The following is a 288,358-nucleotide window of genomic DNA, read 5'->3' as shown; positions in this document are numbered from 1 at the left end:
GTTGTCCATGGGTAAGATAGATGCTCAGCTGAGGTTATATGTAAATGTAAACATCTGAAACCATAATGTTACGCACAAACTGCATCAAATCACGGAGCCTATGCATGCAGTTAGTGATGAATATAATACGTTACCTCACTGGGTTTGTACTCTTTTTGGGACTAACCTTGTGTATGACTTCATTTTTGCCAGCTAAGACAAAGACTTTTTAAACTGCACAACTTGTGTCCGGTCGTGTTTCCAAGTTGATTGGTACCATAATGAGCGGTACAAATTAGAAGCTAAAGCTGCTAGCTAGCTTTGTAGCAAGTTACCAGTTATGCGTGCAGATAGAAGACAGGTAGCTGTCAAGGCCTGTGCCAACTGCAAGGACAGTATTGTATTGCCAATTCCTGACAAAACCACTGCCCTTTTTTAATTTCAAATTCATTTTACACCTTCCTATTTTACCTATAGCTGATTCCTGCACAACAATGATTAATATGAAAGGCAGCTTTTATGATGGTAAAGGTAAGCTTACGTCTGAAACTCATGTGATTGAAGGAACCTGTCCCCCTTTAGAGCTGCTGACTGTGTTAAGTTTTGACAAAGAGTTTATTTAAGTTTATTTGCCGAAGTTGACGTCTGTCCTCATGTGTCCTTGATGTTTTTGGTTGTTTTGTATGTGCTCAGACGTGACAGACAACAGCTAAGTGCACTCGCTCTTCATTCAAAGCTCTTCCGAGCCGTGTAAGCGCTCCACCTGACAGTCAGCTCACATTTAAAATGCATTTTGAAATACAGTTTAGGTTTTTAAAATATTTACTGTCACCAAACGTATCATTTTCCAGTAACAAACCGGAGAGCATTACTTATATCTCAATACGTTTCAAACCACTTCAGCTGAGACAAATGGCTCCAGTTCCCCCCTCCTGTGCCAGCTGATGAATAATGCAGCTTTTCAATGTGAATTTAACTGAAAGATGCATTTGCAGAATCTCTAATATTAGCGTTGTGTTCCGGAAGAGGGCTGATATAATTAGAAAATCTGATTGTTCTCCGTCTCCACCATCATCTCTGACGCGTTGTTTACGAAATACAAATCAAAGGCATAATAGACCAGCATCCACCAGCTCGCTCACCTGCATATAAATGGGAATATTTAGCGGAGACAAAGCTGCATCTCAAAGGACCTGTTAGAGCGAGGGACAGCAGAGGGGTCTTTTTCTCCTTACCCTGCTCATATTTCCATCTCTACAACCCATCTCGTTATAACCGAATCGTAGGAAGTTACGTTTTAACAATACTGAGCTAAGGTTAGATTTAAAACTGTTTGACCAATATCCCATCTTGATGGTTGCACTGTACTGCTTGAGTGATATTCTCTAACGCTGACACCTAAAATGGAAGAGAAACCATCTGTGTTGGGTTGGCGATGCTGTAAATACAGTAAATTAGTGCTGATTGTGTCTGATGCTTTTTGTTTTTGAAGCACTAATTACACAGGATGTAAGCCGCTCACTGACAGCAATTGCTATAGCAGCAAGATCACAGACAAACAAGTAGAGCAGCCTTTGTTACTACAGGAAGATAACATGACAGGTAATTACCAAACGTCCAGATAAAGTAAAAAGGAAAAAACATTATTATTATTTGCGTGCAATCTGTTTTTCCAAACAATTCGATTTCTTTTTACAAATCTCTCGTAATGATTTGCTCTCTGTTTTGTGGTGATACAAAGGAAACATCTGGAAGTGAAACATGTCTCAGCTGCTATAAAAGAGGAACCAATTAGTCCTCCGTTCTGTAGCCAAGAGTTAGGGAGCCGTGAAAGTAAACAATTCTTCTGCTTTATTAACGTTTGTCGTGCCAAGAGGCGACATGGAACAAAAACTCAGGGTGACGACATGTTAGTAGATCGGGTATTTAGTTTCAACTACTTGGAAGTTAATTTTCTATCCCAAGTTAGAGTTAAAGTTTAGAAACATTTGTAGTTAATAGTGCAAAAATGGCAAGTATGCGTGTACATATTCTCCATATTTGTTAAACAAGGCAAACATGCCGGGGGACATGCATGACAGTGAGGCGGCAAAGGCAGATGAAAGTGGTTAGCCCGGAAGGTAAAGCTGTTTTTAAAACATATATACACAGTCATTACAGTCAACTTAGTCACGTGTGACCTGGGATGACATGGGCTGTATGTATGTAAGTTTAACGTGACAGTAAACTTAAAGAACTGTAGTTACTTCAACTGTAGTGTTTTGGTGGTTAGCACTGATGACTATTACCAGCATAGAACGAGGACACCCAACCCACTGAGAATGGCCTGCGGCTTCCTGAGATGCTGTAAAGGACAGCTGCCAAACAATCACATTTTTCAAGCCTCCTTTCCGGGCGGGGCGGGCGGTATAATAATTAAACTCATGCATTGTGGTACGGTGACCGACAAGGGCAATCGCGCTGCAACGGCCAAACAATTACTATTAGAAGAAAGGGGCTGCAAATACAAAAATTATGCCAAGTCAAAAACACATGCAATGATGGAAACGCGCTGCAAATTAAAAAAAAGAAAACATGCTGTAAAAAGCCAAAACAAATGCACCAACAAACGAAGCTGCAGAAAATACAGAAACGATGCAAAGTCGCCGTGTCTTCCCCTGTGGGCCGGATAACACCAACACTTTACTGTGCTCGGAGCTCGACACCGGGCAGAGTCATCTAGAAGTACCACAACCTGCACGGCTGACAGAGATCTGTAGCTAACAGAAGCTACACTCAGCAGTTGTTACTTTAGGAAAGCTATCTATCGATCTGGAGCCGTTTCTAAAGAAAAGCTGTGTGATCTATTTGCTCATGTTTTTGCACAGCAGTCAGTGGTATATGGATACCAGAGACACTACTCCGCAGCGTCTAACATTACAAAGGGTTTGTGTGTTTTTGCATCTTTTCTATATTTACAGCTCGTTTGATGTTAATGCATTTGTTTTGGCTTTTTGCACCATGCTTTTTCATTTGCAGCTTGTTTCTGTCTTTACATTTGTTTTGGACTTTTGCATGTGTTTTTAAATTTGCAGCCTGTTTCTTCTAATGGAAACTGTGGAATGTCCAAAGCTCAAATCAAATTACTCCACCACCAGCAAAACCATTTGCCAAAACCAATTGAAAGCACTCACCATTGAGCAATAAAAGTACTAAGGAGCTGACTGCCACTGTGAAGCGGGTGTGTCAGCCGCAACAATTGGAAACACTGGCCCAACAGCTTTCTATTCTGAGTTAAGAGTACAGCGATGAGTGTCTTTTTGAAGCTATAAACATGTAGCTCCAATACTCAACCTTTATCTGCAGACAACATGCCAGAAGACGCAAAGGGACATCTTTACTGATGATGTGGTCTTATTTATGTACGCCCTAAGTCATCCCAGGTCACATGTGACTCTGTTGATACAAGAAACTCAACCTGTGCATGCACGAGACAGATCATATGCTGCCTCTGGCAGTCAACAATAGGATAGAACTGATAACACAGTGTGTTTTCCCAGAAACTTTAGAGACAAATTTGCCTGCAGGCGACGAGAAGCAATGTCTCATCTCCTGGACCGTGCTAGTGCCCGCACTATCCTGGAGTGATTTTTGAAGGCGCTGCAGACTTGCCAGGCCAACAGGCAGCTGTCCACCTGCTTTCTGTGAAGACTGGGAGATCACTCCCTGTGGTGTGGTACACAACCCGGTTCTGTCTAATCCACGTTACTGATGAAATGAAGGTGTGTTAGGAGCCAGTCCATGCAACACCAAAATGTCCGAGCACTCGTGACTTGTACACACATGCAGCCTAAAAGGAGCCCTTCCAAGCCTCAGCAGAGAGACGGAGACTCTGTAGGTCAAAGGTCACTGTACTTTCTTGAAAAATGTATACTTGGTAATTCCTCATGTGTACCACCCAAACAACTGTAACAAAGTGGCAGCAGATAAAAAATAAAAAGGGGTAGGAATGAGACTGTAACTGGAAGAAAAGGCAAAAACAGCAGAGTTCATGTAAAAGGAGAAAATAAGTTGACCAGAACTTGTAATATTTATGGTGACAGTTTTTCTTTCCAATCCAATCCAATCCATTTTATTTATAAAGCACAATTTTAAATACACGCAAAGGTTTCCAAAGTGCTGTACAGTAAAATAAATACAATAAAACATCATGAAAAGTCAGAATACTAAAAATAAAAGAACATAAAAACATAATAAATTACTAGACTCACCTCAGATAAAATATCTGTGCACATAAAATCAACAACCTATGTGGTGTTAAAGGCCAGAGAAAAGAGGTGCGTTTTAAGAAGAGTTTTAAAATTAGACAGTGAGGAGGCCTGTCTAATGTGCAGCGGCAATTCATTCCATAATTTTTGAGCTGCAACCGAAAACGCTCGGTCCCCTCTGAGCTTCAGCCTAGTTTTGGGAACCCTCAGGAGCAGCTGGTCAGCTGACCTGAGAGATCGGCTGGGTGTGTAGGGGTGGAGAAGCTCAGAGAGGTACAATGGGGCAAGACCATTTAGACATCTAAAAGCAAATAAAAGAATTTTAAAATGAATTCTAAAATGGACGGGTAGCCAGTGGAGTGAAGCTAAAATCTGTGAAATGTGCTCAAACTTCCTTGTGCCAGTTAAAAGACGTGCAGCTGCGTTCTGTACCAGTTGAAGACGTCGTGTCTTCACTTAACTCTTCATATTACAGGAAATTCATCACATTTTCTGAACAAATTGCCGTACTCTAAAGAAATATCTCATCCTCCATAATCCTCCTCACTTCCCTGAAGGGAAAAAATTAGCTGTGCAGGATCAAGTTTGTAATATGAGGGATACATAGTGACAATATGACCCATGTAACTGTAACTGGAGTTTGTTTCTCTGTGAACCCTGAGATGTTTCAATGACGACAACTGCAAGAGGCCTGAGCACAAAGGTTTAGAGAGGCACTGAGGGTCAGTCCTTCAGTGGTCACAGTATATAAGGCCATGGTGCCGCAGAGCGGGCAGCCACTGAAAGGTCTTCTTCTGTGCTCTCTTTGTGTGGGTGCCTAAACATAACCACAAAAAATGTTATCTTGTAAGTGCACGTGGATGTTTGACCTTTACTGTGCCTGAGTTATTTATGTAGAGTTTGTCCCTCGACATTGTTTTGCCATTCATCTGCGGAAGGTGAAAGTTTCTCTATACTCACCTTACGTCTCAGTCTGACATGTACGATCACAATGTCGACGACATCACAGGTAGTTTGGGGTCATGTATACAGCTTAAACAAGTGTGAAGTGGAAACTTGAAGCTGATGACGCACACACACGGTGAATGGACTTCTCACTGAAGTAGAACACACGCCTTGTGTGCGTTAATGTCTTCAATGACAGGAAGTGTACGTCTTATTTGAACTAGTTAACTGGACTGTTAGAGGGGAACAACATGAAACAGGAATTTATAATTAAAATGAGAATTTAAAATTATAATTTCTATTATATATAAATTGAGTAAGCAAACTATTCATTCAAATTATTCCTCTGAGGTTGAGGTCATGCATGTAACTATACTGAATTCTTTACTGGAGGGCCCAGGGTTATCAGACAGTTTGGACGTGCTCCACCAACACCTTGCACCTTCATTTCCCAGTGTTACATAAACATATGAGTCTCTTTCGCACACTCTCTCATCAGACCACAGAAAAAAAACCCAGCCGTGGCATGACCCCGCTTTTGAAGAGGCAGCCATCACTTGACATTTGACATTCCCCTGGCACAGCTTCACAGGTCCACTTCTCCACATATCAGCCAGCGCAAATAGTACAATGTGACTAGACCAAAATAGTCCATTACATTGATTGTGTTGCCCTGCGCTACCACCAATTACACAACCCCCTCTTTGATCCAAAATTACGCTTGAATGCATCCGAGATACGGAGAACTACCTTTAATCAAATGTACAGACAAATCCTGCAGACTCTTCTTACACAGGTGCAGTTGGAGCGTGTTCACAAAAGCTTCTGAGACGTATCATTAATCACAGTCACTGATGTCCTGAAAAGTACAGATGCAACTTTATTTGTCCGATCTCCTCAAAGACTCTGCATAGTTGGGTAGATTTTAACACATTTTAGGAAAACGCAACTCATGATTGGCCACAAAAAAGACAGAGTGTCTTTTCTGTTTTTTTTTTTTACAACCTATCATCTCATAAATTTTTTTTGCAGATTAAGTGGTCTAATCTTTGGAAGTCTGTTAAAGCATATGATGTATGTAAAGGTGGGAATGGATGAAGTCCCTACTGTCAGTGTATGTTGGACACAAAAGTGAAAATAAGGTTGATTGTGATTGGATTTACACCGATCACTCATAACATGATGACCACTGACAGTGATTAACATCTGTTAGGCAGCAAGTGAATAATTTGTCCTTAAAGTTGATGTGTTTGTAACGACTGGGTCAGAGCATCTCCTAAACTGCAGCTCTTGTGGGGTGTTCCCGGTCTGCAGAGGTCAGGACCAGCAGAGTGGTCCAAGGAAGGGGAACCAGTGAACTGGCGACAGGGTCATGGTTCCACAAGGCTCATTGATGTGCATGGTCAGTGAAAGCTGGCCCATGTGGTCTGATCCAACAGAAGAGCTACTGTAGCTCACACTGCTGAAAAAGCGAATAGAAAGGTGTCAGAACATACAGAGCATCACAGTTTGTTGCACATGTGGCTGTGTAGCTTCAGGGGTGCCCATGCTGACACCTGCACACCGCTGAAAGCGCGTACAATGGGCACATGAGCATCAGAACTGGACCAGGGAGCAATGGTAGAAGGCGGCCTGGTCTGATGATCATGTTTTCTTTTGCATCATGTGGATGACCGGGTGCGTCACTTACCTGGGGAAGACACCAGGATGCACCATGAGGAAGAAGGCAAGCCGGTGGAGGCAGTGTGATGCTTTGGACAATGTTCTGCTGGGGAACCTTGGGTCCTGACATTCATGTGGATGTTACTTTGACACGTACCACCTACCTAAGCATTGTTGCAGACCAAGTACACCCCTTCGTGGAAACAGTATTCCCTAATGGCAGTGGCCTCTTTCAGTAGAATGATGCGCCCTGTCACGCTGCAAACATGGTTCAGGAATGGTTTGAGGAACATGACATCTGTGGGATGTGCTGGACAAACAAGTCCGATCCATGTAGGCCCCACCTCGTAACTTACAGGACTGTCTTGTCTTGGTGCCAGATACCTCAGCACACCTTCAGAGGTCTAGAGGAGTCCATGCCAGTCGGGTCAGGGCTCTTTTGGTGGCAAAAGGGGACCTACACAATATTAGGCAGGCCATAATGTTATGGCTGAGTGGTGTATATTGCTATAGTAAGGACTATTAATTATCCTCTTATCTACATGTGTAGATAAATGTTCTAAGCTTTGGCAGATCATATGTTGAAGAGCATTTGTGTCTAAAAGAGGGCCGGTTTCTCTCCCCGCTCCTTCTCTATCATGTTGTATTATGTAAAGTTGTTTTTTAGGTTCCTTTAGTCATTCTTATTTTTTGTAATGTTACATTACCACATGTAATAACACATGCATAGTTTCCTTATGCATGTTTTGTAGCAGGATTAAAAACCTTTTTTTTTTTAAGAGTATTTTCAACGTGTGAAATTGTCTTGTCAAAATCTGTTTTGTAAGTCATCACATGGAGGCACAAACTGGCTACAAAGTGGGCATCCTGTTGATCCAAAGTGTTTCATCTGTGTGTGTTTGCAACTGTGGGACAATCCGTTGCCAGGGATTAGATTACCCTGAGAGGTAACATCAGCTCTGCAGGAGGCGTCGACTGAAAAATCATGAAGTGAAGCTTCCTATTGTAGATCTGGCACTACATCCATGCTGTCTTTGTGTCTCTGTAATCCTTTCATTATCATGCCTGCACGTGTAAAAAGGATGCCATGTTGCTATGGTAAGGTTGCAATGTATAATTTTGCACATAGCAGGGCAGATTAGCTCGTTCTGTCTCTGATTTCTCTGGCTTCGCTTCCCGCTGAAAAAGGCTCCAGGCAGAATGCCAGGATCCCCGAGGAGAGTCAAGACATTTGCCCCGTGCCATTATAAGGACACCAGAACAGGAAGAAACACATTAATTACAGAAAAAATAAAAAGATTCAAGAAGAATTAAAGTGACACTTCATGTAGAGCTTGGCCCGATGCCGAACGCTTGAAGATAACAGCCGGGCTAAAGGTTGAGGAGTTCAAAGCTGATCCGGAGTCACTGTTCCGGGCAGTCGCTGAAAATACCACCTAAAGGGAACTGACCAGTGACTCATTCAGCTTATTTGTACTGTTTAATGTTAAATGTGTGGACTTTATTCACAAACACAGACACCAGTCACTGACCCCATGAGACCGTCTGATAAAGTCGTCACACAGAAACAACATGTGCATGAGCCAGCTTCTTTTTATACAACAATGCCACCCACAGAATGAGGCAGAAAGGGCCGAAGCTCCGTCCCACACACTGTGAGCTCTTTGAAATGGAAAACTATCGTCGCTCTAGAAAAAGAAGACGTTCAGAGTTCAATAAGATGTCCCTGTGTGATTCACAGAGGCAAATTATGTGCATTTTAATACCACCAGTCTTTGCCAAACCAACAATGACTAATCCAAGTGTTAAAATAAAGTACAGTTCGGGAAGTCATTCAAATAATTCCTTCCTGCAACCATCTGTTTTTTATACTGCTTATCCTGTACAGGATCGTGGGTTCGGGGGCGAGAGGTGGGCTACACCCTGGACTGACCAGTTAATCACAGGGCTGACACACAGAGACAGACAACCTTTCAAGCACACACTCACACCTACGGACAACTAAAACCCCTTTCCCACCGAAATTTGTGTTGACGCGTGTTTTTCAGACCCGGGAAGACCCGATAGATGCCGCGTGTCTCTTTTCTCATTGCCAGTGGAGTATACTCCTGTCTGTCTCTTTTCTGCTGCGTCACCACCTGACGTCACAAACACGCCGGAGACAGGGTTAGTAAACAGTGAAGATGTTATGGTGGTTAGGTCTTTATTGTATCTATTACTCATTCAGTCTATTTATCAAACTCAGCGCCGACAAATTTGGAACAATGTTCGAGCGCTGCTCGGACGGAGACGGGCGGAATTTGTAGCTGAGATGACGAGAAGTCGGAGACATTACCAACGGAGCATAGTATCGCACCGGAGAGGGAGCGGGGATTAGCGTGTCGACACAGGTTTTGTGTTCCCATCATGTCAGATGGAGCCGAGGCGATAATTACCCGGGTCTACTGCAGAGTCATTTGACCCGGGTATGAATGCCGATCGTAACCTTTCCCACTCAGCAAAAAAGCCGGCTGTTAGAGAGGGTTTTTGGACCAGTGGGAAAGGGGCTTTAGATTCACCAAAGAACCCAACGAGCATGTCTTTGGTCTGTAGGAGGAAGACGGAGTACCCAGAGGGAACCCCACGCATGCATGCAGAGAACATACAAACTCCACACAGAAAGGCCCGCTATGTCTGGACCGGGATTCAAAACCAGGAACCTTCTTGCTGTGAGGTGACAGAGCTAACCAGTGCACCCCCTTCCCGCAGCATGAATTCCTCAGAGATATAAAACTCTTTGCCTCCAGCCCTTGCCTTTAATTCAAAGATAATAATTGTGAGTTATAGTATTATATAAGATATCAATCATGGGATAATAAATACCTCTCCCTTATGTCTTTACAGCAAAGCTGTCAGTGAGCACATCCTCATAGCAATCTCTTTCTTCTGCAGCACAATAGGGAAATCAATGCCCTAAACATCGTATGGTGTTACTTTATTCTTCAATGGATCGTTCCCGTCCTCCTCTCTTCCCTGTTGAGAAAATGATCGCTTTGCTCAGAGAATCCGGGCACAAGAAAAGCATATAAATACTCTTTGTCACACACAAAAGGCCTCTTTGTAGAGCCAAACTACCAGGCCTTTTGATAGACACTTTGATTATTGATATTTTTCTAGCTTGATCCAAATTCTTTCTTGCAATATTTTAGTCTGTCACGAGTTTTTGTTGGTGGCAAAACTTAAATAAAGTGACTTTTCTCAAGTGTTTGAATAGAAACTCTGTAGGCAGGCTGGGAAAAGGTGATATAATGCCTGAGAAAATCCCTCCACCTACCCTTTCGCTCCGGCAGGCCACCCCTCACTGACCCCGTTCTTCTGAGGGAGGACGATAAACAGAGAGGAACCAGCCTTTATTTTCCTGAGCGCAGACGATAGAGAGACTGTGGCACGATGGTTTCATTAATTACTCTTCGTCTGCACAAAAGTCTCGCATCAGAACTTTCTGAACTCTGTGAACTCATTTTGCTTCGGTATTTGTTCCCCTCTGCTTGAAGCCCATCAAAGATGATTGGATATAAAGTTGAGTTACTGATTATAATGTGAAGAGTAGGCATTTTGATAATGAAGCAAACTCATTTATAATCAACAGTCTTTCAAGAAGAGGTTCATCTCAGCATTTTATCAGTGAGGTCAAACACACAGTGCATATATTCTTTACAAGGTTGTTGAATGTAGCCACTTCTCCAATCTCTCACACAAAGGACCAAGCGGCGGCGCTATTATTTAAAGTGACATGTGGTAATTGAGTTTTAACCCTTTTAGCTTGATTGCAGCAGGTTGTTTACTTGTTCATGTAGTAGATATATGATAGAGATTAAGGGGAAGAAGTTTCTTTGAACACAAACAATAATCATGGTAGTATGAATCCGTCTTTGGTGACTTTACCTCTAGTGCCACCATCCATCCATTATCTATACTGCTTATGCTGTTTAGGGTCGCGGGAGGCTGAAGCCTAACCCGGCTGTCTTTGGACGAGAGGCGACGTACACCATGGACTGATCGCCTGTCAGTCACAGGGCCACAGAGAGACAGAGGCCCAATCCCCATCTCCACCCTAAAGCCTAAGGACAGATCCCTCGCGGACTTTAATGGCGTGAGGCGTGCAGTGCGTTAGTCGGTGAAGGTTTGAGAACTGCTTATAAATGAGGAACGGTACACACTATCATGGCATCACAAGTTGCCTGGACAAAAGGTGCGAATAAGAAAAAAAGCCGACCTCCAGCATGTAATTGTGTGTCTTACCGTGTTTACACAAACTATCAAAAGTCAGAAACGTATTGTTGTCACTTCAAACATACAACGGTTACAACGGTTCTGTCACCATCCATGCTCGCATTGTTTACATTTTTTTTGTTCAAACTTTACTGAATATTACTTCAGTGTACCAACATTTGTTTACATTTAGTGGGGGGCTGGGCAATCACGTTTATGTATATCATGAAGTTCGCGATGAACTCTGGTTAAGTCCCACAGCAAAGTCTGCAGATATGCGGACTCACAGAAAGTCCATAATTTGGCGTTGAAAAGTCTGCATCAGAGCGCTCACACACTCTCAAAGTCCATAGGTCCGTCGGTTTGGAGACTGGGATCGGGCCAGACAACCATTCACACTCCCACACACTCCCACCATTAAACCTAACGAGCATGTCTTTGTAAGTCAGAGTGCCCGGAGAGAAACCACACATACACGGGGAGAACATGCAAACTCCACACAAAAAAGGCCCTCTACGTCCGAACCGGGATTTGAACCAGGAACCATCTAGCTGTGAGGAGAGAGCACTAACCACTTGTGCATCCCTCTAGCGTCAACATTTCCCAACTGTCCAAACTCTTCAAAGCCCAATAAACTGATGCCAAATTTTGTCTTTAGCACTAATTAGCTAATGTTAGCATGAAGGCTCGTTAAACCAAGTTGGCAAAAATGGCAAACATTACACCTGCAAAACAAAAGCATGCTCACATGTCCTTTGTGGGCATGTTAGCATAAAGGCATTCTCTGTCATTGGCTTTAAACAAGGGAGTAGCTTAAAGATACGATCTCAAGGATTTTAATGTTAGAGCTCTGAAGCGCCCCCCACTGGCAAGTATCAGTTAGAACAAGAGCACCCTTATTTAAGTTCGAAATTGTTACTTTAAACACTGATCTAATTCAGTTAGGTTGATGATGGTGGTCTCAGTCACCAGTTTGGAGAGCTGCACAGCAAAAAGCCACAGATTCATTCATTGGAAAATTACTAATTGTTGGTTCAAGTAAAATAGCTGTTAAAGATTTGTTCCTTCATGCTCCTTTTTTTAGCATCCTGACATACCCATAAAAGCACTGTTGTATCTTAAGTAAGTTTCTCACAGCCATTTAAGATAAGATAAAACTAAGATAGATAAGATAAGCAGGAATAATAATGGAAAATTCTCAAGATGTCCCTTTCAAGTCGTCAAATAAGAATTAAAATCACAATAACAATGGGCAGCTATGAGACAGACTTGGATGAGGACATGCTGTGCCTGTGCTATAGTATGATCACACAGTGAAGAGGAACATTGGACACACTGCGTTTACATTGTTAGAGTCCTTTTATGTGGGATCAGAAAGAACTGTAGAAGTGTGAAGAAATAGTGCCATACAGTTTAAAGGGTTTGGTTATAAGATTGTGGCACAGTCCTCACTACTCCTCTGGCTGTTTCACGGCTGGAAATTCCTCACTTGACGGTTTGACTTCATTGTTATTAACACAATAAATCAGGTCATGTATTAATGACTTGTTCTTGCAAAGAGGAATACTAAAAGCCGGAACTACAGTACAATATGTGACATACCAAGTCATGAATCTGTCCATCTGTATAGAAATTCAGCCTCCCTTTCTTTTCCCACAAATCTTTGCAGAGATTCCAAAGAGAATTTGCATAAACACAGACACGTATACACCAACCAAGCTTCAAGGGAAGCCTGCCAAAACAAATCAAATGCCACGGAGGTCCATGTGTGCACTGAAAAACAAATCTGTTGTTGCTCGCAATCACAAAGGGCTCCCTCAATAAGATGGGGGAAGCTGTGGATCAGAACGCAGAATCCACCTCTTTATATGACTTGACCTTTCTCTACCTTCATCCACTCCTTTCCTAATCTCTCCTTCCCTGTCTACCACACACACATTACATCATCACTGTCCCCTCTTTTTTCTCTTTGTTTCTCTACTTTCCATGCCTCACACAGATGAGATCATCGCACTGATTTCAGTCCAGCTGTTACGGTTTGGGGGCATCTGGGAAACATTCCAGGGCAGATCCACGGATCACAAGCCCGCGCAGAGCCTCCTGCCCAGCCGTATAATGCTCAACAGCTGCAGAACTTCCAGTTATGACACTTTAGCAAGAACACCAGACGTACTCAATTATGTCTAAATCTGCTCTAAGCTAATGTACACATGTGTCACAGCATGTGTGAGGTAATGATAATGCTTGGATTGTGGAGACTGTATCTCTGAACGAACCAAATGAGGTATGTCTGAACTTTTACTTTAATTGGTCAAAAGTCTGACACACAGACTCCTGTGACCTTCTGGGGACATCTAGTGGTCAGACGCACACATTACTCAAAGTATAGTTTTTATGTTTACCAACTTCAACCCTGACTATAATCCTTTAATCATTGATGACATGTGCTGCTGTGTGTCTATAAAGTTATTGCTATATATGATAATTAATAAGCCTTATACCGCAAATATGTACAGAAGTGTTCATGTGACAGAGGACTTCTGAACATGTTATCATGTGTATAAATAATTATAATAAAATGAGGAGGGGTTTGAGCTAAAAAAACAACAGGCCCAAGAGTCCAAAGAATATGTGGGCTGCATAATAAACATACGCTCTTTTGGGTTTATGTATATTAGTCTGCACAGATTACAAATCACTGTCAGCCAGCTGCTGGAAATTTGTTCTCCCGAAGTGTTTACACAAGTGACAGTGTACATCAAGTGTTCAATTCAGACAAGTACACCACTGTGCGTCTCACATATGTGTTCATTCGTACCCTCAATGGCACACAGCTGGCTTCATACACAACAACATTCAGATGTTCCTCTGCAGGATGGTATCATTTTACTGAAGAATATAATCTCCCCAGAAGCCAGTAAAAATTCCAATGATTAAGCACGTTATTGATGTGTCAACCCGTATGAAGAGTTGTGTCTATATGAGACACAAAACACATGCATGTACACCTTGTAACAAAAGGGCAACAGGAGACAAATGAAAGCAATAATGGTGCCAGTGTTGTGTTTAAAGTCAGACCTGTAAACCACAAACGGCACAGGTCATGAAACTCAGACAAAAGGTTTCGATGAGGTCACTTCATGTTTTTGACTCTGCCTGACATAACATTCTCCAAAATATACTGTAGGTCATAAATGATCAGTGTGCATGTAAACCTCTTTGTTCTGAATGTTATGATTGTGTGTACATTGTTGGAAGGCCAAATAAATGTTGAGTGTAAATGAATAAATATCACACAGGAAAGAAATACTGTGTCCATGTGATCTTCTAGACGTCACAACTTGATTTAAGAAAGTGGGTACAAACTGTGACAAGAGATACCTGGGTAACTTTTGGGGTAATGAAGTTTAGTATTATTCTTACTTGTTGTAGAACAGTCTAGCCTGAGAGTCAAGGAAGGTGGTAGGTAGGCGAACACAGAGGACTACAAGGTTTCCAAGAGGTGAGTATTTATTTACAGGGTCGCGCCATCTCAGGTGAAATTAAACAACAACTACACAGAACACAACTGCCCTTCTCTGTCCTGTGAGAGTAATCTCCTGCAGGTTTCATAGGCAGTTCAATTAACCTAATTGTACCATTGCCCAAGAAGGGTGACTATTAACACAAACCTGAAGACAAGGAAATCCAAACACGTCCTGCTTTGAACCTTAGCTAATTTACTTAACTTAATGGACATTTTACAGGTAATTTAAATCACATTACTATAGCATGCTTTTAATGATCAAAAAAAGAATCACTCTTCAGAAAATATACCCCTACAGTTGGTAAGACCCTGTGATGTTAGAGATGACATCACCAACACCATAAAAGACAGGAAGTGCAGGGCCGGCGCTTTCTTAGCAGCATGGTGGGTCTGAACAAAGGAACAAAAAAGGTAAGAATGAACAATTATAATGTGTAAACCTGCAACTAAATAAAAGAGACTGAAACAAACTTTGACTGTGTGTTTGCTTTAACTTACGTGCGTGTATAAAATCTGTACTTTTGGCCAAACAGTGTAAAGAAACAGGCCTTGAAATGCCACCACTTGAGGCCAGTCCCATCTCCTGACCTGCTCATGTTTCTTATTCAAGTCTTAGTCTAGTCAGCACTTTTACTTTCCATCTTATTTTGATTCTGAAATCTCACGACCAGCTAGGTGTGACTATCTGCTTTGACCTGGCCTACATATTTTATTGTTTTCCTTTTTTGCTTTCACTTTGAGGTTGTTGTTCTCAGTGAAGGTTTAGGATAGTAATAGGGTATTGGCAAACCAGTTTTAAAGATCACCCTTAGCAAATGGCATGCAGATTAACATATTTTTGTGACATCATTGTGATCCACTAAAAGGATAAATAACATGCAATGGTGTCATAGGACTACTACATAGAATTACTCAAACATTACTATTATCTAACCCTAGATTTCTGTCTGTTAGAGAATCAAATAGAAATTGGAAATCAGACGAGGAGGAACAGCTTTAGCTGATCAACTCTTTATCTTACAAAACAAATGGGGGATGTTGCTGTTGTAATTCACACAAAGTCCCTGATGCCTCCCAAAATGGGAAAACAGAATATAATCAAACTATTAGTGTTGATGTCCATTCTTGTCATGTTTGTTATTGGATAAAAGCACTAGGCAAAAAATGCCTGACAGACCATCATGAATATTTTAATACTCTCTGTGTTGTACCTAAATTTATCATATTTCTTTAAATGGCTCTGAATATATTTATTTTTTGTAATATACCCACCAAATTATGAAGTACTATGCAGCAATACAATACTGTAGTGGCTTAACTTTGTATCAGGTCAGGTTTTGATATTTGTTTAATTAAAGAGGAACAAAGTCTCAGAATGTCAATAGCCTATGACCCCCATACAAGCTTTCATATTAAGCAAACGTCTAAGTGTATAGTGTTGTAAAACACAAAAGGTGCTGTTTTGTGACCTTTTTTCCCAGTTACATTAGAGGGCAGTAGCCTATACTTTTATTCTGAAGCATTTGGACCGGAAGTCTAATTTTTCCTGCAGTTGGTGTCAAGGCAGAGCAATTAGGTTTAGCATCCAACCCAGGTAACAATAAACAAGTTGGAAGAAAGGTACAGTTTTGCATGAAAATACGATAGTATCTCGATTTTTCTCTGACTATATAATTTACCTCCAACTGTACTCTATTTTCTATCACTTATTTATCGTAACATTTTCCGTATTATTGTTTTGTTGACGAGGTGATGTAGGTCACGTTATGTTAGAATACGTGCTATTTTAAGTGGGCTACTTTTGCTATGCTACTTTGAATGTTTTCCTTAGAGAGGCTAAATGGTAGAATTTGAAATAATGAAAATCGCGACTTAGACTAAAAACAATGTCGGCTAATGGGGACAGTTCAAAGTGGCTCTGAGAACTTGTCATGCAGCCTGTGGTCGTAACGTCGCCTATGTTACGTGTGAACCTGCTCTTAGATACCATCGTGTAAAAAAAGACAGGTGCTCACTAAAATGAAAATGAAATAAGGAAACGTGCCAACCTCTAGGTGCTGCACATTACAGCCTAGCAAGCAAACAACTTAAGTGGGAATACATATCCAAGAATGCTCCTAAAAAATGATAGTTTGCAGAGTTATAAGCGTAACAAAAAAGGACTGGAGCAGTATGGGACGTGCTTTACGTTGGAGAACGTAACACATCCCTGATCATGTCGCCTTCAAGGCGCTCTGGAAACCGAACTTCCTCTGGACTTTTTCTATTTGAGGCGACGTGGGGGAAATGAAATTTCACTGTCACTCTTACTATAAAAGTCACTCATAATCAGAAGAATCGCCATTTATTCTGGAAACCTATGCCAAGGTAAGATGTCTTTTGACTAATCTGCTAAATAGATGCTGCTTGTTAACAGGGAAAAGTTGGTATGAATCCACTGTAATATAAGGGTACAATGTTTTAGCTGCAGGCTTAAAATAGGATACATTTTATAATGTAAAAACTGTTTAAGCATTAGTTAATGCTATAAATATAAAGTAGCAGATTCTATGATGAATTTTTGTTTCATTTAATTTCATAATTATTTTTATGAAATAAGTTTTCTGATAAATATTAGTTTGTTTTAAGTTTGCATGGATGAAATCATAGCTAGTATGTGTATCTTTTGTGTGGGGCAGTGACTTAAAAATGTTTCTTTATATTAATACAAATTAATGTGTGTGGGTTTTTTTATGTTAAGCATGATTATTGTATAATAGGTGGTTTTAGACTGGTTTTTGGAATTTGTATTAACCTGCTTTTTAATGTGTATGTTGCCTAATTACAACAGTATCTAAGTCTTTTTGTCTTATTAGAAATTAGTATATTATTTTCCTCGTGCAATTTTTTCAATAAAGTTTTCTTTATTTGCCTTCACCGCCTCACCTCTCTGTCCTATTCAGATGAAGTTACTCGTTTTCAGCGTTGTCTGTGCATCTCTCCAAATCAGTCGCCAGAATCCGTTAAGCCTGTGGACTATGCTGCCCAACAGTATGTATAATCTCAGTAAAGGCAGGCTACTCAGTCATAGCACAAATAATTCTTTTTTTGACCCTCTCTCTGTTTGTGTCCTCTGTTAGCTTTAGTTGTGGAGGTGGATGGCTCTGAGAGCTACCTGCCCCTGAGCTGCCTGCAGCCAGAGGAGCTTGCGAGGAGAGGCAAGGAGAGCCTGGATATTTTTTGGATGAAGAACGGTGTGAAAGATTCACAGAGGGGAAATGTATATCAAGTGCGGCTGCTGGAAAGCATAGGAGGGGGCAATTACACCTGCCACAGCAGGGAAGGATCACTCCTCAATCACACTGAGGTCCTGATCCAAGAGGACGAAACTATGAGGAGGAAGAATCTTGTGAAAACCGACCACGGTACAGTCTCATTTAAAACTTTTTACAGATAATAAATTGCCTCTTTTTCATTCTTTGTGGTCTATCTCTACATATTTATGTGTTTTTTTTTCCTCCTTTGAAGATTATTTAAAGTGTTCTGCTCAAAATTACAACGGAGAGTTCCACTGCTCCTGGACCTGGCACAGCAGTCGGTTTGGCAAAGTAGCGTTTATCAAGGCTCGACGGTAAGCTCACAAACTGCTGAAATCTTTCTGTTCACTCTCCAATAAAAACACACTGCTCAGAGTTATGTCAGAGCCGAGACTACTAAGTTACCCAAAAATACCTTCATCTGAGAGGAAATATAACAACATAATTCTTTTTTAGCAATTAAGGGATGAAGGTCGTGTCTTGGGATCAGATATTTATATGAGAAGAATAACAATGCTTTTAAATTATACTTGTTTTGCTTCTGCAATTCTTTAATCTCCTCTCTGTCCATGAGAAGTTGCTCCAGCTTGTTGGCATGAAAGTCAAAGCCAAAATGACTAAATCAGTCTCATCTGAGTAAAAAAAAACCCAATTTTTTGCTATTCACCGCAGTGCCTCTGACGCTGATAACACCCAGTGTTCTGTGGACACCAGCGGTCTGCATTGGAGATGCTCCTCGGCTCAGAGTAACTTCAGCTGTTCAGTCAACAGCAACGGAAACAGCATCACATGCCAGGACGAGCGGCACTGCCCCTACGCCGAGGAGACCCAGCAGATCCTCATCACAGTCTACTTGAAGTTCATCGTGGTGGAGAACTACTCCAAACACTTTTACCTGTCGGAGATCGGTGAGACACAACGCTGAGACACTTTTATTTACCTGCGCTTTGTTTTGAGCTCTTTGTTTTTATCTCACTCTATCTTTCGCTTTCACCCTCCACAGTGAAACCCGACAAGGTGCAGATCAGAAAAGTCAACACGACCATGATAGAGTGGAGTTACCCGAGCTCGTGGAGCAGTCCCTTCTCCTACTTCCCCCTCACATTCCAGATCACACAGTTCAAGAGGGACTGCAAGAGGTGTGTTAACCCATGCACTGACGCCAAAGCCAAAAAGGTAAGATTCATTTTTTATACAACTAAATTGAAGTGAAAATTATTAAGAAATGTCACAAAAATCCCACAAAAAAAAAGAACTGCACTCAAAACCTCACAAGAAAGAGCAAATGATACACAACCCGAGTAATGTGTTTTTCTTTTTCTTAGACCCGGACAGTCCACTCTCCAGACATCTGTCAGTTTAAAGTCAAGCACAAGGCAAAGACGGTCTGTGTCCGAGCGAAGGATGCGCTCTGTAACTCACAGTGGAGCGAGTGGAGCCACTTAAGGTGGGTGCCTCCCAGTGGTGGAAAGAGGGAGATTCAGATTTGAGCCCCGCTCTAATGCTTACCAAGGGCGGCTGTGGCTCAGCGGTAGAGTCGGTCGTCTCTCAATCAGAGTGTTGGGGGTTCGGTCCCTGACTGCTGCAGTCACATGTCGAAATTTCCTCAAGCCCCAAATGGCTCCCGGTGGCATAGCCATCAGGCATGAATACATAGATCCTCATTGGAAATTGGCAATAGGACTTTGCCATCAGTGTGTGAATGGGTGAATGGGACATGTAGACATGAAAAGCGCTATGTCAGTACAGTCCATTTACCACTCATCCTCAGTGCTTCCCTGCTTCCTCCTTCAAGCAAACAGGATAGTGTAGACCTTCTCAGTAGCTTTTATTCTCTGCCAGATTGTCTGTTGTGCTTCACAGCCCGTTTGCCTGCCTGTCTTTTTTGCTTCCTTCAGAAAATTACATTTCACTGCTCACTGCTTTTTCTTTTGAGGGTCGAAGATTTAAGACTTAAAGTCTGCTTGAGGGATAATTTGTACACAGATTTTTTCACAGATTTGATGCTTTATATCCACACGAAGTTGATGTGAGTTTTGCTGCGATAAAGAAAATATGCTGACTGCTTTACTTATATAATAACTGATTGTGCTCAGATTAAGAGGATGCTTTCCATAGCAACCATCTTGACAGCATCAAGCTAGATCACGGGAAATGACATAATGGGTCCTAATGTAGACGAGGATGTTCCTTCCATTTTGAATAATAATTTCCTTGTTTTTTTATATCGTTACAGATTGAGGAAAATCAACATGGACGATAACAACTATCAGTGAAAGTAAAAACGAGCGCAACAGGACGGCGCATCTATAAACTAGACCTTAAAAGCTTTCATGTTTATTGAATTACTTTTATACTTATCTTGGATAATGCTGTTTGTATTATGCAACTGTTCTTGATGAAAAGTGAAGAAATAAAATGATTAACAAAATATTTCTTGTGTCAAGACATCATTACCGTGCTCCTCCTTTTGATGAATGTTGAATTCCCATTTGTTTCACCGTTACAATCCTCGTTTTTTTTATGGAAACTTTGTGCAAACTTTCTTTCTTTGATTCTTTTAAGGTTGCTACCTTTCAACCTTGTACATTTTTAATAGAGAACAGAAACCTCAATATACTGGTTTTTATTTGACCAACAAACGACAGGTTTAAATGTCATAAGCTTCTCTGGCTTTTCCCATAACCAGTCAGGTGAGAGCGTGGCTTTTAGTGGAAACTCTCGACCTCACACAAACAACCAACAGAATCATTATTTAACTTGTACCTGTTTGTTCTCTAGAAGAAGATGCGGGATGTTTGGTCTTTCCTCTCACATGCCAAGAGAAGCATGTAGTTTTTGGTTTGCCTTCCCGTCTCTCTCTGGCTCTTCATATCCTACTCCTGTTTGAAATATTGATTTGAAACGTTCACCATCAAATCAAAATGTTGGTATTTTCCTGCATCCCCTTTACATTATAAGAAATATACGCGGTAAACACCTAAAATGTAACACTGAAAATGGTGACAAACTGAAACGATCAAATTTTCTGTCAAATTACGGCCCAAGCACAGAAGTAAAAGAGTTTTAATATCTACTATTCAGGATCCATGAACTTTGTACAGCAGTCTGAAAACTGAGCTCTCAGACAGTTCCTCAATATGCTTTGTTTCAAACATCTCTTTTAGGGAAATACATTGTATTGATAGACCTCTGCAAAAGGTCTGGAGTGTTTGCTGTGAGCAGCACCAGTCACTGCTGGGATCTGCAGTAACTTCTCCTCCTGACAGCAGAGGAAGTGTCTGTTACCCAGCTTTACAATGACAGTGATTCAACTGTAATTCCCTAACAGTGTGATGGTAAATTAGTCCAACCTTTGTGTTAGTCTAACCTTTTTAGCTTGTGACCCCTCATCACAGCCCTGGCTTAAAGAGTATGAGCAGTTTTAGAGCGCTGGTGTAGCTCAGTGGTTAAAGAGCGCAGCCCGTGTTCAGAGGCAAAGCCCTGGACACCACAGCCCTGGGTTCGACTCAGACCCTCGGCCTTTTGCTGCCTGTCACCCCCCCACTCTCTTTCCCCATATTTCTGATCCTATCCGCTGTCCTATCAATATAGCCAAAGGCCAAAAAATATCTTTAAAGTATGAGCAGTTCAATGAAAACATGATTTCACATTCCTTCATTGATTCCACTTAAAGCATGTTGTTATTTATGCCCCCAAAAATGATACATTTGACTACATCTGGGGCTTATATATTGTTTTTTATTATTACTGTCATCATCCATCAGCTTGTGGCCCTTCACCTACTTCAATATTATAGGAAAGTGAAAGAATATGGAGGAAAGTATTTGAGTAGAATGACTATTTACTCAAACACATTTTATTTAATTATTTTTTGTGTTAAAGTAATATAAAAAATAGATAATTAGACCTACAGACTGCATAAGTAGCTGAAATGAGCCAACCTTGACAGCATTGTTAATGTGTACTGTGCACTGTTAGTGAAACTAATAATAAATGGGTCCTATTATTTAATCAATATCACACTCGAGGTCGTGTTGTTATACTGAATATCATCACGGCTGTGATTTGGCTGTGATCTTATTAACTACAACATCACAACCTCGAGTGTGATATTGCTTTTATACAACGGCGGCAATAGTAGCTCAGTAATAATCAACAACAGATTATTTCTTGCGTCACTAACTCAACTAGTATTTCAACTTAACTGAAACTGAACTTTTGTTGCCAAGCAACCGAAACATTCTCCTGCACTGTGTCTACAGGTGACCACAGATCAGCTGTTTCTATCATGAACATTTATCTGTATGTTTTAATGTATCACTACCCAGTGAAATAAGAGTCTGCTGTGTGATTCAGAGGTACCAGCTTGATCAGTGTAGACATACACGCTCTGCTGTAATGTTAATTAACAGTATTCAGACCACCTGGCTGAGGCGGAGTGATACACGGTGTTAAAAGTCCCAGTTATGTCATGGAATGTCTTGGAACTAACTGTTGTATAATGTAATTTAATGTAATTTTTTGATTTGATTAGGATTTATCCTTTTACATACCAGAATACGAACAACAATAATGACTGGTCTGCAAGGTGAAAAGAGGTGTTACCAGTCCGTGCTTTAACATTTGGATGATTGGCCTGTAACACTTAAAAGACAGAAGACCACGGCAGGTTTGAACTTTGAAAAACTACATGTGTCTTTAATAATACAAATCAGTAAATAAAGTAAATGTACCAGGCACAAGTAAGGTGACAAATGTTTCTGTTTTGGGGGCAAATTTGCCGTGTTTTGTGAAGGATCTTAGATCATCTTATTGATGGGGAAAAAAACGTGGCTCTCATCACTACTAATCCGCGAAAGCAAAACAAGCGCATTATAGTATTACATCATGGGACTCATTGCCAGGTCAGATCCAAACCATCTGAAAATTCCAGCTCAGTTATTACTGAAGCGGATATGCAGATTAATTTATCGGCAAAATTCCAGCTCACATTGAAGAAAAACCCCAAAACACACCTACATCAGTGAGCCGCCCTGCCCAGTATTGGTCCACAGATTGTCTGGTCAGGAGGTTGTGGTGAATCTTCTCTTCACTTCCCCGTCACAAAAGCAGAAGAGGTGAGTTTATGTAATACTTTCAAGGCACACTTACCACTTATACCAAACCAGACCTATATATATTTTGGGGGGGGTGCTTTATGGGGGAATTTGTCAGATTTTTGGTCAATGTTTCTTCTTTTGTCCAACTATTTCCTCTTATTCAAGAAGTCAATGGGATGAACAATGAGATGTACCGTCACTATTGTAATGAGTGCTGTGGGGAAACTGAAAGTGAAGTTGGAACATGAAATGTATAAGTACATCTGTATGAGAATGTATTTATAACTTCTTGGTTACTGTAATTACAACGGGGAAAAAAACTAAAATCTGTACCCTGATACAGTAAAACCAGTGAGTGTTTGACTAAGGTTGAAATAAAACGGAAACTAAAATACAGTACAAATACAATATCTGCTGATACAGAGAACATCATCACTGGGACTTTTAACACCGTGTATCACTCCGCCTCAGCCAGGTGTTCTGAATACTGTTAACTAACATTACAGCAGAGCGTGTGTGTCTACATTGATCAAGCTGGTACCTCTGAATCACACAGCAGAATCAAGACATACAGATACATGAACATTATAAAAAAATGTACAACACCACTCCCTCTCATGTGATGTTGCTTAATCGAAAAGAACAACCCAGTTTAATCTCAGTTTAAAAGATACTTTTATTAGGTTTTTCAAGTAATCCATATTTCTCTATAGACGTGAGCACGTCAGGCGAATATAAGTGGTAGTAAACGGGTGAAACTGATACAATGAAGAGGATAATGAACGGTACATTTGGATTCACCTGTGACCCTGGTTTCTGTCTCGATAGAAAGATGTATTGCGTTTAGAGTATGTCTCATGATTTCAGGGAAACTAACAGCTGCATGTCTGAGTAGCAAAGATCAAAGGTCACAAATAAAGTCAAAGTGTGTGATTCACGCAGCCATCTGGCATGCTGACCTTTCCAGTCCGGATGAGGACCCTTTGATACACTGAACTCTTCTTTTAGAATATCTGAAAACAGTATGAAGGATTTTAGCATCCCAACCACTAAGTAACAGTCACCAGGATCTCAGTGCACTTCATAGGAAAAAATACGGTCTATATTTAGAAAGAATAGCATCAAACATCCATGTATTTACAAAAGGCCCTGGTGATGTCAGGGAAACAAACTACTTCTACACAAAACTATGTTTGTTTTTCCAGACTTTCCTCTAATCCCAGTTTTTATTACTTGCTTGTTTACTGGATAAATTTAGGGTCTGTCAGGCCTCCCAGAAATTATTTAATACAACGAAAAAAATGTGTCTTTGGCTGAACGGGTCACAACTCGCAGACAAACAGAGAGGAGGAGCGGTAATAACAGACTGCTTTTTGAATGGGTCACAAGCGGGTTGAGAAGCACTTTGAGTAAAAGTCCCAGTCAGTTTAAATATTAGTGTTTGAAATTGTATTATTCTTCGTTAGCAACTTAAGCACATTTTGTACAGAGACAGAAGTGTTTGTCTTTTTAAAATGAAAACAATACCTGAGGCATCTTTCTGTTCAATAATCAAATAGAGAAGTTGCTTTTTGCCTTCAATGGGTATGACATAACTTCCCCTGCAAAACCGACGCTCATGCTCATCATTAACTAAACTCTAAGTCAGCACTTATTCATTACAGGAACAACTAAATCAAAAAAATGAACATCTCTCAAATGTAAACCCCCCCTATAAGACGGGAAGACATTAAAACTGTAATCACATTATTTATTCCAACAGTTCTCATGTTGCAGCTGCACCATCTATTACATTCACTACTTGTTCTCATGAATCCACACACTCATTGACCTTGTCCACATTTGTTGACCATGTTAATTAACGGGCGCAGAGAAACAGCTATTTGGACAGATGGCATTTAAATGCACTCTGTTTACTATGCAAGTGATACATTGGATAATACAAGTGGCTTATAGTGCAGGCCAAATGTTGCAACGTTAGTGGTGCAGTGTCCTTTTAACGCCGCTAGATGGCAACATTGCACCAAATAGAGTGAAAAGGGTTTTAGGTTGACGGATCTGCGAGTCACCTGGAGTGAAGTGAGAGGTCATCATTAGGAGGTAACGCAGAGATGATGCACAGAAGTGAAAAAGAAAATAATTTATTACATGTTTTTGTTTATTAGTAGAAACGTTAACGCTTCGTTTTCTTTTTTTTTCTTTGTTTAATTTTTTTCTTTCAGTTTAGCAGCGGTTAAATATTTCCTTACATGTTCCGGAAGCCATTTAACCCCCGTGATAAGATTACCTTTAGCACATTTATCAATCACATAACATTCTGCTGCTATCTTGTCTCCATATTAGACGTTTAACACCCGTATTTGTATCCTTTTATGTCTACTAGAGAGCATATTGCCAGACATAAGGCCCATTCTCATAAGCATATGTCTGATTTTTACAACTAGTCATTTTTTATGAGTCCTCGATTCAATCAGGCCATTATTATCATCAGCCCAACCTTTTGATTTACGCGAACATCTGCTGGTTGTTCCGGAAGCGCACGGCAGCGCGTACTGCTCCTTTCTGATCACTTACTTCAAAATGTCTAATAGAGTTATAACACGGGGTTTTAATAGCCCTCCCATATGTGGACACTTGAATAGAAGTCGCATAGACACACACACACTCGCACACACACACACACACACCTTTGCATCGTTTAAATGGCGCGCACATTCCCGCCCGTGCGTAATGGCCGGAGATATTGTGCAAACCTTCCTGTCTGGGTGCCATGGAGTTAGTAAATCACAGCATTAACATGGCTGGATCATCGGGCCCCAACTGACATCTGTGATTTTGGATACTGAGACGGTGATATTTGGGCTAAGAGTGTGTGTTGGGGCTCGGGGATATAAATATATGCCACCCCAAGGGGCCAGGAGGGTCCGCGCGGGCCCGCATGCCGACCAAGGCAGACAGATCATGGCGCGAGAGTCGGCCACAATCAAACAAATGTGCTGAAGGATCGCTCTGACCGTGTGTGTGTGTGTGTGTGTAAAAGTGAGGCAGTGTGAGAGACATTTTATCTCACGTTGCTTTTATTTATCACTATTTATTGTATGGTGTACTCACGTGGTGGAGGGCTCACATTTCTCCTCCCCCAGCAGGAGACATAAATAAACAGCTATAGACAATGATGAGGTGATGAGGGGTGTGGTGTGTAAGCTTGACCGTTTATGGCATTTATCAGAGAGTTTAGACTTCTGGCTGCACAGTAGATGCGGAAGTGCTGCTTAAACATGTCTTATAAATCCTAGAATAAAAGTAAAACTCGTTTAAGATGAGAGAATTACAAAATAAAAGCCTTTTATTTTAATGAGGGTGCATTTTGTTGTGGTTTTATATTTTTCTGGGGCTCTTAATTGTGCTGTTTTCCCAAACGCTTCCCAACAACATCAACGTGTCAGACTGATTCATTTCAACAATTCTTGATAAAATCTTAATTTTCAAACTCGCTCCTCTGATAAAGAAAAAGCTCCTCTCTCATTCCTCCCATTTCATTAGAAGAAACCAAACAGTAGTTATCGAACACATGGCCCCCTGACAATTCAATTTACCAATTTAACATGAGTCCGTAATGATGAAGGGGGAAGCAGGACTGATGAGGAGACCTCTTACGTCCTCGCTTTCTGCAAGCTGCTCTTTGCTGTGCAGTTTTCATGCATGTGAGCCCACTGTCACGAGCCCACCTTCACGGCTCTGTGAGCAGCCATGCAAATATTTATTTCACACATTTTTTTTTTCTTTTTCGAAATTATTGTTTTAGAGCAGTTATTTTAGACTGATTGCATTTTTTTTTGGACAGCGGGCCAGAGCAGAGTTTAGCTGTAATCCTCATATTTATGTTGGATTCAGCTCTGAGTCCCGCAAGATTTCTGTAATGCATCTAATCAAAGCTCATTTCTAAGCATCGGGCTGTAGCAGAAAAAATGTGCGCAGCGGCTGCCAGGCTTTTTGGTGAGCTGAAACTTTCTTAAGCTCATAATCTGGCTGAGTTGATACACTGAATGAGCTCTTAGACTGTTGTTCCCCTTCTTGTTAGAAAACAGAGCATTTAAATATCATCTCAGGTGTTCAAATCAAGTCATTCTGTAGAAACACTCGTGCACAACGTAAAGTAATAAAAAAAAATATGGGTGTTGATTTAATTGTTGCGCATAATCCTTAAAGTAAGCAAATCTGCACAAAAGTGATGCAACTGCTCTGCAGATTTTGTTCTCTTACTGTCCTCTTGTCACATATTGTCAGACCAAAAGTGTTTCAGCTGCTGCTTCTGGAAAAAATGTGATCGCGTTGTGTTTGGTCTTGTTTTGCAGACATGATGCGGCCACATTTTCATAGCTGCAGCTCGAGTGACACGGCAGCAAACAGACGATGGATGTTACAAGCTTTCACTCTGCCCTTTAGTCTCAGCGGGCAAACTGCGTGGATTAAACTAATGTCCTCCCCTGAGCTGAGGTTTGATAGTCGTGAATACATTAATTGTCAACTCTAAACACATGCACATAAAGACTCACACACACACACGCGCACGCACACACCGTGCACAGCTTCTGGCTAAGTGGCCGGGGCGGGACGCTGCGTGGGACGAGGCGGGGACAGCAGGCAGGCGGGCGGGCAGCGTGCTGGTCGGGTTGGTGGACAGCTGATTGTCCGTGTTATTAACTGTGTTTGGGGGCGTGTCTGCTCGCCTTGTAGACCACGCCTCCCTCACCTACTAGTTCTCCCTCCTGTTTGGCATCCCAGAGATGGTCCAAAGTGATTCCTCAGGGAAGAATCGAGCGCAAATCACCCGAGCAGGAGCTGACGAGGAGCGGAGACGCCGTAGCCCGGGACTGCCTCTTAATTGCGCGTAATCTTCCGTTTCATCCATCTGAGCAGAGAAGACTTTGTAAAGAAAGACGCGGAGCGAAGGAGGTGTTTCATCTCCTTGGTTTTTCTTTCTCACTGTGGACTGTTTGTTGCAAAAAGTGACATTTTGCTTGTGTTTTTGTCAGCTGCACCTTGATCCGGGGGACTGTCGCCAACTCAGCGCAGCCTCTCATCCTGCGCTTCCCCTTTCATCGCTCTCACGTTGTTCATCTTCACAGCTGCAGCTTCCCCCTCTTTTTTTCTTCTGGAGTCGCTGACATGAGGTGCATCTAACCCTGGATGCTGACAGCTCCCCTTTTTCCTTCCACATGTCGCATCTTTTGTTTACTTTGAGAAAACACACGCGCAACTAAACGCCAAGTGAAATAGACCACGCCACTTTGCTCCTCTGACAGCGCGATCAAACAGACGCAAGAGGAGGGGAGGCAGGGAGAAAAAAAGGAGGGAGCCAAGGAGAGGAGGATAGAGAGAGAGAGGAGAGAGAGTGAGCGAGAGATAGCGACAGTGTGAAGGTGCGTTTTGATGTTTGGCATCCACGAGAGCATCCAGAGGAGTGGGAGTAGTATGAAAGAAGAGCCCATGGTGGCCGGGATGAACGCGGTTCGGACATGGATGCAGGGCGCCGGAGTGCTGGACGCCAACACAGCCGCCCAGAGGTGAGCCTGAGGCGGCCTTGGCGCTGCGCTGACACCGGGGCGTGGAGACCTGTGTGGGGGGGAGCACGCGTAAAGATCTGCGGTGTTAAAGACGGAGCGGCTGTATCACTTGGGGCAGCGCACGCTCCCAGAGGACGCAGTTGTTGGATAACCACTGTTCCTGCTGGCTTTAGAAGTTTTTTTAGCTTGAAGTCCAACATGATTAAATAATGTGGCTCAAAGTGGTTTCACATACTCCTGGGCGGAGAGCACAGTTAGCTCCAAGCACTTTTAGGCTCGCCGGGTTTAAATGAAGGCTCAGATTAACTTTGGTGCTCTGAGAGTTTGAGTTGCAGATTTTATGCTCACTTCGAAGCAGTTTCTCTTTGTGGTTGTGTTAAAACAGTTACTTTTCAAACACTGCAAGCATACATTTATATTTTTCCGGCTTGTTAAAGTATCTTTGTCTTACACAGTAAAATACAATTCTTTAAATTGAGTGTTAATTAAGTTTATAATTAGAATATCTCTCTTTTATTGACAGTAGCCCTGCCAGCACGAGAGCAGCTGATCTGTCTAAATTATGCTTGTAATATAAACAAGTATGTTTAACCCTTTTGGGCCTAAAGCTTAATATTTACATTAATTTGTTCCATTATCGCTGATTAATCTGTGAGGGGCGTTTGTGCGCAGTTTGAGAGATGTTTTAATTAAATTATCTGTCGTAAGAAATATTTTAAAAAGACAGTAACTGAGAGTTTAAAAGCAGGCCTGTCTTGTGTTTCATATTTACTGAGTGAATTTATTCTAATCGCCGTCGTTGTGGCTGGGGCCGGTTTGTGCTTGTGTCCGCAGCGGAGTGGGGCTTGCTCGGGCACACTTCGAGAAGCAGCCGCCCTCCAACCTCCGCAAGTCCAACTTCTTCCACTTCGTGTTGGCGTTATACGACAGGCAGGGGCAGCCGGTGGAAATAGAGAGAACCACCTTCGTGGACTTTGTGGAGAAGGAAAAGGTGAGTTTGCACATTAAAAATATATCCCCCCCTCTGTAGAGTTGATAATAAAATAAGCTTATAATGCATACATTTAGTTGTAGACACAGTACACTGGCCTGTTAATAGAGTGATAAATTACCAGACGTGCGTTAACAAAGTCACCAGACGCACGCAGCAGGGATCATGCGTCCTGAGGACTTCATGGTGTGATTTTATGATGTGGTTTCCTGAAAGATTTACACACTTCTGATTATTTTAGCTTTTTCTTTATTATTACAAAACCTTCGGCGTAAATTTCACACCAATATACCTGAAGGTGCAAACCCTGCGCATGATCACTTTTACACCCAGTTGCCTCTAATAATATTGAATTTATGACACTTGAGCACAGCGGGCTGTCTCTCCCTGCAGGAGTAGTTACAGATATTACATTTTTTAAACAAACATCAATATTAGTGTAATATTGATCTGTGTTCAAGTTTCCTTAAAAGAGAGTGTTTTGCTTTAAATATTTGTTTTATTTATACGCATTTTTTACCAGCTTGTTTATTATTAACTGGATCTATTTTTCCTTCCGCTCTTTCTCACTGCTAATTACACATTTCAATTTTCACTAAATAATAAATACGTCTCATTATAATTTTAAAATTGTAAACAGGTTTACAGCAGCATTTTAAACAATTTCCATGTCCAGATTATGTTAATAAAGTTGTAAACAGGCCTAATTGTAAATAAAGTTTCTTTTTCAAAACATCAGGGACATTAACAATTTCGGTTTACAAAAGAAAAAATCGTTCAAAAGAAAAGTTGTTCAAATTACAAACTGAATCATTTTCCTTTCTTTTGGCAGCTTGATAAAATAAATGCATTAAAATCAGACGTGACGTGTTCATCGTGTAGAAATGTGAAGTGTTGGACGCGCAGTAAAAGTCCCAGGAGGAGAATCTTTGCCTGCTCTGACTCGGGTCTGTTTGGTTTAATTTTCATAGGAAACGACGGGGGAAAAGACCAACAATGGGATCCATTATAGACTCCAGCTCCTCTACAGTAACGGTGAGTTTGGCTTCCATCATTTTTATGTAGCAAAAACAAAAGCAGTCAGTGAATGATCCGCCAAACGAAGAGAGGAAACTAATGTTTCAGGAGCTCACATCGCTGATTATTTAGTTTATTTTCGTTAACAGTGAAAGAGCAGTGCTTTATTTGTTTACTTGAATGCTCTTATTCTTGTTATTTACACATTTTAATTATGAATCGTTTTTATTATTACATTATTATTATTGCTGTTTTTATTATTATGCTGTGCTTTCTGCCTCCCACAGTAAATATAATTTCTCTGGTCAGCCTACTTCTGCAGCAGTAAACAACCCAAGGCACCAAAATAAAACGTTCCCCTCCTCCTTTTCAGATCATTTCTTTTTTTAATCTTACTTCTATTTAGTAAATAAATTATACTGACATTAATTCAGAAAAACACTCCTGCTGTGACCTGTTTTCACAATTAAGTGCTACGTAAATGTTTGCAGAGATTGAAATCAAAAGCCTTAAAAACAGTAAATGAAGATTTTAACTTCCTGAATTCAACAAAGACTGAAAATCATCAGTAACAGTTTGGACTCATTCAGTTACCACGAAGAGCCTCGCAGGGAGAGTCAGAGTGAATACATGTTGTGATGAGGAATATACCCCAAAGTGGGGAAAGCTGAGCCTCAGATGTGATGTGAAACCTACTGGTTACATTTTCTGTGTGTGTGTGTGTGTGTGTGTGTGTGTGTGTGCAGGAATCAGAACAGAGCAGGACCTGTATGTTCGACTCATCGACTCGATGACTAAACAGGTAAGAGGTTTGCATTAAACTTTGGGTTTAAAGATTTTAAGTGTTCGGATGTTGGCCTGAATGTTGCCCCCACCTCCTCCTCTCCCTCCTCCTCCTCCTCCCCCCTCGCCCTGCTGCATGCCTGTGTCTGAGACCCTCAACTTCAGCACAGCACAGCCGGCGTGATAAACGACCTGTCTTACCTGTGGAATACATTTACAGAGGCCCAGAAAAGTAGAGGACATGTGTCCTCATACTCTACCTCTGCACAGCAGCCTGTAAGAGGGGAAAGTGTGTTTTTTTTTTACAAGCCTCAGGTAGTAAATGTGTGTGTGTGTGTGTGTGTGTGTGTGTGTGTGCATGTAAGGCTGTGCAATCATGCACATACAGCACTGTGTGAATATGTGGTAGAGTTGCAGAAGCTGTTGTGTGTTAGTGTTTGGGGGAGACAGTGATGCATGCCAGCTCACTCTTTGAGGACCTTGACCCTCATTTCCTCAATGTGAAACAGAACAAACTATCCCTGAGTGTGTTATGGCCAATTCAATCACACAAAGAAATACAGAGCAGCACATGTGGGCCGACACACACTGAGGGAATTCGTCTTTGGATGAATTAGACAACGAAAAAAATCCGCTGTTTTGATATCAGGTCTTTTGTTTTGCCAATTCTGCCTCTAGTGCCATTAGGCATGAAGAGAGTTTGCCTTAGAATGAAAGGAGTAGGAGGGGATGTTGTTTGTGCGAATGCGTGCAAGTGTGTGCGTGTTTGCATGTTTATCGGTGAGTGTGTGTGTGCGTGCAGGGTGATCACAGCCCTGGAGAGCATGTTGAGTGGGGTTGGAGGGGTAACCAGACTAGATTTTTGGACGCGGTGCTGTATGGACCAGATGGTGCACTATACTCCAGTCTGGCAGTCCAACTGCTCACTGTACACAGCATATAAACATACGTGCACGCACAAACACATATGCACACTCAGGATGACACACACACACTCACACACACACATGCTTTCTCTCTGACTGTCTCTGTCAGAACAGAGCGTTCTGCTCAGGAGGACTTGATTCCCACGATACACACATTTGCCAGATAGGCAACACTACTCCCAGATGAAACACACACACTTTTCTGTTTTTTATTTGCCACTGCAACGTGGTTCACTATTTTTTCTTTGAGCATTCCACATAAAAAAAATGAACCAGTTGTCTGAATTTTCTTCTGTTTTTCTCTTTTCTTTTAGGCGATCATCTACGAGGGCCAGGATAAAAACCCAGAGATGTGTCGAGTCCTTTTGACCCACGAGATCATGTGCAGGTACGACCGAACACGCTCGCCTGCAGCTGTGATTTGTTGCTCCAGGAGTGTGTTTCACAGTCTGGATGGAGATAAGTGCAGTTCTCATGTTTGAGGTGTCTCTGCTGGTGCAAAGAGGGGGCACAGACACGAGCAGCGCTGCTAAATTACAATAGAAATCTTATCATTTTCCTCAAAGTGGGTTGGGGAGCTGGGCCCTGGCCTATTTCTGTTGATAGGGATGTGTGTGCATGTGTCTGTGTATATATATGTGTGTGTGTGTGTGTGTGTGCATCCCTCTCATGTTCAGCTAATTAGGACAAGGAAAAGCTCATTACTCAAACCCATCCTCCTTAGTCTGTGTAATACACGCAGTTTGCTGTGTCCTGACAGTGAGCTATGTGCAGAGGGGGACGGACTCGAATTACACATAATACACACACACACACACAGACAGATATACTAAAGTAAGCATAGATCTCACAGGCTGTCATTTACAATCAATAAAAACATCACGCAGCATGTGACAAACCAGATATTTGGATATTAACGCAGAGGTGCATGTGGAGGAGAAGTGCAGCCACTTCCTGGTTATCACACGAGGAGATTTGGACCACTTGTTTTCATACGCTGCAGGAAACGGTCGAGATCAGAAATCCGATCTGGCTCTCCAAGCCTCCTGTCCTGAGGGACCCAAGAAAGTAGGGGGGAGGGTCAATCTCTCTCCCCTCTTTCTCTCCCTCTCTTTTGTGTCTTTCTTTACAGTAGACGCACACATGCAGTGAGACACAGGTACACACACACACACCAGCAGACAGAGAATAAAAAGGTAGATGTGATGATACTTTTTTGTTGGGGGGAACGAGGGAGGGGTTTGACGGCACAAACACACTGTTACATTGTGCTGCAGTCAAATGATTCAGAAAGGACTCGTCACATCAGTATGCAACCCCCTTCTACCCAGCATGCACTACTCCCCAGGTCCAGTGGGACCACTCTGTGACCCACTTCTGAGAGAGAGAACGAGCGAGCGGGAGAGAGAGTGAGGCGGGATAGAGGGAGGGGACGAGCACTGAGGAAAAATAGAGAACATAAGATGTCTGGTTGTGTGATGTCTGACAGAAATGGAGCTAACCTGAGCCCTGGAGGCTAATTCAACTTTCTATCCAGCCCCGTTCAAGCTCGCTGCTTTAGCTCCTCTCCCTCCAAACTTTTCCTAAAAAATCAGTCCCGCTGATCTCACCAAATGTAGCGTTAGAGCCCCGGGTCTTACCTCCAGAAGCCCGACAAAAATCCAGCTCACACCGATTCTTACACTCGGCAAAAGTCTCACGCCCTTTTACACCTCTCTCTCTTTCCTGTATCCCTCCTCTGACTTCCTCTCCCTCTCTCTGCTCTGTGTTATCTTGCTCTCTCTGTTGTTCCCATGCCTGTGACTAACTCCCCCCTTTGTCTCCCCCCCTCACCCTCCTCTTCTCTCACCTCCCCGCAGTCGATGCTGTGATAAGAAGAGTTGTGGCAACAGGAACGAGACCCCATCAGACCCTGTCATCATCGACAGGTAAGCAAACTTTGACCTTTAACCTCGGCTGACGTGATGCTGCGCTGTCACCGCAAACGCAAACACGGCTCGTATGAAGGTGCAGGGGTGCGAACAAGAACAGCGTGCAGCAAAAATCATGACAAACTTTAGTTTAAATTTCCACTGTAGGAAGCAGATGTGACCGTTTTTGACAAGCGATTTGTCTGAATCCTCCAGGCCTAATAAAAGAGACCACAGGTTGTTTAAATCCCAGCAGCCATAATGGACTGTGTAAGCAAAATGTGTGAAACAGCAGTAAATAATATTCCAGCGGTGTGTGTGAAGAGGAGGAGCGATCACAGAGCGGTCGAGCTCGGCTTCAAGTGTGGTCAAACAGTGTTTGTGTGGTTTGGCTGATGACTTAGCTGATGAGCAGTTAGGGTTACAGCTACATCCTGACGTGTGTGCGTGTGTGTGTGTGTTTCTGTGTATAAATCTCAGCCTGGGCTCAAACGCGTCTGTGGCTTTTGAGGCACGAAGCACACACTTTTCTTTGAGTGCACACCTTTCTCCTGCCGTCATAAACTGCCTCTGACCGATGCGGCAGCTTGCATGATTTACTGTCAGCGGGAAGAAAGAAAGGCCCGGTAGATTTACAGTCCAGTCTGAGCCGCGTGCGTGCGTGTGGTGCACGTGTGGACGTACACAGAGAGGGAAATCACTTGTTTATACTCGAGCAATTGTTGGAGCGAGCAGTTTCAAAGCTGCTCTCTTCAGGGAGAACGAGAGTACAAACTTGCAAGCATCACCCTTTTCTGCCTCTACTTTGTGATCTTTAACCTGTCAAAGAAGTCAGGTAAAGAAGAAGTGCATCATGGGTTATTTAGGTTTCCTGTCTGATTTGAATGTGTCACATTTGTGTGTGTTAATGAGGCAGTGACCTGTGCTATCTGATGAGCACAGCTGTCCTGTTCTCTGCTGCCGCTCTGTCAAAAGCCACTCTTTACCTGTGTATGTATGTTTGTGTTTTTGTGTGTGTGTGCGTGTGTGTGCGCCACCCTCGTTCCGCTCCGGTGAAGCGGAAGGCCTCACCTCAGCGCTCCCTGAGACAGCTGCACCCCACCACGTGGCCTCAGACAACACGCCTGCCCATCACTCTGTGCCACATTTCTGATTTCTGTTTTTCACGTGTTCGACTTGTTGAGTCTCCCACCTCCGCACTCCGTCGCTCCGTGTTCACGGGGTTCATTTTTTCTTGGCTTTGCTTAAACTTTCCCGTCAGTTTGCTGCAGTTCGAGCCACCGTGGTGAAACAGGCTGCTGCAAACAGCTTTCCCACACTGAGCATGTGTTGTGGTCGCTCGCTGGCGGTATTCCCCCGACGCCCGATGGCTCAGGTGTGAGGGCAGCATTAACGAACAACAAATTAGAACAGGGGGAGGGAAAACAACAGCAATATCTCCCTTTTCCTCTCCAGCGAGCACTCTTTCTGGACAGGAAAATAGGTCAGGTGAGAGGAGCGCGATCGGGGGGGTGGCTTGGTTTAGAGGGGGGACTGAAGGGGGTAATAAGGAGAGGAGGGTTTTTACGTTTGCTCATTTAGTACCAATATATTCTTGGCAGTTGTAATAATCAGGGATTCATAAACAAACAAACAACTGTGAGGGTGAAACTGACTCAATTACCATGAGCTCCCCTCCTTCAAATTCATAAAGAAATACCATCAGCAGCCCCTCTCCACCCTTGAAGTTATTTAGTTCGTTAAATAAGGGCTCGTTAGCCCTCTGCTGTTTCGCAGAGATGATTAGATTTTACAGCCCTAATTAGCTGGGCTAGCTCTAACTCTTCTGGAAGAGTAATGGGTCTGATTGCCTAATTAGCTCTCTCTCGTTAAGACGGGGAGAAACAGGCCACTGCAGCAAAACCGCAGGAATGAGGAAAAATAAAGTCAGCTAATGAGAAACTTATTTGATTGTTAGGAGAACAAATCTGGTACAGTGTGGATCGGCAGCGCTCTGGGTACTGTACTCGCTCACCGGGAGATTCTCTCTCGCCCCGCTCTTTATCTCGCGCTCCTGTGGAAAAGAGAATTTGTTTGCGCTTTAAAGCGTCTACAAGGAGCAGTATGATGCACACTTTAATTATGAATCATGTTTGTTTAGGCTGTAAAAAAAACACACTTTCTTACATTTGTCACTGACGTTGAATGAAACAAAATCAGTTCTGTTTTCATGCTGTTCTGGTTGCAGCTTCTTTCAGTTTTACATGTAGCTGTCATCTCTGGCTGACTCAGATCGGTTTCAGAGCCCATCTGATTTGAATCAGTCGGCGCTGAAGATGACGACAACACCCATATTTTATGTTTTTAACCTCTGAGGTGGTGGGTTCGGAAACTCGGAGCGGCCCTGGCATGTCATGTTGTGTCTGTTCTTGACACTGGGCAGGGGAAGCAGCTGAAAGGTGAGAAGCTCCTGTGTGCCTCTCAATGTCTTCCCCAGGGAAACATGTGTGGTCCACTTTAGCCTCTTACAGAGGCAGGATAATATGAGGGGAGCCCTTAACCCCCCCACCTCCACTTCCACCTCTCTCCATCACTCCTGTTAGCGTGAGGTTAATCATATGCAGCCACTGCTAGTCAGTCTATCATGTGCCTGATTGGGCCTCAAATCACAAACACATTTCCCTCTCACCTATGTGCACCTTTGCTCTTACTCTGCATTGCTTTTCTTAAACTCATCTCCTAAAACAACTTAATTTTCCTGCTGCGTCCGTGTAATTGTAGACTAATCTCTCTTACTCTACCCTCTTTGAGGGTATGACTGTCCCTCCGGCCCCATGTGTCCTCTCCTGCCTCCTACCACCTGTGTCCCCTGGTCCTTTCCTGCCCGTCCAGCTCCCCCAGGCCTGCCGCAGGGCGTCCCCTAGGCAGGGAGAGCCTCTCCTGAGGGGGGGAGAGAAACTCTCTGTGACCAGAGATAAGGATCCGCTGGATAGCCCTGCGTATCCCATGATTCCACTCTCCAGTCACGGCGCGGGGAGGGGTTGGGGGTGTCGAGTTTACATGCACACACGATGTTATTCCAGGTTTATAGCTGTTTTGAAATGTGTTTGCGTTTGCACACACTCCTGCAGCCCGCCGTTGATGTGGCCCATTTCCTCGCATGCGCGTCTGTGCTTGTGTATCCGAGTCGGTGTTGGTTATTTCCCCAGGAGTGTGTGTGTGTGTTGATAGAGGCCATTTCCTGCCGAGTGTGTGTGTGTCTTGAGTGAAGAATGTCGGACAGGAAGTGCTCCTCCCGGGGAAGATGATGTCATGGCCGACAGTTTCCTGTTCTGTGAGCCAGTGTGCCGGCTGGTTCTCAGCTTCACGGTGGGTAGTTAGCGCTTGTGGACCAGGCTTTGGTTCACCTCCTGCCTGTTTAAGCTCCACACCTGGTTTGGTTTGACACCGGATCACCTGACGCGTCTGGATAAAACAAATAAACTTTGTGTCAAGCAATATTTTTAGTATTACATTTTCCAAGCTAATGCATCTCCCCGCATAGCTTGTTTGTCACTCTCCCCCTCTTTGTCTCCTCTGAAGTGGGGAACCCCCTCATTGTTTTGGTTGTTATGTTTGGATGCACTTCCTGGGGTGAGAGGTCATGTGTTGCCTTGGCTGGGCTAACGTGCGCTAGTGAATAATGTATGTCATTGACTTTATGTCAGCCCTGCCAGCCCCCCAAGCCGAGCCCACCCATGTTTAATTCATCCATCTCATTTGTGTGTTTGTGTGTGTGTGTGCGCCTGCGAATTCGTGTATGTGTGCGCGTGTGTCATTTAGAGGCCCAGTCTGCACCTGTCCAGCCATTAGCCTCGTTCTCATTTGCATTTGATGCTAATGCGGTTTACTGGCAGCGCCTTCCGTCCCCTCAGCTTAGTTTCACTTTCATATCCAGGACTGTTAGTGAGACGGTAGAAACACTCCTACAGCTGAACATGCTTCTGACTGTATCAGCGCACGTTGAGGTCTTCATTTGATTTTTGATTTTCTGTCAGTTTTATTTTATTCACGATACTCTCTTCCCTTCTTTCCTCCTGTTTTTGCTTTCCTGTTGTGTCTCTGACCACCTCTCACTCGCTTTACATTTCCCCTCAAGACAAAGAGAAGCTACATGACACCCTGAGGCCGACAGTCTTGCACTTTTTGTTGTTCCTCTTCGGGGGGAGGAGGGGTCTTTTCTGATTGTGCCTTGATATTTTTGCACGGCCCTTTTCTCCTCAGAAGATTTGAGTTTTTCCCTCATTGATCTGCTGTTTCTTTACGGGGGGGGGGGGACAGCTGCATTAGATGTAACGGGCGCCTTTGAAAAGGACTGGCCCTGAGCTGGCTCTGGTGTTTGTGCAGGGCTCAGGGGCAAAGAGGCAGAGTTGCTGGCTCATCGATATGCAGGCAGAACTCCCCTCCCTCAGGTGCTGGCTGCCTCGCAAATCTGCCTCACACACATCACAACACACACACACACATCAACACAGATGCAGCTCCCTCACCTTCAGATAAACTCATAAACACTCAGGCACAAACACGCATGCAAGACGCACGCATGCGCAGGTTTATGAATCCACAGGCGTGCAGAAATATAACGCACACACACACACACACACACACATTGACCTGCAGCTCTCTGCATCTGTTTGGTTGTGTTCTTTTTTTCCCTGCGGTGGTTTCCCCCCCAGGGTTGGAGGAAAGCGCGGCCCCAGGGGACGGACGGCTGCGCTGATTGACAGCAGGGAGTTTGGAGGTCGAGGAGCCTTTAAAGCAGCGCTGCTTCTTTCTCTCTCATCCAGACCTTCAGCACTCGCAACCCCAACAACTGGCTCGCTTTCATTTGCCAACACCCCACAAAAAATTAACACATCATCCTCAGAGTAAACACGGGTTTGTTTCCACGATATGAAATATTAAATTAAGACAAGATGTTTTTGTTTTGTTTTGAGGAAACAATGAGGAACACACTGGAAATAAGTAACTAAAGTTCGTGTGTGTGTTGCATTGTTGTGTTTTAATTCTTTCCCCAATAAACTCCACAGAGCTGCCATCACACTTTATAGGTAGTTAAGCTAATGCTCCCCAGATGAATACAGGTAACAAACAGTTTATTAGGGCATATAAAGTGTAATTTACAAATGTCACAAGAGTGAAAAGTTCTGGGTATTTTTGGCAGGAGCTTCTGTAAATAGCTGCAGGAGCTCTATTTTCTCTGCAAACTGCTTTGTCATTACTGCTCGACATTCCCTGCCTGACCTGGCCGCTCTCCTTGGCCGTTCCCTCCGCCTTTGTGTCAGTGTTTGTTCTGTCCCGGAATGAAGGGGTTCGGCCGGCCAGAGCTGACCCAAATGAGTAGCGTCCTACTTCTCCGCGAGCTATTTCAGACGTTTTTGGTGTTGGAAATTGCAGGACAGCGAGATAGAGATAGTAAGGGATTTAAATAGAATGAAGATATATTTACCGTATGAAAAGGTCTTGTGTATGACCGTGTGTGGTGCTGCGAGTGAGGAAGGAGTAACGTTTTCCAGGATTTAGTCCGTGACTCGCCCTAGAAGATGCGCTCAATTTGCTTTTCAAATGAGGCGTGAAGAGCGCGAGCGCGCGCCTCCCGGTGTGATGCTATACATTTGGACGTGCGTGCTTGTGTGTGTGCGGCAGGAGGAATGCTTTGTTTTCTCAGTGCTCTGATGTGTGTGGACAGTCTAAGTGCTCTCTCACAGCCAATGTGTTACATGGCTGCCTGTGTTGCTGCTCCTAATTGAATAGACACACCAGCTCCTCTAAGAGAGGAGACTCGGGCCTCCTCTCCCAGCAGGCCGAAGGCAGCGAGTCGCCCTGATATCAGCCCTCTCGGATGATTCATTGTTTACTGATTATTTCTGCTAAGTGAGAACACAGACTGCGCGCTTCATGCCAGCTACATATACCCCCCAACCCGGCGTCTCGCTTCCTATCGGGCCAGTTTCCGTCCCGGCCCCTCTTCTGGCACTTTACATCAGCGCTGTAGCCCAGGATGTACGTCCAGGTGTCCAGGATGAGTGCCGGTGACCCGCTGGGCCCGAGCAAGATGTATAGTCTGTTGATTGTTTTCCATCAATCTGTCCAGGAAGAATGGATCGCTGGCCAGGCGCTGTGAGCGGCGCTCTCGGTTTCACACGCCACAATGGAAGGAAAACCTGCGCGGCATGGGGGAGACAGGGAGGGAGAGATACGCAGTGTGATAGTGGCGGCGGACCCTGCAACAGAGGAATTACCCTTTAAAATACTCACTTTATGTGTAATTTTCCTGCTTGAGTTTGGATTTTGCTTTAGCTGGCTATTTAGTAACCACATCATCAAGTTCAAGCTTTTCTTTGCTGCACTTCTCGATGAGTTTTGTGACACTGAGTTTGACTAATTTGAGCTGCACTCTTAAAAGACGAAAGGAAACCTTCAAGGAAGTGTCTCTGCCGTAATTAAACGTAAAGCAGCAACGTCAACATGCAGACAATTACGGTCAACAGCAACGTTGGATCAAAGGGATGATACATTCTCACACTCCTAATGTATTCTTTATCTTTGCATTAATCATCAACAAATGAGGCCCAAGCACATGTCACTGTTCCAGATCAAAACGCGCAGCTGAATTTAAAGGCCTTTGTTTGTGTTTATGTAACTGATGAGGGGAGACAAAGTAAGGCGTAGGCAATCGACTGAGACACTTTGTTGTTTTACACCGCCTCGCCCCCTTTGTGTGCGCGCTGCTCACGTTGTTTGTTTGTTTACCGAGCGGCTTGACCTCGCTGGGAGGAATGTTTGCTCGTTTCCTTTTTCTTCTGTGTTTGTCTCTCAGGTTTTTTTTTCCTCCATCCATGTGTGTCTCTCTCCTTCATCTCTCTCTCTGCCCCTCTGTCTATGTGTCTTTTTCTTTGGTCCTCCCACTCAAAACTCCAGATTTAACTCTGAAGGTTTTTTGGTTAATCACACTTGGAATCTCCCCCCCCCCCCCCCCCCGCCCCTTGCGTTTGAACACTCTTCCTCGGCGGCGCGTTCTTCCTCGATCTCGGCGTGCGGCGCGGGGAGAGAGAGCCACGCTAATTATCCCGGTTATTGGCTTCTCCAGCGCAGAGGCTGTGATTTACATGAGGTGACATTCAGTTCAAACATCCAGACCTTCGCAACCTTTTTCTGGAAAACAATTAACAGCGTCGCTTTCTCCTCTGCCTCCCTGTTGTACTCTCTTTTTCTCTCGCTACACCACTCCCTCTCTCTCTTCCTCTGGCTATTGTCTTCACACAAACAGGGAAGATTTACTGCCAAACGAGTGAGGGGTGTGCAAGGAGGTGAGATTGTTGGAGTATTTTCTGTAGCAAGTGATTTCTAGCTTGTTAATTGACAGTTATTTGCTGTGGTAGATATTCAGAGGGAAGTTCAGAGCGGAGAAGGCGTTTACTTTGCATTTGGAGGATTGTAGCGACTCGCAGTCCTTAAATTGTGTCACATTTGTACAATCAGCTCTCAGAACTCCTCCGCTGACCCCGGAAAATTCAAGAAAAACACTACCACACACTTGTATGGATAGACATATAGCCCGCGCACGCACGTTCAAACACAAAGACAAACGTACAAGCGCCGCCGTTAATGAAGCGCGTCTCTCTTCTGTCATGACGGCCGTGTTAGCATGACAAGATGTTTACACACACAATCACGGCCGCGCCTCTGATGTGGGCCGGGATGAAAGAGAGATGAGAGGAGAGGAGGGAAGAGGAGGCAGAGACGTGACGGCGAGCGCCGCGCGTGGACTTGCTTTTCTCTGTTTGACAGGAGGACAGTTGTAACAGAACCCCACTGAGAGGAGAGAGAGAGGAGAGATAGACAGGCAGCGGAGCGGGAGGAAGATGTACCTGCAGGAAAATGTTCTGTAAAGGTTTTTTCTCTCTCTCTCTCTGAACTCAAACACATTCTCCAATCCGCAGGAAAACAATTAGATCCACCCGCTTCCCCTTGTCCCGCAGTGTAGATTACAAATGAGCAAACCTGGCATTTATCACATCACTACAAACATTTATTAAAGCCGGTTCCCCTCTAAAGCTGCAGAGATAACAGTGGGTAATTGCAGAGACTGGCTCTATTAGTTAAGTATGCCTAATGTCACTGCCTCAGAGCATTAATGGACGCCGTAGTATTATGTTCCTGCGCTCATTACCACCCCACTCCCCCTTCAAACAGATACACACACACACACATATTCACACACAGCCTCTCCCCCTTCATTGACCCTGCAGCAGGAGTCTGTGCCACTCTAATGAGAAATGGAAAACACTACTCGGCAAGCTCCAAGACACACACACACACGGACACACACACACGCTCGGCGGGAGCCATTACAAGGGGACAGAGGGGGTACAACAGTATAATCACACACGCCCAGGGAAACAATTGTGCCGTTATCAGAGTGATCACATTATAAAAGTTTAATAAACACCAAACGGCCTAATGGTGAATTAGCCCGCATCTGCCCTGTGTTGTGCCAGCCTATAATTAGTGATTTAACGGAGACAAACAAATGTTTTCAGCCAGAGCTTTTCACAGTCAACAGATTTGCAGTTGGACATAAATTACGCGGCGAGTCCAGAATTAAAAGAAAATGTGCGTTTTGGGGCGGGGGTGGGTTGGGTGGGTGGGGGAGGGGGGCTGATTTATGTGGCTTTTAATTCTGTGATCTTGACTTCAAGACGCCAACACCAAAAAAAAAAAAAGAAAGTCACACGCAGACAGTCGCCACACAAACACACAACCACAGAGAGCAGAGTTTGGCTCGAGCCCCAGTCTGGTTTTCTAAGTGGCACTTGAGATGTGTATGGAGAGAGGCGGATGGGTGCTTGAGATTGTTGAGGAGGAGGAGGAGGAGGAGAGAGTGAAGGAGGGAAGGTGGGGAGGGGGGGGAGAAGAAAAGAAACAGGAAGAGACGGCGATGAATGACGTGGAGTAAGTTAGTCAAGAGGAGGAGGGAGAGAAAGGCTCTCCTGCTTCTCTCCTGGGCCAAATGAGCTGTTGTGTGTCTATTTTGATACGTGTATGTGCGCGTGTGTGTGTGTGTGTGCGGGCATTGACGTTAAATCGATGACAATTTATAATTTACCATCACAAGGACCTATCACTTTTTATAGGGCCTCCATCTTCGCTCATCAATATTACATCAGGACCCAGACTCTCTGAGTGTGAGGGAGCAGGAGGGTGAGAAAACGGCTGAGGAGAGTGAATATGGCTTTGGTCCAGTGTGTGTGTGTGTGTGTGTGTGTGTGTGGGCGGAGGGGGAGGAAGAGGAGGGCATCTGCTGAGGTTGTAGAAAACATCGCTTCCAGCATACACAAATGTGCAAACGCATACCCTGCCTCGCATGTGTGTGCGTGCGCGCGTCTGCATCTGTCCGTTTGTGTGCACGTGTGTGTGTGTGTGTGTGTGTGTGCGTTTGCCAGCTGAGTGACAGTTGGGTATTGATCTGTGGGAGGCCCCGGTGTCATTAGACCCAGTATGGACCAGCAGGCACACGTGGAGGTCAGGGCACGGAGTTTGCGCGTGTGTGTGTGTGTGTGATTGAGTGTGTGTGTGTGTGTGTGAGGAGGAGTGGGGGACCAAGTGTTCAGTAGTGACAGGCTCAAGCCTCTGAAAGAAAATCAATCGTGTCATAAGAGGAAGGTTTCCTCCAGCTTCTCCCCCCTCTCTCTCTCTCTCTCTCTCCCTCCTCCACCTCCTCCTCCTCTTTTCTTTCCTTTCCTTTTCTCCTTTTCTCTTCTCACTCTTCTCATCTACAGATCCTCAATTTATACGTTTGCTAATCCCTTCTTCTCCACCTTCTTTCCTGCCACACACACACATTGGTGCAGAAGCCGGCTCTCCTGGGTCAGGACGGGGGTTGCATGTGTGATGTGAGGATCAATCCGCGGGGTTATCCTGGCAAAAAAGAGCCATTAGTGACAGAACTGATCCTGGATCAGCCCTCATTAACTAAAAGGGCAGAGGGGCTGTTTGTCCAGATAAAAGAAACGACCCCAAACCAGGGGCAATTAACTCAGAGGGCAGGGAGTGGCGGCGTCGACGGCGCTCGTCTTTTTGTTTAATAAAAGTTTGATTAGAAAAGATTGGACTTTGTTTTTCTGTGAATTTAAGCTGTCCCTCTGTTATTTATTATTAAGGATGAGCACACACACACATACACACACACACACACGCAGGGCAAGCCTCCACCTGTTCTCCTCTCTCCTCTCTCGCCTGAGGGGACGAGTATGGTAGATAACAGTTTGAGTGGGCCTGCTGCAAAACACTAATCAGACCTAACACTGCCTAATTAGCACAGAGTCCGCTGATTGGCTTACAGCAATAATTAACACAGGTGAGAATAATTAGCTCCCCATAGACCTGTTTGTGCCTGCATGTGTGTGTGTGTGTGTGTGTGTGTGTGTGTGTGTGTGGAGGATGTTATTATGCAGTCTTAGTCCCCAGCGAGACAGGGGAGGCAGAGGGAAGAATCAAACTCATTACTGAAACCAGGCCAACCTGTGTTAGGTGCTCTGCTTTCCCACACCCAGAGAATTAGCCACAGAGAGATCCACCTCCCATCTCTCCCTCTTTCTTCCTCTCTTCATGTGTGTGTGTGTGTGTGTGTTTCTCTCCGTCCCTTTCCCTTCAGCCCCCCCTTTGCCAACGACTGAAGGTGCGTTTGAGGAATCTCACCGCTAGGTGAACCTGCTAAGATGAGATGAAACACAGACACGGGGCATCTTTCGATCATATTCTGTCTCTCTGGTGGTCTGCTTCTTGCTTTTATCCCCCGCCCAGCCCTCCTCCGATCTCTCTTCACTGTAACAAGAACAAAATGGTTTGAAAAAATGTTGGCTATGCTGCCTCCCTCTCCTTATAAAAAAGCTTCAGCATATAGCCTCCCCCCTCTCCATAAAATTGTATACCGTCCACTTCATGAACTACCACTTATTGCTGGCTGTATGCAGGAGATATTGAATCATGCTCAGCCAACGCCTCATGTAGCCTCTCCAAGAGGAGAGAGAGAGAAAGATGGAGATAATGAGAGAGACTGAGAAGGACAGACAAAGAAAAGGAAAAGGGGGACTGGCCGTCGTTCATCAGTCTGTAAGCAGCATGGTGTCCTCCATCTCACTCCTCCTGGTTATTTTTGCCAAAGTGCCGCTTCTTTGATCAAGCCAACATCACAGAGAAGGAGACGGGCACGCAGACATTGAGAGGGGGTTAATATTGGAACACAATTGACGGCTTGTCACTTTTAGCTCCTAGGCACCAACATCGCAGAGTAGTTAGTTAGGTGCCGGAGAGGGAGAAAGAGGGGGGGGTAACACACACGTAACACACACACAACACACACACACACATACCTCCGAGAGCTTTTTGAGTGCTAAATAAATCACCAGCGACGATGTAAATTGGTGTTTTCCTGGTGTGTGTGGCTGCTTCTGGGATGTATTTTTCATGTCAAGACATTTTAGAGTGGTTAAGGAGTGCAGGATGTACGGGTAATGAATTTAACCTTCCAAACTGAACACAAACACACAGCTCTGCTCGCATACACACGCACGTGTGAAAAGGAGGCAAACATTCACCTGACCACAGGTGCACGGCAGCATTAAAGCGGAGCACATTCAGGCTGACTCCCGCCCTCCCCTGTTTTTCTTCTCTGCACTATTGTTCTGCACTCAGCTGGGCCCGGGGAGGTGCCAGGGGGGACACCAGCCTATAACCGTACACTGGTAGAGACACAGTGGGAGAGGGAAGCTCATTGTTGGCTGACTGATCTTCAGTCTTGCGCTGACAAGCCTCCCATGTTCGCTAGATTTGTGGTTTTTTTTTGTTGTGTTCGCGCCTGGCAAACACTTGCCTCTCAAAAACAGGCGGCTTCTACCTCTGTCACGGCGAGGTTGTCAACACGACGCTCGCCCCGCACTTCACTCCACATCACACCGAGCCGCACAGAAACACACGTAGGGATGTATGTGCGAGCTAAATGGATGTACTCAAAGGCAGCTTAAATGCATATAAGAGCTGTAAAAGCGCTGTTTACGGGAGGCATTTGCATAGTGTTCATAGCACTTTCTGCCTCCTGTCTCCTTCCGACACACACACACTCATAAGCTGCACTTTCCCCCCCTCGATACTCTACAGGCCTTCCTGACTAAAGAAACAAAATGAAAGAAGGTTGATTGAGGCAAAACAAGGAAGGTTGTTTTTTTCATATTTCCTGTTTCAATAATTAATATGCATGAGTTTTATGGCCGCTTAAGATGCGATCAATTATTCATTAACAGCATGTTAATTGCATCCACAGTCGTGAATATTTAACCAAACACTAAATCAATGGGGTCGAATGAGCAGCAATATGGACATTTTATAAGCTTTGCCAAAATCGGGTTCGGCTCTAATGAAAGCACCAGAGAACAGACTGAAGAAGGGACGGATGTGGAGAAAACTTCCCTCTAAAGGAAGACAGTATGAATAAATGCAGAATGTTGACTCGTGGCGGTTTAGTCGGTGACTTCTCGCCTTTTCTTCTGCTTTGTCTCTTTATCCTCATCTCCTCCTTTTTTAAATGGAGAGGATGTAATCTCCTCATCTCTGCCCACTGTAGCCAGCCTTTTTCCCTCTCAAAGACTCCAGACTCCTTTGTCCTGGATCTTTGTGTACTTGTGTGTCCGTGTGTGTGTGTGTCTGTGCAGCTCTTGTTTGTGTGTGTGTGTCACAGCGGTGTCTGGACGTTGACATTTCTCTGCTTGGATAACCATCGCGCCCTCTGTCCCTCTGTCCCTCCAGCCATGACGCAGGGTAATGTCACCTGTCAGTCTCAAACTCCTACTTACAACCGCTGTCTCCCCCCTTTAAATCCCCCACCCACATGGAAGAACGCCACCACCAGACGGCCACCCTCTCACCCCGACCCTAACTGGACCTTACCTGCATGCGAGACAAAACCCTCAATCTCCCCCTTTTCTCTCTGCTTTTGTCTTCCTCTGCAGTACCTCATATGACTCCATCTCCCTCTGCTCTTTCTCTGCCTTATATCCAAATGTTAACCCCCCCCTCCCTCCCCTTACATCCGCCCCCAGGACTCCAGAATATAAACTGGGAAGACAGCGCTCGGAGTGAATGGGAAAGTCCGGGGTGGGAAGTTGACTTTTTGTCTGGACCCGAGTGCGCCTGTTTTCAATTACTCTCCCGGCCCAGGCGGGTTGGAGGTTTATGCGTTATATGGGAATGTAATTGACTATAACTGCCCTCTTAACATTAACCAGGTGTACTAGCTGAGTGTGTGAGATTAGGCCCCGGGTCTTGGCCATTATGGTGAGTGTGGACTCTCTGTATAGTGTGTGTGTTGTTGTTGATGTATTTATACCCTGCTCCTGTGAGGTGCTGCCCATTAGCACCGCGTTTAAATCTGACATTTTTTCCTGTGTGCACATGTGTGTTCGTGCGCGTGCAGACTCCGACTGCTTGTCCTTTTGTGTAAGTTTCATCACGCATCTGCCTCTGTGTGCACATGAGAAAGGGAAAGTTTAAAAAAAAAAAGAGGCAGGATACAGATCCAGGCCGCTTCAAGGGGGGGCTGACTTTACAAGGACAAAGTCAAAATGGGCCCATTCACAAGGCTGACACTGTGATTTGTATGTATAGTGCTGTGCAGCCTGCGGGGCACTAGCCCAGGGGCTATCACTGACACCCAGGCCAGTGCACGAGCAGGGGGGGAGGGAGGTGGTGGAGGCGAATCAGGAGTGTGTGTGTGTGTCTGCTTGTGTGTGTGTGTGGAAAGAGAAGCATCAACAGGCTGTCAATCAAGCCGCGGCCGCGGCCTGTCACTCCGCGATACAGCTCGTCCGGGGGAGAATGGGAGTCCCTGGGACCCTGAGAGGAGAAAGGGAGGAGGAGGTGCAGGGAGGAGACGACTGTCTGTCTGTCTCAGCGACTCGGGCTTGATTTGATATTTGATACCGAGCATGTGGCATTTGAATGCAAATCTATTTTGATTGTCCCGCCGTCTGATAGGGTTAAGAGGAACCTATGGGGGATATGCATGTATGCATGTGTATCAGAGGGACACACACATTCATACAAAGTGATACAGAGAATTATTCAGATGGATTATATTACGCACCAATTCACTTGCATTAGTCTGTTTTTCTCTAAAAGCAATATAAAGATATTTAATCAGAATATATATATATAATATATAATATATATTTATATAAGGTAATGGATCAGAAGCTTAAAGAATGACTTGACTCTCCTTGTGCTTTAAGTAGTTCTATTTATGTGGGAAACTTGGCAGTCTATATGTAAACACTCTTTACATTTCTGTTTGAAATTGTGAGCAGGATAATTATTTTCCCTGCGTGCATGTAGAGGATTGTGTTTAAAAGCAAGCATGCCAAGTGGGCAGACAGACAGACAGTCAGATAGACGGGCGGATAAAGGCGGTATTACTGCAGTATGGAAATGCGAGGCTCAGTTCCCTCCCAATTAGAGCAGTGACTTCTGAAATGCCATAATACCCATTAATTAGCAGGCTGCTATTTTCTCAGTGATATGGCTAATTAGTCTGCGAGGCTCTACACTATCTGGACCATTATTATTGGGTTGATGCCATGCAAACACACTCATTTGGGCTACACACACTCGTGTTGGAATTGACGCGCAAACACCAGCGTGCTCACGTGCGTTTGCGTGGAGTACAGGGGGATAGATGCACATGCATCGCAACAATTTCCCACAGCTGAGTGACCCTCGTTTAAGTGACACCATTATACGCTTCAGTGGCAGCAAAGCAGCACGAGCAGAGTTAATGGTGAAGACGGGGATGAACGGTTAAACACTGGACGCCCTCTTTTTCAAATATGCTCCTGTAACGTGTTATTATGAGCTGATAGGCTGAAGCAGCAGCACCGCCCGCCCCCTCGGTGAGCAACAACAGGGAGACTTCTCAGCCCCCTGTAATGACTCGGCATGTGTGTGTGTGTGTGTGTGCGCGGTGCTCTCCCAGCCTCGACAGTCCATCAGTGTCTCCCACCGGACAGACAGGCCACTGACACAGCACCACCAGGCCGGGGAACCTTTTCAATCACTCCCTCACTTTTCCCTCTCTGTCAGGTGGCAGAAAGGCGTGATTGATCTGTTGTTCCTCGGCGGCGGTGAAGGAGTGGAAAGAAGTTGTGTTGGGTGAAAATAAAAAAAGAGGTCTGGCATGTGTGACAACCACTTTCATAAGTTTATTAATCATCTTCATCAATAATGCAGCCCCTGGTCCTGCTGTTGGTTGTCATGCAGCTTGTGTGTGTTTGCGTGCATGTGTGTGTTCACACTCCTCGCAGCCCGATGAACTTCATAAGTGTCCCATCACCACTTTAATCAAATTACTTATGAACCAAAATTGACAGTTTTCATTAATTATAAAGGATTATTCTAATTGCGATTCAAATTTATTCATTTAGAACAGACGGCATTCAGTAATGTTTCAGGAAATTTGCATATTAAATGGAGAGGGTAGGCCATTAGCTATGCTAATGTATGCATGATTCCTTATTTTGTGATTGGTGGGCCATATGTAGCAGGCTGGGGGTGTGCAGGTGAGGAATCTAGAAGGAGCTGTAATATGTTTGATAAACACAGAGGGATGCAAGGCCAAAACACACATGTCCACACACACACACACACACTCTGTAGGAAGCCATACGTCTCTGCTCAGTATCAATCTTCCTCTTTTCCCCTCCGTCACACACACGCTCTCTCTCTCTCCGGCTCACATTTTCTCGCTCTCTCCCACTCCCTGCTTCCATATTCCTCCCTCAAGACCCATTGGTGGGAACAACTTTTCACCCGAGAACAAACACGGCACACTAATTAAGTTTCTGATTTCTGATCCTGCTGCATTTAGAAACATAACCTTGAGCCTGTGTACACTCACAGTCATCGTTATGATTTAATACGCTGCTTAAATGGAACAAAAAGAAAGAACTTTTGCAAGCGGCACATTCATCCCCACAATGTATGGGGCCGGTCCCGGGCTGACACAATGCTCTTTATCAAGCTATATATAGTGGATGCATTATGCATTAAGTTTAACATGTGCTTAAATCAACACTATTCAATATGAATACATCAGTCCTCAACTAACGCAGAGGGGAGAACAGTTAGGGTAAATGACTGCGCGGGGAGGCATAAGCACGCGGTCACACACATACAGGCGCGGTCACACACACCCTTCGGCTGTGCGGCAGCGTCTACCCCGGCTGATGACAGGCCCATTATTCACTGGTCAGTCCCACGAGGGCAGGGTTTGGGCTGGACAGGGTAGCAGAGCGTCCCAGCATGGCAGGACAGCGCTGAGGTGAGAGGGACCAGGACCCTTCATTACTCCTGTGGTCCGGGGGCCTGGAGCCTTTCTCTCTCTCTCTGCCTGTCTCTCTCTCGCTCTCTTTGTCTCTGTCTCCATCAGATTAATGGGCCAGGCCCCGACAGAGGAAGTGTTTCAATCAGCACCGCCTGCCAAGCTTGTCCATCATCCAGACAGCCTGTTATTCATCATGGCTTTGATACACACACATGCACACACACATGCACAGATGTTTATTTGGTTGCATTCTCCCCCCGGTGCTCTGGTGTAAATCCAGGCCACAGGTAGCGATGTTATCAGGCTACAAGTTGTTGAACCCGGCACTTCTTTCTCCCGTCTGCGCTGTTCCCACGCAGCAGAGATCTCATTGCCTGTCTTTCAACGCTCCCGGCACCGTTCCTCAGTTGAATTTTGAATGATCCTTTTCGGATGAAATGGATGAAACACAATCGGTTAAGTGTCTCTGGGACTTCTGTCCCCAAGCTGGGACTGGAGCTCCGGCTCAGGGAGAAGCGAGGAGCGATCTCCCCCAAGTGGGGCTTCTCCCTGAGCGTCGAAGGCGCAGCGAGGATCCTCCCTGACCCGACGTCCCCCCCTCCTCCAGGGTCCATTTGTTCTGAGAAATATTTAACAACGGGGCAAATTCAGCTGACACGACATGCGCACACATGGAGCAGATACGGATGAGGAGGAGGATGGGACGATGCACGGAGCGAGCTGGAAATGAATTTTTCAGCGCAGTGAGATGTTCTATTTGAATAAATCATGACACTTAAGATAGACATGGGGGCAATATAGAGGTGCTCGCTGCTACTTTGAAGAGTAGCACTCCAAAGGAATGAAGCGCAGGATGTGTGTTTGTGTGTGTCTGTTTGTCTGTCTGCCCTCATGTTTCTGTGTGTTTCTTTAATGTCTTCTCTTTTTTATCAGATGTATATTTCTGATATCAGTACGTCATGTTGTACTGGATGTTTCCCGGTAAACTGGGCCACTGCAGTCTGTTACAGCCTGGTGTCCGAGTCCCAGGGCCAGGCCCAGAGACAGACCTGGTTCTGGATTATTAATGTCCCCCCCTGTGGAGCCAGGCCCCCTCCCCCACCCAGTGCCCCCCTACACCCCTGGGGTCAGCCTGCATGGCTCCTGGTGCAAGGCCCCCCTCATAAATCTCCCTAAATTAGTGTGTGTGTGTGTGTGTGTGCTTCCACGCTTAAACATATACTGCAGCCTGGGAGACAGGTCACCAAGAAAACAAGCCAGTCAGGCTCTTGGTTGAAGTGTCAGTGATGCATGGCGGAAAGAGCGAAAGAAAGAGTTGCAGAGGAAAGAAAGACGACGAGGAACGAAACACAAGGGGAGGAAAAGAAAATACACAAAGCAGGGGCTGAGGAAGATATTTACTACTCTGAGAGCGCCAGGCTTCACTTTTACTTTCATCGCCTATTTATCACTCCTTCTTTGTCCCTGTAACGTTATATTTGCTAACAAATATTTACACTTAATTCAAACTTGCCTCGGACTTCATTAGGATCGATTTCCTGCACAAATCTTAATGTTTAATTGCTCAAGAGCCGGATGCTCCATTCCTCTACCTGCCTAGATTAGTTCAACATGTCCCACGGTGGTAACAGGCGAGGGGAAGTGCTGTTGTGTCACTTAGTTAACCCCCGAGACAAATGGCTCCCCTCCGGAGCACAGTGAATTACACACCTCATGAAGCATATTAGGAGCCAGACACACTGCTTTTCTTCTGGAGATGATCTGTACGGCACAAATGGATGGAGGGAGACAGAGAGGAGAGGGCTGAGTTATGGCATCACCCACAGCCATTTTTACTGCGCATCAGAACAAAAACAGAGAGCAGGAGAGGAGGGGCGAGGAATAAAGAAGAGAGGCACGAAGATGTACGGCACGATGAGACACAAAAGGCTGGAAAGATGAATAAACTAGAACCACTGAGGAAGATAAAACAACCCTGCTCTAAAGTTCTCCCTGTTAAATTTGACAAGGAAAACAACTCTTTGCCTCATTTGTTGCTAATGTAGGAAAATTATTAGAAAATACAACAGAATTGTCCCTCGGAGGCTTCCGTGCTGTTAGCTAATCTCGTAGACAATCTTTATCACCGCAGTAATAATATTTAGATGCTACAGGGATTACTTAAAAGTTGTGTTATAATTGCTTTCCTTGTTTTGTTTTTTATGGGCAGAGGGTGATTTTGTGTTTAATTGCTCCAAAGTGACAAATAATGGCCGTTATGATATGATGAAAGTGTGAGATCATTAAATTACTACGGCGACCGGCTGCATGTGTTTATTCGTTCATTTTCGCTGTTGCAAATTTACGCCACGAGGCTTCGAGAGGCCAAGCAGTTATTTACACAAATTCACTTCCACAGCCATTCCTGGATTTGGGGGTAATTACGTGAGAGCAAAATGGTTTTATTTCATTTAATCCGGGCCGGAGCGGCAATTTGCACGGGTAATATTTGTAGCTGTGGAGTGTGCGCGCAAAACGGCAACAGTCTCAAATACAAACAAGGTAGAGAGGGCCGTATTCAACACGAGGATTAATGCAGGAGAAAATGTTTCCCAGAGACCAGCAGAATATTGATGTTGGAGGTGAGATACAGTAAAATGAAAACAGTGTGCAGGGCCGGAGCTAGGGTATGAAGATATTAGGGGCCTAAGTGTCCCCCATTAAAAGTTGTCATCTTTTGAATATTTTTTTCACATTTTATTTTCTCCTTTAAGTTATCTCGCTGTAGATCATGACGGTAGGTGTTGCTGAAAGGTTATTTAAAGGAGCAGTTCGCCCCTGGAAAAAGCCTCTGTCAGTCAAAGCTGGTGCTCTCTGTAATCGATAGACGCAATTATATTTAAAATTGGCGCCATAGCTGTGGAGAAAGTTGTGCAAACAGCTCGTGGTTTCACCCATTCTACATTCCTACGACACCCAGCATGCATTGCGCCCCTCCCTCTGAAAGGAACGGTCCAGCAAGAGACGCTGGAGTGAAATACGACTGTTTTCGCTGCAGGCAATGGCTCAGAGTGGAGCAGAATCTGAAATACGACGAGAATATACCGGTGGACTACATTTCAAACCTGACGATTTTGAACAAGACAAGACATCGGAGGCGGGCTTCCTAGATTGAGGAAATGTAGTTTAGCGAGCTCCCTGGCCTCCGCCAGATGACGCGTTTACGTAGTCTGGTGGAGGCTTCAGGGCCCATTGGAGAAGCTGATAACGTCCTCCAAAGACACAGAGCCAAATAGCATTGTTTCTACCATAATGGCATGATGGGACTGAGGTTGAAAATCAGCGAACTGGCCCTTTAACTCAAGTTTTATCTCACTACATGATGAACTAAATGCTCTACGTCTTGATGGTCAGAGATGATGAAAGGTCATCAGATATGGATGTGGGGGTGCGCCTTACAAAAACCAATTATGAAGCAATAAATGATCATTTTCATGGATTAAAAAGTGAGGACAACATAATAATAGAAATCTGAAGAAAGCAAATACGAGAATAATCACTATCATCATCTATCTGTCCATATTTACTGGTCAGCTGTCAATCAGATTATCCATAAATCCTTATGCTAATCTCTTTGCTATTGCATATCATCACGCACTGCTCTCTATCCACCCCCCTTCCCTCCCTCCTCCTCCACCACCACACACCGACTCTCTGTTGATCCATGTAAATGTGTGCAGCGGTGATTCCAGTCCCCCGGCTCCTGGGGAGATGAGAAAGAGCAGCGAGGAATCAACATGCTACAGTTTTGTAATGCTTCCGTGCGGCTGACTCCAGACACCTTAAGTCGTGTAAATAATGAATCAGATGATCCACGCGTGCAGGAGACGGAGGGGACACGCTGACATACGGCAAAGTGAATAAGGCACGCTGACTTTCTGACTTACTGTCTTTATCTCTGGATAGCTCAGCACAGTCCTAGCTCCCCCTCCTTCGACTCTAATATTTAACCTCCTCATTTGGCCACCTCTGACTCCGCTGACCCTCACTCTCCTGTATCCACTTATCCATCATCTGTCCATCATGAATACCTCAGAGGAGCAGGAGAAGGACACATTGGGGAGCGAGCGGAGTCGATGAATTAAACAGGAGGGCCAGCGAGGAAGGTGGAGTATGTTGGACAAGTGGATGTAGTCCACAGCTGTCTGCGAGGCTGCTCTCTGACCTCCAGGAGATAAGAAAGTTGGGAGACCCTCAGCCTTTGGGGTCCAACCGCCACTGTGAAAAAAAAAACCCTCCATCTCTGTGCTTCATGAATTATTGAGATATTGGCCTACAGCTTCTAAAATATACAGGAGGGTGGTCTGTCTCTCCTTTCGGATTTCACGTACGCTCCACCTCGTCCTTCTGTCTATCTTTCTATCACTTTCTCCTCTCGCTTCCCCCCCAGACTCTCTCTCTCTTCCCCCCCCCCGTCACATTTGGATTTAGCTTCTTGCGCCAGAGAGATCGTAAATCAGAACACAAACAAAGCAGAAGAAGGAGGGAAAAAAAAGAAAGCGGCAGAGAGACAGTTTGTTATTCACATCATAAGAGGCTTTTTCTCTTCTTCGTCTACCACTAACCAGCTGTCATGCATTTAAAAGTTGTCAGGGATAAATTCACCACTTCTTGTGTTACATCAGATGCTTGTAATGCGCGCAGCAGTGGGCCGGCCCTTGAAATGAGACACAACTCTGATCCGTCCATTTATCTTCTTTGCTCTCTTGTTTCTGTTTTTTTTTTTTTTCTAGATGAAGCAATTGTCCGAGGCACGCTGCTGCTTACTGTGTTTCTCCTGACATGTCTCTCTCTCTCTCTCTCTCTCTGTGTGTGTGCGTGATGCGTCTGCTCGTGCGTGGTCGCATCTAAGGCAGTTGGCTCCAAACGCGCTGCCCAGTGCAGAATCCTAGCCATAACAAATGAACAGTGGGTAGAAAATAAGACATATGAAAGAAAAGCTGAGCAAAGGAGTGATTCTCTCTCTGGCTGCTGGAGATCTGTATTGTAAGCACTTTCAGCTGTCAGCACTTCTTTGAGCTTCCTCAAAGGGAGGAGGAGGGAGGGAGGGGGGGGGCGGGAAATGTTGTAGTTTTATTTTCCCCCTTTTGAGGGGTTCCTGTTTATTTGTACACAGCGCTGTTTATTTTTGTGGTTCATTTGATATCGTTTTTGCGTCTTCAGAGGGAGACAGACAATACAGACGGGAGAGCAGAGGGATGTAATCTACTACAGTCAAAGAAGAAGAAGTTATCAGGCTTTGAGCTACGGGGCGGGGCCAGGGAATAAATTGTCAGACGTCCCCTTGCTGCTTTTCAGGCCTCCGGTGCCCCCCCCACACACATACACTCCCCCCTTTACTCCTCCGACAACCCCTCCACCCCTCCCTCCCTCATTAAGTATTGATGTGGGTAGCCATACTTGCCATCTCAGCCTATTAATAATGCATGGCAGGTGCTGTTGATGTGGTCTCACACACTGAGATTGAGAGAGGCAGGAATGGCAACACTGTGCTGCATAGTAGCTACAGCACAACCTCCGTCACTCGCCTCTGCAGCTGGGGGGGCGAGGAGGGGAGGCGAGGGGGGGGGCCCACGTCTGCCCCGGTGAGTTTATGGCAAGCTGTGACAGCAGCTCGGAGATGGATATACAAGGTAGCATCTTACTCAATAACCCCGAGCTGTTTTTACATAGAAAACTGCCTTTGTCATAAACAACTGATGGATGAGGGAGGGAGAGCGTACGAGCCGTGTCTGCCACTGAGGCTTTATTTGTTTTATTTGTGTTTTGTGGTTTGTTGAAGTAGCTCATACTTTCACTAACTCATTTCTCTCCGTGTGCCTCCGTGTGTGTTTGCAGGTTCTTCCTCAAGTTCTTCCTGAAGTGTAACCAGAACTGCCTGAAGAACGCGGGGAACCCTCGAGACATGAGGCGTTTTCAGGTGAGATGCGCTCGCGTATATCGTGGACTTCCTACATTCCTGATTTGTTTTTGCAAAGCAGCACATATGGTCACAAAATAACGGCTTTGAGAGAGACAAAACATTTACAGGGTCTCTCTCACGTAGATGTTTTCCCAGGGTTAAATCCGGAGATAAAAGAGATTACAGTACGCACTACTTAGAAATTAAATTCGACATAAACAGAGAAATAAACAATCTTTTGTCCTTAAAACAAAAAATAATCATGCATAAAGCTTCATACCTGCAACTACAGACAAACAAAGCATTCATAAGCTTCTCTGCGATAAATGCTTTACGAGCGTCTTCAACAACATGAATAAAATGCTCCATACTCGTCAGCACGGGCTCAACAATTCTCTCTATTAGCATCTGAAGCTAAACATAAAACTGACAATAGCATGCCTCTGCAAACTGCTTTTATAAAAAGCAGACATGCGTGACAATAAACTACACTTTAACTCCAAAATGTTCTGCATAATCACATTACCTGTAGCTGAAGCTTGGAAGATGGGTCATGTGATACCTGAACGTGTAGAGCAACAGAGAATCATCACCTGAGTCTGTGTTCACCTCAAGGCTGCAAAGCATTCAGCATGTTTTGGCTCAATGTTTACTCAACTTTACTTTTAGGTTCAGTCTCACAGCTTGCATAGCCGTTTAGATCTGAAGAAAGCAGCTGTTTTTAGTGATAAAGCCCTAAAAAGCAGACTTAACATTACCTACCCAGCACCAAACAGCGGACATTCAAAGTTAGCAAATAGCTGGCAAACATAGAGCAGCATTTAGCAGCTAAATAGCCAAATGTTTCATTAGCCCTTTTATACACTGCGGTTCCGCCTCAGCACCGTAATGAAGCTCTGTCCTCATGCTGCCATTTTACGTTGGACCACGCAACGCCAGCGTAAAGCCGCCCCAGTGTGTGTTTTAACATAAAGTTCCAGCGTTGCGGAAGCAAAACGCGCACAAGCAGTAAACAAATGCGCGTGCGTCAAATACACACACACGCGGCGCTGTTCCACTCTGCAGGCTCTGCAGTTTACACAGACGCCGTTTTGCCTTTGTTACTACCTCTGATGCCGGCTCAGAGGCGGAACGATTTCGCCCCACCATTTCTTCTCTGTGTCTTTTACCTAGAAGACGGAACATAACATCGTTACGTAGGCGTAATAATCCTTCCTTGAACTGGCAGTGTAGAAGGAGCTATTAAGGAGTCGGTGGAGACCATAACAAACTAAATATTGGACATCACCAGTCTATAGGCTAAAATCATGGCTCAAAATTCATGCCAGTTTTTCTCTTTGTGTTGTGAATGTGTAAATGGGCAACTTTTTGCTTCACCATATTATCATAAAAATATAAGTAAATAAGGCTTTTTTACAGCTTGTTTCCACGCACCAAATTAGCCTAAATTCTATGATTGCATGTTCAGAATCTCAACATCACATACGTACAGAGTAAAACCACAGAGAGTAGACAGAGTTACTTCTTCCAGGGAAAAGTCAAAAAGGACAAAAAGGTCAAAAAGGAAAGAAAATTAAACCCAGGTTTTTTTTACGTTATGTCTGTAAAGTTAAACATCCTTCAAAATAAAAGTCCCAACCTCATAAGATGTCATAAAATGCTCTGTTTGGAATTTAGTTCACCTGCACACACGCAGCTACATATGTCTGTATCAGATTGAGGCTTATTCTGGTTCCATGGTTTCCATCTGTCCTTCCCTGTCTCAGGTGGTCGTGTCGACTACGGTGAGCGTGGAGGGTCATGTCCTGGCCGTCTCCGACAACATGTTTGTGCACAACAACTCCAAACACGGGCGCAGAGCTCGAAGGCTGGACCCGTCGGAAGGAACACCATCCTACCTGGAACACGGTACTAAAAGCAGGAACAAAACACCCGAGCTCTCTTTGTCTTCCTCACTTTCTTTCGTCTGTTCAACTCTCCTCTTCCTCCCTCACCCCACCCCTCCCCACCCCCTCCTGTCTGGCTCGGCACTCAACCCCTCCTCTGTCTCCACTCTATCCCTCTCAAACCTGCTCCCTTGCTTTCTTTCTTATCTCTCTCCTGCTTCCTCCCAGATTCTCACTTTCCCTCTCTTGTAGGGTTTCTAACTCGCGCTAAGAGAGGAGCGAGTGGTAGCTAGAGCGAGTCTCTTGTCTCTCCCTTGTGGCTTGCTCCCCTCAGGTCTCTGCCTCTGGGCCTTCTACTCTGCCTCGCATAAGCACTATGTGTCTTATGAGGTCTGTTCTGCTTAAAGCCAACACTGGCTTTATTTCCTCGGAGACCTGCTTTTATCCTCCAGCCCTCCATCACTCCCCATCCCTCAGGTTCTCAAACACACCCATACGCACACAGAAAAGCCCATGCGCACACATACACACCCCCGCACGCACAGTCAGACCCAAACCTTTAATACTTCATAATGACATGTGCACATGATTTAGGAGCCCGCACTGATTCCCAACTCCCTAATCCAGTTATTTTCTCATTTCGATTTCCCAGACATTGAATAAGAGAAACATATTTTTTTTACTTTGAGGAACCTCAGGGATGATAATGACAAAATACTAAGAAGGGATTTACATGACGGCCTACAGTAGATTGCATTAAGATTGAATGTTGTGGTTAAGTCTATCTAATGACAATCCTCCAGAGGAAAGGTGGACCGCATGTCCCTGCGACTGGTCTCACAGGCGATTGGAAAAGTTCACAAAGACAAGACACATTGGAGAGGCTGGGATCTCACACGGAAAGAGGAACATGCGGACAGATGTTGCCTGTTTCAGAGAGATTTGTTTGGGTATTTCCTCCTCTCTGGTTCTCTTAAAACAGGCGTTAAAAATGAAGACAGAGAGGGAGGATGGAGAGATGTAGGCGTGATGAGAGGAAGAGGCAAAAGGATAAGATTGCATAAAAAGAAAGATTCTTTTTGTTTCTAGTCTGTGTGCAGGATACACAACTTTTGGGGCCCATTTCAGGCGGTAATAGATGAGCAGCGCATAGAGTTGAACAGATGGCACAGAGGAACACCCCAAAGTATAATCCTATCACATGGATTCACGTTCCACCATCTGGTTAATCCACACACACACAAACACACACACATGCGCATGGAGCGCACATAATATCAGCGGCTGTGAAAAGGAGGCATCTTAGGCCATGATTACGGCCACAGATTGCTGCTTGGTGAACGTTGATCTCTGCAGGCGTATCGGGGGGCTAAATATCAGTCCAGCTTGTTGGGGAGGATCAGCAGAACAGGGAGTGAGGCAAAGAGCAAAGGCTAGGCTTCAGGGAAAAAAAAGTCAGCCTAGTCTAAAGTGGATTATGCCGCTTTACAGAATTACAGCATGTCTGACAAGCTGCATATCTGTTAAGGAGAGGAGATTTAGCTTGTATAAACATGTATTTTCCCAATGCTGTTCTTTTCTTCAATCACATCCATTAATCTCCTAGTCGGTAATGCCAGCAGATAAGGTCAGAAAGCACATTGAATACCCGTTATTGAAAATGCGGTTTATGTTGTTATTCCATGTGCTTTGTTGTAGAAAAAATATGCTTTTATAGAAAACATTGAAAGCTTACACAACGCATTACAAACATCCACGCAGGAGCTGGAATGACCCGCCGGCCGGCCGCTGAGATAGCAGCACGGCTCTGTGAAGCAGCCAGCTGAGCAAGAGCAAAGTGTTCGGTTAATGAAGGCGGCGTATTCAGAGGGCAGAGCTACTGTTGGCTCTGCTCTGCTCCCCGGTCGCGTGGCCTTTGATCAGACACTCAGCACACCTGACATTTACACGCCTGCACGCTTTGCCACGTGTCATAAAACAAGCGCACCGCCGCTGCCCTCACACACAGGGCAGGGGTGATGTTTAATAACGGGGTGCGTATAATCACTCTGATTAGTATTCCTCGCTCGCCCCCGACCCCTGGGAGGGAGGAGAGAGGTGATGTGTGTGTGAGAGTGAGAGAGTGAGTGAAGACTGTACATGCAGCCCATAGCAGAGACCTTTATGGGCTGTCATTAGGTTAGTTAGCATCTAATCTATTTTGTCTGTTAATTCTGCAGCGACCCCCAGCATCAAAGCCATCAGCCCCAGCGAAGGCTGGACCACAGGGGGCGCTACCGTCATCATCATCGGGGACAACTTCTTTGACGGCCTGCAGGTCATCTTTGGAACCATGCTGGTCTGGAGCGAGGTTAGTCAGCATCTCAAAGAACACGTTTATGTGTGCCTACCTACTATAAAGCAATTTCTACCTTCTTTTTTGGCTTTGGGCCCATCAATCATACATCCATCATCTACACCGCTTATCAGTTCGTGGGGGGGCTGGAGCCTATCCCAGCTGTCTTGGGCGAGAGGCGGGGTACACCCTGGACTGATTGCCAGTCAATCACAGGGCCGACACATACAGACAGACAACCTTTCACACTCACACTCACACCTACAGGTAATTTTAGAGCCACCAATGAAGCATGAGCATGTCTTTGGACTGTGGGAGGAAGCCAGAGTACCATGAGGGAACCCACGCATGTACAGGGAGAACATGCAAACTCCACACGGAAAGGCCCACTACATCCAAACCAGGGTTCGAACTGGGAACCCTCTAGCTGTGAGGCAACAGCGCTAACCACTGCACCAAATAGTGCCAAATCAAAGCAACAGTGTTGTGACCAAGTCATCTTTGCTCAAGTCCCAAGTCAAGTCTCAAAACAGTGACTCGATTTGAATCCAAGTCACCAAGACTCGCATATATAGACTTTACTCAATTGGCAATATTATATACAGAGACCAAACTTGATCCCTTAAGAGCGAGTACTTTGGAACAGCAGCCAAAGGCAAAAAGTTAACTTGAACATGTTGAATTTTAAGGAGCTTAAAAAATCGTGCTTTTTCCTTCTCAAAATGTTTCATTTGAAGGCTTTTTAGAGGTCTAAAGAAGTAAAAGTACGCAACATTCAATGTGGAGTCAGAAGACGTATAAATCGTTTGTGGAAGAGAGATGTGTTTTTCACTTTAATCACCTTGTGACCCAATAAAAGTTACAGTGTCTTTGGATCCCTCGGGGGGGCTTTGATCCTCAAGTTGGAAACTTTTAGTGCTCTTATTCAATTTATCGAGTCTTTTTTTTTTATCCATTTATTATTTTTTCAAGTCATTTCAAGTAAAGTTCCAAACATGAGCTGATTTCAGCTTCTTAAACTTAAAGATTTCCATCAAATCTGTGTTTGACATCAATTTTAATAGGCTCCATTTCAGTTTCTTTACAATCTAAACGTGTCCCAACGGTGTCTGGATATATAAGTGTTTTTTATTATTTTATAGGGAGAGAAAAACAGGTAACTGAAAAAATAATGAGTCGATTAATTAATGATGAAAATGGTTAATTGCAGCCTTACTGCAAAGCCTTATTGCAGCCTGTTTTCTCCTTCCTCTGCAGCAGTTCTTATTCCTCTCTTCTCAGCTCGCTCCTGTCTTTTATTATTGTACTATCTGCCTTCTTTGAATATGTGCACACCGTACAGTATAAATCTCTTTGTAGGGAGCATCTGCCACATGACTAAAATGTAAATGTAGTGTATGTGTGAAATTGAAGGTCAGTGAGCGTCGCAGCTAAACAGCTTTCTCTTTAGTAAAGGAATAATTCTATAAAAAGCTCTTATATTATCTCGCCGAGAGGTGAGTGGGGGCAGACAATGGTAGAATAAAAGCATAGCTAAGTGAGCAATGAAAGGGACAGTTAGAAGAACACACACAGATGCACACACACACATACACACAAGGTGCTGGCAGCAGCATTGATAGCTTTTGAGCGCTGCTAGCTTTGAGTGCTAGTTCACTATAGCGTGTGGAAAACGAGCACTCGCTGAGGTCTCATCTGTGTTTTGTCTTGTTACCGTATTCCTTCAAAGACCCTTCAGCACACACACAGACACAGACATACATGGCGAGTGGGCTCATCAGCCACACTAAGTGAGCCTGTTTAAGACACAGTGCCGCTTTAATGTGGCTAACGGCAGCTCGACATCCTCAGTTGACAGACACAGAGACAGGGGCAGCCGAGCCGGGCAGATTATACGTTTATTATGTGTAATAGACGTATGCAGAGGAAGGTGTGTTTTATTCATAAACAGATAACTGCTTTTGAACCGCTCGTACAGAGCCGTGTCAGCACTGATAACCATCCTAAGCCTCACAGTGACATTGCCTCGGGCTACGCGGCCACCTGAGGGCTTTAGCGCTAACACATCATTTTCAGGCTGATTATACAAAGAAAGAAAGTCAAAAGCTGCAAAGGAAAGGTCCGAAGGCGAGCCCAGAATAGTCCCCTGAGCACGTGTTTGGATGTGAAGTTTCATTGCATTAATCTTTCTGTCCTCTCTGGCTTTCCGTAGCTGATCACCCCCCACGCCATTCGTGTGCAAACTCCGCCCAGACACATCCCCGGGGTGGTGGAGGTCACGCTGTCCTACAAATCCAAACAGTTCTGCAAAGGCACACCTGGACGCTTCATCTACACAGGTACCAGCTACGCACTAACACTTACTAATGACACTCATTAACAGTGTAATCTAAAGGGATAATGTAGCCTCAACCTATCTGCTCGCTTCTCATTAAATCTCTCCACAAATTTTCTGTAAAAAGCTCTTTCAAAGTAACGTGAGAGGCTTTAATCATATAAGTGACTTTACGTTTTATTAGGATTCTATATAATAAATATCTGCTGAAAGAAACCTGGTACAGTTTTTCTTCTCTAAACTGTTCCCAGAGAAAAATGTGCACGCTAAACAACTTAGAATTCAATATCATGACTCAATAATTCAGTGAAAAAGCCTGCTGATGAGAGGAAGAAAAGTGTTTGCCCTCTTTTATGAAGCAGGTGAAGGTCAGGGGGAGGTTTAACCTTTTGATTAGTGGGATTATTGAGTTTTAACCCCGTCGAAGGCGCGATTCGCAAAGGAAGAGGTCCATGAGGAGAGTGTGATTTTCGCCGCTGAGTGCAGGGGCATGAATAGCTGGAGCGTTACATCAGAGCGTATCAGTGCAGAGTTATAGCCGTGCGGTGAAAAGAGCGGTGGAGAGAGTGAATGTGAAGCGGTGATTAACCAATGCGAGGCCGCAGGTCCCCGGGGAGATTGTGAATCACATAAATCTGTCTGTAATCTCAACCACTGATAGACTTAGGCTGTAAGCCCCGGCTGGAATTGCCAACATTTGACAAAATCACAATTGAGAGCGAGCGTGTGCGTCACATCACCGCCATGCTTTTTTTTTTTTTTTTTTTTGTACATCTTGTGTGTGTCCTAATTACTGTGCATGGACAGAATCCATGTCCATGGGTCGTAATTATGACTCTGTGTTTGTGTACTTCTGGGAAAGGCTGCGATAGGCTGCCTGTGTTTGTTTGTACGTAAGTGTGAATGTACTCCAAACACGCACACGCAAGCTGACAAGTAACTGCATTACTAAGACAGAGGGCAGATGGGTGGGCAGCCTTTACCATGCCAGAGCTGTCCAACAGCCCGCACTCTGCCAAACCCATAGAGCTGTGTGTGTATAAGTGTATCTATGTGTGTGTGTGTGCAGCCTTTTAATGTGCCAGACATGTGGGAACCGTATGCATAAACGCCCTATCTCTTCCCAGCCCTCCACTCTTTCCCCTTGTCACATTCACTTATTCCAAACTTGCTTCGTTTGGATGAATTCCTCCTCTCTCTCTCTCTGCCTTTGGCTTCTACGGAGGCACAAAGAAGAATCTCAACAGGTGAGAGGTAGCAAGAGGTCATCCACTGGGAGCTGAACACACACACTGTGATGCTGCTTGCCAAGCGCCGGCACCTTCACAGTGACACAGTCAACCGTGTCGAGGCATAGATCCCAGTTCTACTCTTCACACACTTCACTTCAGCCTCTGCTCTGTACCCTCAGCGGGTATTTGTTCCTCTCCCATGGCTCCGTTTTCTTCCCTTTCTTATCACTTTGTGTTCGCCTAGCAAACCCTCCTCGAACCTTTCACACGGCTTGAACGAGAAGGAGGAATAACAAAAGGACGAGCAGGATATTCTGAGCAAAAGTGAAATAGATGAGAGCGGCGGATGAAGAAGAGGGTGGGAGAGAGGGATGCAGGATTACCATGGGCCATGTTGCCCTCCTGGGTCTGTTTGGCACCAGTTTGAGCCCAGTTGCCAGTGGGTACTAATCATGGAGGATTGGCAGCACTGCGTGGCAGCTGGCAGCTGGCAGCTAGCGCGTACACACACACATCCACACAGCCCCGCGCTCGCAGACATGCATATACTCGTATATTACTTGTGCACGCACACATGCGCACACTGAATTACATTGGGGACAGCTGGCATTGCTAATCAACTTCAGCTGAGGAGAGGAAAGCGAGCAGCTCACAGACCTAATTAAGTCACCACATACCCAATATTGCTGCTACCGCTACTTTGCAAACATGCCCAACACACACACACACAAACACATCTATAGGTTTACTCCCCACCCCCCGCCCGCCCTCCTCTGCGTGATCATTGATACTCCACAACCGCCCGTCGCTGCATGGAAACATTTCAGGCGCAGTTCAGGACGGAGGAGACGAGCAGGGGACTTTTGGTGCAGAGGAGATTCGGAGAGAAGCTATTACAGTAATGTGTCCTCTGCCGTCTCTGAGGACTCCTCTGCCATTAGACTTCAGAAAGCTCCAATTAGACTCATCAAAGGCAATTAAGCTCTCCACTGATAAGAATAAAAGAATGTTTTTTTTTCCGTTCTCTGCTCTTCCTCTGTCTTTTTATCCCCTTATCCCCCTTCTGTTCCTCTCTCTGCCCTCTGCCTTACCCACCTCTGGGGCTGAGAGCTCCCCCTAATCTCTCTCTCTCCTCTCTCTCTCTCTTTCTCTCTCATTATCAGGTCATTGCCCGCCCCCCTCCGTCCTCCCCCCTGTACAAATGCATCTCCATGTTTGGTTGTGTATCACCTTTTACTGGATTGCTGTCTTTGTAACATTCATCAGAGCTGCTCCCCCTTTTCTTTTCTCCATGCAATATAGAGTGATAATACTCTCTGCCACTAGGGCCCCTGTGTGTGCGTGTGTGTGTGTTTGTGTGTGACACAGGGATACTGGCCATAGATTGGGGGAGTTGATGAATCACCCTTGTCGTTCAAAAGGCAATCCCTCCCCTCCTCAGTATGCAGCCTTGTCTGCTTAGTGCTTCCGCTACAGCTTCTGCTGATATTAAAAGGCTCTGCTGGCTCACATTAAGGCCGGCACCATGCGCGGCGACACGCATCCCCACACACGCACGCACAAACATTAGGGGTAGTTTTTCAGTGCTGAGTGCAGATTAGGTGTGTGGGAAACATCACTCAGTCGCCCTGAACAGCGAGGGGAAAAGACAAAAGTCAAGAACAGAATTTAAACCAGGCGGGATGCTGCTGACATTTCTCTCCGTCTCGCTCTGCTCTGCCTCTGAGCTCCAAATTAGTTTTAGGAGAGGAGGAGGGACTGTCAGTTGTCTGTCATTCTATGCACTGCAGACGCTGGAGTGCAGCACAGATGATGCACAGTAAGTTGTAAGCATGAGCTTTGTAAAGATTTTAGCCCTCATTAAGCTGCTCCACATCCACGTTCAGATGGTTCTTGAGTACATCAAATAAGCAAAATGTCTGATTCTGATATAATTTTGGTGCAATTTGTTTGAGAATTACAGAGAAAACACACAGGGAACATAGAGCTACAGATATATTCTACATTCATATTCACGTTATACTCACGCATGATCACACACTCGCACACATGCAGCACGCAGTCATCTGGCAATAAAAGTGGGGTGCAACCACGAGCCGGTCAATTACTCGTCTTGCTCCTATTTGTGAATGCTTCTTTTATTGAGCTTGGGCGGAGGCCTGCTGTTGATTAAAACGGCCGGTCTCCAGCTGGAGACGGGGGGCCAGCTGAGATAGCTGCACACATCCACATTTACAGCACACAGTCTTAACGGTGAGGAAACTCGCACCTCGATTTGAGATTGAGATTAATTTTCTGCACCATGTGGCTTGTCTTCCCTCTTTAGCGGGCTCCCGTCTTATTACGGCAGCATCTGGTCCATGATGATGATGTAAATGAATTTGGAACGTAGATGATTTTATACCCCGCTGAAATGAGCGGCATTCACCGGGGGGATGATTTCTTATGTTCTTATATCTTAATTCAAGCGCACACTTTTCCTCCAGATTCCCAGGATTTGCATTCTCCCGGTGAGGATCCGTGCTGTCAGGTATTGTTAACTGTCGACATGCACTTTTTGCAGCAGATAATTAGAGCTTACGTTGTAGTAGCATCCACACCTCCATTGATTTGTAGAATCTCTTAGCGTCCCCCCTCCTCCTCCTCCTCCTCCTCCTCCTCCTCCTCCGTCTCCTTCTCTCTCAGCCTCTCCCTTCCTTTAGGAGCAAAAGGCTCCACTCATCTGTTTTCTGTGTATGAATTTCCAGCCATGCATTAGTCTCCCTGACATGTTCAAGCGATGCTTTATTTAGCTTGTCGGATTCTGCAAATAAACGCAATCTCTGGGTTTATGGAAAAATGGATAAAAATTAGATTGTAAGGTATTGATCTGGATTGTGAGTAGTCAGTGGGGGTGTTGTGTATATGTGTGTGTGTGTGGGGTGGTGAGGAAGGGGGGGGCAGCTCTCATCTGTGTGAAGGGGGGAGAAATGAAGCCGTAATTCAGGGCTATTGAACCCCCTGCCACTGGCGGCATCGATCGCAAGGCAGCGCTTATGAGATCACACCTGAGCACTGGAGACTGCAGAGGGGAGGGAAAGACGGAGGGGAGGAAGGGAGGGAGAGCGGGGAGTGGAGAGGGAGAGAAACAGAGGGTTGTGATATGATCAGCTCCTTACCCACTGTCTGAGGGCCTGTTAAGGTGTTAACATCAAGCCTCAGAGCCAATTACCTAACCCTGCAAGTACACCGCGCTCGACACTGGAGGAGAAGGGAGACAGGGCTGCTGGACACTTACTGTAGTTTCCCCTCCTCCTCCTCCTCCTCCTGCTCTCCTCCTCCTCTCTTGTGTTTCCACGACGACTCCACCGTGCTGACCTCTCAATTATCCCTCACCCCCCCCTCCTTCCACCACCTCCTCTTTGCGCCCCCAAACATCCACTCCCCCTTTTATTCCACCCCTAAAGCTCATACCTCCAGCACCCTCTCCTTCTTCTCCCCCCCCCCCTCACCCCTTCATACACACTCCCCCTGCGGCTCTGTGGGTTATTATAGTGAAATATGAAGCGGTGTGGATTCTAGGCTTCATGAAATTTCCATGAGCATTGATCTGATCTGATGTGGGTGATTGCTAGGTGAATCCCTCCAGTCCAGGGCTGTTGCTCATCTATTCATTTATTTATGGCAGTTATGTTTTACTGGCTTTGATTTGCTCTTCTGGAGAGCGACAGCTAAGGATTATAAATATACCTGTATGGGAGAGTGTGCTTTGAATCCTAGAGTGTATACCGGCACACCACTCCTCTTTCCAGGCAGGAGTTTTTCTTTTTCTTCCAGCGCTAATTTCTGTTGTGAAACGTGAGATATTGAACGTCGGTGTAAGAGCATAAAACACGGAGATAATCCCCACAGAGGCACAAGCAGGTAGTTAGCGGTGCCATTGTCCCCCACGTACTCCCCCTCTGCTTTATGGTCCTTGAAAACGAGCAGAGACAATATCACTTCCTCTCTCAATTACCAAAATTGTCTCTTTATTTGTAATAGAGGGTATCTGTGTACGTCTTGGGGTTTTTATGCTATTGTTCACTCGAGGCTCATTTGGCGCATTGTGGAGAACTGATAAAAAATTCATCATAAAAACAAAAGCCTTTGAGACGAAAGAGAGGGGATGTTGTCAGAACAATCCCCTCCTCAGACTGCGGGCCTAATCCAGGGCAAATCCTCCTTAAGGCTTTAGAGAGATCAGAGAATGCGGAAGTAATGTCAAATATTTGTCCTCAGAAATAATTCATACTTTATTTGTTGCTTGTGATCATCTCATTGTTTGGCTTATTTTATCAGTGGACCAGCTGGCCTGTAATAATGTGTGTCATTCTTCTGAAGTTGAGCCCGCCTCTGGCATCTCTACTCCCACTTTTTTCTCTCTCTCTCACTCTGCTCTGTCTTTGCTTCCAGCTTTTCACCTTTCCTTTCTTTCACTCTTATGGATTACTGGAACGCTCCGCTGGGAGAGCTGTCCAAATACGTTTGTGTTGCCAAAACAGAGCATCACCGACTCTCGCTCTCTTGCTCCCTTGCTCTCTTGCTCTCCTTTGGTGTGTGTGTGTGTTTGAGCGGGCGGCTCAGGAGGCGCCATGGTGAAGTCACTAGAGGTCCAGCAGGACAGCTTGTACTCATAGCCTCTAGGGGCCTTTTTTCTGGGGGCCGCCTAGTCAGCCTGGCTGCTCAGATGTGAGGCGAGCAGGGCATCAGCCCTCAGGAAACGTCCAAGCTGCGACCCACGGGGGAAACAGACGGACGGCACAGACACATACAGGCAATCCTCACGCGTTACAGCTCCTTCTTTTTTTACACACATACACAAAGTCTGCACAGAAGCAGCGTCATACAGGCTGTGGAAAAGTAGTCAAGACTGTTATCCATGCCTGTGCGTTGCCTCCCCAGGCGGCCCACAAAGAGACACAGAGGGGAGGAGGGTAAAAGACAGAGAGAGGGAGAGTACATTAGGAATGAATTATGTGGAGAGAGCACTTATCCAACAATCCTCCTCTGAAGTGTTTGTACTATAAGCCTCAGATCTTCATTGTATTTATTCTAATGTTTAAATATTCATGCTAAATCTTCTCATATTCAATTACCGTAGCACGACCACAGCATGCCGAGAGAGTGCTTTCTCCCCGCTGCTGGATGATCTGACTCTGCGTGCGTGTTTGTGTGTGTGCGTGCGAGTGTATGCGACCATCTCCTACGTGTGTGTGTGTGTGTTTAGCTAGTTCCCCGGAGCGATCAAGCCTTTGTTATATTGGAACCAGGCTCTGTAATTGCTTATATTAGTCGCTGATCAACGCAAGACCACAGGACCCACACACACACGTATGCGAGCACACAAACGCACACACACACACTCCGCCTGATTCCTGACAGTCTTTTTATTAAGCACCAAAGCAGGCGACAGAGAGAGATTCATTACATCACAGGCAAACAAAGACACACAGCAGACTTAATAGAGAACACCCACATTTTCAGCGTGTTTGGTTTAATGTTGAAATATTCATGTAAAACCGTGCTTAATTCAGTCGTTTCTACCGTAGCAGAGAATCACTCGTTCCTGCCGCTCTGTCTCTCTTGAACAGTAGGTGTTTTCATTATTAAGAATCAAGCGTTTAATGTTTCTGCGTGTCTCTCTTTCTGCTTGTGTTCAGCGCTGAACGAGCCAACCATAGACTACGGCTTCCAGAGGTTACAGAAGGTCATCCCCAGACACCCCGGAGACCAGGAGAGATTACCCAAGGTACATTGCTTCCACTCCTCTCGTGCGTGTGTTTTCCACGTGCAATTATTTTCTAAAGATCTGTCTTGGTAACACTGCTACAAGGAGGTATTGACGACTTCTAGAGTTTCATAGCATATATGGATATACATGGCACAAGGGCAGCATGACCTCACATACAGAGGAATGACTGTGTGCTGTAGACAGTAGGCTATACATGACACATTTTATCATATGTTCATGCTCATTTTCTGCCTAAACAAACACTTTATTTGCAAAGTGTAACGCACAAGCAGCTCATTCATCCTTCCACTGGCTATAAGGTCATTTAGACTGGCAAAGTGGGAAAGGAAAGGGAGCGATGGAGAGAGGAAAAGAGGGAGAGAGAGAGGAAGAGAGAGGCAGAAGCAGGTTAGGTGATCCATCATAGCTGTCCAGTCTTACCTCCTGCTGGGTCAGTGGATCGAAGTCAACCCCGGGTGGACTTTATTACTTCCAGCACACACACACACACACACACACACACACACACAAACATCCACACATACACACAGGTAGAAATGCACCTTCTGCGTGCGCACACACACACACACACAGCAGAGGGAAGTCACCATGAGGCAGAGATGGAGAGCGCAGGTAGACGTAGCCTGAAGATAGAGAAATCACTTGTCCTCGCTGCGTGTCATGTCTGCTGGATACAAGACTCGTCCTGGTGAGTTCTGGTCTTTAGCCTATCAACCCCCCCTGGTATCTCTCTAAATATCTCTGTATCCATCCATCTCTTTTTCCTCTCCTCCTCTTCCTCCCTCGCTACGTGGTGTCTCTTTCTCTTCTAAATGAACAGCGGTAGCTGGCAGGCCCGGTTGTTCATTTCAGCTCTATTGATTTGTGCCTTTATTGAGGTAATAACAGTTTGTTGACCACACTTCTCTCAACTGTTGGCCTCAATCATGAGGGAGAGGGGGCAGAAGAGGGGCAAGCACTGGCAACTTCTGGTGCTACAAATGTCCAGTCATGGCCGCCATGCTAACACCGATTTGTGGCTTTTCTTCTTTCAATCTTTAGTCAAGATTAAATTGATTGGGAATATTGTGGATTGCATTCTAGTTGCAACTTTTTTAGGGGCCTCTTTCAGGGAAAGGTCAGACTTTATATGGTGTATTACCTATTGTAGATGGCAGTCATTAAGGGCCCTGTTTGGATAGAGCAGCTGGAGAAGCAAATCTATGTGACACAGTGGACGGGCTTTACTTAATGGAGCAATTTGCCACTGTCAGTCAAAGCTGGTGCTCTCTGTAATCGGTGGAAGCAATAATATTTGAAATTGGCGCCATAGCTGTGGAGAAAGTTGCACAAACAGCTCGTGGTTTCGCCCATTCTACATTCCTACAACGCCCAGCATGCATTGCGCCCCTCCCTCTGAAAGGAATGGCTCAGCAAGAGTGAAATACTACCATTTTCGCTGCAGGCAATAGCCATAGCTTTTAATACTGCATGTTGATACTGCGGAAGGCATGTTCAGGGCTAACCAGCATCTACTGTAGATAACATACAAAAAACTCTGAACTATGCCTTTAATGAACACAACCTCTGAGCTGGGACAAGAAGGATATCTACCAAACCCTCTCTATCTCTATATGTTGCGGTAATGATCCAGTGTCCAGCTAAAAACAGCCCCCATACTGTGCTGCTACTAATATTCAGTCAGTCAGAGTGAGGATGGAGGCACAGCCAGGCTGCAGGGTGTTTAGCTGTGGTGTAGCTGGGGGTCTGGGGTTGGCTAATGAGTGACCGCCCTGCCAGACGGGGCCAGGCTCTGCTCTGGATCAGGTTCCCCTTCCTGTTGACGTCTCTGTGGGCCTGACTTTACGGGAAGAGACCCTGCGCCCAGGAAATGGTCTCCCCTTACAGCGGCAGAGCTCGGGAGGCAGCACGGCGCTAACCACATTTATCTGTTTATCAGAATGACTCTGGAGCGCTGCCTAATCGCGTTTAGCTACTGGACAGATCCCTCTGCTAACGAGAGACTGATAGGTACAGACAGGGAGCAGAACCAGAGAGGGTGATTAATCGAGAGGATGGGAGAGAGGAGGAGGAAGAAGAAGAGGAGAGAGAGACAGGAGACAGTAGTTGGAGACGCAGGTGAAGGAGAGAGGAGGTGGAGATTAGAGATGGAGACAGACAGACAGAAGTAAAGAGCTGAGAGGCTGTCAGACTCCAAGCTGGTGCAGAGAGAGGCGAAAAATGTTTAAGATGAAGTGACTTAGGTTTCATATATCCTTCCTGAACACCGCTACACTCCAGCTGCGCATCTGTTTGTGTCCTAATGCCTTACTCTTCCCTCATTTCCCCTCCTCCTCCCCCTCCTCCCCCCTCCCTCCCATCATCCATCCATCTACCTATCTAGCAATCCCTGGGAGGCATGTGGAGTCGAGGAAAAGCAGAGAGAAGGAAGCGAGGAGCGGTGCATACATACTAAAGAACCACTTACCTTCCCAGGGCCTCTACATCTCTCAATCACCTCGAGCAGGCCTCCTCTCTGGTCTCCCCCTCTTTGCCTCCCTCCCCCTGCCTCCCTCTCTGCCTCCCCCAGATAGTGCTAGTAATGGGAGGTTAACACAGAGGCAGCGCTCCCATTATTGAGTGAATTTAGCACCTCGGACAGCGCTCTACAATCTTTATTGCTTTGCTGACCCTCTCGTCATGTCCTGGGCGTGCTCGACAGCCTCCACATGTGCGTGGCGGCTGCGTGTGTGCGCCAGTGTGTGTGTGTGTGTGTGTGTGTGTGTGTGTGTGATATGAGTCTGATTGAAAGGCGGTGTGTCACGGAACAGAGAGCACACATGCTCCAGGGCTTGTTCACAGCGAGGGATACACTCAGGAGGGTATAGCGCACAGCGTGTGTGTGCGCAAGGAGAAGGGAAGGAGGGAGAGAGAGGGGAACGAGGGGAAGGTTGGAGGGGAGGGGGCTGCAATTTTCTGGTTGTCGCGCCTCCAGCATATATCCTGGCCCCGGCACATTAACTTTTAAAAAGGGTTTCGTAGGGCTGTAGGTGTCTACATCACACACACACGTATAACGACTGCCTGGAGTCACACACTCATACACTCAGGGAGGGAAGAGAATGGAGACGGAGCGAGGAGAGAAAGCAGGGTAAGCGGTAGAAAATGAGCGCGGAGAAAGTGGCAACACTACGCGAGGATAAATGTTTGATGTGGGAAATTCCACTCGGCGGTTTTCACCTGAGCGATGATGTTCTACATTTATCACACAAAGTGGATGCAGGGCTATTCACTTGGATCATTACCAGGGTTAATACGGGGCAGGAGACGGGTGTGTCCCGGAGTTGTATAGCCGTCAAACAGATGATATGTTGTGTTAAATGAGATTGATGTGTGGTCATGTACGCTAGATTCATGATCCGGCGCTGACAGCCGGGAGAAGATGTAGAAGATGGTTGACTGATAAAGAGATATAGGCTCATGTTTTATTCACAGATAACAGTATCTTACCTCTGCTCTCCCCAAACTGCCCGGCGAGTAACAAAGTGCCGGGACAGGCCCATTTCTCTTCCTCTGCCTGCCTCTGTCGGCCTCCTTCTTCTTCTGCACTCTCTGTTCTGCATTCACAGCATAATGCAAGACGTGAAATGTAATAAAAGTGACTGAACTCTTTGAGCCGTCACACTCGTGATCAATCCCCTTCTTCTTTCTGCGCTTGATTGTAGGAGGTGATCCTAAAGAGAGCAGCAGACCTGGTGGAAGCTTTGTACGGGATGCCTCACAATAACCAGGTAAGCACTCGAAAACACACACATGTGCGCGAACATGAAAATCTTTGAGGGGAAATTAGCGGTGTCTCTGCTGTCCCTGCAGCACAAGATCTGGGCCCAATAAACACACAAAGAAAGAGCTTTTCTCGCTCATATTCTGTGGAGGAAAGGAAAACTATGAAAGGAGAGAAGGGAGAGTAGAGAAGCAGATAAGGAGGAGAGGGAGGAGGAAACATGAAGAAGAGAGGAAGCGGCAGGCCAAAGATTTGATGAGTCTGTTAATGAGGCTTTCCTCCATTTACTGGAACCAATCCCACCACTCCCAGTGACCACTGATAAAAACCACTCAGCCTCCTAGGTTTACATGCGCAATATCTGGAGTGGAGATCTAGCATTCTTGTGAGACCATAAAGCCTGCATCAAGGGCACATTTTTCCTTCTTCTCCTCTCTCTTCTGCCTCTGTTGCTGACCACAGCTCTTTTTTCTTCTTCTTTGTCAGGAGATGATTCTGAAACGAGCGGCGGACATCGCAGAGGCCCTCTACACGACAGTGCCACGAGGGCACAACCAGCTAGCCAGTCTTGGCAGCGGCTCCGTGCATGCTGGCATGATGGCCGTGAACTCCTTCACCGGGTCAGAGGTGGCGCAAACAGGCAACCAGGGTGAGCGAACTCAGCAGGAAACAATTAGAGGCTGTTATCATGGGAAATGTGGCCGCCATTTATTCTTTTTTTGGAAAGAGGGATGTGAAGGAAAGATGAGTAGCGCGATAGGGACATTTTATTTTTCATGTGGGAAATTCAGAGAGGGTGATTTAAGAGCAAATAAGGAAGAGTCTGAAAAAGGAGGGCAGGAGGAGGAGGAGGAGGAGGAGGAGGAGGGGAGAAGAGGGAAAACTTGAGACGAGGATAGAAAGAAGGTGAGAGAGTGAAGAATGGAGAAAAAGGGAGCCACGGATGGAGAAATATGAGTGGGTCCTAGGGGTGTGTATATTAGACTGGGGTCGGCCCCCGTCTGACAGAGAGAGATGTGGGTGCAGTCAGTGGTGATTCATCACATGTATCAGGGGAAGCAGGGGAGAGTGGATGGACCAGCCTCTGGATGTGTCTCAATACTTCCAATGAGCTTCCCTCGCCTCTTCCTCTGTCCTTCATCTTCATCTGGAAACATGTTCAGATGTGAAGAAAACAACAGATATCAGCCGCGCGACATCTGGCTTAGAGTTTGCAGCTCGTAACAGATGAGGACGGGGAATTGGTGATACCTTATTATCAAAAAAAGGAGGCTCAAACAGCAGAGAGGTGCAGCCTTTGTTGCACTGGAGAGCAGAAATTCCTGATGTTCATCTCCAGCTGTGTCTTTTCTCCAGTGTCAGCACGTTGGACCTGAGATGTATATTTATAGTCTGCTTTCCATCTTGTCCTCTTTCTGTTCGCTGGCCCTGTAAAGCATAAAGGAGGAAAGGGCCCTGTCAGAAATACTGGCTTCATTCTTTATAAATTACAGGAGAGCTGCGGAGGCCTTTTAGTGTTAATTGCCTTATCAATATATCTAATTTTGGAGAGGAGCCAGTGAGGTTAAAGGCCTCTTGTTCCAGCGGTTGGATTGCAGATAGTTCCCTCTTGTATCATTCTTCCCTTCGCTCTGGTCATCGCTTTCCCGCTCTGCCATATGCTTAAGATTTTCCTGTTGGCTTTTACCGCTGTTTCCTGTAGCTGTGTAAGGAAAAGCATATTTGGTACTGCATGAGGGCTTTCTTGTTGTGTTATGTCCGCCGTCTTCTACACACCTAATACGTTCTCTCTCCTTCTCCCTCTCTTTCCCTGTCCATAGGTTTCAGTAGGAGTACAAGCAGTGTGTCCCCTCATGGTTATGTTCCCAGCTCCACCCCCCAGCAGAGTAGCTACAGCTCTGTCTCCACTAGCATGAATGGCTACGCTAACTCTGGCATGGCAACCTTAGGCACCTCGCCCAACTTCCTAAATGGATCCGCAGGCAACTCGCCCTATGCTAGTGAGTACACACACCACATCCTAGATCTGCTACAGGGAGGGGAGGGCAAAATCAAGGCATGAAAACGCAGAGAGATTGAATGCGAGCCTTTACAACATAAAAGAAGAAGTATTTCACAGGAAGTGAGAACAGGAGGTGCAAATAAGAAGTGACACTCAAGGAGAAAGTGCTGCAGTTCCGCTTGCTCATCTGTTTCTTTAAGAACAGAGTCAAACGCAAATCCCCACTTTATTGGCCAGGGGAGCAGATCACCTAGCACCCCCCCATCACACACACCCCGCCACCATTGCTCACGCACACACATTCACCCTCTACATTAAAGACCCTTGATTAAATCAATAAACTAATTGCTAGAGAAGCAATTCCATTTCAGCGCTTTGATTCCTGGGTGTTAACAAGTATTTTAACAGGCTCATCGGCCCCACACAGACACTTTCAATCAATGGCCCCTCGGCCTGCCTTTGTAGGTCCAATTTTCATTAATTGATTAGTTAGGCCCCTTCATAAATGGATTATGACTTTATTGCGAGGATTTGTCAGGAAGAGCCATAAAAGCTAAGTGTTGGATAATAACAACAATAAAGGCAGAAGCAGATATCAGAGGGCAGGTGAAATACGACTCGCTTGATTGTAAAATCACTGAGGGGGAAAATGCTCTTAGTGTATTAGCAGACAAAAGACAAACCCAGTAGAAGAGGATGGATGGGCTGATGTCAGAGGGAGACAGGATTTTGGTTGTAAAGATAACCTTCCGGTCATTTTTGTCTGTGGCCTCTCACAGCTGTAACTCATAGCAGGCAGCAGCTTGTAATCACAACGAATCCGGCTTAAAAGCTGTCTTGTGTAACGCTGAAAATTAAAAAGTATTTCACCAAATATCAGTTTGAAGCTTTTTGCTAAATAATGTAGTGCTGTTTTAATCCACAGTGATGTGGACCAAAGGCTGAGACCTTCACATGTTTAAGGCTTTAAGCCTGGTCAGGCCGTCATTTAAAAGACAACACTTTGCTTATTAATAAATCTATTCCAGTGGACATGTGAATATTTAACTTTCATGATCTTTGATCAGTGATTTTATGCCATTAACCAAAAACAAACCTGTCTCAACAATGCTGACCTTTACAAAATGGAGTAAGCTAACATATAGGCCTAGCTTATAAGCTAAGAGTCACCATAAAGTTTTATTCTCTGCGACAAATAAAATATAAAAAACTGAGCAGAGTAGCTTTTTAACTAGTTTTAGTGTAACTCTTCATTCAACAAACTTAAAAAGCTCTCTATAAGGAAAACAAGCTCAAGCGATTGTGACCAACTAGAGCTAGCACGTTCTTGCTGGCTAGCGTTTATGGGAGCTAGCTATCTACAATCGCAGGCTAGCTACAGTAGTAGTACATTTGTAAATAACTCTTATGTATATAACTTTTTTGCATCGTAACTCTTATTTTGTATTTAACTCTCTATGCTTTCTCTGTGTCAGAGCACAGCAACTATAACGCCCAAATTAATAAAGTACGTCTTAAAGCTTCTCCAACCACAAAATTGACTCATTAGCCCCTTTTACGCTTCCAGTTCAAGGCGGGATTATTACACCTCTATTACGTTCCATTTCCTATGTTAAACGCACAGAGGCTGAATGGTGGGGCATAGTCATTCCGCCTCTGAGCCGGCATTGGAGGTAGTAACAGAGGCGTAACAGAGGTGAAACGGCATCAGTGTAAACACCGGAGCCCGCAGGGCGGAACAGCCTATTGTGTGTGTATGTGAAACACGCGCTGTTTTTTTACATCTCGCACACTATGTAAAAACACACACTGGGGCGGCTTTACGCCGGCGTTGCTTAGTCCAACGTAAAATGGCAAAGGCTGCATGACGGCGGAGCTTCGTTACGGCACTGAGTTGGAACCGCAGTGTAAAAAGGGCTATTGTGAGGCTTTTTGGTGTGACACAGCCTTTAGGCTTTAAGTAAGGAAAATCATTTTACGGTTGAAGACATCACCAACAATTTATGACATGGTTAAGGATGTTGAAATAACACAAACAATAAGGAATTATTGTCAAGCTGATGTTTTAGATTTAATGAAATCATTTTCTCTGGCTGTACACTGAAATATCTTCTTATCTAAATATTTGTTAAAAAGGTGATCCAGGAGAGCGTTGTTTGTAAGAAACCCCAAAGAGCAAATTACGAGTACAGCACCCAGAGTTAGCGAGGAGTTGTTTATCAAGGCGTAGCGCCCCTTGAGCAACAGGATGAGTCATCAAAACAGACTGATAGGAGAAAAAAGTACTTTGGGCTGTTTTCTGTGCAAGTTTCCAACTCAACACATTTTTGTCTTAGCTATGGAAAATCTAATAGCCAGGTGATTGCTAACAAAAAAAGGTTGCCAATAAAAGTCTGAGCCATATGATCTGAGTCCAAAACATTATCCCTCCTGCCATCATCCATTGATCAGTCCCTTTCTGTTCGTCCCGTCTGCCCGTCCTCTGCCCTCGGCCCTCTCTCTAACCTCACCTCTCCCCTTTCCGTCTTCATCTTTCCTCCCTGTCATTCTTCCCTGACGTGCTCCCGATGACCCCCTTAACCCCCCCTTTCCTACCCGTCTCTCTTCTCTCAGTCGTCCCGTCAAGCCCCACCATGGCCTCGTCGACCAGCCTGCCGTCCAACTGCAGCAGCTCCTCCGGCATCTTCTCCTTCTCTCCAGCCAACATGGTGTCCGCCGCCGTCAAGCAGAAGAGCGCCTTTGCCCCTGTCGTGCGACCCCAGAACTCCCCTCCGCCCACGTGCACCAGCGCTAATGCTAACAGCCTGCAAGGTTAGTGTTAGCCACGTGGCATTTATATACATTGCATCAAATGATTTTTATGCATCTTTATGTTTAAAAAGTTAACTCCAAAGTCTATACCTTCATCAAGCTTATATCCTGCTCTTCTTCCCTCCTTATAATAACAATTGCTCACTTTTAATCCCACTTCCTCCTCTTATTTCCCTTTTCTTTCCCTCTTTTTTCCTTTCTTTCCCCTCCTCAAACCCCTCCGCTCTCCCTCCTCACAGTAGATCAGTCTTTTGTGGACTCTAGCAAGTACTCATCAACCAACTCTCTGCAGGGCCTGGCCTTCTCCTGAAGTATGTTACCTCTCTGTTGCATTTTCTCTGTCTGTGTTTCTTTCTACGCCACACACTCATTTGCACCAGCGGCTCATCCCTCCCTGCCCTTCCTTCTCGTTTCTGTTTTTATTTGTCACTCTTGACTTGTCAGAGAGACACCATGCCACGCCATATGTGTTCCATTTCCTGTTTTCACTTCCTGCTTCCTGCTCGTGCTCCAGTGGGTGTCTTTGTAAGTGGCGTTGAAGGGGGGGGTGGTTGTTATGCTACCATGGGTCATTCTGTTCTCCCATTTCCATCGAATGCAGCGCGGGGTCTGTTGGTCTAGGCAGGATGTTGTATGGTGTTGAGATCCTGCGAGAGAGAAATGATGGATGGGAATCTTTATCAGAGCCCCAAGCTAAGCACTTCCTCACTTCCTCTGTCGGCGTTGATGAGCGCTGACCACGGTGACCCAAAGGCCATTGGCCACTGCGCACTGATCACACTGACACACACACGTGCACGCATTCACACTCGCGCACACACAGCCGGAGACACTTAGGAAATAACCAGGGAATTAGTGGATTGAAGAGAGAGGGGAATCAATAGGGAGCCAATATGTTATATGAAAAATTCCTGCCTGTGATGGCTTCTGTGTTAAAATGGGGGGAGGGGAAAGAGGGGGGGAGGAGGAGGGAGGTGAAGATGTTGAGCTAGAGCGGGATAGAAGAAGCCCCCCCAGAAAAGACTCATGGGTTCCATTTCCTTGTTAAAGTGTTGAGCGTGATTTCACCACCTCATGTCACCGCGTCTCTCTCATGTTTGAATTATGCTCCATGATGCACAATGGCCTTACACAATGTAGCTGCTAACAATTAACAGTGGCAGCTCTTGCATGAAGCTATTCAGACAGCCTGCAAAAAGTTGAATGATGCTGTCGGTGCGCGCCAAGTTAGCGGAGCAGCGGAGAAAAATGTTTTGATTTTGGGGCCTCGGAATGAAGAGATAATGAGGGAGAGTCGTCTTTGTTCGCCAGATGCTGGAGCACATTTCTGTTATGGGACTGTTGTGATGACAGATGAAACCCAGCAATCACATGACTGACCTCTCTCTCTCTCTCTCTCTCTCTCTTTTTCCTCCTTTCTTTACCCCCCCTTTACCATTTTCCTCCCCCTCTTTTCCCACAAAGCAGCGATTCCCGGGATGATCGTTCCACCCATGTAGAGGATCTGGGATAGCTGGAGATTTGGGAATGTGGAGAGGAAAAAGACACAGAAGCAGAGTCTGGAGAGGCTCTGTTATGCTTCGGAGCTGAACTGAAGGAAGTGAAGATAAGACGCAGGACTCTGTAAAACTCAGGCCTTTCCATTGGGATTCATCTGAAGGGATAGGGGAGGAGTGAGACGGGACAATACGAACCTTTGTGATGTTATTTCCCTCTTGGTTGAATTAGCGTAGCTTCTCTGACACCGCGTTGGATGGAGTGTATAGAGACTGATAGTTTACCCACAGTGTGACACTGACCTCATGAAAGGAGCATTTATTTATCTTTATGTTTATGCCTGTAAGGTTTGGGTTTGATTACTGGAGGCCCCCACGCCGTCTCGCAATCCGTACAACTCGCACAAACAACAGTGAAGTGTTGGTTTGGCCATGAAGTTTTCGTAACCTCTGTCACAATAGAAGAAGCTTTCCTTAGCTCGGCCCGCTCGCTGAAACCACAGAACGACACGCTGGCCAAATGGAGCTAAGGTCAACGAAACAAAAAAAAACAAAGAAGTACACAAAAGAACAAAATCAACCCTCAATTTTGCTGCTAATTATCCCATAAATCTAAAAGTCGTGTAACAAAATCTCCCTCTGCTAACATCTGAAAACATGCCTTTCTTTTTCTTTGTGTTCGGTTTGTTTGTTTGACTTTTAATAAAACTGTGAGGATTGAGCTGTTTGCAATATGCTTTTCTGCTTGTCATGTGAAGAAGACGGTGAAGATTTAGCCAAAATTTTTTGTCTGAGATTTTAGAGAAGACTTGAAAAGCCAGAGGATGTGTGCGTCCAGCCAGCACTGTACTGAAGGAGTCTAGCGAATATCAAATTAGAATCAAAGCGTGATATATGTGATATATTTTTGTATATAAAAAAAAATTGACTTTTTTCATTTGACTTTTCTTTTTGCGATAGCTCTAGTTTGAAATGTAAACATTAAATGTCTTAAGGCAGCTTCTCAGTACAGAAGATAGATTTACTGTGTGTGTCGATATCTCATCTGCTAAACATGAGAAACATGGATTTGGATACAAAAAGGGGATTCCTGTAAAATATCCTATAAATAATGTATTTATCCCTTGTATTTGTACATTGCCTCTCACCCTCGTTTAGTTGTGTTGTGTAAGTTTAATACAGTAAGTGAACATATTTCACTGTGTTTTCTTTCATTATTTACTGTTGTCTCTCACTATTTAAATGTGACTTTTTTATCTACTTTTCCTTTTGTATGTTGATTGTTTTGCATCGGTATACCATGCTTTCATTTGTTGACTCAAAAACATGCCATTGTCTATTTTTGTATTATTTGTAAGTTAATAAAAATATTCATTTGTTTTCCTTATGAAAATGTTTATTGTATGGCAAAAAAGTAGCATCTTATTCAGAGTATTTGGTTGAAGTAGATTTTTTAAGAATATATACACACATTAATATATACTGTAAATCTATATCTTTTTGTTTGAGGCTTTCAGATTGAAGCTGTTCTTGAACTGATAATATGCATGGGTTCTTCTCTTGAGTGACACTTTCTTTTTTTGTGTGTGCAAACCAAGAGATCTAAGAAAATGCTCTGTGTTTTTCTTTCTTTCAGTTCCTCTTTTTTCCCCCGTTCTTTCTTTTCCTACGTTATTTATGCCTGCTTACAGACTGTATCTATATACTCTTTCTTTTTTTCTGTCACTGTAATCTTTACCAGCAGTCTAGATGCCTTAACAATGCAAACCCATTCTTCATTCAATCACGTGTACAGTTTTCTACCCTCACCACAATTGTCTATTGCCACAGAGGAATTCATGGGAACTTGGGGACAAAGCACAAACCCACTCTGTTTGGTGGTGAAGCCAGACTAGAATACAAAGAGCCATAATTCAACAATCACACACACCCCGATGTACTATAATACTACAGCAATGGCACGCTTTGAAGGACGCCGACAGGCCTGTCTCGGCTGTGCTCATTGCACTTTTGTCTTTTTTGTAGCGATTATGTAGCTTTTTTTTGATTAATGAAATAATTTCAACCGCATGTTGGTAATATTTCTCATTAACCACAGGATCACAGCAGTGTGACAACACAGCGCTGAGTTAATTGTAGTACAAAGGGGCGCACAGTGGAGACGAGCACCGTCACAGCACAATTTTAATCTCACATGAAGTCGTAGGTCGGACTCCAGAATCCGACAGTCCTTCTCTCCCTGTATCAGCCTCTCGGACAAAACAGCTTCATTACAAGCTAAACAGAACAAGAACAAGCGAGGGAGCCTGAAAGGGAGCTCCTCGGCCCCTCAGCCACTTCTGTAGTCTTTTCTTTGTGTCTGCCGTGTGTCTTCAAGCTGTTGCTGGACAGAGAATAGGGCTTTTCTCTTTGCTTTTCTTTTCTAGAGCCTGGTTTTGTTAAGTGGGCAGAAAGGAGCGTTTTAACAGAGGCGCCTGCTGACAGACGAGTGTTTTTCAGGCACTTGTGTGCCCGCGCTGGTCGGGCCGGGGCAGGAGGGGCCGCAACATATCTGTTTCAAATGAACTACAGAGGTCTGTTGTCATACAATGGCTTCTTTGTAAGCAAAGTTCCATCCTGATTATGAATATTGGTAATGGGTGACAAAGTTTTGTATTTAGGTAACAAACAACAAAAAAAAAAGATGCAAACCAAATAGCTGGTGTCTATTTTTTCCTCTGTTTTGTCTTTGACTGCAAATACACTGAACAGCTCTATGATATAAGGGAAGGAAAAAAATTCTACTGTATAGATTGTTATTGTTTTTGATGAAAATTGAGCTGTAAGATAACTTTTGGACTCTCACAATGTTGAATTAAAGTTACCTCTTGTCTGTGACTTTGTCAGTCGTCATTTTGTGACTTTGATATGTGCTGCATAATGATGACAGGATCGCCACACACACATCTCGAAACACTTAACTAATGAAATATTGAGACAGTTTGTAGTGCCTTCTGTCTTCTGACTGAAACATCTTCAAACAGCTGACATGCAGTCGACTAATAACCGAGGAGACCTGGCTAAGACTAATTCCACAGGTCAGAAACAGGCCTCCGCCCCTCCCCCCCTCGCTGGGCTCCTCTCTCTAATGAATCTAATTCATTAATGCATTACTGATGGCATGGTGAACATGGTTAGCCTGACAAGTTTCCTCCTAAACATATTAGTTAATGATGATTCCAAGGTTATTAATTGCGAACGCACCAGCCCACCATAATTGAGTCATCATTTGCATACCCGGTCATCAGCAGAAAATTAATTTCTTTTTTATTTTTTGCATATCTAATTTAGGACGTTGCGATTGGATTAGCTTGTGAAAATAGCGGATCCCAGGATTCTGCTGACCTCAGAGTGTTCCAGGGTCTCCACGGTAACTGGAGGCTTCCGTACCGCCGACGGGGGGGGCGACCTGGAAGTTCTGATGGAATAAGGACTCGTAAACACTGTGTGTGCTCGTGTGTGTGTGTGTGTTTGCCTCCTTAATTGCCCATAGGTTCATAACTGCTCAGGGCTGTTTCTCCCATACATCTAATAAGAGAGTTGATAGTTTGCTGACAAACAGTAAAGTGGGTTGTACAGCGAGCACGATTGAGCAGTAAGAGGTGGGATATTGAATTATGGAGGTTACACACTCAGTGCCGGGGAAAATGAGTCCTGCAGCCTAATGTTTTTGATTAGCCAGCCGAGCACCACAACGCGCGGCTCCAGGGATTCTGCTTCCCCCCCAAATGCGGCTTGCATTGCAACACACACACACACACACTCATAAATCATAAATTCACACAGACAAAAGGTGAACCCATTTTGCTCTTTATTTCCAGCAGCTTTTCAGGCCTGGATAGACTGGTCAGTGTGGGAGGAGGACAATAGGAGTGGGAGGCCGAGGGCAGCGCGGAGCCGGCAGACCTCAGGCCTCGGGAGACGTAACATTAAAGACGCTATTCCTGGAGAACTCCTCTCCTCTGGATTCAGACGGCACAGGCTCCGCACATCAAGAGGGGTGCTGTTCTGTGCTACTAGTCGCCTAATGAAATATATTAATGCACATATTCCTCAACATCGCTCGCTCTCCTCCTCCTCCTCCTTCTTTTTACTCATTCTCCTCCCTGCGTGGACACATGAAGGGAGGAAGAGCGGAGAGAGAGAGAGAGGCATATTTGAAAGAAAAGCAGGAGTCCCCATGGGGATCCCGGATAAAGAAAGGAGAGGAAAGAAATGGAAAGGAGAGAGGATGGGATGGGAGTGCGAGGGGGGGCGGGGTTGGGGGGGGTATTCAGAAAGGAGGCAGACCTAGACAAGGAGAGGAGGGATGAATATTAATAATGTTGGAAAATAGTAACAATGGACATGATAGAGAGAAGAAGAGGAAGTTGCACCCAGGCCTTACTTACTGTAACATGTGTGTGTGTGTGTGTTTACAGGTGCATGCAGGCCGCCTCTCTGCACGCATCTCTGCCAGTAAGACACATCTGAGTGCAGGCAAACCCAGAACGAGTGTGCACTCACATTCAGGTTTGCGTTCTCCCTTACGAGGGTGTGTGGTCGTTTCCCACAGTAATTATCCCCACTGACTGTGGGTGTCTGTCTATGATCTGTGTGCTACCTGTCAGAGGGAGCCCGGCAGAGCCTATGCTTTATATTCCCTGTAATTGCTGCTGCTAATTTACTGTGCGTTGGCCTAATGAGTAGGGAGGTGAGGGGCTGGGGTATGTAATGGATGTTAGAGAGATAGCGATAGAGAGATGGATTTCACCACTGCCGGCAGAGAGAGAGGGAGAAGGGGAGGAGGCCGGCGAACTGTGTGTGTTAAGCAAGCATGTAGAACACTTATCTTTATTGTTCTACTGAAATGAGAAAAAAAACAAAAGATAAGCTATTTGCCCCCCCTCCTACTCTCCCTCCTCTCCCTCCTCCTCCTCCCCTCAGCCTGACAGTACAGTGGCGACTGCAGCGAGCACATTAGACAAGCTTTTTGTTATGTTGATTAATGATAAAAGCAAATCCATAAATAATATAGATTATTTATTCCATTTATTCACATGCTAATTAGAGCTGGAAGCAGATACCTCAGAGAGACGGCCCTTTTTCTCCCCCCCCCCCTCATCTGTTCCAGTGCAGCCGGATGCACCGACCGACACTCAGACAGACAGTCACATATTAATGTCATTCACACTTTGAAGCACCAATGGCGTCTTGTGATGGGGACACGTCCACCCTTCATTTCTCCCTAATGAGGTCATGATAGAGGCCAGTGGTTTCGGCGCACACACACACCCTCTGTTTTTGCTCTCCGCGCGCTCTTGACGAGCGCTGGATTGACAGGGTCGCCTTTGATTGATGCACCGCGGTTCCTCCACATGTTCTACAGCTCAGTCATTTAATTATGTTTCCTAAGCATCATTAAGTACCATTATATTCGATCATATTCTAATGAGAGAGGTGGCCGGTCGCAGGACAAGCTAATTGGTGATTAATGTTGTGTATCAGTGAGGGAACAATGCAAGATTGGCCGTTTAATGACACAACACTGTATTTAAGTGCTGAATATGTAAAAACAGAGAGAGAGAGAGGGGCTGTGAGTGAAATCAAAACAGGTCTAATCTCACACGCTAACCTCTTGGCCTCACACAAACACACTTCCTGCTTTATTCTGAATTGTTCACCTCTTAGCCGCATTACACACACTTACCCACGTAATGCTGGAGAGCGTCTCCACACGCGTAACTCACCTGCTCCTCCAGATTAACCACTAACTCAGTATTGATGCACTGATTCTCAGGTACGCCGGCACACACGCGCACACACACGGACACAAACATCCTCATCTGGTATTGACATGCCGCGCGGCTGTAGGTGTTTCCATTTAAGGTCAGTCGATTGCCTTAAGTATGTAATGTTAGGAGGGGGGTCCGTAAACATGTCAAATTAGCAGTAATGAATGACCAGGCACCGGCAGGGGGAACTGTCAGGGTGCACGCCCAGGACAATACATTACCCTGAGTTATCCTAGACTGCCCTCCTTGTAACACACACACACTCACAAAGTAGCGGGACCCATTCAGTGGTCACACACTCGGCTTTAATGGCCCGTGTGGCTGATTTGGTGTCCGGGAGATGACAAAAAAAACACTTAAAAGTTGAAGGAGACACATACAGAGTCAGGAAAGTTCAGGGGGAGAGACTAAGTTTGAATATTGACAGACAGACAGAGGAGAGAACGAGTATGAAAATAGATAGAGAGATAGATAGAGGGCGAAGCTAGAGGGAGAGAAAACAAACTGTGGTATTTATTTTTTCTCCTCGGTGTTGAAACAGGAAAAGGACCTCTGGTTTAATAAACCATGAATCCTTTCACAGAGGGTTTGTATGTTATTCTTCGGAGAAACAGATACGAGGGGAGAGAAGGGGGGAGACAGAGAGAAAGAAAAGCATGGAGCAGCGAGGGGGGGGGATGCTGTAAAGCCATATGAATTTTACTTCTCCATACACACACACACACATACACACACCCCTCAGCCCACTTCCAGGCTGTATGTTAGTTTTGGGTTGGAAGTGTGGGATGAAGAGGAGGAGGAGGAGGGTACACCTCCTCCTCAGAGCCAGAGAGCGAACAAGCATAAATGAGTAGTAAAGATATACTTCCCATCTGTAAATGATTAAATCCCTCTCCTCTTCCTCTCTGCATTTGACAGTTTGTGAAAATAACCCTCTAACGTATTCGCAGCACTCTGAAAGTCCTCGGCTCACCACAACAATGCTCGAACATCAGAATGCGGCGAATACACAAGCAGAACCAAACTGTCCACTTCAATTCTTGTGTTCAGCGTGTACACACCGCGGACACGGTGATACATAAACATGTACACAAACATGAACCTACTGTCTCTGTACGTTGTCTCCTCTCCTCCCACCCTCCTCCCTCCTCCTCCCCCCTCTCCTTCCTGTAACAAAGGTTACATTGATCATGTTTCTAAAAGAGAGCCTGTATTTCCACATGGCCTCTGCCTCTGATATGTTTTTCTTGGCCGACCGGACTTCTACTTTTGTCATTCACTCAGCATATTTTAACAAATTAGAAACATTAGAAACCAGGATCGCAGCGATGTTTTGGTTTGCTTTCGAAACTCTTACAGTCCCCACAATTATATTTCAAAACACGGGCGAATTGTTTGACAGGCGAGCGGAATAAAACCCTAAAACAACTCTTTCATTAGAAACACATGCTGTCGCAATTAGAACCTGGCATTATGTTAATGTGTGTATGCACTGGTTCATTTGTTGTCGTGTGAACGGTGACGCCGTGTGAGCGTGCGTGTGCCCTTATACGCGTGAGGGTGTGCGGTTGCCTCTGTGTGTACGTCTGTGACTGTGTGTGTAAGGGACAAAGGGACACAGTGCTCCACATAACAGCATTACAGATGGCTGTTGTGAGTGGTTGTGACAGTGAAAGCGAGTGAGTTCCCACTCCATACAGATGTACTCTGAGTGACCTTACAAACACAGTGGAACTAAAACAGGCCCCCTACCTCTCGCTCTCACTCTGGCACACACTGTCAATTCTCACTCAGCCCTTGCGGGGCACTAAAAGTTGTTTCCTGAGCCAGGAATACATCAAGGGCCAAGAATATATAAGCAGGGAGCAGGAGAGATGCATAGCGAGGGTCCAGGAAAGCATAAGTAAATATTGGACCGAAGGATTAGTAGCTTTTGCCACCTATAAAAGCAAGACAGGTATGCCAGCCCGACTTAACGACCACACGGTCTGACTTTACCCGGGATTGTTTTACCAAGGAGCAGCGGCGGACAAAGAGGACATTTCAACAAGTTCACTTTATGGAGGAAAGGAGGGAAAAACTAGAAATGACTTTAAGGAGCTGAACAATCGACTCCTTCCTTTCACTGACTTAGGGGCCGTGTAAAAGTTAATGGAGAGAAGAAACGGGGAGGGGAGGGTCAGTTTCTTCTGGACCCCTTCATGTTATTAAACCAAAAATAGCTAAATAATTTCCTCATCTCCATTTAATATTGCAGTGCCTAATTGGTTTTATTGATGACTAAACCAATTGTGAAGCCAAATGTAAACTCTTAGGAGCTTTACACCAAAGGCCCAAAAGTTGTATGAAGCAGTTTGTGGTTACAGAAGGAGCTGATACGCTGCCTTAAGTGATGTCACATTAGTTGGACTGAAGACAGGTATGGAAATGAAAACAATCTGGGAGGTATGAAGTTGGAAAAGAGTAAGTTGACTTGACCTCTGTATCCATTCACTCCTCATCTCTGCTTTAGACGACCAGTTCGAGGCTACATTACGCGCTGCTAGCTACTTTTCCATCTTTGGACTTCTATATAGATGTCTATATTGTTAGCAAAATGGTTAAACATGCTTGGACACTACTCATTTTCTCTGTGCTGCTAGCTACATCATTGCTGTTCTTTTTCCTTTCAATACAATACATGATGGTATATTGTGCTGGGTTAAAGACTGTTGGTTGGACACTACCTTCACAATGCATTGTGGGAAACTTTGAGTCAACTTAATAATTCTGACTCAACATTTGGACAGTAGGCTACTACAAAACGGCAGAGTCACTGTACGGTGTATAAACTGAGAAGTGAGAGTTTTTCAAACACAGTCCAAATTGTGGTCAATGGACAACAGTCAAATTGCATTGTGGGTAATGAAGACATTTGTCAAAAAGATGAATCCATTCATTATGACATTTCTTGTAACTGTAACATTGACAGGAGTGCAATGCAAAAAAAGGTTGAGTTGAGGTTTACTCAAACTATAATTTTTCACTACAATTCAATTCAATTCAATTGTGAAGGATTGTTGTCATCTGCATATATCCAAACACGCCTTTATAAACTTGTGTACAAACAAAATCCTTTTTTTCTAACTTGCACTATTTTTTAGCCTTGAAGCCAGATCCCCCCCACCCGCGCGCAGACGTGTCTGGTCCCTCCCCCCAGTGCGGAAAGATTTCCATCTGACCTGAGTCAGGTCAGGCCAATTAAAACGCTGACACATTTTTGAAACAACCAAGATGGCTGCCATTGTGGAACATTGTGAATGTCTTACGTCAGTGTTGTGAACACATTGTTGGCTACTACATCATGCCAGCAGCAATAGCAATATAAATACAGTGTTGTGACTAGCTACCTAGCCTAGCTGCCTACCACTACATCAGGTATTAAGTTGCTCTGATTGGTTGTGGCCCTCAATAACCCTTAGAAATTAAAAAAGAACTGAGAGGTTACAGACTGATTTGCAAATTCAAATTGAGTTCTGGTAATGACGAGCTATTCCCATTTTCTATTTTCTCACAGTGGAAATGAAATAGAATATAAATCTGAATAAAAAGGCTAACCCCCCCCCCCCCACACACACACACACACACACACACACACAACTCTTGCAAACAGTTATGACTACCATCCCTTCAGCAATAAAAAAAAACTATTTAACTTAATAACCATCCACATTTCTGACACCCCTAATAATTTTTCCACGGTCCCTTATTGTGCCTCTCTCTTTTAAGTAGGCCTACAAATATCTCTTAAAAGGATCTGTCTCGAAGCATTCCTCTGCTCTCTGTGATGTTGAAGCTGATTTTGATTTTTGTCTTTGCTTGCTCATTCTTTTATTCCTCCTCTGAGCCAGCTCTTTTCTGGTGGTGGATTGTGAAACAACAAGAATGTTTTTTATTCTCGTGCGGTCTCACCCACAACATTTGTTTCCCATTTGACAGATTTTGGAACAGAAATTCTTGGGAGAGAAAATGATGGCTGCATGATGGCTCAGAAAATAAGCTCTTTACGAAAATCCTCGACCTATCTCTCAAATCTCTCTTCTCCTTCACTTCCTTCACATCCTCTACACTTCTTCATCTGTTGGTCTGAGTCCAAACAAAGTCACCTCATCGTGTGTTGTGGGAGGGATTGTTAAGTTTTCATTGAGCCCATGTGGAAGTGATTTAGCTGTAATCTCCAGTAATTGTGACTGTAACGCAGAAACAGGCTGGAACAGATTGGCCTCATATTTTTCTTCAGGGTCACTACGGGCTTATCTCAATATTTAGCGTCTTGCCTGATTGACTTATCATATCACATTTGCTGTTAAGAGCTGAGTGATGTCAACAAGTGTAACCAGAGAGCATAAAATGTTGCTTTAAATCACAAAGAGGAAGGTTCCTGTTGAGGAAAGCGCACACATCAATGTCAGCGCGACCCGCCGAGACTTGACTTTTTAAAACGCGTGACATTTAAGAGCGCTGTAGAGATGTGAAACAAAAACTCCACCATTACGGCGTGACCTCTCCCAGATCTGAACCCAGTCTCCTCGACCCGTGTCACACACACTTTCTCTCTCACGCACACGCAGAAGTCAAGAGCTCCCTTGCTCGCTTGCTGCTGAGGTGCAAATGGTTTGTCTCTACGCATCACTGACCCAACACTGCTCCTTCACCTCCTCTCTCCTCTGTCTGCTCCTCCTTGACTCTGTCCATCAATGCTCGGCCTCACTCACCCCTCTCTGCTCTGCACCCTCGTCCTCCTTCCCATAATTCATCTCTCTGTCCTCTGTTCATCTTACTTTTGACTCACGATTTAAGCCCCGCAGCCCTCACTCACACCTCCTGATGAATGAGTAATCCTGTGGAATTGTACTCAGCCATCCTTGTCCATGTTCGATAATGGCTCATTTGATTCTTTCCTACTAGTGTTCGGAGGCTGGCAGACGCTGAGGGCTGGAAGCCATGCAGTTATCATAAAGAGCGTGTCAACTGCGAAGCCACAAAGCCTACAAGTGATTAAAACCCTTCAACTCAGGGTTACTCCATCACAATCATTAGTCTTTCTTGTCCTACCTTCTGGCTGTAAAACCCACAGAGTCTAACCCTCCCCGTCCGTTAATAATATTCACTCTGCCTCTGATACATTAGCCAGTGAATGATAGGGCAAAGCCCTGGCCTAATTGCTTTCTTCTTGTAAAGTCTCAATTCATTTTTGCTGAGGAGACACAGAGACGTGTGCCTATAGAGCGCACATACATGAGCCGACACACACACACACACACACAACCTGACGAACACACTTTCACACACTCGCACTTACACTTACGAACAACCCCACCTTCCCTTTGCCGTTTTATGATGGATGGGGCTGAGGATGCATGGGGGAGGCGGGGGGAGAGACTGTAAGACTGCGCGTATGTGTGTGTGTGCACGAGCGAGTGTGTGCGTTGGTTGGAAAAAGAAAGAAAAAGGAGGAGAGAGAAGGAGCTGAGCTGAGAAGCTCTGATTAACGACACGGAGAAGAGGTCCCAGAGGAGCTGGGGGAAGAGCAGAACTATCTAGGGCCAGCTGAGAGAGAGAGGGAGTGTGTGTTAGAGAGAGAGAGGGGGCACAAAAAACAGAGGTAGAAAATGGGGGTGGAAGGGGAAGCTGTTTTCCTCTCGTACGTTCATTAAAAAAGACTCACAAATACATCATCATCATCTGCATACAGGAGTATTTGCTGTTACCCCTGTTAGCCTTGCTGCTACACACTGTGCTCCCTCTCTTCTGCCGACCTGATACGACACACACCCTTCAGATTAAATCTCCTTGTCTTACGATCCCGGACCCGGCTGCCTCGGGCTTCTGTCCGCAGTGCTGTCAGAAGGGGAAACAGGGTGTGTGTTGCCAGAGCGCAGGCCATCACCTCTCCCTGATTGCACATGAGAGTAGAGGTAATGGGAGTGTAATAGCACCTTAAGTACCCTGCTCCTGCTGACACTGGCTGTATAACATTACCCCTTGGTCAGACTGTGTGGTAAAGTGTGTGGATACGAGAACGAGGGGGTGTACGCATCGGCATATGCGCAAAGTTTTTGTGTTCCTACGTGTCAATCTATTTGTCTGCTGTGGATAAGTGTGTGAGCTGCAAAGAGGTCTGGCCGAGGTTTGAGCGTGTTGTCTTTTCCCTGAGGGTCGTCTGAGCCACAGCGATCAAAGAGAGAGATGGAGGTTAACTGACCAGACCTGAGAACCTCCACAGAAGGACCTGAGGGACTCCTCTCTGTTAGCCCAGGTACCAATCATCTGACACACACACACAAACACACACAATCAGTGGAGCGGTGAGTGTACAAGGGGGCAGTTTGAGTGATCCAGGGGGATTTAAAGATCTGTAAGGCCCAAACTAACTTTGTCACTTCACTCACGCAGCCATAGCCTTTCACACAGTATCCATTACCTCAGATACGATTGCAACAAAACATCAAATAGCTTTATCCCGACTGCTGCTTGTGCTTTCACAGAGAGATGCCTTCCACTGATATGGAAGTCCTGTAAAGTGAGTATAAGTTATATAGCGGGGGTCCCAGGAGAGACACTCAATGACTAGTCTTGTACTAGAAAGTTAGACTGTATTCCCGAGTAGCTCAAAGTAACGACTCCCGCTGAAGGACTGAGAGTGGCGCACTTCTGCTGGAAGTTAAGCTGGAAGTTGTGTTGTCACAAAGACAGAGGGGGGAAAAAGAACAAGCGTGTCGGAGTGTGTGAACGTTCGCAAGTGTGCATATGTAGAGTGTGTGAGCTGCAGGAGTGGGTGTGCAAATGTGCGTGGGTCTGAGCATGTGTGTGTTTGAAAATGAATGAGAGATAACCATCAGAGGCAGCTGCCGTGGTGAGGAGAGACGACCAGCACCAGCTCGATGCTGCAGGGGAGTTTTTTTTTTTTTTTTGAAAACAACTTTGAATACTTGTTGATTCCACGGGTGCTTGCTTCTATTACACATCACTGCAGACATCAAAACATGTGTGAGAGCTTTAATTCCAAACAGCCTGTCATATAGAAATTCACATCACAATGCGCTGATGGAAGATGTGCTTTACTAAGTAAAAGTAGCAACATAACAAAGTGCAAATACTCAATCACAAGTAAAAGTTGTGCATCATAAAGCACAGACATACTTGTAGCTAAATGTCTATTATTATGTAAATCATTATGCAGCCCATTTCAGAGTATCATGTTATTAACCTTAATAATACAACACTTTTATAAGTGGTATTCCTCTGTGCTATAGAGCTCCGATGTTGTCAAAAAACGATTAAAAAAACAAATCAATGGGATCATTTTTGTTGCAGTTGGAAACATGTTCCTGCATTTAGTTGTAATTGGGTAATGTGTTTCATTTGAGGTAATCAATATACTCAATACAGCGACTGTATGTATTAAATCCCCTGAAAATAGCCCCCAACCAATGTGCTTTTTACTCCCCTTATAGCATTTACTGCAGGGCCCAGCTGTAGCAGGAAAACATCTTGGCCTGTTAAAGACAATAACTTTGTGAGCAGTTTCTTTTTAGGATGTCTAAAAAATATAATAATTACTTTTTTTTTTAAAGTCCATTCTTACTGTTTACTTTTTTGACTTTGCTGCTTCAAAACACACACCTATGTCACTTCCCTTAAAAGAGAACTGCACTGTTGCTTTAGTCCAACTATAATTGTGGGATTGTAGCTTCAGGACCTGAATTTCCCCTCTGATTACTTTTATCTTATCTTAATGCTGTAGCTTGAGGATAATGTATGCTTTTAAAAAAACGTATTGTAAGACATGTAATCCATCCGTGGTTAAAGGTAAATGTATTTTAACACAGCTTGCCACGCTTGAAGCCAGCGTGAAAAGCCTTCCATTATAGCCTTGTCCATGTTGGATCACACTGTCTCCTCAGTAACCAAAAAGGAAAGCGACCGCCAGCGAGGAAAATCAAGCGTTACAACCCGGAGCCAACCGCTGACGTCACACGTGCAACACTGTCTGGATATCTGGGAAGTGTGTACCGTTTATGGCCATAGGTGCCGCCAAAGATAACGGAGCTGAGATCTTCGAGATTAGCACTTTAAATCGGCCTTTACCCACAGCACACAGTTGGCCAATCTGTGTTGAAAGTGTTGAAGATGTTTCAGACAATGTTGGACCATCCAGCAAGCAACTGGTTTTAAGAAGACTGTCCTTTAATGCTGGTTAGTTTGGGCTCATTTTAACTTTGTACTGTTGAGTTGTTTAAGCTATTATAACTAACAGTAGCTTAGATCTTAATCTGGAAAGTAACTGGGTAGTAAATGTATACACATTCTATACTCAAGTAGAAGTACAGATCAGAGTACTCTAGTAAAAGTACAATTTAACTTCTTAACTAAAGTAAATGTAAAAAAGTGATCTCATGACTATTAAACTTAAATAATTTGAACCTCAAATAAAAAAACAAATTATAGTGAAAATATTGAACTTTAAATCTGCTCCAAATGTTAATCAGTTAGATTGGCAATGTCTTGCTGCTCTGAATCTGCTTTGACATTGTTGGCAATGTTGACTTTCATCCATGTCACTCTAAGTTCTCCCTGTTGGTCACAGACATTACATTAACTAGATGCCTCTATGCCCGGGCCGAGTTTTTCTTTCTGGTCTTCATTTCTGCTCTGATGAACATGCCATGGAGAAATCTTTTTAGTTTTATTGTCCCTTACAAACCTTGAATGAAAGCTAGGAAACACGGGGGCTTTGAAAGGATCAGAGATGTCTAGGTTGAAATGTAGGGGCCCACCTCTGGCTGTCAAATACATAGTGGGGTTAAAGTACAGTTTTCCCTTTAAACTGTAGTGGAGAACGCATAAACTGAACATCTACTCAAGAGGAGGTTTTGAGTGAGCATACTTGGGTACTTCCATCACTGCTGCAGTGCAGTGTGATCATGCTTGCTGCATTTCCTGTATGTGAGGAATGGTCAACTGTCCTTTCTGAGGTATAAACAAAGTATATCCTCTTCTCTCAAGTTAAATATGACCCCAACGATGACATTGAGAGCCAGACTGTTTGTGTAAGGCGACGGTGTGTGTTCCTGTATGTGTGTGTGTGTGTGTGTGTGTATGAGGAGGGGGTGGGGCACCGGTTCCTGCTGCTGGGTAACATCTCTGTCAGGACGGCTTCGCTCCATCAGCACCCAGCCTCCACGCGCACACACACGCACACACTCCATCAGCACCCGCTCAGGGCCCATCAGTCGCAGCGGAGCACATGTGGCCAGAGTATTCAAAACAAAGCTTTATAAAGAGCTCAACTTAGACGGCTCGATGTGACAGTCGGAGCACTAATGACGCCTGGAGACCACTAAATACGCCACTGACAGACCTACGGCCTGCATGCCATACACACACACACACATAACACACAAGTTTGCATTTTGGCATGCACCGACAAACTCTTGCAATCACTGTGGCAGGGCGGAACACATGCTCGCAGTGGCAAACACACAGAAACACACACACCTTGTGCCCAAGGGCATCTGTCCGCAGCCTAAGAGCTCCCAACTGTTGAGGAAAAACAGCTCAATTAGCTCAGTGGAGGAGCTAACGAAATACATCTATACGTCCACACACACACCACCCACACACACACTCAGAATCGCATTGATCCTCTCCCAGTCTGGGGCTCTAATTGGTGTGTTGATGATACGGTGAGAGTGTGGGATCCTTCAGGCAACCATCGAATAACTTCCACCTCTTTATTTCTCATTTAAAGTTGAAATACACCCACAAACCTTCCCCGTCGCGCGCTGCTAACTATATTCTACCTGATATTCCTTTTGAGAATCTTCTCTCATGTCTGGGTTTAATCTAAATTTTTCGACTGTGTTGTAATGCCATACCTGAGATCACAAAAAGCACACGCTGCAGCCTTAAAATCAGAGCGCTCCTGTGCCATAAATATCTAATAGCTTGATGATTTTGTTGCTCCCAGTAGATTGAACAGTTGTAAAAACCATCTATCCATTATGTGCATGTCCATTAAAACTGCGCACGCAAATGCTCAATGAGCAATTGAAATATACACAAACCCCCGCACACACACACACACACACAGAAAAATGTTGGAGCAAGTTATTGAGAGCAAATGGGGTAGAGTTATTTCCATAAAGGGTCTCAGTGGGTCTCAAGGATCTCTACCCGCGCCGACTGGGAGCGATTTAGCGAAGCACACGCTGGTATATTAGTAACTGAAGACGTCTGGGGACAAAGCTGCTCTCTCTAAAACCCTATCCCTCCACTGTGACCTCCAGAGCATTCTCAACTGGGACCGGGAGCCCCTCTCCATCTTTCGCCGTCTCTCTTTTGCTGACTGTCTCAGTTTGTTCTCCTTTTCTCTTTGACTTTTGCTTCTCTCTTTCATTTTTTAACTATCTTCTCTCTTTCTTCAGGGGAGGGTTATCCTTTTTAATCGCTAAATATATCAGATTTTTCCCTTCTCTTTTTCCAATCCGTCCATATTCTACCCTATTTTTCCACATTTCTCTCACTCTCCCTTACATCCATCCTCTGTCTCTCTCTCTCTCTCTCTCTCTCTTTCTCTCCATCCCCCCCCTCCCTCCCTCCATCCTTGGCCCCAGGGACGGACTGCTGATAGACTGTGTACACCAGCTGCCCAGGGGCTATTTTTAAGGAGCATTTGTCCTTCTCCTTCCCTCTGGAGACTGACTCAACCCAACAACATCTCGCCGGTGCACACTCACATGTGCGCACAAACACACACAGGCATTAACACATGCACTCATTAGCCCATGAGCATGCATGCCCCACACTTTCTCTCTCGCACACATCCTCCGTCCAAGGGCATTCTGTAAATGTAGGGGCAGCTTGTAGCGCCGGAGCCCGCTGCTTAACTGCACAGGAGCCCAGCCAGCCTCAGAGGGCTCATAAAGCTCCCCTCCTCCCAGGGCCTGGCTAATACTCTGCCTTGTTCTAACCCTGCCTTACAATAGTTTGTAAAACAATACTGTAAAACGCTGTTGCCGAGTATTGCGTCAGGCTGCTTTCATCACTAAACCCACAGCAGCCAATAGGGGCCCTTGAATAATGCATACAGGAAGTCGGAGGAGTTCGGCGGCAACCTGTGAACAGCATCCTCACACCTCTGGAGTCTGATTTGACCCTGCTTTCCGATCATGTTGTGCATAATAAAATGAACAGAAATAGACTTAAAGCCTAAAAATACTGCAAAAAGAGACGTTTAATTTGCAGGAGCAGAAAAGGAAAATGTTATAAATAATAAAATAAGTCTGCTCCCTGCTAACACAACCCTAAAAATTATTTCAATTTTCATTTGTAACCTTGGTAATAATTGTAAAGGAATTTGTTAACAAGCTACTAAATTATGTTCAAAGCGAAAAAATCTAGGCTGTGAACCATACTTTTGTTTTGTGTTCAACCGCCGCTGCTCAAAGCAAATGTAAAATATAAAATGAATCCTCAAACAACTGCTCCAGCAACCTCGTTAAGACATTATTTACTTTCATCGTTAGCCAAGGAAGAGGACACTAAAAATCTGTCAGCAGCCTGAAACGCCTGCTCTGAGTGTCTGAGCACTGTTTAATTGTGCCATTTATCAGCCAAAAAAAGCCTACACACTCATAAATAAACACAATGCCCGTGCAAAGGAATTATAAAAATGTCACGGCGAACCCACAAGTGAGGCCAGCGCTGATGCATATTAAGCGATTTAGTCGGTGAAGGAGTGGAGCAAAAATATGATGGTTAATTTAAGAGTCATTAAAATTGTATGAATGTGCTTTGCGCTTGCTTAGAGTGGGATTTTCTCTGATCGGTAACGAAGAGGGAGAAAGAGCAATACAAGCTGCCACACATTGTGGTCTATAAACTCCTTGATTGATCATGTTCGAGGCAGGCAAACCTGAGAGGGAGGCCCAATCAATGTTTCTGAGACTGGGGAGACTGTGTGTGTGTGTGGGTGCAAGTATGTGTGCAGTACTTACATGCAAGTGTGCACTATTTTGTCTGTGTATGTTTACAACCTTGTGAGTTCCATGCATATTGAAGTGCAAGCTCGTGTGTGTGTGTGTTTTTGGATATGTGTGTGTCTGTGTGTGTGATTGTGCGCTTCCCTCATTTGAGGAAAGACAATGTTCTACATTCCACAGGGGAACGGAGTCATTACCGAAGCAGGAACTCAAGCCTGGAGGCCACAGCTCTGCATGTAGTGTGAATAGATCGAGCTAGTTTCTCGCCGAGACGTGCTGTAGAACACACACTCCGCCATTACCGGTGCCCTGCAGTTCAAACCTCACTCCCACCTTGTTTCAGCTGGGAAAAACAGGTAGAGTTGACAAAAAACAAACAAGTATCTCGCTGTGTGGCAGCTCCGAGGTGAAGCAGTCACTGATTTAAACGCTGAAGGCCCTTAATTATTGCAAATGAAACATAAAGTGAGTGGACTTTAAGGGGTGACATGTAGATCAACGCTCTGAATTTGAGGCTGTGAGGCTGACCCACCTCTGAGGGATCAGCTCTGAAGCCCTCTGCTGCCCTCTGTTGGCCGCTGACACTCACCCACACGGTTCCCACGCATGCACTGCAGGTACGCTGGGACATATGGCAGCTGTCTATCACTGCATAACAGGTGTGTGAGTGATTCCCTCCAACTCCCACTCTGCTCCTCTCCTTTTGTCAGCTCCCCTCCTGGAATTAAAATAAAGCAGACAAAGTGCGGCTTGGGTTAATTTCCCCTGCTGCTGACAAACACAGGTCGTTAGTGAAGCCCACAGGAAACTATTGTTCCGTCATAATAGATGGCAATCAGAGGTGAGGTCTGATGACACCTGCTGTCACCTGATGCTCCCTCTGTTTGTCTGTCACTCTCTTTCTCTAAGACTCCCTTTCTTTCCCTGTATGTTGCAGCACGAGTGCAGTTGCTCTGTGATGTACTCATACTTGCAGAAATATTGTACATTTCACAGTAATTTGTAGTTTTTTCTCCCCTTTTTCTCTTGTAGTCTTAGCCACTAAATTAAGCATGACATATCTGGGTTGCGATAGCCCTATAACACAATAGTTAATGTCTCTATACGGCACTACATCTCTTTTGAAAACACAAAAGCACACACACACATGCACACACAGAGCTACTTCTTTTAATAACCTCCTTCTGCTCCTCTTTTTTAAAGAATATTCTTTCCTTCTGCATCCATGAACTTACTTCATATACATTTGAGACCTTTTTTTCTGGGTCCAGGTTTCTTTCTGGCATCCTTCTAGTACAATGGGTTTCCAGGACCTGCAGTCACAAACATTGTTATAGACTTCCTGTATGGCACAATAGTGTTGATTTTGATTGACACCACTGGTGATGTGTAAGAAAAATATGAATATTTACAGTATTAGTATTAGTCATGGTAAAAATTCCAGTCACATCACATACGTACGCTTAAACCACCCTTGATCTATAAACAGACTGAGAATGAAGCGCCTTGATTGGCTGAGAGAATGATTGACAGCTGAACGAGTGGAACCTTTGAATGTGAAACTCAAAGGAAAGATGGGAAGCGTGTTTGTGCAGGTCCCAAGGGGGGAAAAGCCTGGGTTTCACACACGCACGTACACACACACGCACGCACACACACACACACACACACACACACACACACACATTGTGATCTTGCTCTACTTTGGGCTGTGCTCCACATGAAAGCGCTGATGCTTCCTGCTGTTTGAGACGAGCTGTGTGTTGTGCTGCAATAGAACATACAGGTCTGTATATACATGTAGACGGACAGGTCTGTGTGGTGAGATTGTATCCATCGACAGTACCTTGGCCTTTGTGGAACATCTCTCTCTCTCTCTCTCGCTCTCTCTCTCCCACTCATTTCCTCTTTCTCTCTTTCTCTTTATATTTTCTGTCTCATTTCTTTTTTCTTTTTTCTTTTCTTCTTCTTCTTCTATTCTCCTTCTTCTCTTTTTCCGTCTTCTTCCTGTCCCCAGAGAGGAAAATGAATGAGTTTCATTCACATCTTCAGATAACAAAAACAGCTAAAATAACATTTTCCATTCAGTTTCTAGCTTGTGTTTTCTTAATTTCTATCTTTATCAGTCAAACATGAAGAAAAACAAGTTTCCTGTTTTCTCTACAGATTAAAATTACATCCAAAAGCATAATTACAACCATGTTTCTTTCTGTCAGACTGCTACTGACTCATCACTCCCTCAGAATAATATTTAGTATAGAAAGTGAGCGTATCACCGTGTTCTACAAATGGCGCTCCGCAAATGTGCAAGCACTGTGCCCTTGACTATCCCCCTGCTGAAAGTAAGTCTTAGCCAATTAACAACGCCTTCCACTCGGTCCACATGCGCACACGCAAACACACGTGTGCGTGCACTAACACACGCCCAAAACCTCGCAGCTCATGGGACTAAACCTCATTAACTGCTCTGAGACAGACACTCTCTCTTTAATCAATCCTTTTCTAAGACTGCTGCGCACATGGAGGGACGGTGACAATACAACACAAGCACACACACACACGTATAGGGAGAGAGAGAGTGAGAGAGGTTTAGGTACATTCACACACAGATCTCCCAGAGAGAAAAACATGGTCATTTGCCAGGGTGATTCAACTCTAAAACACCCTAATTACATCGACAAAGCCACTTTGTTTTGGTGCTGGATAAAATGTGAATGATTTAGCATATTATTATTATGCCTCTGAAATATTAACCAACCCCGAGGGACTTTATCTGCTCTTTTAAATATATGCAAATTATTTTATTTTGGTTTGGTTTGTTTCCAGTGACTTTTGTGAATAGTGTTTGGATAATTAAATGAGTGCGTGCAGATGTAGAATCGCAGGCAGTGCCTACACGGTATGATGATGTGCAAGATTAGCATACAAAGTAGGAATGTTGCACCTCGACTGCTAATCGACTAACTTTTGTTTTCGCTTCAACCTTGACCTATTTGAAAACCCGCCCAGTGTCTGGCCTTGGAGTGGGAATGTAAACACTGTTTCCTGACTTTTAATTGATAAGACTCATTTGATATTGTCCTTCATTCTGAGGCTCTTCTCATTTTGTGTGTGTCAGGCTCTTTCAATTACGACTGCCCTCCTATCTCACTATGTGCTTTCCCATACAGCTCCACTGCATTGATGTTGCACTGCAGATCTGCTACACTGACTTAGCACTCTTAGCATTGCCGGATTAGCGGGTGAAATAACTCCTGTGTGAACCAGGTATAATTATCTCCCGTCCAAGGTTGAGGAGTTCTTCTGAATGACGTCGCGGTCCTGGAACAGTTGACGTGCAGAGCGCCAACATTTCAGCTCTGTCTTACTTCACTGATTGCCTTGTGAATCCCTGATGGGTTCCGCTTCGTACATAATCATTTCCCTAACATGGGATAATTTGATTCTATTACTCTAACAACAGCGCAAACAAATTGCCTACGTAATTTATTGTGCCAATAATAGCAAAAACAGATGTGGTAATGGTGCTGCAGCTTTCCAACCTCACTTTTATATGGACTTAAACCAAACTGGATTTAATCGTTAAAATACATTTATGAACACTCAGCCTCGGGTTTACTCGGAGCACTTTCTGTGTCCAAACATGTGTGATTATGGTTTGGCAAAGTGGTGATCTTAAGCCTCTGTTTCTTAATTCTTGCACCCACACAGCTCCAGCTCTCTTTTCACAACTTCCCCTCAGCTTTTCCACAGATTCCTCTCTGCTTATCGGGTCTGTTTCCTGCAAGGAGGTTCAAGACACGAACAGCATCCGAGTTTCTGCTCTCTGCATTTCACTCCCCCTCCAGTATCTCACTGTCCCTCTTCTCTAACTCTCTACCTCTCCATTCACTGGTGTTCCATACGCCCTCTAAAGCCCTCTGCTCTGTCCCATTTCTCCCATTGCCTCGGGTCCTTTTTGACACCCCTGGCATGTTAATGGGCCAATCAGAGACACTGTCCTTGAGAATCTCACTTTGGCTCATTTTCATACCCCCCCCCCCCTCCATCTCTCAGATTTATAACCTCTGCTGCTTACAGCTCCAGATGTTTTGTTCTGCTTTTTACTCTCTGTAATTGCTAATTCAATCTGGTTGTAAAGGAGCAGATGCTCTCAGGACTTGAGCATACCTGTGTGGGTTTCTCTGCGCGTACGGGGATGAACAAAGCAACAGGATTTACTGTAACATCCTGACTCATAAACATAAGCCCTCAAAATTACACCAAGCTCATTTCCTCGTGTAGGGGAATAAGACAACAACGGTTTGAACATGCAGAGAATTGCACACTGGCATCAACTTCCATTATACACCGAATTACTGTCACCCTTAAATCAGAGCCGAGGAGGCTTGCTGGTTTAACAGTACTGACAGTTGGCTTCAGAGGTCTAAACTGTGGTGGGAGCCTCTATCATCAGTCTTCTAGTACTTTTTCTATCTTCTTCCATCCTTTTTCTCACCAGGGAAAGTGGCAATCCGGTCCAGTTTGGAGAGAAAAATAAACAGACTGGTTATCCACAAGAATGTGAATGCTACTCCGGTCCCATTAGGAACATCTGTGTGTGCGGTTTGAGATCACAGCGGGTTGTCTGTGCGACTTTGAACATGTGACAAGTGGCCTCATTGTTTTAGCATATTCAATACTTGCATACTGTGCCAGATATCCTCTGTGCACTTGAACACATATCTATGCTGCATTTACATGAGAGCACACACATAAATGCACACACTCCCACATCAGTCCTTTGCTCACATGCCCACACACACGCACCACACTGGACCTGTCATATGTCATGGAGACAGGGGTCAGATACTGTGTGATGTGTGTGGGGGTTATATCGCTTGGGAAAAGGACTAAAGATCTTACCGAGGCTGCGAGAGGGCCAACAATAACAGCCTGAAATATAACAGCAGTGAAAGAACCGGCGCTCTGACAGGAGGAAAGCTGGGCCCCTGCGAGTGACTCCGCACACATCAGAACCTCTTCTGCGGGCAAAAAGATGGGCGGGACGGTTAATTCATAGCTAATGTGCAAAACAAAGAACATTGTTTTGTAATGACACCGTAAAACTGCAAAGAAAAAAAGCACTGAGTGTTTGAAGAGATTGGAAGCACATGTTTGCAGAGAAAGAATAATAGCCGAGTTGTAGAAGCGTCGTCTTTCCTTTTTTTTTTTGTGCACATTCCCAAGTCGAGATGATGTTTTGACCACATTTGTCATGGGAACTTCAGCCATGTAAACACACAGCCTCGACCCCCAGTGGTCCCCCTGACTGACACACACACACACACACACTGACATGTGAAAAGACATTGAACACACTCACCCCTGTGCAACGCTCAGCAGTCTCAAGTAGCAGAGAAGTCAGAGTGCCCCCTAGTGCTGCTTGTGCAACAATTACAGCATATTTATGCGGCTTACTTTTTCATCACTTTCAACTCAAAAGTTGCAAGTGACAACTTGGTCTCAGTAGACCAAATTGATGATCAACCGGAGAGCAAGATGATGAATGGAACTGGGTTATAAAATATGAAATATCAAGGAACGGCTGCGTTTTTTTTCCATATCCAAAGACAGAATGTGGGTCTAGTTTCTTACAGAGAATGTTTCTGCGTCTCTGTTTGAAAATTAAAAAAAGGCTCGCTTTGACAGCATGATTTAACTGCACAAGTATCGTTTGAAATCATATTTCTACAATTAAGTCTTCTGCCAGCTCAGTTTTCCCAGACTGCAGCGCACAAGACTGTATTTAAAACAAAGCCTCACCCCTACACACACAAACACACACACAGGCACACATGCATCCTATACATCAGGGTACAGAATTCTGATCTTTAAGGACACAAGGGTTTTCAATCAAAGCTGTGATTGAATACTTTGCCATCCTCAGCACTCACACACTCACAAAAACACACACACATTGTTGACAGAGAGTGTCTCGAGCAACATCATTTACCACTTAGGCCCCTCCCCGAGGACCGTGCCATTCTTAATGCGTGGCAGATAGGTTGATAGCTCTGGTTTCTGTCGAGAAGTGCATGTCAATCAACAGCTCGCGTCAACGTCACTGAGGCAAAGTGTTTCTGAAAGATCTTTTTACTGAGTGCCTTTCTTTCCGTCCTCCTGCAACCCACACACTCACACATGCACAAACACACACGCAGCCATTTCCATCTCAGCAATCACTTCTCCTAGAGTTCTCCTCTTCGGACGTGTAACCGTAATTGAGGTTGCTCCCTTGGGTGCAGTGCATTCTGGGCCGTTAAGTGCTGTTTCTTGTTGTTTTTTTCTCAAATGGCTTGTATTTTGGCTATTGTGTTGTTTCTTCCTGCTCTTCTAGAAGTGTAAGCCGTGGGCCGTATTTACACGTATCATTAGAGAATAGAGGCCCGGTCTGATGTGGGGCATCTTAGGGCTTACCTTGCCCACTGGAGTATCAATCAATACGACAAAGAGTCTTAATACTTCTTTTAAACGCCCAGTCACAGGAGAATCAGGAAGATATTTCAGGGTGGTAAAAAAGACCACCAGCTAATTAATTCTTCTTTAACAACAATAGACTACCTTTTTTTTTTATCTCTCAAAAGCCGGTTGTGTCTATTTATGATGATCCTCAGTCAGTCAAGGGTGTGCACTTGCTCCGCTGACCTCCCTGCTCTCTACATCAGGCCTGGCTTGAGTACACCCCGTGACCTTTCTGTGCGTTGATGACGTTGTCCGTCCAGAAGAGGGAGTGATTGATCTGGATTGACACAAACAGCCAGTGCCCTGCCTGGCCTGTCACACAGCATCACTGGGTCATTGTAGCATGCCTGAATGCCAGATGAGGAGGGATGGAGAACACACAGGGCGGTGACCTGCTGATGATGAGTTCTGGGGAAACTGGAACACATTAAGACAAAAAGGAAAGGATTTACTGTACAATACAGCACAATAGGAAGTGTAAAGGAAAGCCAAAGAATGCCATTTCACAATGGAAATAAATAGAGAATAAAACAATGGAAAATGTTGTCCTTTGCACAATATAAAGCAACAGATAGTCAATTTCACGGGTAGCTTATATAGATATCAATATTCTAATTTTGAAACTACCTCAAACCTAAACCTGGCATTTCTGTGGTGCAATTTTTGTCCCTTTTTGATTTCATTTACACCTATTTAAATAGGCTATATCTGCAATAATACAATCCTGAATATTACAATACAAGTCATACTCAGGCCTACTGGATAAATGGTCACTTTATTAACCACCAAATGCTTTGTCTGCTCAAGATCTATGCAAAACAGCATTTTTGCTGGCCTGCATTTACTGGCTGTTTGCCTCAAGATAAGTGATAAAACTTGTATATACCAACCTGATTCATAACAATATTTATCTCTGCACCTTTGCACTGTTAATGGCACTATTGTCTATTGTCTCCTGGCTATAAGTGTTGTTGTGTTTTAAATAATATATATATATATTATATATTATATTTTTATATTAATTATATATACATTTTATATATATATATTAATTTAAGTGTCTGTACATTGAGAGCTAAGAGTCAAGTCCCTTGTATATGCCTAGATCCAAGGCCAATAAAACTAATTCTGACTCTAAATGCTAGCTGTTGGACTACTTTTCATATCCAGATCCTACTAAACAGATTTTATTAAAGGATATGTTGTACTGGACTCCTATGATCTTAAGCTGATTTAATCATTAAAAATGACATTGTGTCTAATCTGGATGAACCCCAGGGGGCCCTTGATATCATTATAGGGGGTTTTAAGTAATTACAAACTCTTTAATATCACTGTTCCTCAGGCAGCTGGTTCTCTCTATTGTTTTAATCTGCTCGAAATAAGTTATGATGGTTAACCATGTTGACAGCTGTCTTTTAAACAATCTAAAAAGGCTAATGTGTTACAGTATCAATGGAGGTGTCTGAACACCATTTGTAAACTACAACTCCAATGCTGCTTTCCGCTCTTTGATGACGTTACAGCAGCATTTCCCGTAGTAACCTTTCCTGTCTGCCTGCTGGTGCGTTTGCGCCTCCTGTCTTGAAATAGAGGTGAAGAAGAGTTTACTTTCCAGAGTTCAAGGTTTGGTTTCGCTGTTTGCCTGGAGTAAAGGGTTTGCCGTGGCAGAAAGCCCCTCTTCACGGAGCCAAGATGCTGAACATGTGGAAGGTTAGGGAGCTGGTCGACAAAGCGTAAGTATCCGACAGCTATAGTGCCGTTGTCCCGTGTTATTTGTGCCTGTAGTTTACCTGTTTGAAAGAGACACGTACCCAAAACTTTGACGTCACGCCACTCTAACAAGTTAGCTAGCCTGTATGCTACTAGCAAGTTAGTTAGCTTACTTTGACAAATACTATTTGTCTTTAGTATGAGTGCCCCTTCTTTCTCACTGTTGTCTTGCCTGATCTTTCGGTTAACGTGAGACAACAATGCTCTGTTTTGATGTCATAAGGCGTGGTGTTTATACGTTTTCTGCGGCAATCCAAGCTAACTCACTTAGCTAACACAAGCTAGCTAATTATGTATCGGACTGGCTAGGGAGCTAGCTGTGTAGGCTAGCTGGCTAAGCTAGTTTGACAGCTCTTGGGCTGACTTATCAACGGCTGTACGTTCTAAACGTTAACGCTTATAACGTCCGACTGTTGTTCTGTTACCCCTGTCCATGTAGGGAGAAAGGCTTAACTCACCTGTGTGATTGTTTTGACACTTGTAGCTGAGTGTATCTGTAGTTTAGTTATGCGCTACATTACTGTAAATAACGTCAGTGTTTCAAATTCCAAATTACACCACATACCTGGATTACTTCACTGTCAAATTACTACGTTTGTCTTACTCTTTAAATTGTTTTCAAGTTGAACTAGTCAGACAGCATTAAGTACCTCAGGAGCAGAAAGATAAACGACAGCTACAGCAGTTATAGAAACGTTAATCCAATCTACAGTGTAGCAAGCAGTGTTATCCAACAAGTACGTTAAACACTATAAAAAGTACTAATGGGATGTTTAATCATGATATATAATACCAAAGAACAACGAGATAACAGTGCCAGAACAGGGCAATTATTAGTCAATGACTAGTGATCCTGTGTTTTTGTTGGGGGATTTCCACCTGTCAACTTAACTGCAAGAATTTTGATAATTTAAACCAAATTTTTAATTTAATCTTAGATTAGTTCTAATCAGAGTTTAGCAAAACTAGGTTTAAAATGAGTTAATCCAGATTTATAATTAAGCAGGGCTCCGTTTAGTGAATCCAAGTTTGTTGACATAAATTAACCTAAATTAAACGAGTTTAATCAATATGGAGATGTTTGCATACCCAAATTAAAATTAGTAGATAAATAAATAAAAAAGCCATGTTTGACAGCCGGTCCAATATTTCGGTTCAGCTTGATAAGTTTCCTTTGTGAACCGGATCTTAATTGAAATTCAGCAGCAACGTAAAACTCAATTGGGTTGAGGCTGTCCCTCAATTTCCTTTCGAGGAACTTCCCTAACCCTAACCCTTTCCTCAATCCATCTCAAAAAAGCTGCCATTTTAAAAGTTAAACCTCCTCAAGTGTAAGTTTAAAGTTGATACTGGATCACATTTTAAATTGGAGTTTAAAGGTTTGGTTCAACATAATTAAATTTAATCTAGGTTTAGTGTAAATACTGAGGTTTAAAGACGGGTTTAAATGTAATCTCTCTTAGTTTTAAGCTATTTTTAAAGTTTGGTGCAACATAATTTAAAGTTAAACCATGATTTAATCAGGTTTAAAAATGAATCCTTGTTGGTGCAACCCAGCCTTACTGTTTACCTGTCCACAAGGTTTTTTTGCTTAAATTGGAGATAGTCAGATCATTGTCAGGCAAAGACAGTGACAAGAAGCATGCAGTGTGTTCACTGTGCTGACCCAATGATTATTTGCATAGTATGAAGGCATTGTCAGAACCTGAAATCATCTACCAGTCATGCTGAACTTTGACAACACCTTGGGGACTGTAGTCTCTTGTTCTGCTTTGCACTCTACTGACTAAACATGAGCATGCTTTCTTGTATAGTAGGGCTATAGTAGGTTATTGCGCAATTGTCCTGATTTCAAAGGTTCATTGGCTAATTTTTTAGACCGAGACAAAAGCCTGTTTTTAAGTCCATCCAAGAAAACATTCCTGCTGAATGCACTTGAGTGTGACCTCCTGGATCATGGACTACTTTCATGAGAGAGAGACAGAGAGGATGTGGCTAGACCAAGACGAGAGCGTAAGACCGGAAGATTAGTGTTTCAAAGAGAAGGGAAGGTTTTCATGTTTATTTTCCTCATGATTTGTCTAAAATCAAGGATAATGAAAGATTTGGTGTTTTTGTGACACCGGGAAATGGTCGCTTTTTATATGAACACAAATGAGTTATTTCAGTACTGTGCCACCAAGCTGTGAGTCATTGGATTAACTGGCGTAACGCAACACTTCCTGTTTTATGATTACAACATGCAAGGAAATGTTTATCATGTTTGTAGTAAGTCTTCCAATGAGGAAACCGTCAAATATTAAATGAAGAGTAAAATACAACTGACTTAATAAGTAACTGCAAAGTTTTTTGACAGACACAGCCCTACAGCATTAAAACGGAAATCTGCGTGATGGTGTGTCACTGTGTGAATATCACAACTTCCGTTTTATCTGGCTGATATCTAGAACAGGAGCTTCCACTGAAGAGATAAGATGTTGCATTACTACATCACATCCTCTTGCGTTTTGTCTGCCATTCATGCAAATATGAAGACTTTTGCAGTACCAATAACATGGGTAGATATACTCTGGATGCATGCATTTAGTAACATGCACGAAGTACAGAAAAACGTCTTAAAACTATATGCAACCTTAACAAAAACACAAAAGCTACTTCTTTATAAACACTGATAATGTTTTATACGAGGAGCATTAACTTTTAGTTTTATTCAAAACTAGGTTTCATGTCTGTCTCTGTGCTCCCAGCACATAAAGTTACTGTAACCCACAGTCCAACTTAGAGGTTGATTTTAACCGGCTGTGAAATGTGCCTGGCATGGGCATTTTCAAATAATTTTGTTGGCATAGAAGACATTTTACAAGAGAGTATGTTGTCAGTATGGTAACCCTACCCTTCAGCCTGCTGTAGTAAAACAGCCCTTCTCCAGAACCACAGAGAGGGTGTATCTACACCATTAAATCAATGCTGCTCTTTCAGGCCCTGTGCATTTTATTGCTGATGTGGCAGTAGTGATAGAGGCATGAGGAGGTGCAGGCTTCAAATGTTTTGGCTCAATCTGTGACAGGCTTCACTGAATTTTCTGGAGAATACCTGTTTGGTTATGGATTATACTTGTGTTGTCCTACACATACCTTCAGGTCAATTGAAAGCTGATACACAGCTCCACATACAGGAAGCATTTCCGGAGTTGGGAAGATAACCAGTTTATCCAGTTATTGCAGAATAATAGTTGCAGAAATAGCAAATTCTCTTAATCAGTTAAGCCAAACAAAATAAAATATTTGACCATAATACACTAGAGATAGTCACACATGCTTTATGATTGAGTTTATTCTCTGCTTGGAAAATCCAATGTGTTTCTTCTTAATTTATGACATACCTCCTGTAGAGACTTGACATTTGTTATCACTTATCTACAATAAGTGCTGGTTTTGACAGTGCATATGAGGACATATTATAGAACTACTAACAAAAGCCGCACTAACTCTGTTATCTTTTTGAATAGATACAGGCCCATGCTTGGTTTGTCTTAGTTTGTTGTGTAATCATTGCTTATTCTACTGGTGTATTTGTAAACCTTTTAGTGAGTTATCAAGGCCCAATGATTTTGAAAACAAGCTCTCTATTTACCTGAGGTTATTACAGAGACTGTTTGACTTCCCTTTTGGTTTTCTACTTAGTTTCTTACAGTGTCAACAAGCTAGAGTTGACCCAGTGATCACAGCCTTGTTTGCCTCAGTGCTGTTTTAGGTCTCATGTATATGTATATATTGTCCCAGATTTGCATTTGCATGTGCAGTTCCTTGTTTTTGCTTTTCACTGATGGTTAGATTCAAAGCACACGTACAAACACTCCCTATTGTTGTTTATGATCCTTTTAGCCTCTGGGTAGACAAGGGTTTAGGTGTGGCTGTAATGAGACAACCTTTCATCTATTTTTATGCATGTTGTTTGTCTCAGAGCCACATATTTGCAACTAAAATGCAATGTAGAATACTGCATATTAAAATGATAAATGTAATTATGTTTTTTTTATTTAATGTACAGAACCAACGTGGTGATGAACTACTCAGAGGTGGAGTCTAAAGTCAGAGAGGCCACCAATGACGACCCCTGGGGACCATCAGGGCAGCAAATGACTGAAATCTCGAGGTATGAACAGCACACTGTTGTACAACATATTCTGCTCAAGGCTCCCAAGTTATTTGTAAATAATAACAAACCATAAAAAGATTACACTAAAGCATTTTCAGCTGCAGTTTCAGAGCTCAGTGCTTCTGAAACTCTTCTCCATTTTGACCACAAGATGCTATTTTTAAGTTTGGGAGTTTTTTGCCCTTTCCTCAAAAGCCCCCTGTTTCCAAGGTAGTATTTATCTGCCAGGCAGAAACTACTTTACTGTGGGCAGTACACAGGCCTCAGAATTGCTACAGCATAAGAACAGCATTCAATCAAACTGCTGCAATCACTGTTTATAGTGTCAGTATAAGGGCAGAGACGGGAGTTTTACATTGTGGTGTTGTTGACATTTAAAGGTTTGTAATGATTGCTAAAGACTAAAGTGACTGAGTGAAAGAAAGTAATCTGAGACTGAAACTTTACTTTGTATTTGTGTCATTGTGGTTATGTACTGATTCAGAAAAGTACCAGATAACTAGAAGATCCGTTCTACTTTGGAAATAGTCCTGCCTTTTTTCAGTTTTCTTGATTTCTTGATCTCGATTAGAAGAAATCTGCATTGTTTGATAACCGTCTTCAATATTGCGATGACAATAGGACTTGCGATTAATACACAAATACTAAATTTATAGTCATGTTTACTGTAAAAATACATCTTATTAATCTAAATAATTCCAAACAAAGACGAATGAAACAAACACGCCAATTGTTTAAAAAGGTGTCACACCCACATTTGTTTGCGAAACACTGATGAAAGCCTTGCGCTCAAACACGTTCATTTAATTCAGCTGCTGTTTATTATTTTTTCATTAATAGTTATATACTTTATTGCGAGTGCTGACGTTTTTTGTGCTTACAGTATTACCTTCGAGTCGGCACACATGACCTTTGTAGAGTTTTTGAGTTGAGCCAGCTTTTTTCTTTGTTTGTACATACAGTTAAATGCATGGTGTGTCTGTGTGTGTGTACATAAGGAGTTTTTCTCACTCATTGCATTTTAGCCTGTCTTTTGTGATGTGTTTATTGTGCACGCTCATATTGTGATGGCAATGAAAATCAGCACTACTCACTACTAAAATTCAGACATTGGAGTTGCACTGAAGTAAATTACTAAGACAGCTGAGCCTCACCTTAATTTATTATCTAGTTGTCTTGTTGCGTGCAAGGTGATATGTTAATGGTTACCTTTACATGTTTTATGAATCTAATTTGCAGTATATACACGAAAAATGTACTGAAGGAACCTGTAGTTCCTGAAATCATTCCTGAATGTATTTCTCGAGGCTCCTTTGTACAAGTAGATTTTTATTAAACGGCTGTAAAAGGACTAAACATCCAACTGTTGCTTGTCACACATTACCAAAAAAACAAACATTATCTCCCTCTTTCTTTTTTTTCTCTGAATTTTTCTTTAATCAGAGCCACATTCATGTACGAGCAGTTCCCAGAGGTGATGAACATGCTGTGGGCCCGCATGCTGAGAGATAACAAGAAGAACTGGAGGAGAGTCTACAAGGTCTGTTGCCTGTTGCAACATCCCACAAGCACACGGGCTTAATCATGAGACAAGGACTCATTCAACACGAGGCTAATAACCTCAAATTACAGTTTTGATTTAACATGATATTTTGGACAAAACTAAAACCAACGTGGCTTCTTTTCTGTTTTAAGCCCATTCAAGCTGGAACCTTTTTAAAATGAGCCATCTGTTAACTTCAGCCATTCTGCTTATGGCTCACAGGCAGGAATCAGCTATCAACAACATATGTTGATTAAAAAAAAAGACCATTAGATGAAGAGATGTTTTTTTAGAGATTACATTTTTATAATGCGTGAAAAAACAAAAACATTTGGCCTTGAATAGAAAAATGTAAATGCCTCACATTGTTAACATGAAGTTCTGATAAATGAAGTCATACCCACAACTGATCAAATTGAAGGCTATTGGAGAGTAAAACAGGACAGAGTGATTAAAACAAGATTGAATAATCAAACAGAAGCCCTTTTTTTCCTCACACTGCTGTTGTGTGTCTGTTTCTCAGTCCCTGCTGCTGCTTTCCCATCTGATCAAGAACGGATCAGAGAGGGTTGTTACCAGTGCCAGAGAACATCTGTATGACCTGAGATCGTTAGAGAGCTACCACTTTGTAGGTAAGGTATCACTCTGGTGTTCTCCCTTTTTTTTTTTTTACCATCCGTTTGTTATTGAATGTTGGAGGAGTAGTGCCTACGCCTCAGCCTTGTAGCATTTAGTGTTTATTAACAATAGCTTCAGTGTGAGCTGTGATGAATGGGTGAAGGCCTAAGTACTGCTAAGTCCACAAACCTTTAAACCACAAACACACGCAAAACACACACACACTGCCCAAAGCTGCTTTCATTTTTCTCAACCATTTGTTTATTTAAGGAGCAGTTTACTAACGAGAACATTCAACGTCCGTGTACCGTTTATTTTTGATTGCCTGTTTGCGTGTGTTGTTTCAACACGTTGTGAGTTTAAAACCTAAAGGTGCTAGTTCATTGATTTGTGTTTATGTGTGTGTTTTTGTGCTATTCCACATTTCTGTGTCTAGATGAGAACGGGAAGGATCAAGGTGTGAATGTGCGTCAAAAGGTTAAGGAGCTGGTGGACTTTGTCCAGGATGATGAGAGGCTGAGGGAAGAAAGGAAAAAGGCAAAGAAGAACAAAGACAAATACGTCGGGGTATCCTCCGACAGTATGGGATACCGCAGTTACTGTAAGTCCTCAGTTAGGCTGGTAATATAAGCTGATAATTAACAAAAAGATTTGGTTTTAATTTATTCATATCCTCTCTGTATCTACTGTTCCACCCTCTCTAATTCCTTCCCTCCAGCGGGGGACAGGTACGACTCCTCCAGCGACACCCGGCGGGAAAAGTGGGACGACGACTGGGAGAAGAATAAAGGGCAATTTCCCTTCAGTGAGAAGTTGGGCGAGATCAGTGACAAAATCGGCAGCACCATTGATGATACCATAAGCAGGTTTAGGAAGAAGGAAAGAGACGACTCACCCGATCGATTCAGGTAGGAGACTGACATGTAATCTTAGTTTATTAAACTAAACCTAAAGGCACAAACTATGTTTTAAATATGTATAAAAAGGAAAACAGCTCCACCACCTGAAGTCAAAATAACAAAATGAAACCTGGTATAACTGGTATTTTTCTTTTTTAATAGAGCACAAAACAACTAGAGCGTCGTTAGTAGTGCTGTCAAAATGGGCCAGAAATGATGTTCGATTATTCCCTCTAAAACGTTTGAACTTTTCGAATATCTATTTTTGCACAAAATGTCCACAAGAGGACATGTCAATACAACGAGAGACAAACGTACGTGCGAGGATGTTTATTTAAATATATGTGCTCTAAGTGAGCTATGCTGTGACAGGTATATTTATTTAAAAAATAAACATGTCTTTTACGTATTCCTGTCTGTGATGCTGAGAGTGAGAATCTCCCGCTAACCAACCGGGCTGGGATTTGAATTCTCCGCCATCATTACCACACGCCACACGGTTGTTGTATTTGTTCGTTGTAACTAGAGTAGAGTTAATTATTAACGAATACAGTGACGTGGTGATGAATTCACAGACGCTCCGTAACCAAGAGCATGCGTGCGAGGACACACGAGAACACGCGAGAGCTCGTCAGACAGCTGCGGTAGTGCTGATTTTTTTCACATCGAATATCAATTTTAATAATCAGATATGTTTTTTACTACAATTCAGTTATATATTCGAATTTTGAATATTCGTTGACGTTAGGTGTCATGATGCTGTTAAAGCTTTAGTACTTTGGCGCTGCTTGTAAAAATGGCAAGATTGGTCCTATATTTTCAATAACTTTTAATTATATAATTATATTTCAATAGACCTGATCATCAGCTGGTCCAAAATGGGCCATAAAAAGAGGGGGCAGGAAGTACGTATTTTCTTGGGTGCATAAAGGAAATAGCAACAAGGCTTTATCCAGAACTTTTTGTTCCCAGATAAAATAGTTAATAGAATAGAAAATCCTCTGCGGGTCCTTACATAACTGGTTTTCTTATATAAACTTTGTCTCCACAGTGACAACGAGGAGGACCGGGGTCGCTCGTCTCACAATGGCCAGTCAGCAAAAGACTTTAAAGATGAAGAGGAGACTGTAACCACCAAGAGTGTACACATAGTCCAAGCAACAGAGACCACAGCGACACGGAAGAGAGGAGGGGTCCCATCCAAAAAAGTAGACTTGGGGGCAGCGGCCAACTACACAGGAGACAAGAGCCCAAACTCCACCACCAAACAGGTAGAGCATTGCAGAGAGCACACGGGTGCATACAACATACCACGTTTTGGTTATGTGTTAAATGATCTTTATGTAAATGTTTTTGTTTTAGCCCCAGGCAGCAGCCCCTCAGCCTACCAGTACAGGCCTGGCTGACCTACTAATGGTGGACACAACACCGAGCAAGCCCGCTGCCTCAGGTACCATATCACTAACCTCAAGTAATACAATGACCGTTTGTGCAATACATGTAATACCTTTTGTGAATAGCTAATATTAACTGTCTTACGAGGAGTTGGCTGAAGAGATACGTTTGGTATTAGTTAGTGTGGCTTCAGTATAGCAATGAGTCAAAGATGTTAAGCATTGTTTAGAGAATAAACTTGTCTCTTCCCAAAAGGAAAACTATGCCTTCAACATTGCCCCAACATTGACATACATGTTGTTTATTCTTAGTAAACAAGCTGCACATACTTTTTGCTAAGCTTTTTGTTCAGTGTCACAACATGGCATAAATCAGGAAACTCCACAGTGACTGCAGGACTCGACTCTGCAGTGTCGAAGCCCAGCTGCTAAAGCTAGCTTCAGATTTTTGGGGACAGCAGGGGGAGGGAGTTGATGTATAGGAACTAAGTGCACCAGATGTTTTTGGAGCAGTCCCTGGTGAGTGGAGAGGGCGGGAGAGCTGAACAGATGTTTGGTCTTCTCCACATATCCTCTGCCACCACCCCTCCCCTCCCTCCTACACTTCTGACACTGAAGGAATGCTAACTATGGAGGAATGACACCTGGAGCTCACTTGTTTAAAATTGATGTGTTAATGTGTCTTTCTCAATGCAGACCTGATCGGTGGGTTTGCTGACTTCTCCTCGCCTGCTGCCTCCGTCGGCCTCTCCTCAGGAACTGGTTGGTTTCAAGCCTTTTTTTTTTTTTGTTAGTGTGTGCATGTTTGTGCTCTGCTGTTGCAGCCATACTGCTAGAATATTCAGAGGAAGCCCTGGCCATATGGAGCCTGCTACCTGCTCTGCATAACAAGAACAGACACACATCAACTCCTGTTATAGATGACAAGGAGACAGGGACAGAGGGAGAAGTTGGTGGGGGCGGAGGAAGCTGGGAGAGATTGAGAGGAGGGAAAGAGACGACAAGCAGAGCCAGTTCAATAAAAATTTAAAATGTGGCACCAGTGGTCACTGAGAATGCCCTGGATAGAGCTAGACCGGCCTCACTCAACACTCGCATGTTTATTTCTAATTGTTTTTGACTGCTTTAAAATTTCTGGCACCACTTTTGTTTGCAACATCTTGCAGTTATTTACACAGCTCGCAATACAAACATCACAGTTTGAATGGAAAAATAAACATTCATATATATTTCCTATGTTCTGTTTCATGCAGCAGCACCAGCCGCGAGCAGCAATGGAGACTTTGGAGAGTGGAACGCCTTCCCCGGAGGTCAGATGCCAGCAACTGCTCAGACTGTTGACAACAACGTACCCGACCTTTTTGGAGGCATGACAACAGGTCCCGCCTCGACCCCTGCTCCCGCCCCAGCCTCGGCTCCAGGCTCCGGTCCTGCCTCGGCAGACCTGTTTGACTTGATGGGGCAGACTCAGACCATTACCTCCTCCCAGAGCCTCAACTTTAGCATGAGCAGCGCACAGAGCATGAGCTCCACAGTCCTGCCCCAGTCTATGTCACAGGTATGCATGATTACACTCAAGCAACACACATGCATCCTTTTTAATAAATAATTGATTTATATACATATCATTACAAGTCGCATGCAGGGGGGGTTAAATGTTACAGGTGGAAGAAAAAGAACCCCAGGGAAATAATGGTACGCTTTCTGATTTCAGAGTTAAAGAAAATAGTTTTTTTGCTTTGACCAGATGTAGATGGCGTTTGAACAATGCAGCAAATACTTTTAATTTAAAAACAATTCATGAGATAAAGAAATACCCCCTTAGTTTTCCAGCTGCTAAGAAACTGCACTTACATAAATGGATATTGAAGCTGAACTGCGTCACTTGGGTCCCACAAGGTGTTAAGTTCACAGCAAAGACGTTTGAGATGTTTTTGTGAAGCCTGCTATTAATTTAAAGCAACCGCAGCACATTTGGAAAAAGACACACTGCCAGGCTTATCCTTTGTTTCAGAGTTTGGGGAAAAATGTGTTCGAACTCTCTGCTTTCAAGGCACGAGCTTTGTTTCAAATCTGTTTTGTGTTTTTCATTTTTAACCAGGAAATAATGACTCAGTCACTCGTTAGCAGGATAGGAAGACTCCAACACTGTAAACTACCAGAATGGATTAGTTATTGAATAGAAAAGCATCATGGTTACAGGCTTTAAATGCATACATGTATAAACTGCACCTTGCTTTGATTATATTAACATCAGTTTTGGACCAGGAAATACAAATGACTCCATCAACACTGTCAGATATTACCAACGCTAACTCTACAACTAGCACGGTTTAAGATTAAAGGGCCAGGTCGCCGATTTTTAACCTCAGTCCTGTCATGTTATTATGGGGAGCTAATGCCATTAGAAAAAGAAATGCAATTTCGCTCTGTGCCTTTGGGGACGCTAACCGCTTCTCAAATGGGCCAGATGACGCATTTTACGTAGTCTGGCGGAGGCCAGGGAGCTCGCTAAACTGCACTTCCTCAATCTAGGACGCCAGCCTCCGATGTCATGTCTCGTTCAAAATCGTCAGGTTTGAAATGTAGACTGCAGACATGAAGATTTTTTGACGATCCACCGGTATATTCTCGTCATATTTCGGATTCTGTACCGCTCTGCGCCATCGCCTGCACCGATCAATGTCCTTGACTGGAAAACGGCAGTAGTTCACTCCAGTGTCTCTCGCTGGGCCGTTCCTTTCAGAGGGAGGGCGGCAGTGCACGCTGGGTGTTGTAGGAATGTAGAATGGGCGAAACCACGAGCTGTTTGTACAACTTTCTCCACAGCTATGGCACCAATTTCAAATATTATTGCTTCTATCGATTACAGAGAACACCAGCTTTGACTGACAGCGGCTTTTTTCAGGGGCGATTTGCTCCTTTAAGTCAGTTGTTAAGTGCTTGATATATTTTGGCCTGTATATCTAAGCACAAAGAACCTTTCAACCATTTGATGCCTGAGTATGAAGCAGGAATTAAAGACAAATAATGAAAGAAATGGAGTAAAATAGTTTTCAAGTATAAAATAATTTTAAAAAAAAAGCCACTTCTTGTTGACCACGTCAGTCAGTACGCCTCTGTGATAAAGACATACCTCTTGTGATTGAAAGATGGAGGACAAGCACGGTGGTGCAGGGTTAACATGCAGCCTCAACAGATGCTCGTCTCCCCCAGAGACCGCCCACTAACCACCCACTCCTGCTGTTACTGACACACAGAATGAGAAGAACCAGTTCTGAGTTACAAAAACATAAAAAAGCACAGAAAAGCCGGTGGATGTCGACTGTATTTCTGTGTTGAAAGGTTGCTGACCTACTTAAATAAAACTCGGTCTTTGTTTTGCTGAGAAGACACCCACCACTCCCTTTTACTTGACTTACTTCACATGGTATGTTTGAGTTCAGAGAGAGACAGTAGACGACTCCTCTGACTCTATCAAGGTTAAGTGGGTCAGGCTAAAGGTTTAATGACTTCAGTAATGAGCAGAAACTGTATCTTTTCATCATGTATTTCAGAGCTGGAGCTTTTATGTATCTTTTCACTGTTTAATTCTGTGACTTTTTCTTGGATCAGCTCGTGTTCAAACATTGTGTCTGTATTTCCAGTCCCTTCAAACCATGGGGGGTCCTCTACAACCGCAGTCTGTCATGCCCCTCCAGCCGGGAATTGCCTCTCAAGGTGCCGGAGCCAAAGCGTCCCTCCCCTCCACCTGGTCAGACCCCTCAGTCAACATAAGCCTGGACTTCCTGGGCCCAGGCATGCAGCCTCCCAAGGCGAACCAGCCTACCCTCAACACCCTCCAACAAGGTGAGAGGAATGAGAGATCTGGCATGAGGGGTAACACTGCAGCCAGGCTCTCCTTCAAAGCGACCCGCTGATCAAATGTGATTTAAAATTTGGCATTTTTATTAAATGAGATTCTTCTGTCATTTCCAGGCAACCAGGCACCTGCCAGCATGCTCTCCCAGGGATTTTCCAGTATGAACCTTGGACCTACACCAGTCAGACCGCCTGTGAATCCTATGATGCACTCCGGTGCTGGCATGGGAATGGGAATGGGCATGGGCATGGGGATGGCCCCCAACCAGGCTATGATGGGGATGGGCATGAACATGGGGATGCCACAGGGAGGTATGAACATGGGGATGCCACAGGGAGGTATGACCATGGGGATGCCTGCTGGTATGGGAATGGGAATGGGGATGAACCCTGCGATGGTCCAACAGCCCAAACACGATGCCTTTGCTGACTTCGCCAACTTTGGAAAGTGATGGAGCTGGAGAGCGAAGATAATCCGGAGGAGCGGTGTCGACCTCTCTCTCCCCGTCCACGGTGAAGGATTGTTATGAGCTGCAAACAAAGAGTACTTGAATAATATCAACTATCACATACCAACACCCTGCAATCTCCTTAATTCTTAAAAAATAATGATGTGTAATGAATGTGTGTTTGTGTTGTGTTTGAACCAATGATCTGTCTGCTCTGGGCTTACGGTCAGACACACACTGGTGACTTTGTGCCTCGTCGGAGTCGGTGAGAGGAGGGAAGAGTGAATGTCAGGCGGATTTGCTTTATAACCTCAATCAAGTCAAATCACCAGAATAGCAAAAAATATATCAGTAGCTGCGGAATTATTTCTGAGATGTATTCTCAGTAACTTACCTGAATGATGACTTTGAATAACGTGATCAGCCATTTTAACTTTCTAATGTACGTTTAAGAATGTCAAGTTACCTCTTTTTTTTGTCCTCGTTCTTCCTTTGACCTGTAAATAGAAATCTGAAGCCCTACGGATAAGTTATGAAGTTCCTGTGTGAGAGGAAATGACAGTGAGAGGAGTTGCATCATTCAGGCCAAATCTGATATGAATTAAGACCTTTAACAGAGCACAGTGACACCTTCTCTTTGTACATACGTGTCCACACACTCCAGATGTGGCCTGTCAGAGCTGCAGTTCATGAATGAGTGTCTGGAGTGAAGGCTATCGATTCATATGAGGAGTTTCTCCTTTAACCGACCATCATTTGTGGCCTTTCTTATTGCTATATATATTATATATTTTACTTATGAAGATTATAATCAGTTTGCATCCAAATGAGATAATCAGTAGGTAGAGAAGGCCTCATACGGGGGGTGTGGGTTCTTTATAACAGTGCCTGAAAGACCTTTTTTTTTTCTCTTCAGTTAACCTCTTTGAAGGAGACAATGTGACTGTGCAGTGTTGAGGACGGAGCTTCTGTACGTCGTACAAACACGTTTGTACCTCTGCCTCAAGCCAAGCGTACTCTGTTCAGATAACAAATGCAATTGTTTAATTATTTCACTCGCTCAGTTTTTTTTCTCACATTTTTATTGTTTCTACTAAATTCAGGTGAGAGAAGATGAAAATATATTAAGCTCAACTTTATTCAACACCTCCAGTGTTGATGCAGACTGTTATAAGATTGCATCCTGTCTGTGAAATGTTCACCAGTGTGTCTTGGTAAATGCTGCCTTCTCACCTCCATCTTTATTAACAATACACATTAAAAACAGCAGTTTGTGAATCAGTGTTTCTGTCAGAACCATCCTCATCATTTCTCATCAGCCTGTGTGTTCTGCAGCTCATCATAATGATGGTGTGAGAGGAAGCAATGTTACCAGTTAGAGGCAGTCTGTACACACCCAGTATGTTATAATGGTTGGATGAGGATGTGTCGTGGTGCAGCGCGTAATGAACAATCCCATTCAGCTGCACGCCAGCTACCTGACCTGTTAGACGTACAAAGCATTGCTCTTCAGTGGTTCAAGTGCCTGCCGTTGGTTGCCTCCTGACCCTTGTAATGAGTGATTGATAAGTGACTCTTGGCTGCCTGACATTTTGAGTTTGTCAACGATCAGATAAATAATTCACTGACCAGAGGAGAGGGCAGTGGATTGTGCAGCGCCAAGAGGGTTGAAGTTGTGCTTTCCTGCTCTCCCAAGGGCTCGAGAGGCTGAGCACACTAACACATAGTAGCCTTGTGTCTCAGTCCGAAGCATTAAAATGACCAAAATCTGTTTGCTGTTTTTCTAAAATATATCAGTAGAGGTTGTTTTATGCATTTTTTTCTACTTCAAATTGTTTTGATTTACTCTTAAATGGGATTGTTACTGAAACACTAGCATATGCAAATGTAAAAAAAAAAAAAGAAAATCTTTTGAGAATTTAATTTTGCATTATTCCCATTTTGATTTGATTTACACATCGAGATTCTTTATCTACAACATTAAACAGTTGATTGAAATTTGTTAATGGTGTGTGTTATTTGGTGTGCTGTGTCATTAGCCTCATTCAAAAGAGCTTCAAGCAGCAGAAGTGAAGCCGCTGCGCTCGACTTTGAAATTACAGAGTTGATGCGAGTTTGTTAACTTCATTATGAGGTGATGAAGGAAAGGCCGTCACTAAGTACGCACATTTACAAAGGCAGACATGTAGGGAACTTTAACTCTTAATAGATGTAAATGAGCTGATAGTATGAACACTACAATCATTTGTTGCTACTGCACCTTGCGCAGAAACTAGACCACATTAAGATATTGAAGGAAGATAAAGGAGCTACAGGAAGCAGTTCAACTGAAACAACTAGATGAAGGCCGTATCTGATTCAGTATTAAAATAACTGCTCTCTTTGTCCTTCCTGCTTCAGTCAAATGATGAAATTTAAATGTTTTCCCAGTGAGAGTGAGCGAGTGTCCTACATGGCCTGATTACTGCAGATTGTGTCGTCTAATTGTGGCCCTTCTTTTCACCATTAGTGCTTTGCCCTTCTCATATCGTATCAAGGTTTGTTTGAACACACTGGTGTGACAAACACGACTGAGACACAGCTTGCATTAAACAATTGACCCCATTTTAGCTCTCTGGAGAGAGATACTGTTAAATGGGCTATACTAATAATATTCTGATACATTATATGAAACGGTATATGGATGAACAACAGCTCTGCTACTGCTAGAATTTGTCCTATTTACGGCACTAAAAGATATAGAAAGAGGGTCAATTAATCTCTGTTCAATTAAGAAAACTAAAATGAGATATAACTCTGAGACACAGAAACATTACAGCGACATACAATCATTGTGCGCCGCTCATCATCCAAAAGTAACCTCTGCCATTTAAAAAAAAGAAAAAAAAGCAACATCTTTACAACTTCCATGAGATGCAGTAAATTGTGCTTTTATGGGTAATGTGCCCATTAAAGAGTAAAAGCAATCTGAGACGTCAAGACAAATGACAGCTTTTGAGTGCCATCTGCAATCTCGAGCTTCACAAACTCAATTATTCATAATGCATTTATGAAGTCCGCTGAGACTGCGCTGTCATTCCTGTTCAAACTAACGGGGAAAAGCAACATAAAGGGACAAGCTCTTTGAGATGACAATGGCCCCACAGATGGCACTAATGTGTTTCTGCTGCCACCTGCTGGCTGAAAACCACAACACAGACGCAGCTGTTAACTGTGTCACAGCAAAGAAAAGACAAATAAGACAAGAGAGTGCTATAATTAGAACTGAGACGCTTTTATTCTTCAAAAACAAGATCACTTCTCTGTCGGGCAGAGAAAAACCTCCATATCAATATGATATAACAACAGTCTGTTTGATTCTTCTGAATCTGATTAAATCATAACTCTGTCGGTTCATCTACAGCATTTCACACCTAAATAATGACTTAATTTAACCTAAAGAAGCACAGAAATCAGAGTGGCTGTGGGTTAACCAGGAGGATGTTCTCGCCCCTGATGAAGAGCTGGTTGACGTGTCGTGTGTGGACCTTGCCGTACTTCTTAGACTCTTTCTTCTTGCTCTCCTCTGGACCCGCGGCCTTCAGCGAGACTTTGTGTTTTTCATGTGTGGTTCTATCGGTGTCTGGAAGCTTGGACTCGGTCCCGCTCTCCCCTCGCCTGCTAGCATGCTGAGCAGACGGGTTCTTTGGGTTTTCAGGCTGTTTCTTGTCGGACGTTTCCGGAGCTTCGTGCTTCTTTGCGGCCTCCTCGCCTCCTGAGCTCTCCTGGAGCTTCAGCTTCTCAAAGAGCTGGACAGAGAATTCAGTCACTTTATTATTTGGATGCAACTACATTTGTTTTTTTTAATCAATGCCCATTTTAATAGTTTTTTAAAAAGATTATTTATATGGCTTTTTGCATTTATTTATAGGACAGCTGAAGAGAGACAGGAAATGTGGGGGACGACATGCACTAAACAACCAGCAGACCGGGAGTCGAACCTGCGATCAGTGCGTTGAGGACTGGAGACTCTGTATATGGGGCGCCTGCTCTACCAACTGAGCCAAACCAGCGCCCCTTTAATAGTATTTATGGTTGGCATTACTTAGCAATAGCCATTCAAAAAATGTGCTTTCTGTAATAACCTCTCTGTATAGTAATTATTGTTGCTGGCGGGTCTGCCAACCCTGTGCAGGATCCAAATTACCCACTTACACAGGAGGGAATCACAGAAACAATGCATACAATCTAGCATTACTGTTTTTACTTTTATATCATTGATAGAAGTGTCTCCTTGGTGCTTTATTAGAGCTGTATTGAGTTACTGATAACACATCATTTCCTACTGCTACTAGTTCATATCAAAAGTGTTTTAAGGGCACAACTCATATTGTGAAGCAGTCACAGGACACGCAATGCATTTGTAAGCTTAGTGTTGACAGCCATACTCATCAAAAATGCATCTACTAAAGAAAAAAAAAGACAGACAGACATAATTATCGTGTTTTTTGGGGCAGTTTTTTTGCCAGCACAAGCTCGGTTTAGTATTATTAAACTGATGTGCTGCGATATTAAATTAATTTATTTTACACTTTTACACTCCAGCATGTGGATCTGCAGGGACAGGCTGCAGTTACAATTAGTGTTGATTTCTTATCAAACAATGTGGATATGTTTGGCTGTGTGGTTATCCTAAATCAACCAGGACTAAAATCTGACGGTTCGTACCTGTAAATATTACTGATAGACAATTAAAAATAGTTCCTACCCGTGAAATAGTGAGGGCTTTCTCATGGTAGAGAGCTTCTCCAAGCAGAGGCTCTCTGTACGTCTCATCCACATCTACCATGGCCTGGTAAAGAGAAATAAAACAAATAGTAAGAGGTTAATAAAAAGAGAGTGAATTCATAGTAACAAGTATGATGTAAATTAATTTCAGTCAGCAACTGTAAACAGCTGAAATCAATGGCGAATCTTAAGTACGAGCGCTCACCATGTTCCAGAACTTGTCGAAGGCCACCACAAAGCCAGAGCACACTCCCCTCAGCCCCTTGAAGGTCCTGATGTGAACTTTGACCCTTATCCTCTCCTCAACGCATCGGTACAGCTCTCCCAGTGGGCTGCCTTTACATACTGAAGACACGTGACAAAAACATTACACAACTGTCTCAACAGCGAACAAATTACAGAGGCAATTCATGTGAAGCACAAAAAGTCGTCTGCCATAAAAAAAAGGCTAAACATGCAAAATTCAACAGTAGATCTGAAATGGAAAAAGTCCCTAAGACAGCTTTTCGATTTGATGATGTCACGCAGATGACAAATCAAAGTGCATGGCAAACAAAAGAAATGCATGGTGGGAATGCCATGCAAGTCACTTCTATTTTAATCACATTTCTCACTAGTATTTGCTCCTGTGTCTTGCTTAATGGGGCCACTGGGGGTCTCAAATTAATATTTAACTGTTACATTTTTGTCTCATTTGTTGGTTTTACTTTAGTTTAGTCTTGTTTATTTAGGTAGATCATCAAACATTCCCTGTTTCCACAAAAATACAAAGAGTAACATCTTTTCTCAGTTCCATAACAGTGTAAATTAAAGCAATTCAGAGACATTACTTTGTGCTATGGGAAACAGTAACAGGGATTTAACATTATTTGATCATATTTCTAAACATTTACATTAGAAAATGTATTGACTAATGTTAAAAATAACAGAAAACATGAATTGTAAATACTCATATTATGACCATACTGTACTGTCATCTCGTCACTTACTCCTACTGGTATAACAGCTGTATACACCTTGTATTTTATTTATTTTATCTCTTCTTATTTTTATACAGTATTTACTTACTTTCTATTTTGTTTTTGTGCTGCTGTTACACCTGAATCCCCCTCTACTGGGGAAGGGGAGGTGTCAGACGAAGCAATTAACTGCACACTAACTTTGTTTACATTTTCCAGGGCAAAAAATTAAAGTGAGTGATATATATGTCTGACTATCACCCTAAAGCAAGAGTGTGAAAATAAAATATTATGAAGGTATTATAAGTTAAAGGGGTTTTAAGGGGTCTTGTGCAACTTCTGTTGCAATGGTTTGCATAAGTATTCAGCCCCCTTGGACACATAACAGTTTTACAGCCTGAAATTCAAATAGACTTTTTTGGGGCTTTTAAACGTTTGATTAACAAGAGCAGTGCAAAAAGATAACATTTCTCCCAGCTAAGCAGTAAGAGCTTTCTATATTTTGTTTGTGCATAATCGTGAATTGCCTGTAATATCCCCCGCCTACTTCAACCCCTAAACTGTAGTTGAAAAGTGTATAGTGTAACATATGGAGAGGTCCAAGGGGTTACATTCTTATACAAGGCACTGAATGTGAAGTAGAAAGTTACAAGTGTCACCATAACTGACACTAAAAGGCCCCTAGAGTAATAAACTCCCAACAAAAATAAGTTCCTGTTTTAAAGCTAGGTAGTTGTTGTAGTAGTGGTGTTGGTTATTAGACCTACAGGGCATCCTGGTGAGGACATTCTTCTGGGGTTTCTGCCCCCTCCTCCTCCTCTGCGGGGCAGCGCTGCTCTCCCCCTCCTCTGACTCTTTCACCGGGTTGTTCACCATCAGCTTCTTCAGCCGGGCGATACGCTCTGGGTCCACCACCCCTCTCATCGCCTTCTGCCGCTTTTTCTCCACATTCTCCGGCTTGGCCCTCCCCCGGCCCCCCTTCAGAAAGCTCTCGTAGGCTGACACGTTGTTAAAACATTTGACATTAGGAAACGGAAGGGGTACAGAAGGCGAGTACAAGGCCAGGAGAGGGTCAAACTTGTCCGAGCAGACATCTATTTTATCTGCGTCATCGTCCCCCTCGTTCCTATCTGCCTCATGGTGACGCTCCGGTACTGATGAGGGAGTCGAACAGGTTGCAGTTGCCTTTTCTTTACTGTCTGGTTGTTCCTTTTTTCTTTCCCTCTCCTCCATGTTTGAAACGGCCGCAGATTAGCAAACGTCACGATGAAGCAAGGAATCCTGGGAAATATCTTGTTCTCGGTGGGTGTTGAGCTTTCACTCTGCACCTATTTCAAGGGACTAAAAAGAGAGCAGATCAGTCGAGTTAACACATTAAGTCTCAAAGGCGTAAAATTAATGTGGTATTCCTATTTTGAATTTATACGAAATGGTCACTTGTGAATTCATCGTTAAAACCCCCCAGGAGTAGGCCTAGCTTACAAGTTCCGTAAAGGGTATTTTGGTCGCCTCTTGTTCATACACGATCTTTGGTTGCAATATCCCTATTTTTACCACAAGGTGGCGCTAAAACACAGAAGATGTTTCATAGCTTCGCTGAAAATCTGTTTGCCTGGAGCTGTGGACCCATGAAGCAGCACAAGAAAAAGAAAATATAGGTGTATTTTTTAAAGAAAATGAAAAAGTAATCGATCACAAATAGGCTATCTGCTTTTTAACAATTGTTTGTTAATTTTAGGCTTTTGCTGCGGAACTTCCGTTCGTGGTGTCTTTGCTGCCACTACGACAGATTTCGCTGACGGACTGTACACAAACCAACGTGAGTGAATGACTTATGTCTTACAATATATCTACATACCAATTGATATCAAAGCTTAGAGACTTTACTAACCCTTCTTAGAAGGTCGGTGTGTTCAATTATTCCAATATCTAAATATTAAAGCATGGACATTAACTTTACGAGCTCGCTGGTTATTGTAGCTATAGAGGGAAAACACCACACATTCAAGTGAAATTCATTTTCACTTCTGGCATTAGGATCTATATGAAATTTGGCTTTATGTTACAATGGAATTAGTTGTTGTGTTTTGCCTGAAAATATTCAAAACACTCGTCTTGTAAATGTGTTAGCTTATATTGTGTTTGTTCTTATGTGTCTTCAGGAGCACCCTCCCTCATGCTGATTGGAAAGACCTGCAGATTTGGTGGAGGTATCAGGTCTTGTGTTGTGAAGCCTTTGGCCTGTCTTTTTACCAGTTCCAGAAACATGGCCAAGAGCAAGTTTGAGTATGTCCGCAACTTTGAAACAGATGACACCTGTCTACGAAACTGCTACATAGTTGTGAGACTAGACGGGAGGAACTTCCACAAGTGAGTTTCTTTCTCAAGCTACTCGTCTGTCATCTCCGTACAGAGATCGGTGATGTTAGGTCACAGGCTGATGCATCATAAGAAAGCCTACTGCTATTTTTAATGTCTTTGTACTTTTTATTTCAGGTTTGCAGAGCAGCATAAGTTTACAAAGCCTAATGATAACAGGGCCTTGGGCCTAATGACCAAGAGTGCACACTCTGTTATGGAGGAACTAGAGGACATTGTCATCGCTTATGGTCAAAGTGATGAGTTCAGCTTTGTTTTCAAGAGAACCTCCACCTGGTTTAAGAGGAGAGCCAGGTACTTTGGTTTTACAACAGAACATAAATGTCATTCTCATGATTTCAGATGCATTATATCTGAGTTCTGATATCTGATCCCTTTTGTATGACAGTAAGCTCATGACCCATGTGGCCTCCCAGTTCTCCTCCTCATATGTGTTTTACTGGAAGGACTATTTTGGGGAGGAGCCCCTCTTGTATCCCCCAGGCTTTGATGGACGTGTGGTCCTGTATCCTAGCAACCACAACCTCAGAGACTACCTCAGCTGGAGGCAAGCAGATTGTAAGTACACACTTTGCTCTTTCTGTTTTACAAATCATGTTTAACACCCAGGAGAATTTGTTCTTTAAACTGACCAGGGCAAAAGATGTTGGACCAAACGTGTGTATTTCTGTGTCTTTCAGGTCACGTTAATAATTTGTACAACACAGTGTTTTGGACGTTAGTACAAAAGGGAGGAGTCACCACAGCCCAGGCTGATGACCGCTTAAAGGTGAGAGCAAAATGCACTCTTTTAACTTATATGTGAAAATACAAATGTACTTAAATCTGCTGTTAGAGGTTTTTTACAGCCCTAATAATAAAAAAACCTGATGCCTCTGTAAGACCCACAAAAGCAAAACACTCCCTCAGTTAGAAAATGACTTTAGCGCTGTCACTATGCAGGATTCTGTCAAAGCCGGTTTACAACATGCAGATGAAAATAGCCTTTGTTTATATTTTCTGCAGCACAGTTTTACAGTAAAAAGTACCCAAGTCAGTTTAAAGGTACACGCACATCTACATAACAGAATCAGCAAAGAAATATGACATACTGCTGTGGCCACATGGTGCTCCAAAAATTGACACAAAACTCACAGCTGCTTCGACCTTAGAATAATATCAAACAGGATTCTTTTTATTGTTTTAATTTGTGTTAATTTCTCAAAATACCAGTTTGTGAACAACTAAAAGATTTTGTAAAGACCAGCCATTAATAAGGAGAAAACAACCGCATAACACATCAATCACAACAATTTATACCCCAATACTTTTTATCTTTTTTGTTGGACTGTAAGTGATGGTGGGTTTGTGCAGTCAGTCTGGTGTAGAGAACAATTGTCAACATAAAGGGTTAGGGTTGTTTCAATCTTGCTACAGGTAAGATACAACTTATCTTAAAGTTGTGAAATCTCTCTCCAACTTTAACTCACGTTTCCACCGTCCTGTTTTGGTAGTACCTCACCAGCTGTGGGATTTCAGAGCAAGACTTCTCCTTGAGCAAGACTTCTGTTTCTGGTTACACAAAAAGGATCTTAATCTTTAAAAAAAGGACGATCTTTGTAGGGATCATTTCCGTAATGTTGTTGGACACCTGGAGTAACAATCTGAGCCTGTCAGTGGCAAATACAAGCACTTTTAGTGGACGTACTTTAATCGGACGCATTTGCCCCAGGGGATTATGTTGCAGCCACTGCGGCCGTATCGCAGCTATGGCGGAGGATATCTACTGGACTGATTCCACAAGTTTTTGTTTCTATGAGCCATTTTGACACCCAAATTTGTAAAAAAGAAAAAAAAAAGAAAAATTTAAATACTGAACTTCTGCTTTAAGGTGCACATCCGTTACTCCCTGTACTGTGGGTTTTACCTTGTAAATCATGTTAAAGGCAAATTTCCATTGTGGATTGTGGCTGACATTTTTCTGATCCTGATTAAATGTTTATTACCATTACTGATGGAGTTATCTGACTAAGCAGCCAGTCGGTCAATTGACAGGACAGTAATCAATGACAACATCAACAAACATTTATTATTTTAAGGCACTTATAAAATTGAAACGCGGTTTGACTTTTTGCAAGAATAAGTAATCAGTTGGGAGACTTTAGCGTCTGATAAGGGTTTAATGTTGATAAACAATATTTTTGACTTTTTGTCAGACAAAACAATGAGTCATTTCATTACAAACCTGTATTGATAACCATATTCCAACCTTAAAGTGTAGCTTACAGTATATGTTATATCAGTTCCCTCTGTGAGTTATTTTGTGTTGATGATTACAAAGGACTTCTGTAACATGTATATTAGTACTATTTTTAAGACAATAACTTATTATATTACCATGAATACATAGTTTGGGAGGATGTGGCTCAGTGGTAAAGTTGGTCTTCTCTTAATTAGATGGTTGGCGGTTCGATCCCTGACTGCCACATGTCAAAGTGTCCTCGGGCAAGACATCCCAAATTGCTCCTGAAGGCATAGCCATCGGTGTAAGCATAGATCCTGATTGGAGATTGGCATCAGTGTGTGAAAGGGTGAATGTGACATGTTGTGTAAATGTGCTTCGAGTGGTTTAAAGACTATAAAAGTGCTATATAAGTACAGTCCAGTCCATTTACCATTTTTCTGAACGCAGTTTGGGTTTTTGTTTTCATTTCGAGATGAAACAAACTGTATGTAGTTTGTGGCTCCTGTGATTATCAAAATGTTTTTAACTGCAAACAGTCTCACAGGGTTATGACACATCTATAAAACAAAAGGAATAACACATTTATTTTGAACATCAGATCTGTCTCTATTTGTGGCAGCTGACACAGCTGTTCTCTGGAAGTCACTTCGATCTCCAGTGAGCTGAGCGGGAAGCGGTGATAAATGGTGGAAATGCTCATTCTGGCTGGAGTTTGGGCAACATGAGTCACTCAAAGCCCATCAAACCATTGTGCTTATGAGTTCCCTTTTTCATTTCAAAACATTTCTGTGGAAAGAAACAACCCTAGTAAAAGAGATCATAAAACAATAATAGAACAAGTGGGTGGGGTGGTCATGTAAATTAGTTTGAGGTTCTGTGGTCTGGATGATGTGAAGTAATTTCTATTTAAATAACCCATCCCCCACTGGTTCTATTATTATTTTGCTCTGACTTAAAGGAAGTTTATATCAGTTCAGTAAGTGTGGCTTGTTTGAGCTGATCTTTGTAAGCACATATATGTGTAATATTTACATGCATGTGTGTAACTGTGTTTTGTCTCCCTCTAGGGAACATTAGCTGCAGACAAAAATGAGATCCTGTTCACTGAGTTTGATATAAACTACAACAATGAGTCTGCCCTCCACAAGAAAGGCACCACGCTCATCTGGGAAAAGGTGAGCCAAGACGGGTTTGACACTGCACATGTATTAGAGAGAAATTCACTTGAATAAGTCTACTGCATCTCACCGTTCTCATCTGCTATCTGACATTTCCTTACATGCCTTCCGCTTCTGTGTCTTTGCTCTGTGATGAGTTCTTCCCTGTATGCTTAACAAATATCAGCAGAAAATGTTGAGTCCAGAAACCCTTTGTGCACTTTGCTGTTTCAGAACAAATACTTTTACATTTCCTGTTGATGTTCTGGGAGGCTGAAATTTGAAATCAGAGTTTCTTAAGGCATCAAATGGTCCCTGCTCGCACTGCCAGTTATAACACTTGACAAAAAAACAAGGTGACAAAATTTTCACGATGTGGGACTACATATCTTTGTTAGTATTTATGAATAGATCTTCTTGCCATGTGAAATAAAATGAAAATGAATGAGTTTCTGGCAAGCAAATTTAGGTATATACATCTTGTAGTGAAGTATAGAGAACTCTATTGCAACAGTGCTGCGTATAGACATTACATATGGACTAGTTAATAACAGGAGCAAAAAAAAAACAGGATTTTTCACCAGTAACATTTTGTTTTCCCTGTTAAGTTTGTGTTGAGTTACTTATTGTTATAAATAAGCAGCATATCGACATCAGCAGGAGTTGTTTATTAAAAAATATGTTTGTTTTTTGGCAATGGTAGTTTGTTTTTGTATTCAGTCACCACACATGATATGTACACACATAAGCAGTATAAACACATTCAAAGTCCATGTGTTAAGTAGTGACTGAAAAAGCTTAGGCAGAAGCAAACGCTTATACACGCCTATCCTACATTCTTATCAGTTTAAGCTGCCCTCTAGAAATGACAAAAAACATTCACACTTGTAACTCTCAAAAACAGCACTGCAAACTATTCTTTTGAAAACTCAAAATCAAGTTACACATTTTTAAATTTATATTGGCATCGTTCCATAATTTAACCCAAACAATAGAAATGCGTCTATTAATTTCTCTTTAAGCTTTTTCTACAGTGAACTTAGAAACACCTCTCAGATCATACTTGCTCTCATGTATTAAACAAAAACGTTTGTACACCGTCTGGGAGTGACTTTGATTTAGCTCTGAACCTTGTCTGTATTGTTTTATAATATACCAAGTCCTTTAATTTTGTAGCATGGGAATTTATGAACAGTGGATTAGTTTGATCATAATAACCAGCTTTATTAACAATACGTATGGCTCTTTTCTGTAGCAAGAATGCTAAGACAATTGTAACCACCATTATCTGTGTTTTAAATATCAAGCTAAAGCAGGGAGAGAGTTAGCTTAGCCTAGCATAAAGACTTGACGCCTAGAGGAAACAGGAGGTCTGGCACTGTCCAAAGGTAAAAAAAAGTTATATATATATATATATTATAACACTTCTTTAGTCCATACAAGTGTTAATAAAAACAGGTTGTGGTTCTACAGAGGGTTATTTACCGGCCGAGTCTCCAAGTTGCTATGAAGCAACCAAGTCTCCAGATGAATGGCACAGGAGATAGGAGATAATATTTAGCAAAATGTGGAACTCTTCCTATGAATTACTGTAATCTGCACTAATCATATTGCTCCTTCTTTGTGTCCAGCGAGATGAAACTCTCATCAAACGAGTAAAGTTACCAAATGAAGAGGAGAAGGAGGTGCCTGTGACTCGCAGCAGGAGGAAGGTGCAGGCCTACCACTGTGACATTATAGGAGACCAGTTCTGGGAGGAACACCCCGACATCCTGGAGGACGACAGCTGCTAACAGCTCCTGTGCCTTTAGTGGAGAAAAACATTGATCTGAGTCGAGTCTGACTGGTTGAAGTGGACCCACACAAGCAGTGGACAGATGATTGAACAGCTTGACTGTGTGTCAAACATGATGCTTAGTGTCCTTAAAGCATTTTCTTAGACTGACGTGTTTGATGACTCACTCTGTCTCTCTGACTTTCATGTTGTAAACTTGTTTCACAGTTTTCAATAAGGACATTTTCCGCTTAAACTGCGTGATGGTGTCTTGTCATGTTCAAAGGGAGGCAGATGATTTCATGATTTTTGTGTATGATCAGGAAATGCATATATCAGACATCTGACCACTTCTCACTAGACGAGTGTAGTGTGTCTAGCTCTCCTAAAGTTGCTTTTCCATAAATACATCATCATTTGAGATCATGAATGGCATTTAGACTACTACATTCACTTGATCTTTCTGCATGTTTAACATGCTTCCTCTTGGCCCACTGCTTTCTTTTCCTGAGGAGTTTTTATGTGTCTAAAATATCTTATTTTCAGAATCTTTAAATTTTAATGATCTTGGTGATGATTGATCTGCAAAGTGTTCAGCATCACTTCCAGTCTGTTGTAGAAAGCGAGTATCTGAGGTAGAAATAAGCAGAGTAAAGCAGAAACCAATACCTTGGCAGAAGCCAGTGGCCTTGTCTTGCAGCCAGGACACCATTTAGAGATGTGAATGGATTCAGCGGCCTGCGCTGTCATCAGTGCTAAGAATACCTCACACACCCTGCTACACTCTATCCTCCTGACATGTGCCCTGCGGAATATTTATCATCACACTTATAAATGACCCGCTCAGTATGAATGGCTGCTGGAGGCTCAAGGTGGCAGAAGCCTACTGTATTCTGTTACTGTAGTAGGCTCGGTTACTGTCCGCTGTTAGAGCTGTATTTTTGGTTAAGTGACCTTGTTAGAAGCATGTAGCTTATGTACTGTACTTTATGTAACCAGGATTCAACTCTCCTGTTTGCATCTAGGATCAAGACCTCTATGTTATACATTATAGTTGCAGCAGTTCCTCCTTTCTCTATTACATTAACTGACTCCATAGATCAGATAGCTTGGATTATTGCCAAACTCAGCACATACAGTGACTCGACATTTGGCCCTATAGTATTAAAAACCAGAGCGTGTTGAGGCAAGCGGTGCAGTTATTTAAAGGCAGCATGTGTTTACATGCACGACTTAAACTTAAGCCCATTGGGCTACTGGCTGGAAGCACAGAGGAAATAGTCTTCAGTTACAACAAACTGTTGCACACATGGCCGCGAAGCCACCATCATTGGCAGTTTCACCTAAATATAATTCATTATACACAAATATAATCAACTCAGAGAGTTTAAAAGAAGAAATACACCGTGCTTATTTGTTTTCACTTATCAGGGGAGTCACTCCATGTACTAAATAAAGCAACAGTTTGTTAAAGGTGCTGTGAGGAACTTTAAATTTGTGTCAATCTTTGTGGTCAAAGCAGTACGTCTTATTTCTTTCCTTATCTTGTCCTGTACATGAGTAAGTGTTTTTTTCTGATAAAAAAATCTGATCTTGCTGTCTTAACAGACAAAGGTATCACTAACCGTGAATCATTGCCACAAAAAATGTAAACAAAGGCTCTTTTGGCAGCATGCTTTTAATCGCCTGGTCTTACTATAAAGAAATAATCAACTTTAGTCCTGAGTCTTGTTTTCTTTTTGTAGCTCATAGAGAGGCATCATTTCAGTCTGCTCCATAACCAGCTTAAAAACTCTAAAAGCTAGCAGTCAGACCATCTTTGAGCAACATGTAACCTCTCCTAAGCTGAAATTATTGTCAGCTTTATAAAACAGTCCATTTAAAGCCCATTGATTTAATACAAAAAGTAATAACACTCAGTTTGTTCAAACTGTTTGATGTCTTCGGGGTCTCTGAAGATAACCATCATGATGTCACAGTGATGTCATCAGGGTTATCTTAACTTGGAGACTCAAAAGAAGCCGGAGATGTGGAGTTTTTTAGGGGCATTCCAAAAAGGAGAGGGTCCAGCAAATAAACTGTTATTTGATGCATGATGGGAAATGTAGGATTCCAGCCCTTTTGACATTCAAGCATACTACAAAGAGTATAATTAAGAAAATGTTGGTCTCTGCTGCTTCAGTTTTGACCTTCTTAACTGTCTTTTGCTAGTCCCCCTTCTCTAGAACTGTAATACCGAAATAGTGGAGTGCCCCTTTAAGAAACGCAGGGGGAAAAAACGCTAATAGTCCTTAAACAACCCCTTCAGCTATGTGAAACTGCTTCGTGAATTTAAACGACATGCAAATAATCATTTGTGTCGTAATTTTGTAAAAAAAAAAAAAAATTAAGTCTACAAGGATTCTTTGCGTTTTTAGACCTCCATAATATGAGTCGAGGTTGCCCTTCCAAATTTCTGCTGGTGTAATCGTGATTTCAGCGTCTTGTTGCTCTCCCGTACATCTTTTCATCATATCCTGGCTTCTTTGCCTCACCTCAGTTAGAGCTCACAGTCCGTCTCCGTGCGCGTGTGTGATGTTGAAGGGGAGGGGTTGGAAATGAAACAGAGATGAGCGGTCTGCAAGCATCTCATTCAGACGAGCAGCGGCGACGAATCGCGACGTCACCCCGGCGGCGTTCTGTCCATCTGATGTGAAACAGCCAGGCCAGTTTACTGCACATTTATGTCTCAGTTTGGAGGATTCATTCGGAGCTGTTTGTTTTTAGAATGCGTCCAGGAGCGCGTCCTCCTCCTCTCGACGCTGTGCAGTCCTCCCTGTGTCTCTGCCTCTTAGTGCTCCTGCTCTGTGTGGAGGCTACTGTATCTAAAGGCGCTGTTTATAATGGTGAGTGGGATTGTTTCCCGGATTTTTTTTTACATGGGTAGGGAAAAGTAGGTCGATATTGCAGTGCATGGGAATGTACTTTCAGTGTTACATGCAAACATAACGTGTTTGTTAGGCATGCTTCTTGTCATTTTATTTCTGCTAAGCGCCTCATTTCATGCACAAATTTAAGAAATATATCAATAGGTCACTAAAGTTCATATGCTATATGCACCATAAACGTATTAATTTGTTATGTTTTCATCTTTTTTTCTCCGCTCTATCATTAGGAGATAATCAGCAGAGTTCACTGAGGAGCATCCTTGAGCAAGTAGAGAGTTATGAGATTACTTCTCCCACATGGCTGCATCCTCACAGACACAGGAGGTCTGCCAACAAAGAGGTGAGTCTGCCCCTTCTTACAGTCTTTCTCTGTTCATCTCACATACACAATTATTTCTAAAAAATAACAATAATAATAATAATAATTAATCTTATTTATAATTGCTTCAGCTTCTGTTTGCCACATTCTCTGTTTTGAATTCCCCTCCAGCATCCAGCAGAGGCTCAGGTTCAGATCTCAGCAGAGGGCCAGGAGCTCACACTACACCTGAGGAAAAATGAGTGAGTGAATCAAATGCACTACACTTCCTTTGTGTTTCATACAAAAGATAGAAAGAAGTAATTTCTCTGGCAACTTTTGGTGCTGTTCCAAATTCAATTGTCCTGCGTCTTCTTTGACGTCCACAAGACGCCTGGCTCGCCCCGTCTATTTAAGCAGATGTTAGCTGTCACATAGACACATTTATAAGGTCAGTGCCCCTGTGAGTGCAGACAGAGGGATGAAGGGAGGAAAGGAGCGTGATGGTTTTGGACGACAGAGGGTTGACACCCGATCTGTATGCCTTGGGCAAACAGGAAGTCAGATTGTGCCTCCGCACCTCACATCCTGTAATCTGATGGAGCGGATCCTGTGCAGAAACAATAGTATGGTGATAGGAAGGGAGCCGAGTATCTGGCTCGTTTAATGGACAGTGTGATCGCTGGGTGGGATAACAGGAGGCTTCAGTAGTGACCGAGCTGTGGTCTATCTCTTCTCTGGATTTGAGCCAGCGCACAAGCTTTTATGAACATTAGAATTTAAGTCCATTTTTACTGTCAAACGTAGGCACTCTCTGGCATTCATTCACTCACAGACAGACACATTAACAGACCATGACTCCACTGTGTCTGACTGACCGTCCCCTCAGGGACTTGCCCCCCTGCTCTGCCTCCCCAGCAGGTGGTCACACTGTTAGATTTCCTCCTGGGCGAGGAATTTTCATCAATCACACACAGTGTTTGTCTGAGTGTGTGTGAGGACAGACAAAGAGGTGATAAAGTTTTACACTTCTTCTAATTCCTCAACAAGAGATGGTGTTGGCTTATTACTAATAATTGCAGATTGTTCTTAATAAAAAGGAGATACAGTTCAGTGGAAATATTCTGAGTCATTGTACAATATAACTAAGAAATATATATTTTGAAAATGTTTTGTGCAACTTCCAGTTACAGGAAAAGGTTTCTTCATTAGCACGAACCAACTACAGAACAATAGGAAGGAAGTGATGTGATAGATTGGAGAGATATATATATTTTTAAAAAGTTCAAAACTTGTGAACTCATTTTTGATGATAAAGCTTGAAAAGAAAAAAATGAGAAAAAATGAAGTAAAGCAAAGTTTCATATGAAAGAAGGAAATTCAGCATCCTTTGTATTGATCTTTTAATGTAATGAGTCTGAGAGGATTATTGATTTGGGTGAAACAATAATGTAAATACTCATCGCTTTCACTCACTTAAGCTCATTTAGGGAATGTATGTAAATCATGAGCAAAGGAGACGAGGTTAATGTGGATTATTTTTCTCCTTCTCCTAAAGGATAGTCTGAATATTTCTGGATCAGCAGGTTTTTGGGAAAATTTCATCTCCTTCCCTGCACATATCTGTTACCTTTACCAGTTTCACTCAGCCACTGACATGCTAACAGCTGCTATGTTTAGCTTTTGGCTAAAACATACATCCATACTATGCTAACCATAAGTTATAATTTCTAAAAACCACAATTCCACTAACATTATACGTTTTATATTAGACACCATTCCTAATGACCCTGGAGTTTTTAGGTTTAAACAGGTTGTACAATTTCAACAACGTTATTGAGATTTAACAAAGTGTTTTCCTCCTCGGAAGTCCATTGATGGGTTCATTAAAATGTTTGTAAATCTTGTCAGGACTCTTTTAAAGTTATAATCTCAAAGATCTCAGTTTTGTTCTCTTTGGCGGCACCTATGGAGATAAACGGTAATTGCGGGAGGAACTGCTGTAACCATAATGTATAACACAGAGGTCTTGATCCTAGCACAATGTTGCGTGTGTGACGTCCTCGGTTGGCTCCGGTTCTAACTCCTGATTTTCCTCGCTGACGGTCGCTTTCCTTTTCAGACTGTTTGCCTTCATCTGAGCGTAGAATTTGTTTCTTTTTCTTTGGATTCTTTGTATTTGGAAAACGCGTCACTAACTGGGCACCACTGTTTTCCACAAATGTCTCACCGGACATCCAGTTTATACTACAAATGCAAAGGCTTTCGTCAGTGGGCCATTGGCTCAATCACCATTGTGTTACCTCCAGTGATAGATAGTGACTTAACAGACATTTATTTAAAGAAAATCTTAGAGATTATCACTTTAAACATTGGACCATAAGCCTCCCCCCCTCCCCACATCGATCATTTTCATACAGTCCCTTACACAAATAGCTTCACAGCTTTCAAAGAAAGATCTTGCCAGCTCTGTTTGTAGAGCCATTATTATGTCTGAGGTTTACTACTTCACCCCACCACCAGCAGCCAGCTTTTCCCCTCTCAGCATTCCCGAGCTGTGTTACTGTGTTTAGATTTGTCCTCTGTTGGCCTAATGTGGAGACAGATCTGACTGTGTTAGACTGTAGGGGAGGGGGCCTGGAGAAGACAGCAATTTACGCCCTTGAAGATCAATGTCTGATTCTGGAAAGAAACCAGAGAAAGTGCTGCCAGCGTCCGTCTCTGTGTCCTGGCTACTCCCTCCTGTCCTCAATGCCCCTGCAACTGCTCCTCTGACAGTCAGCAGATAAGAGAGAGCATAACCTGTCTGTTGGATGGTCTTGGTTTTGTCACTCTGTTTATTATCTTGCAGTAATTTTACATCACATTTTTCCACTCTCTTCTTTTAATTCCCTCATCTGCTCTTCACTTAATGTTTCACTTAATCAAAGCATGAAGAAAGGCATAGCTGTGAATGTTTGTGGGCATCGGTACTCCCAGTGGCTGGAGCACAGAGTCAATCCATTTATGTCCTCCCCACTCATGCCGCTCAATGTATACAAGTGTGAGACTTTTTTGGGAGGGGGGGTTGTACGTGTGTGTCTGCCTGAGCTTTTATCTTAATGAAAGTCTCTGGCGCACCCGTGGAGGGTTGATTTGGCTAAAAGCCAGGCAGGGGCTGGTGTGCTGACTCAGAGTGCAGGAAAGAGGATGTAAAACCAGAACGAGAGAGGGAGGAAAGAGCGTAAGAAGGTGAATGATGGAGCGGAGGAGAAGGGTTGAGGTGGGAAAAGTCATGGAAAGAGGAAAGTGGAGACAGTCAGGGTCCGTTCGGGTGTGAGTTATGCGCTTCTGGTTCAGATATGAATCCTTGCTTCCTCCTCTGCATGACTTTCTCTGCTCGTCTGTTTAATGCCCTTCCTGCAGAGCCATAAGTGCATGAACCTGAATGAAGCACTCCCCTGGGAAAAGCACACATCATTGTTCCTCCTCTCCTTTCCTTTCCTCCTCCTCACCTCATATGTCTTCCACTGTCTCCTTTAAAACGAGCACCCCATTCCTCCTCATTTCTTTCCTTCCCTCACCTCGCCTGATGTTCCCCAGGGCTCCAGTGCAAACATACATCTCCCACGCGCAGGCTGCGGTCAGGGCTTTGGGAGACGGTGGCCACCCGCAGACAGGCGACACACACAGACACACTTGTACGCACACACACAGCCGCCCAAAAGAACACAAACAGCGAAGATTGAAAGCACAGACCTGATGGATCGCAGAGCAGGGATGCATTAGCTTTCCCCTTGTTCCTTTGTGTCTATGTTTAGTCTCACAGTGGTGCGGCTCTGTCTGCTTATATGTCTTAGTCTAGGCCTCCTGTGTTAGCCTGTGTGTTGGGGAAACACTCACACAACAGATCATTGGCCTCCTGTGCAATAAAAGCCTCTTCATCACCCGTTGCTGAGTGCTACTTCGACTTTGCCTTCTCCCTTCCTCCAACCGCTTTTCGATGATGTCATCTGATACTATGAGAGAATGCGACCCACTGACCCTAATGCATTTCCAGCGTCCCCTTCTCCTCTCTCCCTCCTTCACTATTTCTCAAGTACATTAGCATTACTCTCCCCCCTCTGCTTCTCAGCCCTTCATGAGGTTGAACCGAGCCTTTGTCTCAGACCCGCTCACTGTCAGACACTCCTGATTCGGCTCGTACTGCGCTCCTCAATCACAGCATCTGTCTGGACACTGGACCACATCCAAACTCTGCACAGCGCTCCCGCCGTCCCCGCCCGCCAGAGGGTTTTGCAGACTTGATTTGAAAGGTCTCGCAGCATTTACTGGAATGCAATTAGACTCAATGGTCTGGGATATTCCAAGAGTGGTGGCGCTTAAGAGTGGTCAACTTAAAGCCACACCATGGAAAATATGCGAAACCAAGTAGTCCAATCAAAATGAGATTGTTACCCACAAAGCTTTAAAGATGCTTGTAGGTAGATTTAGTTCCCATCGGACAGAGTCAGGCTAACTGTAAAAGCATTTATGCTAAGCTAATATAACTAGATATTTGCTTGAGCTTCATATTTGGCAGATTACAGATACTTCTTTTTGTGGAGTCCAGAGGCCTTTTGCTCTGTGCCCTTTGGAAATCCAAAATTACCTTGGACATTCACGAAATCTGAATCTTCCAAAATGTCAGACTCTTCCTTTTAAGCTTGACAACAAATCAGCAACACTATAGCTGTGTCACAATCCAGGGGCTACAGCCTTTGAAGGCCGTATTTGAAGGCTAATTTCGTCACAGAAGCGTGTGAACGCTGTCCCAATTTGAAGGCTCCTTCAGATGCGGCCGGCAAATGCGGCCGGCAAATGTGGCCTTTATTTCCCGGGCTGCGAAGGATCCTTCGGGTGCATCCTTCACAGCCCAACGTATCCCAAGATGCATTGCGCGCCGGTTCAAATGAAATGGTGGACTGTTAACTAACAAGGAATACACTTTGACATGTAAAAGTTTTTGGTTTCAAGTCAGTCGAATAGCTAATGTTACACGTGTTTAAAAAAATGAAAGGGCCCTTAAAACAAATTATCTTTAAAATAATTGGTTAATTTACACAACATTAGTTATGCTAGCTAGTTAGCCCACTAGCTACCTGTTGCTAGGCTACAGGAGCGGCGTTTGGTGACGCAAGGGTAGACCAGACTATGAATGGAGCATCCTCCACGGACCGTCTCCTTCGAAGGCTGCAGCCCGTGGATTAGGACACAGTTTATGTATATGCCACCCATTGCTGGACTGGTATAAACTCATTTAAATGCAGTTTGGAAGTCAAAGACGATGATGTAAATAACTGAACTTAGATAGGCATTTCTCCACTTTGACTGATCAAAGGTCATGTTAAAGCTCCTGTGAGGAACTTTCGGTGTGTGTTGATTGCGGCGCCCCCTGTGGAAAAAGCCGTACCTCTTATCTCTTTGCTGATTTTGTCCAGTACATGCTTAAGTGGTGTTTTTTTATCACTTAGTCTAACACCTACCCCCCACTAGCGGTTTCAGGCATTAAAAATAACCATATAGAAATCATCGATCTTGTTGCTGGTGGTCTGGTTTACTTCTGTAGGTCATACAGAGTCATCAGAGTAAATTTCAGTCTGTTTCATCACAATCGAAAAAACTCCTCACAGGAGCTTAAATGTACCCAATTCTTTTCCATTCAATTCAACATAAGGCATGATCCCTCTACATTCACAGGAATACCTACATATTTAATATTGCAATTGCTGTTTCATACAGTCATTCTTCTAAACACAATAATACATTTTACAGTCCTAAACTGCTTCACCTCGCAGAAGCATAGACTCCTATGTAAAACCCAAACACACAGTTGCAGAGATAAAACATTTACATCCTGTGTTTGCATTGCAGTTGCTCATTTGTTTTAGGAAACAGTTACTTCCCCACATCTAAAGACACTGATGAGGCAACTTGAAACTAAACTGGTGACAACTGTCAGTTATTTCTGGTGTGCCCTGTGGTTCATGTGTGCCAGAGGATGGATGCATTGTTTGATTCAGTTTGGTACGGCTCCACCACTTGGTACAGCCAGAGGGGCTATGGCATCATTGAGTCATGTTTTTTGAAGTTATTTTGCATAAAAAGATAAGCCGTTTATTCTGTCACCTTCAACAGAACAAGCAGTATCCATGTCTAACTGTGATGAATACAGTGCTGGGTTTGAGCTTTTAATCTGCTTTTTTAGTGAAAAAGTGACACAAAACAAAACTAAACCTAAGCAAGTAAGCTTGCTGATAGCATGTTTTTTCTATATGTCAAATAACATAAGATAAGATAATCCTTTATTGATCCCTAGGGGGGGAATTTGGGTGTTGCAGCAATACAAAGACAAAATAGCAAGTAAGTAAATACAGTATGAAAATAAGAATAGATAAAATAAACAGAATAAAATAAAATAGCCATCAGTATACCAGTGTAAACAGCTGCTGACTGGTGAATAAGGGAGTAAGGAGGAGAGAGAGTCATTGCGACTCCTCTGGAAAGAAGTGATTTCTGTTGGTAAAAAACCAGCAGGGTAAAGCTCAGTCAGTCAATAATCAGCCGATCTGCCGTTTATTCTGCCTTGAGTGACAGACTGGGTCACACAGATGACAAGAGAGCATGATGGGAATATTTTGGGGGTTAGAGAAGCTGGAAAACTAGAGGAAGGCCAGATTTGAATGAGATTAAAAGGTCAAAACACAACAGTGGGGGCTACCCCGTTTTGGGTGACATCAGCCGGATACAGTGCCTTTGTGATCATTTTTTAAGTTCGCTTTAAACTGCTTTATGTGTGTGTGTGTGTCTCATTCCCCGACTCCAAAGTGGTTATCTGTTAAAGCATGAGGCAGTTGTTTTCTGTCTTCTCCTGCTTTGTGACTGATTGCATCAACAGGCTGTCATTGTTTGAGAGCCTTGTCTCCTTCAGGGCATCTGATGGGAGAGAAAAGAAAAATCCCCATCTTCCCTTCATTTGTCTCCATCATCCTATTAAAGGACTAGTGTGACATTACGAGGAATGCCCTTAGTCACTTCCCTGCCAAGAGCTAGATGAGAAAAACGATACCACTCTAATGTCTGTGCGCTAGCAATAAAGCTAAAAGGCGGTTAGCATAGATTAGCATGAAAACTGAAAACAAAGGGAAACAGCTAGCTTGACTCTGTCAAAAAAAAAAGAAACTAAATCTGCCTGCTACCATCTTCAAAGGTAATTTATAAACATATCATTAATTATTTATGTACAATCAGTTGATGAGACACTGAAACAAGCTAAAGAATAGCTTTGTACATTATCTCTGCTAAAACTGTTTGGTTTTACATTTAAGCTTTTAATGGATTTCCTGAGATATACTATGTTAATAAGTAAGCTATATATTTACTGGTATGTGTCTTTTTTACCTTTGAAAAGAGCCAGGCTACCTATTTCCCTCTGTTTATAGTCTGCTAAGCTTAGCTAGCTAGCTAAATGACAGACTGAGATTGGCTTTAATTAATCTAACACCAGTTTTTCACAACTTTAACCAGCAAATAAATGGAGTTTCAGAATATAATATCAAAACTTTGCAAGACTAGTAAGTCTCGCAAACATTTTGGACTTCAGTCAAGAGTAATCTAACGACCAGTTTCATTCAGGTTTCTCTACAGCTTGATTTAACTTGAGTCACAGCCGTTTCATGGATCTGACTTAGAGACTCTGGGAGGAGAGACTTAAAGACACAGCAAAAGAAAACCAGCTGTGTGGTTGACCGAGTTTATATATGAAAACAGGAAGAATGGACTGAGACAGAGTGGAAGGGGGAGAAGGACAGGAAAACAAGAGTCTGTAGGAGATGTAAATATTGGGCCTACAGGCTGACAGAAGTTTGACACACACTTCATCACACACACAGATGTAGCATAAGTGGAGTGTAATGTTTTACCACCATAAAATGAATGTTTTTCTCTCTCTATCTGCATGTTTCCCTGATTTATCTGCCTCTCCTGCAGAGTACAGTGTATGGAGAAATTCCACTATTACAGTAAAAGTTAGGAGGATATTGGGAAATAACAGCCCAGACAAACTAATGCGGACAAGACATACTAACATTAATAACTCTCAACATAGCAAAGTTGCCATCAGTGACTTTTGCTATCTCCACAAATATAAAGGGTCATTAAGGAAAGGAAAGTAGGGATATTACTGACCTTTCCACACTGTTCTTTGTGTTTCCTGTTATCTCTGAGAGCATCTTCGTCTAAATCTTTAAAGGGGTCTGGTTTTGTAGAGTGTCTCTGTCAGACTGAATGTTTTATGAGCTGTAAGCTGCTGGGAAGAATCGGTCTTCTTCTGTCTCATCTGTTTCCTGCAGCTTCTGCTCTGTATATTTGTCACCATTGTCTCACCTTATTGTTGCTGTTTCAGGAGATTGAACGTCTGACACTACATAGTATATAATGTCTTGCAAATTGTAACTAAGTGTGTGACATCTCTCACCAGACAGCTGCTGGCTCCTGGATATCAGGAAATATGGTACACGCCAGATGGAGCCCGCAAGTCCTCCTCTACTACCAGCACTGTAAGTGTGTGCGACAGTTTGATGTTCTTAGACTGTAGTAGGGAGTTGAAAATGATCAAAGAAGAAAAAAAGAAATATTAATGCTTTAATTTTTTTTGTCTTTCAGGGACACTGTTTCTACCATGGGGAGGTTCTGGGCCTGGAGGGCTCAAGTGTTGCTCTTAGCACATGCTCAGGACTCAGGTATGTAAAACTCCACCACAGGCTGCTTTCATAAAGTTTTCAAATATTTAGAGTTGGTCCCAATAGTGAGAGACATTACCAAGAATTCAAAGAAGTCTCCCATTGGGCTAAATCAATCCAAAAATAAAAAAGATTTTCATGAAGGCAGCCCCTGAAGTTAAGAGCAGAGAAGAGGACTTTTCTGCAGCCTCGGAGGAGCAAAGAGACGAAGCAGAGCCGAGAGAGAAGTTTCCACAATTGTCAAAAGCAGGGAGTTAGAGCTGCAGAGGAGGGATGTTGTGTGTGATTCATCCTATTGAAGACTTGTGCATCGCTTAATTGTCAATTCAGCTCCATTAAGGCTAATTTTCAGCAGTATTTTAGTTTTCCAGCTGACATGCACACTTTTTGACAGGAAAAACCGGATTATTGGATAGGAATTTCCTCAAAGTTTGCTGAGTCATTGATCGAATGCTGTACCCATCTACACAACATGGAGTGTGTCCAAATGTTGAGCCATTTTCACAGCTCTTCACATCACTGCTTTACCCATCCACCACATTAATGTATGTTAAAAGCTGAGAAGAAACCTGGCTAAACTTAGACCTCGCCAAGAAATACCCCTTTTTCATGAAAAGCCAAGCTGATAATCCTCTTCCCTGCAGAGGAAACCAGGCTTCTCCTAAACGTAGCTCTTAAAAAAATCTGGTAACTGCAGAAACCTTGAGATAATCCACTCATGCATACAAGTGCAAATGTACCATTGCCATTTTAAGATCAGTGTCAGAAAATCTAACTTTTAAAGTTACATAGCCAATGTGGGGATTTTGAATCCTCAAACTGGCACACTGAATTTTCATTGTACATTTTTATGCTAAGTCAGGAGCTCACCAAGACAATTGTCAGATTGTTCGTGATGATTTTATAGATAAAAAATTATAACCAAAGCCTGCACAAAAGTTCAGACAAGTTCATCAAACAATGGCCAAAAAGCTGCTGTGACAGGAAACAGTTGTGTGTAGTGTCTTGTGCTGTCCAGTAGGTTAGTGGGTCATGACTCTACAGTTGGTTCATTGAGTGCAGCTCAGTGTGTTTTCTCCCTTGCTGTGGATCCAGGGCAGCTCATCCTTCCTGCTGGAGACACTCTGAGCGGAGAGACCGGCAACAGAGGAGGAACTGACAAGCACTGACGGAAATCTTAGCCATGTGTGTTTTGTGGGTTCAAAGCTCTGCATCTGGAGGAAGAGTGAATGAATGCATCTTCCTACCTAATGTAGATTCTCTGAAGAAATGCAAACACAGCATAGAGAGACTTTGACATGTGGGCGTTTGACCTTTCCAGATGTTTTCTGCAGCTGCTTGACATGCTGCTGTGAGCACGCTCGTTTAGTGTGCACTTGTATGTGGTTTTGTGAGGAGGATTATGAAAAGCTATGCGTGTAAAAGCTGACTTAAAGAAGTAAATCACCTGAGACACTCTGCTCCACCCATCCATAAAACAAGCACAGCCAAATTTAAAAAATCCATATCTGACATGCAACCATATGGTTTTACCCACGCTTCAGTTTTAAAGTTAGTAAGGACGATTTTTTGCAATGGAAGATTTCCACAGAACACCACAGTGTGCAGATAGACAGACTGCAACATCCCTTACTCCCCTGTGATTCCTCCAGCTATAACTGGGTGGAACCATCAGCAGTGTCTTGTTTCCCCAGGGGACTGATTTCTCTGAACGCAAGCGTCAGCTACCTGATAGAGCCTCTTCCTGCTTCCACGGATGCACAGCATCGGCAGCAGCACGCTGTTTTCAGAGCCGAGAGTCTCCATCTACCCGGAGGCAGGTGCCTTCATCACCATGGCAACGAGGAGCATGAGGAGGGGCTTAATGACTTCATCCATGGAATGATGTCATCACGGAGCAGGAGGGTGAGTTTGGATATGAGGAATAATCAGACAGTTTTACACAAAGCACGATGATATTGTTTTGTGACATAGTGTCTGCATTTTCAGGAGAAAAGAGACCTGAGCAAGAATATGAAGTACGTCGAGCTGCTGATAGTGGCAGACAAGGCTGAGGTGAGGATATGTTAGAGGGTGTGGTTATACTTTGTCACTTTGAAACCAGACATTGATGTTTTTTCATTACACCATAAAATGTGGGAGTACTGGATGTGGTTTGCATGTAAAATGAGCCGTGTAGACGTCAGAATGAAGTGTCATGAAATAAAGGAACATGTTCGAGTTTTTCTGAACTCCTACAAAGACATGCAGATCAGGTCAATAGATGTGAATGTGATGCTTGAATGGTAGCCTGTCTCAAGTGTGTGTGCCCTGTGATCAACTAATGGCCTGTACAAGGTACCTGTATATTGCCTGGATGGATGTTGTGAACTTTATTTGTATACAGTGTAAACAGTATCTGTCTAAGGAGCACATATTTACAATAAACCTAAATACAGCAACCAGAAATCACTCTATTTAGTGCTCATCAAGATAGCTCTGATTCACATCCTGTTCTTCAGTCTTAGTGTGAAGTCCCCTTTTGAGGTTGGCAAGGGTGTAAAAATAAATGTGAGTGTGTGTGGGTGTGTCTATTTACGAGTAAAATGTGGTTTATGTTGTTTGCAGTTTGAGAAGCATGGGAGTAGTCTCCAGAAGACGAAACTGAAATTGCTGGAAGCGGCTAACTTGGTTGACAAGGTAACTTGTGATGTGAAGCGTGTAAACCACAGACTCTTGGCTTTGTCACACCTTTATTTAGTAGTGACAAGTACAATTCTGTGTCCACACCTGCAGTACTACAAGGCTTTAAACATCCGTGTGGCATTGATCGGTCTGGAGGTTTGGAGCAGCCAGGACCTGAGCAGCGTCTCAGACAACCCTCACAGCACTCTGGCAGCTTTCCTGTCGTGGAGACGCAAACAGCTCCGCACGCTCCCCAACGACAACGCTCAGCTCATCACGTCAGTCTCAACACTTCTTGTTTGTCATTCCTCACCCTCTTAAACCCCATTGTCCCCCCTATCTCCTTTTGAGCCTGCTGCCCCGTGGGGTAAATCTCTCAATTGATTTTATCTTCATTGTGTGAGACAACAACTATCACCGGTTGAATCTCAGTGGGTTGTTGTCCAGTTTGAACTAATCGCCAGTGGCACTTTGTGTCTCCAGGGGGAGGGGGTTCCAGGGCACCACCATTGGGCTGGCACCTCTCAAAGCCATGTGCTCCGACTACCAGTCTGGTGGAGTGAACACGGTGAGAGACAAGAAACATGAATCCAATGCATGCACTGTAGTTGCAATGGAAACTAGTGTCTTACTTCTGTCAAATATATTTGTATTGTATTGTTTTGTTCCCACCTCCCTGAAGTATTTACCTCATTGACTTATAACTCTTTTTAAAACAGGACCACTCGGAGTCAGCTGTGGGTGTCGCTGCTACGATGGCTCATGAGATGGGCCACAACTTCGGTATGAGCCACGACAGCACGGGCTGCTGCCAGGCGAAGGCTGATGACGGAGGATGTATCATGGCAGCTGCTACAGGGTACAGGACACAATTCTCCTGTGACAAACAAATTACAGTAATCAAGCTAACAGGGAAGAGAAACAGAAACATTTCTTACATGCTCTATTTGTGTTTTAACCCAGGCATCCGTTTCCTCGTGTGTTTAACGGCTGTAACCAGAGGGAGCTGAAGAGCTACCTGAACTCTGGAGGAGGGAAGTGTCTCTTCAACCTGCCAAACACCAGATCCATGTACGGAGGGCAGCGCTGCGGCAACGGTTACCTGGAGGACGGAGAAGAATGCGACTGTGGAGAAGAGGAGGTCTGTGTGTTGCATCTCTAACGTTGCAATAGATATTTTCTTACATGCTTTTGCCAGAACTTATGACTCTCTCTTTGTGTAGGAGTGCACCAGTCCCTGCTGCAACGCCAGCAACTGCACTCTGAAAGCTGGAGCTGAGTGTGCACATGGCGTCTGCTGTCATAACTGCAAGGTATCAACATTCAAATCTGACGCTCATCTAAACAAAGGGGGAAAATCCTATTAAAAGATGTCCCTTGGTTATTTATTATTATTCATTGAAAATTCGACTCCTCTTCTCATCTCTGTGTCCAGCTGAAGAGCCCAGGTGTGTTGTGTCGTGCTCCGTCTGGGCCGTGTGATCTAGCAGAGTACTGCGATGGGAAGGCAGAGTCTTGTCCTGCTAATTTCTATTTAGTGGACGGGACATCGTGCGCAGGGGGGCAGGCCTACTGCTACACCGGCATGTGTCTGACCCTGGAGCAGCAGTGTCGCTCCCTCTGGGGACGAGGTGGGTAAACTTGACGCTAAAGGATGGGTATATCCTACATTTTATTTACATGCAGCGTATAGTTAACATTTAAATAGAATTGATTTGTCCAAACAAATATTCAAGCATCAAATACTCTGACATTGTAGCTATTTAAAGAGCAGTTTTACAACCATGCATGTTGGAGCAGAGAGGAGTGAAAGATGAGCCCTCAGTGGGTCGCAAGATTAGACACTGCTTTTGGACACAGTCCATACTCATGTTGTGACAGAGCGTCCCCGGAGAGCCTTTGTAGTACCACAGGAGCCAGAGAGAACAGTGAGGGTGCCATCTGTTCTCCATTAGGTGGTCACATTACACACTCTGCATGCATTTACTGTTTGTGTATTATGTGTTTGTGTGTGCATTCATGTGAAGCCATAATAGTGTGTTTTCCTCTCCTTTGACCACAGATGGCCGAGCAGCTCCTGACCTGTGTTTCAAGAAGGTAAACGAAGCTGGGGACATGTACGGGAACTGTGGCAAGGATCTGTTTGGGAAATACAGGAGCTGTAAGGAGAGGTGAGGTCACAACATTTTGTTTCATTTAGTCACTCAGTACTCACTCAGGTGTTTACACCCCTCGGGAAGCACAGGTTATACTTAAAGCAAACTAATGATACCCTCTTTATTACTTCTGCCAGGGATGCTCAATGTGGGAAAATCCAGTGTTTAGCTTCAGCCTCAAAGCCCATTGAGAACAATGCTGTTCGTATAGAAACCACTGTCACTGTGGGCAGCAAGAAGATGCAGTGCATGGGAACACACGTGTACAAGCCCGGGCAGGGCGACGAGGAGGCACAGGGTGACACTCTGGACCCCGGCCTGGTCATGACTGGCACCAAGTGTGGCGTTGACTCTGTGAGATATTTCATTGTTGCCATTTCAATCATTGTGATCCAATCTTTTTATGAAGTAAAAGCCTATCACTTACAGGAACAATTCAATTCTCTAACCCCTTCTCTGTCTCTTACACCCCTCCTTCTCTAAACAGATTTGCTTTAATGGAGAGTGCCGCAATGCATCTTTCCTCAGAGCTGATGAGTGCAACGCCAAGTGCCACGGACACGGGGTGAGTTTCTGCGTGTGTGAGGGGGGATGCAGGGGAGAGATGGATTTCCTAGGAGTGTTGCGGAGGATTTGGCTGCTGGCCGACTGTAATGGAAAGCATGCAAACTTGGCAGTGGTGCAAGAAGTGTTTGTGTCTTTTACTTAATTAAAATTAGCATTTCAGCAAAGTAAAAGTACTCAAGTACAAGTGAATGTCATGCATTCAAAATCTTACTCAAGTTGAAGTACAGATATATAATCAGCAAAATGTTCAGAAGTGGCCTCAGTATCTGTTAGATATTTATCAGCTGTCAGGTAGCTTCAGTGGATTATTTCTTCTGCATTCAGTAATTCTGTATTCCTAAAATGTCATTCACCCCCTTATTTATATGTAATTTTAATTAATACAATCTCCTAATTCTGTCATTTTGAAGCTGTGCAACAACAATCATAACTGCCACTGTGACGCTGGCTGGGCTCCTCCACTGTGTGACCAGAGGGGGTCAGGCGGCAGTGTGGACAGTGGACCTGTCATCAGCCACAGTGAGACAATTGTGTTTTTCATATAGAGTTTACAATATTTCTTTCAAATCATGCAACTTTATGACTCGTTTCTATTTCATATTCCAACAGGCAATCTCCTTCCAGTCCTGGTGGTCCTCCCTCTGATTCTCTTTGTGGTTCTGGCTGCTGTTGGACTGTGGTGCTGCTACAGACATAAACTCCACCCACTGAAAACTTCTGCTGCACCTCCAGTGCCAACGTGTGTAATTCTGTGCTGTTAAATCACAAAAACATGCATTTAATGCATTTAATGAGCAGTATTTGCTTTAGTCTTTATGTGTGAATGTATAAGTGATACACCTGTTTTTTACTCCTTAGTTGTTCAGTCCCGGTCGAGGTGAAGCCTCTCTACTCTGACGGTCAGGTGAGCGGTCATACCAACCCCACGTTCTTACTAAAGAAACAGGACTCGGACCAACTGGTGAGGAAGCATGTCAAATACCTCACCATGCTGTAATCCTGTATCGTTTAAGGTGTTAAAAAAAATCATTTAACTTTATTTTTGCATTCTTCCACAGGTAAATTCTTCCCCTCGGCCCAGACATGCTATCCTGCGTCCAGCAGTGAAGCCTCCTCCTGTACCTGTGTATGCTACAGTGCAGAAAGAGCCTGTAGCTTCTCCTCAGGGACAGTTCTCTCCTCAGGGTTACACGTCTTCATCTCCTTTGAAATCTGCCCAGCAGAGCAAGCCGAGACGAAACCCAGCTCCTCCTCCACCCTCAGGACCTCCACTTTTACCTCCCCAGGACACCAAACCCCACTCACAGCATTTAGCAGCAAACAAACCCCGGCCAGAACCTCCAAACAGACCTCCACCACCTTGTCCTGTTAACAAGCCATCAGGGGTGACTATGTGGTTTTTTAATGTTATTAAGTAAATCCAAATGTTGTGAAGGTGGACTGAATATAAAATATCTGACTTTGTCACTTTTATTTAGGAACAGCATCAAACAAAAGGCCTGCAGATTTCAACTAATGCTCTGCAAAGAGGAAAAGCTGCTTTGGCGCCATCTGCTGGACAGAAAAAGCCAAACAGGTAATTGAACTGTCTTTATCTTGTCATGCAAATCTATGAAAAAAAATTCTTAACTACTATTTTTTTCTTCTTCGTCTTCTTCTTTTAGAACCTAAGAGCTCAGGGAGACGTTGGGGACCACCACTTACACCCAACAAGACAGTGCCTCAAACTGTCTTTGATATTAGCAGCAGTGTGGCACTGTGGGAGATGATGAATACTTGACACTCTGTGGATTACAGTGTATTTACACTGATGTGTTAAGAGGGGAAAAATATCTCAGCAAGTCATGGTACATATCACAAGTATGTTTTAAGATTTTGGCTGTTTCTATTTTTTTCTTCTTTGTCCTATGTGTCTCCTTTAACCACTCGAAAGAGCCACATCTGTGAATTTAACTTTTATTTTATTTTTATCATCCCCATGGTTTATGTAAATGTGAAATAGTTCCATGTGTGCTGCGGTGTTGAAACACTGTCCCAGGAGTATTTATTCACAGAGAAAAATGAATGTTTACAGTGTCGTCTATGTACTAAACATGGTGTCTCTGAAAGAGCACCAGCTGTAAAGGGATGTCTTATATTAAGAAAAGATGCCAATACTGAAGAGCTTATGCTTCTTATGTCTGAATAGAAGGGGATTTAAACTGGACTAACGGGGACCAGTGAAAGCCCTTCATGCATGCTGTAAGTAAACGCTTTGAGAGAAAGATACATGTCTGATATGTAGCAGGAAAGAATTCTTCAGTTTTCTGTTAATGATTTTATATTGTTGTGCTTTTGCACTTTGAGCATCTTTTTAAGAATCAAATCCTCACCTCCTGACAGGACTTTGAGGTAAAAAATATCCTTTATCGAAACTTGTTATAGTCACCTCTCAAGACTACAGGTGGGGAGGATTGATGAGAAAAAGATTCTCAATGACATGTCACTTTAAGGTCAGCATTCAAACCCACAATCACTTTATTTCTTGATGCTTTGTCAAGGGAAACATTTCAAATCAGTTCTAATTAAGAACAAAAATAAGCCATAGTTTTCACTTTCATATATCTATTAACATCTTAAAATTGCACCACAAATTTGAATCATTTAGCATGTTTGTCCAAAGACGTCACTAACACTGTTCCATCCTGTCCAAAAGGCTATAGAGAAGATGGTGTAACTGCAGGCTATGAAACACTGATAAGTTTGGCATTACTGTGAGGTACTGTTAAAAATCCATTTGACTACTTTAGGGATGACCTGGTGTTATCTGTAATATGGAAAATGCAGTTTGTCAACTGCCATGTTTTACCTTCTTATCAGACCTATGCAAACTCTGGCGCTGTGCGACACTGTGTCTTCAACTGGAAACCAAGTAAAAACATGGAGAAATAAAACAAATATGATGTTATACATTGTTTGTATTTTGTCAACACCCTGCAACCTCTTGCTTCAAGAGCATGCTCAGAAGCCCAATGCACGCAGGGTTGCCTGTACTGGGGCACCTTTTAACAAGTACGAGTAGTACTTGTAGTAGTAAGTGTCAATACACAAGTACTGATGCACTTGTGTATTGACTTTAATTGGAGAAAACCTTTCAGACGTACGTATGTTTTACTTTTGAGTTCATATTTTGGCCACTAGGGGGCAGCGGAACAACCTGGAAGCGTAACCCTGACACAACATGTTAGCAAGCAGCAGTTTATTTGCACATGAATAGGGCAACATTAACATGCATTTGGAGCCCCGTTTGTGGTGACCGGAAGAATGTAAGTCCAATATTCACGTTACCTTTGGTGTCCACTAACTACTAAGGAATATATCTGGCTCTTAAGCTGCTACTGACCTGCTTTTGTCAGGCTAGTCGCTATCTATGTCCTGTCGGCGGTTTGGTGCCAGTTAGATAAAATAAAATACTCCTTAATTCGTCCCGCAACAGGGAAGTTTACAGTGTTACAGCAGCAAAGTGGATAGTGCAACACTAGTAAATAAGTGTATCCTATAAAAGTACGTACAGAACTAATAAGATAAGTAGTAAAAATAACTACCACTAATAAGTAAAGAAGTATTGCACATGTTGAGAAGTGAGATGAAGTGAATATTAATACATAAAATCAGTGCAACAGGCTGCCACTCGAGCGGCGCCTAGACCAGAAAAAGATGATGTAATGATGTAATGTAAAGTGGATTAATCAGAGCTTTTTCTCTAAAAAAAAAAATTGCTGCTTATGAGTCTGTAAATGTATCTGATGTGAGAAATAAGTCTGAACCCAGTATAGCTGTGGGCCTAAAAGCTGGACTATGAGCTAAAAGGCGCTAAAACAGCCTGTCAGAGATGGCTGTTCATATACCTTTTTCACAGCAGATATTTTGACTGGTCAGAGTAGAAAAACACACAGGTGTAACTAATTAAATCAACAATGGCTCATATTCTTTCAAGTGTCCATGAAGACAACATTGTGAATGTGAACACGCACAATTAACCTTTTAAACAGCAGACATTTTAGCATGTCATAGCAGGTGAGCTAGTTCCATGGCCCTGGTGTTTTGCATGCTGTTTCTACGGGGACATGAAAAATTGGTGCTTTTTGGTGCTTTTTCTGCTATGACAAGTAAACACGCCTGCATGTTAATTTCATAGTTGTGTGATAGATGTAACATGTGCTTTGTTGCACAGAGGATTGTGGGTCAGGATTATTTTTGGTGTACTGCTTACATCATACATGTCTTGGGACATATTAAAACTTTTCCTGCATGCTGTGTAGTATGGAAGGATGGGTACTGGAAAGCAGCTCTTGGTTCAAACTTCTTATTTTACTGTGCTGTAACTAGTGCAGGTCCTGAATGTTATGCTTTTTCAGTTATAAATCAATAGTGTATAGGCTGAACTGATGCCTCCTCTTGGGGCGCTGCTGGAAATGCTGCAAGGTGCCTGCCCTTTAGATCCCCACATCCTTCACTGAGATGAAAGCCATCTGATTTATTCTAATCAAAAGAGATCTAAATACCAAGGCCAGACCCCCTGAACAACCTTCCTAAAGCTCAAAAATAACCACACACACACACACACACACTCCCAGGTCGACCCTCTGCAGACTGAAAAGCCAGGTGATCTTCCACAGGACCAATGGTAGCTGTGTCTCAGAGGGAGACGAGCCATTGGCAGGCAAAGGTTTTAGCATGTGGCTTAATTGCAGCCAGCCTCCCCTGCTGAGCATAATTAGTGTAAGCTGGCATGTCACTTCCTGTGGAGTTTCATTTATTAGAGATGATGATTGGCTGAGGGATGAAACGCAGGGGTGACACCCCCGCCTCACCTCACAGCGGGAGGGGGCACAGCCAGGAGGGCAGTAAAGAGAGGATCTCACCTGCTGGAAGCTCCCCTGCCTTGTATAATGACCCAATTAAGCCTGAGTTGTTTTTCCACTTGTAATGTTGATTAACACTCCTTTTTCTCACCAATTTTATTTCAATCAAACCCTGCTTTCTGCTCAGAGTTATTACCCTCAACCCCATTAACACTTTATACATATTCAACATTTTTACAAGCGTGTTTAGTTTCCTCAAGGAAGAATAAAAATCTAGATACTGATATGGTCAGGTTGTACATCTCCAGTGACTGAACTCCAGTCACTGTGCATATGTACTAAGTTGTTAGTTTAAGCTTGTGGAATGAGGCTCAGCTACAGGCCTCTAATACAGACGGTTGTTAGTCACACTTTGATCTAACGAGGTTCACCTGGAAAAATGCCTCGTCACCCTGCACACCTGCACAGATGGTTACAATTACTCTGCTGATTATACTCAGGTTGAATCTGGCAGCAGAGCTGTGCTGAGAATTACCTTAGCTAACAAACCTACATAATGGCTGTGTCTGAACTCAACCCCTATTAGCAGTTTTCTGAACACCTATCCATTAATATGTTTAAGTTTTGTATTTTATAGTTACGTCAAAAGATACTACAGTATAAGAAATGTAGATGTGCAGTTACACAACACTGCATCTGTCAGCTTAGTGAGGATGATTATCTTCAAAATCTGAATTCATTACTCACTATATACTAATATTTACTGCTGATTAATGCATTATTAATTAGGCTACGTATTAGTTTGATATTAATGAGGAAAGAGTAAATCAGCCATTGAGGGATTTTAGACACAACCAGCTCCAAAAATGTGCATGATGTCCAGGCAAAAAGGTGCAACTTAACTTAGAGGAACAAGATGCACAATAAAAACACCTGTGGTGGTGTATAGTTGTGTCATCACCAAAACAAAAAAGGTAATTTTATCAAAACAGAAAAGTGACAAAAGTATAGTTTACACAATCACTCAAAACACAGCATTCAAAAGCTTTATTTTGTGGAGTGTTTCTAAGATGCACACATTACAATACTGTCATGGTCTGTCATGGTGCCCTAATCTATTGAAGTGGCAAGACAGGTACATCAATTAAAAATGTATAGGTTGTTGTGGATTGGCAAATCAACTGTGAAATAGCGATTAACTTTACTGTTGATTCAAAACCTTAAACTTTTTCTTGAATAAGTATTATTATCATGTAAACTTTGATGTAAAGGGAGCAAGAGAGATGTCAGAATTTCATGTCCACCAAACAGGAACCTCCAGGGCTAAAACAAGACTAGGTCAAAACTGAGTATGTGGTAGACCGCGTCAGGTCAATGTGCGCTTTTGCGGGCAAGACTGGAAGCACAGCGTGTGCGTGACGCCTGCAGGACGTGTTCATTTTCATTTTAAATGCATGAAAACAGATGACAGTCTTCACACTGCTGCCGTGACACGCGTGACTCGCGAATGTAGAGAATAGGAGGCTCACCCATTTTTACCACGAGCCTCGGCCAAAATACACGGTGCAAATAAATTGTGATGAGCCCTATTGATCTCTGACAGCAATATTAACATCTCTTCCTGCAGTAAAAGTCACAGGCATGGAGAGTAAAATAGGTCAACACTTCCGATATGCTTTTTCAAAGTAAAAACCCGATCTGGAATTCTGACTCCCCTCGTTTGTACACAAGGCTTTTATTTTGAAGTGTTTCCTGTGCCGTTGTTTTTTAATACTTTATTTATAACTTTCCAGTAAGTTATTAGATCGATAAGTCACTCACAGGTTCTGATTGTGTATCCTGCTTAATATTCTTTGAAATAAAAAGGTAGTCATAAGTCTCCCGCAGACCATATGTTAGTCAAAATAAATAAATAACATCATGTTGCAGACATAACTTGGGTGCGATCTGTCCCTCTCTCCCCCTAGCTCGCTCTCCGTCTCGTGGTCTCGGCTCATATGTTGTTTTCGCTGTGTATTAATTAGGGTCCCGTTTCTAATGTAAATAAGATCATTTTCTGTTAAGACCAACCCACGGAAACCTTTAAAACAAAGACCCGAAACTACCCCTGGATATGCACGCAGCGGACGAGCAGCGGACGAGCAGCGGGCGAGCAGCTCCGCCTACTCCCCGAACAAAGTATCCAGAGCCATATAGACAGACAGTCGCAGCCCCGACTGATTAAAGTATCCTGAGCCATGTAGACAGAGAGTCGCAGCCCCGCCTACTCAACAAACAAAGTATCCTGAGCCATGTAGAGAGTCAGTGGAGGTCCAATACGCTCCCTGATCCGCCATTGCGCCCTTACCGCCGTAACTCTCTCTCTCTATGGCTCTGAAAGTACCGTCACTCACTCACGCAGTCAGTCACATACAGACCCATGTATAGGGCTGACCCCGGTGGTCAGCCAAAAATGAAGCCAACGCCCAAGTGCCAAAAACTGCAGTTCCTCAACTGTCCACTTGAGGCTGGCTCAATCCCCATAGAGGCATTCAAATTTTCCACTTTGGAGCAGAATTAAACATGTTTTCAATCTTGTTTAAAAAAACCCCTCTGTTGCTCATTTCCTCATTCATGAGAACTGTGTGTGGGTTGAGTTTTTAGACAACACATCCATTTTAATTATATTGAGGCTTAAAGTGATGCATAATTAGGGGTGTGGCCGTGTTGAGGGACAGGTTGGTGTGGCAGGCTGTCTGCTAGGTATCACTTGTGCTAATGCACTTAAGTCAATCTCACAGCTGTGTTTGTGTTGTTGGTGCCTTTTGCATAGTTTTTCAAGCAGATATCAAACATATGGATTTCTGTGCAGTTAATTGTACAAACAGACGATCCAAGAAGTCTTTGCATGAGATTTTTTGTTGAACGAATTCTAGTATTAATATATTAGCACTAATTAGCAGGTATCTGAGTTTGCTGCACTCACAATAGTGTGCTTGTTAGCTTGTTAAGTGTTTCTTGTACACTGATTTATTTGTTGAAGACATAGGAGGCAGGATCTGGTCAGCTACCACCCAAAATAGATTCTCATTCTGTGGGAAACAGCATCTATCTAGCTTTTTAGTTAGCCTTAAGCATTGACTGGTGGCTGCAATCTCCGTCTAATAAGACAAAGGTAAAAACACTGGGGGGGATATTTCATAGGCATGTGGGTGCCTTAAAAGGCATTAAGTATGTCTGGATTTCACCGGTCACCTGCTGATAGTAAACAGCTTCAAGCCTTTTTACTGAAATGTTATAAAAATCCCACAACTTTAGATTTACTGGCTCAGGTGTCACACAGTAACGGCTGGAATAAAGAAGAGAGTGTAGAAGTGTTTAAAATGCTGTGACAACTGTTCATAATGTTCAGAGTTGCTGTTTTGTGTTCAGTAACCTTCACTGGTTCTCTGTCAATGCGTCGATGAGTACAATTTCAGTCCAACAAAGAGAGTAAGCTTTTTGCATTCAATGTTTATGGCCAGGTCACTACCTCAGGGACTGACGGTGGGTGATGTATTTAAGTGTTGCTCTGATTGAGGTACTTGGCTCTGGCAATAAAAGGTCAACATAAATGATTAATGAGAGGAAAATGTCAAAAGGCAGGGAAGGGAGCAAAAGGAGGTGTAAGGTGACTGTGAAATGACTCAGCTACAAAATATTGTTCTAAAAATTAATTATGTGAAAGTGAACCATATATATTACCGCAAATGTATATAGGACAGCTGGTTACTTGGAGTGATAAGTAATATAATTTACACGTGGCTTCAATGTTCACCACAGACGTTTGGCTGTTAAATCAGACATAGTAATCGATCACAGATCAGCTCAGGCACAGTGTTCTATGTTTATCCCTTTAAATGTTAGCCTTTAAGCTATCATGTCTACGGATCAATGAATTCCTTATGAGACTCCCACAGAGGTGAGTCCACTGAAATGACTCCATCTGAGTTCAGACGAAAGCTCTTTACCTCTAATGAGAACCCATGGCAATTCTAATGGATGCCCTTATGAAAATATATCTAATGACGCAATGTCAGCAGGAGCCCATCCGCTGATGTCTGATCCATCTCATTAAGACTCTACTGTATGTGTGTGTCTGTATGTGTGTGTTTGTGTGTGACGTTGATTTAGTCAGTTGTCATACCATTTCTGACTGAAATAAACACAGACACACACGGAACAACTAGTGCTGTTTCGGTCTTTATTTTAATACTTATGAATACATTTTTTGGCACCACAAGTCAGTTATATCACACATAGACTTCTTACTTAAAATGTATTATTTACATCGGTCATTCTGATGCGCAGTAATCTCACTCACAGAAAGAGGACAGGGAACACATAAGAAGCTGCCAGTTTCAACACTGCAAATATCCAAAGGGTATACAACGATTGTACGTGACTGCAAAATACATCAACAGTGTTAACATCCACCTCCAATTCCAATGGCAAATTGCAGCTTTCAGAAGACATTAACTTTCAGTGTTCATCCACCACACAATACAAGTCTTCTATGTATTGAATTTCATTGTCATCCTTGCAAGAAGCGTTAATTTACAGTCACAAAAGTCACCTACACTCATTATGAGACATTATGCAATGTTTATCACCTATGCAGACGATACAGAACTATTTAAAGTCCACACTCGTAATCCACACTGATTGCACTTCTTACCTCTGAATAATATCATAAACACAGTTGACAGATTACAAATGAGTCACCATGCAGCACTCAGCAGTCCATTCAACCGAGGCTTGTTGATGAAGCTGCTTCCGTCTGAGGACTTGATTGAAGATGATGTATAAGATCAGCAGGTTGGCGGTTGTTATTCCTTCCCATCTTTGCTCTGGTGCTCCCACGGCACAGGATCATTTTCATCTGTGTGTGATTCAGCCTCCCTCTCGTGCCAAAACTGCTCCAAATCAGGCAAGACGATCCCATCTTTGAGACTCACCCTGTCTATTTCCCTCTCTACTTCTCCTTGCTCTGGCTGGGGCTGAGCCTTTTTGCTTGAACCCTGGCTGGAGCTTGATCGAAGGCTGCTCTCCCCCCTCGGCTGGACGGAAGTCTCTGGTCGGGGGCAAGGCGACTGTAGAGCTGTAGGCTTGTGAGGTCCGGGCTTCGGCTTTGGAGGAGGCTGTTTGCGCAGGGTGAGACGCCTCCACAGCCCCCTGTAGCCCTCTCTGAACTCCTCTGAGAGAGAGAGCACGATGAGAGGGTTTACCAGGGACAGAGAGAAGGTGAGCAGCTGAGCAGAGAGGGTGAGAAAAACAGGGAGAGAGGAGATGAATGGCTTGGCTCCTTCTATTTCCTTCTCTGCTATGTGACGCTCCCACAGCCACACCACCCACTGAGGAAGCCAGAGAATAGCCATGGCCACAGTCAGGCTGAACAGCATCAAGGTGAGCTTCCTGGACCTAATCTGTGTGCGCAGGTTCTGGGTCTTACTGGAGCGACGCTGGCACTGGCCGTAAGCCTTCCAGAAATACATCAGGGCAAAGCTGAGAGGTGCACAGTAGACCCCTAGAGGGTATGCCTTGACGTATACAGACATGAAATTCTGGGCTTCAGGAGGAACAGCCAGCACACACACCAGCCCGCGGATCCTTCGCTGCAGTGTGGCAAACAGCCAGTGAGGGATGGTGACTGAACAGGCGGACAGCCAGATGAAGAAGAACACCACCAAGATGGAGCCCAGGTGGATGCTCACCTGCTTGTTGGGATTGGATACGTAGCGGTAGCAAGCTTTGGCCATGACAGCCACTGTGAAGCTCTTTGCTACCATGCAGGACTGGAGGAACCAGTCTGCTGTCTTGCAGACCACCCAGCCCAGTTCCCAGCTGGCTTTGGAAAAGGAGGCAGCCCTGAAGGGCACAGAAAACGCCAGCACCAATCCGTCAGCAAACATCAGGTTGAAGATGAGGGAGTTGATCAGGGACAGTTTGCCCCTATGAGCGTTGGAGAACAAGATGACCATCGCAGTAAGATTACAAGCCACACCCAAGACACAGATGACTCCCAGAATAGCCGGCACCAGGATCCTCAGCTCCCTGGGGTCCAGGTGTTGGTACGAGCCGCGTTCATTGAATGACCACTTATCTAAGGAGCTGTTCACCACTGTCGCGTTGTTTCCACTCAACTTATCCATCTTTTTCACGAGATGTTGAGCTGATTTGAGAGGCAAGATAGAGAAAAAACCTTCTGTGTGGATACCCAAAAATGGTGCTCTGCTTAATTAAGTATAACTAGCATGAATACCTCTTGTAAGTTGTTTGAATAATCGCATCAGAGGAGCTATCGATTGACGATCAATGATCACAGTGGAGCTCCTGTCTGTCCCCAAGTTTATCCTGAGACACAATGATGCAGCTTCTGCAGCTGGTTATAAAGATGCTGTTTGATTGACAGCTGCTGTCCCCAGCTGAAAAAATGTGCGTAGACTACAGCCTCACGGGGCCAATTAGAAAAACTCTGCATAATGTGCACAGTACGACAGATGAATGCATTGGATTTCTAATTTGTCATCACAGTCGGGGTTTCTTAGAGATATTTTTCTTTGGCACCAATAAATGATTTTACAGCAAATATTTATCAGTATTGGTTACAAACTAAACCTAAAATATAACATTTGAAGTTCCACCACTAATCCAGATGGATTTTCTTTTGTGTTTGTTGTTTGATCTGTGTGGGTGGGTCAGCAGCCTTCATTTGGAGACTGAAAGCCTCCTTTACAATCTAAATTAGAATACATGAATAAACATGAATAATGAAAAGAAATTAACAGGGACTTGTAATTTGAAATCAACCACCAACTGTGTCCAGTTGATGAAAATCATGTTCCCACCCTTTTTTTGCACCAGCCACACTGCCTTTACATAACTTACTCTTCATTCACTAGAGGGCACTCTTGCACCACAAGCAGCATCAAACACAGACAGGAAATGAATCATTTCAGTGAGTTGCTTTAAAGAAGGAGACCCAACAAGGCTTTGAACTTGCACATCTTTATTCTTTTTTATTCAAAGAAAGTCCAGTAAGCATAAAGACTGCATGGTAATTAATTGCATTTCAATACATTCTGCGCTATAAAAGTTTTTTTTTGTTTCAATTAGTGTCACAAAGGAGGTTGTTTAGAAGACAGAACTGTTTAAAGGAACCACACTTAATAATTCCCTGATTTCACAGAGTTCATTTAGACCTTTGACTGCTTTTCTTTACGGGGGTTGGCTCTTAAAACAAATTTGAAACAAGAGCTGACCAGAGCCAATGCTGAAATAAAAACCTGCTACTGTTCCATGTTACCCGTCTACAGCAAGAGGAGGAACATGGACTAGCACTGCAGCATTTTCAAATGAAACCTTTTTTTAAACAGGCTTCTTCTGCAGAAAGTTTTGTACTTGCATAGTGCCTCAGATGATCTGTAGATGCTCAAATATCTATGTGCAGGCTGTCGGTTCATCGGAATCAGATCCAATGCATGCAGGAAACAGCTGTGCTAGCATTATGTTATGCCAAGAAAATCTATAGTTCAATGAATCAACAAGAAAAGTTTACTCTTCTTCCATCTACAGATCATTTTCAGTACTGTCCAAATAACACTACATGTGGGGAGGAGTTAAGACCGTTTTCTTACAGGATTTTTGACAAAAAATTGTGGCTTTGTCGTGTCTCTTGCAAACGGATGACATCAGACTTTACTGCAAAGTGATACGAGCAACAACTACTCTGTACATATCACAGCGTCCTGCCCTGAACTCACAAGCATGTAGCCGGTGCTTTAATGTAATTTTGACTACATTGCTTCAAGCACTTTTTCCACTTCGGACCTCAGTTGAGCTTTTTTTGATTTTGTTTAAAGAGAAAGAGAAAAAAAAAAGAAACAAAATCTATGTTAACATTTCAGTTGAAACATTCACACTCCTGCCTTGTACTCAGTCCCCTCCCCCCTCCCGCTCCCACTACATCGAACCCCCACATACCAAAAGAAGGCACCACAGCTTCTAAACAGACTCATTGACCGAGAGAAGGACTCAATAAAACAACAGCATTAAATAAAACAATTGACACAGCCTGGAGGGGCTTCATTCACATTACAGACTACAGCAGTCTCACCAGGGAGACACAGAATTGGATCTAGAAAGACTGACCACGTTGAGTCACAGGCAGAGAAAACTCTCAGTTTCTGGGGTCAGAGATTAATAACAGTCTCTTCCTCTTTTGTAGGAACTCTGCAGCAGGTTCAACTGTCCGAAAACTCAGCCAGAGGCCGCGGGATTGATCACATGCACTGAACAGACTGAAAGACAGGGGGCACTGTTGCTACATGACAATGAGCCACCATCATGTTAGCTACCTTTCTGTCTGTGTGCTCTGATTTAGGCTCAGTGTCCCCACATCCAGCCTCTTCCTTCAGGGTCCCGAGGGCTGCTACATCGTGTTATGCATGCAGCAATCCTCTTGTTGCATAAATGCACAGGATTCACTTCTTGGGGTGTCTGCATGGCTAAATAAATTAAATCAGATGTCAAATTTGAAGAATAAGTCTTGATTTTGAGGAACCCTCTCCCAAGTTGAATCCAGGTGCTATCAACTTCCGGTTTCCCAAAAGTTCACAAAGTCCATAAATCAGTCACAGGATACTTTTCTCTGCACTTCCCCAGCAGAGCAGCAAAATTCAAGACATAGGGAGAGGAGGAGGAGGAGGATGTAGATCAGGGCTCCATCACTGTCTTTCTCCATCCTTACCTCTCCCTTCGGCCCCTCGTGTTGGGGTGGGGGGGTCAGCAGGGGCAGGCTGCCCTTTAGTTGACCTTGTCCTGGAAGATGTAGAGGTTGTTTGTGGCCGCTACAGCAATGATGTTCTCATGCGGGTGCCACGTGGTGTGAAGGATCTTCTTGCTGAAGTCTAAGCTGTCTACACTGATCTCATCCTTGCGACGCTTCCCGCCCACACACACCTGGAGGATAACAGTAGGAACAAAGAGGCGTTAAGAAATGAGTGTTCAAAGCATAAATTAACATTAATTTCAGTGACGTTTAAACAGTTTAATTTATTTTTTGCAAACTTTGAGGCACCAGAACAAGCTGGCATAAACAACACTCATATATGATGACCTGGTTAAGTAGATCTGACTCATGTTTTAGTAAGCTGTTGCCTGTTGACACATCCAGAAGACGCAGAGCGACATTAGCATTCATTTAGAGTCGTATTACAGACCACCCAACAACAAAGCCTTATATACGCTCTCCTTTAAGTTTGGTCTTTGTCTGAACCAGCGCCTGTGGGAAATATGTAGCTCTGCAGCTGTTAAATGATTCAGTTTGTTCACCAGCCTGCTGCTAAATTTGTCTGTCTGCTGTTTGTGGCTGGAAGGGGTAGGGGTTTTATAGGGTTCATAACGGCTTTTCTTTTCAGCTGAGTCTTGAAATGAGGATGATGAGAGCAGTAAAGTTCTGCTGTGAGTACAAAACAATGGTGCTGAAAGATGTGCACATGCTCTGAAGACTGCAAAGCAAGGTCTCTGTGGGTTAAACACTTGAATATGACACATTGTCCCATTGTCAATATAAAAGTAGTGATTTTTGCCGCATTAAATTTAAGAAAACAAAACAGCTCTAGTGTAAGTTCAGTTAGGAAGAAAATACTGTGCATGCTTGCTCTACTGTTCATATCTCATACAATTCTTGCTCGCACTCCCCTAAAGCATGCTCACTCTTATTTTCCTGCTCTCATCACCTGGTCACATCTGTCCAATAATACTTCAACACACCCTAATTGTTAGCCATTGTCATATTGTCGCTGTCTTTTTTAATTTTTAATTTATACTGTACATGGGGCGCTGGTTTAGCTCAGTTGGTAGAGCAGGCGCCCCGTGTACAGAGGCCTCAGTCCTCGACGCATTGATCGCAGGCTTGACTCGTCTGTGATCATTTGTTGCATGTCATCCTCCACTCTCTGCTCCCCACATTTCCTGTCTCTCTTCAGCATATATATATATATATATATATATATATATATATATATGTATTTTTAAAAAAATGATACTGTACTTTAGATTATACTTTATATCTCATATCATACTGTATTATTTCATACTGCTAAATGTTGCTGCTATTACCCATACATGTCACTTTAGATTGTCACATTTGTATACCAGTTGTATACCTCTTATTTTATTTTACTTATTTCTATATGTATTTACCTTCTTGCTACTTTGTCTTGTGCTGTTGCACCACCCGCATTTCCCCTCTGAGGACCAATAAGAAATTATCTTATCTTAAATATGGCTTTTATCTGCCTCCAGTTCATTCATGCCTTCCTTATGCACAACCCTCCACCTCCCTATCTGCCCAGTCTTCATCACCAGCTTCATCATCTCATCACCCTCAGATGACATCATCAGCCGACACCTCCACCACCAGAGTACGGACTCCATGGGGGGTTAGATCTCCAAAGACTTCTGACCATGATTCATGACTGCATCATCATTGTAAAATAAATGTTTTTCCTTCATTTACTCGTCTCTCCTGAGTGAACTGTGAATATGTTCACCTTCCTTTTTCTTTTGTTTTAAAAACTCTCTGAATAAAACACTTGCTTTCTTCTACTGTGCCAGTAATCACATGTAGCGATTACAGGCAAATGTGTGAAAAATGGATTTCACACAGCTGAAGCTTGTTATATAGAGTGAGTTATATGGTTGTGTTATCAAGATATGATAAATATTCTTATTTGAGGCCAAGTAGAGGCCTCACTAGCAGAGATACCCTGGAAATATTAAACAGCAAGTCAAGCTGCCTGAAACATGGGACCTCCAGATCTTATCTGATATTGATTTGATCAGTTTCGTACCTTGCGAGGCTTCAGAATCGCTCTGGGTTTGCTGTTCTCTCTTGACGCCTCCAGTGTGACGTCACGTTTCGTGTTACGGTCAAACATTCGGAAGAAATTGTTATAGGAGCCGGTCATTATGACACTGAGGAGGAGCAGAGAAGATAGAAGGGTTATTTTGATATACAGAAAGATGAATGAATGGATGGATGGATAAGAGAGAAGCATTACCTGTCTGATCCGTTCCAGACACACTCAAACTTGTCAAAGATGCAGTCGTTCTCATATAAAGAACAAAGCTTGCCTCGTAAATAGTCGTGGACCTGAAAACAAACAATAAAAACGTGAGTGTCTGAACTGGTTGGTGGATTGTGGTCACGCTTCTCCTTAAGTTAGTCACACTGCTGTACAACAATAAGCTGCACTGCCATATGCTCTACTTTCAGTAATCCCTTCAGACCTGGTGACCTACGTAGGCTAAGATGCTAGGTAGCAGGTGGAGGCGGGGCTGGAATTGGACTGAGAATCCCTTGAGCCCGGCTGATAGCCCTATCACTCATGACCTGCCCTAAGATGGCTTCCCATGATCAGAAAGTGTGGATGTGACCCCTGTGACCTCACGGTGGGAGGTTTTGCCCTTCAGGTCGCATCAGCACCGCCTCTATCTTTTTTTCTAACGGACAGTCGGCTCGATAAGCCCTCCTGGGTTAATGGCTAAAGATGACACGGTTACAGATTGGCAGGGTGACACTGAAACAGGATTATGTTGAGTGATTAGTCTGAAATCAATATGTTTTGATTTGATCCCGGCCTAACCATTATTTGCTAACTTCCCAAGCTGAGAAATCCCTCGGAGCCTTCAACCTGTCCAACAGGCACACGGAAGCATAACAAAAGCTCACCTGGTACGTCTCAAGAGGTTTGTTCTCCATTTGAAGGTCCCACACTTTGACAGTGAGGTAGTCCCGTGTCATCAGGTAGCGCCCGTTGTGGCTGAACTTCACGTCAGAGATGGATGAGATGATTTCAGAGAAGAAGGAGCGAGTGGAGGGATCCTCTGGCTCCTCAAAGTCTAAGAGAGAAAAACAAAAGGAAGTTATCTTCTGACAAAGCAAACACATTTTCCTCTGTAGGAGGTCGCTGCTTAAGAGAGGTGTTTTCCTTGTGTCGCTCTTTTAATCATTGACAGAGAGGAAACAAAGCAGATCCCGTCATTAGTGAACGACAAAAGCCACAACAATGCCGGGTCTGCTGCAGCAGCTGCATCTCTTCACGGTATTATTTGTGTGTGTGTTCAGGGAGGCAGGCCTGGGTCAGCATGCTGGGTAAATATTGGTTATGATTCATATTGATTCTGGCAGCTGCTGATCTGTGTGCAGGCCAGCACGCTGGGGATAAGAGCCAGGCATTCCATCGTTAGCTGTCAAGTTATTGTTCCTCCTCCCGCCCTTCCTCCCCTCTCTCTTCTCCATCTCTCCAAATATGCCCCCACCGTTCTCCCCCATCCCTCCCCTCCTCCGCTGAGGCCTGGAGAATCGCTCTGTGATGTGTCAATGGGGAGTCTAACTAGGGATGCGGAGTTGGAGATGAAAAAATGGGGGGATGAGGAAGGGATAAGAAAAACAAATCAATGTCAAAGTGCTTGGCCCATTTGAGCCCCACTGGATTTGTGTGTGTGTGTGTCTGTGTATTAATGTGCAATGTGTGCATGTATATATGCATGTGTGTGTGTCGCTGCCCTCCCTCCCTCCTGCTGTATAATAGGGTCCCTGGGGAGTCAGCATGGGGGCTGTTTGGTCCCCATCTTTCTGTCCTGCAGCTTGGCACTTTGGCAAACCTCCCCTATCCCTGCATCCATCCATCCATCTATCCATCCTCACACTAACGCTGATTGATACCCGCAGCCTACTGGATTTACAGGTACAGTAGGGGGATGCTGCATGATCGTGTGCTTGTGTTATTTATATAGAAGGTTCAGGAAGTTTTGTGTGTGTGTGTGTGGATGTCAAGGGAAGGAGGAGCTGTGTGTGCGTGGGAGGGAGAGCATCATAAATCGCTTTGAGCCATATGCGTTCATGCAGTGAGACAGTAGGTCGGTATTAGCAGACCCGTCCTGAGGCTAACGAGAGCACCTGCCTGCTCTGCGAGTGTGTGCGTGTGTGTGTTTGCAAGCACCTGTCTAGCACCGGCATGTACATGTCAATATAAAACAATCAGAGGCAGGCCGGGAGAACCACCATTTAAAATTTACTTACATTTGTTCTCATTTAGGCCTCTAATAAATGTGAAATTCAACAGGCACGGTCCAGTAAACGCATCAATACGTCTGAGGAAATGACTGACGTTATTGAACAACAAGGTGTGGCCATGGGACTAATGCGATTGCTCTTAAGCCATTGATTTTTCAGCTAAAATGTCAATGTATTCATTATTCATTGGACCAAAGTGTATGCATGCGATGTTAAGCTTTGGAGAAGGCCATTCATTGTTTGAAACACACAAGGAGAATTATTGATGGGTTATCAATCCTGCCATATTGAGCAGGAGGGTAATCCGTGTGTTACAGCCAGACAAAGGTGGAGCTGAAACATTGAGTGTGAATTTGCAAACATGGTGCTGCCATATGAGTTTATGTGTTTTTGTTTACCTGATGATTGACAGCTTCCTCTCTTAGATTTTGTGCAACTCAAATAATTCTTAGAGCACTACAACACAGCTACATTTAGGGCAACTAGGTCTTGTTTTCTTGGTTTGGAAAAGTAGATGAGGAATATACAAGATATATAACATATAACAAGTTGCATGAATAAAGAAACTGTGAAAAACAACCTGTTATAATCTCTCTAACACTTGAGTTTAACAGCATTTCCGGTGTAAAAACAGTTGTTTGGTATTGCTGCAGGACAAACCATTGAAAAAATACTTTATATCATACAGTATATAATCAATACAGACAAGTGTTAGCTCTGTCTTGTCATTTTTTCATAATTTTTCCCAGGATGCACTCTGCTTCTACTCACATTTGCAGTGTTTGTCGCAGAGCGCGGCCTGTCTCATGTCACACAGGCGTATCGAGCCCTTGCTGCTGCTGTAGGCGAAGGTGTGACACTGCTGGGGATGAAACTCCGCGGAGGTGATCACCTCCGTCAGCTCCTCCATGTTGGCTGGTTTGATGTCCACAATGTCTGACAGAAAGACACTAAGGAACAACAACTTGCAGACAGCTACTGTAGACATAATATAGAGGTTACAGTGTTTAGACAAAACATAACAAATCACTTCTGTGTGTTAAATTTTAGTCACGTTTTTACGACCCATAAAACATTTTATGCAAATGATGCTCCTTAACATAGAGAAGACATCCGAAAGAGGATACTGAAGCTGCGGTCGGTGATCTCCAGGTTCCACAGGTTCACCCTGAGGTCGTCGGTGGAGATGTACGTCTGAAGGTCGGAGTTGACAGAGATGGAGTTGATGTGGTAGGTGTGAGCGTTGCTGAATACTCGCCTGGCTGTAGCCTCGACCATCAAGTCCATCGGCTGCAACACTGGCACCTATTAGTAAAAAAGAGGTCAGTTAGGGAAATGAGAAAAATATGCAGGAAAAAAGATTCTGCTTAAAGTCTTTGGTGGGTTTTTAACAGTTAGTCCATATTTCATGCACTTTGATGCTGCTTTCCTCGAGAAAACCTCTAAGATATTAATCTGTGCATGTGTGAATATGCATGCTGGTGGGCATGAGGTTTGTGTTGTTATTGTGCATTTGTGTGTGTGTGTGTGTGTGTGTGTGTGTGTGTGTGTGTGTGTGTGTGTGTGTGTGTGTGTGAGCCATAACAAGATGACTCCAGGGATTCATGTGACATTTACTCCACAAATCTTAATGAAACAGAGACAGCGACTGAAGAGCTCCGGGGCTGTTTGATGAGCTGTTTCAATCAGACTGTGGGTATCTGTGCTGCTACACGGCTACTCAATGATCACACCTCCCTCTCTCTACCCCTCTCTCTCTCTCTCTCTTGCTCATGGAAGTGCAGAAGAAGTCACTCCTCTTCTATGGTTTGTGTGTGTGAGAGAAAGCCAGAAAAGAGAGAAAGCAAAAGAGGTGGAAAGAGAGAAGGCCCGAGGGCATCGCTCGGCCCTGCTGAGGAATGATAACTGAACTCTGCAGAATTAAGATGAGCTCACTCACACACACACACACACATACACACTCATACACACAAACATACACACTTGCACAGTGCTGCTCGGGCTTCAAAGACACCCAGCACCAGTCTGCATGCAGCCCCCCGTTGGCCAGATAAAACCCAGACAAAGAGAGAAAGGAGGGGAGGGAGAGGGAAGAACAAATCGACTGCTTCTTCCCTTTTTCTCTCGTCCGTCGCTGGCACTGACAGAGAGACATGGCAGCCCAGCAGGCTGCTGTATCTCCATGGGTGTCACTTCATTTCCATGTCTTTCACCGGCTGTCCAAAGAGACACGGACCGTATTAACCCATAACCCCAAACATTGACAGTTACACTGTTCAGCTTGCCCGAAACGACCTAATGGATTCTCTTCCTTAAGAATGAATATTTTAGATAGAGATATTTCTGCCTTAAAAAATAGGAAACACCCTTTAAAATATGTTCACAACAAAGCATTTTAAAGCAGCTCATCTTAATGGTTTGGATGGGATACTGAACGTCGGACTTTATATGATACAATAAAGAGTATTTATTGTTTAATCATTTTATTTGGCTACAGTTTTGGATGATTTTTCTAAGCTCTTCCCTTTCCTCCTCTGGTTTCTCCCCGTGCGCAGATCTCACAGCCTCTAAACAGGATTGCCACAGTCCCGGCCTGTCCTCCAGGTTGCTATGATCCCCTGGCCAGCCAGACAAAGAGGGACGGACACGCTGAACACAGCACTAATCTACTATGGCAGACACACACACACACACACACACACACACACATGCTGTCCTACGTGCCTGCCTGCTTTGTGTGGAAATTAAAGAGGTAGTGGAGTGATAAGAATGAGAGAGGGGAGGGGGGGTCAGGGAGGATGATCCCTTCATGGTGTTCACCTCAGTGCACATAACAATCACTCATTCTCACTTTCCTCTGACAGTGTAGTCTCTAAATTGTCCTATAATTGTGTGTTTGACAATGTCAGAGTGTCATTTAAAAGAATTAAAAGTGACCATATATTCAGAAGGTATCTTAAAAGGCAAACTGAATTAACTTTGACAGATATACAGCATGTATTGCTAAGGAGTTTATGCAGGATTAAAGGCTATCATAGCATATTGACTGAACAGATTATCTGAGCTCTACTTATTCAGACTTCACTCAGTGTGCAAACTGAGAGCAGACCTTGAGAGAAAACATTGTTGCAGGTGTTAATTATAAAATGAATACAGCTAACTTCAATTTAGCTATTGTGCTCGCTGGCTCTGTCAGTCTGTCGTGTCTTACAGGGACACTTAAATATAGCAGAACCATTGTAATGTTATTAGCACTGTAGTTATTAGTCAAACCTGTGCTGTTGCTGCTGTGACAGGTCAAAATGTCTGCTATGAAAAGTCTGTTATCAACCTGCCTTTTAGACGGACAGGTCCATACAACACTTTGGCACCTTTAGCTTCCAGTTCATTTGATTTTTTCATTATTTTCCTGCTGAATTGCCTTCAAAGGAACATGTTGGGAAATATGCCTACCAGTAATTGTATTCCTGCTGAGGGCTAGATAAGAAGATTGACACCTCCCTCATACAGTATACAGTAGGCTATGTAAATATAATACTGCTGCCAGCAGGTGGTTAGCCTAGCGCAACGTGGAGAAACAGCTAGTCTGACTACAAAAACCTACTTATCAGCACCTTTAAAGCAAATTACATCTAGTTTGTTAATTATGTACCAAAAGTAAGTGAAGAAATCTCTAATTGTGTTTGACAGATTTATTTGTGAGGTGCTGGTATGGGTGGATTTTGTTACCTTCGGTGGGTGATGCTAGCCGTTTCCCCATATTTTAGTTGTAATGCTCAGCTAAGCTAACTATAAGCAATTGTCTCTGGCTTCATATCTAATATACTTATCATACAAACATAAGGGTAGTATTAAGTATAAGTCCTTGTAACCTTAATAACAAGGCCTGATGTAGAAAATTCAAAAACATCAAAATATATTTTTCAAAGTTGATTTTGATTATTCTTCTTGCTACATAAAAAAATCTCTAAAAGATTGTTTTCCTTAAATATGGTATGATGTAAAATCAAGATATAAAACATTTAAAATAAAAACATTAATGGAGCGCTTAAATGTAATATCAGCACTGGGACCATAATGACTTTTAGACCACTATAGTTCACGGTGCACTTTAATTAAACATTTATTAAACATTTCTTTAACAATTTACATGGTTTATAATTACACATTATAACTGCAGCCTTTTACGCTTCTACTTTTTTCATCTGAATCTAAAAGAGGCCTGAGAGAATCCTGAATCTGTGGCTTTAAAAGTTTAGTTTTTATAATTCAAGATTCATCTGGAATTTTTCCCAGGTCTTAACCTGCTATCTGTCTTTAACTGTCTTTAGTTATAACCTGCTAGCTGTCTTTAGTTTTAACCTGCTAGCTGTCTTATCTGCCTTTAGTTTTAACCTGCTAGCTGTCTTTAGTTATAACCTGCTAGCTGTCTTTAGCTATCTTTAGTTATAACCTGCTAGCTGTCTTTTGTCGTCTTTAGTTTTAACCTGCTAGCTGTCTTATCTGCCTTTAGTTTTAACCTGCTAGCTGTCTTTAGTTTTAACCTGCTACCTGTCTTTAACCGTCTTTAATTTTAACCCGCTACCTGTCTTTAGCTGTCTTTAATTTTAACCTGCTAGCTGTCTTTAGCTGTCTTTAGTTTTAACCTGCTAACTGTCTTTAGCTATCTTTGGTTTTAACCTGCTAGCTGTCTTTAGCTATCTTTACGTTCTACCTACTATTTGGCTCCAGGCCAAACTGTAAAAGTGTTCCCATGGCAGCAAGACAAGCAATAGAGCTGTTTACGTGACTCCATGTGACACTTTGTGTGGTGTTAAACCTGACAGTTTTGTGCGACTTCTTACCCGTAGCGAGGTGATCGTCGACGGGTTTCTGATCCGTCCATCCTCATCCTTCAGGTTGTATCCCTCCGGACGCTTGTCTCTCTCGCTGATTTTCCACAGCTTCACCGTCTTGTCTGGGATGGATACATCACACACACACACACACACACAGACACACACATATAGAGTTAGATCATGGCTCACTACAGTGAATCACAGATCCAAGATGGATGCGGGGGGTTGGGCAGCCAATCTGGCATGTAGCTGGGCAGCAGCCAGCGAGAATGATGAATGGCGGCTCCTGTGAACATTTTCATGTCACTGATATCAATCTACAAGTTGACTACATTTCCCGGCTGCAGTGTACGCTCTGCCTGAAAAAGCCATCTGGGCTCTTTTCAATCTGCATCACACAGACACCAGTTACATCCCATCTTCTCGCTCTAGTGAAGGGGATGGCGGCTGCAGTCAGGTTGTTGCCTGTTCTTTTTTTCTCTTTTAATTTCCGCTGTGAATATTGGTGTCAGAGCAGCGAGGCCATCGCCACAGGAACCTGCACCATCTGCTCCAGCCACCGCTAGCACTTCTGTAGCAGCCATGCATGAAGCTTGCAATCTGCAAGACGTCTCTCTGCTGATGTGTGTGTGTCTGTTTGAGCTACAGTGCATATATGGTGTGTGGTGGTGGAACACGCTTTGATATATATCTGCTGTATATTTGTGTGTGTGTGTGTGTGTGCGTGTGTTCGTTCCTGTTGTGGCAGCCATGCATGAAGTTCTCAATCTGAAACGCATCTGCTGCTGGCTCTTGCTTCATCCAAGCAAAACATCAACACATTTACACAAATAGTCGAAGACATTTTCATGTGATATAAATAACATCATTTTACATCAGCTGTACATCTGACCATGCTCCGATGTGAGGCATGAATCATGAGCTGACACTTTTATTGACTAATAACAACCAAATGCCACCATTTGAGGAGATAGATAGTTTCTTTGTCTTTCTTTTCCACTATCACTGCAGTATCAGGGTCGCCTTAGCTAACTGACTGACCGTTGGTGGAGAGCAGGAAGTAGGCGGCGTTCTGCTGAGGAAGCCATTTGATCTTGTTGATCTTCTCCTCAATCTCCAAACTCTTCAGGTAGTCAAATTCCGGCTCGTGGCTCTGGAATGTGCTGTAAACATTGTATTCCCCTCGACGCTGGGGCTGGCTTTTACTCTGTAAGAGAATGAGAGAAGGAGAAACATAGTCAGAGACTGGCTGGTTGACTGTTAACACTTCAAGATTAAACTTGTGAAAAAAAAAAGATGAAAAATCACTGCTGATGTAAATGTACGTTCTAGTTTTCTTATTCCCTGTAAAGTAGTTATACTATAAAGTTATATTTAAAACAATTCCATGCTAGCAGAAGGACTATAGTGGATGCTTATTGCAGCCTGTTGATCGGTTGTTCAGAACTGAAATGTCTTAAAAGATATTGAATAGATTGTCATAAAACTGTTTCCCAGATGATGAATCCTTTGGTGGTCTCTTGACTTAATCCCGTTTTATACAATTCATTGAATCTACGTCCTAGAAATCGTGGCTACAGCATCTAGCTAGTTTAACTTTAGCTGTGATCCAATTCAGGCGCTACATCCTTTGAAGGGGCGTATTTGAAGGCCAATTGCATCACAGCGGCGAATTGAAGGCTGTCAAATTTAGAAGGCTCCTTCAGATGCGTCCGACAAATGCGTCCTCCTTTTTCGCGGGTCACCAAAGATCCATTGAGTGCTTCCTTCGCAGCCCAAAGTATCCTGAGATTCATTGTGCGCGAATTCAAACGAGATGGCTGACTCTTAAGTGCCAGAGGAATACACTTTTAAATGTAAAAGTCAATCTAATAGCTAGCGATGCAAATGAAAAAAAAACGCGATAGAGACCTTGAGACAAAGGATCTAAAAATAATAAAAAAATAATAGGTTAAGTTACCCAACGTTAGTTATGATAGCTACTTAGTGTGCTAGCTACCTGTTGCTAGGCGATAGGAGCCGCGTTTGGTGACGCAAACAGGTGATGCAAAATGTAGACCAGACCGTCTCATTTAAATTCGACCTCAGCGGCTAGGGCTATGAATGACTAGTCCTCCATCAGACCACGTTCTTTGAAGGACGCAGCCCCCGAATTGAGACACAGATATTGTCTTTCTGGCTAATTAGCAAATGTTAGCATGCTAATATGCTTTTGGAGTTGTTGAATATGGTAAAAAATTATACTAAGGATACTAAATTATACATCAGCATGTTGTCACTCTGGGCTCATTAGCATGTTTATGTTAGAACCTAAAGTTCCCTGTGCAACAGTTTAGCTACTCAGAGGGGCTAGCATGAATGTTGAGTCTTAGTCTAGTATAACATAACATAAAAGGGCTGTAAATTGCATGGAGTGCCAGTTCTTGCACTTCATTGCAGCTATGTGCTACATCTACATTGAATTGACATTTAATTCAAAGGTGCTACATGTTTGTGGCTGCTCCTTTACATGAAAAGTAAAATTCTAGATGAGAATTGCACCATTTGCAAATTTGCACACATCTTTGTTATAAGCATTAAGTATTTGGTATTATTTAAAAGCATGGCATCTTAAGTGGAATTCAGAATCCATTTTAGTGGTTGTAAACAATGCTTCTCTTTGTAACATGAGTTTATAATTACAGAACCAACATGGCTTCTTAGCAGTCAGAAGAGATTTTTTATTGCCTGTGGTTTTAAGATATTCTCTGCTGAATTTCCAGCTTGCACTTATTTTCAATTAAACCCCTTTACTTGCTAGTTATCTTAAAACAAACAATCGAAGTTGTTCCAAGGCTGTCAAATCCTTTCAGCAGAAGGGCAGCATAATTAGTGTTGCATTGTTGGCATTTCCTACCTCCTGCTCCCTCTGGAAGACAACCACTCTGCCTCCTTTATCCCCGGTGGCCAACAGCTCCCCCGATGAGTTAAACTCCACCGTTGAGATAATGTCAGCTGCAACACAGGAAGCAGAGCAGAGAGGGGGAGAAAATGTCAGCGTGAGCGTGCAAAAAGCTGTCAAGGTATCAGTCAGACAAAACACAAGACCTTTTCAGTGAGATCTGGTGGAGAGAGACTTCTGGAAAACACGTCAGGGGAAGGAAAGAGGAATCTTGTGACAACGCTCCGGCACAGATACCCTCGTTTGGTGAAATATGGGTTAGGAGACGCCACTGCTCGAGTCACCGCATGATATCAACTAATTGTCTGAGTGAAGTGAGCCAATCTGTGTTGTATAATTGCACTCCTGTTTTTTGGAGACTCTGCAGCCACACTAATAATGCAATTCACCTCTCTCCTCCTGGCTGCAGGACCCCGTGCTGCTTGGTGGCTCTCCTGCTCCTTCATTAAAAAACACATACACATACAGCTGAAATGTATCTATGGATGTGTAGCAAACTCTATAAGTTTAAATCTCTGCGGGATAACAAAGATGCATATAATTGCTCGTTTTATATCCCATTGCCAACATTTCTCGTTGTCTCTGCACAGCTACAGTTGCAAAAGTAAATAACAGACACCTACCCTTAAGGTAGCTTTTCCTCTCCTCCTCAAAGACATACATCTGCATGGATTTAGGAGAGGCTAATGGTGACTGTAATTAATATACAGCCCCGGGCTACAAAACCATAGCATAATGTCTGCTTCACACACACACACACACACACACACACTGCAGCAGAGGCTAGCCCTTGTTTAACAGTGACAATAATATTAGGCAGAGAGAGAGAGAGAAAGAGTGATCGCTTGTTGTTTTGAACCCCCCACGCCCTCTGTGGACCTGCTACTGGCGGAGCGCTGAACAGGAGAGGGGAATGTTGCTATGGAGACCGTTTCCATCTCTAGCGGCAGTCGGAGGGGTGTATATGTGTGTGTGCGCGCGTGTGTGTGCCAATAGCTCTCAGACTTTAGTTGCTGATGCTAGCTGTAATTCAGCAGACAGAGAGAGTGCTGCAATGGAGTGAAAAGCTGCTTCTGCATCTGGGAGAGTGTGTGCAGTTCAATGCAGCAGCACACAACTTAGAGACAATAGAGTCCCTGTAGACGGGCTCTTCTGCTCACATAAAGTTGCTGTGCATTGTGGGAATGACTAAGCGGCATGTCTCCGAATGTGTGTCCTCTCCTTGTTTCATTTAATTGTTGAAGAGGAGACACATTCAGGGACACCGGTGGGATTCTAACAGCCATGTGATAATGACTCAAGGTGGGAGGATGGGGGGTGGGTCCTAATCATATGTGAAACCAGAAGCTAATAATGTTTCACAGACAAGACACACCCTGACCTAATTACCCCACTTGCATAGACCCTCACACATGTGCAAAAGGATGCAGAAGTTATCAGTCTTTCTGTATTTGCATGCATCGACCTTAAGCATGCAAGCACACACACACTAATGCACGCTAACACAATAGTGTCTTTCCCAACACCACCAGGCTGCAGCCACTGGTGTGAATCAAATGGAATCGGCTTAGCTTTCTCAAATCAAAGCTGCTCTCTCTCTTTCTTTTTGTCCTTCATACTCCTCTTTCTCTCTTCCTCCCCCCTCCCTCCTCTCATTCCTTCCTTCATCATCTTCACATTAAGTCACTGAGGAGAAACAGTAATTGATGGGTGCCATTTAACGAGTTTACACACGGATACATCCTTCAATCATCTCGCTGAATGAAGAATCGGGGGAGACGCGGCGAAGCAGAAACTCCGAGGTTGCGTGATGGAATGCTTCCTCAAATGAGTTTTTCTTCATGCAAATGTATTCAAACTAGATGAGGCAATCTATTCTGCCAGTGGTGGACTTGTGTTTGAATGCCAGCGTGCAGTTTTTCCAAGATAAAAATCCCTATCATCGGGAACAAATTGATTAGCAGAAGGGCGGAGTCTCTGTGTAGTTTTCCGCTTGCGTCAGATCAGATTTTATTACGTGAGCATCAGCAGGTTCAAGGTGGACTGGAATTAGCAGCAGCCTGATGATTCGGCTAATCAAATGTGTACTTACACACACACTCCCCCCCGCCCCCCCTCTTTGCACACACGCACAGCTTCATCAGCAGACCATAACGAGATGAAGCCCATAAATCCTGTGGCCAGCCAGCTCTGACACAGACAGGTCAGCAGCGTCTTGATGCATCAGAGGGATGGTGGAGATAACACACATCCATCACCAGTAATAACACAGGCCAGCTTGTTGGGTGTGACTGAAATAACAGGCATGTGCAATGCTGTTATCTGTTTCTATTCCATCTGAACCTCAGTGACCCCCCCTACAGCATGTAATATAGAATCAGGAGTCCGAGCGATTGGATGGAAACATAGATATGCATTGATTCTGGAATGAAAACGCAGCACGAGGAGCCAGGAACGCAGGCCGGGGAGGGAGGATATTGAATGTATTTATAGACGCCCGAGCATGCAACATCTATCACGCTCAACAGATAGGGGCACTGAAAGAAACGAGAGGGGAAAGTCTGCACGGGGAGGTTCGTTGCTCTAAGTAGGTCAATAAAAGATTGTACAGAGAGTGTCCTCGGCACAGGCAACCACCAAAATAGGAGCACCCTGGCTAACCTCTAGACAACGTGTAATCCTGTCAGGGGTGAGAAAGGAAAAACAAAAACTGAGGCTTGATCCTGTGGCACTGCACGGTTGTGTAAGACACACAGACCCAAAATGGTGTGGCTACACGGAAAGCTAGTTGCGTAAGTGCTGTTCAGTAATTCCAGGTAGAGGGAGGGATGTGAGCAACATGGTGTCGTGTAGATGCTTTGTTAGACGTGGAGCGGAGAGGATTACTGCACTTGTGCTGAGCTGCCTGCGTCAAAGGATCAGGCTCGGGGATAAATCAGGTCCGTTCTCGCGCTCTCTTTTGGCCCTTCAATGATAATCAATGATATGTATCAATCTGCGCTTTTTAAATTCTTTACACACGCGTGCAAAATCACAAATTCTGTTCAACATTTCCCTGCCGAATCAGCAGTGGATAACGGCTTCATTTCCAGCAACAACGAAGATCAATCAAAGTGTTGAATAAACGCTGCTACCTGCTGGTCTGGTACCCGGCCATATGATTAAGGCTTTATTAGGCTTTATTAGCTGCACACAAAGCAACAGAGCACAATGCAGCTCTCTTCATCTGAAGAGCACGACTCTTTGTAAGATCTGCAGTGAACAAGCTAATTAACCTGGTTTCTGCAGGATCAGCCCCAAGAGAGTGAAACAGAGTGTGTGTACGTGCCCGTGTGAGTGTGTGTGTTCTCTTTCCCTTTCGTGTGTGCGCGTTCTTTCCTGTATCCCCACACTCCGGGGAGTTGAGGGTGAAATGGGCGAGACGTGTTACTGCTTCACTTCTCACACTTCATTAACACATCGCCGTGGCACACATCTGACTGCAGACACAACACAGGACAGGACAGGGCGAAGAAACGACAAGAAGGAGAAGAAGTGGTGAAAAGCGGTGAAATCAGCGATCGATTTCTGTGTGCGCTAACATGAATACCAAGAGGGAGGATTCCAAATGCTTGTTATTTGGTATTCTGTTAGAAATTGAAGATGTAGGAGGGGGATGGTGGGGAAGCGGGGGCGCGTTGAATTATAATCCACCACAACAAAACAAAAGCTGTCTCTCCCTCTCGATCTGTCTGTCTGCACTCCCTTTCATGTCCCTGTTTTCAAGGCTGGAGTGAATCAAAGATTAGATGGCGTCTGTACAGCATGAAATCCTGCTTCTACAGCGACCTTATCACTGAGAACATGAAGCATTTCAAGTGGAATTAGCTATCAAAACGTACAAATGTAGCCTATTACAAAGTCCAGAAAGGCCAAACTCTGCTTGGCCTTTAGGCTAGCGGTGCTCCAAATGGCTCACATAGAAAACATCTATCACATCTTGTGACCAGGAAGCCCGTCGAGGAATAGGATATTATTTGTAATCGTCCTACAGTAGCAACACCGGCGGTTTTCTTTAATAAACTCTCATTAAATTTTCATGGAGCTGCAGACTTAATAAGAAGCTAATCAGGGGATGAAAGCAGCTGCTGAATAAGGAGTGTGACTAGCCCCAACTTCACAGCTTGCCATTAAGCACCCGCCACCCCCCTACACACACACACACACACACACACAGACAATATCTTTCTTTTGCTATGTGGCGAGGCGGGGCTCTGCGTTTTGAGTGTTTCTTAGTGAATAATGGATGGGACCTGCGGGTATGGTGGGCTAAGTCTTTTTAGTGCCGGGGTCCTAAAGTGTGGCCCCGGGCCGTTTGCCTTGGCACAGGCTCCGCTCTCATCAGCAGCCGCAATAAAGGCAGCGAGCTCCGTGTTACGGGACTGCATCAGTATTCAGCGGGGCTGGAGGGGTCACATCACACACAAGCTTGTACCCACATCAGACGGACGTGTAAGCAGCAGAGAGAGGGAGAAAGAGGGGGTGGTGGAGAGACAGAGGAAAGGGATTACATGTCCTACCAATAGATCTTTAGGTCATTGTTCCGGTGGCTAAATTGTAAAGGACCAGAAATCAATACCACGGCAGACATTAGGTGAGGTCCTGCCTCACAGCGGGGGGACAGATTTACATTTTCACACACAACCTGTGTTCTGCTATTTGATGATTTCACCCATTAAAGGAACATTCAAGGTGCAGATTGTGAAAATTAGCTGACACCATTGTTGTAGGAGCGTAACAGTCCATTGCCTTAACACACGCTTATATTAATGGCTGCAGGAAGACAACATCCATCCATCCTATCGCCATTAGTAACGTGGCATATGCAGGCGGCTGGCGGATGCAAATCACACCGTAATGTAATTTTCTCTCTTCAAAACAACAACAATGTCTCTTGAAACGTTTGTTCCAGGTGGAGAAGAGTTTAAAATTACTTATAATTTGTGCACGCACACACCGGGTCAATGTACCCGCCCACAGACCCACTGAGGCGTGGGATTGGTGCAAGCCAAAGGTCAGCGTGAGTGACATCATTAAAATGTGACATCATTAAAGTGTCCTGCTGCTGTGGGCAAGCATGGCCTGAGGGGAATCCCAACCAGGGACCTGTGTGTATATGTGTGACTGTGTGTGTGTGTATGTGTGTGTGTGTGTGTGTGTGTGTGTGGTCCAAACAGACTAGGCCTGATGGAACATTTGGTGAATTTACGAGGACCGACGATGGACCCAGACATCGGGTTGTGTGATCTTTGGTTGCAGACTGACTTCACACCACTTAGGAGACAAGGATTGAGAGAGTGAATGGGCACACATACACACACACACAGACACACACAGGCTCATTCATGATATATGAGGTGTGACGATCAGCCATAAATTAAAGCAATAAAAAATAACAAAAGTACCCCTTCTTGTCTGAAAAGCGCAGATGTGCAGCAGAGCAGACAGACGCTTCGCACCCCGTGTGACTCTTCTGCACTCTCTGCTGATCATGTCAATGTGACAAGAGTCAGAGAGTGAAACACAGAGAAGCTGCAAGACTGAAGATCCCCTCCTGTTTTTCATCTCAGCGCACACATCAAACAAAGATATCTATCACTCCCACTCCCACCCCCACTCCTTCACTTGTGCTGGCTCTGAAGCAGCGACTGTGTGTTTAGGAGTGACAGGGAATCATCAGTAAGTGCAGGAGCGGAGCGAATGATGATGCTCGAACAGATTTAAATGAAAAAAAAGGAGAGGCTTTCCGAGCCTTGACTTTGTCTCTCCTCCCAGCCCGCAGTGGCTTCAGTAACCTGAGCTGATGGAGGATGGCAGAAGCTGGTGGTGGCTCTGACCCACCCTGCAGCTACACATACCCTCCAAACCCCCCCCCATGTACCCTCCATATCCCTCTCCCTATTGTATTCTAAGGGTAATATACAGAAATGTGCTTTGATTCTCCATCATATATTATATCTAAATGGTCGCCTTTCCTTTCTCAAACCTCATGGTAAGTGGGCGGAGAAATGTATCTGGTGTGAAAGAAAGCAGAGACAGTTATTTAAACTGACTACACTGCACATGTAACAAGACGACGAGCTGTACTGACTCCTGATGTCTCCAGAACACCTAATAATCAATTATTTGTGAAAAAAAATAATTTGCCAGAAAATAAAAGACATTAACAAATACACTTATAATATTATACACCTTTGATTGGATTCTTGTGTGGTAAAATTAGGGCTGCCCGATACATCGCGATTGCATCTTTATCGCGATATATCGTTATTGCAAAAGTCTGAATTTATCGCAATGAATACGAAAAATGATTTTATGTAAACCAGCCAGGCTTTTTCACTATAAGCATGCATAAATTGTCCCTATTGGATGGAGCCCTGGGCATAATGTCCATACTTTCACACCATGTTCATGCGATCAGATTAAGCCCAAGCTAGTCGTCAGCTACACTCAGATCAATTGGTGTCAATTTTAACGGTGGAAAAAACTGCTTTTTGGATTTATTTGGGAAACAGGTATTTAGTAAAACATGCAGAACAGCAGATAGACATAGAAACTGTGAGTCATAGCTAATATACACCCTTTAATGTTTGTGTATTTATCGCGATTAGTATCGCTATCCCAACATTGCACAACACAAGCTCACATTGCAGATTTTCTGAGGCCTAATTTAGCGCCAGTGCTACATAACAGCATCACATAATGAGATAATGTGTTTAGCCTGTTAAAAACAAATCAGTTCAAACTGCCTCAATGAAAAACCCTCATCAGTTTTATTATCTCTCCGATATCAGCACAGCGGTTACCGTCCATAACCGATCTGCATAATCACCAAGTGGAAACGGAGGCTGTAATGAGATTAACGGCAGCTTCTACCTGTAAATCAATGTTTTATGTTGATCAATGAGCTAAGCAGCTTGCCGAGGACAGGTGGAGCTGATTGGTGGAGCATCGGGGAACTATTAAGCATCAAACAGTTAACGGGCTGATCAGAAGGAGGGTGATGTGTGTGGTCAATGAGGAGGAAACACACACACACACACACACACACACATGTGCAGGGTATGCATTTGTGGATGTGGGGATGCAGGAAAAAAAGCTATTGTTTAGAGCTCCACTTTTGGGCATGTACAGTAAAAATGCACTTAGAGAGAGAGAGAAACAAACACAAACAGGGTAAATTCATCTCTTTCATCGTTCATTCATCACTTGTTACTGCTTCACATGCTCTCTGTACAGGACGGTTTATTCCACTGCTGCCTGTAATAGGCTACAGATTAAATCCCTGATTCCCTTCGGTCAGGATTGTCATCCTAAAATAGCAGGTATGATGAGAAGCCACCTCATCATCACCTGCTATGACACCACGCGCCAACCTACATCCTCCATGTTTATGACAAATGACCAGAATATTCCTCTAATAACCATGCAGCTTCTTATTCTGAGTCTCTGGGCTTTAAATGAGCTTTGTGGTGACAAAATATCATCAATATGAAGCCTAAAATAAGCATATTTACTTCTATCACAAGGATATTTAGTTATTTTCCTTTAATATTCCTGAGCAGTGACTTGTGTTTTATCTGTGATATAAGCATCCCTTCCAGCAACAGCCTCAGGTTATTTACAGTGCCCTGTTTTCCCCTCATCATCCTCGCTTTAAATACCTTCGGTTGCATAGTTGTGGTCGCGAAGGAAGCTGTTGTTGATTTTCCGGGTGTCACTCTCTTCCTCCATTGATAAATCGGCTGCTTCGGGATCCTGAAAGCGGCAGACCTGCTCCCATCCTGCCCGGTACCGTCAGCAGGCGGGCTGTGGGACCAGCGGGGGGCCTGTCATGGCTCCAGATCTCCGGTGGAAGCAACACAATCGCGATCAAATACCTGCTATGATGATGGTGGTGATGATGATGTACGGGCAGGTCCTGTCCACACCTCAGGGCGCATCCAAACACGCACAGTCCGCGGCGCAGTGACAGTGCCGAATCCAACAGGGGATTTAAAAGCCTAATTATGAGCGCATTAGGTCCTCTGCTCCATGATAATCACATGTATCTCCAAGAATATCAAAATAAACTCATTAAATCGCCTTGAGAAGTGTTTAAAATAAAATAAATGTCTTCTTGTAAGGTGGCTGAACCCGCAGCAGAAGCAGCAGCGCACTCGGTAAATCTCTTTTGCAGGATTGGAGTTTAGACAGGCTAGATTTGCCCCCTCCCAGTGCCGGCGGGGCGGGTGGGATTATGCGTCAACAAGCTCGCTCCGATCACTCCAGTATTTCCGCGTCAGACCTTTGCCTTTCTGCATCCAGATCCTGCAGGGCTCTCCTCTTCCTCTCTGTCTTCATTCATTCACTCACCGGCGCCTGTGATCCCGGTGGAAGCTCAGCTGACTCACTGCGCACAGCTCTACTGTAGTTACCCACCGTGCTGTTGCTACTGCTGCTGCGCCTCAGCAAAGCAGGGCCCCTCCCATGCTGCTGCCTGGCGCTTTAAAAACCCACAAGCAGCAAATGTGACGCTCCCTCGAACCACCAGCACCTTACAGAAGGAGTCTGCTCACAGCTTGATGACCACCAGCGAGGCTCATGCGTGCAAAGTCGACAGCTGCAGTATGGCCTGGTAGCAGGTTGCATTTAAGCCTGCTAGATCCTGCATCACCATCCCCGCATGCTGCTGCAGAGGCATGTATGCATTGAGCTGTGGGACTATGTTTCCTCTGTGGCCCAGTTCTCCTTGTGGCTAGGCATGCCCGGAGAAGACAACAGAGGCTTTATAACTTGTGCTTTAGGAAGCACATGACATGGCACATATCAGTGACAAAGGGGGTGAAGTTCAGATTCAGAGAAGCCCTTCAGAGAGGGACAGAAAGGAAGAAAGGGAAGGATGAGTCGAGAGAGCAACAAAGAGGAGCAGAAAAGAGGGCAGAAGAAATGAAAAAACCCAGACGCTGATTAATTAGATTAGTAGGGCCGCCGTCTGCGCCTCTTTCTGGAAAGATCTCATTTCCATGCTGAGTTTAATAACACCACACAACCAGCTTTCTTCTTCTGCTCAAACATAATCTTTGATGAGTGTGTGTGTGTGTGTGTTGCACCACTGTGTGCATCCCTGCCCTTATCTACTCACTTTACTCTAAATCTCTCCAGCTCCACAAAGGGACTAGGTATCTCCCCTGTGCGGGAATCAACACACACACACACATACACACATACACACACCGCAATAAAGAGATGGTCGAGCCCCCTCTCCTAAATGCATTAGCTCTCTAATCCACGCGACCATTTGCACATCCAATCCTCTGCTCCTGCACTAATGGGGGTCTGGCTGTGAGAGTCGCATGCTGCTCGTAGCGTTAAAAAAGCAGGGGCCTTCCTACACATGCTATTTTACACCCCATCACCCTCCAACCTTCATCTCCATTGGAATACATTACAGGGCGTTAGCCACGCGGGGGGATAATGAAGGCTGCCGGAGCGGTCGACGAGGGCCCGTGATTCTCATGCTTCCATATTTACAGTCATCTGCTCCCCTAATGAAATCTGCACGGAAGCTCTGCCATCCTTGACCCCGGCTGAGTAGTCGGCGGTGCTTCCAATCTCTATCAATATTTAAACAGGGTCTGCGAGCACAAAAGAAACACAAAGACTTGGGCTAAGTTACAGCTGAGCAGCAAGAGCCAATGAAATTGAAATGGAATCAGTGAAAGAAACAATGGATTTAGCAGAAGGAAGCCGCACGGATGAGGGCTTCAGGTTTGTCAGATTTTGTCGGGAGGTGAGGGGGGAGAGCCAGACAGATGAAGGGCAGGAGTGGCAGAGAGATATTTGACTGTATAATGAAGGAGTAAGTGGAGGATGCTGCTCGGAGCCAGAGCTTGGGATCAATGCTGCTTCCCTTAAAACATTCACCACCTCCCTCCCTGCCTCTGTCCCAATCCCTGTGCATATATGCCAATCTCCTCTCCCCTTATTCCCCTTCCACTTCTCCCCCCTTTCTCTCCTGCTTAGTGAAAATGTGACCAAGCATACGCCAGTGAAGCACTATCCCTCAATGGAAATCACTCTGGCTCTAGAATCGAAGCAGTCCAGGGCCTGAAAAAGTAGTCCCAGGTCAATAAACTCAAAATCTTGGAGCCCTTACTCAAAAATTCTCAAGTTTCTCCACCCCTTGGTTCATTTAACAATCCTTTCCTCTTCCTCCAGCTACTTGCTCTCCTCTGCTTCCTCACCTCTCTCGCTCATTACACCCCATCTCCTACTTGGCCGGTGACAGCGCATCTACACACCCAGCTGCCGTGTGTCAGACTCGCAGGAAATGCTCGGGGGGCCCCCAGAATTGGAGAGCGTGTCCTCGATTCTCCTCGATCGTACGGACAAAGTGGGTTAAATTAGGCCCGAGCAGCCCAAACATAGGGACACAATCACACAGCGGTGATATTTTAGTCATGCCCAATTGCTTTCCTTGATGTGTGGTAATTGTTTGACCCGGGGAGGCCGGTGCGGGGCTACAGGCGTGCGAAGGCGCTGTCTGCATACCAAGCACCATACATGCACACACATGTACACATGAGTAAAGATATGTGGCTACACAGCAGCACAATTAAGCACCTTCAATGCAATCCTCTCATATCTCAATGCTAAAGTCATATTGACCACTGGATGACGTGTGGTTAAAATAGGGTAAAATATTGATTACTTTCATCCAGTTAATCCAACAAATATGAGATTGAGATAAATCAATACATAATCTATTTAAGACCCTTATTGCTTAAATTTTGAGATTGAATAGGTCTAAATAATTCAACAACAGTTAACTGGTAGACAGTAATTCAATTGTAAACTGGTTTCCTTCAAACCTGTTAAAAACATACATCTGTAACACCTTGAAGATGAATGAAACAAAAGATTTGGGCAAATAAATCCAATAAACTGAATTAGCTTCGAGCACAAGATATAACACTTCAAAAAAACATCTGTTTTTGGATGTGGAAACTATTTCAAGTTTATCAGCCATGATCAGAATTGTTTTCTCGACAGAATGAAGAAATAAAAGTTCAAATTTCCAAGTGTTCTCCAGATTGAAACAGAACAAAAACACTTATGTGATGTCTTTCAGCCAGCTTCACAGTGTTTGCAGATTGTTGTAGGGGTGGGCGATGTGTGGAAAATCTTCTAATATTGAATATCTAATGTTGTATTGAGATCATTCTGTTGCTAATCTAGTGCAAAATGACAAAACAAACATCGTTGCATTGATGAGAGCAAAGTCTTGACTGTAGATCTTAGCATTGCATTGCCTCGATGCACTGCCTGTTGGCACCTGCGACTGATCGAACTTGAAGCTGTTTGTTGGCACATACTGACGTTGTTCCTCTTGTCTTGATCGTTGCTTGTGCTGTATCAACTCTCAGATGTCACTTTGGACGAAAGCGTCTGCTAAATGAAATTGTAACACTGTATGTCGATGTTCAGAAGGTATAATGAATACCATGTTAATACCATAGCGTGCTAACATTGGCTTATTGAGACTTTACAACACTGAGCACATTCAAGGCTGATGGGGAGAGGGGAATACTTCTGCAAGTATTTTGTCATAAAACAAAGTGTTAAAATTAAATTGTGTCCAAATGATGGTGCTACTTAAAGTTAGGTTAAAGATACAATGTTGAATTTCAGTTTTGTGCTCTTGAGCGCCATCCACTGGCGATTATGGGAGCACACTTCCCAATTTAACCAACGTCTACGGCTGGCTCCCTTTGTCACGATTCTAACTCTTGATTTTCCTCGCTTTCCTTTTTAGACTGTTTGCTTCATCTCAGCGTCGAATTTGTTTCTTTTTCTTTGGATTTTAACTTATTTTTGAAGTTGTATCTGTAGTCATCCATCTTTTCTTTCTTTGTTCAGCCATACTAGATCGCCGTTTCTATGCAACACTTACAGAGACCGGAAAAGCAGCCGCTTAGCTCCGCCTACCCTCTCTGGCAGACCAACCACTGCTGGGTGATGGAAACGCGTCACTAACTTGGTGCCGCTTGTGTTAACTCATTCGGTGATAGATAGTGACTTGACAGACATTTATTTAAATGAAAAAGTTTGGGATTATACCTTTAAGGGTTAACCAGAGTTGTTACAATTTATCCTGATGTTGAAACATTTCCCTCAAAGCCATGTTAACCTCGTGGTTGCAAAAGTCGCGGCACTAAACCTCTTGGCAGCATGACCATCTGCACACAAATTCTATTGGAATTCGTCCAGTAGATGCTCAGACATTTCAATTCAAAGAAAAGTCAGGAGGATCACAAAGTTAGAAAATGAATGTTTGCACAACATGTAATGGCAGTCGTGGCTGAGATACTTCTGGTGGACTGACCAAACAACCAACATTGCTATCCACAGAGCCATGCTGCTTTAGTAGTAAAAATTCAACATTGTCATACCCATATGATTGATTTGATTTGATTTCCCACAATGGGCTGCACAGTCAGAGATTAAAAGGAACAGCTACCACAACATAAAGGGAATGGCAAAATCTGTAACAGCAGACAACTCATGGCATAGAGCCCGACCATATGTTTGAGGGACCAATAAGCTTGATAAAAAGTGTGGAACATTTTAACTAAAGGACACACTGGTTCAAGAAAAAAGAGTGGGGAAAGTCAGTCTTATGGTTCAACCTGAAGCTGATTTTCACTCCCTTTATTTCAAATTATAGTCCAGAGGGTTGAATGTAGTGATTGGACTTCACCAAAAAGTCACTTTCTGGTATAATTTTCCCTGCCTGGTCCCTTGTGTTGGACCTCCTCCCTGTTAGTAAACAAATCAGGATGATCATCATTCAGTAGCCTGAGATTCTCCCTGCAAACATTCATTGTCTCTCATTAGCCATGCATCCCACCCTGGCATTAAGAGCAGCTAAACACATGGGGGTAATAGGATTGCCCTGGCAGTCCATCTGTCAGGGGACTGAGCGGCAGCAAACCCCGGGGAAGCAGCACCCTGGCCTGGATACACCTGCTTAGTCTGCCCTTTTTTTTACTCTCTTCTCTGGAGATATTTTCTCTGTGTTAAAGTATAACCTCTGTTAGAGTAAAAACAGGTCCATTCAAGTGTGTAAATGCCATAAGGAGTTCGTAAAACGCTGAAAAATACACGCTCTGTTGGAAGTTTATAACCTCCTGGCTTTAAATATCACACACTGCAGCTTCTGCTCTGTTAATAGAGTACAGATGGAGATGCATGGCTGCGGTGGGTGAATGAAAGGAGCGAGAGGCTAGCTGGGTGGGGGAGGAACAGGGAGGAGGACAGAGGGCCTGGGCGAGTGAATGAGAAAAAGATAAAAAGATGAATGTATAGTTTTGGTAGAGGGCATTAAATCAAGCCTAGAGGCTGTCCCTAAATCAGCCGGCTTTACTCTTGGTGTCATTCCAATTACATCAGGATGAGACTAATGCTCTATCGCTCCGAGACTTTAGACCAGCACGATTGGATTTTCTGTTTCCCCCCCGACTCTCCTTTCCCCTCCCCCAACCCTCACCCCCTTTCCTCCCCCTCCCTCTACCTCCCTTGATAATGAATTAATTGAAAAGAATGTGTGTACAATGATTAGCTCAGGACGGTGCGTTCTGGATGAAAATTAATCAAGTGAAATGATTTTGTTTGCAGCAATGCAGCTTTTTTTATGGGCTCGACTCGAGGGTGAACAGATGCACATGTAACCCTTACACAGGTATCACAAAACACACACACACACATACACACACTTGCAGTTTTGTTCCTAAATTACAATTTTTATAGCGACAACGTTAAAGGTAAAGAAGCATGCACACATTGCAGCTTCAAATTTGTTTAGTGAATTTACAGTCTCCTCTCGCTGAGAGAAAATGACGCCACTTAACAGGAAATCATTGCATTGTACCTCTCTGGTTGCTAGGAAACTGCAATTGAACTGGCATTGCAATGCAGCACAACAGCTGTCTACATAATTGGACAATTAAGATCTTAAAATGTCATTATTTTGCTCATATTCATCTCAATAATGGTTCAAGCGCGTCCCAACACGTTCTCTACCAGTTGGGTTAATGGGCCGAACATGAGGAGCTCATGTTGGGAGTGACTGGATTTCATTAAGGAAATGATCAGTGATGCATTAGAGGTAGGGATACGAGAAAACGACAAAGCACGGTAGCATTTATGTTTCCCAGAAAGCCTGGTGTTGTTAAGTATGCTATATTTATCCTGCAGCACTTTCCTCTCCGTGCACACATGAAAGAGCGGCGAGCAGAAAGTAGGTTAAGCAGGTTAGTGAGTGACTACAAAGCCACCTCCCCATACATGACCGGCAACCATACACAGCTTATGTTCAGCACTGCGGACAGCTCCTCATCGAGCAGACGCTGAGGCAGACAGAAACGTCTCTGAAATGGGTTAAAGGGAAATTCCACCCTAACAGCTCAGTTTTAATTTGAACAAGTCAGAGAGAAAATTTGTTATAATGGTGTCATCTAGTGACCAATCCTGGAGCTGCTTCATACACTGATAAATCATTCAATTATAATAATGGACAAACGTGTATATTACTGACACACCTAAGATAACTGCAATATATGTCTATTATGCAAGGTGATATGAAATTGTACTGCAATATATGTATATGTACAGTATATATGTATATGTTATATAGTGTATATTAATGGCAATAAGCCATATATTTAAATAAAACTATTTTAAGACTTGACATTGTTTCTGTGTGTGTATACCAGTGTTTACTATTAGCCAGAATCAGTAGCAAGTTTAAGGATATTATTCATTTTCTAAATATATTTATTATTTAGTATGTCACTTGCTATATTTCTCATGAATGTAGTCTGAAAATAAAAACATTCTCAAATCCATAGACTGGATGACAGCATGCTAAATTTAGCATGCTAACATGCTCAAAATAATATTGGTAACATGCTGATGTTGACCACGCTCTCAGTCTCTGTTTTTCAATTGCAATGTTACAATTTAATCTAGCAGACACTTGATGTACATCTGAGAGTTAATACAACAAACAAAGTCAATCAGTGCCAACAAACAGCTTCAAGTGCAATCGGACACTGGTGCCAACAGGCAGTGCACAGGGCTTTTTTTTTTTTTTTTTTTTAAATCATCATCAACAACATCAACAAGGTCAATGTCATCATCATCAATAGCATCAATCATTAAGTGCAGAGGTGTTCATGAAAGAGCTTGGTCTTTAGCTTTTTCTCAAAGGTGGAAATCCTCTAGTAGGAAGATAGGGTCCCCATGCACCCCATGGATATATATTTCAAACTTAGTTTTTTGTAATCCTCAAGGTGTCTAGTAAACAAATTTTGATGTTCCCAACTCGAAATATTGTCCCAAGGGTCTGTTTGGCAGCCATTTTTTAGCTTGGATTTCTGAGGAAAATCTTCATCACTTTTGAACTAGACATTACACAGAGACAAATGACCCCATTCTGTGTAATTCTTTCATGAGGAATTGATTGAGAGTGATTTTAACAAGTTTGTTATATTAAAACTCTAAAATTAAGAAAAAAGTCTGTTTAATTTACACTAAAAATCTTACAAAGTATCTGTCTACATTTATATCAAACAGTATGATCCATGCAAACTCTTGAATAAACTAAAATTGATTTGAGGAAAATAGTTGAATAAGTCAAAATAACAAGGAAAATGTATTCAGCCATCATCATTTAGAAGATCCTCATAGTCAATCTCTTGCTCCTCTTCCTCTTTTTCACTCTCCTGTACCTCCTCAGCAGTTTTCTCCAGCAAGTCAATGAGGGAAGGGGAGAGGATAGGGCCACAAGACCACACTGTTTCCAAGATACCTCCTTCATTCTTCTATCAGCAATGAATGCCTTCAGATGCAACGATTCTGCTCTGTATCAGTAACACAGTTAGTAGCTTGGGCTGTATCTCGCAGATGATTGGCATACTTTAGGTTGAATGATTTGCGTACAGGACTGATGGAAATTGGCCTCTCTTGCAAACAGGTCCTCGCCTTGCATCATGTTTCCATGTAGGCTCCTTCAGTGCTCCGTCCTTGTTCTTACATACTGGGAACATGATGCATCGTTCAGTCTTTCCCCACACTTTCACTTCAAGCCTTCCACAAAAGACCAGTCTGATGGAAACAGCTTGGTGACATTGGATGATGGTCATATATGAGGGGAGCGTGATGTTGAGGCTTCATTATATGTCACACTAGCTAACCACTTTTTAACAGGGCTACTAAGCTAACATTAGCAACTGTAATGTTTGCTATTAACCTACGAGCTCACCGTATGATTCCGCTGAATCTGATCTCTCATACATGAACGTGTGCGGTGTGTGTGTGTGTGTGTGTCTATATGTCTAGTAACGTAATCCATTACATTTATATTATCAACTCACAAAAAGCAACAAAAAAAGAATTGGTCTGAAAAACATGGAAATAAAATAAATGTATAAAACAAAATTTTATGAAATTAAATAAACCAAAGCCTTAACACGCTAACGGCACCGCGCAGTTCGAGTGAAATTATTACCACCAGCAGAGAATTGGTGGTAACTGTGATGCAGTATTATAAGGGCTGTCACGCTTTGAGTTTACAGTGATCATGGCAACAGTTCCACCATTTGTGTGACAAAAAAAATGTGTCATCTGTAAAAACAATCTGTTAATCATATATTTTCATTGTTATTAAAATCGGGAGACCAATCGGTCCGGGGCTGTGCAAGGCTCAACCCCAGCACACAGGCACAGACACGGGCAGACGGTCTGGAGCTGTTACACACGACAGGAATTATTATAGGGACGAGCTGCTGGTGCGCAATCGTTTAAAAAAATGAAGCTGTGTTACAGAAAGTTAAACTCGTGAACATTTTTTGAGTCTGGACTTTACAATAAACTGTAAGAGCGGCCCCCTCCTCTCCCTGCTTATCATTGATTAGTGCATAAAGTTGAGCTGCATCAGTGTGCGCTCAACGAATTCTTAAGAGCTCAGCACCGCACAGCAGAGACATCTCTGTCAAATCTGTCATAATCACTGTCATCATCTCTGGCGTCATCTCTGTCGTCATTTCTGTCATCATCACTTTCATCAAAACTGTCATCATCTCTGTCATCATCTCTGTCATCATCTCTGTCATCATCCCTGTCATCATCTCTGTCATCATCTCTATCATCCTCTCTGTCATCATCTCTGTCGTCATCACTGTCACCATCTCTGTCGTCATCACTGTCATCACTGTCATCATCTCTGTCATCATCTCTGTCATCATCACTGTCATCTCTGTCATCATCTCTGTCATCATCTCTGTCGTCATCACTGTCATCATCTCTGTCGTCATCTCTGTCATCTCTGTCATCATCCCTGTCATCATCTCTGTCATCATTTCTGTCATCTCTGTCATCATCTCTGTCATCATCTCTGTCATCTCTGTCATCATCTCTGTCATTTCTGTCATCATCTATGTCATCATCTCTGTCATCATCACTGTCATCATCACTGTCATCATCTCTGTCGTCATCTCTGTCATCTCTGTCATCATCCCTGTCATCATCTCTGTCATCATTTCTGTCATCTCTGTCATCATCTCTGTCATCATCTCTGTCATCTCTGTCATCATCTCTGTCATTTCTGTCATCATCTATGTCATCATCTCTGTCGTCATCACTGTCATCATCTCTGTCGTCATCTCTGTCATCTCTGTCATCATCCCTGTCATCATCTCTGTCATCATTTCTGTCATCTCTGTCATCATCTCTGTCATCATCTCTGTCATCTCTGTCATCATCTCTGTCATTTCTGTCATCATCTATGTCATCATCTCTGTCATCATCACTGTCATCATCACTGTCATCATCTCTGTCGTCATCTCTGTCATCTCTGTCATCATCCCTGTCATCATCTCTGTCATCATTTCTGTCATCTCTGTCATCATCTCTGTCATCATCTCTGTCATCTCTGTCATCATCTCTGTCATTTCTGTCATCATCTATGTCATCATCTCTGTCGTCATCACTGTCATCATCTCTGTCGTCATCTCTGTCATCTCTGTCATCATCCCTGTCATCATCTCTGTCATCATTTCTGTCATCTCTGTCATCATCTCTGTCATCATCTCTGTCATCTCTGTCATCATCTCTGTCATTTCTGTCATCATCTATGTCATCATCTCTGTCATCATCACTGTCATCATCCCTCTCATCATCTCTGTCATAATTTCTGTCATCATCTCTGTCATTTCTGTCATCGTCACTGTCATCACTGTCATCATCCCTGTCATCATCACTGTCATCATCTCTGTCCTCATCTACGTCATCACTGTCATCATATCTGTCATCATCACTGTCATCATCTTTGTCATTATCTATGTCATCATTTCTGTCATCATATCTGTCATCATCCCTGTCATCATATCTGTCATCATCCCTGTCATCATCACTGTTATCATCCCTGTCATTATTTCTTTCATCATCTCTGTCATCATTTCATCATTTAGTCGAAACAATAAAATGTGGTACAAGATATTAAGTGGAAATTAATCTGACTTTTTCATATTTTTCAAGTTTTAATAAACCAAACTTGTTCAAATCATGATAATAACAGTCTCAATCAATTCCTCATGCCAATTAATTTTGTCAGAAATCCAAGATGGCTGCAAAAATGATTGACCCTTTGGACAATATTTTGAGTTGGGAACATCAAACTTTGTTTACTAGACACCATGAGGATTACAAAAAACTCAGTAAGAAAACTCTATCCACGGGGTGCATGGATACCCTATCTTCCTACTAGACTAAAAGGGACTCTGTGGACCGAATGGAGTTTGGTAACCAGTACTAGGCGTCATTGAGTGTAGTGGGCAGGAGGGAGTGTAGACCAGGGCGTTCAGGTAGGCACTAGCCGTTATTTTTGCTGTTTTGAAAGCAAGCAACAGGGTTTTTGAATTTGTTTTATGTGTTAGCATGCTAACGTTCGCTAAATATCAATAACCACAAAGCACACTGAGGCTAATGGGAAATATGTCTGATTTGCAATTGAGACATTAGAAAAAGTGTTAAACATGTTGAATGTTTGACCAGATGGCAGTGCTTCGTGAAAAATTAAGGGATCACCGAAGGGATTGCTATTCATTTTGAGAAGGAAATGAATGTACCAAATTTAATTGAGATCCTCATGACGGCACCAGAGGACCAAAGAAGTCAGGGCACCAACAAAATTATGATGATGATCTTGTGTCTGTTTCTGTCTGTCTTGTGTCTGTTTCTGTCTGTTTCAAATTTTGTGCTGATCAATAAAGTAAATACGGACATATGACAGTAAAACAGTAAACCCCTGGATCTAATGGTTGTGCTAGACGATACATGATGCATCACCTGGGTTCCATGAATATCACAGATTAGACCACCTTTACTATCCCTAAAAAAGGCTTAAAATAACTAGTAAGTTAATTGGTTCCTGCTTCTTCAGCGTTAATATTTGCAGATTTTCATAGTCTTTGATGAAAATAAATTAAATACATTTCAGCTTGAGAGTGTTGATATTTGACAAAACAAGACATTTAAACTGTCAGAATGTGATGGGACAATTTATAGACTAAACAACAGTCGACATAACCAGTGTTAATGTTTCTATAAAGAGCAGCAGCAGTGGGGAAAAGCCTGACCCCACATCTGAACCCACTCCCTCCCCTTTTCTCCCTCAGTTTGCCAGAAAGACTTCAGTCATGTTCCAACCAGCCCCATGTGACAGGAGAACATGTTCTCCGTGCACCTCGGCTCAAGACCCCCTCTGCACACACTTAAACACACACAAAAAACACACAGCTTTATTACAATAGTCCTCACACGCACTCAGTCAACAACAAAGACAAACACATGCGAGCGTGTCACACTTAGAGGCTGTAATCTCCAGGAAAATCCCATTTGGCAGAGCAGCTGCCAGCATGGATCACAGATAGACTGTAGTCGTGGTGCCCACAGGGTGGCAAGCTGTCCGTTCTATCAAGACACACACACACACACACACACACACACACACGCACACACACACACACACACACACACACACACACAGACACTATTATTTTTAAAACAAGCTTAAGGCGGGATCAGGCCCCACCACTGTGCTGATAAATTCATGCCACTTGTTTTAATAGGAACGTGTCGGTGGGCTCAACCTGCCAGTTTCTCATTTGAACAGGGCTTAATTTTTATTGCTCGATGTATTGATCCAGCAGGAGGGATTTCTGTAGCAGAGCAGCCTCGGGGGCTCGCCATTTCTAGTGTTGAAGTGTGAGGAGACGGCCTGGCAAAGGTGGTCTGTCCATCTGTCTGTTTATCGTGCTGGCTGTCAGTCAAAATCACTTACTAATGTGAAGTCATACACAGGTTATACAACAGGATTATTATGTTTTAATATTTACTTATAATACAATACTCTTTCTATCTATCTATCAATCTATCTATTGCTCTACATGGTATGAGACAGTTTATTGAGGTAGAGCCTGTTGACATGAGCAACCTGCCTTTAGCAACAGATCTGATCTTAGAGCACCACCATCTGGCTAAAAGATGTATTACACAGTTAAATAATACCATTAACATATTGTATAAGACTCGTGAAATACAGGATTTAACCTTCTTATTATGAACACACTCATGATTTTCAGTGAGCTGGTTGTCACCCTGTCAAAATAACAGACTGATGAACAAATGTGTGCATGAATTTGGGTGTGTTTGGTGCGTGTGTTTGTATGAAAAACAGTGTATAGTCTGTTAAAGGGACTTTTTTTTAAAGCTTAAAACCAGTTGAATGCACTGGAAACACGCAACTGTGATTACATTCAGCACAAACTGTAATGGCTGCTGTCTTTGTTGGGATTAGATTATAATTAGATTAAATGGTCAGCGAGCTTTGGTTGGACAGCGTATCCTCTGGGGAAAAAATCACTCAAATCAAAGGCAGAGAAAAGCAGAGCTTAAAAAATTTACTGGACCTTTGAGGCAGACACTAATATGGATCTGCATGTGCAGAAAAGCAGATAAAATGCACTGTATTGTACGCGCAAGTAACACATTACATACACAAATATTTTTATATCAATATATATAATAATATGTTACAAGTTTCTTTTATTTAGCTGCACTGTGGTGCAGTGGTTAGCACTGTCCCTCACAGCTACAATGTTCCGGGTTCAAATCCTGGTTCGGACGTAATGGGCCTTTCTGCGTGGAGTTTGCATGTTCCTCTGTGAGTGTGTGGGTTCCCTCTAGGTACTCCGGCTTCCTTCCACAGTCCAAAGACATGCTCGTTAGGTTCATTGGTGACCAGTGTGAATTTTGGCAGCTATTTAAAATGTAGTCTTTGTCTTAAGACGATTTCTTATTTTTGTCATTACTTCTAGTCAAAAGGTTTTCTCTTTTTAAACTAATTCAATCAGCCTGATACAGGTTCAATCTGCTGTAAAGTCCTTTTATCCGTCCTGACATTAACTGTTTCCTGATGATGTTCTGCATGGGCAATATAGATCCTCAGCTGAGGTTACATGTGTATGGAAACTTCTGGAATGTAACGTTACGCATGTAAAGCCACAGAACAAAGCCGTGCAGTTACAGTAGCACATACTGTACAGTCTCATCTTTGTCACGAAGAAAACCTTTTTCATCATAATATTTGTTAATGAAATTAACACTGTTAGTGACTCTAAATATTACAATATTGCCAGTAGGTGTTTGTGAGTAGGACTGGGTTTACAAAAATCGATTTTCCCGATTTGATTCGATTCTCATTTGAATGACCTAATATCGATGAATAAATCCCGAGATTGATCTTTAAAAAATGTGTTAGAACGTGTCTGATCACTCATGTTTCTGAGCGCTCCTGAACGCAGCACCACTCGGTGCATCTCCCCAATACACGGCAGTGAGGGAGACATGCCGGGACTTGTTTACTACACCTACTACGGAGACATCAGTGATCGCCGACGGACTGTTTTTTTTATCGTGTGTGCGATCATGAATATGTAAGTTAATTTTGCACCGATGTTCATGTTACTCTCTGGTAATGTCGGCTTGGGCCGCGAGTGTGTTTTCGGCATGTTGTTGTATAGTATACCTTTCCCCACGACTTCTTCTTCTTCTTGTGGTGTTTTATGGCGTTTGGCAAACAACGTTATGGTGCATTATGCATATGGTATGGAGTGCGGATCGGGATTCTAACTACTGTATTCAAAACTAAATATTTGGGGGGGGGTAGAATTTCCCCATATCTCTTAATCTTGTGTGGTTTTGTTCTTCGCGCTATGAGATCTCGTGGCCAAATCTCGCGCAAGTTTAAACCCAGTTCGTTTAATCAAAACCATGAGCCAGATGTACGAAAATGATGAACTAAAAATCTGAAACTGGAAAAAAGTTCATTAGCTGTCTGATTCATAAAATTGTTAATGTTGTGTATTGTGTTGACTGCTGTGTGTTGGTTTTGTTAAAAAATAGTACATGATGTAACTTCTTTGGGGTCAATTCTTATTGTCAAATCGAATCGAATCGGGACCTTGTGAATCGGAATCTAATGGTATTGAGAAATTCTTATCGATACCCGGCCCTCTTTGTGATCGTGAAAGGTTGTCTGTCTCTGTGTGTCAGCCCTGTGATTGACTGGCGGTTTAACACATGATCAATAAACTTTGTTATCAGAATCATTGAACTTGCCCTGCTGGCACCGGAAACTAAAGGATAGATTTTGGCACTATACTCATCGGTAGCTCAGCAAACCTACACTGATAAAGTCTGATAAAAGTGTTTGGAAGATTGCAGACTAGATGTCTCATTTTAGCTTTGACTGCGCTTAACGATATATTTTGACGCCCATCATCTACCCTGAAATTCCCCTTAGGAAGGAATCTCTCAACGGCCATTATAAGCAGGGGAAACAAGAACAACAGCCCTTGGCAACCATGTTGCATGTTCTTTCTCGCCCCTCATTTCCTGTCTGCTCTAGAACCAACTCACAAACTCAGTTAGAAAAAAATATGTTCAAGTTTAAAGTAAAAAAGTCAAATATAGAACAGAAACTACAGCCTAAAACATTTAAGTGCCACAACTCATTTTTACATATCCTGCAGACATATAAACATAATATAAATATATAATGTAAGACTGGGATAAACAAACATCAGCTGTTACACAGTATCTGCTCTCTGGTATTTGTTGTCTCAGTAAATGTTGCCAAAAATAAACTATTCCCATGCATGTGTGTGTGAGGACAAGGGTCAGTTCAGATTTCAATCAATGCAGGAAGTTCTTTTCCCGCATCCGCAGTCCATCTTTATCCATCACATCATACATGAAGGATTTATGATTGAAACAAGCTCATGTGTGTGCATGTGTACTCTTCCTGCATGTGATGTGACTGCATCAATATGGGATCCATAATTTGTCCACTGGTGGCCTGAGACGCTAAAGCAGAACTAATGACTCTGGCAGCACGGAGGCCACAGCCTGCCAGCTGACGGCCTGCAGGAGATCTGAGCGGAGCGATCTGCGAGGGGAGGAGATGTAGGAGCACGTCACAGATGTATGAGGTCATACACGTGGGCATAAAAACAACACACATACATTTTAGGGGAAGTGGTGCTGAGGGGACGTCCATCTCCTCAGACAGACAAGCCGGGGGAGCAGCCAGGAGGAGGAGGAGCGGGGGAGGGAGGGGGAGTGGAGTTTTGCTCTACAGACACGCTTCAGTGATGATACAGTGAGCCAGCAGACAGAGAGGATGCTTCTGCGTGAAACAGACATTTCCACCTCGCAGAGACTCTCCCTGTGGTGCACATCCAGCTGCTAGAAGCACAGAACTGAGAGCTTTTTCATCATTCATAACCACTTTTTTTTCTCTCTGTCTCTTTATTATTCATTGTTACTGCTATCTGAATGAGAAAGAGAAAAATGTGCACTGTGACGTACAAAAGTCTCCCTGTGAATGGTTTAAGTTTGGGGTAAACAGTAAACAGCGTCCGCGCCAGGACAGCTTGGCCTAGCTGCACACCGTCAATACTAATGACATCAGGATACAAAGTATCACTATAGTAACGCGGAGGCCCTGGCCCCGTCTCACACCCCTCTGTACAACCGGAAAGGCTGCAGAAAAAGGCCCGACAGGGGAGGAGAAAGAGGAGAGTGAAGGTAGGAAAAATCCAAAGGAGAAAGCCAAAGAAAGGAGGCAGTGAATGAGAGTCAGAGAGATGAAGAGGGGGAAGAAAAGGGAGAGCCAAGACGTCAGAGAGAGAAAGAGGAAGAGAGAGGGAGCGGGTGGGTTTGTGCGGGGGGTTCAGAGGTGGTTGAAGCTGGTGAGGAGCCAGAGCCAGAGTGCTCGGTATGAAAACAGGCAGAGCAGTGTGCCGCAGCCAAGCCTGAGATTCAACTCTGCCGGAAAAGAGCTTCTTTTTACCCCCCCCGAAATCTGCACTCTCATCTTCCCCCCCCCTCCCTCCATCACCCCATCCATCACCCGCTCTGTTCTACCGCCTGACCGCCTCGCTTAGACTCAGCAACACTTTCAAACAGGCCAGATGGGCTCAATGAAATACACCCCGCTGTCTGCAGCCGTCTAAATCACCCTAATGCCGCTGCTCTTCTAAGCTGCTTTATTTCCGAGCAGTTTTGTCAAAGTGTGGACGACAAAAGCAGTTTAGCACAATGTCACCGGTATTTGCAGCGATGTGCCAGTCATTAAAAACAAATACAACAAAAATGTGATGCTGCTTAAGATAGATTAGTCTGCTGAGTCGGATTGTGGCCCGCAACAACATTTACACCGAGTCATTTCCAGGTATTTAAGGAGCTGCTGTGTGAGACCTAATTTAGCCTTTGGTACTTTGTCACACACATTTTATGCTAGCTGGGTCACAGAGCCATTTGGTCAGATCAATGTTGGCTAATCACTGAGCGCCTGAAAAGTGAACAAAGCTCATTTTATACAACAGAATGTGAGCAAACATCTACTTATCCACTCGTAGGTTAAAGTGAGACGATGGCTGCTGCAGGGACCGTAAGCTCATTTATTCAGAGGTTAATGCCAGGCTCATTATTCAATCAAACAGTTGCACTGAAGAAAAACAAACCCTCAGTTTCCAATCATAGCTGCACACGATCTGGCACTCGAAATATTTAATCGTGAAGTGTTTTGTCAGTGTTAATGGATGTTTTTATGATTTCTAAGGTTTCGTTTGTGACAGAAATCTTGCTCGGCCTCAGACTGAAATCAGCCCCGGAGTCTCTCGAGTCCCGCAAATGAGATAACAATTGCTGATCCCACAGAGCCTCATTCAGTCACGTCTGCATAAGCCCACAGGAGGAGAGAGAGAGAGAGAGGGAACCCAGAGTGTTGTAACAGAATCAGGTGGGATTTTAAATATGAGAAAAATCAAGATGGTCAACAGGGATCTGTGCCAAAACAATTAAAGAGACAAAACGGACACCTCTGTGAAAGTGAGCAAACATTAAAACAGTGATGATCTATGAACACAGGGTGTCTTATGTCTGAATATGTACACTGTGAGAAGGTGTCAGCTTCAAAGTGTCCCTGTTACACTGTATTTTTACCCCTGTGGTTTAACTCTAGCGCTTCACACTGGATATTTGCAAGCCATGTTTCTGTACTTGAAGCATTTAAAACTCAATGTAGATTAATTGTGCACAAATTTGTTAAAAACATGAACATGAATTCCAAACTGTAAAAAGCACAACCTCAATACTACAAAAATATCAACATATTTATCTTCTTGATAAGTTTAGTATCCTATTTAGTTATAAAACAAAATCTTGTTTCCTTTCAAAAGAAGTCAAACTGGGCCAGCAGCAGCTAAAACATGCATCTTGCCAACCCAATATAAGTTAAAAGATAAAAAAGCTAGGGAGAAAAAAAGGTGAAGAAAATTTCAGTACCGTTTCCGACTTCTTATTGGATGGGCAACCTACAGCCCATCCTCTCCTCTTACAGTGGGTGCGCTCCAATTCAGTGCACCGCTTAACTCGCCTGGTTTGTGACCTCTGAGCCCGCCCACTCCAATTGAGTGTCAGGGGCGTAGGAATTAGGATGGATTAGGATGGATGGAACAAAAAAGAAAAGATAGATGACTGCAGATACAACTTCAAATCCAAAGAAAAAGAAACAAATTCAACGCTCAGATGAAGCAAACAGTCTAAAAAGGAAAGCGACCGTCAGCCAGGAAAATCAGGAGTTACAACCGGAGCCCACCGTGGATGTCACACATGCGACACTGTCTGGATATCTGGGAAGTGTGCTCCTGAAGTTAACGTTTATCGCCATAGGTGCCGCCAAAGAGAACGGAACTGAGATCTTCGAGATTAAAACTTTAAACCTGAGAGTTAAACAGTTACATCAGGCTTCAATTGTTGTTTCACGTCTGAACTTCTGTCTACAAACAGTCTCTATCTCTCTTTCTCCAAGAGGCCAGGGGAGAACAGTTATTTTTATAATATTAAATATGAATTGTAATTTAAATTAATCAAAATATTATAAATATAAACTTAGACCCTATATACAGTGAATTGACTCTCTACTCCCCAAAACAGTTCAGCACGTTAGCATGAAATAGAAAAGCTCAGTTCTGCTGTGAGTTGCATCATTGTGATGAAGTATTACACTAACACATAATAATTAAAGCATAAAAAACATGGTGAAATACCTTTACTGCAACAAATACAAGCTACTGATGCAAAGACGCAAACAAAGTCGCATGGTCATGGTCACATTTTAACTTTCCTGGCGTGGTCTGAAAAAGGCCACATATATCTAAAGTGGATGAACTCAAAGTCATCTTCCAGTGCAATTGTTTTAGCATCTTTGTTTCCAAACATAAAAATGTCAAATGAATCTCCCCACTGTGGTAAAATCTGGGATTATAAAACGACTTACTGCTGTTATGGAAGGTTTGTGAGTCACGTCTACAACTATTGAATTCATTTATTCACTTCAGTCTGACTGCAGCAGCGATGAAACAATAGTCCACTATTTGTAGTTATTTGTTGGGTAATCATAATTCCTTCTGCAGGCAGACAGAGTGCAGTCGAGGTTAATGAAGCGCAGTCAGATTTGATCAGTTAAATGGTTTCATTAAACTTCTCGAGCATAAAATGACCAAGTGAATAATGACAGCTCAAATCCTGCAAGAATTGGAAATTCATGCATATAAAGACATTTCTACAACAAATTGGCACTTAAAAATCCAGCAGAAAGCAGGAAACCAGAGTGTTTACCACTCAGAATATACTGGAGGACCCTAGACCCCCCACTTAATATTTCCCCTGACAGTGAAACAAAACCTATGACCTTGGGACCAGTGATTTGGACAAGTCCTCTTCTCTGACCTTGAAGCTTCCTACCACCCAAGTCGTTCATCCTATACCTGTCAGAGCCCACCCCAATATAACAGGCTAAACCCCTGGTAAACAAATGTACTGCACAGTATACAGCAGTATACACATAAAAAGGTGCAGACAAAACAACAGTAACGCAGCCTTTCTAGCTTCTCCCTGAGGCTAAACGGTGGTTACCTGTGTTAAATGCATCATCACATACTCATACAGGGTAATGCTAACATGCTGGTTTATTGCAGGTACACTGTTTGCTGTGTTCCACATCTCAGAGTTAAGATGACTGTAATGGAATCTGGGCAGGAACCAAAGCCTTGGACAGATATGATGATAGATGAGAGGAAGTAAGGCGATCACTGAATGTGATTACAATTCATCCGGAGAGAGGAGTGAACGTCTGTGCCAAGTTTCAGGAAATCCGTGCAGGAGTTGTTTTTACATTTCAGTCTGGACCAAAGCTGTGAGGGACAGACTTCTTTGCCTTTACTGATTGTACACAAAGTATTAAGTCACATATGATTGTTTGCTCTATTTGCATGTATCTGGACATATATATATTCTTACTATACTTCTGGGTCACCACAGACAACTTAAAGAGATGGAACAGAGAGTAGAGGATCATTTGATTAAAAACACGGCCATAAGATTGAATATTGTGTGAAATGGTAAATGGACTGTACTTACGGGGAATCTGCACAGGAAACGTGTTTGAAGCGTATTTCTGACACTCGCGCGCAGGGACAGAACCACTCCAATGTTATTACATGCTGCCGTCTCCACCAGCCGCGTATGCTGCGCGGGAGGCAGGTGTAATACGCGAGTAATTTTCTGCTGATCCGCTTTTTTTACGCGTCAAGTCTATTTTTCCCCGCTGCTTTGCTGTAAATACATACCCACAATCCATGTTAATCCATGATGTGATCTCTGCATTTTGGCCAACTTCAGTTTCCTATTGAAGTTATTGATGAGCAGGCCAGATTAATTTGAAATAGCAATGAATATGTACATTTCCTCAACATCTGGGTAAACCAATCCTATTAATTCATTGTCATTTGACTTGGATTTATGCACTATTAACAAATAAGTCTTTAAGTCAGTTGCAAAGTTCTACAACCTACTGTTTCCGGCAGACTGCACATTTTTTGGCGTCACTGCCACCCCTATTTATGGCCAGGAATCGCCACTACCATTGGCTAACTTTGAGACTATCTCTGCTGTAGTCGCAGGCGGTGTAGATTGCAAAAAGATGCTGCTGTGGTGCTTACATGTTGTGCACGTTCATCTGTATTTTTAGCCTTCCGACCACAGAAAGGACTGAACCCCCAACCTTCCGACTGAGAGACGACTGACTCTACCACTAAGCCACAGCTGCAAGACATTGTTGTCTGCTAACGTAGAGTCTATATTTTCACTATGTATTACAAGTAAAAAAGTACATAAAGGAAAGTTCCCAGTGATTCCCTTGACAAATAAATCACTCAAGTTTACAAAAGTAAATAGCAGACAGAGCAGGAGCTTAGGTAAATAAAGTGATTTATTTTGTGCAGTGTGAGATGATGCACCTGTAAGACTGCTGATATGAAACTGTAATGATTCTTCTATATTGGTAGGCACATCTTCTTGAGTCTTATCCCAGTAGTTGCTATTATAATGGCTTAGATGGGCCTCAGTGATGACTAATAAAGTTCACACATCAGGGGAACTTCACCAGCTTCCTCTCCTGCATAACAATTACAGCTATAAATAAAATGTATCTCGCAGAGTGAATCATTATAAATTGGCTGCATGAAAATGTGTTTATCACAAATTGTTAATATCAGAAGTCTAAAAGTAGAGATACGCCGAAATATAAGTCGAAGTAGGCAGACAGAGACAGATGGAGACTTGGCTTTTCTGATTCATGACTCATCATGTGGCACCCATCCATTCAGAGAGTTGTGTGTTTTCTACTTGTGTGTGTGTGTGTGTGCAGGGTGGGGTGGCAGAGCAAGTGAAACACAGACAGAAAGGAGAGACAGACTGGTGCTGCATGTACTGCTGCTGTCTGCTGTAGCATTAGGCTACATTATTTATCCAGTGCCAGGTCTTATGTATAGAGCCCCATGCAGACTGAACTACAGTACGTCTCCAGCAGCGATGTCTCCGTCTCTTTCATCAGTTTACACACCACTATACTCTGTCCATGGTGCTGACGGACAGAAAACACAACAAACAGCTTTCTATCTATAGCCATCTCTACTCCAGACGGTGTTTTGGTTTGATCCCTGCTCCATATCGACCGCGTTACTCAGGTGATTCTGTACAAACACGACTGTGATGACTGTGCAACAATAGGCAGCTATTTTCAGAGGGATATTGAAAAACTATGCTGGGAAACTGTGAAAGGGCGCCCAAAGCCAGATCTAATTGGATCTCAGCCATTGCTTCTGTGATATGGCTTGGTAAAGTGACTCCACTGCTTTGTTTCTCGACTGTCCTGAAAGTATATGACCTTATCTGCCACCTCTAGTCACAACTTTCGACTTCCTGGAGCATTTTGGTTCAGTATAGTAGCTACTTCAGAGTGTCTGCCCTTTGACTGTCCCACAGAGGAAATTAAATCAAGATCCTCCTCGTTTCCTTCCAGAGAACTTTGGTCAGGACGTCACGGGTCCTCGCTCATCCATCTAACGGCTCCTGGGAAATGTCGACAATGGCGAACCTCCCCAGGGAACACTAAGGTCAAACAGACAGGGCGCTCTATAAGATCAGGGAGGGAACAAAAACATCTGGGGCCTCAGGCTCTTCTGCTTTTTTATCTATTATCTTATTTTATTAAATTTGATCCATCCAAGGAAAGTCAGCTCAACGTCCATGTTCTTGTTCATAATGTTTACTAGCGTATGCTAGATGCAGCATGCAGATGAACGGTAGGGGCAATGTAGAGGCAGAGGGGTCATGACAGGGTCACCACAGCAGCAGGGACAACAATGGCAGAACGTTGATAGAGGTTTGTAACACATGATCCCTCCTGGATCAGATATATCTCCTAAAAGCACAGATGATTTTCTTTTTCCACCCAAAAGTCTTCGTCAACCACATTTTCCTGGATCTTTTCTCCTTCCACAGATATCGTGCAAGCTAACCTCACAGTTGACATCAAGTTAACACAATTAATCTGAGGTTAGGTTAGCTGGCAGCTAGCTGAAGCTTCATCGGATTGGCCTAACAGTATGAATGCATGGTCCATGTATCCAAGGCTCCCTCTGATTGGTCAAATATTCGCATGCTGTGTGTGAATGCATGGCCCGTGCACATAAAACGTTTTATCTATCTCACTGCGATCCAGGCAATCTTTGTGCTAGTTCCATTTTTTGCTACATTCTGGCTCATGTACAAACTTTGTGTCAAACTAAAACGTAACCGGGTTTTTTACCTGAGTTTGGAGCCTCATTGTTAATTTCGGTCTGTCTTTGGGATTTGGTGGATAGGGTGTCGCGCTGTACAGCGTCATTGTTATGGATGTCTGACTTGACGCTGGACAAGGACGGGGAGCAGCGACGTTATTCCTCTTTGCCTTCATGCACTCATCATGCTGCACTTTGTGGTGTTTTTTCAGGTGGTTCAACAAGAAAGTTGGGTTTGGTTTGCAGTGCAGTCACAGGTTTAATGCACTCTTTGAACATTTTTCTTGCTTAACATCACTTGCCCGAAACCCGAGATACCTCCAACGAGCCGCTGAGTGGGACCTGTGTTTTGGTTTAACGAGCAACTCTGAGCAAACGCGACTGAGCATCAGTTGCCTGCATGACACATTTGCACAAACAACACCACACAGATAAAATATATTTTAAGAATCGTAATGAGGAACAAAAAAGAGGCATTCACGAGGACATCTACGTATTCTCTTCCCGTTTTCAACAGCTGCTGAAACCACGACAACCACAGCCAGCTGAAAGTCGGCAGGTAACATGGTAACTCACTGAACCGAAACACCGGTCTCTGTTGTTTACTCTTCCACTGTAAACTGTCGCTGCATGGCAGGCGCTCATCACATGACTTGCCAGCTCCCCCAAAAGTGAAGCCAAAACCTCTCCATCGCCCCCTGGGGGAGCGGCTGTTAGTTTAGGGAGCGCTTGATTTGATATGCAGCAGAGTTTTTACGGGCAGTGCACTCATTTTAAATGTCAATATCACCATTAATCAATTATTTAATCGTGAGCAGCTAAAATCATGATTAATATTGGATTAATTGTACAGCCCTAAATAGGACCCTTCTGAAGTGTATATCCTCCCAGTACACATATTAACTTAAATACAGTTGTAAAACTCACACATACAGCGCATCTCCCTCCTCCTCCTCCTCCTCCTGCTGCATTATTTAGAATTTGTACAGTTACAACAATTTGTTTTACTATCTTTAGCACCATTTGTTCTTCTTATCAACTGTACATCTGCTACTCCGCTGCTGCAAAACCTCATTAAAATTTCATCCGAGCTCGTTTGTTCTTCTAAGTTCAGACAACTTTAAAAGTCTGCGACGCAAACAAGAAGGACTTTTTGTCAATGTGTGTCCTCTGGTTTGCACGTTATACTTTATTTTGGTGGAATTCATAGTCTCTAAACGGAGTCACGTCTAAGAATATATTACATTGACATAATATCCTGACAGTAGCTGAATTTTTCATCGCTACATTATTCTTGGAGTCGGATAGTACACAATGCATGAACTTTACCTCAGGATTTAATGAAGGGGTTTTATCGCAGCAGTGCATCCCTGCCTCACTCAACCCATCAGCTCCCTTTATAAACAACAGAGACAGATGGGCTGAGAGGGAGCGGCAGAGAAAGAGGAAGCCCATCCTGATGTTCTATATATACCCCAATCCCGATAGCAGTGTGTGTCTCTGTGCTGCAGCCTGCCAGCCGGAGCAAAGGCCCAGCACACCGGCTCAATACGGAGCCTCTTTGTCTGCCTCTGTAGCTCCCAACAGGGGCAGAGTCGATGCTGTTAAACGCAAGGGGCTCCACTGCCGCGGCTCACCGTGCAGTTACAGGCCAGAAGTAAAACGTTTACGCTGCTTCTACATATTTTGAAAGGATAAAGAAAGCAGGGAAGGAAGCATGCGTCACTGTGTTTGCTGTAATGATACGCTACCTCCTGTGAGGCTGTGAGAGCGGAGGGGGTCTCAGTGAGGCTGTAATTGCTCGTTTCTTTACTTGTTTTCACGTCGCACACTGTGGAGACCTAGCAGGAAGTGTTTGTGGTAAAACGAGACTGCGGACGAGTGCTGTGTGAGAAAGAGGCCGGTTTTGTTATGGTGTTTTCGTCTCACTGTCGAGGAGAACGTCGTGTTCATTTCAGTTCCCACAGACTCCTGAGATCCACCTGGTGGGACACGTTTTAACCCACTAACTACACATCACCTTCAATTTATATCACTGCCGGGCATTTTACCAAGCACACCATCGGGTTTTATGTTTACTTCCTTCCTTCCAGACAGCCATTTGTGTCCCTTCAATTTAATCCACTGTTGTATCGCCCGTAGGTACGTACTTTTTCATTAAGAGCACGCTATCACCGGTTTCTGCATCAGTCACATTGTAATGCGGATGAATAAAAGGGAGTAACTACAAGGGGCTTTTCTCCAGTGTTCTTAGTTTAACATTGTGTTGTGCTTACATTTAAAGAAGCTAAGACAAGGCTCTAACTTCATGTCTAAACAATGTTCGCATCTATAATGACCAAACTTGACATTTTGTTTTGCTCCAGCTTAACTCATCCATTTCCCATTGCACTCCTCCCCTCAGGCCAGTTGACACTATATTGCAAACCATGTATTGCAAATGTCTGATGCAATGCACATGTAGTCACCAGCCGCTGCTTTTCACATGCCAGTGAGGAGCTTCGCCACCAAGTGCCAAGATCCCACCTCACAGACACCCTAAAAAACAACAGCAACGGGGCGGCTGTGGCTCAGTGGTAGAGTCGGTTCCAGCTCCCTGAGTCTACATGTCGTGTCCTTGGGCAAGACACTGAACCCCAAATTGCTCCCGGTGGCATAGCCAACGGGTTTGAATGTGATGACTGATTGACAGTTGGGCACTTTAGGTAGCAGCCTCTGCCATCAGCGTGTGAATAGGTGAATGTGACATGTTGTGTAAAAGCAGCTTTGAGTGGTCGGAAAGACTAGAAAAGCGCTATATACTGTAAGAACAGTCCAATTACCAACTAGATTATGATGCCCAGACACAAGCTTACACACTGAGGATCATCAACAAGTGTTTTGCTGTAATGTTATAACTGAAAGCTATGCTTAATGTGGACTGGACGGGTCTCAACTGACTGAATGATCTCTTTAGTAATGTCAATATTGGCACCAATATTAATATAGTTTATGAGACTAGTCTGTCCCTCAAGGAAATTGCGATGTTGCGATTGCACAAATTCATGCAAATTTAACCAATCCCTGTGCCCACAGTAAATCCATAATAATAGACCCAGTTCTTGATGTGTCCTGTGTTAGCCATCCACTTAGCCACTTCCTGGTCCCTTGGGTTGAGTCTATTAACCAATCGCAGACTGCGTTCCTTAACTTTCCACAAACCAGAGGCTTTGTTACAAATATGAGTCTCTGCTGATCTCAATGAGTCACTTTGCAGTGAGATAGTTATTACCCTGTCTCTTATCAGAGCTTTACAACTAGCCCAGCACTAGAACAGTGTAAATATAATAAATAATGTAGATTCTCCCTTGGGCAGAGGGATCGCCCTGTTATGTGCACACTCAGTGAGAAATTACACTTTCATAGCAATTTACCTTTCATTCAACCTTTATACATTATATTTGGCGTTATGTCACTGAAATGTGATGTAAGAATACAAACAGCTCACTCAGTCAAAGGATGGCTTTTTATGAGTGTTTAGTTGATGTGTAACCTGTTGACAGAAAAAAACGCCTCAAAACATCGCAACTTTTGCATCCGTGAAATCCTGGAGGGACTGATGAGTGCATAGTTTAGTTGAAATGGGAAACACAGCAACATGGACATTCAAAATTATTGATACTTAATCTCTTGGGGCCTCACAACCGTCTGTAAATAAAACAATGACATAGGTCAAGGTGACAGTTGGATTTTTTAGCATTTACATTGCCAGCAGACATAGTGTATCTGTAGCATGAAAACATCTAGTTGCTTCATTTTCCGCAAACTCTGCACGCCCCCAAAACAGCTGCCTGCAGCTGGAAACGACACTGATGAGAGCAATGAGAGTGACACCAGAAGGTTAAGCCAGAAAAACACAAACTAAAATACTAAAAGATGATAAAATGATCCGGTGAGCTCAGGGTAACATGATTATTGTTTTTTGGATTGTCACAATTAAAGACAACTCGCATATCGCACATAGCATGTAAACTATTGCTGAGTGCAGCGTTTAACTTTACAGTGACATCACCAGGACAATGTGGGTTTTATGTGATTGCTTTATGAAAGCAGACTGACTAATAAGCTTTCTGTAGCTCTGTGACAGACTGTCTAACAACCTGCAAACAAACAAAAAGATTTAAGACAAACAGACAAGAAATGTCACTTCTAACAAAAATCTAATCTGTCCTAAAAACAGAGAGAAGTCTTTTATTTTTTCATTTTAGTCTCTTCAATGAAGAGGAAATCTCTTTTTTACAACTCCACCATACGGTCTGCTGCAGAAGAGAACCTGAAGCACTTAGGCATGAAAGTGTCTTGCTTTAGGGCACTTAAACAGAACAGCTGTTTGTTGTCACAGGAGTGTGTTTGTGTGTGTGTGCGTGTGTGTGTTTTCCACTTTAAAGTCAGACTCTTTCAATCTTCCACATCAAGTTGACTCATCATGAGGAGAGCTTTCCAGCCTGTGAAAACAATTCATAACGTCTTCTGTGGATCTACTGAGGCTTTCCACAGTCTGAGGGGTTAACCCTTATGATGTCATAGTGATGTCATCAGGGTTCATTGGCTTTGCCATGGATCAAACTTTTAACACAAAGCCTGTTTTAGAAACATCCGGCTGAGGTCTTTTACAGGAAGGGACTCAACAAAAGACTGTATCATGGGAAATGAAGTGTTCAGTGTTTTCTGTGTGTATTTCTGCCATTCTCATCCCCCTCTGGCAAGTCCATCAACTTTATGAGAGTGCAAAACAATAACAAGAGGAAACTGCCCCTTTAAGGACAATCACATTTATCTTCATGTTACTTTGCTTGTCAGGAAGGTAAAATATTATGTCGTTCAATAGGACGGCTGGCCGTTCAATCCCTCAGTCTACATGTCGAAGTGCCCTTGGGCAAGACGCTGTACCCCAAATCGTTCCCGTAGGCATAGCCGTCAGTGTGTGACTGTGAATAGTTGTGCACTGTGAATAGTTAGCTAGATCCTGATCGGAGATTGGCACTTTGCAGAGCAGCCTCTTCCATGATTGTGACGTTTTGTAAAAGCGCCTGGAGCAGTTGGACGACTAGAAAAGCACGATATAAGTGAAGTCAATTTACCATTTGAATGCGTCAAGTCAAACAAAGGGGTTTTCAATAACTACAACTTCTTCCTACTCTCCTCTTTCACTCCGGTTTCCTTTTAATCACCATTTTGTTCTCCATTCTCCCATCTTTCTCCCCTCTAAACAGAAAAGCTGAGCAAACTGAAACACACCAGTCACGTGTATGAATGTGTGGACGACTCACAAGCTGTGTGTGTGTGTGTATGTAGGGTGTTTGTCCCCAGCGGCATGCAAGGACGTGGTTACGAGGAGTGTGTTCTGAGCTGTGAAGTGGGTGTCTGTCAGGGTAACAACATAACAGGATGCCCGATAACAGCACACTCACACACCAGCATACGCTGTGTTCAGAACTCCAACTCGGTGTCATGCTTTGTCAAAATGCCGACAGAAGTCTCCCTCAGGCGCCGCCGTGACATGTTCACGGCTCTTCTTATAAATAAAACAGCCGAACAAAAATGCAAAGCGCAAAGAAACACATAAACAAATACACCAACAACACAAGACATGATAAATGCCAACTGTAGACATTAATCACAATGACTTTTTTGTCATACATTTAATCCTTAAAATTCATTATTCTGCTTTTTTGTGTCACACTCAAAGAAATAAATGAATCTTAGAGTTGCACTCAGACATTACAGCATCTAGAAGGAGGAAGAGGAGGAAGCAGAGGCAGGACCGGCTGGCTGATTGATGGCAGCGAGGCGTCAGTTGGGGACCCACATTTTTCCCTGACTCAAACATAAAACAGCAGAAGAGAGACAGTGACACACACACAAACACACACCCATCAGAAACCTTTAAGACTTAATCCATCACAGCAGAACTGACAGACTGATGTGAAATGGAAAAAAGAGGACACCGGGGACAAAGGAACAGTACAAATACATAAAAGGCACACTGAGACGGGTGCAAACTTACACAGGGCCTCAAACGCAACAATGCACACACATTTAAAACACCACAGGCAGTCAAAAGCAGTCTGTGTTTCCCTCTGAGACTGGACCCAGGTGAATCCGAGTGATGCTGGCACACTGCTCCCTACAATGGCCCAGATAAACAAAGAGAACACACACACACACACACACACACACACACACACACAATACGGTCCAGCACAGGGCTTATATAATGTATTTTCCACTAACATGGTAACTGCACACTCATTTTCCCCGGGGTGAACTCTGCTCAGCTGGAGCCGACATGAATGCTGGGGGATTTTGAAGAGGGAGGGGATGGGGGGGCCTTGAGAGGAAGAAGAAGGACGACAGCGGTGCACCGACCAGCCCCCTCAAGACCAGGAGGTCTAACAGGAAGCCAGCAAGGTCACGACAGGAAGTGCAAACAAAGGGGTAAACAAACAAGCTTCGGTACAATGCAAACACAAGTACCCGCATGAATTTGTGCACATAAACACACATATAGATGCACGGGTTGCGTGCAGAGGAGACAGTCTGTGTCATTTTTACACATCATGTTTCCAAGGTCATCTGCTGTGTCATCACACCCCGCTGGCCTCCGGCACATGAGGCATAACGTCTCTCCCTCGCTCTCCGCGTACGACTGTTTCATATTTCTCCACGCAAGACAGCAAAGCAGGATCACGTATCACATTACTGAGGCCGAGGATCGCAGCTCCACGTTCACTGATCTATCATTTCCTCCATTACACCGCTCCCTTATCTCCTGCAGGAGCTGGGAGAGACACACCACAGAAAAGGGAGTGGAGGAGTGTGTTTGTTGGCTTCGACTCTTAGATTTAGGAGCTCAGACTTATGACTTAGACGATCATATCTATACATTATTAGCAGCTGTCTAATAGAAAAAATATCAACAAGAAATATGTGCAAGATCCTGCTGCTGGAGCATAAAAGTTCTCGGCCTCTGTCTTAATTCAAACTACGTTCAGTCAATTTTTCCAGAACTTTACCTCACTTTCTTCCTCACTTGATAGAGTTAACTCAGTTGTCACGGAAATATGCTACTTTAAGACTCAGGATTTTTAGTTACGATGATAACAAATCATAATGAAAATTTGCCACAAATAACATCCTCAGATTAAATGTATGGAGTGTAATTTTATCACACTTTGTTGTTTGCACCATATGAGAAAACCAATATGTGCGATTACATTGTTCAGTACTGCGATAACGGGCTGCACGGTGCTGCAGTGGTTAGCGCCGTCGCCTCACAGCTAGAAGGTTCCTATTCGAACCCCAGTTCAGACGTAGCGGGTCTTTCTGTGTGGAGTTTGCATGTTCTCCCCGTGCATGCGTGGTTCCCCTCCGGGTACTCCAGCCTCCTCCCACAGTCCAGAGACATGCTCGTTAGGTTAATTGGTGACTCGTAGGTGTGAATGTGAGCATGAATGGTTGGCTGTCTCTGTGTGGGTGTACCCTGCCTCTCGCCCAATGACCAGTGACCCTGAACAGGATAAGCGGTACAGATAATGGATGGATGGAGTATTGCAATAACAATATAAAGTGCGATAGATGATTAAATATTAAAGAGTGCTTATTAGTTATAACTCTTAGTTTGTCTAACTGCTGTTCTGGATGTTTTACACAACACCTGAATCCAAAATGAATCTAAAAAGGTTTTTCTTTTTCATCACTAAATTGACACCAGTTAATCTGAGGGTAGCTGATAGCTAGCTGGTGTGAAAGCATGGCCAATATACCCAGGGCTCCGTCCAATAGGTACAATCTTTCCAGGCTTGGTGAGAAAGCATGGCTTGTTGACAGTAAATATTTTTTCCAATTCATTGCGATAAAATTAAGACTTCTGTAATGTGTTTATTGAGAATGCTTGTATTGCTATCAGGATGAAATTGCCATTTATCGTGCAGCCCTACTACATTCCCAAGGACTTCATTCATATTCCCCTCACCAGTTTAGCTTGTCTTACAGAAATCCATTTTGTCTTGCACTCTTTAGGCTATACAGTGTAAGCGTATGTACACAAATTTAACTATAATTAAGTTTTCATATTGATGTTATGTGTGTTAGAATATCCTTCTAGAGTTTGGTAAACTGTGTGCTTTTTGTTGTATATCTGTGTTTTGAGTAAAGTTCATGCACGCTTTTGTACAGGCTGCTGTATTCAAAATTGTGTTAATAAGTAAAAGTTAACTCTTCAATCTTGGAACCTACATTAATCCTGAGAGCAATTTTTTCATGTGAGGCGCTGGTTGAGCTCAGTTGGTGGAGCATGCGCCACCATGTACTGAGGCTACAACTCTCGATGCACCGATCGCGGGTTCGACTCCTTATCAGCCGATCATTTGGTGCATATCATCCCCCACTCTCTACTCCCCCACATTTCCTGTCTCTATTCAGCCATCTTATCCAAAAAAGCCAAAACAAAATCTTTAAAAAAAGACATTTTGTCATAAATGAAATGGCCAATCAATGTAAAATTTAGGAAAGTGAAAGGGAGAAAACATGGAGTAAAACTTTGTAAAGGGGAAAGGTCATGGATGTGACTAAGCAGAAGAAAGCATAAGTGAGTGAGTAGGAGAGAGTTCAAGCATAAATCCCATTCAGCTTTATCTCTCCACTTACTTACTGAATATATACAGTATAAGCTATATAGGTCAGCTCTACAGGCTGTTGCGGGCCCTGGCTCTGACCACCACACACTGTACTGTACACTGTACCGCTACATCTTCCTTCCTGTGCCAGAGGGCTGAGGGCAGAGCGCGCACAGGAAGGAGGGCAACCATGCAAAGCTAAATAATGCAGTGGCTCAGTCTCCACATTATGACCCAGTAAATGGCTGGTTATACAAACACTCAGACCCTCTCAGGCCGCCCTGTCAGACAGCACAATGGGCAGGATGAATCGAGATGCTCTTATGAACTGTTTTATTGCCGTCATGGTGGAGGTCAATTCAACCTTTTAACTCTAAACAACTCCAATACAATAACTGTGTACATGCTGGTTTTATTACATGGTATAGTTTTGGAATTATGAGGAAATTCCTTCATCTGAAATGAGCGAATTAAGTGTGATGTTGTGTCAGGGAGGCCCACTGGCATGCATGCTGTCTAAGGGTTATCTAAGCAAAGTGTGACAGGGGGAAATGAATGCATTCAGGGGCAATGGAAGACACTTGACATGCAACTCCACGAACTGAGTGTCTCTCTTGGCATGTAGGCCTGTGTTGGCATCGAGGAGTGATACAATGAGTGCTACTCTTTACACCAGACGGGCGCACAATCACACATAAACATCCTCTAAGTCATCATCTTTACCATCTCTAGATTTGAGATCCAACAACTTCGTGCACTGTGACACACCTGCAGTGTGTTAGCAGCCCTATAACTGCACAATCTAACTTCTGCACACATGATTACTGCATGTGTCAGGTGCAGAGGAGCAGCCAAACATTCATGTCACACGCTCAAAGTAAGCAACTCACAGCCCCTGACAGCCCCCTCGGCGTCCCGCCCTACCTTCGGTGTGGCAAGTGGAGGACAGGATGGTGCTCGGAGGGCGGAAGAGGTACGGCAGATAACGGGAAAAACATTTCATCTTCTTCTCCGATGCTTGCCGACGGCTGAAGAGCGTTGCGTTGCGGGCTCCACATCCGCACTGCTGCCGCGACAGTCAGCCAGAGAGGAACCAGGGGAGTGCGGGAGGGGAGAGAGGCTCTCTGTCCGCGGCGCAGGGGGCTATGACAGCATCACTTTTCGCAGGCAGACAGCGCAGGCAGGCAGGCAGCGGGCTCCGGTGAAACTGCGCGCCGCCCGGGGAGCAAACAGCGCACCGTGTCAGCGCGCCTCCGTTTCCGTGTCGGTACTTCACTCCGTGTGTGTTTGAGTGAGAGCCGGACAGGGGGTCGCCTCCTCTGTCCTCTCTGAGGGGAGGTCAATGTATGTGTGGTCTGTCGTTGTAAACATCCTGCCACCCACTCCTCCCCTCGTGCGTGTTTGTCAGCTTGTTGGCGTGAACAGTATAATTAAAGCTTAAGATAGAAATGATGTTGTGTCTGCGAATCTCGAGGGGCATTATTGTAGCCCTCGTAGAATTTACATGTCATTGTATTCTTGCGAAATATTTCTGTTTTATCCTATTGCTAGTTGTTTATCATAAGTGGCACACATTTAACCGTACAGTGTGTGATGAACCTAGGCCAAAACTTGATGAATCATAGAAAAAACTTGTTTCAAACTGCTCACCATGTTATTGATTAATTGGGTTTGGCGCCATCTTGTGGCAATATTTCATAATAACAGCAAACGAGAGTTAACACGTCAGAAAAATAAAACTAGAAATAAAACAAGGGTTGTTTTTTTTAAAGAAAAAATGAACCGTAAAAATCAAGTTAATTAACTTGAGGTAAAAATGCAGAACAATGTAAAAATAAGTATACTTTAATTAAAAGTGTTAAAAGTCCCACCCTCATTGACCGAATTAACACCTTAGAAATACCCACAACATGCAAAAACGGGTAACATGACCAAACATAAGTACTCTTTTGTAATTTTAGAGTAAAAAAATTGCTTTTTATAGTCTTACAATTGACTTCTCGCGAGACTTGAGTGTGAACTAATGCCAGCGGAAGTACTTTGTGAGCCTCTTTTCCGCCGGCCATAGAGGAGCAAACGGCAGGGTAAGAATTCCTGGCGAATAATTTCACTAAAGTTATCACCATCCATCCACTCTGTATTATCACAGTGTATCCATATAACACTCTAAACACCTATTGAGTATTGTCACAATTAAACTGCGATAAATATTGAGCCAATGTTGATGATAGATTATGGAAGAAAACGTCTCAGTATTTGGTCCCCCCCTTAGCTCCGGTAGTATCCGCATGTCGGCCACCGAGACTGAGAGTGCTTGATTTCTGGAGCTAGCGATATAAGTCTGCTTCCTGTGCTGTTAATGTGTTTGTTTGTAGTCTAATGACCCGCACGTTGGAATTATAGTGTTTAATGTAAATTTGGCTTAAAAAGCTTCAATCTCTGTTCTATTATGCTAACCTAGTAGCGTTATCATGCTGCTAGCTTAACTAGCATTCAGCTCTGAGGACCTGTTTTAACCTGACAAGCTAGCTCCTAGTACCTTTTTCATTGACGAAGACATTCAAAGTAGTTGCTGTTTTAGTCGCTTAACGTTACTGTTTGTTCTTAAGTTGAGTGAAAGTGCAGGAAAGCTTCAATGCCAAGTCTTCAAACTGAACTTGAAGACGCTAGCGTGCATTTGCTAGCGTTTCTTCACAGCTGTATGACTGCAGGTTTCACATGTTCAGCACTTTAATAGTAAATTAGATATCTGTAGCCAACAAATACTTCTTTATCCTGAAAATGTAGCTGTCAACTGGTGACCAACCTGTATGTATTGTGTGCTCACAGCATCATGAAGCTGAATCCATTTGTAACATCCTCCCGCCGCAAGAACCGCAAGAGGCATTTCAATGCCCCCTCACACATCAGGAGGAAGATTATGTCTTCCCCTCTGTCAAAGGAGCTCCGACAGAAGTACAATGTGAGGTCCATGCCCATCCGCAAAGATGACGAAGTCCAGGTATAGTAGTTTGGGTTGCTGACAGTATTTTAAAATTAGCAGGATGAGCATAGGCTGCATCTTCTTAACTTGTTTCTGCTGTTTCCAAACAGGTTGTCCGTGGACACTACAAAGGCCAGCAGATTGGCAAAGTGGTGCAGGTCTACAGGAAAAAGTACGTCATCTACATCGAGCGTGTGCAGAGAGAGAAGGCCAACGGAACCACAGTCCATGTCGGCATCCACCCCAGCAAGGTAAGGCGCTTTTTTGTAGGTCCTCGCATGCATGTACCTGTCTAAGTGGGATTAAGAGTGTTGTTAAAGTGAATGTTGCATCACGTCATACTAAGTTACTCTGGTAACTGGTAACAAAATCAGTGTGTGCAGATCAACATCAGGAAGCTGTACGTGTAGACTTGCTTTTAACAGATGTCCTTGTAGCTTTTTGGTATCTCATTTCAAGTGAAAATATCGTCACACAACCTGTAGAGTGTATATTAAACACCATACTTGTTGAGAGCTTTACCAGCTTTTCTTTTATTTCTCTCCTGAAGTACCAGAGAAATGATTTTATCATAGCTCAGAAATTGTAAAGCTGACCTTGAAGCACTTCAGAATGGAGGTGGGAGTAGCAAAGCAGCACTGAACTATAATGAGTCATGTTTTACCTTGAAATGAAAATGCTGAACCAACCAGGTGTAGGACCTGTATTATTCAGTTATTATAGAGGAGGTGATTCAACTTCTCATCTTTAAAGCTGTAGTAGGTGTTTTTGATTCATAGGACTCTAGCATATGTAGTGTTTGATGTTTTGTCAACATCAAGAACACATGTTTAAGTTCCCTGAATCGATAAGGTGGTATATCTTTCCAGTTGTCAACATTATTTCTCTAATTCCCTCAATTGGGCTTTCCAGTATTGCGGACTCAGCCCTCCTCTTCACAGTGTTGTAATAAGTGTGCTTTACTGTTAAATTAAGTTGCGTTGTCAATGCAAAAATATTGTGATGGCAATAAGAAAGTACTTTAATCTGACAGTGAGGCATATTAAGGAAATTGAGTGTACTTTACAGTGTTACCTGATTTACATGATATTGTTAGTCATTACTAAGGTTTTTGTTTACTTCTATGTGTAAATGAGGTTCAAACAAGTCAGTTATTATGCAGTCCATGACTGTCATTAAACCACAGCCTCATGCATTGAAGGGGTTTTCATCACGATATCTCTTGTGATGAAGACCTGTTTAAAACATGTTTTAACCCCCCCATCGTAACATGTTAAGATTCAACATTTTGGTGCAACTGGCATATCGTTTGTGTCCATTGTTATATTCAAGAAGCATTGTGTTTTAGAATTTCTATGTGGATTGTGTATGCTGAAAGAGACAGTCCGTCAGATTTGACTGAAAAATCTGCACAGCAATATTGCGGCAAGCGTTCAAGGGCTCATATGAAATGGCCAAACCAAACTGAAGCTCTAATACTTTGAGTGCAGCATTTGGCTGAGCTAGTAGTCCATTTTTTAGATTTTTTGGGCATGTAATAGCATAAAAAGATAAATGTGCTTCTCAAAGAAATATTAGCCCCTTTTTTTATACAGCATGTTCAAGATAGGCCTGCTAAGCCTCGCCGTCTGTGTTAAAGGTATAGTGGCTAGTTGGTTGGGGGAGTCATCCTGCCAATAAGCCGACAGTGAAGATGCTATCAGGTAATAGGGCGTCTGAGCTTGCACATTTCATTTACACGTCACACCTCTTTTGCTGCCACTGTGCCGTAACAGTGTAAAATAATACACCGGAACAGCAATATGACGGCGCTGTTTCTTTTAGTGTAAAAGTACAAAGGTGGTGTAACATCGCAGCTTTGTTACAGCACTGTAAAAAGGGCTAAAGATGGTTGCATTAAGCCATGCAATTTAGCTGGCATGGATTGGAATAAGATGTACAAGTATCCCAATGCATGTTTATTTACTCCTGCATTTTTCTCATTGTGGCACCTTAATATCATCTGAAAAAAATGTTACTTTATCTTAGTATTAGACGGTATGATGGCAGAAGATCACTTTCTTTTGACAGAAATCTACAGTATATCTAATGAGGAAATCAGTGAAGTCATTAGATATGTTTAACTGATGTTCATTTTAATATATCTGTCAAGCTGTCAAGTCCCCAGATTGTTTGTGTGATGGCTTGTTTACCAACAAAGTTTAATTTACCTTTGCAGGTGGTCATCACCAGGCTAAAGCTGGACAAGGACCGCAAGAAGATCCTGGAGCGTAAGGCCAAGTCTCGCGCCGATGGAAAGGAGAAGGGCAAATACAAGGAGGAGACCATTGAGAAGATGCAGGAGTAAAAAGGATCTTTTGCTATCAATAAACTGTATAAATGGACCATACTTTGTTTGTCTCGTGTTTTAGTTGCAGAGGTGGCGTGGTTTTGTCTTTTCATTGTGTACGATGTATGTAGAATTACAAATTTCTATTTTAAATTTGAATACCTTATTTGAGGTAGATAAACATATGTTTGCACATCACTGCAGTGCACTCATTTGTATTCCAGTGCTCAAGGTGCATCTTAAAACAGCCAAAAATCAAAAACTGTATTTATGAATTCTTCTGGCAGGAGTTTTCACTAAAAAAAAAATTATTTCTGACTAATTGTGCACTTCTGTTTGAGGTGTGCACTTTTCAGAGTATAAATACAGGGGTGTGTGGGGCCATGTGGCACCGATTAGTGTTCATTTGAGTTTTTGAAGATATAAAGATGTCAAAAACTGAGCAGGCAAGTTGAAATGAGGGCCCAAGAATCTGTGGGCATGGGGTTTTTTCACTGAAATGACAGCATGCTATTAAAATTAGGCCCTGGTTTGAGGTGTCAGAACATGGCATACAAGAAAACTGCAGATAGCCTGAGTGAAATCCTGCTGTTGCGCCCTCAAGTCTGCACATCTTTGTAGTGCACACATTTTTTTGTATTTGAGTTGCGCTGGCAGGAGTTTGCTCTCCAGGAACACTTGGATACTGATCAATTGTGCCCTTCTGTTTGAGGTGTGCACACTTCAGAGTATAAATACATGGGGTCCATGTATGTATTCTAAAAATACTTTGTATTAAATTCTAAACTTAATCCAAAAGGCAACTGGATTTAGTTGAAGTTCTTCTTAACTCCAGTTGCCTTTTGGATTAAGCTAAGAATTACCATGACCTGGATGACTGAGACCCTTCACAGACACATTGCATTTAATTTATCTTTAGAAGACTGATACTAAACATGTAACCAATAATTTGTTTATTTAAAACCATACTGATTAAATTGTAGTTTTGCTACAGGGGCCTGGGGTTACTTGTATGGTGCTACTAATTATGTAAGTGAATAAAATAAGCAATAGATGTCACTTTTCCCCCCCAGACTGAAAATTTACTGTAAAACAAAATGTGTATATCGAACATTTCCAAATGGTCTAGGCAGCATTATACTCTCTGTGTGTTAGTCTTGTTTTTGTTTTTTTTAAGAAATCTCTTCACTTTTGATATTCAACCAGGTAATTATGAATTTAGTCTTTTACTCTTCAATAATACCTAACAAAAAAATACTACGCTGTTCCAACACACTCCGCGCTCCCTTTAGCGCCTCCCTCTCCGGTGAGTGGTCATGTGACAAGTGCTGACTTTTCCTCGTCGTCTGTTCTGTTGATCCTGTCTCGCAGCTGGGCAGTACTGAAGTTTCTGAAGTCAAAAGTTTCTACTTGTGAGATATTCTTGACTTAAAACAAAACACACCATGGCGGAACTAGGTTTTGTGATCGCCATATCTGTGATGACCCTGTTTTGGGGCATTATCGGAGGAGTGGTGCCCTGGTTTATCCCCAAAGGACCGAACAGAGGGTGAGTCTGTTAGCTTCACTTTAGCTTTAAAGTGGCTACAAAGAGTTAGCTAAGGAAAGTTTGTATTTTATGTCGTCCCGTGACTCTCATGTGATACACGTGGACAAAAACTCTATAAAGTTGTTTTAAATGACTTACACAGCGTTACTTGAACACTTTAAGAAGTTTAACCTTGTGACAAACTCGATAGTTGGTATAACTTTTTGTGTTAGCTGAAGCTAATTTGACAGCTCCTGTGCTAGTGTGAAGCTTCATCTATGTTGTGTTTTATGCTTGACATCTCTCTACCATATTCTTATATTGTCTATTTAGCCTTTTTATTTTTAGATTTTAACTCGAGATTAAATATAATCCATCCGTGGAAAATGTGCCGAATGCAACTTCCTTTATTTCCCTGTTTGTCAGTCGCATCACGAGATCAGGCTACTGTATTTAAATGAACGGCCTGTAATGGACCTAAAATCATGTATGCATTCATTAGATGTTTATTAAACTTATTTAAAATATTTTCTCCTGTTCCTACAGAGTGATAGTCACGATGCTGGTGTTGACTGCAGTTTGCTGCTACCTGTTGTAAGTATTATGAAAATGTAACCGGATTTCTTTAACATTATGTTGTAGTGTATGTTGCGACATATCACACTTATGTGTACTGATGGCACATAATATATACAAAATAAAGTAGGGTTTGTAAGTATCATGTCTGTAATACAGAAAAGAGAGAAAATTGAATATTGTGTAGTGTTTATTTTGAAAATTGATTAGTTTTAAAGTAATTTTTCACACTTCTCAAATGTGATTATTTCCTTTCTTTCATAGTCTTTGTTGTATTCTGAAAATATATTTTAATTTCAGGGCTTATGATATACATTGTAAACAAAGCTAATACGGTACCTCACTGTCATTGTTAATCTGTATAGCTAAGACTGATAGGTTGGTGTTACCTTGTTTCTCCTCTCTTACTGTATATTATTTGTGGACATTGTGACATTAAAAAAAGCTTGTCGTTGGAGTCATTACTGTTTTGCATGTAGTATTTGTGTGCTGTGATAAATAATTTAAATTCACAATGAGGTGCAGGAGTGCATATAGTGTCATGTTACATGTCTGATGGGCAAAAGACAGCAGTAGTCTTGCAGACAAGTGAAGTTGTTTTGTCGAATCATCCAGCAACTGGATGTTTTGTTATCAAATGTTGGTCTAAGTTTAGAAATAACTTTTCTTAAAGTATAGCAAATGGCTCTTTTCACTGAGGTCTTAATGATGTGTGGATTTTAGTTTCCACAACTGAGCTTTCTGTCCTTTCTCTTCACAGCTGGTTGATAGCAATCCTGGCTCAGCTGAATCCACTCTTTGGACCTGCTCTGTCCACTGACACCATCTGGTACCTCAACTATCACTGGTCTTAATTCACCCGTCCAGGACTCCTGACGCTGCAGGTAAACTTGTTGCTCTCAAATAGAAAAGTATTTAAACTACATTTGATGTAAAGCTGCTACCTTTTATGCTACATGTGTTTTATTTATTGTCTTGATTTTACCCTAATGAAAGGTCTTTATTGTAATTTCTGTCATCAGAGGAGGACCTGACACTGCTGCACACCAATGGACGTTTACTGCTCACTTCTTGCAGAGACCATTCCTTGTGAATCGCCTTAAACGCAGACCCCTGTGTGATTGGTGACTGATGCCCACACCCGTGCCTTGTACAGAGATAAATCCCAAAGGGCCTCTGAGATTTCTCGCTGAATGTGCTTTACTTAAATTAAAGCAACTGTCACTTGCTGTTCGGTTTATATTTAATGTATATTGTGTTTATTGCTTTTGTTAATAAGAATCACCTTTCCTTGTAGTTGATGTTTGGTGTTTTTGATGTGATCTCTTTTTGTCTGGTAATTTTAGTGATGGATGTGATCTATTCCACAGTTGTTAATTAATAAACAAATAATTCTCTCCATTACTCCATAAAGTTTGTATTTTGTTTTGCCTAATTAATGAACTCATTATCTTTGCAGAAAGTGTTGACAGTAAGGATTTAATTTATTTGGTAAATAGAATTGAAGATTTAACAGTATATGCTTCTTATTATGTTGCCCTGTATCAAACATGTGCATGTGTTATTAAGCTTCCGATATTAATTACTTGCCATATACATATGAAATCTGTAATTTTTGTTAATTATCTATCGTTGTGCATATATAGTAAGTGGTTATTTATCATGTCTTATACACATCGTATGTATTTGTACTATAAAATGTATCAGTTTTGTTGTAGGATCAAAGCTGACAGCTGAGGTTCAAAACAGCCTTCCGGCTTGCCGTAGTTTGAGCCGGGTACTACGTTGGCAACATGGCGTCCACTGATGTCCACGTCCGAATATGTGAACAAGAAATACTCAAATATGATCTGGAAATCAAAGCTCTTATTCAGGTGCGAATATTTATCTGGTAAGATTAGTTTGTGCTGCATCACGACGCGCTCGTTTTTGAGCCTGTCATTGAAGGGAATCGTGCCATAGCCTGATCGCGTTTAAGCTGCATCAAGTGTTTCCAGCTGTAGTCAGCCGGTGTATCCACAGTGCCGTTAGGATGTGCTGCCACTCAGGTTACCAGTGGAATACAAACGCTTTGACGTAGATTTCTAAACCCTAATAAACAGCTAATTGTGCTAATCGAGCAGTAAGGATTATTGAAACGAGTGGGAAATATAATACGAAAATAACTTAAACTGATTTCCAGCTGCGTAAAAGAACACTATCGTGTAGGTTGCATTTTTATTTCAACTTTGTGGAAAAGATTTTATTTCTTATCCATACATGATAAATTGTCCATAGTCCATTAAAAATAAAAAATAAAACAACGTAAACATTCAGTGTTGCATGTTGCAGGTAATATATAAATAACGTGAAGTGTATAACAAATATCTAAATATAGGAAACTCATATTTTAAGTCAGGTTCAGAATTTGCTTAACAAATTACATTTATATGAAATGTGTTCACTGTCTAGTAGTTTTTGAAATGTATTATTGCAAAAACAATTATAAGTTAATTATGTAAATTTCCTCAAGCTTGGTTTAGTGAGCATATTTGTCTTATTGTCGTTCCCTCTGATGGCTCAGTTAGCTCCTCGGTGCAGAAACAATGAACCAATAACAAGAAATTAAAAACAAAATTAATAGCAATTTTGATAATTGATTAATCTTTACATGTTAACATTAGATATGTTTTATTTTGTAACTCAGACAAATACAAGGTATTTGATTGGCCTGATGTGTCAATATTATCTGACAATATAAATAACGAGATTATTCACTATTTGTTTATAAGAAAAAAAAAGACTAATCAGTTTATAATTAAGTATTTCCACCTGATCACATAATTCTTACCTACAGTGAGTCCAGCGCCAGTTCATCCAAGAGAACAGCTGGTATTGTCATAGAGAGACGTGTTGATGATACCTGTAACTTCACCTAACACTGATAAATGAAGCATGTGTCTATCTGATCCTCATTCTGATGTCTCCCCAGGATATTAATGAGTGTGAAGGCCCTCAGAGCAAGCTGACAGAACTGAACGCAGACGTGAAAAAGAGTTTCCACAATCTCAGGTTGCGGATTCAGGTAAGAAACACAGTTTGTAAATATGCATCATCAAACAGCACAAATGATAACTGATGGCTCAGAAACCATTTGTGCTGTTTTGTTTCTTTGGCAGGATTTGGAGCAGATGGCTTTGGAGCAGGACAAAGAGTCAGACAAGCAGGCTTTGATCAGTCAGGTAGAGGGACACAGGAAACAGATGCTCAGGTAATGTCCTCAAATGAGATATTCCACCATTCTCTGACTTTTATAGATATGGTCTGTTGGGTATTTTGTACTATTTCTGTGCTGATGATTCTGCCAAAGCAATGGGGGAGAAGCATGGGGAAATTACCTTCTTTTTTTTCCATTTTGTTTTTATTTTGCAGTAACCAGACTGTTTGGAGGAAGGCCAACCTGGCCAGCAAACTGTCCATAGACAACATGGAGAAGCAGGCACTTCTTAAAGGAGCAGACAGTGCTGCCAGGCAGAGGTGAGCTGACAATGTGCTCTTCGTGTTAGAGACACAGTCTTACTAATGAGAGGCATTCTGGTTAACTTTATGTCAAGCATTTCAAAACAGCATAATAAATCCTCTCAATGTTATTGTAACAAAAATGCATTGTTTTTAAAATGTTCTACTCATTTATCGACACATTTAATTAGCAGGAAGAGTGTTATATCTATTGTGTCTCTTGTTTTGTATCACTCTCTCAGGAAGATGACTAAAGAGGGCCTGGCTCAGACAACCAGTGACATCACTGAGAATCTCATGAGCATCAGCCGGATGATGGCGCAGCAGGTTCAGCAGAGCGAAGAGACCATGACGTCACTGGGTTAGTGAAGGAGACACCTCATGTAAAGAGTGTGTTTACTTTTTTATACAACTGGCCTGAGCGTAATGCACCACTTGTTGCCATGGAGACACACACTAAGTTAGGTTAAAACTATGTGGCAAGCATGAAGTAATTTAATTATTATTTCTTTTTTGTTTGAAGCGACCTCCTCGCGGACCGTCCAGGAGACCAATGACGAGTTTAAGACCATGACGGGGACCATCCAGCTCGGGCGGAAACTCATCACCAAATACAACCGCCGAGAGCTGACGGACAAGCTGCTCATCTTCCTGGCACTCGCCCTCTTCCTCGCCACCGTCCTCTACATCCTAAAGAAGAGACTGTTCCCCTTCTTGTAGACCAGGTACCTTCTGAGGACTCTCAGTTTCCACAAAAAGTACTTTCCATAGTCAGCCCGAGTGATTTAAGCAACTTTAAATGCTGGGTGTTATATTACCCACATTTCACACCAGTGTCCGCTCTGAGGGATGTGGACGGCTTGCTCTGCTGATCTGTGATACTGACGCTTATAGTTCCAAACAGCGTTTAATTTATTAAGAACAGTTTGATTTATCAGACCACAAGAATAGTTATCTGTGACAGTGATGCTGTGCATTGCTTTTGATGAAATCAGTTGTAATAGAAGATAGATGACCCATATGTGTCTTTTGTTTTGAACATTCGTTTGGTGGAAGATATCAGTGCGTTTTTTTTCTTCATATATATATTTAACATATCAAAGAAGTACATGATGGAAATACACACACGCAGAAGTATTTTAAGTAGATCTCAAACACCAAAAAAAGAGTCTCTCAGTTTGCATCAGACGCTGCCATGAGGGCAGATAATGTGCTGACTCAAAACTCATGTTTATGTCTGGCACATGGTGGGTTTTTAGAAATACGAAAAAGTCTAAGGGGGATTAATTTAAACAAAATTTCAGCTAAATAATCACAAAAAAGCCACTTTAAATTAGTTTTTATTGGCATGTTTTGTATGACAAAATAGTGCTATAAAATACTGTTAATTGCCATATTCAATCCTAGTAATAAATGTCACTTTATAAAGGTGAACAATATTAGGACAATCTTGTCTGTGTAACAGAAAGGGGTCCTGTCTTATATTCCTCACTTACCATAAGCATCACAAGTATAACAAGAAGTTTGTGTAATTGTAATTTATAACGATCACCTGCATAATTAAGGTATGATTTATTAAAGTAAAGACTTCATGTCAACTTTTGGGAATAGAATATTTAATCTAACTTCAATAGATTCAAGTCCGGTCTACCTTAAAAATAACAACAGTGCCTGTACTAGTGTATGTGTATTTGAACTCGTCCCAATGTTTTATTCAACAAAAAGAACGCGAACAGAGAGTGCACACTTTGCTCCATCTCTGCCCGCGTGAGCTCGCCTCTGCTCTGCAGCGGAGCAGAAAAGCTCAGAGAAGCAGTGGCAGCGATCACACTGGCAGAGATAGAGCAGCATGCATCCCTGCCTTTCTTCAGATAAGACCCGGAAAAGCAGATTAATGCGGCCCGTTTCCCTCTCCCTGTCCCGTGTGGGTGGAGGGCGAGGGCGGATATTTTTAGGCTTGTGTGGCGCTGTTATCTGACGTTGCCTTTTCAACACCTCGGAGGAGAGGGTGGCCAGAGGAGCGACATGACCTTGCTCCCCATTTTGCAATTGCCTAGCATTGTTATATTGTTTAATATATAAATGCTGTCAGTATCATAATCAATAAATTCAAAATGCTCTGGCTTGATGTCTGAGATGTTTTCTCAAAAGTGTTTTGTTTGAAATTAACTTGAAGACAACAAAGCACGTGTGGAGAGAGCTGAGAGAAGCCTAAGCATCTCTTACTTATGTAAAGTGGAGGCAGTCGGGCAGAGCCAGTCTGTTCATATAACTGCGCACTTAGACGAGGCCTCTGGCTCTATGTCAAGCAAATTGGACTATTCTTGCATTTAGCACTGTGATAGTGTCAATCAAGTGTGTGGGTTTGTATCTGGACAAGTGGACCGACCTCTCAGGGGAGGAACACGGCACCAAAGTGAGGGCGTAAACACGGGAACCAGACAGAGTGTGCAGCTCCACATTCACGATATGACTTCTACAGCTGGAGGCAAATTTGTTGATTTGACTGACTACATCTGTGCGTGTCCAGATAAACTTTGTAATAAAGTAAGTGAAGAAAGAAAGGAATAGTTTCAAAAAGGGATTCTTTAATGATCAAGTATACTGCCCAAAACTAGATCTTAGATCAGGTCACGTCTTGAGTTTGTCTCATATTTACAGAGAAAACGTTCTTCAGGGTGTCTTCTGACATATTATAGCTTCAACACACAACACAGTTCATGGGAATTAAAATGTTGTAGTTCCATAAAATTCATAAAACCACTTTTTTCCCTTTGCAGAACCATGATTAAAAACTATTCACTACAGGTCAAGGTCATGGCTCACAGCCATCTCCGCCCCTCCAACTTTAAACATGTGTGTAGAGTGTATGTTCGGCTGACAGCCAGTTGTAAAATTTGTAAACTTCTGACAACCTTTCCACCTTGTTGAAGCACATTGAAGGAAGCGTCCTAATAGCCACTTGAACATTTGAAGCAGACACAAACCATCTGAGGATCGTAAAGATGTTAGGGCCCTTTATGTAGGTCTATAACCAGTGTAACCATTAAGGGACCCCGAATTCTGGATTATATATTGTTGTAATTATAATTCATTAGCGGCTGAAATGTTTTGGGCCCGGCTAATTTATTTCTTCTGGAGTGTTTTTTTTAAATTATTATTTAGGGGTTGATAGACAGACACAACAATATTACAATAAACAACATTAAGCTAATAGAATTAAGTACTTATACTTGTCTATAGCCTATCTTGAATTAATAATTTCAATAGGCTGTGGCGTTTTTGTACATTTAGCTTGGGTTGCCCACTGAAGATACTCTGATTTATCTTAGAGCTTCTACTTCCCGACATTTTGCCCAGAAAATAATAATAAAAAATATAGAAAATCCTGGGTCAGAATTTAAGATAATTAATGGACTGTTGTTTCAACTTGTATTTTTTTTATTTTCGCTGAAATTACACGTCACGAACATAAATAAAAATGTAAAATATTCAGACAAAAACTGGTGCTGAAAACCAAAACGAAAAACTACAAAAAGGAAGTTAGTAAATATACGAGAAGTTAATCAAACTCCGCAGTCTTTGCACATTTAGAATACATGCAGTCAGAAATCAACCCTGTTAAATGAACGTGCGTTTATTCACCACGTCCTGATGCCGTGTAACGAGGACACGCCGTTACCTGAGGAGAAAGAGTTCTGCACATTATTCAGGTCTCCTACACCAAAGTTCATGTAGTTCCCGCTGTTGTTGGATCCCTGCATAGTTTGCATTGTGGCTGCAGGGTAATTACAGGTATAGTTTGTGTTGCAGCCGGGGCCGGAGTAGTTACTGAAAGCCGGATAGTTGTTATAAGTGAAATGGTTGATGTGACCCATGCTGTATGACGGGTTGTAGGAGGCTGAGTCCGCCGCCAGGCACGGCTTCCCGTCCCGCACCAGCACCGGCACAGACACCCTCCTGGGCGGCGGCAGAGACACCATCTCCAGGCTCTGGTCCTGCCTCTGCCGCTTGCACTTGTACCTCCGGTTCTGGAACCAGATCTTTACCTGAGTGGGGGTCAGTTTGAGCACCCCGGCCAGGTGGTCTCTCTCAGGGGCGGACAGGTATCTCTGCTGCTTGAAGCGGCGCTCGAGCTCGTACACCTGCGCCTGTGAGAAGAGCACGCGCGGCTTCCTGCGTCTGCGGGGCTTCGGTCGGTCCGGATCCTCAGGTTTTATGTCCTCCACGGGCTCGATGGGAGGACTGAACTCCTCTGAATACACCAGACAGAAAGACATAAAATATACACATATTTCTTCAAATGTAACTCCTCGTGAATTCTAGTGGATAGATATTTATTTTCAGAGCTCATCATTTAAGCTAGCTTTTTTCACTAGCTACAACTACTAACCCCAATTATAATGATTGCTGATAACTGATGATGACAATTATAACACAATAATAGTAATAGCATCATAAAGCTATAATGTTGTGTAGGATATTTGAAGTTATTGTTGATAATAAAGTCCCTTGTCCACCCATGGTGCATTCACTGTAGGCCCAAACGTTGGAAAAAAAGACAACATTTTGCATTTACAAACAAATAACGTTTGACAGATAATTTAAAACTTGTATGTAATGTTATATTTGCCAATGCAACTTTTGCAGTGTTTATATATTTTCCCCTGCGTTTCATGAATCATAAGAACAATCTGGCCTGAAAGAAAATGCTGATCATTTACTCAACTTTTGCATGTTTACATTTCCACAATCCTGTATCAAAGCTTGAAAAGGTGTTAAAGTGTTTCCTAAATTAATGCGTATTGCTTAAGTTGAGTTGTTTTTGGAGTATCCTTTAAGTTTTGCACATTTCAAAGACCGTGACCCTGCGGGCCTTATTCTGCGCACGCAGGCCTACAAAATCAACTGATCTCAACTCACCTTTTCTACGTTTCCCCTCAAACGCCTCAGATTTCCCATCCTTCACAAAATCCATCTCCAGGAAAGATTTCCCATAAAAGGTATTCGCAAAGTTCAGCGCGTTGCCTCTGCCGGATCTGGACTCGTGCAGGTCTTCTCCAAACAGAGACCCGGCGGAGGACGACATGTCCCGGGGAGGCTCCTGCTTCAGCCGGGCCAGCATGCAGGAGGATGAGGCGGATGAAGAGGTCGGCACGGTGCAGCAATCCATGCGCGAGGAGACGTCCAGAGAAGACACCAGAACGTCATGACTCTGCTCCAGGTTTAATATGTCCTTTACGGAGAAGGGAGTGGACGTGCTGGGGCTGGGAAACATGGCCAAGAACTTAAAAAAGTGGCCTATTAACCTGTCACATTTAGGCAAAAAGACTCAACAGACTCCCTCTCCTTCCCGGTAATATTTACTGGATTTAAGTATGAGTTTGGTGCAGCGGGCTGATCCTGAGTGAAGTGTGCATTTTGAATGTCAACTCTGTGTCCAAACTTTTTTCCTGGCCTCTCTCTCCTCCTGGTGACGCGTGGGATGATGAGGAAGGAGGGAGCCAGTGGGACTCTCTATATGGAGAAACTGGTACTCCCATTTCATGACGTGGTACATGCGAGGCCTCTATATGTGTTCAATCACTGCAAATTTACCCAACCTACACCAGCACAGAACGTAGTGTTCTCTTTCCAAGCAAATTAGATGGAAATATGTCATCATTTTCTTGCTCCTGGTGAAAATATAGATCTTATTCTCTCCTGGTTAATAGTATTCTTGTTTTACAGCATTTTTGTACTTCGTCATTACGCACAATCCAAACGCGTGTACACACATTTCAGCATCCAAATAACTTATTTATCCACCTAAATGTGCGTCAAATAACAACTAAAGAGCCCAGCGCGCCTTGTTTTAGTCGCTGACAGGAATAAATAGAGGTTAATGGGTCCGATAAGGCTGATTGTGCGCGTGCGTTTTGGGTGTCGTCCCTCCTTTCCGACGGGAAACGGAGCAGACAACAGGTTGTGTCCCTGAACGCGGAACCCGAAACCAGGAGCGACACACTCTGCTGTCTGCCTCCAAGAGATTCTGGAGCCACGGTCTGCGTTATCAGGGCGTGATAACAGATGACAACAAACCTGGACACACACACTCCCACCCACGCTGCAGGCCAGGTTATCCTAAAGATGTGTCATATATTACACCCAGATTTTAACCAATAAACAGCACTGTTTTATTGCTTTTAAGCTTTTATTTTCGACATTTGTTGAGTTCCAAGAGAAAAGGTTCCTATGAGTAAGGCACTCCTATCACCCCCACGAGTTAAATCTTCAGCAAACATCAGTTAGATTGTGTCAACATGGGAATACAAGCTGTAATTTACAGATTAACAATAGCAAAGGACAAATCATTTCACCGGAAAGCAGTAAAAATTGAGATAAATCTTTGCGTAATGACGCATAACCTCCACGCATTTCTCCCCCGCACTGTTGGCACTAAACCTGCTATTAATGCGTGTGGAGACGGCCACAGGAGACAGACAGTATTATCGTTTGTTTTATCTTCAGCGTTTAGCACAGCCACGGGGTAAATGGGTCCCCCTGTCTCCGACCCAGCGATGGTGTTTATAGTTTTAAAGACTATTTGTGCGCCTCGCGAGCTGATGAATGGCCGTGAAATCTGTCTCAGGCGCACTGAGAGTCAACACTGGCCCTGCTCTTGCTGTAATAATTGTGCGAAATAAAGTAAACGCGCGGAGGAGGTGGGAGGCACAAGACATGGGAAAATGTTTCCATGATTGATTTCCTCTGGACTTTTTTCAGTTTTATTTAAACATTTTCTGTCACAAATTAAAAAGATACATTTTAAACTATAAAGCTTTATGCTGCAGAATAGCTAAACATACACCGAATATATATGTCTTCACTTGTGCCGGATACTAAAGGGTTGAGTCAACTGTAAATTGAACATGACAGGTCTGGCATGTGTTTCATATCCCTAATGCTCCGTCCTGCAGCAGCCTGCGCTCCCCTCTGACCTGTCTTTCTGCAGCACATCTCCAGCTCAGATAAAGCCTCCGATAAGGTTGCTTAAAAACTTCCGCTGCACGAACGAGTGGGTATTTTGAGGGTGTGTGTCGGAGTGAGGAGTCTGTCCGCGTGCGTGTGCGTGTGTGACCAAATTAAAATTGTTGTCTCCTGCCTAAACGCTCCTGTTGGCGCTTGACGCCGCTCTGAAATGTGCTGGTATTCTCTGTCCTGGAGGCTTTTTGCTTATTTAGATCCATTAGCTGTTAAGTGTTTGGACTAATTAGGACACAACAGGCTCATTACGATGTAATCCGGTTAAGAATGACATAGCAACCTTTTTACACTTTCTCCACATAACTGGTTTGCCTCATTACCTGCCATTGTGTTGCAATGGAGGACAAAGTAGGCCCATCGCAAGTTGTGTGGCCTTTGTTATGTGTTATCTTTTAGTGAATATAGACTCATTTATAAATCAGAAGCAAGTCAAATTATACAGCATTTCCTGTAAGTGTAGAAATATAGGAAATGTTTAAATAAATATCTCATAGGTTCTTTCAATCACTGATACATTCCTTTGAAATGCAAATAAATAAACTACATATTATAACACATTAGTAACACATCAAGCCATAAACATTAGAGGCATTAGAGAAGGAGCCTGACATAACTGTAGCATGACATAATGTATAATATATAAATTACAACAGCAAATATTCACATATAAATATTAAAGAACACATCAATAAAAGTGTATATGTACAACAGATACATAAATTTGTGTGTGTAAGTCTACATAAAGACAACACTATTATTATTGGTTAACTGCATCTCTGCACACTTGCACATACATACATTTACACAGAGACATGCAATACAAAGAAAGTGTTTGTTGATGCATACTGAAATAAGATTAATTAAAAAAAATACTTTATATAAGGAAAGAGAAAGACAAGAAAGTTAACAAAGTGTATTTTGAGGGAAGAAAAAGGACACACAGCTAACTCGTCTTGCTAGTCGGGCTCTGTCTCAGAGTCTCAGAGCTCGAAAGTAACTGGATGCCTTTAATGTGGCGGGACAGACAGGGCCTGTTTGAGGATATGAGGACACCATGGTTTGTACACAGTTCTGATATATGATATTGCAATGTATATAAAAAAAACACTCTTATCTTCATGAAAGTAGTGAAGTGCTCTGCTCTTCTTTTCAGATGTATGTACAGACTGCGTGCTGCTGCCTCTCATGAGACAACAGTCTCGTGTCTGTCTGCAGAAGTAATTATGACTCTAGAACGTTTTATAAGACAATTTAATTTTTTATTGTATTTTAAGAGTTGAATCAGAACAATTTGTCATTCATTTTCATTCAAATGAAAACTTTTTATAGTTAAAGGAGTCAAAACGAAGAACACCACAGTACAGTCACATGGCACACTTAAACATACACTGAAACAGTTCTACCATCAACGTTACAAGAAGTCCGTAATTGAACTGAATGTATACAATGCCAACGAGAACGATACAATTACAGTGTTTAAGACTTAATCTGTTTATGTCCAAAACTCCAAACAGGAAAACTTTGAAATAGAATTTAAAAAAAAAACATTATATGATCTTAAAATAACTCAAGCAGCTGAAGCTGACCCATGTGAACAGTACTACATGTTTACTATCAATGTTTTGACCTCATATGAAACACCTTCAAGCTGAATATAAACCTTTATTTTCTTCCCGTTATGGTCTCAGGTTAACATCACAGCTCCTGTGTGACCCAGCAGACCTGCAGCTACAGTACATCGTGAAATATTTCCTCTCAATAGTTCCTTACATACTGTATCATATTTCCCTTATTTATCACTTAATGCTTTATACTGTGCACTTTGCGATCAGCCAAAGGTCAGACATCGGCAACCACATTCTCTCTATGCCTCTGTTTTAAACAATATCAGTCGTGGAGATATCATGAGCTGACTCCTTTTTCTACATGACTGATGAGGTTGGTCTGTACCCTCTCCACACTCCCCTCTGAGTTACACCCCCACCCTGTGGACATCTTTAGAGCACACACACACGTTGGCTTTCTCTGGTGTTCTGGTCTTCTTTCAATATGATGAAAATGTGGATTTTTATCTTAAGAATGATCGAGCTGGAGATCCGGATCACTCATCGGTCATCACACTGCATACGGCAATGCTTTTTTCCATTTAATCAGTGGGGATGTAGTGACTTAGGTTACACTGGTGGAAATTACAAGTGAGAATTAAAGATATGTGTTTGATCATTTAATTTAATAATGTTACAAATATATTTTAACATGTAGGAATTACATTTTCAAAAGTCAAAACTGATTCAATCATAAAATATCTTTAATGAAGATAAAGACTTCAGTTATTCCAGTTACACTCGTGAATAATTATGAAAGATATTTGCAATTAAAGATACAATCTCGAAGATTTCAGTTTTGTGCTCTTGAGCGCCTCCCACTGGCAATAATCAGTAATTATGGGAGCACTCTTCCCAATTTAACCAGACGTCTACTGCTGGCTCCCTATTGTTGTGTTCCAAATGCCATACTATACTAGCAGTATGTACTGATTTGGACCAATGTATTATGTAGTATGCAAACAAAAGCAAAATGTGCAGTATGCCAAAAATACCCGGATGTCGTACTGATTCAGAGAAAATCTCCAATAAGCATCGGACCAGTCTACTTGCCTACTGTATCCCACAATCCAAAGCGCTGGAACATCACAGCGGCAGTTGAAATGACAGACAGCAGCAGCATTCCAGCAGAAGGGGGCGCTATATCTAAAGAAACGGTGGCTATTGTTTACTTCCACCTGGTGTAGCTTACTGCAAAATGAATTTGAAAAGCTCCTCCGTACTACATACTACCGCCAAACACAGTATGAAGTATAATGCATGTAGTATGTAGTATATAGTACAGCATTTCGAACACAGCCTTTGTCATGGTTCTACCTCTTGATTTTCCTCACTTTGCCTTCATCTGAGCGTCAAATTTGTTTCTTTTTCTTTTCATTTTCACTTATTTTTGAAGTTGTATCTGTAGTCATCGATCTTTTCTTTGAGTGTTCAGCCATAGTAGATTACTGTTTACTCGCAATACTTACAAAAACCGGAGCTTAGCTCCGCCTACCCTCTCTGGCAGACCAACCACTGCGTCACTAACTGGGCGCCGCTTGTGATTTTCTCTGTGAATGTTGCTACAGACACCCATTCCATAAAAACACTATCTATGCAAATGCAAAGGCTTTCATCAGTGGGCCATAGGCCAAATCACCATTGTGTTGACTCATCCAGTGATAGATAGTGACTTTATTTATTTAAATGAAAAAGTTCGAGATTGTTACTTTAAATTTCAACGTGTTGAAAAAACATCGCGTCTGGTGGAAATATAATTTAACAATTCAGATATCAGCAATTGCATTTATGAAATGTCCGGCATATCAATAAACCATTTGGGATATTTGGCCCAAAATACCATGTTCATTCTGATTATGGTACACCACTGACAATATCTAATTCAACTGGTGGAAATTAAGTTTTAGATGTTCTTACCTGATGTAAAGGATATGCAAATATCTATTATATAATTGTCACTAAAAGTGAAACTGGATGTCTCTTTCACTTTTTTTATACTTTGGGAAAATCCTTAAAAGACTCATAACCTTTTGAGGATTCTCACTGCAGCAAGTAAAAAACAATTAGAAAATGCTGGCTGTAAAGGAATCCCCCCAACTGTCACACCCACCCACCATTAAACTCCTTATGAACATCATAACCTCTGTCTGCTGTATGGAGACAATGACTTCTCTTCTTCGGCTTCAAAAGGAGAAGGGGGGAAAATGGGAATACTACAACCATAAAGATTCTTAAACATCTACATCTGTAGGTCTGAATACCTCTGTGTACACTGTGTACTGTGCCTGTGTCTATTTTATTTTCTGTATTTATATTCGCTGATTATACTGTAATGTCTTAGCCCCCTCAACTGTTCCATATTAAGATACGATAAGATAGAACTTTATTAATCCCGAAGGAAATTATAGTGCCAGATAGCTCCAAATATTACAGTACAAACAAGAGAAATACAAAAAACAGATCAAATATCAGTGAAAATATGAAGTGTATGGGTTAATGCAAAAGACACAGAGCCTAAAAAAACTAACAATTTTACAGTATTCATATAAAACAAAAAGATAAAAGTAAAAGAAATAAAAATAAAAATAATTGTCAGTAATACAAATATAATTTTCATTGGTACAAACTGTATATCTGAAAACAGCAACAACTCTAACCCGACATATCAATAACTTAACTTTGACCCATCAAAATGTGTATCTATTATTCCATTTATGATATCTATAAGGACAATCGTTGATATCAAACTTAATCGTTAATTGTTAGCAATGATTAACATCATAATAATTGAGATTTGAGTTGTTCAAATATTTAATTAGAACTATTGCTTAGAATTACATCCCGTAAAAATAGAGTTGAGTAATAATATCAGTATCTGAGTTTGAATAGAAGTCATGATAATAAAGTTACACATTTATACACTGAACATTGAAACTAGTTTAAAATCACTTTTTAAATTAAGTTAAAGTTAAATGACATCATGGATTTATTGATGTGGAATTTGAACAAGTTAAAAATCGATTGTTAATCTCTTAAATGTTTACTGCTCTGTTAAAAAGGCCTCACTGTTCACTGCATCATTAATGTGTGACAGGAGTATCCTCTGATCTGGAGTCAGCTTTTTGTAACACGAACATGGCAGCGATGTCGAGTGCCGTCTGTTTGCACATCATTTGTCTTGTCTGATGCAGAGAGCAGCATCCCCTTCATCCCCGCTCCATCCCCCCTCCTCACCCTCCTCACCCCACACACACTCTCCCCAGGTCATGTTCTGAGGCTTGGCAGGGCTTCACACAGACTCCTGCTGGGTTCAAGGTGATGTTAGGGCCCTCGGGGGCCACCAGAGGACGCTTCTTTCTCCGTGCCTGCTTTAGTTTTGTCTACAGCTGATGTTTGGGGTCAGTGAGAGGATACCGCTGTGTTGAAGCTCATGAGGCGATGAAGTGAATGTAAGGGACAGGCTGTGCCCTGTTGACATGTGCAGACTGGATATGAAACAAGGGGAACTCCAGTGATTTTGTTTTAGACAAATTCAAACAGCAGAAGTTACATTTAAAAGTCTCTGTAAATGTGGCTTGGAATAGTAAAAATGCACACATAGTATCAAAGTTGAGAGTCTCAACACTCATAACTACCTAAAGTGATTAATCAAACATCTTCAATTTCTCCACGAGGTTAGGTAAGGATTGCCGATACACACTTTTCATTAAACATGATCTGAGACATCAACTGCAATAACAAAACATAATCTATAAAGGATAAACTCCGGTTGACTTTTCCACCAAAATAAATAATAAACAAACACTGGATTTAAACAGATTTATCTGCGATGTGATTGGGAAAACTGATGCTCTTGCCATCCAACCCCTCAAACAGACAAAATCACTATCAGGTTAATTCAATCTCTTTAACCTCAAAACAAAGGTAAGTCATTTATTGTGAAATTTGAAAGTTTAACCACGCCCAATATCAGAAAAGATTAAAGACACTTAAAGTGATAATCTCAAAGATCTCAGTTTCGTTCTCTTTGGCAGCACCTATGGCGATATACGGTTATTGCAGGAGCACACTTCCCAGATATCCAGACAGTGTTGCATGTGTGACGTCCACGGTTGGCTCCAGTTGTAACTCTTGATCTTCCTCGCTGACGGTCGCTTTCCTTTTTAGACTGTTTGCTTCATCTGAGCGTCGAGTTTGTTTCTTTTTCTTTGGATTTTCACTTATTTTTGAAGTTGTATCTGTAGTCATCCATCTTTTCTTTGTTTGTTCAGCCATAGTAGATTACTGTTTACTCGCAACACTTGCAAAGACCGGAAAAGCAGCTGCTTGGCTCTGCCTACCCTCTCTGGCAGACCAACCACTGCTGGCTGACGGAAAAAACCTAACTAACTGGGCGCTGCTTGTGATTTTTTCTGCATAAAATGCCAAAGACACCCAGTCTGTAATACTGCAAATGCAAAGGCTTTCATCAGTGGGCCATAGGCTCAGTCACCATTGTGTTACCTAATTCGGCGATAAAGACAAGTTCTAAAACTTTCAGATGCTACTATAATGTCCACTAGACTTTATACTACAACGTTAGAAGGCTGTGGATTAGGGTTTCCAGATTAATCAGACACTTGAGTTCTGTCCTGATATAAAACTGCATCGTTGTGATGATAAAGTATTAGAGCCATCAGATCAGCTCGGACAAACTTCTATTCAAATGTTATTAAATACATACATGAGACAACATCTCTCTCCTGGTTCAAGACTCCTCCAGGATCCCGCCTCGTTCCTCCGACAGAAGCATCAGAGAAGTCCTTTAGTATGGAGGTACATTTCCAGCTTTTACAGACATTAGATTATCCCCCTGGAGCCTTAGTCTCAGCATTACAAGTGAGCTGACATTTACCTGTAAAAAGGTGCTATGCTAAAGTTAATTTCATACTTAATTACCTCTCGATACATTACATTTCACTGTAATGAGTGAATGTTTCCGACTGGTATTCTTTGGGATCTTCTCTACCTGTGAATTAACAGCATAATCACCACTTTGCATGTAGTATATGTTTTATTTTGTGTTTGTGTCTACCTAGCCAGAGTCTGAATAAGATGTTGGCTTAATCTGATATTTTCTCCCTCTATGTGATTAATGCCTTCAGACCACAGCCACTGACACAAAATAAGAACTAAACTCAGTGTCTGTTGTGGCAGTGCACAGAGTGGCCAGAGGAGGGCAGCATCACACAGTACTTTGAGAACCTGAAACTCAACATGTGTTTTTGAATAAAAGAAGCCTCATTGAAAAATTCATCACATTGTTCAATCATATAAAGGTTGTAGAAAACAGATCGTTTCCTCCTGATTGAGACGTAAAATCCTCTAATGCTATTTCAGCTGAGGCTGGCCCACTCATTGTGTTCATTTGAACTATAAATCCGACTTGGCTCGCGTGTGAGGAGCCTTATAATTCCCCTACTGCTCAGCCTCTTTGTAAATACACAGTATAACTCTGTGCCCTCCTTTGTCCCCTCTCTAAATATTAGTTTTCAGGATCGTGAGCTCATCATACCTCCGGCCTGCTCGTGCTGTATCAGCTGCAGTCGCTTTACGGCCCTTAATTCACCCAGAGATCCCTGAGCCCATTTAACATGCTGACTGCTCTGTTTTCCATGCAATTGGAGTTGACCAAGAAATGAGGTAAGAGCATTGCTAATAGGCCAAATGACCAACATTGTAATAAGGCTTGCAGGAGCAGCTTGATTACCACACTTGGCCTCGATGGATAATTCATGTGGAGACAAAGGCGGCGGGGGAGGAGCACTGGTCTCTATGCACGTCTCTGGTCAGTGTACGTGTGTGAGGACGGACGCTGTCAGCTGTGACGTACATGGATATTATCACTGAGTCTTTGGCATCATCATGACTGCTTCCTGTGTAAAAAACTCTGGTGACACACACACATTATTCAGTGACTCTGAATACATTTTCATTGCTTGTAATTGCCCGGCAAGTTCTGCCACATTTAGAGCATCCATCATTGTGTCGTCATCTTGGCACAGAGAAGGTGAAGTTCGGAAGCTGCATCCTCCAACTCCAGCCCATTTGATTTCAGTATGTGACAGTGGACTACAGAGATACCGACACAATAATAATAACAACAATAATGTACTTAATTTTTGTAGCAGCTTTCACACAAGAAATGCAGCTCCAGTTGCTTTACAGCAAGCTAAATAAATTCTCATGAAGACAGACAGAATGACCGAATGACAGAATTAATCGATCGGACACTGGTCACAGGGCGTAAAGAAGCAGATTACATGTTTTTGCTATGTTATTTATAAATCATTATTATCAGCAACAACATCAATAAGGTCAATATCATCATTATCATCATTATGAATATCCTAATCAACATCATCATCATCAGTAGCTTCAATAGCATCATTATTTAGTGCAGAGGTGTTCATGAAAGAGCTGGGTCTTTATCTTTTTCTTAAAGGTGGAAAGTGACTCTGCGGGCCGAATGGAGTTTGGTAACTGTTCCACCACCTGGGGACTACTGAGGAAAAGAGTCTAGTTAGCGCCTTAGAGCCCTGTTGTGATGGGAGTACCAGGCGCCTTTCTTTGGCAGAGTGTAGTGGGCTGGACAGAGTGTAGACCTGGATGAGGGCGTTCAGGTAGGCAGGAGCCGTTTTTGTAGCTGTTTTGTAAGCGAGCAACAGGGTTTTGAATTTGATGCGAGCGGCGACTGGGAGCCAGTGGAGGGATATGAACAGTGGAGTGAAGTGCCGTTTTGGGTTGATTGAAGACCAGTCGAGCTGCTGCGTTCTGGATCATCTGCAGAGGTTTGAATGTGCATGCAGGAAGGCCTGCCAGTAGGGAGCTGCAGTAATCAATGCGTGATATTACGAGAGCCTGTACCAGCAATTGTGTTGCATGCTCTGAAAGGTAGGGTCTGATCTTTCTGATATTGTACAGGGCAAATCGACATGACCGAGCAATTGACGCCACTGGTGGGAATGACAGGAAGAGCTGGGTATCGTCCGCATAGCAATGGTCTGAGAAACAATGGGAGCGAATGACTGCACCAAGTGCGGTGGTATATATTGAGAAGAGAGGGGGACCAAGCATCAGCCCCTGAGGCACCCCTTTGGATAAGCTGTGGCGTTTCGACACTTCTCCCTTCTGAGAGGTAGGTCATGAACCATTTGAAGGCAGATCCTGAGATAGCAAGCTCAGAGAGAGTGGAAGAGGAGTTGGTAGTTGACTGTGTCAAAGGTCGCTGACATATGTAGCAGTAATTGAGCTGAGGACTGCCCAGCAGCTTTATCCAGATGCAGTGATTCTGTTAGCTATGTATTTAGCATATTTCCGAACGTATGTAGTTAGCTGGCTTTCCTGATATATAGAAAGTGTGTTTCATAGCTTTGGGGTGTAATTGATAAAGGTTGAATCTAATTGGACCTTCCAATAAACTAGCAGTAGATAATGGCAGTGTCCTTGAAAGGAAATAGATGATAAGGGAGTTACCAATGTAGCTTGGTCCTACCCATTGAACATGTTCACATGACGTCCATTTTCCTCTGAAGTCACACTCAGGGTGGGAACTGTAATTCTGTTTTAAAGCCGAACTGACTTGTTTATCCATTTTAACACTTCCAGATTGATTGAACAGTGAAAATCTGATGGGGACATTGGACTATATTTCAAGTTGGAATGCCCTATATGATAACCAATTAGCTATCAGACACAAGCTAACATTAGCATTTAGCCAACTTCTAGATGCTACCATTTAAAAGGATAGGAAAGGAAAGGATAAAAGAGGCATAGATTCCGTGCTAACGGTAAAGTTAGCTAGTAAGAGGTTGAATGCTAATGTTAGCTGTTATCTGATAATTCAGATATGGCCTTATTTCCCTCACAAGTTTTACTTGCCGTTGTTGCTTATCAATCAGGAAGTGGTGAAATCAAATCGCTGCATTAATATGATTTAGGCCTCACTCTGAAAGAAGTAGCAGGCTATGACGATAACAGAATTTAAGCTTTGAACCCTGAGGTTGACATTAGAGGAAAATGGCCACTGTGTGAATATGATGAAATAAGGGCTTTGTTGGTGGCTCGACACTCACTAAGAAGTCTGTAGAAGGAGTGAAAATCCAGCTGTGGAGGAACAAAAAAGGGCTTATTATAAGAAATGGAGTTGTGAGAGCCACCAAGTCACCTTAGCAGGCACAGGACTGCGTAAGGTTACTGTACGGCCACTTGTGTGTGTATGTGTGTGTTAGAGAGAGAGACAGTGTGTGAATGTGTGTCCTCTTCCTGTCTTTCCTCACTGCCTGTCTCTCCCTCTCTAATGGGGACAGTATGAGAAGAGTGCTTGTGCTCCGTCTGGACCTTTCTAATTGCCCCTGCCACAGAGGCCTGATACAGCAAGACCCTGTGTTCCCAGCAGGTCAGGCGTGTGTGTGTGTGTGTGTGTGTGAGAGAGAGTGTGTGTGAATTTGTGTGTGTGTGTGTGTGTGTGTGAGTGAGGGAGAGAGAGAGAGAGAGAGTGAGAGAGGTAGAGGGAGACTCGGGCGGACAGAATCATCACTCAGGTGGTGCTCCCTTGGCTCCACCACACACATTCAGGCCCCACATAGAGAACACCATTCATTATAAATATCGGAGCTACGGGAGCAGAGCAGGAGTGCTGGGAAGAGATATGAGAGGAGGAGGAGGAGGGGGTGAAGGAGGAGAGGGCAGGACAGAGAGATGAGCAGAGGGAGCAGGTACAGGAGTTCAGCACAGAGAGGTGTTGTCCGATGATGCTCCATAAATCCTACAGAAGTTAACTTTTTATCAGCTACTTTGTCAAGATGAAGCGTCACAGGATACACACACACGTATGCAGCTCCATCTTATCCTAGCACATAATCCTCCTGCAGCCCTAAGGCCCTCCACTCCTCTGCCAGGCCAGGTTATGAAATCCACCCAGGGCCAGGTTACAAAAATCCTCTCTGTGGCATCTGCCAGGGAAGGCAGCTCTGTGTTGACAGATGGGCACAGCATTCCTGAGCCCCGGGCCTCACCAGCGCTCTGCCAGGAGCCGGACTGAGGGAGCCATGGAGAGGCTGACTGGCATTTCTTTACACCTATGTGCTTAATTTCTGTGGCAACCTCGAGGCACGTACGACATGCGTTGAATTCCCTGAATGCTGCCCCTTCAAAACTGACACGTAGGGGCAGTGATGGGTGTTAGTGGGGAATGAATAGGGTAGTGATGGGTGTGGATTCATGCACGTGTCTGATTTAATTAAAACGGCGCTAAAATGGCATCATCTACGAGGGTCATCTTGATCTGGTCGCTTCTTCTTGTTTATTTCCTTTGATAAAAACATATGAATGTTTGAGAGAAGTTTTCTAGGTTTAGCTCCCCTGGCTAAGTCCCATGCTAGCCCAGTTATGTGATCTATGTCCAGGCAGAGTAGAAAAGTGCTACCCCTTCCCCCACGCCTCATGCTGCTTCCACAGGGATAGTGTTTTACATGCTCAAGGTGAGTGGAATACCAGCACAGCTCCTGTTAGCTCTGCAGCTTTACTCGCTCAGGGTCCCCATCTCTCTGGCCTATCTTCCACTGACCACCTGCTCTGACAGCGTTCCCTAACCAGGTCACACTGATGAAACCTGCATGTGGCCACTTAGCAGCCTCTTAGCCTGCGCACCTGATACATCTCAGATGATTACGGGAGAGGGGGTTATATAAAGTGTAAAAGTCTTTTTCGATGCAAAGTTCGGGCATTTCTTGTGTTTTCTTGTGAGGAAAATGTACAGTACATTCTTCTTTGCAATCAGCAGAGCATTTGGAACACAAATATAGCTTTGGCATGGCTGAACTTAATAGGCTGGCATTCTGCAAAACCATGCCACATTCCCTGCAATCACCACTCTTTAACATCTAGCACTGCATGGACACAATGTTCCAAGACGCAGTGCCCCGCCAACTCCTCAGACAGTGAGAGATTACAGTGATTACTCCTAAAGCAATCTCACTATGGACTGATGTATGCACAGGGGGCAGAGAAGAGGAGGAGGAAGGGAGGGGGGAAGGAACAGGAACACTGGCGAGTTTCAAACTAGACCAGCAAACGTGAGCGAGTCGTTGACCTCAAAATCACTGTTAAAACATGGTGTCCCCATTTGGTAATTATTATTCTCCTCCAGAGATGAGGTCAGGCTTGAAAATCAGCTGAAAACAAAGTGGGATGATAATGGCAGCGGTGACAACGGGAGCGAGAGAATGAAAAGGAGAGGGGAAGAGCACATGACGGGGTGAAAATGAGAGAGAGAAAGAGGGACGAGTGAGAGAGAGTGTGTGGTGGAACTCGCTGCTTGGTGTGAGTGAGCATGGGAAATGCGTGGGACTTCTGGACCATCACTGGCTCCAAGGGATCTGTTTGGTGACTGACGCACACGCACCGACGTACATATATGCATATGCGCACTCAAACACGCAACTAAGTGTAAACCACTTTAGCCTGGTCCACGCAACACTTCATGTAATGATTGGCTGCACCAGAAGTCCTCTTAAACCAATAATCTGCAGTTGTTTTTTTTTAACTAAATGTTACTTTGAAATCTTCAAATTCCCCGGTTTTAAACTTGAAACACGCTTGCTCAGTTGATCGTTGTTATAAAACTCATCATTCATCTGCCTTCTGTAGCTGTTTTTGCGATGCCTGTCGCTTCTCAGGGGGGTGATGCAGAAACAGTGCTGCCTAGATTGCACCAGCAGAGGGCAAAATCTGGTCAGAAACTATAGCAGAGACTCTCAAGCTCATGTGTGCACACACACACACACACACACAGATACATTCATGAGTCTAGATGCACAGATGCACACACCCCCACTTTACAAGCCATACAATGTCAGCATTTACATTCTTCCACTTGTGGCAGCATATAATATATACAATGCACAGTTTGAACAGTTTATATTACACATTCTGTAGAGTGTATAAATCTGGATGTATGGCAAGCTTGCTGAGCACAGAGTAACTCACTACAACTGAAAGGCAATCTTTAACCCTTAAAGTCCCTGGGACATAAATCTCAAATAGCCTTCTGTCCTTGTTAATTAAGGTTTAATGCACTTAAGAGTTAACATCTAAAACTATTAGCTTCAATCAAGATTCTGAAAACCTTTTCTTATTTTGAGTTTAAAGTGCGGGTGGCCACTTTAACCAATCGTAAAAAAGGTCACATGGCACTTCTTCAGCTAGTTACGCTAAGCGTTGGCGAAATAATGGTCACGACCAATGACTCTCTATATATAGATGGACGACACGTCTCCATCTACTGTCATTGTACGGAATTGATACCAAAATGCCCCCCGTCATAGACGCTGCCATCTTGCATTAGTGACATCATTTGGAGCCAGTAGCAATTGGCGGGTGGAGCCCCCGTATCTGCTTCCGCTAACCAAAACACACAGTTTACTCACGGGGGGAAAAAGCGTGTTTAACAGCAGAACAGCTTCTTGTGTTGGTCTGAAGCAGAAGCTCACAGGTATGTAAACTTCAGTGACTGTAGTGATTGTTTTAGTTACATCTCCTCTCGACGTTCCTCCTCTACTCTGCTAATCCAGAACAGATCGGCTGCTGGAGCTGTATTCGTCAACAGAGCTGTTAATCATCTTTTTTATAGCATCAAATAACTAATTCAAAATAAACCTGTCAGAAAAATGAACACTTATCATAAATCAGCATGATAAGAGCTAACTATAATGACAGAAACCATGTTTGAGAAACATTTATTTGAAGTGTATTTTGATTTACTGTTGTCTTTTTCGACTTTAGCTTAGTTCAGGCTGCCAGCGGGTGTAGCGTCACTGGATGGAGTTTACCTTGTGATCATACCGCTCTAGCTAACGCTACAGAGCCAACCTGTAGCATCGCCTTCGTAGCTTAGGAATAAATAGGGGCATCTCAGCTAACGTTGCATGTGAAAGCTAACTGCTAACTATGATATGATTTTTAACTCACCAGTTGAAATGAATACTACAATGATTGTTTACATGTGCCATTGTTCAGTGAAGTGCCTGGCAGATGTCAATCAAAATGTGATTGGCCCCGCCCACTATGATTGATTGATTGAACTATGATTATAATTTTTTTTCGCTAGGATCTTTGTGGATTCCTCATGAGACTCAACATTGATATCATGTGTGTATTTTCTACATTTAAAGCCAAATTTCCAGAGGCTTTAAATCCCAACCACATATATCATGGTTTGTGTGGAAAATGTGATGTATTGGCTCCGGATTTCATTTGATCCCCCCCCAGGTTCAACACAGCGCAGGTAGCTGTCATGTTTGAGCTGTGAAGTCTTGAGGCTGACTCCCCGATGAGCTCACCTCTGGGTAGATTGTGGGCCACTGGAGTAGGTCTGCGTTTGAGCCAAACTCTGGCAGCATTCAGCATGATGCGGTCCTCTCTCATGTCTAGGTTATTTTTATGGCTGAGGTGGTGGTGGAGCCATTGGGAGGTCTGATTACGCTTTGAAATAAGCCAATACAATCAAATGTCCCTGCAGCGGCTGATGCTGGGTGCTGCTCCGTGATTCCAGCAGCATGTTATTACGCAGCATTTACTGTATGCTGCACATTTAGTTCTGTCGGAGCGAGCCGAGCAGCCAACGCCTGTGCAGCTTTTTTTGAGCTTCGTCTTTATGTTTCATATACGTGTGTGTGGAGAAGTTCGCCATAGGTGGTTTAGGTCAGCTGTTGTCGAGCCCATGCTGAGGGAAACAGAGCCGCTGAGGGCCATGACGTGTGCTGTTACTGCATGCGTGTGCACTTTTATACGGCTTTAATTACAGACTGTGAACACAGACAGACTTGTTTATTCTGCTGCGTAGTATACACTGAGGCCTGGTTGGCACCACAAACACACGTGCCACACACACACACACACACATTGCTTTGTAGTAGTAAAAGTATCTATCCTGGACAGCGCAGCAGGTTGTACCTGCCAGCTGGGTGAGTCACTTGTATTTTATGTCCATTTATTCAGTCATTTATGGATATCTGAGCGCAGGACATCATCACTAACAGGCGAAGACTTCTGACATTAAAAAGTTCTTCTTTTCATTGTTGTTGTGATAAATAGCTCACATCTTTTTCTACTTTGCAGGCAGTAAGCATTTCAAGGTTTTTTCCACAGTTATAGCTATCAGCACCATAAAGTTGTATTCTAATTCCTCAGCTTAAACAAACAGGCTATTTAAAGGGCATCAGCCTAACATAGGCTGCTTTATTTTGAGTAGACGAGGAAGGTATAAATAGACTTTGAGGAGTGCAACAAGCGAATGCTTCATATGAAATGGCTGGCGTTACATCATTGCCTGTGAGAGTGAAGTTCTGGAGAGGCGCTGGGCTCTCTGGGCCAGCCATTATGGTTTGTACTAATGTTCTGGTTTCACAATCCAAACATTCTAAGAGCTGTTATTTGCTCTCTTTTTCCCTTTTACTCAGTAATTCTGCTTCTTTTTTTTCAGCCGAGCAAAGCTGTCAACAGAGAGGAGAAGCAGCTTTAAGTGGGAGACAGAAACGGGATGAAGGAGGAGGAGGAGGAGGAGAGAGACGGGAAGAAGAGAGTTGGATGGAGAGAAAGAACAAAAAGTTTAACAACACCAAAATATTCAACTTTGTAAACTTTCATGTTTCTCTCTGTATATAGGCTACACTGTGAGGGTATCAGTGTAAATGTGTTAGAACATGTGCTGAAAGGAAAGAAGATCAGTTGGATGAAAGAAACTGAGTGCCTTTTTTTCTCTTGCTTTTCGGCACGCTCCTCCTCGACAAACCCTTCAAACAGCAAGGTGTATCTCTGCACAGACAGTCTGAGGAGGCCACTGGCGAGGCAGCGTCCACCATGTGGTTGGCGAACTGCAACTCATCATTACTGTTGGCTTCAGCCGGCGCTACTGTAATAACTTGTATAAGTGAATCAGTGCCGCTGTGAGAAGTTCCAACTGGTAGCTAAATCACAGGACGAACCATCGTCCCCCATCAAGCATCTCTCTGCATTTATCCTCTGTCAGACGGAGCCTGCTCTTTTTCAAGCACAGTATAATGAAGAAGAGCCGCATCAGCGATTTCTGACACCAGACTTGTGTCTCTATGTTGGCTTATATGTATGTTATTCCTTATGATGTCTGGTATTTGAAATAAGAAAATAACTTTTAATTTTGCAGTGCAGAGATAATAAGATGAAAACATCATTTGTGGTGGCTGCCTCTGTTATACATGGAAAAGGGCTGGGATGTTCCCCAGATGTGTTCTATATGCTCTTTTTCATATGACTGCATTAAAGATCATAAAAATATTCAGTAAAAAACACAAACACTTTTAGAAATGCACACTGGACACTATTTTCCCACAGTCTATGCACCATGAAGTGAAGACGCTCCAAAAACAGTAAAAAAAAAACCATAGTTGGTGCCGTGGTGACTTGAGCGACTACTCAGAAAATTAGAACATAAAGCCCTAAATAGTTATTACATTTACACATATTTCCACATTTCAAAACAGAAGTTGCCTTTCAGGCTCCTGGTACACATACACGCCCCGTCAAGTCAGACACGTTCCCAGTGCGTGTCGGCCTCCGCTAGGGCTGCCCCTTGTCGCCGACTCTGTCACGGAGAGGATCTCAAAGCACAGCCAGGGGGAGGAGGGTTTCCAGTTTGGGGACCTCAGAATTTCATCTCTGCTTTTTGTAGATGATGTGGTTCTATTGGCTTCATCAAGCTGGGATCTCCAGCAGGCATCGGGCGGTTTGCAGCGAAATGTGAAGCGGTTGGTATGAAGGTCAGCACCTCCAAGTCTGAGGCCATGGTTCTCTGCCTGAACACAAGTGTATTGCCCCCTCCGGGTGGGGAGTGAGTCTCTGCCTCAAGTGAAGGAGTTCAAGTCTTGTGACGAGTGAGGGTAAAATGGATCGTGAGATTGACAGACAGGTCGGTGCAGCATCAGCAGTAATGTGGGCTTTGTACTATTATACTGTATATTCCATCTGGCATGGGAACCTCAGAATCCCCCAGGAGGAGCCGGAAAATGTTGCTGGGGATGTCTGGGTCACTTTGCTTAGCCTGCAGCCACCGCGACCCAGCCCTATGTAAGCAGAAGAAAATGGATGGATGGGTGGACAGACAATGCACAGTTATCAAAGCTGCATAGTACATGTGATATTCTTATTAAAGTAGTATGTACTATGTACTCTGTATGTATGTAGAGTATGAACTGTCTTGGACTTCTTTAATGGAATAAATCGGCATTTCTGTAAATACACTTACTGAAGTTTTGCCAAAGGTGCCAAAGATCAACCTAAATCACTGCTCAAGTGATTGCTGGTTGCACACAATTTGCCAAAGTCCAAATAAATCACGTCAGTTTTGCTAGAGTTGTGGCGCACTCCCACCATTGGTTGGTTAAAGCTAATCATAAAACTCATCAGAACATGGCAGGGACTCCGGGGAAGCACAAGTCTCTGCCCATACAAAGGCTGCTCTCACCTTGTCCCATCTGAATGTAATGTAACAACTGGACACTTATTTTTTGTTGGGACAAAAACATTTCATGGCAACAGTTAGCCCGACAGCAGTTAGCACGGCAGCTGTTAGCCCGACAGCAGTTAGCAAGGCAGCAGTAAGCACGGCAGCGGTTAGCACATTAGCAAGGCAGCGGTTAGCACGTCAGCGATTAGCACGGCAGCAGTAAGTTCGTGTAAAACAGTTAAAGTTATAAGAAATAGGGAGGAAGGAAATGTCTAGCTAGCGGCCTATTAGCTTGTAATGCTAATAGCTAACGTCCCCCTCTTAATCATCAATCTGTCCATACTGCCATCCTAAATGTGGAGCAAAGTAGCTAGCAGTTAGCTAAGCTCACCAAATCTACTGGAAACAGGGAAAAGCAGTTAGCCGAGCTCTTACAAAGGCAACAACATTTGCCTACCAGTACCTTAAGAGGCACTAGAAGGCAAATGGAAGCAACAGTAGGTAAAGTTATTTCTTCAATCCTTATTTATACCGTAACACAAAGTTGCTGACTCAGTGCTCCCAAGAAACGCTCCGGGTCTTAACCCCCTGTTGAAATGAAACTTGTTTTACTCTTGAACAGATAAGACAATCAAGAACACATAGATAATATATCTTTACATTTTACTGAACAGATGTGGATCTGCTCCCTAATCTTTGTCTCAGCAAGGAAGCAAGTTAAAAATGAAAAACTCCTACTTGAAGATCTTTCTTTATTCTATCTTGGAGCCGAGGACACTTGTAGTAATAAAGTCAACAGGCTTTTATCCCCAAAAAACCTCAACACACCTCAAAATAGCTCCAAATTACCAAATGCTGAAGTTATAGACTGTTCCACATGTTGATAAAGTAATAGTTGGCACAAATGGATAATTACACAAATAGTTATTGAACACAGCTTGGACTCTACAACACATTCATCACTGTCTGTCAGGACGGCTGGGGTTGTGACTGGTGACTGGCTACCCTTTCTGTATAGTCGTGCCCTTGTGCTTAGGAGTCTATTTCGCAAGTGTTAGCACTGTGCATGATTAGGAACTGAAAAACCACAAGTGATTGACTCTGTTATTAAGTTGTGGTCACGATCAGTCAAGTCAACAGCTCTGCTGGACACTCAGTGATTGTACATACAGTCCTAACACAAGAAACCGAAATGTGATATTTTGACTAATAGTGTGTGAGTTGAAAGAAAGTCAAATCACCTCTGGTTCATTGAAAAAGTTATTGGAACACAATTTGTTTAAGTTTTACACAGATGGCAGGTCCCCATCCCAAAGAGAAATGTCGGTTCATTACAAAGACAAATGTGGAAAAATGAAGTGTACCCTGTGTTCTTTTAAAGCTGGCCTGTGTTAAACCCAACAATTGGTCTTTCACCAGGTGTTGGGCTGCTGAAGGCGTATTTGTCAATGGGCTGCCATTCTTTCATTGACACAAGTCATGTTTTCTTAATCTATAATTACTCCATAATTGCAAACCAGCTGTAAAATCACAAGGGTGGCTGTTCTCTACATGCTATGGCTCTCAGCTGCTAAACTGTCCCTTCATTTTCCTTTTTTGTATATAATTAAATAAACTGCTGGAGGTCAAAGAGAGCATTCTGCATGCAGGTCCATTAGACTGTCCTGCTATAGTGATCCCAACTGCTCCTAAACATTGAATTTACCCAACAACAAAAAATATGTACACTCAATGAAGCTTCGACTTAAAGCCTGATTATATATGGTCAATTCTTCCAGATGCTTGATTGCAGTTCCAGAGAAAATAGCTCTTTGGGTAATTGTCCTGCCATCTCAATGGCTCCCCTTCATTCATTTTATGAGAGAGAGGCAGAGAGGGAACAGAACAGTGAAAACCTGGAATAAAGCATGTACTCCTTGCCCAGGTTAGACAAAACTGTAAGAAGAACCCATGAAGGAAATATAGATGGACAACAAGGGTTGAGAACTTGGTGCCTCTTTGTTATCATTCCTAAAATAGGGCACTATAAGCCAGCACATCCAACACAGGGATTCATGCTGCAGAGGCACCGAGGGAGTGCCTGGCATGGTTGGCATGGTGCCGTGGTCGATGCTGTCCGGTGCATGCCACTCGTTTCTGTGTGAAGCTGAAGCTGTCACCACATAGACAGCTGGTTGTAGGCTGCAGAGCCCTGCGACCACCACATCCTTTTACACCGTCAAAGGGTTGGTGCATAACGACTGTAGATCTGCATCAGTTTACCCTCTCTAAATCACTACCAAAGAAATTTGTCTCGAGACCATGAAACTGACCTTAGACCAGCGCCTGGAAACAAAATGACACCCTCGGGCGATCCACAGCAGTGCAACAGGACCCTGTCCTGAGTTAGATGAGCCTGCTTTCAATCAGCACACATCAGGCTGTATATCAGGTCTAATTAGCGTACGTGGGCCTGCAGCACAGAGCTTGGTGTGAGACATGAGCTTTTCGTGCACTGCGAGCTCTCCCCCGCACGGCACAGCCAGACCTCGTGCATATACTGCTTGCATTGCGTGGGATGTGACGCACAACTTTTATGGGCTCGCTTCTTCTCATCTTAACAGCACATGTGTCGCAGTCTGAATAAGATTCCACAACAATTTGATCAAAAACATGAAACACGGACATCCATGGCCTTGCCGCCCTCGCACACAGAACCAGTGGTGCTCTTCAGTGCCAAACGTCTCACAAGCTTCACAGAAGTGGATGAATTTAGGCTTTAGAGAGATAACAGACAGCTGTAGGAAAGGATAGTCACAGGAAAGCATTGAAATAATAAGTACAGATTAGTATGAATATCATTAACATCTTTGATTTACTCTTTTAACGGTGGGTTTTCATGTTTTCTTGAAACTACATTTTTTTTCGTTTGAACCAAAATGCATACTTCAGGCTTCACTAATCCACAATCTTACATGTAAAATGGCTCTGTGTAAGGTTAAAGAGGTTGCATGAGGTGACGAACCCACAAAAAAATATCCCCTGACTCAGCCTTTTGTGTTTATCGGTTTGATATTTTGGTTTTATGGCATGCAACTTAAGTGTTTTGATTAAGTCTAAACACTCTCATGAAGCCACATTTCCCGCACCAGCAGGCAGATGTTTTAAAGTAATGCTCTATTGGATACACTTTACAGTACCTGCTCAGCTCTGCAAACATGAGCAACAATAAACAATTAACGCTTTTGGTTTAAGTGTATATCAGCTTTAAACCAAAAATATGCAACTATTTATCCTTCAAATAAAAGCAAGACCAAAGTAAATTCTAGAAAACCTTTTACGGCGTTAGTGAGAGAGTGAATTGCACTCATTGCACCCATATCTTCACGCCCAGGATGGGAAGCTTCAATGCCGTTATCAAAAGGTTAATGTTGAACTGCTGTGTTCAAGGCTGCAAGTCATATAATATATACTGATATTGATCAGCAAATGAATATTTGATCTAATTAATGTTACTAATAGAGTCAGATGTTTCCTTCAGGAGATCGTGGAGGCCAAAAATAGAGCTAAAAGGGAGGTGAATGTTTGACTTGCCTTTGTCAGGGGCACAAATAATGACTCGTAATGACGATGTATTGCTCTGTCCGTCAATGAAACAGTTAGCTAATATGTTAACAACTTCATAGAGAGGTTGTATGTGTTTACTACTTCCCCCTAATATCCAATAATATCTATTGATGTTGCTTCAATTACTTTAGGAATGGTAAATGGACCTTTTCTAGTCTTTCGACCACTCAGAGCTGCTGTTACACTACATGTCACATTCACCCATTCACACACTCATGGCAAAGGCCTAAGTGCCAATCTCCATCAGATCTATGCCCATTGATACCCGATGAACCCCCAACCTTCCGATTGAGAGACGACCGACTCTACCACTGAGCCACAGGCACCCGACATGAAAGCCATGTGAAAGCCCTGAGATGGCATATTTCAAACCACAGCATGAATGTCTTAGAGGCCTCACCATCTCTGAAGTACACAAAGGCTTCTCAGCAAAGATGCTTCTTAACAAAAGATCTTGCATTACAAGCTAGGCCAATGGTACCAAATTGTATACACTTCCTGTCTCCTAAGTAGGCTACGTTGCACGCTTTCCTCCAAACCATTAAATGATAACAGTATTCTATTATGAAGAAAAGAAACTAGGACGATGTACAGGTACAGGTACAGTGCAGACCTCCAAGACACAGAGCAGGTGGAGCCACTCCGGCAGGACACAATCAGCCTCAAGCAAATCAACAAGACTGCTCTTCCAGGGAAGCAAAAGCGTTGGTGCTTTCATTTTGGACTACTGCCCTGACTCATGTTGTCAGTTACAATATACGAGGTCACTCTATCTCGTGTAAATTGGCTGGAGAGATTGGTGAACTCACAAGAGAGGAAGTGGCTTGGGCTACCAAGATGCCTCAGTTTGGTCATTTGTAAGACCAGCCTTAACTCACTGCAGATACACCTGGCGACACAGCCAAGGGCTGAAGTGTTTGGCAGCTAAACTTGAGTGCAAGAGAGTGACCATCAATGCCATGCATCTCAAAGCCCAGAAAACACTCAACCATCTACCATCCTTCATCCTAAAAAGAGAGAAACGGAAGGCTAACCTCTCACCTCCCGAATCATGCCCACTGAATCCAGCCAGCGACTGGGAAATGTGCATTGATCTAGAGATTCACCTTCCCATCTGAAATCACAAACCTGGAACCAGATCTGGTCCTCAACTCCTGCCATCATATCATTATCATTGAGCTGAGATTCCCTTTGGAGGATGCGGTGGATGAAGCATATGATTGGATAAGGCTGCTATACCAAAACCTTGCAGCTGAAGCAGAGGAGCGACACTGGAATGTAAAGGTGCGTCCATTGGAGGTGGGTTGCAGGGGCTTTGTAGCCCAGCTCCTGAGGGAAGTAGGACTCAGAGGGCAGGCCCAAAGGAAGGCAATCAAGGAGCAAAGAAGCAGTCACTGGCTGTGGCTGAAAGAAAGGATACTGTCTGGGCTGCCAACTGACCATCAAGAGACTAACCATCAGAGACACACCTGGGTCTGATCAGACTGTGGTGGGCCTGCTTTGAGTGAGGGTATCTTGTGATAAATGGCAGAAACACCCATCGACGCCGTGGTATACAACTGAAGATGTGTCGTGATGGTAACGTTACATGATGGTCATCCCCAGGACCAACCAAACGCAAGTCAATCATGGGGTTAGTCTCGACATGTCCACCATTGTAACCCCCTCGCTGTCTCTCTCAGGTTTCATTGCAAGATAGACTCTGGACTTCTAATGTGTTGGTACATAAAATTCTCCTAATGGGTAAGTGCAGTAAATTTTCTTTCCCCTTAGCAGGTAGGCAGTCAGGTAAGTCGCCTAGTTGTCATCTCCGAGAACAATCCCATGCAGGTCTGTTGCACTGCAGGAATCTTTCTGTAACACGCAATCCTACTTTTTAATCTTTACTTGTGGTTTCAGGAGAGCCTTCACAAAAGAATTTTGTTTATCCTATTTAAAAGCTACTTCGGAAGCAACGACTGTCCAGCACCAACAGAGAGCAGAGATATCGGTTGCCAGATGTAATGAGCGAGGACACATCTGTGTTGCCAGACCTAGCAAGAGTGTGTCTGTGAGACAGATCTTGGACAAAGTAAAATTTCTCCAATCCATCTGTCTGAAAATGCCATTTGTTTGTGTCAGAATGTTTGGAAGATACGTGGCTTGTGAAAAATAGTATAGACCAGAAGTATCTCTGGTGACGATGGGTGCAAAAGAATTGGGCTAATTGCGAATCGAGAAGAATCGGGGTTTTTTTTTTAACCAATCACCAATTTTAATCACAGGTGAGTACATCACATTCAATTCCTGTTTCTGAGGAAGAGTCAGTGCAACAGATAGGTGTGTGTGTATTTATGGGGGTATTTGTTTAAAAGCTGCCCCTTGCAGTGTTGTATACGTCCCTGTCCTGAGGGCAGAAATTGGCTGGGTTGTGCGACTTTATTGGTAAAATTAGGGTAAGTGGTGTGGTTGGGAGCATGTGGGCGTTGGGGTTGGGGGGCTCTTTGGAGCGGGTGTGGGTTACTGACAAGGGAATTTACTTACTGGCCCTCGGGAGACGTTCCTCTGTTACGTTGTGGCTGTTGTAAAACTAATCCTTGCAGTAAATCATGACATTATACATCCACACAGCTAAAATTATCCTGTGAAGGTCAGGCAGAAATTGTGACCAGGGTTTGGCTGCATTCTGACAAAGTGCTAGCAATCCAGAAGCAGACAAACATCCAGATAAACATAGTTCTATCACTCTGGCAGCTTTACACAGCTCCTGACAATGTCCAAACATTGCAATTTCAATTTGCACGCCCTGAATCATTACACAAAATGCAGGTATTTTAGGTAGGCCGAAATTGTTTTATTATTTTTAACACAGTAATTGCAAGGCAAATGGTCTTAATTGTAACCCCAGCCTCTGAAATAAACAAGGCTGAAAAACGAAAGTGGTGATTATGGTTTCCCAGTGCCTGATGTGGGATTTGTGAAGCTGCTGCCAACTGCGTTTTCATGTCACTGTTTCGAGTTCCTGCCCAATATAGACACATTGAATCACTCATCAGAACACATGCCTTAATGGAGGACAGTCCGAAGGCTCTGTCCAGTGCACAGGAGAAATATTGAATTCATCCACCCCCATCATTCCTCCCTCAAAGGAATGTTCCACAGTCTGTACCCTTCACAATTACCACTGCCGCCGTGATGAATGGTGGAAAAACTGGATCTGACAAATAATGTCTATGAGTGCTTCTTTTTCCCACAAAACTGTTAAATGGTTATAGTGCAACCAGAAAAAATTACAAATGTCATTATAACATATAGGAAGGATTTCAAAGCCTCAACATGAATAATTCTAAATGTCTGCGATATGACGCGATATCGGTGCCAGAGCTCAGTGAGAGGCTGAAGCCAGCGGTCTCTGCTTCTTCTAATTTACATTTACTGGCACTAGACAGCGCTTCTACCACCACATGTTGTTTTCTTTAAAATGATTGGACTCCATAGGATGATATGAACCTGAAACGGGTGTCGTTCGATATTAAGTTAGTTATCAAAGAGGGACCATTATGAATGCCATTGTTTGTTAATGGCTAGGATGCTTATTTATCATAGCCTGTTTTATCAGCATGGATTGTAGGGCAGAGGTGAGGGTGCGACTTGATTTTTGCTGCCTCAGCTTGGCGTTCTGCTTTTGGATCCCCCTGCCAGGCGCTCGCTACGGCCATTTTGCTACCATGCCAGTGTTGTGCTTGGCCAAAGCAAGACAAACTGAAGTGTTGGCAGCATACATACCTTCAAAGACACACACACACACACAATACCGCAAGAGGTCCAAGCCTGTCACACACAGGTGTAATGAATTAGCACCCAAATTAGGTTTTAATTTTGTTTTCTGTTTGTTTTAGGTTGTTAAAAGATGATTTGCTGAGTGATGTGGCGGCCCATTTTGAGATCTAGGCTGGTACCAACACACACTGACTCATGGAGACGCAAAATTTCATGCTACTTAATTCTTATTCGGGACGCTTTATTTAGAGGTCATGTATTCCAACTGGGCTTAGTATCGATTAACAAAAACATTAACGTAATGATCTCGAAGATTTTCATTTAAATAGTCACTATCTATCGCTGATAACACAATGGTGATTAAGCCTTTGGCCCACTGATGAAAGCCTTTTGCATTTGCAGAATTACGGACAAGATGCGCCCAGTTAGTGACGCGTTTCCCATCACCCAGCAGTGGTTGGTCTGACAGAGAGGGTAGGCGGAGCTAAGCGGCTGCTTTTCAGGTCTCTGCAAGTGTTGCAAGTAAACAGTAATCTACTATGGCTGAACAAACAAAGAAAAGATCGATGACTACAGATACAACTTCAAAAATAAGTGAAAATCCAAAGAAAAAGAAACAAATTCGACCCTCAGATGAAGGCAAACAGTCTAAAAAGGAAAGCGACCGTCAGCGAGGAAAATTTAAGAGTTACAACTGGAGCCAACCGTGGACGTCACACATGCAGCACTGTCTGGATATCTGCTAAATGTGCCACAAGTACTGTTTATAACAAAAGAGAACGAATCTGAAATGTTCGAGATGAATCTTGTGAAAATCTTGTGATAAGCACTAAATACGGTGCAGGAGCTAGGAGGCTGTTAGCATAGCTTAGCATAAAGACTTAAAGCAGGAGCAAACAGGCCGGTCTGTTCCGTCCAACTATAAAAGCTACCCCTGCCAGCATCTAAATACCTAATAAAGGGTTATTCCACCCAAAAAATGTAAGCAAGTTATTGTAAGGATTTGTGATTGTTTTGAATCCTCACAGCCACTATGGACCTCTTTTTCAGAATGAAAGAATAATTTTAGGTTGAACTGTCCACTGGACTGCTGGTGATTTAAAAAGAAAGGGCTATGTTCATAAGTTGTAAGATATTAGTCTTTATGGTTCCATAAAACACAATAATAAAGAAAATTGAAATCTTAACATGTGAAAGGGCTCTACCCACCTTCCAACTTCTTCCAATATTTTACCTCTCAGAAGTGATTAACAGTAACTCTGATAATAAAAATGGTATCTTGGCAAATCCCTGAATAGCTGAAGGCAGCTTATCTGCCACAACAGGAGCTGCTTTGAGTAACCCTCTCTCAGCTCCTCTCTATGCTTTCATTCTTCATCTCTCCCTCCTCTTTCATAACGGCACATTCGCGCACACGTATCCCCAAAGCTGGAAAAGCACACACTCGCGTATGCATGCTCACACATGATTAAGCTAATTTAAAGATGAGATCAAGCCTTTAAATGGATTCAAGCTACTACTCAAGCTGAGGACGAGGTTCATCCTGTGGAGATATTTTAATGAGGGAACACTGATCTACATAAGCCAGTAAGCAGGAGAGCATTAGACGTTACCTCAGTTCATCCCTCACGCTTCCTCTCATTTCGCATGTAGCCCTCATTTTCTCCCTTAATCTTTGTCAAAGTCAGGCTGCTGTGTGAAAAATGTTCATGTTTATTTCCCTTACTAGTCTTTTGTATCCTCAACCTGTTTTCCACCTTTTATCTCTCCAGAGACGGATCAACGCCTGAGAGGGACCAAGGCTAGTTAGGTCAGCGGGTCGCAATTTATTTGTCCACGTGTTCTTTGGAAAGTCGACCCAGGACCTGCATGTTTCTCCAAAACAGGAGAACTGCTACTTATGATAATTACACATCTTATTTACAAAATATTTTTTGTTAACTGCTAGCGAGCATTTAATAGCTTCCGACATGAATGAATCAGTCGCCCTTTTTACGCTGCGGTCCCGCCTCAGCTTCGTAACGAAGCTCTGCCATCATGCAGCCTTTGCCATTTTACATTGGACCAAGCAACGCCGGCGTAAAGCCGCCCCAGTGTGTGTTTTTACAGCGTTCTGGCATTGCGGAAAGTGTAAACAAACAGGGCGTGCTTCAAATACACACACACACAGCGCTGTCCGGCCCTGCCAGCTCTGCCAGCTTTGTTTCGCCTCTGTTACACCTTTGTTAATACCTCCGATGCCGGCTCAGAGGCGGAATGACGTCGCCCCACCATTACGCCTCTGTGCGTTTTACATAGAAGACGAAACGTAACAGAGGTCTAATAATTGTTTTGAACTTTCATTTCGCAGGTGTGTAAATGTTGCAACTTCACTGTAGGAACCAGACTTCTTTAGTGTGACGAGCAGTCACTGGAGCTAACATTAAGCTAACTGTCAATACTGCTGGGTGGTAGTTGGATGTTTGGGGCGTACCTTGAGTTTAGTTAGCATTAATGGACAGCTAAAGCACAGGCTCCATATTTTTGTAATTTGGGTTTAGCATCACAATGCAGTGGCACGAGCATTGTTTGTAGCACTTTCCACCACGTTGTAATGTTAGATGTTGGATCTCTTTCTATAGTAGCATAACAAAGACCCCGTTCACACCTGGTATCAACAGGTGGTTTTTGTGACCGGATCACAAGTGGACAGCCTTAACTACAGGTGTGAACACACCCGTGATGGACTGAAGTCGCATTCTGATCCGATCACTCAGGCCACATACGGAGATGGTCTGGGACGCATTTATCCACATACATCTGGTAGTATGAACGCACATGCGTCCTGGGCCACCTGAAGCACCGCCCACTCTCCCCGTATTCAGTAAGTAATCCAATACCGGAGCCAACCGTGGACGTCACACATGAGACACTGTTTGGATACGGCGGCAATGATCACGTGGATACGAGAGATCACTCGCCTCTCTTTTGAGAGTTGTGTTTCATGCTCTGCTCCTGGCTTAATAGCTGTCGTGATCTGTCCCATATTTTCGCGCACAGTAACCATAAAGTATAAACTACATCTTCACATCACATGCCGTGAATGACATGAGCAGGAGCTATAACCCTCGTGCAGATCATCATAGTTTATAATAACGCAGCGCAGGGAGGAGACCGACGTTTCGTAATGTGGATCTGTGTGTTAATCGCGTGGATCATTTGTCAGTCTGTCACTGTTACCAGAGACTTCAGTCTGCTGTGTATCATATTTGGTAAACACAGAGCTGTGGAGGAGCATCAGGCTTCATGATCAAACTAAGTTTTATACAACGTCGTCACTAGTCCGCGATCACCCGTTCCCTCGCTCTGTGCTTGTGCGTGGCAGCTCTCACCCTCTCTGTGCTGCGAGTCTGCATCACACTGTCTTTCATTACACGATGGTTTATATTACTATATGATCAGTCTAATGAAGGAGCCTTTGCTATGTTACATGAACCACGCAATGCCGGGGTAAAGCCGCCCCAGTGTGTGTTTTTACAAAGTGTTCCAGCATTACCGAAGCAAAAGGCGCACAATGTACAAGCAGCACAATCTTCACACACACAGATACACACACACACACACACACACACACGCACAGTTAACACCATCTCACCTCTGTTATGCCTTTGTTACTACCTGCCGGCTCAGAGGCGAAACGACTTCACCTCTCCACCTCTGTGCTTTTTTTAACATTAAAGACGAGGTGTAACAGTCCCACCTTGAACTATTGTAAAAGGGGCAACTGGGGACAGCAGGAGAGGAGATCGTCCCACTGCTTGTATCAAAAGTACTTTAGCTAACTTTATTGGCCATTATCGCAGGAGCGTCAGAGTAGCCAACAGGCTGGAGTAGTGCTGCCCTGCCTCACGCTGATCTGTGTCATACCTATCACTGATCTTTGTTTTGCGAAGTTTACAGTTTAGCCTGGTAAGCCTGGCTTATCATATTACTGACAAACCGTAAGTCAACTCATGGTTGCTCATGGCACTTCCAGACTGATGACGTGAAACATCCACTTTTAGTTACATATAGGAGTCTCTGCTGGATGCCGTTTCACAAACAAGACCCCACGGGGTTACAGTCCCTCTTCATGCTAACTATGCTAACCATCTTCTGACTGTAGATTCGTAATTAGCGTACAGGAACATCCTCCCATCTAACTCTCAGTTAGAAAGCAAATAAGCCCATCTCTTAGTATACCAAACTATTGCTTAAATATCTTTAGAAATGTTTCATTCATCTTAAGACCTGAGCTAACTCCGACCCCAACAGTAATAAGAGAGCTGAGCAAAGAATAGGCGACAGAAACAGACAAAGGGAGCTGTCATCACTATCTGATGTGACCTGAGAGCTCGGATCCAGGTATGAAGCGATGAATGGAGTGAGGTAATCTTGGATCACACCGTGTAACCAACAGAAGAGTAGTGAGTGCATTCAAGGACTGTCCCCCGACTGAACTTCAGTTGATCAATTAACTCCATTATGTTAATCTGGGATGCACTCCATGTTCCCTGTGGCTCTCAGTCCAACCAGGAACCCGGGGACGAGCCAAGACACTGAGGACGGGGAGAGGAGTTCATCTCCCGCCCAACGGTGAATGAGGTCATCGAACGAGGAGCCTGGGGGCCATTTGTCCTCTTGTGAGGTCACCTTGGGGTCTGCCACAGCTCTGAAGGACAACACATGTCTTTTGATTGACCACTTTGATGTCTTTAAATAATACACGCTCAAATTAAGATTTATCAGACTGCCCAGTCTATTTTTACTTGTTTTCATTTGCTGAAGCCTTAATGGGGCCCAGATTCTTTTGTGCAAGATAGCATTTAAACCTGATGCACTCAGGGACACGAGCAGACATGCACGCACTCTTACACCCCACATGAACAGTCACACGAAAGAGCAGAAAACACAGACGCCGCAGTCTTGGTTCCATAACATCCAGGTGAGTGGTAACATCTGCAGCTTTTAAGAGGAACAAAGCAACACGAAGCAGCTTTCCGTGTTGATCAGGGTTGTTGTGACTGCTGTGAAGCATGCACCCCAAAGGTGATTCATGACAGTTTAGGACTGAGGGTCCATTGCTTTGAGCTGACACACAACATCAAGACCACTTCAATGACCCAGAGAAGCAGCCGTGACTAAAAATAAAGAGGCAGAAAGGCCAAGAATAGCCTCGGCATGAGAAGAAGGACTGAATTACTGCAGCGATAAGCCCTGATTCCTACACATGCAGTTGGATCACGATGTGGCGGGGGCATGCAAATTGGTACCAGCTGTGTGGCCTTGGAGTATGCCGCTGCGGACAGGAGACAGGGTCCAACTATGCGGATTAATCATTTACTCATATAACACAGCCACGTTGGAAACCTCAGGCACTCACCGCATTTATCTCCATTCATGTGCGGTGGCACTCATGCTGGCTCGGAGCAGCAGTGTGTTAGCGTGCTTGTGTGCATGCGTGTGACTCAGAAAACAATGCTGGTCTCAGCGCCCACCAGCGAGTCCGTTAAGATTGCAGAGTGCAGAACGCTCGCTCTGTGGATCGATCATGCAAGTGCTCCCTATCATAAGACAACACGGTCTTTATAACACCTCCTCTTCATACCGTTCCGAACCGCCCATCCCCCATGATAATGCTCTCCATTGATGGTCCAAAAAGCCTCGGTGTTAATCTGTTTCCAAGTTTGGCTTTCGTAGAAACCATTTGGCCCACATTTTGGTTTCAGATGCATTCCTGAGATTTAGCACCCAGTTTTCTAGGAACAATGTCTTCTGGGAACTCTCCACTATACAGTATTTCGCAGAAGTATATTTCAGTGGAATTTTTCATTTAAGAAAGTGTGATTTCGAAAGTAAAGCCAGCGGGAGATTCAGCCAACAAATAAACTTTATTGCCATGAGAAACACAGACCTTCAAGGAAAAGCTGAGATGTCGGTAAAGTCATCGCTGACACGGTGCTAAGGAGACTACATCCACGAAGGATGTGCAACACCTACTGCCAGGTCCAGTATAGAATCACCTCATTTTACAGGTGGAGGTTAAACACTCAGAATTATGATGACAGAACTTTAATGGCTACACACACACACACACACAGACAAAATCATTGCCTCTTTGAGTTGTTGGTTCACAGGACTGGACCCCCGTGTGTGACTCAGTGAAGACTCTGTTTATGGTCCTGTTTTTACAGGTCTATAAAATATTAGTCTGACCCACTCTGCTCATGTGTGTGTGGAAAAGCCACATCTGAAGCCTGATGGTTTGTCATGAGTGGCTGTAGGGAATAAGAGCTAATGCCGTGGCTTGGGACCCTTCCTATAACAACACACACTCCTTCAAGGGTCCCACCATGGCAGCCAAGACCACTGCCCGGGCCTCGCCCGCCGTATATACTTCAAACATCAAACACGCTACAAGGGACCCGAGCTGTGTTTACTGACCGACCCGATGGCCTGATGCCAACAGCAGCTCTCAGACATAAGTTGTTCTCTGACATCACCTCACGTCTCTGCCTGGTAGGTAGACCTGTGTGGAGCTGCGAGAAGCATCTCAGACCAACGCAGCTTTGCTGCTGTGTGAATCTCTCGTCTCTCGAGAGGCAGGACATCAAGAGACAGGACATCTGAAAACCTGAGATCACCTTCAGCCTGTCCCTATCTGCCCTTCTTTTTGTCTTTTACAGGGCCGATTCACTTCTTGCTAAAATAATATCTTTGTTAGATAACTGGATTATAATAATCCTCCATATCAGCTCTAACGCCACAGGGGATGCCACTAAAGCTACTTCCTCCTGAGACCAGAACCACTGTTCTTTATCAGTCAGAGAGAGAGAGAGCTGGAAAGTAAAGCAAGTCATTATTCATCTGTATTCATTTATTCATCACTCCTGCAGAGTCAAATCAGTTCAAACCCAAACTTCTCATCGATTTCTACCAACTAGAGCAGAGACAGAAATCACATTCCCATGTATAAGCTCTCTGCAGATTTCCATTGGCGATGCCAAGAGCTGTTCTCAAATTGTGGAGGTTAACCCAGATCGCACCATGACAGGTACACTTGAAACCAACATTGAAGACAGTGAAGATTTACTGATTTGTTTTTCTTGGAAAGACTCTGAGCAGCTATACAAACCAAAAATGCAAAAAAGGATTTTGTTTTTTCTAATGGAAAGCATTCACCCGCCCTCTGTCCGCAAACACACACACACACACACACACACACACACACACCCAACACACACACACACACACACACACACACATCTAATGCAGTCAGTGCTTTGCACATCATTACAAGGAGAATGTTTGGAATCTAACATACACACAACACATAAACAGACTGAGTTATATTTGTATATTCAATAAATAACTGCGTCTCTGGAGAATGTAAATAACTCAAAAAGACAAACTGAATCTGCTGAGGAGACATAAACCATGAGAAAATAAGAAGCGGAGAGAAAGAGAGGGAGGGACCGAGAGAGGAAGAATTGGACAATAAGGTATTATGATGGAAGATGGCCCAGGGCACAGAATCTGGTATACACACCATATGCAGCACTTTGTGTACTGCATGCATGCATTTACACACATACATACACACACAGTACAAAGTGCATCCCATCCAGCAGTAGGAATGTGAGTCCAGTAAATATCTAGAAGGGGAGAGTTGACAGATGGCAGTCCTGAACACAATAATTACCACATACTTCCCACCACTGTGCATGTCTGCTACATCCTCAGCTCCTCAGGCCAACTCCCTCCAACCCAAACCAACGGCGCACATTCAACAAGCAAAGAGCCCACACAGCAGCTTCATGCTCTCACAGAGGAGCCTGGCCTTGGTTTAGCAGCTAAATCTAACCCACAACACATATCAACTGGCTAGCTGTTAACCAGAAGCATTAGCCCACAGACATGTAGCTTTAAGCTAACTCGAATCATGTGATACCGCAGCCTAGATCGGCTCCGACCACAGAAGCCTACAACCACAGAGGCACCGGAGGAGCCATTGTCTGCCCCTCTCACCAAACCTACCGTGACAGACTCCACTAAGACCACGTTTAGCCCCCGGGGGCTGCTTCTCACACCATAAACGCTCAACTTCAATTCACTAGCTGTCTGCAGCTCCCATCCAACCCACAGGTATGACTACGCACGCTGGGATGGCCAAGACAGCGTAATCATCAGATTGGGGGTTGGAATCCGCAACCATGAAGATGAGTGGCGCCCACCATCGCAATGTCATGAAAACTAAGCTGCACCTCGCTGAGCTGAGGCTCCCCGGACCTTAAAAATGTCTTGCTCATGCATGTGGTCTCCCTTGATAGAGAGTTCTGGACCAAACAAGAGGCTCACAGTGTAGGAAGACATCAACAGTGCATCAAGCACTGAGGGGGTCCAGTTTGTTTCAACTTCTTTCACAAGAGCAGCAGAGTTTCAAATGTTTACACCAGACTTCTCAACTTTGGGGTCGAGATGCTCTTTGTGGTTGCTTAAGATGCAAACACGGTCACTGGAGATTTGTCCGACTTATACACAAAATCCTGATGTACTTTGTTTGAAGGGATAGTTCAGATTCTTTGAAGTGGGGTTGCATGAGGTACTTATCAATACACAGTGCATTACCTTAGGTAAATGGTGGTCAGCACGGCCCGTGTTTGGAGAAGCTGACTGTAGTACTGACGGAAACCAGGCTGTGTAGCGCCGTGGAGGTCCCGACAAACAAACTAAAACCCAACTTTGAACACTTTAGTGCTTTACCATGTCATCGGACAGACCTTTACTTTTGCATTACATTTTTTTTACCATACAATGTTTTACTTCGCATTCAGCACACTGTAACAGATCAGTTCATGGTCAGTGGCTTTCACACCTAAAGTCCGTTTGTTTGATCCGAATCAAAGACCAAATTGTTAAAATGTTGCATTTTGCCTCAAGTTTGGTTTGTGTACACACGCCAGCCACCAAAAGTTTTGATTCGCGAGGAAACTGCTTTCTGATTGGTCAGAATTTCTACGTGGGAAAACTCCCTGAAGTAAACAGGGAGAGCACACTCTTCAATTACACTCGCCATGATCGCGGACTTTAATGTTTTGTTGTTGGAATTTTTTTTACTTTTCAGTTCCATTCTCCTTTAGTTTGAATACACACTTTGAATACCTCCGTATTCTTTCCACAACCATCTGTGAAATTGTTTGGTCAGCCCATTTTTCCATTAGAGCCCTCACCTCATCGCTCCCCCGTGTTTGCTCTCTACTCATCTTGCTGCCTGGCTGCGTGACTGTCTCTGCAAGTGACAACATCTGTTAACCCGAGGACCCAGAACCCGAACCGGGACCCGGATGGGTCTTTTTCTGTGGGCATACAGGTCCGGGTCGGGACTCGTTCTATAACCCCGGGTTCCAGGTCTGTATAACATTATGTGTAATACCCGAGTGGATCCGGGAAGACCTGGCCGTGATTGGAAAGTGTTGGTCATGATGAAAGTGCCGTGTGTGTGTGTGTAATTTAACTTGCAACACCGTATCATTCGGATGACAACGTTCAGGAAATAAAGAGGGAAAAAAACGGAAGAAATACCAACAACGAGTTGAGTGACATGTCCCGTGACGGCACGTTCAGAGAAAAGTTAAAGCCCGAGCCAGTAAAGATGGATACCTCCCTTGCTAATGTGATTAAAACGCTAAAAGAAAACGAATATAGCAGGTGGAGGATGGATAATATGCACAATCGGGCACAGGGGAGAAGGCTATGTCACACAGGTAGGACAAAAAGTTTAGTTTTGACAGCTGACTAACGGTAACTTGTTAGTAGCAATCAGCTGTGAAGTCGGTGCTGAATGGGTCTGTTTCGCTCGACCGGGGTTGGGTCTGACATATCTCGGTTCTGCACGGGTCCGGGTCCCAGCTTTCAAATAATAGACGGGTCCCTTTTGGTTCAAAGTCGCACATTTCTGTGTCTCTTTGGGTTTGGGCACGACATTTTGGACCTGTGAAGACCTCTATTGCAGAGTCAGATGGCCAACAATAAGAGAATGAAAACTTCTGTGGTTCTTTGGCAAGTTGTTTCTTTGATTAACTGATTTCTTTCTTTATACTCAACTAGTCACAGCTGCTTGAGGGTATTATCACTCAACAGAACAATCTGAAATCTATACTGTGACCCGGACACTCTTTGTTTGAACACTCCACAAAAAGCACAAGCATGCACCCTCTTGGAATTCAACCGCTAATAGACGACACCACAGCTCCCTAAAAGTGAAGCCAAAACATTTCTAGCGCCCCCTGCTGACTGGCTGCAGTATAGCTCATAAAGCCCGCCTCCTCCATGTTAACAGAAGGGACATGAGTCAAACTATAAAATCAAAATACAAGCCAAATAAATTTTTTACGTTGATTCATTATAGTTAGTTCTTATCATGCTGATGTATGTCGAAGTGTTAATTTTTCTGACTATTTGATGCTATTAAAAGGCTGATTGACAGCTCAGTTGACAAATACGGCTCCTGCAGCCGATCTGTTCTGGATTAACAGAGTGGAGGAGGAACGGCGAGAGGAGACGTAACTAAAACAATCACTACAATCACTGAAGAAAACACAAGAAGCTGTTCTGCTGTCAAATACGCCAACGTGAGGGTTCTTTGCCGTTTTTTTCAGTAAGTTAAGTGTGTTTTGGTTAGCGGAAGTGGGTACAGCTCCACCCGATCTCGACTGCACAGACTCTTCATATGTGCAGGACGGCAGCGCCCACCTCTGAGTTATTTTGGCTTCAATTTTGTACAATGAGCCACGTAACACTTAAGCTGATATTGTGTTAAGTGGCTATACATTTCGCACCAAACCCTGTCCACATCTGTACGTAGCTTTCAAAAGCTACGTAGTACTCTGGCTGGTTTCTCCAAACAGAGGCCGTGCTGATTACCAGCTGCCATAGGTTATAAACTCAGTTTTAATAAGTACCGCATCCTAACTATCCCTAGAAAATATAAGGGCCTTTGAATGCATCAAAATGTGTGTATGATTGTGTTAAACTTCCTCTATTTAACAGAGTTACAACATGAAGAAAAATGAGTTAGCATCTTGAATTGAATTCCAAACCAACACACACACACACACACACATACACACACAAAACAGATGTATTACATGAGTCAATAAATGGTGCTCAGAGACAATGGATAAGGAAGGATTCAAGGAATTGTGAGTTGGATAACAGTGTGTTCTGTGTTTGCACAAACAGCCTGCTCTCTCTCTCTGACTGTGATCTTTCAGCACGAGGTAATGATGAAGGATGAACCGGCCTTCCAGGGTTCACCGAGTTGGTCTACAAGCACTCCACTAACCCCCCTCTGTGCGCTCAGCTCTGATGCTTGGCCATGCAAGGAATGTTCACACATACGGATACAAACACAAACACTCAGGCCCGGCCTGAAAACTAGTAGCAGGTTATCTAACATTCCTGACATGGAAGACATTGGCTAATTTTGGAGTCTGGTCCTCACAAGAAAAACTACAGGCCTGGTTGTTTGTTCAAATGCCTTAAATGACCTCTAGTTATAGATTTCTGAGAGGGACCTTGTGTGGCCATGCGAATTATGGCTGTTGTCTGTCAGAAGCAAAGGTGGAAGCAGCGTGATGTTGTCAAAGCACCGCAAAAATCTTTTAGGGGAGGGGTCTGAATGGATGGTTGGATAACACCAGCATCTGCTGTTTGTGTTCCCTTTTACCTACAGCTGTCAACGTTGTTTTCCTTTTACCAGGACCATGATCTCCAACTTAACCACAGTCTTTTTTCTACCACGTTTCCTTCTTCTTACCTTGACTAAGACGTTTTTAGCCATGCTAGTGGAAGGGATTGGATGGCCAGCGGTCAGTTGGTCTACATTGGGATTTACAAACACAGCATGGACTAACTTTGTAAAGACTTTCATGGTCCCCAGAGGATGAAGCCATCTGACTTTGTTGATCTTTGTGTTTTTGAAAGTTAGTTAGACTTAGTGCCAGTATGAGGTTAACATTTGTGATTTTGACTGAAACTTTTTGACAACTGCTGGGTAGTTTGCCATAAAATTTAGTGCAGCCATTCAGATAATTAATCCTCATAACTTTGGTAATGTTCTGTATACCTGTATCTGCTTAACATCAGCCTCTTCCCCTGACATTTACCGTTTTGATTAACCTAATGAAATCTTGGCCATGATGGTTTTATTTTGAAATTGGTGACATCCTGCCAATGGGGGCACAGGATCCAAACAGACCCAAATGAGTTGTTTTGGAGTTGCTTTGTATAACATTTTAATAAAGTCAACCAACACCTCTGATACAGACTAATTTAGTGCTGGCGAACACTGATTAGTGGCCCCCCTAGAGCTTTTATATGAATTTTTCGGTGTTTATCCAACAGCTTCTGTGTTTTTGGTCCAGCATCACTACATTCTGATTTTCTCTTTTCTCCTTCTTCAGATTCTGTGTTTACCCCGTCTGTTTCTCCCCCCCCTTTTTCTTTCTCTTGGTTGGAGGGCAGACGAGAGGGGAGAGAAAGTGAGTAAGAGCGAGCCTTCCAACCCCATAAGACTGGACTCCATCAGCCACGCAGAGTCAGTGATGAAACCACAAGCATTGGTAACCACACTCACAAATGCTTATGTCAGATGTTATAAAGTGCCCATGTGGGCCTTATGAAGGACCCCTGTGTGCCATCTCTAATAAAGGGCCCTTTTATCCCCATGGCGACTCACAGCGTGGTCTGGCCAGGGGCTCGAGCCTAAAAATAAAGAAACATACATATGCATTTTAGGAATTGGTAGATGTGTGTCAAAGAGGATTCATGCACACTCACTGATGCTGCACCAAAGATTTATTTAGCAGAGAAATTAAAAGAGAAAAAAAGACGCCACTTCATGGGTTTTAATTTAAACGATTCATTACAGTTTTACGGTCTGACAGCGGCACTGAAATAGGCCGTCTTCTGACCCTTTTTTTCAGACAGCGCTGGGATGAGGTTGAGGGAACATGTTGGTCAGCAATGCTGTTTACAGAACTGCCAAGCACATAAATTCATCTTCACTCCCTGTGAGTTGACATATTGTCAAAATAGTAGCACTTAATCAGTGAGATTTCCCCAAGGAACAAAATGTACAGAGCAAACAGAAACAAATGTGCTCAGTTCATACCTCCCACGACTCACACCAGAGAATTTGTGTCCCAAAGCATTTCTGGCACAGAAATGAAGAGGCTGTGCATAAAGTCAGGCTGACAACCCAGCTAACCAGCCCTATACGGCTGGATGTGCATGGCGAGCAACAGGCTAGTAGTTTGAAAGTAATTGTTTTACCTGCTTAAAGCCACTATTATCACTTTACTTATTTACAAATGATCACATGACTACTTGTGATGAAAAGTGGTTGCTTGTGGTGATAGACCTACAGAGAAGTATCACCTGACTGGTTGGCTCGTCTCATCTCTAGAAAGCATTTTAGTATCTTTCTGCTCATTGTTTGGTTTTCTCAGTTGCAACTTTAATGCTTCATTTAGTCGTGTCTCGGCCATCTTCTGTCACTGCCCGGACAAATAACAAAGAATTCATATAAATCAAAATCCAAAAACAATCCCAAGATTTGGTGGAGACCAAAAACTGAGCTAAAAGGAGAGTGCGTACTGGGCTTAAACTCTTTAGGGTGATTGTTAACGAGGCTCTAAAGAAATGATCATGTTGCTTCCTGTTGCAGGATGTGCAGGTAGGCATCGTTCTGCTAACGAGTCCCTCATACAAAGTGTAAGGCTGGTAATATATCTAGTGTTGTGTTTAGAACTAAATTCTGCTGCCCCCATGTGGCCATAATATGAGTTGTTGCAGGTGTAATTTAAGTTTGAAATAGTTATGGAGATGTCTCTTTAAGTATTCTGCTTGCAGTATGCATGGTTTTGATCACTAAGGCCATGTCGACACATACACAGGTTTCAAAACAGTTTTCCCTCCTTCATTTAATAAAAAAAACCCCGTTCACACAAGCATGGTTATAAAAACAATCACCGTCCAAACGAAAACACAACAGAAACGCTGTCATAAGAATGCCACACCAACAGGTGGCGATATAACCCAGTCATGCAAAGAAGAAAAAGAAAAGCGCTGCCGATCAAAAGATGCAGTGACGCATCGAGGAAGAGGGACAATATATCAATATAGTGGACGAGTAACTGTGCACGTGTGTAAACATGTAAAAAGTCCTGTTAGCAAGGTTAGAGGCATCACCGTTTTTGTCACGTTCGTCATTTTGCAAGGAATGTCACCTCGATAACGGCACACAGTCAAGCGCCGTTTACTCTGTCTACGTGTCTCTGTGGAAACGGAGTTTTTAAAAGTCAAAAAGATCCGTTTTCAGTGACCTAAAACGGCGTTTGTGTGTGGATGAAAGGCCAAAACGCACAGAAAAAGCTACGTGTTGAAAAATACCCGTGTATGTGTCGACATGGCTAAAGATTAGCCCAGTTTTGCAAAGGTTAAAACAGTTAGCAGCTCTGCTCAGGTCGGGAGTACAATGTGCACTTCCCAATAGATTGATGAATGAAAGGCCTAAAGTAGAGGGTTTTTTGTATTCACATAATGCAAGGTTGGATAAAAACAATTATGCATGTTAAGACAAAAGATCCCAACTACCATGTGTTCTAATTAAGCATGGTATGCACTTGTCAAAGTATTAAACTCTTGGGAGAATTTATTTCCTTATCTTCAATGGGACCTGTTACTTGATCCCAAAGACCTCCAGGAACTTGGCCAAGCTGAGGTACACTCAACAAATGTTTGACATTCCTGCAGAGACAGAAATGCAAAGAGCATTGATTGAACCATTAACTTTAATCCAGACCACCTCTTTCTTCTTCTCTTCCTTCTTATTGTCGTCTTTCTGTTTGGAGGCTCTCCATCCTCTCCCTCCATTTCCCCGTCACTTTACGTCTGTAATCTTGGATGATGCTAGCAGAGGGGAATTAGGAATGTGTGAAAGTTTTTGTGTGTCTCTGCATGTGTTCACACGAATGTGTGTTTGTAATGGGGGGGGGGATTGTTGGGCCCTCTGCTCCGCGGATGTCATAATTAGTAACTGGAATTCTGGGAATTCTTGGGAAGGTTGGACAGTCCTAGAAGGCTGTTTTATCTTCTGCAGCGACCCTGCCCCCCCCTCCCTCAGCCGCTGGCCTTACGGAAAAATACAACATGTTCCAACACACACCATCACAGCAATCAATTACCCCTAACTGTAGAACACACATCGTAAACAACAAATATCCAAAGACATCCTACAATTGTAACCTCATGGCTCTGAGGTTCACAAGCATCTGCGACATGTTGGTTTGATCTGGACCCAACCACTAATTCATGAGCTGGCTAATTAACCTCAACTATTCTAAATATATCATTTGCTTTATTTATACCACTATCAGAAAATAGTTTCTTCCTTTTCCAAACAAGGGAAAAATGCTCCTCAGCAGTACAATAAAATGCTTTATTCCTGACAGACAGGTAGGCTTATATAAGGCTGTAATATTATCACCATTACAGTCCAATGCAGTTTTCTGTAATCACAGGCGCCAGTATAGAAACAATGGTCTCCAATCAAGCCATGTCAAATAACACTTTTCTAATGAGCTGCCTACAAGGGTTATTACTGCTCACCAATGCATAGTCTGACGGGGTCCAAGATGTGTCTGAGTAGCGCTGGATAATAACAAACACAAAGAAAGGTTTGGAAATCTCCCCTTCAGAATCTGACTCTATACCGATGACTCCTTTACTTTCAGCTATTTTTAACAGCTGGTCATGTTGGGGCTTTGGTTAAAAGCCTTAATATTATGTTGGTGGTTAGCATGGCTCAAGTTCTTGCTTCATTCAGAAGTAAAATACAAGATCAAACCAAAACTCAGTGACTGAACGACAGTGGGTCTCTCTCAGAACCATTACATCACTCATACGTTAACATTTCAATGCATTAGCATTGGCACTCTTTTCATTATAATTATATTTATTTAAAAAAAAAATTCCAATTACATGTTTTTTGATTGCATGTAGGTTAGCTTAGCATTAGCCTTGGTCCTTCAGTACTTAAACGGTCATCAAATCTGGTGTGTATGCACTGGTAAAAGTGCGTGACTGAACCAAAAAGAATCTGTGATCACCTTAACTTGGCCAGTTTTTGTCACACAGTAGCTGAGTTGACGTGCACACTTTTTTGTCATTCTGATTGAAATCACTCCCATTGAAGAGTTCGGGTCAGCTGTTTACATGGGGTGTGATCCATTACGATCTGGTGTTTACATGCAGCGGTGCATTTAATGGAACAACTGTGTGACAGGCGCACATTATGCTTTCGGTTTAGCGCATTTAATATCAGCTCAAGGTGGAGATCTATCGTCAGTTCAGCGCAGTAGTTGCCATTGTTGCAACAGCGTGACACCAGTGTATCAGCCATCAGCCATCAACATAGCTATAAGCCGTCAACGTATCAGTTGTATCTAGCCATCCAATTATATTAAGGTGTCTTAATGTTTGAATTAAGAATGTGCTCTCTGAGGTTGTCCAGTTTAACTTGGATGCCGCCATGTTTTGAAACATACATCACGGCGCATTTACTTCACGACGGAGGGCATGCACAGAGGAACGCAGTCAGGGCGTAATCGGGTCAAATCGTTTACAATTTTTCATTTGATCGGTTTATGAAAAGGTTTACACCACCGCTCTGCAACCGACTGAAATTTCAATCGGTTTGGGCCTTTTTATTTTGATTGAGGTGTTTATGTGGAGCATTTTTATTCAGTATGGCTTTTAAACTGATATTAGGCTCCATGTAAACCCAGCTATTGTCATTCAATGTCAAAAGTGTAGCGACTGTGTCTTTAATGCGAGAGCGTTTCTTCCACATGTTGGAAGATCAGTGGTTAGATCCCCGTCCCCATCAGGACACACATATCCCTGGGTAAGATGCTGAAGTCCTAAAGACATAGTCTTGAGTGTGTAAATGTGAGATAATGATGATGCTTCACATGGCAAAAGTCATTCGAACATTTATTGGGTGAAAGTTGACATGTAGTGAAATACTTTGAGTGGTGGAAAGACTGGAAGGCCATATAATTGTAGTCCATTTACCATTTACCATCCCAGGCTTACCTGCATATGGTCTGTAATGTCATCTGCCTGACAGAACAGCAGGACTGTTTTACTTTCAGTCCTTTGAGCCTCACGTTAAAGTTTTCATCTAGTTGTTTACTTGTTTTGACCAAAAGAGTTTTCACTCATGAGTTCTTCCTTCTTGTGTGAACACCTTTAAACAAACAGACCTGAATTCACACGGAGTAGCCGAGACCTCACAGAGCCTTATGCCACTAAAATAATCTGAGCGCCGCCAAGCGCAATGTAGTTTGCCAGCCTTAGTGATGCTGGGGCATGCAACCTATTAGTTTTTCACAGGTTGGCGTAGCATTAGCTTTTATTGGCAGTGGCTAAGCTAGTGATGCATTGTGGAGATAATTGCACGATGAACACTTAAAATAGAATAGGTAGATTTGCAGATTTACAGAACCGTGTTCAGATCCTGAATGTGAGGCCACAGGCAATCGGCTAAAGGCGGCTAACCTCTGGGATGACAACAGAAGCTGACCACTGTTATATATGGCAAAGGATTTAAGATGAGGCAGAGATTTTATGTGTGTGTGCAGGCAGTCAGTCATGGTAGGAGCCCTGCCAGAAGTGGTGTTCTCACTTGGACAGGTGAAATGAGTGGAGCTGAAGATCCAGGCTGAGCTCCCCTCGAAGACATATACATTACGTAATCAGTTTATTCATTTATTTTCCATATTACCAGCGAGTGAATAAATGAATAATGGATAAATGAGGCTGCCATATCCTCTCTCCAACACATTTACACACCAGAGTCCACGTTCAGGTCTTACAGTGGAGCGAGGTATTGTTCCACTGCGAGAATACTGTGAGCCAGCTTGTCTTCTAACACAGTCTAATGAGGCAGGAACAAATGACTATCCACTCTAACACTCTTTCTCTACGTGCACTTCTCTGAACATTGTCAATTATCCCCCATGTCTTGGCTGACCTGACTCTGAATGTGGGTCACAGGCTACACAATCACCTGGTAATTACCACAGAGTAAACAAGCCAAGCCAGGGGAGAAGTTTTAATGATTGTCAGGCTGCCACAAAGGACCCTTCATCTCTAATGAGGGGTAAGTGTGTCATATTATGTTGCACAATTGCTGGACCTGAACAGCATGATAAATATAGCATCCCTGGATCCAATATTATGGGATCAAGGAAAATTTGGGGGATTAAATAGAAAGTGTTACCCAGAAAGGCTCTCTTTCCCTCAACGTTGTCGTCCAAACTGACCTTACATAATAAGCCCTTTGCCCAGTTCTTGAATCAGATGATTAATTGCTCACCGGGCTTTTCAGCAGCTATGACACTATGTGCCACCCACGTAGTCCGCTCCGGCCTCATGTCTCACTCTCATTAAATGGGGCCTTTGTGTCCCAGCTGCTCTCTTTTGTCCAAGCATGCCCACCTATCAGAGGGGTCGACCCCTGTGTCTCTAGCCATGATGACATCACCTCTGCCCTCATCGGGGCTAGAGCAGCCAAGGTGAGGGCTCTCATGGGCAGCTACAGGCCATCTCTTTCCCCTTATCACTCAATCACTCCTTTGTGCTGGCCGGGCCTGCGGGCTTATATGGACAGTAATGAGACGGAGCACTTTGTAAAGTGCCAGCGCTCTAGCAATATAACCCATACAGAGCAAACTCTATAATAGCACATTGTTTGAGGCAAGTTAAGTGAGGGTCTGAGATGTGGCGTAGGAATCAGAGCCCAGAGCTGGCCTGCTGAGCTGGGCCAGTAAAAGCTCTCTATTCACGACTCAGGTGAGTTAACACACCAAAGAGTGAATTAACAGAGGAGAGGGATAAAGATTTTGCAGCTTAGTGTTACAAAATCGCTTGTTTTCCCCCTGGTGCAGTACTCAAATTCACATTGTGAACATCATGTTAGCATGCAGCTTAACGACTGGACAGTTTTTCAACTTCTTAGGCTCTTAAAACTTTTGGATGAGGCCAAAAATTCATCCTGCTAAACGAGAAAGTTTCTCTTTAATCAGCGAAAGTCAACAGCTGAGAGATACAAGGTTTTCATCTGACACCATCAACTCACACACACTCTCACACACACACACACACACACACACACACAAGAATGCACACACAAATTCACACAACCACAAACTGAGCCAAATTTAGAAGCTACAATATCGTTTTCAGGTTCCTCGAAGACTTTGGTATATGATATTTCATGGCTCCGTCTCCTCGCTGCCTGACCCACCTTCTGCTCCAAGCACTTTCCCAAGTTATGTTTACACCGCAAAACTTTCTGCTCATCTTTAATTTACGACTCAGTTTTTTTTAGACTGTTCCCATTACGTTGATCTGGCCATATCCTGCATCGGTCTGAACTGACCCTCTAATGCCAGATAAGAATGTAAGTGTGAAGAATGAACACCTTGCATTGTTGAGCAGAGGTATGCTAATGAGGTCACTTGTCATCACATAGACTTTAGCTTAAATTACAGGTTAGCTCAGTGTTACACTGACACATAGTTATAGTAACTGAAGTTTTAGTAAAATACTTCAGAATAAAACTTATTAACTGTCTTGTGTAGCACTTAATAAGAAGACTGATACCACTCTCAAATCTGTAAGATAAATAGAGAACTATAGGTAACAACGGGTTAGCTTAGCTAGCTAGAGTACACTGTAAAACTACAACCTGTTGTTTATACAATTAGCTTTTTGTATGGCTCATACAAACTAGTTTCAAAGAGTTAATAAGTGAGCTTTAGATGTGTTAGAGTGTAGATTTTGTCACTTAAGGACAGAGTCAAGCTAGCTATTTTCCCACAAGTCTTTGGGCTGAGCTAATCTACCGGCTAAGCTCTATATTTAGCCTCATGGATGGACATGTGAGTGATAGAATCTTTAGAAGGTAAGTTAATTTATCTGTTTGATTAAAGTTATAAGAATAACTTCAGCAATGTTTACACTGTAGCTACACATATATGTGTTTATAATCTTTTCATATTTACATTTCTAGAATTGCACCAGAAGTATGCTAAATCTCCCTCTGTTGTTTCTTACCTTGACCAGAGCCTTAGTCATCCTAGCCTCTGATTGGTTAGTTCTCTGACATGTGACTTGTAACTAGGAAGTGTTGTTGTGAAGCTTGTTAAAAGTGCTGCACAGCAAAGTTATCTCTTTCCATCATGTTGTTCTACTAACAAAAATGACCCAACTACCCCACAACGAAACATGTTACAGTATAAGTTTATTATTTAATTCATGGCAAGAAAGCAGCCAACTATCTTCACTGCAGTATCAAACTATTCCTGTTTACCTTGCATTGTTTACCCATCACGTTTTACACCCGTTACACCACTTGGAGCTGTTTTCTGTGTGTTTGTTTGTTTTGTTCTTCTTTTTGGCACCGAGGCAAAATTCCAGATTACATTCCAAAGTAATTACGCAGTCAGACACCTCCATCGCAGCTTGGTCTTTTTCCCATGCCAGTGCAGAATCAGGGCAAACTGAAGTTTCCACATTAGAAGTATTTAAGTCACTTAAACCACCTTTAGGCTACATTTACCTGCACTAATTTGACCACAAAACCTTAGTGCGATTGGAGGAGATACTCAATGTTTTTAACTGAAGTGCCCGTGGTGTCACTCAGGAGTTATTGTCCGACAGTTTTCCACTTCTGAGCCTGAACTTGTAGCCGAATTTCACCCACATGCTTCCCGTAAACGACAATAAGAAGTCTGTAAACTGCTAACATTAATTGCTGTTAGAGAAGCCTCCCTCCCAGTGAAGCGACCCCCCATTCACACACAAGTACACACACACCGACACACACACACTTACCCCGGCCTGGCCTCTCTGTTGTGGTTTCATTGGTTGATCACTTGCCAGGGCCCCAGGGGTCCCAACTCAGAACACATGTCTGCTTTCTGTATGTTTACAGTACAGCAGTCACAGTGAATGAGCATTACTGCTGTCCAAGCATAGCTGCATTTCTATTTTCTGGACAGTGTCACCAAAAGGAGACAATGCCTTTATGAAAGATAAACATTTAAATAGATTCTGCTTAAGTCTGAAACATGACAGATTCAATCAAAAACTTTATATAAATGTGTTTATAGATATGTTTCAGAGTAGTCACTGCTCCTGCCTGCTGCTCTGGAAACATAAAATCAAAGATTATTTTAAACCTTGTAAATAAAGTTTTAAATCATGTTGCTCATTCATTTGGTTGGTCAAACCACTGAATGTTCTTGTTGTCAGTGCCAATGTTTGGCGTTTGGTGTTGCATTCAAGTAAAGCAGTAAAAAGGAAAGTCATGTAGAGTACCACTTTTCTCCCCCTCATTTATTCTGTGATAAATTACTTTCAAGGTTTCATTAACCTGGTGGTTAAACCTTCTACAGTTATCAGTTTGGAGCTATAGATATATCAGTATTTATGTGCGATATTAACTGGCATATTTTCCAGCCTTACATTTGTGTGAATATCAAGGTGTCTTTAAATGTTCAGTCATACACACCAAAACACATTTGAGTGTACTGCTTGAGCTCTGACAAGTGTCTTGAATGAGTTTCCGTCCTCAGGAAACATTTGCCAAGCGGATTACCTTGAAAGGTTTGAAACCCGGGGCGCTGCTTCGGCTCAGTTGGTGGAGTGGGTGCCCCATGTGCAGGCTGCAGTCCTTGTCGCACTGATCGCAGGTCTGACTCCTGGTCTGCCGGTCATTTGGTGACTGTTGTCCCCCACTCTCTCCTCCCCATGTGTCCTGTCTTTCTTTGGCTGTCCTATCTGATAAAGGCAAACGGCAAAATAATCTTCACCTGCATTACATTATCATTTCACACACAAAACTTTTTAGGTTACAGTTTTTCTAGCTTATCCAAAAAGTCAACCCTAATGCAAGCAGATGAGCATGAGCATACAACACTATGTGTGATGCAGGACATAAGGCACTGACCCTAGATCGAGTTTTGCATTTCAACGAGGCCCCTTATAGTCTAACTTGCTGCGATTTCTCCTTCTGCCATGGAGCACTACACAGTGGGGTTAAAAAAAGCTCTGGAAAAAGCTTGTAAATGGACCTTGAGTGCTTTTTCCTCATTCAGCATTTGGTCCAATGTGAACCCACCAATGTATGCATTAAATCACCCAAACTAATACATATAACAGACATTTTAAAGTATCCTAATGACTGAAGTGCTTGAATACCTCCAGGTCGTTGGTCTTTGTTTGAAACCTTCTGCAGTTTTCCCATAAGACGTGAATGCAGCACCAGTAGGCAGCGGTGACGCACTCCTTTACAAGCCTGTGGTCCACTGCAGCGTACTGATTGGGCCAAATCGAGGGTGTGTTCACAGCGTGGGCAGATTTTAACAGACGTGAATTGAGCAGGAGATTCCAGTTTGTGGTATAGGCACCACTGGAGACGCACCAAGCCCATCTCCAGACGCGTGCCACGGTGCGCTGCACCCTCCCGCGCGAGCCTGCTGGAAATCCAGCGGACTTTGAAAATACTGCTGCATTGCAATTTCCGTTCTGTGCTCGTCGAGCTTTAGCCAATTTGTGGCACAAAGACTGGAACAACTTTTTTTTATTGAGGAGGAAAAAGTCTATTGTGATGCCTTATTAAATTTAGATTAGACCAAACTAATTCACATCAAAGCTGATCTCTGTGTTAGTGTAATATCACAAAGATGGAAGACAAAAGTAGGACAAGATCATAATAAATACAAAGCAGAAAAAGTCCTCCACATCCACCATAAGAATATGATGGGAATATTGAAATGTTGTGGTTTTATACGCTGCATTATCTCTTGGCCAAAATACCTCCCATTCCTCAGCTGTGGTGACTTTTCCAGAATTCATTCCACTGACTAAAAACCTCAATTAAAACGATAGATGCTGCAGTCTGGGCATAATAATTATCTATATTTAGAGCTATAAGTGATCGTCATTTTGGTTAGGTTAGAGCGGGAGTCCAATTCCAGCTCTAGGCTAATTTCATTGATGGTCTAAATATAGCTTGGGTTTTAAAGTTTTTCCAGCAGACAGAGCCAGAGCTTCCCATGAAAAGGATTTTGTGAAAATAAATGAAATGTTATGATAAACAGATTTCAAAGTCACAGATGTATGAAATTCGGACAGCCACAATCAGATGCCTGTTTGTCTGTCTCTCCCCTGTCTGTCTTTCACACACACGAGGGCCAATCGTTTCCCTATGTGCGTTTATGGGGAGCCTGAGCAGGGCCGTATTAGTCTCGGGGTCTGGGTTTTACTTGGGTCCCCGTACCCACCCGAGCACACACAGATCCACCTCGTTTTTCTGGGTATTGAAGTTTGTTTCAAACCTGAGATTTTAACAGTAAACAACCGGTGACCAAATAAAGCACTGACTGGTTTTGTTATTTTTCCACCTGAGCTTCCTCAAGGTGCACCGTTTCCTCCCACAATCCAAAAACATGCAGGTATGGTCAGAAAAAACTGCCTGTTTTGGGGAATGTATTTTGTTTGTGTGTGTTGGGCCTATGATTGCCTGGAGGTTTACATAGTTAGATGTTGGTTTTATTATGGTGAGGTTGCTCTAATGTACTCTGTAATTAAGGAAAGAAAGGAACAATAAGTATCAGTGGGCCCCCTAGAGGCTCAGAACCAAAGTGCAGCTGCCCACCCTGATGCTCATTCCCAGCCATCCGTGCCACTTCCTGTCCACCAGCAGCCCTCTGGCAGGACCAGCAGCACAGCAACGTGCCGGCTCGGGTCACACCTCTGGTTCCTATAGAGGCCTTTACCTGAGAGTAGTAACACTATTAGGTCACTGGAAACATTTCGTGGACAGAGACTTTATGTTCCCTCTGCAGTCTGCTTGCAGTCATTCCACATGGCATCCTCAAGTGTTACTCTTGAAAAAGATTCCTTTTAACGTCTCCAAATGTGCGAGCCTGCCAATGTTGGTCCTCTATTCTTAGCTCACTCCGTGTAGTAGTGGTTAGCAGAGCTCATTGTCACAGACTAAACTGGGCATTGTGTAACAGCCCTCTTCATATTCCCTTCCCCATAAAAAAGTTAGTTAAAGGGATTCTATTTATAGGAGCTTTCAATTGTAAGTTATTATAGCGGGATCTGAAAGTCAGTAAAAACTAAATATAAAGTTCTGACAACCTGTTGTCTCTGCATTTTTTATTAGATCCTTTATTGCAAATGAAAGCGGCACAGTTCAATTTCATTGAGTGTTTCTGTTCTAACTGAATTTTCACCCACTTTCTGAGAAAGCTCTGACTGCAGACTTCTTTGAAGTTGTTAATGTAATCACTACCTTGCATTAATGAATTAGTAGGTTGTAGACCCACAAGCTAAGTCTATTTTAAGTGGAGCTCTTGGACATCATATGCTTCAATTTTCTGCAGTTAGTTGGCAAGGCTGGTAGCCTATTCCTTGATCCTCCAACTGTTATTATACTCAGCCTTGTAGCCTAAATAAGTGCTCCAGTTTTTATGGCAAAAACAGACTTTCTATTGACTTCTCACTGCTGCAACAAACAGGAACTATAGGGCTATAAGTTATATAGCAATATATGCAAATCATATATTGGGAACTATAAGATTGGCTTTCTCATATTTGCTTTGTGAAACACTGCTTGATCATCCCAGAGCTGTCACAGTCAACTTACTCATGAATATTGCTTTATGGCGCCAGTTTTATTGCAAAAAGGGGACTTTCACTGGACACTCCCCTAAAACCTTGGACGTGGATGTCTGCGTCTCTGATTGGTTGTGAAGCCCCAACCGACAACACCTGCTTAACTCCTTCATCCAAATTGACACCCGGGGCTCTGAGAAATATAGGCAGCATCCCTTCCAGCTCATGCATTCAGTCCCACAGCTGCCCCATAAGACACCGAGCCGCAGCTGCGCTGATCGCTGATCCAAGGTGAACCCTCGCACACACTCGCACACACTCGCACACTGCCGGATCTTTGCTAGGAGTCGAGACGCGCTGACAGAGACGCAATGTTGGTCAAGCTGGCCGTGGCGCTGCTGGTTTTGTCAGTGCTGGAGCAAGTAGTGGGATCGGATAATATTGATCTCCATGACAGCCTCCCGGAGAAGCCTGCGAGCCAGAAAGGACGCCTCTCCCTGCAGAACACAGGTAAGTAATGAGTGTCAGTGGAGATATGAATGTGGGGATTATTGGTTGGTGCAACAGCTCGCGCATCTACGTGGGGTTTGTCCGTACACGTGTTTCTGTGGCTGCAGATTAAACCACGCTGGGGACTCGACCGGCCGATTGAAGCAATCCGCTCTTTTTCACTTAAATCCGGCGCTACGGTGCACACGAGTGACCCTTTTCGATTAGCAAGATAGACGATACCTTGTAAATACTCTCAGACAGAAATCCAATATGTTAGTAAACTATTAATAGAACGGTACAAGGTAATAGGTAATGTATACGGCAGCACTAGGTGTGCGTGCGCGCTGCTGTGCGCGACTTATAGGTGACAGTTTCAGCGGTTTTCTGGGAGAAATGTGTCTTTTGCATGTGTTGTCTCTTAAAATGAATGTTGGATGGTGCGTTCAGGTGGGTTAGCAGAGCTGTAATGATTGTAGCAGTGTCGTGGTTGGTAAGGGAAGCAGGAGTTTATTTTATTGAGCCGACCTTTTGGGGAATTATTGCTTTAAAAGACAAATGTGGTTTGTCTACTTATCACAAAGCACTAACATTATGTGGACTGATGCCTTCCCCCTGAAACATGCCGTTTATATCCTCGTGCACAGCATGACTTGCGACCCACCGTGTGAACCTGTGTCAAAATATTACAGCATAATTGTTATCTCGCCCCCACGCTGAAAAATGGGGACAAACTCCAATGCGGGTTTCACAGCAGAGACCCTGGTAACACCACTGTGTAATTCAATGCACGTTGCGGCCGAGCTCGTACGATCCAAGCACATTCCCGTGATGCCAAAACAAGCACTGCTGACAGCGGCTCACTTTTCCTGCGCACTAAAGTTCAACTCTGTGCCTACAAACCCCACAGCAGCTCGGCCCCTTCCCCCTACTACTGCCCCCCCAACAGAGGCTCTTTGTTGACAAGCGTGATTTCTAATAAGTCTCATTTCATCCTTTGTTTGTTGTGTTCAATGCCTCTTTTTTTAAGCAACTGGTGCGCACTTCCGACTCAAGAAAAATGCTCTTACGCCAGTTATCAGCTCCAAGACAGACAACGCGTGAAATTATGATTTGCTTTGGTTAACAGTTTCATATAAAAATCAACCCTGAACGCTGCCTGCGATTTGCCATATTAACTTAAAGATACAAATCTCCCAACGATGTCACATAAGGTAAGCAGCAGTCTCAGTGACAGGTTCCCAGCTGGCAGTCAGATGTCTCATTATACGTGCTGTCAGACAGCAATTTGGGGTTACAAGAGAGACATTCACGTTCCCTTGGTAATTTCTGTTCTCAATCATTAGGTTTATTCCTGTCTTTCATGGCTGAAGTAAAAAGAAAAAGGCACGTGAGAGCTGTGTGTTGGTGTGCAGGAGCTGATATTATGTGTTCACATGACATGTACTTACATATCACCCATTTTCTGCCTGCATTGCTGCTGTCAGACCCTCAGGGATGCATTTTAATATTCTGATCTCTGTTTGCAATCTCATTCTTTCTTCAAATGCAACACTGGCAGACTTGTTGATGCACATTTAGTTGACAGGCAACAGAAATGACTGCATTTGTGTTTCCTGCACAAGTAGTGAAGGCTGTATCTGCAATGCACCATCCCTTCTCAATGCTAGGCAGTGCAGATGGATTGTGCTGCAGAATGACACAGTAATATCTGTCACCAAGTGTTGCTCTGCAGGAACCCCTCAGCTTGGGAAATTAGACTTCTCTCCCCCCTTCTCTCCTTCCCTCCCCTCCTCCTGCATCCCTTTTCTCTCTCTCTCACACTCTAGGTCATGAACACGCGAACGACCGCCTGTGTCTTTGGAAATAGTTATACGCCACATCAGCTTTGTGATTCGTGCAGCAATCAGTGCCTTCGAGCCGTATGGTCTTCATTGCCAACGCGCCTGTAACAATCTGCCGCTGTCTCTGCTGTGAACAGATGATAAGGTCCCTCCCCTAACCTGTTCTCTCTTTCCAGCTGAGATCCAGCACTGCCTGGTGAGTGCAGGGGATGTCGGCTGTGGTGTGTTTGAGTGCTTTGAGAATAACTCCTGCGAGATACGAGGGCTACAGGAAATCTGCATGACGTTCCTGCACAACGCTGGCAAATTTGACTCTCAGGTACTAAACTAGTCCGTCCTTGTGTTTACAAAAATGATATAACCGGAGGCAACATTCCTTCTTCCTCTTCACTGCTCCACACTCGTCATCCATGAACAGATTTGCTAACTCTTGCTGTTTCCACTCTACATCTCAAACATGCCCGTTTTTTGCGATTGTACATACACTCCCCTAATAATCTCTTTTCCTCTCGTGGGAAGTTGACTTCCCTCTCGGTGGACTGATGCATGTACAGTTAGAAGCAGGGGTCATGAGCCAGTTGGCCAGAAGCCCAGTCAGCTCCCTTTTCATACATAGTGGAGGCTGAAGCCCTGCCAAGCCAGGCCTGACCGGGGTCTTAATATGTCGAAAGGGTCACATACTAGGGACTTACATCTTTGGCAGACAAATCCAAAAGTTATCAGCAGATATGATTTACTGCCACTAAAACAGAGTTTCATCACCATATTCTATTTTAGAAGCAAAGTTTGCTCACACACACTCCAACACAACGCATAACATCTTCCAAAACTATTATGTGACAGTAACAGTGTTTTCTTTGGCTCATGTGTCTTCAACATGGCTGTGTCTTACTAGAAAGTTGTCACTGTGTGCACACAGGGGAAGTCCTTCATCAAGGATGCTCTGAAGTGCATGGCACACGGGCTCCGGCACAAGTTCAGCTGTATAAGCAGGAAGTGTGTGTCCATTAAAGAGATGGTGTTCCAGCTCCAGAGAGAGTGTTACATCAAACACAACCTGTGCTCCGCTGCGAAGGAAAATGTGGCCGTCATGGTGGAGATGATCCATTTCCAAGATCTCTTCCCTAAAGGGTGAGTGGCTGCATGTTTAATGCACTTATCCAGCCTGTCCTTTTTATCTCTGATTGATTACCTTTACTTGCCTCCTCTGCCAGTGTGAGCCTCCTCTGTTCTTCCATGTATAGTAATACTACCATACCATTTGTTCCTGTCATTTCCTAGGCCAACATGTACTAAGCTTCATGATGTTAAATCACAGCTTCCTCTCTCTCTGTTCAGTCCATATGTGGAGCTGGTGAACATCCTGCTGAGCTGCGGCGAGGAGGTGAAGGAGGCGTTGACTCGGAGCGTCCGGCTGCAGTGTGAGCAGAACTGGGGGGCTCTCTGCGACAGCCTGAGCCTCTGCTCCTCCCTCGCCCCATCTCCCGCCGGCATCCCCGTCGAACACCACCGCCGCCCATCGCCCTCCCACCCGGAGCCGGAGCACCCTCGCCCGCCGCGGCAAGGCGATAAAGAGAAACCCGGTAAGGCGGGCTTCAACGCTCACCCACGCAACCGCAGTCAGGGACCCCGCCGCCAGAGTCCAGAGGCCGGCGTCGTGGCCGAACAGGAAGACCCCGAGGCCACCGACATCCGGAGGTGAAAGCGCAGGAGACTGTCCCGACCTTTGACCCCCTTACAACGTTTAAAAAAACCACACTTGCAGACTTATGCACACCTCCACACATAAACACAACCTCACCTGCACACACGTACACACACTTCTCTGCACACACACACACAAATTCCCAGACAGACTGAGCAGAAGGAAACAAGCCCCGACTTTCCTGTCCTTATTCCGCCCTCTCCAGTCATTCCAGCAGTCCCACATGGTAAACTTGCAGGGTAAATGTGGTGTAGCTTGTTCTGTTATGCCAGACCGTAGGCCACACTTTTTTAAAAAGGAATAATTATTGTTATTATCATGATTATTTCAACTGTTAGGACTATTTTGGCTCTAATATAGCATTTCTCAAATCATACTTACTGTAAGATTTGATTATATTTGTATTATTTATTTTATTCTTTATGCAATGTCGAAATATCAAAATGTACATAGAAATATACTTATCTATATTTATATCAACATGTATAAATATAGCTACAATATGCAATACTGATATACTATAGATGATAGTATATGGCGTGCTGTCTGTTCTCTTCACAGTATTGCACCCATCACACGTCGGTCTGTAGATATGTAACATACACCGTTTGTTGTTTCAGAGTGGGAATGTGTGTTATACTTATAGATACTTGATGATTAAATACAAATTGTACAGGTTTCAAGTCCAGTTCTGGCACATATGAAATGTAGTGCATGATGGCCACAAAGCCGACAAACTTGTGCGTCCTTAAAGTGAAAATCCATTTTAAAGAGGATGCAGATGTAATACTATGAATAAGGACGGTTATTTCACACGTGTATTGTATCGATGAGTCTCTCACAAAGCTAGAAATAAGAGAGCAAAGACTGATCTCTGGCGCAGTTTTACGGACTCTTTTTGTTTCATAAGTATTCACGGACATGCCTCTTATTTTTGGATGCAGAAAGACTCACATCACTCCCATTCTTTGTTAATAGAGCTGCAGGAGCTGCGTCTCACTGACATTACACATTAATGTCATGTTTATAGCTTCAGGAGACATCGTTGTTCTTGTTCACAGATAATAACTGAACTGTCAGATGCTATTCGTTCTCTCTTGACTTGTTTTTTTTCCGTGTAAGTTGAAGCTTGCTGTGAACTGCAGCAGAGAGAGGATGTTCAATCAAATGTAAAATCACACACATCAAGGTGCCTAAACTTGTTATTGTCCACAGCGACCGCTTCTCTGTGATTTACGTGAATGGATGATACTGTGTCAGGGGGGAGATTTATTGTTGAGCTGTTTTACGATGATGTTGAGCCACAAAAGTCTTAGTTTTTTGCACTTTGGATGATTTGTTATGAGCCGCTGCATGTTAAGAAATCCGACCAGGTTACCAGAGCAGGCGCCCTCTAAAGGATAATTTTAGCGACCCTGGTTCTCCTTATCAACAGCAACAACTCCTGTATCCCCACATGCTCCCTAGGACCAGGTTGAACCCCCTCTAAAGAGGACTAATGTAACCCTTTTGTGGGCAGGAGAGAGGCCTGACAGAAACCCTCCAGATCTCCAGCCCCTCTAAATTAGCCCTTATCCCTCTCTGGTCCCTTACCTAGGTCAGGAGAGACATGAAGGCCTGTTATTCTACCCGTAAGAGCCGCAGGCAACGCAGCGAGGACCCAGGAACTGGGTTAAGTCCACACACGGGGGCTCTGGCGCTGTTATTCTAAATGTTATATTTACCGAGGCCACCAGAGAATTCCTCTGGGCTCCGGCCAAGAGCCAGCAACCCGGAGAGGCGGAGAGGAGAGGAGCGAGGAGAAGGAGAGAGACATGCTCGACTTTTTATTTTTTATTTTTTTTAAATGTGATGATTCACTCTTGTCTTTACTTCTCCTTGTACTCTTCTTCTTTCCCTCCTTTAGGTCACACACACAGGCTTTTGACCATTTCAGGCCAGTCACATGCTTTAGCTGTGGAGGTGCAGTTTGTGAGCACACTACACCACATGCTGGAGCGACTGGTGCAGAAAAGAACATAATACACTCAGATTTTGGGGCTCAGTTTACTTTTTCTTTCTCCC

General features: G+C 43.2%; 13 protein-coding genes across 16 annotated transcripts; 9 read left to right on the top strand and 4 right to left on the bottom strand.

Annotated features, from left to right (window-relative positions):
- Positions 1-16,760: 16,760 nt before the first annotated feature.
- il12ba (interleukin 12Ba) lies at positions 16,761-20,230 on the top strand. Its single transcript, XM_069670380.1, has 8 exons — positions 16,761-16,977; positions 17,553-17,640; positions 17,730-18,014; positions 18,118-18,220; positions 18,579-18,814; positions 18,910-19,082; positions 19,232-19,353; positions 20,143-20,230. Exons 2-8 carry the CDS (start codon positions 17,553-17,555, stop codon positions 20,180-20,182), a joined length of 1,047 nt encoding a protein of 348 aa, XP_069526481.1. The 5' UTR covers positions 16,761-16,977; the 3' UTR covers positions 20,183-20,230.
- Positions 20,231-28,161: 7,931 nt separating this feature from the next.
- Positions 28,162-81,491, top strand: ebf1a (EBF transcription factor 1a). Of its 2 annotated transcripts, XM_069669589.1 has the most exons (17): positions 28,162-28,575; positions 29,410-29,566; positions 30,538-30,601; positions 31,330-31,385; positions 32,607-32,680; positions 34,152-34,220; positions 56,470-56,551; positions 58,300-58,441; positions 60,639-60,769; positions 62,967-63,093; positions 70,003-70,091; positions 73,799-73,864; positions 74,344-74,506; positions 75,678-75,857; positions 78,473-78,670; positions 78,910-78,981; positions 80,138-81,491. In XM_069669589.1, the coding sequence occupies exons 1-16, from the start codon at positions 28,442-28,444 to the stop codon at positions 78,978-78,980; spliced, it is 1,803 nt and encodes a 600-aa protein (XP_069525690.1). In that variant the 5' UTR covers positions 28,162-28,441; the 3' UTR covers position 78,981; positions 80,138-81,491. The 2 variants fall into 2 exon arrangements, with proteins under 2 accessions (XP_069525690.1, XP_069525691.1); XM_069669590.1 differs by lacking the exon at positions 78,910-78,981.
- A 24,594-nt stretch (positions 81,492-106,085) lies between these two features.
- On the top strand, positions 106,086-120,485 carry clint1a (clathrin interactor 1a). Its single transcript, XM_069670383.1, has 12 exons — positions 106,086-106,245; positions 110,333-110,437; positions 111,884-111,980; positions 112,507-112,615; positions 113,038-113,202; positions 113,320-113,509; positions 114,552-114,771; positions 114,863-114,950; positions 115,591-115,656; positions 116,148-116,452; positions 118,542-118,743; positions 118,873-120,485. The coding sequence occupies exons 1-12, from the start codon at positions 106,205-106,207 to the stop codon at positions 119,205-119,207; spliced, it is 1,923 nt and encodes a 640-aa protein (XP_069526484.1). The 5' UTR covers positions 106,086-106,204; the 3' UTR covers positions 119,208-120,485.
- Positions 120,486-122,468: 1,983 nt separating this feature from the next.
- Positions 122,469-126,184, bottom strand: lsm11 (LSM11, U7 small nuclear RNA associated). The gene is made up of 4 exons (XM_069670470.1): positions 125,698-126,184; positions 124,177-124,316; positions 123,952-124,035; positions 122,469-122,992 (listed from the first exon to the last, which is right to left on the bottom strand). Exons 1-4 carry the CDS (start codon positions 126,161-126,163, stop codon positions 122,657-122,659), a joined length of 1,026 nt encoding a protein of 341 aa, XP_069526571.1. The 5' UTR covers positions 126,164-126,184; the 3' UTR covers positions 122,469-122,656.
- A 555-nt stretch (positions 126,185-126,739) lies between these two features.
- On the top strand, positions 126,740-134,145 carry thg1l (tRNA-histidine guanylyltransferase 1-like). Of its 2 annotated transcripts, XM_069670100.1 has the most exons (7): positions 126,740-126,749; positions 127,093-127,300; positions 127,427-127,603; positions 127,698-127,867; positions 127,990-128,078; positions 130,601-130,708; positions 132,322-134,145. In XM_069670100.1, the coding sequence occupies exons 2-7, from the start codon at positions 127,107-127,109 to the stop codon at positions 132,481-132,483; spliced, it is 900 nt and encodes a 299-aa protein (XP_069526201.1). In that variant the 5' UTR covers positions 126,740-126,749; positions 127,093-127,106; the 3' UTR covers positions 132,484-134,145. The 2 variants fall into 2 exon arrangements, with proteins under 2 accessions (XP_069526201.1, XP_069526202.1); XM_069670101.1 differs by lacking the exons at positions 126,740-126,749; positions 127,093-127,300 and having other exon boundaries at positions 127,467-127,603; positions 127,793-127,867.
- A 1,086-nt stretch (positions 134,146-135,231) lies between these two features.
- Positions 135,232-152,759, top strand: adam19b (ADAM metallopeptidase domain 19b). The gene is made up of 23 exons (XM_069669360.1): positions 135,232-135,349; positions 135,619-135,731; positions 135,882-135,952; positions 144,187-144,265; positions 144,372-144,448; positions 146,143-146,353; positions 146,438-146,503; positions 147,056-147,127; positions 147,224-147,390; positions 147,596-147,680; positions 147,832-147,971; positions 148,076-148,253; positions 148,336-148,425; positions 148,548-148,743; positions 149,175-149,283; positions 149,406-149,622; positions 149,756-149,833; positions 150,246-150,354; positions 150,445-150,574; positions 150,694-150,796; positions 150,894-151,220; positions 151,314-151,411; positions 151,500-152,759. The coding sequence occupies exons 1-23, from the start codon at positions 135,232-135,234 to the stop codon at positions 151,504-151,506; spliced, it is 2,841 nt and encodes a 946-aa protein (XP_069525461.1). The 3' UTR covers positions 151,507-152,759.
- Positions 152,760-158,901: 6,142 nt separating this feature from the next.
- Positions 158,902-160,849, bottom strand: gpr151 (G protein-coupled receptor 151). The gene has a single exon (XM_069670508.1). The coding sequence runs from the start codon at positions 160,847-160,849 to the stop codon at positions 159,527-159,529; it is 1,323 nt and encodes a 440-aa protein (XP_069526609.1). The 3' UTR covers positions 158,902-159,526.
- Positions 160,850-161,699: 850 nt separating this feature from the next.
- On the bottom strand, positions 161,700-216,121 carry ppp2r2ba (protein phosphatase 2, regulatory subunit B, beta a). 2 transcript variants are annotated; one of them, XM_069669811.1, is made up of 10 exons: positions 215,972-216,121; positions 175,516-175,613; positions 173,661-173,826; positions 172,626-172,738; positions 168,909-169,086; positions 168,553-168,717; positions 166,435-166,604; positions 165,764-165,855; positions 165,554-165,677; positions 161,700-163,658 (listed from the first exon to the last, which is right to left on the bottom strand). In XM_069669811.1, exons 1-10 carry the CDS (start codon positions 216,048-216,050, stop codon positions 163,503-163,505), a joined length of 1,341 nt encoding a protein of 446 aa, XP_069525912.1. In that variant the 5' UTR covers positions 216,051-216,121; the 3' UTR covers positions 161,700-163,502. The 2 variants fall into 2 exon arrangements, with proteins under 2 accessions (XP_069525912.1, XP_069525913.1); XM_069669812.1 differs by lacking the exon at positions 215,972-216,121 and adding an exon at positions 183,264-183,979.
- A 941-nt stretch (positions 216,122-217,062) lies between these two features.
- Positions 217,063-220,415, top strand: rpl26 (ribosomal protein L26). Its single transcript, XM_069670521.1, has 4 exons — positions 217,063-217,131; positions 217,877-218,048; positions 218,141-218,281; positions 220,249-220,415. Exons 2-4 carry the CDS (start codon positions 217,881-217,883, stop codon positions 220,375-220,377), a joined length of 438 nt encoding a protein of 145 aa, XP_069526622.1. The 5' UTR covers positions 217,063-217,131; positions 217,877-217,880; the 3' UTR covers positions 220,378-220,415.
- Positions 220,416-221,715: 1,300 nt separating this feature from the next.
- On the top strand, positions 221,716-223,876 carry atp6v0e1 (ATPase H+ transporting V0 subunit e1). Its single transcript, XM_069670124.1, has 4 exons — positions 221,716-221,908; positions 222,434-222,481; positions 223,224-223,347; positions 223,486-223,876. Exons 1-3 carry the CDS (start codon positions 221,805-221,807, stop codon positions 223,315-223,317), a joined length of 246 nt encoding a protein of 81 aa, XP_069526225.1. The 5' UTR covers positions 221,716-221,804; the 3' UTR covers positions 223,318-223,347; positions 223,486-223,876.
- A 374-nt stretch (positions 223,877-224,250) lies between these two features.
- bnip1a (BCL2 interacting protein 1a) lies at positions 224,251-226,721 on the top strand. Its single transcript, XM_069670451.1, has 6 exons — positions 224,251-224,337; positions 225,435-225,527; positions 225,622-225,713; positions 225,875-225,979; positions 226,204-226,322; positions 226,485-226,721. The coding sequence occupies exons 1-6, from the start codon at positions 224,257-224,259 to the stop codon at positions 226,679-226,681; spliced, it is 687 nt and encodes a 228-aa protein (XP_069526552.1). The 5' UTR covers positions 224,251-224,256; the 3' UTR covers positions 226,682-226,721.
- Positions 226,722-229,428: 2,707 nt separating this feature from the next.
- Positions 229,429-231,359, bottom strand: nkx2.5 (NK2 homeobox 5). The gene is made up of 2 exons (XM_069670375.1): positions 230,885-231,359; positions 229,429-230,216 (listed from the first exon to the last, which is right to left on the bottom strand). The coding sequence occupies exons 1-2, from the start codon at positions 231,237-231,239 to the stop codon at positions 229,603-229,605; spliced, it is 969 nt and encodes a 322-aa protein (XP_069526476.1). The 5' UTR covers positions 231,240-231,359; the 3' UTR covers positions 229,429-229,602.
- A 51,268-nt stretch (positions 231,360-282,627) lies between these two features.
- On the top strand, positions 282,628-286,667 carry stc2a (stanniocalcin 2a). The gene is made up of 4 exons (XM_069670449.1): positions 282,628-282,766; positions 284,766-284,908; positions 285,509-285,720; positions 285,928-286,667. Exons 1-4 carry the CDS (start codon positions 282,628-282,630, stop codon positions 286,289-286,291), a joined length of 858 nt encoding a protein of 285 aa, XP_069526550.1. The 3' UTR covers positions 286,292-286,667.
- Positions 286,668-288,358: the final 1,691 nt, after the last annotated feature.

This window comes from Semicossyphus pulcher, unplaced genomic scaffold (genome assembly GCF_022749685.1).
Source record: "Semicossyphus pulcher isolate SPU_LCO1_2020_fin unplaced genomic scaffold, fSemPul1.0.p SCAF_2, whole genome shotgun sequence".
In the NCBI taxonomy this organism is placed as follows: Eukaryota; Metazoa; Chordata; class Actinopteri; order Labriformes; family Labridae; genus Semicossyphus; species Semicossyphus pulcher.
This window is presented reverse-complemented; position numbering and strand designations above follow the sequence as displayed.

Bases quoted from the DNA above. Each gene is read 5' to 3' on its own strand.
- ebf1a (XM_069669589.1), top strand. From the start codon at position 28,442: ATGTTTGGCATCCACGAGAGCATCCAGAGGAGTGGGAGTAGTATGAAA. The intron at 29,567-30,537 runs GTGAGTTTGCAC...TAATTTTCATAG, and splicing joins ACTTTGTGGAGAAGGAAAAG to GAAACGACGGGGGAAAAGAC. The intron at 63,094-70,002 runs GTACCAGCTACG...GCTTGTGTTCAG, and splicing joins TGGACGCTTCATCTACACAG to CGCTGAACGAGCCAACCATA.
- il12ba (XM_069670380.1), top strand. From the start codon at position 17,553: ATGAAGTTACTCGTTTTCAGCGTTGTCTGTGCATCTCTCCAAATCAGT. The intron at 18,221-18,578 runs GTAAGCTCACAA...TATTCACCGCAG, and splicing joins GCGTTTATCAAGGCTCGACG to TGCCTCTGACGCTGATAACA. The intron at 18,815-18,909 runs GTGAGACACAAC...CACCCTCCACAG, and splicing joins CTTTTACCTGTCGGAGATCG to TGAAACCCGACAAGGTGCAG.
- lsm11 (XM_069670470.1), bottom strand. From the start codon at position 126,163: ATGGAGGAGAGGGAAAGAAAAAAGGAACAACCAGACAGTAAAGAAAAG. The intron at 124,317-125,697 runs GTAGGTCTAATA...ACGTGTCTTCAG, and splicing joins TGTCCTCACCAGGATGCCCT to TATGTAAAGGCAGCCCACTG. The intron at 122,993-123,951 runs GTAGGAACTATT...TTCTCTGTCCAG, and splicing joins AAGCCCTCACTATTTCACGG to CTCTTTGAGAAGCTGAAGCT.
- nkx2.5 (XM_069670375.1), bottom strand. From the start codon at position 231,239: ATGTTTCCCAGCCCCAGCACGTCCACTCCCTTCTCCGTAAAGGACATA. The intron at 230,217-230,884 runs GTGAGTTGAGAT...TGGTGTATTCAG, and splicing joins TGAGGGGAAACGTAGAAAAG to AGGAGTTCAGTCCTCCCATC.
- bnip1a (XM_069670451.1), top strand. From the start codon at position 224,257: ATGGCGTCCACTGATGTCCACGTCCGAATATGTGAACAAGAAATACTC. The intron at 225,528-225,621 runs GTAAGAAACACA...TTTCTTTGGCAG, and splicing joins ATCTCAGGTTGCGGATTCAG to GATTTGGAGCAGATGGCTTT. The intron at 225,714-225,874 runs GTAATGTCCTCA...TTTATTTTGCAG, and splicing joins CACAGGAAACAGATGCTCAG to TAACCAGACTGTTTGGAGGA.
- adam19b (XM_069669360.1), top strand. From the start codon at position 135,232: ATGCGTCCAGGAGCGCGTCCTCCTCCTCTCGACGCTGTGCAGTCCTCC. The intron at 148,254-148,335 runs GTCTGTGTGTTG...CTCTTTGTGTAG, and splicing joins GCGACTGTGGAGAAGAGGAG to GAGTGCACCAGTCCCTGCTG. The intron at 150,355-150,444 runs GTGAGACAATTG...ATATTCCAACAG, and splicing joins TGGACCTGTCATCAGCCACA to GCAATCTCCTTCCAGTCCTG.
- rpl26 (XM_069670521.1), top strand. From the start codon at position 217,881: ATGAAGCTGAATCCATTTGTAACATCCTCCCGCCGCAAGAACCGCAAG. The intron at 218,049-218,140 runs GTATAGTAGTTT...GTTTCCAAACAG, and splicing joins GCAAAGATGACGAAGTCCAG to GTTGTCCGTGGACACTACAA. The intron at 218,282-220,248 runs GTAAGGCGCTTT...TTACCTTTGCAG, and splicing joins TCGGCATCCACCCCAGCAAG to GTGGTCATCACCAGGCTAAA.
- clint1a (XM_069670383.1), top strand. From the start codon at position 106,205: ATGCTGAACATGTGGAAGGTTAGGGAGCTGGTCGACAAAGC. The intron at 106,246-110,332 runs GTAAGTATCCGA...TTTAATGTACAG, and splicing joins AGGGAGCTGGTCGACAAAGC to AACCAACGTGGTGATGAACT. The intron at 112,616-113,037 runs GTAAGGTATCAC...TTCTGTGTCTAG, and splicing joins AGAGAGCTACCACTTTGTAG to ATGAGAACGGGAAGGATCAA.
- stc2a (XM_069670449.1), top strand. From the start codon at position 282,628: ATGTTGGTCAAGCTGGCCGTGGCGCTGCTGGTTTTGTCAGTGCTGGAG. The intron at 284,909-285,508 runs GTACTAAACTAG...GTGTGCACACAG, and splicing joins CTGGCAAATTTGACTCTCAG to GGGAAGTCCTTCATCAAGGA. The intron at 285,721-285,927 runs GTGAGTGGCTGC...CTCTCTGTTCAG, and splicing joins CAAGATCTCTTCCCTAAAGG to TCCATATGTGGAGCTGGTGA.
- gpr151 (XM_069670508.1), bottom strand. From the start codon at position 160,849: ATGGATAAGTTGAGTGGAAACAACGCGACAGTGGTGAACAGCTCCTTA.
- ppp2r2ba (XM_069669811.1), bottom strand. From the start codon at position 216,050: ATGAAATGTTTTTCCCGTTATCTGCCGTACCTCTTCCGCCCTCCGAGC. The intron at 165,856-166,434 runs GTGAGCTTTTGT...GTTTGTTTTCAG, and splicing joins AACCTCTTGAGACGTACCAG to GTCCACGACTATTTACGAGG. The intron at 165,678-165,763 runs GTAATGCTTCTC...GCTCCTCCTCAG, and splicing joins GTCTGGAACGGATCAGACAG to TGTCATAATGACCGGCTCCT.
- thg1l (XM_069670100.1), top strand. From the start codon at position 127,107: ATGCTGATTGGAAAGACCTGCAGATTTGGTGGAGGTATCAGGTCTTGT. The intron at 127,301-127,426 runs GTGAGTTTCTTT...TTTTTATTTCAG, and splicing joins GACGGGAGGAACTTCCACAA to GTTTGCAGAGCAGCATAAGT. The intron at 127,604-127,697 runs GTACTTTGGTTT...TTTGTATGACAG, and splicing joins TGGTTTAAGAGGAGAGCCAG to TAAGCTCATGACCCATGTGG.
- atp6v0e1 (XM_069670124.1), top strand. From the start codon at position 221,805: ATGGCGGAACTAGGTTTTGTGATCGCCATATCTGTGATGACCCTGTTT. The intron at 221,909-222,433 runs GTGAGTCTGTTA...CTGTTCCTACAG, and splicing joins CCCAAAGGACCGAACAGAGG to AGTGATAGTCACGATGCTGG. The intron at 222,482-223,223 runs GTAAGTATTATG...TTCTCTTCACAG, and splicing joins GCAGTTTGCTGCTACCTGTT to CTGGTTGATAGCAATCCTGG.